Source organism: Ascaphus truei, chromosome 10, assembly GCF_040206685.1.
Source record: "Ascaphus truei isolate aAscTru1 chromosome 10, aAscTru1.hap1, whole genome shotgun sequence".
In the NCBI taxonomy this organism is placed as follows: Eukaryota; Metazoa; Chordata; class Amphibia; order Anura; family Ascaphidae; genus Ascaphus; species Ascaphus truei.
This window is the reverse complement of record NC_134492.1, coordinates 48,479,119-48,767,476: the sequence shown is the minus strand read 5'-3', so window position 1 is coordinate 48,767,476 and position 288,358 is coordinate 48,479,119. Positions and strand designations below refer to the sequence as shown.

At 42.5% G+C, this 288,358-nt stretch overlaps 2 protein-coding genes across 3 annotated transcripts; one reads left to right on the top strand and one right to left on the bottom strand.

Moving 5' to 3' along the window:
• Positions 1-21,300: 21,300 nt before the first annotated feature.
• On the bottom strand, positions 21,301-32,183 carry PTGS2 (prostaglandin-endoperoxide synthase 2). The gene is made up of 10 exons (XM_075616880.1): positions 32,005-32,183; positions 30,972-31,088; positions 30,732-30,875; positions 30,017-30,160; positions 28,921-29,102; positions 28,657-28,740; positions 28,153-28,399; positions 27,399-27,685; positions 26,607-26,754; positions 21,301-23,338 (listed from the first exon to the last, which is right to left on the bottom strand). The coding sequence occupies exons 1-10, from the start codon at positions 32,054-32,056 to the stop codon at positions 22,932-22,934; spliced, it is 1,812 nt and encodes a 603-aa protein (XP_075472995.1). The 5' UTR covers positions 32,057-32,183; the 3' UTR covers positions 21,301-22,931.
• An 83,152-nt stretch (positions 32,184-115,335) lies between these two features.
• PLA2G4A (phospholipase A2 group IVA) lies at positions 115,336-278,784 on the top strand. Of its 2 annotated transcripts, none has more exons than XM_075616878.1 (18): positions 115,336-115,425; positions 145,674-145,764; positions 148,370-148,451; positions 153,331-153,479; positions 159,520-159,633; positions 164,690-164,727; positions 174,363-174,507; positions 175,544-175,680; positions 186,321-186,543; positions 187,066-187,180; positions 218,678-218,815; positions 222,092-222,184; positions 238,486-238,557; positions 238,900-239,142; positions 248,081-248,265; positions 261,052-261,247; positions 271,678-271,835; positions 277,863-278,784. In XM_075616878.1, exons 2-18 carry the CDS (start codon positions 145,732-145,734, stop codon positions 277,992-277,994), a joined length of 2,253 nt encoding a protein of 750 aa, XP_075472993.1. In that variant the 5' UTR covers positions 115,336-115,425; positions 145,674-145,731; the 3' UTR covers positions 277,995-278,784. The 2 variants fall into 2 exon arrangements, with proteins under 2 accessions (XP_075472993.1, XP_075472994.1); XM_075616879.1 differs by lacking the exon at positions 115,336-115,425 and adding an exon at positions 137,161-137,293.
• The last annotated feature ends 9,574 nt before the right edge of the window (positions 278,785-288,358 follow it).

Below are 288,358 nucleotides of genomic sequence, written 5' to 3'. Positions count from 1 at the left end.
GTGCTGTATAATTGAACAGATCAGTAAATGTACAGTATTTGAATGTGGCCCTGTCACCGTATAACAGTGTTTGTCAGTAAAATAAATGTATCTGAATGTTACCCTGTCTCTGTACTGTAGAACAGTATTATATTTGTCTTTTGTCCAGGAATCATGGATAACGTTTTTTCCCAGGAGTCCATTATCACCCCGATAGCACCAGACATTAAAGATGGATATCCATCTGGTCACCGGTTCTTCCAGGATAACGGGGGTAAAAAAAACAAGAGCAAAACAAAACAAAAATAGAGCAGCACACAACAAAGGGAGTAGAAAATTAAGCTCTTTGTACCTCCTTTTAGTTATGTTGGACTAATAAAAACATTTTTTAATCATCCTGGACTTTATCAGCGGATTGTTAAGCCTCCAAATTGAGACTCCTGAAGTGGGTGAGGAATTAGAAGAAATAAAGAAGAAATATGTGAGTACTATGTTTTTCTGAAGAAATGTATTACGACATTACAAATTAGGTTTTGAGGAGAGTGGATCACATTTCACTCACCTTTACCTTCAGGGGATGTTTGTCCTATTTATATTGAAGATTGCAAAACTTCTCACTTTTCATAAGATATATTCTTGGAAATTCCATAATATTCTCACCCACTCTTTGATGGAGTTCTCTGTGTACCTATTTTGATATATTTATTGAAGATCCTTGTTAATATTTATCCGGTAATACTTGAGCACTCCTATACTACTTTGACTTCCAGGATAACGACCCAAAGCACACTGCCTCTGCTGCCCTTATTTAGGAATGCGGAATCAACTGGGCCAGAACTCCGTCAGTATAAGTATTGTAACTGTTTTGAGCAGTAGTACTGTATACTATTACCTGTACTGTGTGTGCTTTTTTCTTGCCAATAACTGTACTGTCTTTGTATCTATTTTTGCATATCCCTCGATTTGAACCGGATAGAACTGGTGTGACATTCTATGAAACATCACCTCAGGAAAATATCAAACCGCCGAACAAAGAAGAACTTCACAAGGAGATCCTTAGTTACTGGGACGCGAATCTAACTGTCCAAATGTGCAATCGTTATATGATTAATAAATGATTAATATAAGTCATGTGTTACCTGTTGTCGTACAATGTGCCACCGGAATGTGAGGACAGGTATGTTTGACGAAAAAAATAATAGCATTTTTCAATCATTTTTTTTTCTCTTCCAGATACAGCTTTCCGTTTCAAAGTACTTGAGCAGAAGCAAAATGGCAAAATAAATCTCACAATATCAGTGTATCTGAATATGAGGATGATTGCTTGCATGCATATGTATAAAAAGCCTTTAATAGGAGAGAGGACACTAATCTAGTAACCAGTGAGTTAGAAGGTGAGTTTGATTTCAGGGCTCATTGAAGGGATAAAGGAAATGCCTTATGTGGAATTTTTAATGAACCAGCAGACGTCATAGATGAATAACAACTGTGCTTCATTATATCCTATAAATAGGCAGGTCCCCCAAGAGCATATGTATTCCTCTTCATTTATAAGATAAAAATACTCACAATTGTGGTTAGTAGTGTCCTATGAGGCGGGCGTCCAGCCAGGAGGTAAACAAAAAGATATCCAGAAGCAGGAGAAAACCGGAGCACAGCAGTACCAAAAAATCTGGGGCTTAGGCAGTAAGTATGATTAAAAAATAACTTTTATTCTCAGACAAACATCATGGGGGTAACAAGCAAACGCTAAAGCGTTTCACACTAAAAATAGAGTTTTATCAAATTTTCTCTTCCAGATGCAGCTTTCCGTTTCAGCAGGCAAAGTACTTGAGCAGAAGTTTTGCCTGCTAATAATTTGTCAACAATTTGGAGATAATATTTCAGAAACTAGTCATTCATTCTGAGCACATCCCAGGGGATAGGATCACAGTTAATAAACCCACTTTTCTGGCTTTCAGGTTCCCTAACAAAAGTGTGATTATCATGTTGAATTGCATGTTCAGCACACTTCAGACCTACTGTTGTGTATACTGAATCTTACAGCAGGAGTCTCAGATTTATTATAAAGTATTTGTTCAAGGTTTGATACCCTGTGGAAGTAAAATGTTGTGTATGTGTTTATGTATACATCTCTACGTTTATAAGTGTATGTATGTATGTACAGTATATATATTCATCCCACCCCAGCTCCAGCACAAATGTGAACACGGAAAACTCATACTGTATTACACAGGAAAAGAGTCACTGTGCGTTTGCCATGTGTTGCATTTTATTAAAGTATACCATGGTGCTGAATACAATATATCTATCACTATGTGTCCATTATGCTTAAAATAAAAACACATAAACATATAAAAAAACAGCCGAAACCCATGTATTACAAGGAGTGAATGTGCATAGCATTTGCAATTCTTTCTTGTTAGCCATCCCTTATTTCATTGAATTTCCCTAGTATTAAAGTGTGTAAATACTGTATAGTCTCTTATTATTTATATAGTATTTCTCTATGTGCCCACTAGTATAAAAGTAAAAAAGTGAAAGGATAAAAGTAAAAGTAACAAATATAGTATAAAAGTGTCCACACAATAAGGGTTTAAGACTTCCAACAAAATCTTCTTCCGGCTGTCGATTTCCCGTTTTGATTTCTGTAAAATAATTGTGAAATAATTTAATGTACACTATTAATAAACAATAATGAACTGCTTAAAGTACCGTGCGCATGCGCATATTTAATGTGTGTGTGCATGCGTGAATGTACACTAATGTGCCCATGCGTGTCATTGGGAATCACAGTTATGATTACCTTCATTTTAAACCTTAAAAAATGGGTAGCAGTGACCCACTATTGATGCCAGGGGTGTGATGAGCATAGATGCTCGAGTCGACCATGTAGTTGGGATGCAGGTTCATCTTGTTGTCGGAGTTGGTTGGTCCATGCTGGTAATGATATTGGGACAGGTAGCCAGATGAAGGCAGATAATTAGGTTTAGGCAGGTACTAAGATTGGGGCATGTAGCTGGAATGTAGGTTCATCTGGCTTTCAGTGTCATTAGCCCATAATGTTAATGGTATTGGTATTGAAGCAGGTACTCAGGTTGGAGCTGATAACTGGGTGGTGGTAGATTGGAGGCACCAGCTCAGGAAGGTCTATTATTAAATCTCTTGGTTCTGATTTATATATTTCTCCTTCGAAAGTTGCCATGATCGAACATACCCAGCCAAGATGGGTGCAGCGACCAGCAACCTCCCTTCTTGCCGGGACTTGGAGGTGTTAGAATAAAACAATAATTCAAACTTAAGATGTTTCTTATAGAATTCCTCAACCCTTCCTGGTTTTGTGAATTTGTGTAGTATTTATACTGTACTTATCAATGATATACTCATAGATCTCAAATACAGTTGTTCTCTTATCATATATGCATACTACAAGCTGATCTTTTGCTGCAGGGAGTTGCCATCATGTTCCATGCCACACAGAAATTAAGTTAATGTCTGACTCAGATTATGTTAAGTACATACAGGTTTATAATAAAAACATTAGATACAGTATGAACAGTAAAATTTCATTAAACAATGAAACATGCATACATTTTATCACCAACTAAGGCACCTGCTTTATACATTGAATTGCACAATAGCATTCAGAGTCACATAGGGACAAAGTTCATCTTTCCTGTCGGGCCTTCAAATACTTTCTGGGCAAGCTAACCACCTATCTGAACAAGCTTCTCACCTCTACCACACACAAAACTTATCACCTGAAATCTAACTCCAAATGGTTGATCTTGGTCCCAAGTTTCAAAAAAGTATCCGGCCACTTCTCATTCTCTTACCGTGCACCTTACAACTGGAACAATCTACCTGAGATTTTCAAAACCGCCTCCAGTCAAAGTTATTTTAAAACTAAAGCTGTCTCACATTTTAATCTGGTCTGCAACTGTTTCATACGCCCTAAAGATAAAATATGTTTAACTGTTCATACAATGTCTTTATACATAATGAATAACCCTGTTTACTTAATGTAACAGTGTATTTGTCATCATAACTCTGTGCCCAAGACATACTTGAAAACGAGAGGTAACATTCAATGTATTACTTCCTGGTAACACATTTTATAAATAACTAAATAGGCAAAGATATTCAGTGTGCCACCTGCCGGACACGCACTGAACTGCAACAACACAAATAAATAATAATTCCGTCTGACCACAAACAAAGTTCAAGCGGCACAATAATGGTACACTGTGACACAGTGGTGCTTACTACATGAAGTGACAGTGAAGGACGTATGGAGTATCTGGGGACACTTAAATATGAAGTTGGCTACAACTGTACAATTGTACACCTTCGAATTCCTTGTACTCCCAAACAGACTGTGTAAAAATTCCTCAGTGGTGTTTAGAAAGTCATTAATTAGGGGGGAACTAAAGTGTCATGACTCAGGCTTAGAATGCCGGGGGACAGGAATAAATGCCTGCTTTGAACAAAGTCTCATCCTGGATAAGCCCAGAAAAGTATTGTGAACAATGTATAAAGCAGTTTCGTAGGCGTGGGAACTGCTCAAAGGTGCAGTAAATGAATCTCTAGGCACACACCAAAGAAATAAAAAACATATTCAAAGGTGTGTGCAGGTACAGATGATGAATTAGCAAACCCGACAAAAGAATAGACGGGTTATATCAAACGACAGAAACCATCTCAATGAGGAAATAACACTAGTTGTGCACAAATTGGGGATAGATCAATAGAAGAATGAGACCATATTTTATATGACTACCCATTGGCTCGGATACAGCAAACTTTGGTAAAGTGTAGTTAATATCAAACCTGGTAAAAAAATAAATAAAAATACAAGTGTTATTACCGCAATGTTAAGTATGGATACCTCAACATTGCAGTAGCACTTTAACAAGTGTGATATTTGGGCTAAATCGCGGAATTAGGGCAGCCATTAATAATGCATTAATTAACCTGCATCATGATCATATTTCTATCGTAGGCTTCTGTAATATCTATTATTACAGAAGCCTATTGTAAAAAAATAACGTTAACCCATTTGATGCCTGTGGTTACCAAGCTGTACCACAGACACCGGAGGGGTTAATACATAAAACAAATACTCTACCTAACCCCGTTGGCCTCCTGCTAGAAAAGAATTGCCATGCCATGCTAACCACTAAGGTAACCAATGGGTTAACCCATCCCACCACTGCCTTGGGAGGCCTAACCACCTTCCTGGGGCAATTACCCCTATCACACCCACCCCCCTTACCCTTGCCCCTGCTAGATTAATGCCCAAGATCCCTATAAGCCAAATACACATGCACCCTGTAATGAAAAAAACAACAACATTAATGGTATTAAAATACATAATAATCCCCCACCATTACCTTACATGCCCAAACACTCCTTTATACAACACGGGGAGATACCTGTGAACACACCTCAGACATATTGGGAAATATGGCAATTTAAATTACTTTAATATAGTTTTCATATTCTCCAGCACCACCACAAGTAACACCACCATAAGGTATGACTTAACAAACGTAACATTAAGGGGCTTATTCACTAAACTGTGATAAGTGGCTTGATGCACTTTACATGCCCTTAAAGCACACAATTGACTGTTTTGCTATATACTAAACTTTGATAACAGGGCAGTATCGCGCTTTAATGGCTTTTTAACAAGCTTTAACACTCTGACAAAAAAAGTCATACAAGAAGCCCCAAAAAGCCCCAAAAGCCAGAAATTGCAATTCACTAAGCAGTGATAAGCTTATCGTACTTTAAAATGTTGCAATATTTTGGAGCCAGTTTTATTACCTTAGTGGCTAATTGCTAAGGTACGAAAGGGTTAAATCGCAGGCACTGCTTTGTTGTTGCTACAGGTGGGGATGAAGCTTGTAGTTGCCCCAGGGTGGGTGTTTAAGCCTTGCGGGAGGGTGGCAGTACAAGTTAACCCCTTCATTACCTTAGCAGTTACAACCGCTACGGTATGACGGGGCTAACCCCTCGCACTACCCTCCTGCAAGGCCTAAACACCACCCTGTGGTAACTACTACCTTCACCCACCCCCTATACCAACAACAGGAATGGGTAAAAGTGCTAGTAACCAAAGATGGCTGAGAGCACTTTTCCCCATTCAAAAATAACATTACAGTGCTATACATTAAAATAAATACAACACCCTCTTCCACCCCCCCCCCCCCCCCCCAGTACATACATTACTGTAATGGGCAAAATTACTATTATCCAGATATGGATAAAAGTGCATTTGCCCATTAAAAATAAAACCAACCAGTATAAAGTAAATAAAGTTCTACTTAACCCTGCCAGGATAAAGGCCATATTCGTCTTCCTCCCTGTCCTCTCTGTCCTCTGTGGACAGGACCATTACATAAAAAAATACAAACTAACGGCCACTAACCCCTTAATCACCTTAGCAGTTAGTAACCGCTATAGTAATTAAGGAGTTAACCCTCCTCCCCTGCTACCCACCTGGGAGGCCTAACCACCCTACACAGGGCAACTACCCCCAGCCTCCGCTTCCACTACCCATTGATTGGCACAGTGTTAAACCATGCCCATATATTGTGGACATGCTTTGCCACAATTAAATCAAACCAGGCACCAAAAATACAAAATGAAATCAAACCAAGCCCCGAAAAGACACAATACTTTAATCAAACCAAGCATTAAAACTGCACAACAATTAAATAAACCAAGCACCAAAACGATATAATTATTAAATAAAAACAAGATCCAAAAATACACAATAATTAAATAAAAACAAGCAATTGCCAAAGAATGCATTTCATGTCACTGTATTTATCTATAGCCCAGAAGGGGCATAGATAAACACATTGGCAGTCAGTGGGCAACCTAACAAAAAAATACACAATTAAATAAAATTGAATCAATGATTTTCTTACCATTAATGTCTAGATCCCCAACCTACGCGAGCACCAACTCTTGACCCTCAATGCAATGTCCCTCAACAGCCGATGTGAAGAAGTCCATGATCAAATCTTGATTGAAGAGACGTCTCCCCGATTAGTTCTTCATTCTTTTCTTCTTTCTTAATTCTTTTTTTCTTTCTTTTCTTTCTTTTGTCTTCTTTCCTTGTAATCCAATGGGGGCGGATATGGTCCCGTTGGCTTCTTAAGCTCAAATGAGAAGGGACAGGCCTTATATAATGCCTGTGACGTCACATTTGAGTGTCACATGGTACCCCTCCCCCGATCCTATTGGACGGTGTACCACGTGACAGATTTATTTATTTTAAAGGATGTGACATCATGAAAAGGGAGGGAAGCCAGCCCATCAGGAAGGCTCTGCTTCCCTCCCTTTAAGATGATGTCACCAAAAACAAAATGGCAGCCATCACATGTTACTCCAACCAATCGGATTAGTAGATATACCATGTGAGGCATCACATGGTAAACCCCCAATCTGACTGGTTGTAGTAAACCATGTGACAGCATCTATTTTTTCCCCATTAAGATGATGTCACATCCTTTAAAAAAATTGGAAGCTGTCACACAGTATACTACAACCAATCAGATTTGGGGTGTACCATGTGATGCCTCACATGGTATATCTCCCAATCCGATTGGTTGGAGTAACATGTGATGGCAGCCATTTTGTTTTTGGTGACATCATCTTAAAGGGAGAGAAGCAGAGCCTTCCTGATTGTCTGGCTGTTTTATGTAGCTCAATAAATTGATTTTACCATCCTACCTGGTGAGTCTGACATCTATAGGAGCCGCGCTGGCATCGAGCTTCCATCTTCTTGTCTACATCTGGATCGTGGCCGCACAACGGAAGCACGTCATTCACCCCTGGAGGGGAACGTTCAGCCAGGAGCAAAGGGGACGGACTATCGTGAGTATCCACTCCATCCGTGTAGCTGTGCATCTGCAGCCGATCACCATACATTGGGAACGGGACTGCACACAACTTTAACCCCATACCTCCATTAGGCTTTTTCCCTTGCTCCACTTATCAACTATATACAGGCTATCAGCCATAAGGTGTTTATACCTGAAGTCGCCAGACGGTTTCTCTTGGTTTACTGACATTTATAGTCTGTTGACCATCTTTGACATGTTTTATTTCCTTTTATAATTCAATTTCTGAGTAAAAAAAAAAGAGAAAACACAAACTCACACATACTGTACATGCTAATAAACACAGAGAGCTTACTAATCTATTTCGAAGAGGCTTGCACACATACAGAATCTTTTCAGTACACGGTGACGGAATTATCACTTATTGAGAGGTCTATTTAAATCTATGTAGACACTGATAGAGTACCTTTATCATAAATAACCCTCCCTCATCTCACTTTTTGAACTAGAAACATGAGGAGTTATTAATTAAACTGTTATAGTGCCAATTAGGGCACTAAAGCATGGAAAATCCCATTGACTTCAATCTCTAATGAATAACCCTCATAAACTTTTCAGTCTCAATTGCCTGCCACATTAATGCTATTATAGCTGTATCACTTCTGTCACATAGATCTACATCTCCTCTTTCTGCAACGAAAAGTACATATGTTGTTGCCTGGTTAAATTGATAGTGTTAGAATGTTTCCTTACAAAGAATGAAGTGAGAAAAAAGATATTGCTGATTTGACGTTGGATCACTCCCAAATAATACTATTTTGGGGGGCAGGTAGAGGATAGGTGGAAACTGATGATGATAATACTGAAATACTCTGAGATTTTGATATGACTAATTGCCATTTCCGATGTAACTGGCAGATGTCTAAATTAAAACGCTGAACGTAGAATCAAAAGAGCTCTTAACTATTATTACTTACACAAAATATGTCACCCCCGATGTGCTTACACTTTGGGGTCTACGTATTAAGATAATATTTGATTTTCTTTGTGCTTCAAAATGTTATTGCTACAATCCAGTTGAAATCTTTATAAAAATGTGTTTCGTATGTATGAAGGTCATTATGTGACTTTATACTTATGATGCATAGTTTGTTGTTTGAAATTAATGTTGATGCATGTCATCATGTTGAATACCCGATTGATACAATTGAAATAAAAACAGAATTATGGTTATTTTTTTATACCTAGTTTTAGTAAATATAAATTATTAGTGTATTAGTGGTTAGACAGGAAGAGACAGGACCCCACTGGAGGTTGTAGTAGATAGCAGCAGGAGGGGAAATATATACACCAATAGTGGTATAGGTAAGTCCCCCTGCCTGAGTTGGCAACAGATGATATAGATGCTGAATAAGCACTGCAACTGTCTGTGTAAGTAAGCTGTACTAGGGACTATAATGATGGCTCTACATATCCCATAGTGTGACAATCCAAGCAATTGTACCACTGTGAATATCAGTGATAGTAGCTGTCATAATTGGACACAGTTTTAGTAGTAGGCAAACACCCCACACTAAGTGAGTCACCTGTGTAGGGAAACCCAGTGAGGGTTATAAATCCCAGCGCAGCATACAGCTGTTGGCACACCAGTTGACAAAAAATAAAAAAGAGAGAACAGTAGTACACAAGTAGTGTCTACTTACACCTCGGTAGGTAGGAACAACAAAAGTATCCGGTATAGATAACAAGCAGACTCCTGGGTGTATTCGAGCTTGCCAAGAGTGCTGCTTAGTTTAAGGTAAGCTCAATGCATAAGAGAAGTTCCGTGTTAGGGAGCTAGTATGGGACGGTCGCGCTCCGATCACAAGCGTTAGTCCCGCCCCTTTGATGGAGCTTCTCTTATGCATTGAGCTTACCTTAAACTATCTAAGCAGCACTCTTGGCAAGCTCGAATACACCCAGCACTAGCAAGTAGGTGTTTATTATCTAGCGCTACCACAGAGTCTGCTTTTTATCTATACCGGATATTTTTGTTGTTCCTACCTACCGAGGTGTAAGTAGACACTACTTGCGTACTACTGTTCTCTCTTTTTTAGTTTTTGTCAACTGCAATCTACTACAACCTCATACATACAGGCTGTACCTGTGTTATACTTTCACAGGCAGAGGCCACCTCGGTTTGACCATCTAGCTACACCCTGAACATATCATCAAGGCTGTTAGCACATATTATACACATCTATCCAGCATATTTTATCTTTGCTATGCTTTTTTGGCTGAATTTGAGTCTCATTCACCCTGATAACCAAGTGTTCTACCCCTATTTTAATTGAGTTATTACTCCCATTAAACTTTATTTTAATCACTCACCCCTCACTCCACTTATGACCATTTCCATTGATAGTACACTGTGATTTCTGTACATGTTTGAGTGCTCTCCAGTGGGGTCCTGTCTCTTCCTGTCTATGTTCCAATTACTCCCCAGATAGTAGCCCCACATTGTTATACGCCTAAGCAGTAGCGAGGGTTCCCTTCACCCTTTCCCCCTATTACGGTGTATTAGTGGTTATAATAGCCATACTGTGAAAATAATACATTTTATGAATCCTATTTAATTAAACATCTGTGCTGCATCACAGACATTTTTGGTTGATACATAGCAATGTAATTCTGCACTATAATTATAAAAAGACTTGTTAGGGTTAACTGTATGTTCATTTGGTATATCATATAAAATGTTATATTTTATCATCAATGAATAATTGTATGAATTATCCAACTATACCTGTTTCTTGTACATACATGCCATGCAGGGTATCTCTATATTACTCTGACAAAACGCACTTTTGTGGAACGCATGAAGGTGTTTGAAGATGTCACTTCTGGTTCCAGTGTCTGCTGGCAAGCGCCATTGTGAATCCTGCTTTTTAAACCTAAAGCTCAAGCCGCCCTCCTCATCCTAGCCCTATATATATATTTTCAAACTTACTCAATTGTAAGTGTGGATATTATTTGTATTTTACATACCTTTTCAACCACTTCTTGATTTTTTTAAATATATGTATTGTTTTCATTTGTATTGTCTGTGGTAATAAAAATGGCAGAGCATATTAAGTATCTTAATCAATCTGGTGCTTCTTGGGTTAATGAGTTTACCGTTTTTCTTAAAAATACAAGATATTGGGTTTATGAGAGGTCAAGACCCTTCCTGTGTCTGTACTGATCTACAAAGAGCACTTAACCGAGGGGGTATCACAGGTGGCCCACTAAAGTAAAATGTGTATCATTTAGAAGCCTGTAGACAATAGCCAGACCCTGGGCTATCTGCCTAAAAAAAACTGTAAGAGCCTTGAATTATCACTTGTGCATCCCAGAGAGAGGTGACAAACAGGTAATCTCTTGGAGGACTTCATTAAATATAACAAATTATGGGCTTAACAGCAATTCAGAGGAGTTACAAATTGATATCTGTCACCGTTGTGATTGAAAAAATCAAATCATACCACACACTGCATGGGTAGAGGTGCAAAAGACAGATAACTGTTTGTCCTGAGAAAATAGACGTTAGGTTGTCAGATTTTAGATATAGGTGTGTATATGGAGAGACAAACAAATTATTCAAAATGCTGGTCTCCTCTAGCACAAAGGTACAAAAGCACATCTATACTCACATGTTCTTAATGCAATTCTTCATTTATTGTGACAGCCAAGAACAGAGGAAGAACAACGTTTCCGGTCCCATAATGGACCTTCTGTCAGCCTGATGAAAGAATTGCATAATGAACTTGTGAGTAGAGATGTACTTTGTACCTCTGTCCTAGAGGAGACCTGCATTTTAAAGAATTTGTTTGTCTATGTTGTGTTGGTTGCACAAGTAGGATTCTCCTCGCCTGAAACTATTTCTCCACAGTTTGGAACAGTGTATATGGAGAGTACACACACAATTGTGAAGGTGGAATCTGTCTAAGTATTAGGCAAATTAAATTATGAGTGTTTCTATATTCAGCCAGACTTTAAACGTCATGAGACAAGAGTTTTTGTTCTAAGCCATAAAACTATCAGCTCGAGCTGATTTATGACAGGGGTGGGTCTTATGTGTGTTTCAATGCAGAAGGTCTGGGTATAAATCAGATCATTTTCAATCTGCGCTCATGCTTCCTAAAACGATCTTGAGATAGATCTGCTCCCCCCTCTTGCAGCTCCTGTTGCGTGGAGGTGTGCCCCTCCTCCACTAGTGTCCACCGCAGAGAAACTCCATCAGCGGACCAACCATGAGGAAAAATAAAGCACAGGAACGCACCAAGGGTAAAGAGGTATGTATTGACAAATACAATAGACAGTGCAAGAAGTAACTTACATGTAATGAATAAAAAGTCCAGTAGAGAGTAGAAGATCATGGCTCCGTTTGCCTTGCCAGTTATTCAGGAGTCTGGTGGGGGGTGCTGGGTTCATATAGATTGGTCCCGTGTGCTGGGATCAACCGGTGTTACAATGTAACTGCGCTACATATGGGTTTCGCGCATCACCATGGTACCCGTATGTAGCAGTCCACCACGTCTCCGCAACTCATACTCCCAATATGGCTGGCTATGTGCAGCAAGTACACAAGGCTACATATAGCAACCAAATGGCAAGGTACCTGATACAAATAATAATACTTCCTCTACGCGTTTCACACACGCATGTGCTTCATCAGGCGGTCGTCTGCGGCACCTACAGGGAGCTTTAAAAACCCTCATTCAACAGCATATATCAATTAAGTTAATTGCTGGTAATGGAATGTATGTAAACAGATAGAGAAAAGGATCACATGGAATACATGTGATCACTGCTATCCTAAGCATGTCTAATTATATCATAAGGTAGTTTTAGCATTCAAAATGGCAATCATATATCTAATTCATATATTAAAAATATATTATTCCCCTACAATGCTTCTAGAGGTCGAGAGAGCTTTTGGTCTTATGGGAAACTTTGTTAATTGGATAAAACTACTATACAGTATAGATCCATAAGAGTCTTCATTAGAAGTGCAGGACAACTATCTGAACAGCTTCCCATTCAAATGGAACTGGAAAGGGTTGCCCCCTATCTACCCTTCTTTTTGCCCTCACAATTGAACCCCTGGCCAGAATTATCCCCCTGGAAATGTAGATATCTCAGGAGTTAAAAAACAAGATTACAAATTAAGTTGGTTTGCCAATGATATTATGCTGATTCTTACTAATCCACAAATATTCCCCCCCACCCTTTATAAAGTCCTGGATCATTTTGAAAAAGTCTGCGGTTTTAAGGTAATTACAAGTAAATCGGGAGCACTTAATATCAATCTTTTCCCTGGATCAGTTAGGATGGCATCACTAAAATTCAATTTAAAATGGTTAAAGGACAATATCAGCTATCTACTGTAGGAATAAAACTCACCAATTCAGTCGACTCTTTACCAAGCCAACTTCCTGAATATGTATCAATCCCTTAAGAAAAGTCTTGAATGATGGTCTCGCTATTACATGTCATGGATAGGTAGGATGTATGCATTTAAAATGTCCCCTTTCTCAAAAATGGATCTCTTTAGAGCTCTTCCTATCCCCATCAGAGCTAAAGATTTGCAAAGTTCACAGAATAATATTTTTTTTAGTGTGAAAAGGGAAGAAACCCAGAATAAGTATTTTTGATAAGACCCTACCAACCATTTTCTGAAAATTTGGGACAGGGTTGGACTTAAGAGAGGTCTCTCAAGGTCACATACAAGCATGTTGCCTATCTGTGGAAATTCTAGTTCCCACTCCGGGCTTGATGGAGAAAAGTAGAATGGACTATCTAAACCCCAGGGCATGATTTCTAACACTAGTCAGAACATTCTCAAATCTCAAAGAGGCCAAACAGATTCTGAATACCGAGTTTCTAAGATATAGTGCCAAATCTGGGCATTTCTGCAACTGGTACTCTGAGAGACCTACACAACAAAATTGAGCTTTTGAGAGCATTTATTCCTCTGCCCGTTTTGCAAAACAGCTAATTTCGCTCCTTTATATAAATATTCTCCCCTGAACGGATGACTGCGAGCGCTTACATATTAAGCAATGGGAGGATGGAAATACAGGAACAGACACAAATGTGGGAGATTATATCTAGGATATCATTAAATACATTAGTAAAAGAGAATAGCTGTAAGCTTTTATATAGATGGTATTTGACACAGCCCCAATGCACAAGTTCAACAAACAGACCTTCAATTTGTGTTTTTAGAGATGTGGCCATAATGGTACTTTTTTCCACATCTGGTGGCAATACCCAATAATTAAAGAGCTATAGTCTGGAGGTGTTTAGACATCTCAATGACTCTTTCAGCACAGTGTTCTTAGGCCACGTTCACACAGGGTGCTTCGCAACGCTGCGTGCGTGCGTCGGCGTGTGTGCGCCTCCATCTGCTGGGCGATGTGTGATCATCCCAGCAGACAGAATGATGCGACATACAGGAAGTGTGTGTAGCAGGTCTATGCGTGTGTGTGTGTGTGTGTGTGTGTGTGTCCGTGTCCGTGTGCCGGAAGCTAGTTTTATTTTATTTATTTTTATTTATTTATTTTAGTTTTAGTTTAGTTTTAGTTTACCGAGGTTCATACACCCCCCCCCCCCAGCACTGGTCTGCCCTGAAACCCACTGCACAGAGGGGATCATATACTGAGGGGGGGGGCCCGTCCCTTGTCCCCCGTCCCATCCCCCCTGCCGAGTCTCTGGTCAATTTCAGCAGCCAATCAATGTAAAACGTCTGAGCATTGATTGGCTGCTGAAATTGACGTCACGCTGCTGCAGCCGGAGATCACAGTTTGAAAAGACTCCCGCGACTGCAGCAGCGTCACCGCCGTACTTTGCAGCCAATGGTAGTTTCAATACTGAACACTACCATTGGCGTGCACGTCATGTAGAGTGCTGTGTGAGCAGGGCCTTACCCTCCTCATGGGAAGCACTCTTTCAAATGAGGCCCCCAGGACCAATGGTAGACAGAGGAAATATTAACCACATTATCTCAGCAGCTAGGTTTACAATTGCAAAGGCATGGAAGGGTCCGTTCCCCAGACTCTCTGCAATCATTAATAAGGTGTGGCACATCATGAGTCCTGAGAAATGTACAGCTTGGCTCACAGACTCGTCTGACAAATTTATGATGATTTGGTATCCCTGGATTACAAAATAGGTGCACCCAACTTTCGACAGAGCCATTCTATCACAGCTGCTGGTGACAAAGCCATAGTATTCACAATATATCAGCGAGTGCCCACGGTTGCGAGGTTATATATTCACGGTTGGATAAGTATGGATATGTTCGTACAATTCAATATATGCTTTTTTTCTACGTCAGTTTGCATATCCCTGCCCCCATCCTACCCCGCTATCCCTTAATTTGATATTTTGTTTGGTATTATGATATATTTTCTATGTTTCCTATTAAATGTCCCATTTTCTTTCTTGTAACCCCCATAAATATTTAGCAAAATAAAAACTTATTGGAAAAAAATACCCCCACAGTGTCTACTTTGAATGTAGCGCTAAAACGTATTATTAAAATTATTAATTGTGTTTACGGATATATTAAAGTTTGTGTGTGTGTTGTAAACATTGCATCTGGGCCTAAATATAAGCTTCCAACTGCTCAGATAGAAATATACCTTGAAAAGCCACAGAATGCAGAAGAGACGTGTCTAGAGGGAATCCAGGGCTTTTGCGACTGCCACTAAAATATTCCGTGTTTGGGAACCTCCAGGCTATATTCTCTGAATAGACCAATTAACATTATACTGTAGGTTAAGGAAGATGTGATGACATGGTCACCTCAGCAATCCATGCTCACACAGACCTAAGGTTTAAATCCCACAGGGGAATATCAAGCAGCGAGAACCTCGTTATAGTTATGGGAACGAACTCCCAAATTAAAGATACCAAGCCATGAGGACCTCATTGTTCTATGGTGTAATACTCTTGTGAGGGAAATTCTGTGGAGGGGTACTGCTAAACATGCTTCCTCGGTGTGGACCTCAATTGAATGAAAGTTGCTGCTTCAGTTACTATGCCTTAATGCCTCAAAGTCTAAAGATTTGAGTCTCCAGGACATGCACAAACAAGCTGTGGCTGTTGCTGAAATACTGAAACCACCTGAATGCAGTTGTAGTAGGCAGTTTCTGCTCATTCTCTCTCACATGCCTTGAAGCAAGAGAAAGGGGAGGGAAGAGGTATGTGGAAGACGAGACCAGCAAGAGAGAAGATAGTAAAAGAAATACCTGACTTGAATACTCCCAGGATGTTTCACTCATCATTTGAAACAGAAATAGAACGCCAACCAAGCACACAACCAATCAGCGTTAGCAAGCTGACAAAGTTATAACCCCCCTATTTAAATACAATACCTGCATTCAGTAATTGAATTGCTTTAAAAAGGAAAGGTTTGCCTGGTTTGTAAATAAAAATGCAGTACCCTTTAGCACCATCACACTTTGACCAGGTTGCATTATTATATGGTACATTATAATAATATTTTCTTAGATAGCGCTGACAAAGATTGCTTTTACCACTGAGCGAAAATCATGGTCACCTCAGAGAAGAACAGCATTTAAATTAAATACTTCAGTTATTTTAACTTAGTCTTCATGTTTCTTGTATAGTGGAGACATTTAATTTTCTATATCAACAAATGATTCATATTTAATGTTATAACTCTTCATCAAACTCTTTTAACCTCTACGACTCTCTGATGCCTAAAATCTTTTCGCCTTCCTATCCTTCCTCTGGAACTTCTTTACCCTCGAAATACTCCAAGCTACTTCTATGCCCACTTTCAAGTCAAATCAAATAGAATACCTTTTGAGTGAAGCTTTTCAACAGCCTGGATTTCACACATTTCCTTTCACACACAGAGGCATATACCAACCATGGTGTCAGGCACTGCCACCCAATGAACTTTCTCCTTCCCATTCTGCCTCTGCCTTTCCAAACATGTCACTTCATCACCTGATGAAAGGTCCATATAGGACCTGAAACGTTGTCTTTCCACTGTTTTTGGCAGTCACATTAAATGGAGACTTGCATTATGAACTTGTGAGTAGAGCCCTACTTTGTATTTCTGTCTTAGAGGAGACCTGCACTTTGATTAAATTGTTTGTTACTCTGATCCAAACACTTAAATTGGGCTTGTTCTGAAGTGGAGAGGGAAAGGGGAGGAGATGGAAATAACACAGTGAAATAGCGCTGTTATTTAAACTATGCCTAACTGCGATATTATGCCTCATTTGCATGTCATTATCATTAACATCCATTATACTTATGTAACACATGTTCCCCCACCCTAAGTGAGATTCACTGCTGTTACCTGCGGTTGGTGCTACCTGTTAGGCTCACAGAAGGCCCTGAGCATCCACCAGTGGTAGTGGGGATATATAGGACAGGCTTTAGGTGGTGGGATCGTTCTTATCTCGTGGTGTTACAGCGCCTCCATTCCCACAGGGCCTATCGTAGATAGTTGCAGTCCCCTGTGGAAAACACTCTCATCCTCTCCCTGAAGAACTGCAGCCTCAGGCAGGAGTATAAAACAGTAACTTGTTCTTTATTCTTTAGGTACAGCAACAGCATACCAAACAGTGAAACAGCATACATCAGTACACTTCCTTTCTGCAGCAAGAGAGATTATCCCCCACTAGACCCTACATTACCACGCAGCTTGCTCTTCTTTTGGTCCCTGGACTCAACCCCCAGGGCTTGAGGCCCTAAAGGTCTATCCCTGACTCCCATACTCCCTGGTGGAGTATGGGGTAGATGATCCCACTCACCTGATCGAGAGCATGGAAGGTAAACCAGATCCCAGGCTCCACGCTTCTACAACTCACTAAATTTGGAACTGCAGCTCCCAGGGGAGGGGCTCCAGGTCTCAACCCCATATGGGCAGTACCCAGGCCCTAAGCCACCCCCTTGTTACTCCAGGGAGCTGCTTACTACAGCAAGGGCAGGCACTGCCTGCGCTGGTACCAGGACTTACATGTTAGGCAGAGAAACTAGTATCCAGGGGTGTCATGGCTACACTTAATATGCTTTTTATGGGAGAAACTATTGCTTAACATTTTCTTATTGTCCTTTAAAGATACATACAATGTTATGCTAGGTTACTACCATATTATGTGATTTAACAGAGCTTTATGGATCTGGGTTCTAGATTGTAAGCTCTCCAGTAGAGAGCTTTAAAACTGACCAAAATGTAATTCACAAACTTTTGCATTTTTCCCTCCAAATTAAATTCCTTGCAAATCTTTTTTCCAAACCTCAAAGGGTTAACAATATTACAATTACAGCAAAATATCAACCGACAGTGAGCGAAACATGGGGTGTGCCCTTTGCATAGTGTAACTGGGTAAAGACTAGGAAAACCCCTATATTTTATACCGTGTTGTTGGATGAGCGAGTAAACATTGCTTTTATTATGTGCTATTCAAAACATCACAAACCCGGTTCGAAACTCAATCAACAGCTTATAGCAAGAAACAACATTATATAATCAATATTTTCAACATTCTGAATTTGGAAAAATCGCAGTACGTTCTCTATCCGTCAGCAAAACACAAGAAGTTTCTACATTTGCAGTAATAAGTATACTCAATCAATTGACTATATTATACTGTTTCCAGTAACCAGGACTCATGAAGACGTAGCTGCAAATGAGTATCACCATCCACCAACCCCCTTCTCACCCCCTCATCACACCCCCACCACCCCCCGTCATCTGCCCCCATTACCCACCCCCATCACACACATTGACAAGTTCTCGCATTTGTGTAAGGGATAAGGCTCCATGTTCACTCTTGAAGCAACAACAGTGCAGCCACCAGGTGCATCTCTTCTCTCTCTCTCTGGTTCAGGCTACTTGATATTAACAGAGAACTTATTCTCACCAAAGGGAAAGCAGAGGTGTACAAAAACTCACTTAGAGTTCTTCCGAGAGTGAGAGAGAGAGAGAACCACAAAGCTGAACCTAGCAGTGAACTCCTTGCTGCCCAAACTGTGCTGTCAGTTGTCACACCTTGACATCTGTGTCAAGTTACTGCCCATGTATCCAAGGGCGGAAACAGAACGCGTGTGTGTGTTAATTGTTTGGTGCCTGTCCCTCTCTCCTAAACTCTCAAGGGTGCCCTTGGGCACAAAAAGGTTGTGGAACCCTGAGATACACGTATACACTAAGATGTGTATTGCACAAATATATAAAAGTATATACAAACGCGTTTAAAATTATATTATATAAATTATGCGATAATGTGTCATAAAGTGCATAAACATCATTAAAACACAGATACAGTAAGTGTTACTCTCACTCATTTGTGATGGATAATAAAGCATTCACACCTTTAAGGGACATGGGTTGTCCTTTAGCTTGTGTCCCCGGTCCCTGCTCCCCCAGACCCCATCTACTGCCAACTGCTGTTACCTCGGTATTTCCTGTAGGAGACACGCTGGATTTCCAATTGGCATGTGGCTTTACTGGATACACATCTTGGATAGTTAAATCCTACGTGTTTCAGGGCAATGCCACTTCATCAGGGGTAATGATATGATCACTAGAATCTGAGTCTTTTATAGTGTCAACAATTAGCCTAATTGTTCAATTAACCTGAACATATGTTATTTATAATAGAACAGCGGTTACATACAAATGATTCTTACATAAGAGATCTTCCATCACAACTATTATATAAATATATATATACTCTATACACACACACACACATATACATATATATATACACATATATATATATACATATATATATATATATATATATATATATATATATATATATATATACACACACACACACAAGGAAACAGAAAAGAAAAGAGATATGGCGCCACCCAGACCTACTTAACGTATACAAAGGCAAATGATGATGAAAATCTATGCTGTTCAGGACTAAGATATAATAAAAAATATAAGAAAATATATATAAGAAAATAATAAACAAATAAATGAATAATGTCCAGATATAAAATACAATACAAATCAAGATGCAGCTCCACACGCAATCCAAATGAGTTTGCAGCCTGAATACAGGGGAACACCACTCCCTTCAAGATATCTACAAAAAAACAGACAAAAAACAGGCGCACTCATGGCGTAGTAAAGTTTACAAAAATGTATATGGAGTTGAATGTATAAAAATGTACATTCACAAACATAACGGGAATAAAAGCTTTCATGAGTAATACTCAATCGCCAGCCATAATGCAGGGAACCAGCCGCTCCGGTATGATCGTCTGATGTGGAAGAAAATCAACAGCTTTTACGGTGTACTCCGTGTACCGGGAGAGGTAAGAAGCATCTTTCCACTCCAAGCCCCTCGTCACTGCAACGGGTCTCCGATCACAATCCCGCGAGAACTCGATGACGTCACTGGGCTCTCCGGATAGACTGCAGCAACCCCCGCAAGGATACCAATGTAATGGCTACGCTTGGTATTAATTTACCAAATATAGATAGTCCCATAAGTTGAGATGGCAAATAAGTAATACAACTGGACAGTGTCACGTCCACAGAACACTCCCTGTGATATATTTGATGAGATTATAAACTAATAGGGTATGGGTTTTTTCAATAGATGGGACGATGGGTAGACTAGGTGAGACAAGTAGGTCTCGTCAATTTCTATGTTTTATAGTTTAAAAATGTTTAATAACACATTAGGTTTAAAATAGTTTAATTGTAGAGGGATTTATAACAAACAGATGTATTATCAAAATATAAGAAAACTCACTGTTAGAAATGAATGTTATCGGCCATCCTAGGTGACTGGATATACTTCTAAGAGGGCAATGCTCCTCGTCTGAGTATGGGCATTGTTTATGGAATTGGACCAAAAACCATTTGTTAATTAGTTACTTGGAGCCAGGTCTATACGAATTGCTTAGGCTGCGGCCCCGCTGCACGTGCGTCAGCGAGGCTAGCGGCGCGCGCAACCAAGTCCCCCAGTCTGCAGTGAGCTGCAGGGGGAAAGAGAGGGGGGGGGCGGTACGGGGGAAGGTGGGGGGGCACAGCCGTGACGTCACCCGGCAGGTTCACCCTGTTTGGCTAAACCGCGGGGGTGTGGCCCAGCGCTCCGTCGCCCGTGGTCAGCTCAATTTTCAGGTATCCCTGAAAAACTTGGCGCGCGCCACGGCGGCCCCCCCTCGCAGCGGGCCCGGCCTCACTGTGGGGCGACTCTTGTACCTGCAGCGTCACAGCGGGCGCTGCAGTAGCCAGCGGGGACTTGGCCTTAGTTGGGATCTCTCTTACAGTGAGAGGGTCTTCTTTTTTTTAAAGCTACATGATATGAAATACTTTTATTTGTTTTCCAATTCTAAAACATAGGAAAATAAAACACGGTGCAGAAATATATTTCCAAAAAAATTTCTTTTATTATTATTAAAAAGTTTAGAAAAATAAATATTTTAAAACATCATCATACTTAAAAATATCCACACAATTTTCAAATAAATTAAACATATAAATAATATTTACGTCAAGTTAATTTTAAAAATGCTGGTGTTTTATTTATGCAATAACCTTAAATATTCAAATACTTTTTTCCCCCAATTTTAACACCTATAAATACAGTATTTTAATCACATTCTTTCAAAAAAACAATATAAAATAATTTGTTCCCCTGGTTAAAATATTTCTTAAGGAATTACATGATTTAGGGCGTATTCTAAACAATTCAAAGTAGCCAATCCCCAATCACTTGTGTGAAATGGCCACTTCGATTAATATAGAATAAGCCCCTCAGTTCCAGTTCCAATAAATCAATAACCCAATCTTATACAAAAGTATATGTCCTGAAAAGCTAAACCTCTTTGATGCTGGGCCAGTTCATACACAAAGTGGTTAACAGATGGGCACCTATTCCACATGGTGAGAGGGAAGGTCTGCCACTGTTGAGGATGTAATACAGTCAATTCAATACATCATATTGAGAAGGGACCAATAGCTTTGGTTATATCTTTCTCATATAGTGTTGCAATGTATTCAGTGCTCTACACACACATTTTCAAGCATAGTTAGATCCTGCTCTAGAGAGCTTACAATCCAATTTTGGTTTCTAAGGAATAGGGAAATAAAGGGATTAAACAGAGATCCCAAGGAGAACAGACACAGGAATAACCCACTGCATAGCCAGTGACTTACCATTGCTTTAGCCGAACTTTAAAAGAGTTTGTGCAGCAAAAAGTTTGGCTAAAGGTAAGGCAAAAATACATTTACATTCCAGACATAATCCTATCATAGTTAAAGATTTAAATTTCTTAGGTTCTAGGAAGACAAAAGTGGATTTACAAACAAAAGATCATAATATATACTGTACATGAACTAAAATACAAGTAATTGATATGCTTTTGTGTCATTTTAATTTGTTATCTATTTACCTCACACATATATTAAATGGCTGGAATTTTATGACACCGTAGCATTGGCAGGAATACTTAAATTAATAAATATACTATCAATTGGATTTATTTATTTCTTACGTATGAAAGTAATATATTTAGTGTTCAAATTCCGTACCAGCAAATAATCTTGGGGACCAACTGTGTCAAGTTTAAAAAGTGCTTGTGCAAGAAGATTGATGCTAATATTAGTGGGAAAATACAATAAAAACAAGGAGCATTTTAGAACTATTTTAAATGACAGAGATAATAATACTGACTTCTGTTGCAGAAGATAAGTTTGTATAAAGTAGGTAGTAATGATATAGGCTGGTGTTGACAAAATTATCAAAAACCTATGAGCAAGACAGAATTTTTAGGAGCCAGCATTTTGTATGGGTACCTTCCCCGCTCTGTCAGCGGCTCTATGTGCACAGGGGGAGGGGATGTCACCATATATCTGGGACAGACATACTGTCACACACACAGCGCTGACTAGCTTCGCCCCCAGCACTCACAAAGCCTCTGCCTCCTGCTCCTCACTTTATAAGGGCCCGGGGGAGGGGGGGGGGGGGGGGGATTTTAGGCACCTGCCAGGGATTTTTCTGCTTAGAAAATATCAATAACAGTGTTTCAAATAATTAAATTAATTAAACATTTAAAGGTTTAAAGTTCTGATGAGCGTTCTTTCAGTAGTAAAGCAGGATTTACATCTTCCAGTGCGGAGTTTGAACTGACATTTATGGTTGCAGTCTCAGTAGGCTTGCTTTTTAGGACATGAAACGAGGTGAAAGGGCAGTCTTTTGTATTGCTGCAGATCAGTTTTTGTAAGGAAGCCGAGTTCACAATCTCAAAGCCCACCCTTCCACCAAATGTGCTGGGTTTCCAGTATTCAGGAGAGCAGATCGCATTTCCCATCAGGCCTTTTAGAGAGAATGGAGCACCAAGTTCCACCATGGTCTCTCCGAAAATGGCACCAGGCCGTGGTTTCTCCACTAGAAGTCCAGGATAGAGTTCCATAGCATCAATGTCACCATAAAGGCTTTCAAGTTCAGCTGACATTTCTTTCTCTCCTGAAATCAAAATGGCAAATTGAGTTAGAAGAACATGGCTATTATACATAACATAGTAGATGAGGTTGGGAGAAATATATATATATATATATAAACCATAATACTGAGTTAAGTTATGGTGAGTAAAAAAAGTGACAAAAACCCTCCACAGGAAAGCAAATATGCAAATATAACTGTATGCTCATCTGCATGTCTTAGGCAGGTCTGCAACCCCGCCTTTCCCCATTATCACCCAGCATACAGCACTTCCAGTGCAGCAAGGGATTCTGGGAAATGACATGCAAATGAGCACACAGCGTCACTTTTTGCCTCAATAACCATTTTTAGCCTATAGCCTATAGGAAACCATGTTAAAAATGGTTATTGAGGCAAAAAGTGACGCTGTGTGCTCATTTGCATGTCATTTCCCAGAATCCCTTGCTGCAGTGGAAGTGCTGTATGCTGGGTGATAATGGGGAAAGGCCTAAGACATGCAGATGAGCATACAGTTATATTTGTGTGTGTATATATATATATATATATATATAATGTATATTTACCAGATTGGGGTCGAGCAAAAAAAGAGATAGCACACTGCATGTAGTCTTCAGACAAAAAAACTGTAATGAATCACAGGGCACTGCATCCAACGTTTCGGTCACCCAGAGGGACAACCCTGATGAAGGTCCCTCTGGGTGACCGAAACGTTGGTTGCAGTGCCCTGTGATTCAATACAGTTTTTTGTCTGAAAACTACATGCAGTGTGCTGTCTCTTTTTTTGCTCGACCCCAATCTGGTAAATATACATTTTTTTTAATATATATATATATATATATAGCGACATACGTCCATCAAGTTCAACCTATGCAAAATGTAGACCACAAATATTTATCCTATATTTGTATTTACAGTATATTGATTCAGAGGAAGGCAAAGAAAAAAAAAACCAGTGAAACATCATCCAATGCTGTTTCATAAGGGGAAAACTATATAATTTGTTTATAGTATTTGTCAAATAAACACACACTACCTGCTCCTACTATTAGCTACTACTCTGATCTTGAGCCATTCACTTTACATTCATGAGCCTCAGGTTCAAACTTGTAATTTGTCAACAATAATATGGGGTTGTGTTACGACCCTTCTGCGCAGTAACTAACAGCATATTTATCTTTTGTTTCTTTTGCCCTGAAGCACCTTCAGATGCAAGAATCTTGTCAATCAAGTTTGTTATCCTGACTGCAGATCAGTTTGCTGGAGATGTCAGACTTGTCGGCGATTGTGGTGTCAGATAAGAGGGGAAAGTAGCATAACACATTGAATTGGAGTCATCTCACTATAGTATGTGATCTCTGTGACTCCTCACTAACTCTTCTTCCCAGGATGTTAAACTCGTTATGGGTAATGGGCAAACTAGTTTGATCTAATGACACTAAAATAACTTTATTTCATGTAGCGCTTTTCTCCCAATGGGACTTAAAGCGTTTCACAATTACAGTATAGCGCGTGGTACATAGGATTTTTACAGACACCCTTCCTACACAGAAAGCAAACAATCTATGATTTTGGTGCCTGAGGCACAGGGATATAAAGTGACTTGCCCAAGGTCACAAGGATCTGACACAGGGATTAGGACCAGACTCCCTTGTGTCATTGTTTTCAGTCAGTGCCTTTACTCAGCGCCTCTCCTTCAGCCCAGACATGTTTGCACAATGTCTTTCGGAATCAGTTTTGGGGCTTGACTCACAGCCCAAATTCTATTCTCTCCCCCCCCCCTTTTTTTTTTTTACCTTGAGAACATTATGATTTACACTGAACCTGGCTGCTTTAAACTTTATTTCAAAAGTGTTTTAAGATGCAAGGTTCTCTTTAAATAAACAACAGTATGTGTGAAAATAGGAAGATTTCAAGCCTGAATAATAATATGCTATATTGTCTATATATATATATATATATATATATATATATATATATATATATATATATATATTCAGCATGTAACTAGTTAAAATAAGGAATATAGTATTACGTTAGAAATTATATTGATAAATGAGCTGCCTCGGCTAAGATAAGAAGATAAATCAGTCTGAAGACAGGCAGGTGCAGAAATGCTTTATGTGTCTCAAGAATGTATCTTGTTTAATTAATTTCCATTTTGTACAAAACTTGGTGTATTTAATGTTGCGGAGTTGAATAGTTTGGAATTAAAGGGTAGTTAGAAACAGTTAATTAGGAAAACAATACGATAGAGATTGGTTTGTAAGATTAGGAACCAGTTCATGTTATAGTGACTTAGTGACAGAACAAAGGTGTTTTGTAAATCAAAGTAAATATTCATAATGCAGAAACATTGTTCTAACGTTGATGATTGACCAAGGATATTTGGCTGACAATGAAAACAAATTGTTATTGTCAGATTGTTAAGATAAGCGCATAATGTTTATGCCTGGAGTTATGGAATTCAGAACCCTTTAACATCCACTTAGCTGAGGATTCTCCACTCTATATCCAAATTCTGTATGCCTGAAACCCTGATGTAACTGACTGAAAAGTTGCTGCTGTAAAATATGTTTTCTATTTGTCTCTAAGTAAATTGAGAAAAGAACCGGACCGTGGACTGTTTGATATATCACTGAAAGGTGGGACATTTATTTGCACCCATCTAATGAAGCGAATCTGCAACGTGTGTAGGGGTTGTAAACTATTGAAAAGCACAGATAGTGTTCGTCCTGACCATGTGAAACAATATCCTGATAATGTCAAATAATATCCTGATAATGTCAAATAATATCATGATAATGTGAAATAATATCCTTGGGCCATAAATTAAAAAAAAAAAAAAAGGAAACGTTCATTATAGAAAAAAATGGAAGTATATGCATTACCAGGAACCTCACACTTTAATTACTGAATCAATAACACCTTGAATTTTGTTAAATCAACGTTTAGCTCGCTGAATTTAAAAGGACAATGGAAATAATGTCTTTGAATTCACGGCAAACATTTATATTGTATATGAAGGGTTAATGTAGTCTGATGAGTGGGGCAGTATATTAATCCAGAAGTTTGACTGTTTAATATTTTGCTTACGTGCAAATGTGTGTATAATTTCAACATTGTTCATTTCATGGTCACCAATGAACACAGTTGTATCATAACAGTAGTGTTTGATAAGAGCTTGGACACCCAGTGACATGCAACATAAGTAACCTGAATGTTAACCCCACTGTCTGAGTGTCTCTCTGCCTAAGCAAGCTTTAGAAATATGGAAATAGAAGCCTGGCCTTACCAGTCAGTTCTTCAAAGGATTCGTAAGGCTTTAGCGTGAAGCGTTTCCTGTACTCATTGAGTGATTGGTATCTCATCTCTCTGCTCTGCTCAATAGAAGCCACAGCCACTCTGAAGACTGCAGCAGGGACATTCCTGCCTCCGGAAACCTTTTCACATAAAAGAATACAAGTAAGATTAAAAACCATCACCAAAAGCAAACCAAATGTCTTTAACATAATTTAAACAAAATGCAAATGTAGCCTCAGTGAGAGATATATATATATATACACTGAGTAGGGCTAAGGCACCATACAGCCCATGGATTATTAAACATGGCACAATGTTGTTTCTGATGAGATATACTATATGGTAATATACTGTCCTATAATTGCAATTAAATCCTCTGGAAAGTGTGGTATTCTGTTTTTATCTGTCACCATTGGCTAGTAATGTTTGCAAGATAATTGCCTCAATCTACAGCTAATAAAACTGTGAGGGCATAAATATATAAGTAAAATGACATCCCATATGGCATTAATGTCAGTGGTACACACACACACACGCACACACACACACCCGCACACACACACACACACACGCACAACACAATCATTGATTAGGGCACTTATTTATTTCCAGAACAGCTTTTGAAAAGATTGGCTGTAATGGTAACATTGTATCCACATTTGCAGCTAAGATCTTGAAAACATTAAGCGTAATGAAGGGACTGCAAGGTTGCAGCGTACGAATAATTATTAGTATTTTATTTTCCTATACAGAGTATGAATAACGACACAGTAATGATTCTTACCCTTCCTGCAATTTGCTTGGTGAAAGATTCAACCATCTGGGATATTCCATGTTCAAGAATGACAGAATTGTTGTAGAGAAACTGCTGGAAATTGTACTCCCTCTTATTTATTTGGAAAGTGTCGGGCAGAAGTGGGTGCCAGTGATACAAAGTGTTAAACTCCGCTGCAATCCGGTTCTGGTATTGGAATCTCTGGTTGAACAACAACTGGGGGTCAAACGTCAGTTTGAAGTGATATCCACTCAGGTGCTGCACGTAATCTTCAATTACAATCTTGATGGTCTCCCCTTTAAGAAGAATGAACACCAATGTAAACATACAGTATCTTCTTGTGATAGATTGCTAGTAGTACATTTAAGTCCAGATTGACAAAACATTGCCAGGCCAGGTACCTTATGGCCTATTCAAATGAAAGGACGCGTGGCTTTAAGCTTAGCAATGCCTAATAAATAGGCCAGTAGAGCCTGAAATGAGTTAATGTATGAAATTATATAACTAGGATACCGTTCAGAGCGATTGTTTTGTTTAGATTACCCAATTCCTTAGAGATTCACTTTTTCATTTGCTGGAAAAATGATGGGGTCATTGAATAGAAAGCCACGTCATCATATCCTCATGGCATCACAGCTTCCTACTGGTCAGAGGTAGTGAGGACCACCTGACGGCCTTACTGATTGCTACTTTAAACACTTCTGTCATTAATCAGAAGATATCTATTTTATTAATACAAGATAGGTGCCCCTTTTATACTCACCGATCAAAATAAGTCTTGCCGTCTGGAATAAACGCTCATCATCCCACTCAGGATGTTCCTGTGCAATGACGTCACAGACTCGATTGTGCTCCCTTAACCAGATTGTAGCGTACATCATTAACCCAGGAACCAGACCAAACACCTCGTGCCCCACAGCAAACCGAAGATGCTCAGGTACATGGGGTGGATACATCATTTCCACTTCTGTATCCTTCACTGTTGGAGGATAAACTTCCCCATTAAGAATCTGAAATAAATATATAATATGTGTTAATAGACATTATTTTCACAATAGCAAGTGTCGGGATTCACTAAACTCAGATAAAGGGGTATCAGAGGTCAGTCTGGTATTAACTGCCATTGACTTGAATGGCAGTTAAGGAGTGTCAGAGCTTGATCACGTATTATTAGAGCTTAGTGGTTTTCCCCCATAGTGCCCAAAACATCATCATTTGCCATGTTCTAAAATTACCCGGGGACTTTAAAATTAAATGCCACATTTACCTGGTATTTTAGTTTGCCATCCTTCTTCAGGCGCAATTTATGTTGCCTATCTAAGCTTTCTCCATAGACGTGATTTAAATCAACCTGTTAAAGATAGAGGAAATAAATTTAAATATCTGGTTGACAGTTTGCATAAGACTGTGTCAACCTAATATATATATATATATATATATATATATATATATATATATATATATATATACACTGTATATATATATATATAATTATTATTATTTTTTTTTTTAAATAATAATATCTTCTTACCCCATGTCCTAATCCTTTTGTGAAGGCAGCTCCTCTTTTTGTATCAGTCTTAAAGAATTGGTGAGTGAAGTGTTGTGCAAAGAAGGCAAACATCATATTGGTGCCTTGAGGGTCAGGAATAAACGTCCTCCTCAGCAAAAAACGTTCTACGATCATACTTGCATTTGGAAGCTCTTTCTTTCCTGGAACACAAATAACATGAATTTAATATACAACAGTCATGCAGTGAAATGACTTACAAATGAGCAGAACTAGAGTTGTGGTTCTCTGGGTTTGTAAATAAGCTAAAAATAAAAAAATAATAGTATTCGGGATTTGTAAGTAAATTGTAGTAGTAACGACTTGAGTCTGTACTCTAGAGTATTATAACACTTTAACCACTACATCTATATACATTTATATAACAACAATCACATGGCTGGGAGGTCTATGGTATGTTCTTTTATTACAATTTAGAATGCAATATGATTGAGTTTCATACGCCTATCACATATTTTATCTTTATGGGTTCATGCAATGTCTTTATATATAATGTATAATCTTGTTTATTTAATGTAACCATGTATTAGCCATCATAACTCTATGCCCAGGACAGATGTGAAAACGAGAGGTAACTCTCACTTCCTGGTAAAACATTTTATAAATAAAATAAATAATTAGCTCCACTATATTAAAGTAGACAACCACATTTGAAGGAGAATGCATTTATGCATGCATATAGCTAACCTCAATAAGAGAAACATTTTATCTGAGTGAAACATCCAGTCTTACATGTTTTTTTCAATTATTTTTGATTATTACTGATATGGTGAATGGGAGTAAATAAGATGCATCTATTTATGTAACGGGGATTTTGTATAGATGAGGCTTAGTGGTAAGTGTACTAACTTTGCCCCTATTCAATGTGTTGGGATTTTTCAGGCAAGATTGAAACCTCGATCAAGAGAATGGGTCTTAAAACTTCCCTAACAGGGACACAGGATATTGAATAGGGACCCTTGTGTCTCTTTGACCCACAGTCATTGCATCGGTCAATGTATATGCAAAAATGTTTTATCTTTAATAGAACTCTGACTTCATTACAATCAAGTCTTACCTTTAACTCCCATAGGAGTTGGGCAGTCTTTCCCAACAGGAGGTAGTGACCGGGTATAGTAGGAAAGGTTGGAGTATGCTTCCCAGCTTTTATACCCATAGTGGCTATTATAGGTGGGTGGGCTATCAATCAGATGTGACCTTGCTGAATAAAGAAAGATAAAAAAAAGTCCCTTTTAGTACAATTCCCATATGGTGTTGCCAATACAACAGTGGCTAGTTTCAGTTTCCTGGTCTTGAATTAATTATCAGTGTTAATCTAGTCTGCTCACAATATGTGGGGTGATATCTGTATTAAGATAATGCACCGTGCTCAATAACATGGAGCAACAGTTCTTTTTTGTGTATATTTGAGCCTGCATCAACAATTTCTTGAGCAGACTGCCACAACCATGTACTAATTACAGATGCAAACAATGATAAATTACTCTATACTATTGCTCCAAGTAACTTCTTCCCCAACTACTCAAAGAAAAAAAAACCTCTAAATCCCAAACTCAAACAAAAGGAACAAAATGGATTTGGGTTATTAATATTTTTTGGTTTATAAAGCTCTAACATATTCCGTAGCACGGTACAATGGGGGAATTACATACTAATTAAGGACAAAGCAGCGCAACAATGACACAGACTTCCAAAACATAATGTAGTATGCTCTATTGGAACAATGAATGTATATGGATCACGATGTTCAGCAGAAGTTAAACAATACTCACATGTTAACACATATCCCATTATGGTATTTTGCAAGAAGGGAATATTGTTAATAATATTCCAGATACCCTTGAAATGGGTAAGGATATAGTGCACAGTGTTAGGCGTGGGCTTCAGTGTCACTTTCAACCAGGTTAAGAATTGAGCTGTAGAAAAAGGACAAAAGAAAGAAATATTTCAGAATCCTTCAGAGCTCGATTTGTAAATATTTGACCTGGAGGAGGAAATATTGTAATACTTACGGGTGGTGCAATTTTCGCCATAGTATCCTGTTCTTGTGCAATCACACTCATAGTGGTCATAGCCAATAGTAACACACACCCCTGCATTCTGACATGGATTTGAACAGCATGGGCTTGCTGGAATAAAAATGTCAAAAGAAATAATGCATTTAGTAAATATGTCTAACTACAATATATCATTTTACCATCAACCATTCTACAGTAAATATGTGTTCTAATTAAGGTTTACTGTTGAAAATATTAAGTTCTAGTTTTCCACACATTTTACAAAGAAATATTTATATTAGCAATTTATTCAGTTGTACAGGTACTCAGAATATGTTTGACTATGGAGAAAACATTTTTTTTTTCGAAAGGTAAAAAGGGATTTGGTAAAGAGCTGATTTCTTTTAGTTTAGTAGCAAACAAGAAGCAGCTTCAGAAAATTATTAATTGAAAGTGTTATTAGCTATAGTTACTATAGTATTATTATTTTGATACAACTACTGCTATTTTGTACATGGTGTAGAGATATCATTATCTGCCCCACATGAATACTATTTGAGCAGTTGTTCTTTAACATCCCCCAACTAAACTCTTTCAAGTTTTAACCAGTCAAGCAGAACTTGTATGAATATATTCTAAATAAGAACATGTAAGACATTTCTAAGTTATCATCTGTACAGGTAGTGAACAAAACAGGTTGTGAGATTGTAACAATATGTTTACTTAATGCAAGAATAATAATCATTTTGAACGTTAAAAAAAGATTAGAAGCTGCTAGAATGTGTATTGTTAATTCTATTATTGTTTTATATGAGCACTTGTTTCTTACCTGGTGTAACAAATACTGATTAGCAGACCCATAACAATAATACCTGAGCAGTTCTTTTTAAATACACCCATCTGATCTAAATATTTAAACTGTAGCTTTAGATAGCAGCAGATATTAATATGCTCTAACATCCATGTACTGTGTAAGGCATTTCCAATTCACATCATGCAAAAGTAAAACGTTGATATAGTTTGAAAAGAGCATTAAAATAAGACGTACCTGCTTGTGAGAAAACCAGCAGAGAGAGAAAAGCAATGCTTGATATAATCATCCCAGTGGTGAAGTTCTCCTGTGCTGTATTTCCAGGGTCTCCCTTGGGCTGTGTCTGGAGGTTGGACAGCGAGTTAGTGCACGGACTGACTTGCTGCTGCTTGCTCTGTCTGACACTGGTGTGGAAATGGAAGGCTTTTATACTGTGCAGTTCTTTCGCAGCTAGTGAACTAGTGACGCCAGCTCTGGCTCCACACCCACAGTAAAAAGCACGTAATAGGTGAACCTGTCCAGCCCACGGCCCCCGTCTTTTCTTGTCAAAAATTAAGGCTGTTTGTTTGTTTGTTTATTTATTTATCTATTTATATAGGTTAGGAGCTATGCAAAGATATTTACCCCACATATTTGGTGTCTGCGATGTCAAATCTTCAGTGTAAACTGTTTAAAAATTGTTCTTTCATATGTTTTAAAGTCAGTTTAATTCATGGAAAATATGGTTTAAGGAGTTAAAGAATTTCACTGACATTTTAAGTAAAAAAACAAAAAATAATGAAACTAGGTAGAGATTAATGTGTAAGGAGGACAGCACCCTAGCATACTGTATAATATAAAAGCCATATAGATATTTAAAGATATGAAACGGAATAAGAACTTGTTTTGTGATGGGCAATTTAGTTTGTCACCCTTTGTCTCAGATAATAATGTTTAGATTGCAAGCTCTTGGGGCAGGAACACAGTATATCTCAAATGTTCCATGTAAAAGCTGTGTGTGGCGTCAATGCTTGATAAGGTAACATCAAATATATAGTAGCTTATTAATGGTATATAAGAAAATGCTATAGCATTATACAACAACTGTATATATATATATATATATATATTATTATTTTTTTATTTACAACTGTTTAATTTACTTAAGAAACATTTCGTTTTTCCAGCTCCCTTTTCTATGTGAAATAGTTTTCCCCAAAATGTTTTTTTTTTTTATAAAGTGTACAATAACCTATTGTCTGCATTATGGAATAAAATGTATTCAAGATCATTTTCCTCCATATACATAAATCCCTTGCCCATAATATGTTATCACCAGATTAACCCCTATGCTGCCAGTGAAGCCAGGCCCCTCTGGGCGTTAACGAGTTAATGATCAACTATGTTAAAAGTCAGTCTCACTGGTTATTAGGATAAGTATCTTATAGGCTTCAATAGAATAGAACTCAGCACGTTTCCAATCAAATGGATTTTGGTTCCAGGACCCCAAATCTTTCAGGTATGATTCTGCTGAGGAGGCAGGGGGTCACCAGAGCGGAACCACTCTAATTTCCACTCCAAGCACACCTTGCTGTACAAGATGCATACCTCCAGAGGTGCCCCCGGTACTGTCACCTCCAGAGGGGACAAAATGGAGGTTTAAATCATCAGCATCACCGCGCCAATAGGAATCCAGAACGTCATCAATCTTCCTACTGGTCCACGTGGTGCTGGAGATTTAAACCTGCATGAAGAACCAGTAAGAAGTGTGTCGCCGGGGATAAAATGAATGCGGTTCTGCTCCGGAGACGCCCTGCTGCATACACAAACATTGGTCCTTTTCATTGGAATGCTCCTTCAATGATATTGGTGTTTGGAGGTTGAGATTTCCGTTTTATAGGGTTGAATAAAGGAGATTGATTTAATTAATTCCTGTGCTAATTAGTTGTGTGAAGGAATTTGCTGTGCAACATTTTTCACAATTGTCTCCTTATTTCTGCGTTACTCACAAACGTTCATATTGATTGGGAAAGAACCATAATAGACTTATAGTAAATGTAATACTTTACTATAAAATTTGGCTACATTCATCAGAATTTTGTATTTACAGTAGGACTATGCGGATGTCTTCTGAAACCTTTTGCGAAAAATATTTGCAAATTTCATCTGGGTCGCAAACTTTCACGGAAAAACCACATACAGTATCCCTAATTACAAGGAATACTACAGAAAGGTGATTAGAAGAATGTATGTTTTTTTTCATCATTACAGATATATTATAAGGATATGAACAAGAGAAAAAATAAGTTGTAATATTTTAAAGAGCGGTTCCACGTAGCAGGCAAAAACAAATTTTCTGTTTACATTACATTACTTGTAATCTTCATTAGAAAGATACAAATCAACCTAAAATAAACATTCCACTTATTTGCTTGTTGTGTAACAATGAATAAGTTTTAATTCTATTGATGTATTTTTGATTCGCATCTTATCCATGGAATATCCAGAATCTTTTTCAACAAATGATGCTGCCACTACTAGCGAAACATAACCACAAGGAGGAAACAGCCTAGATTGACAATTTCCCGGAATATACTGTACAACTATTTGCAAACAGTCTTATCACTAAAGAGATATAGATTGTAAAAACACAATACATCAGTTTGGTTACTATGTAGATAATAACAAATTAAAATAAATACATACACTTGTCTGCTTTCTTTAAAAATGATGTCAATCACCAATACTTAACCCACTAAACATGCTAGTGTCCTTAGTTTAATATCAAAGTGGGACTATCTCTTTAAGCCAAAAAAAGCACCCTGAATGGTGGTACAATGTGGTTTATAATATCACTTGGTTTATTAAACCCTGACTATGCAGTCATGTCAGAGACATGTCCCTGTCCCATGGAGCTTACAATCTATGTCTTTGGTTTGAGGCACAGACAGGGAGAAAAAGTGACTTGCCCAAGGTCACAAGGAGCCAACGCTGGGAATTGAACCAAACTCAGTGCCAGTCACACTGGCTGAGTGCTGAGCCACATTATTCAAGTGATAGTTTTAGTATGAAACTTTTAGGGGCTTATTACATTAATGCGTGGAAGCAGCCGGCCAGGCCGTTTAAGGGTGGAATCCCTTATTGACTTCAATGGGGAATTTGGGCTGAAAATAGCCCTATTAGGCAATTTGCTGGATATAAAATAACCTTGATAATATTAATATGAGAGCACTGTAAGGACATTCCTACAGTTAATAACTTGTCCCACTTAGATACTGTAGGTGGATTTCAGTAGCAATACACTGGCAGTAGCAAAACGACTTTCATGCACACATGTTTTTCTATTATTTATAGCATTTGGGTTAGTTACTTAGAGAAATGATGCATGAAACTTTAAATCCTAATGGCAAATGTGAAATGAAATGTGTGATCAATATGTAAAAAGGCAAAATAGATACTGTTATACCAATAACAATAGTATAATGATTATAATAATTGTTGTATAAAATAATAAAAGTAATGGCAATAATAATAATATAAACAACATTACAAATATTGATTATTATTAATATTAATGTTGTTTATTCAATTATGACGTTATACATCATATTTTCTCCCCGTTATTAAAAGATAAATAAGGGTTACATGGGTTACTTTGCTCACTGCATTGCAATGCAAAAGTGTCTGGAGTTATTTCTACCAATGAGTCTTGACTAGAATACCTGATGTTTTCTTACTTGACAAAGTAACATTTTCTAATTCATTACAACTGAAAAACAGTCAGATTTAAAGATCATCGACATAGTATAATATAAAAGCCACAGGGGGTTATGCTCTAAGCAGTGATAAGTGGGGTTTCTGGGTGCTATGCACTAAGCAGTGATAAGTGGGTTTTCTGGGTGCTATGCACAAAGCAGTGATAAGTGGGGTTTCTGGGTGCTATGCACTAAGCAGTGATAAGTGGGTTTTCTGGGTGCTATGCACTAAGCAGTGATAAGTGGGTTTTCAGGGTGCTATGCACAAAGCAGTGATAAGTGCTTTTAAGTGAGATACATGCCTTTATAGCGGGATACTGCCTGTTGTGAGATTCACAAAGCAGTGATAACAGCGCAGTATCGTGCAATAATGGCTTTTTATCCCACTTAAAAGCACTTATCACTGCTTTGTGAATCTCGTAGTAGACAGTATCACGCTATAAAGGCATTTATCTCACTTAAAAGCACTTATCACTTGTTAGTATATAACCCCCACAGAGACCTTTCACTGAATAGGAATAGCAGCTTGTGTTGGGAAGTTGGGCAGTTTATTTTATCTCCATTTGTCTCATATTCTAAAGTTTTGATTGCAAGCTCTTTGGGGCAGAAACTCATTAAAGGTGTAAGTATGTACAAAGTATGTAAGTATAACGTGACATAACACAGTGAATACAATGAAGCCACTAAAGAAGCAATCCCAACTGCTTGCTAGGCAATATAAAGTCTGTTCTGTATCAATGCAGAGGGAAGTGTGTTTTAACCCAGGGGTGCGCAAACTTTTAAGTTCACGCCCCCCCTGTCTCCACTCCCCCTTGCCTACGCGCCCCCCTCCTTACCTGCTGCGGGCTCCACGTGTCATATGACATCACATGATGCGTTGCCATTTGACCCCGCGGTGTCATTTGATGCCGCGTTGTCATGGCGACGCGTCAGGGAGGAGCCGGCTCAGAGCAGGTAAATGAAGTTGCAGAGGCTTCGCACCTCCCTCGGCATTTAATTTACATGCCTGGGGGGAAAGCGCAGGGGCTCTGCCACCGCACCCCCCCCTACCCCAGTTTGCGTACCGCTGTTTTAACTCATTGCACCCTTTTTCTGTGCACATTTGCATCAGATGTAACAAACGGTTTCTTACATACGACGCAAATTGTTACCCAGAGAACTTTACGTCGGTTCAGCTCTAGCAGATTTTTTTTGTGCGTAGACAAAAAGGGGAAAGAAATGAATCACAAATGAAGCTGGTTGCTGTGTGGTTCACTGATCATTACCCAATGGATCACTTGTCTGTGATCCTGGAACGCTGGAAGTCCCACAGCAAAGGGTTAAAATAATTGCTGAATAAACCATTTGGCATGTTGTCATTGTTTTGACAACTTGCCATTCAATGTAAACTGTTGGAATGTGTTTATTAAGCTAACATGTCCTACCACAAAGAAAGAACAATAAGTCATGTAGATATCGATCCTTTCTATGGTATTTGTGGGAATAAATCATTAAAACACACATGAAATCTAATTCTGCAAAGGGAAAGTTTTACAAAGCAGGGCAGAACAATATTTGAATATAAATAATAATTGCCTTATAATTTCATTGTTGACATCATCAGTTGAGCTCATAGGAGCTGATGAATCAAAAAAAATGTATTAAATGAACACATGCAACAGCAGTGCTTAATAGAGCTTTTCTGTTATATTGAAACCAAGGCAACACAAAGCTACCTAGACCAACCCTTCTCAGCCCTCCCCTTCCGGAAACCTGTTTTGGAAGTTACAAGTGATGAATTGGCAAGAATACGCACTCTGCTCATTTTGGGAATGTGTAACTGGATGATTCTTCCCAAAGCATGACACAGATGGGCTTTACTGAGAAGAGCATTGCGAAATAGTGAGCTAGATCATTTAAATTATTTAATAATGTGAAAGTTTTATGAAGTAATGATGTAGCAAGACACTATCACTGACCCACGGACGGACAAGCAAAAGTCTGCGGTGCCAGGACAGTGCCTGGCGCGATGGAGCTGGGGGAGAGGGGGCATGCTTCCGAATGGGACCCCCACAGCATTAATCCTTTGGTGCTGCGACCGGTTGTGATCTAGCTCCCTTTTTAAATATAGGCACCACGTCTGCTTTACGCAAACCTTGTGGTACTGAGCCTGTGGTAATTGAGTCTTTGAATATTAAATGTAATGGTTTGGCTATTACTGAGCTTAACGCCTTAAGAACTCTCGGATGTATGCCCTTGGGGCCAGGTGCCTTATTTTCTTGAATTTTATAAAGTCGCTTATGAACTTCTTCCTCAGTTAACCAATTGTTCGTTAATATGGAGGTTGTGGCTTCCTCCTGTTGCACTATTTTTGCAATTGACTCCTCCTTGGTAAATATAGAGGCAAATAATGTATTTAATACCTCCACCTTTTCCTTATCTCCAATAATTTGTCTGCTCATCTCACACTGAAAGGGTTCTATATTCTCTTTTCTAATCTTTTTGTTAAGGTACTTGAAGTACCTTTCAGGGTTGATCGTACTTTCTATTGCAATCTTTTCCCTTCAATCCTTGAATTTGTGATTATCTGATTGCCCTATTGTAACTATTGCCTTAAAGAGGCCTATTCTATGTACACTGAAACTGTGGCGTCACAAAAAAAAATACAGTACTTCTGTCCCGAAATGTACTGTTTTTTTTTTTTAGCAATTGCTATATACAATTATGCTGAATGTTTTTTAAAGAAGAGGCGCCTAAGAAAATAGCCAAGATGAGATGTCCCAAAAAACTTGTGTGTGTTTTTCACATTTTCACTACTTTCTCTCCAATCCTAAAGAACATATATACCGTACATAATTGATAAAGATTGAATGAGTTCCTTATTAGCCATTGTGGTCGGGAGGGCGTACATCATGTATGCCTTTATGTCTGTTATAGTACGAAACAGGTTAATACTCCCAACACCTGTAGCAACCTCACTACCCATTGTATACCATAGCGGTAAATAGAGATCTGCAACATTTTCACCGAAATTTGAATTCCTTCCCAATTTGCTAGTTCCTTTCATCTGCGGACACCAGTACCCCCTTCCTCATAAGATGCACTCTCACTCACACACACTCACTCACACACACACTCACTCACACTCCTAAATATGTGTAGAACACAATCCGATGGCAGATTAAGATGTGTCTGCCCAAATTGTTTAGTACCCAATCCGCCTTTGGACTTCCTTGTGTGAATAGGATTTTGGCAAGTAACCCATGGATCGGATTTTGACAAGTTCATTAGTTATTATTGTCTATTTGTGAAGCACCAACATATTCTGCAGCGCGGTACAAAGGGGTAAGGAGTTATGTATATTACATAAACATTTATATACAAGTGGAACAAACATGCACAAACAGATATAATAAGGTAGTGAGGCCCTGCTCGTGAGACTTTACAATCTAAAGGGAATAAGGGACAATGTTGAAACAAGAAGGCACCGTGGCTGCACATTGTAGGATAAGGTTTGGCCCAGGTTAGAATATGGTCCAGTCTGACAGCTGAAGCCATTAAGGTTTTTTTTTTTGGGGGGGGGGGATGTTACAAAGGGTGGAGATTGGTCAAGCTACACAGCTGGTCCCAATGGGGGTGGAGGGGGAGGGGTGTTGGATGTTAGAGGTGAGTTTTCAGGCAAAGCTGGGGGAGAGTCTGATGTTACGTGTTAGGGAATTCCAAAGAGAGGGAGCAGCGTGGGAGAAGTCTTGCAGGCGTGAGTGAGAGGAAGTAATAGGGTGGGAGGAAAGGCGGATGTCGTGGGCAGAACATAGGGGGTATGTAGGTATGTATTTGTGGATGAGGGCTGAGATGTAAGGGGGGGCAATGTCGGTGTTACATTTGTACATCATTACTAAGGTTTTACATTTAATTCTAGAGGATATGGGAAGCCATTGTAGGGATATGCATAAGGGAGCAGTAGAAGGGGAGCGGTGAGTGAGATGGATGAGTCTAGCAGCAGCAATTTGGATGGATTAGAGTTGGGAGAGGTGGACAAGGGTAATGCCAACTAAGAGAGGGTTGCAGTAATCGAGGCGGGACATAATGAGTAAGTGGATTAGGATTTTAGCTAAAGCATGAGCGACAAAAGGGCGTATATTGACGATATTTCAGCGGATGAGATTGCAGGACTTCATGATGGACTGTGAGGAATGTAAAAGAGATCAGAGTCAAAGATGACCCCTAGAGAGCAGGCTTGGGGTGTTGATGAGATTGTATTATCAGTGAGGGAGGGTTTTGGTGTAGCGGTGGCAGTGGAAAGGGGAAAGAATATTAATTCTGTTTTGGACATGTTCAGCTTCAGGTAACAGTGAGACATCCAGGAGGAGATAACAGAGAGACAGTTGGAGACATGGGACAGGAGAGATGGGGAGACGTCAGGGAAGGAGATATAGATATGGGTCTCATCAGCATAAAGATGATACTGAATACCAAAAGATTTTAATAGTTCACCAAGAGATAAGGTGTAGAGTGAGAAGAGCAGAGGGTCAAGGGCAGAGACTTGTGGGACTCCAACAGAAAGAGGAAGTGAAGACTTGTGGACACCAGATTAGGAAACACTGAAGGAGCAGTGGGATGGGTAGGACGTGAGCTAGGAAAAGGCTGCATCATGGAGGCCAATGGAGCAAAGAATATTTAGGAGAAGGGGGTGATCAACAGTGTACAAAGCAGCAGAGAGATCCAGGAGAATTAGTATGGAGAAATGGCCCTTAAATTTAGCTGCGAGTAGGTGATTTGTTTCTTTTATTAGTACTGTCTGGGTGGAGTGTGGAGGACAAAAACCAGATTGTAAAATGTCAAGCAGGGAGTTGGAGGAGAGTAAGTGAGCCAGGCGGTTGTATACAAGTCACTCAAGTAGCTTGGAGGCAAAGGGGAGAAGAGAGATAGGGTGGTACAGTAGTTAGAGGGGGCGGATGATTCAAGTGATGGTTTCTTGAGAATGGGCATGATGAGTGCATGTTTGAAAGGAGATTGGAATGTGCCAGAGGCAAGAAAAAGCTTAAAAAGGTGTGGAAGCATGGGGCTTAGTGTGCCAGAGAGTAGCTGGAGGGGATGTGAGGGAATAGGATCAAGGGGGCAGGATGTAGGGTGAGATGATGAGAGGAGCGTGGAGACCTCATCCTCGGTCACAGGGAAAAATAAAAGTGGATTTAGGTGTGCGAGGGGAGATAGGTGTTGCGTGTGGAGCTTTACATGAAGAGATGTCATCTCTTATAGACTTAATCATGTCTGCGAAGTAGATGACCAGGTCTCGGGTCATGAGGGTAGAGGGGAGGGGAGGGGGGTGTAGGTGTAGTTGGACTGAGAAAGAAGTTAAAGGTGGCAAAATTTGTATGAGTGAAGAGAAGTAGCTTTACTTGATAAGGGAGAGGGCAGAGTTGTAGGAGGAGAGCATACATTTATAGTAGAGGATGTCTGCTTTTGAGTGGGATTTCCTCTACAAATGTTCTGCAGTGTATGAGCACTTTTGGAGGTAGCGGGTGAAAGGTGTGTGCCACGGTTGTAGCTTGGATTGTTGGGGCGACTTGGGGTTGTGGGAACAGTCTTGTCTAAGACTGATGAGAGTTTGCTGTTGTATAGAGAGGTTGCTAGGTTTTAACAGGAAAGGGTAGAGATGGGAGAGAGCAGAGGTTATAGAGATGTTGAAAATTAGAGGGGGTCTAGAACATGTAGGTTTCTGTATGTGCGAGTGGAAGTAGGTGTTGTGCCGGGTGCAGATGGTAGGGTAAGGTTAAAGGTTAGGAGGTGATGATCAGAGAGAGGAAAGGGTGTGTTAGAGGGTTTAGAGACACAGCAGAAGCGGGAGTAAACCAGGTCAAGGGAGTGGGCTATGATGTGAGTAGGAGAGGTGGTCGACTGGGCAAAACCATAGGAGGTTAGAGAGATAAGATGAGCAGCTGATGTAGTAGTGGGATTGTCACTAGATATGTTAAAATCTCCCTGGATTACAGTAGATGTGCCAGATGAGAGGAAGTGAGGGAACTAAGCTGCAAAGTTGTAAAGATATTGGGATGTAGAGATAAATCCTCTAACCATCAGTGTCGAAGCATATCAAGCAACAGATGAATACGGAGGGCTTCATATATCAGTGTTTCTCTCATGCATATTTCAGAAATTCTGGGGCAAAATAGTGCACAAAATATTTAGAAAAAATAACATTCAGAGCAATAGATTTTTTTTTCTTATAAATCTGGTGTAATATTTTTGTTCCACATACTGTATTTGCAACAGTTTTGCACCAATGAATCTTTGACACAGTCCCCTTAATTTTACCATAGTCGATGGCATATTTTGCAGTCCATTTTCTTCACTACTCAGAATATTATAGACATCTTCTTAAAGTATGAGGGTGCCACACACACAGTAGGGGTTGTGGAACTGACAATCAATTGGGCCATAAATTAAAAGTCTTTACTATATTAAAATAAATCAATTAAATACATTTTTTATGTTTTAAGAATGGATTTTATTAATAAAACAAGAAACAAACCCCAAGACTAAAAATGAGAATATGAGTAATAAAAATGATACTTTGACTGAGTATCGTGTGATTATAAGGAATACAGATGTATAGTTAGGGAATGATAAGGTCAAAGTACAGGAGAAAGCTGGACACTTAAAATATATATTTATTCACTCATAAGCCAATAAGGCGTATTACTAGAGATGGGCAAAATAGTTTTGCGGATCTGAATCCGCCTCAGTTCGGCCGGTTCCTTTATTCCGCGGATCAGTCTCAAAAGGACAATTCGCCTTTTCTGAATTGTATTTTTCCATCACTGACAATCCCTGAGACGGATTAATAATTCAAACCAAAACTGTAATCCTTGAGCCACAGTACAATAACCATATTGTATTACATGATACATTAGTGCTATTTTATTTCCATCCATCTCCTCCCAGATAACAGATTACACACAACTCTTGGTTTCGCAGTGTCGCCGTTATGTGTTGGGCCCATTTGGAAATGTTATTCACTCATTGGAAAAAAAGCTTTGCTGAATATCCATATATAAAGCTGTGCAATTATTGGCCCGATTGGACCATTCTATAACACTAAAGGGGTAATTAATTAAGGTGTGGTAGCGCCGAAGTGGCAAGTCAATGTAAGTTTTCACGCTGCAGTGGTGAATCAATACTAAAGCACCTTAAAGTGTTACTCCCAAAGGAGCTTTTTCATTGATGTGTGAGAATTGACTTTTACAATGGTAAATGGCTATATTACCTCTCTGTATTAAAGACCTGTGTGTCCAACCTGTAGAAAAAGTATTGTTTAGGTTTCAAATGTTATGTGTTTGAAATCCCATGAGATGTGGTGTGCAATCAAAACAAAATTTCCTTACATTACATTGTTGGTCCACCCTCTGGAATGCTAATGACCCAAGAGGACAGAGCACTTTTTGAAACCACAGCTACATTCAATCTGAAGAAGGATACCTGGCGCTTATTAAACAAAGTGTCCATATGGTGCAGTTCTTGAAAAGTCCAAATAAATACTCCAAACCAATAAACTGGATTGTTGTTGATTACGAATATCTCCCCTAAAAAGGGTTAAACAAAAACACACAAATTGCGCAGTACGTCTGGATTGATGTAATAAAGACAATGTGAACACAGTGCACCTACTTCTCTTGTTGCTTTCAATTGAGAGGATCTGTGCTTTAACCTCTTCTTCCCTGCTGCAGTCACGAATCCCACGTGAATTCCCTCAATCTTCATTTTCTTTAGCCTCTCCCGGATTGGATGGTAGATGGCATAAAAGAGGAGAGAATACAGCAGGATAGTGTAGATGGTACAAAACAATTTATTTAAAAAACATAAAAAAACAGCTAAATGCAAACTCACATGTGGATGTGATATAGAAAAAAAAGGATTGGACTCCTGAAAGAATTCACTTAACTGCACACCACTAATTAAAATATATCTCTAATAGAATCACTTAAAAAGATATATTACCAAGTGAATGTGTAACGAAAATTAAAAATAAATGAAATCACTAAATAACCTGCACCTGAGTCACCAGTATTTATTGATGGAAAACCACAGCTATAATTAATAATAGTGGGGTGTATGGGACTGATGGTGCATATAGTCAGGGTAAGGACCCTCTGGGTCTGTGGCAAACCAAATAGTAGATGAATGGTAACAGCAGTGAGGAGAATGATGTAATAAAACAAATACAATATAAAGTCCACCTATTGTAAATATGTGCTATTCAGAACCCCCCAAAAAATATTTCAGGGAGTGAACATCATAGGTGCAGCCACCATTGACTAACACCCATGGTGCAGCTGGTGTGACTGTGAAATATAGCCACAGCACACAGGCTATAGTAAGCACACAAACGGCTAGGTGGAGAGTAAATATCCTCATTCACTGAAAGTCACTAAACCAAATAAAGTAGTAACATATAGGTACTGCCAACAGAGCCAGATGACTACAAACACTGTATTAAAACAGCTCCAAGTAGGAGTCTGACAACATTGCGCGTCCTACGCGCGTTTCCCTCCAGCTATGGAGCTTCGTCAGGGACAACATTTTCATCTACTATTTGGTTTGCCACAGACCCAGAGGGTTTTTACCCTGACTATATGCACCATCAGTCCCATACACCCCACTATTATTAATTACTAGCTGAGAGCCCCGGCGTTGCCCGGGATGTTTGTGGTGTGGGTGTGGCATTTGGGTGGGGAGAGGTCCACGCGGCCCATGTGCGGTGGTAGTGCTGCTGTGGCTGTACTGATGGTGATTGTATCGCTGTGCTGATTTGGGAGGGTTTGGTGCTGATGTGGGGGTGCGGATGTGGGTGTGCCGATGGGGGAGGTGCAAAGGTGGCGATGTGTGGGTGCTGATGGGTGCTGAGAATGGCGGGGAGCCGAGAATGCCAGTGTGCTGGGGGGGCATGGGATACCGGTGTGCTGATGTGGTGGTGCTGGGGATAGTGTGTGTGTGTATACATGTTTGTGTGTATACATTGTATGTGTGTGTGTGTGTGTGTGTGTATATACATGTGTGTGTGCATACATGTGTGTGTATGTATACATTGTGTGTATGTATATATTGTGTGTATACAACATGTTTGTGTGTGTATACACGTGTGTATACACATGTGTGTGTATACACATGTGTGTGTGTGTATACACATGTGTGTGTATACATGTGTGTGTATACATGTGTGTGTATGTATACATTGTGTGTATGTATATATTGTGTGTATACAACATGTTTGTGTGTGTATACACGTGTGTATACACATGTGTGTGTATACACATGTGTGTGTGTGTATACACATGTGTGTGTATACATGTGTGTGTATACATGTGTGTGTATGTATACATTGTGTGTATGTATATATTGTGTGTATACAACATGTTTGTGTGTGTATAGACGTGTGTATACACGTGTGTGTATACACGTGTGTGTATACACGTGTGTGTGTGTGTATACACGTGTGTGTTTGTGTATACACATGTGTGTATACATGTGTGTGTGTATACACATGTGTGTGTATACGTGTGTGTATACGTGTGTGTATACATGTGTGTGTGTATACATGTGTGTGTGTATACATTATGTGTATGTATACCTGTGTGTGTATACGTGTGTGAGTGTATATCTCCATGTGTTTGTGTACGTGTACATGTGTGTGAGTATACGTGTACATGTGTGTGTGTGTGTACGTGTCTACGTGTACATGTGTGTGTGTGTGTGTGCACGTGTACATGTGTGTGTGTGTGTGTCTACGTATACATGTGTGTGTGTACGTGTGTGTGTGTGTACGTGTGTGTGTGTGTGTACGTGTGTGTGTGTGTCTACGTGTGTGTGTGTGTGTTGTGTCTATGTGTGTGTGTGTCTACGTGTGTGTGTTTGTGTATACGTGTGTGTGTTTGTGTATGTGTGTGTGTACGTGTGTGTGTGTGTGTATACGTGTGTGTGTGTGTATACGTGTGTGTGTATACGTGTGTGTGTGTGTGTGTGTCTACGTGTGTGTGTGTGTGTCCCTGTGTGTGTGTTTGTGTCCCTGTGTGTCCTTTGGCCCGTCACTCCGCCTCAGGCCAATGAGAGGTGTGCGGGGGCGGGCCAAGGGACCAATGAGGTGGGAAAGGGGGGGGGAGGAGGTGGGAAGGGGGGGGGTGAGGAGGGGGGAAGGTGGTGAGGAGGGGGGAAGGGAAGGGGGGGAGGGGAAGGGGGGGAGGGGGGGGAAAGGGGGGGGAGGGGGGGCAGGAGGGAGGGAGGGGAGGTGGTGCGAAGGGGGGGAGGTGGAGGGGAGGTGAAGGGGGTGGGGGGTGGAGGGGAGGTGAAGGGGGGGTGGAGGGAGGTGAAGGGGGGGTGGAGGGGAGGTGAAGGGGGGGTGGAGGGGAGGTGAAGGGGGGGTGGAGGGGAGGTGAAGGGGGGGGTGGAGGGGAGGTGAAGGGGGGGTGGAGGGGAGGTGAAGGGGGGGTGGAGGGGAGGTGAAGGGGGGGGTGGAGGGGAGGTGAAGGGGGGGTGGAGGGGAGGTGAAGGGGGGGTGGAGGAGAGGTGAAGGGGGGGGTGGAGGAGAGGTGAAGGGGGGGTGGAGGGGAGGTGAAGGGGGAGGGGGGAGGGTGGAGGGGAGGTGAAGGGGGGGGTGGAGGGGAGGTGAAGGGGGGGGGTGGAGGGAGGTGAAGGGGGTGGGGGGTGGAGGGGAGGTAAAGGGGGGGTGGAGGGGAGGTGAAGGGGGGGTGGAGGGGAGGTGGTGGAGGGGAGGTGAAGGGGGGGGGGGGGGTGGAGGGGAGGTGAAGGGGGGGGGGGTGGAGGGGAGGTGAAGGGGGGGTGGAGGGGAGGTGAAGGGGGGGTGAAGGGGAGGGTGGAGGGGAGGTGTAGGGGGGGTGGAGGGGAGGTGAAGGGGGGGTGGAGGGAGGGGTGGAGGGGAGGTGGTGGAGGGGAGGTGAAGGGGGGGGGTGGAGGGGAGGTGAAGGGGGGGTGGAGGGGAGGTGAAGGGGGGGTGAAGGGGGTGAGGGTTGGGTGAAGGGGGGTGTGGGGAGGTGAAGGCCACTCACTCACCCGTCCGGAAGCTCCCACGTGGATCTGAGGCGGGAGGCAGCTTGTTGTGGCCGCTCCCCCGCTGTGTCCTGGGCGCTCGCTCCCCCGCTGACTGTAGCGGCGCCGGGGGGGGGAGGGGGGCTGAAAGCGCGGGAAACAGGGAGACATGGGGAGAGGAGGAGATGCGCGCGGGTGTGGAGGCTGATGTTCGGGGAGGAAGAGGCGGAGGCTCCGGGACCGGTGGGTATGTGAGCCCCACCCCCCGGGTTATACATGCTGCTAATGTACACCCCCCCCCTACTGTGTGTGTGTGTCCCTGTGTGTGTGTGTGTCCCTGTGTGTGTGTGTGTGTGTGTGTGTCCCCGTGTGTCCCTGTGTGTGTCCCTGTGTGTGTGTCCCTGTGTGTGTGTCCCTGTGTGTGTGTCCCTGTGTGTGTGTGTTTGTGTCCCTGTGTTTCCTTTGGCCCGTCACTCCGCCTCAGGCAATGAGAGGTGTGCGGGGGCGGGCCAAGGGACCAATCAGATTTCCCCTAGGGACACCGGACATCCAGGCAGACAGGCAGGCAGGCAGGCAGGCATACAGTGCTTTCACTAATATAGTATAAGATAGCTGTGGTTTTCCATCAATAAATACTGGTGACTCAGGTGCAGGTTATTTAGTGATTTCATTTCTTTTTAATTTTCGTTACACATTCACTTGGTAATACAGTATATGTTTTAAGTAATTCTATTAAAGATATATTTTAATTAGTGGTGTGCAGTTAAGTGAATTCTTTCAGGAGTCCAATCATTTTGTACTCCTTTTTTTTCTGATTCACTTTCAGCTCACTGTTTGCACCCACTTCACGATTACCAATCTATATTTAGTTAATTATTTACCCAATTAGTATGATTTTGTGATCACTCCCTACCCCCCCCCCTTTTCCACTATGGAAGTGATATAAGATCAATACTAGGATGCCGTCAGCTACTTGTTAAAAAGTCCCTTTTGCCGCAACTCAGACAGGGTGATAATGACTCCTGTCCGCAGTGTCTCAATACTCAGAGCTCCCCTCACTTCCGTGGTGACTCCGGCGCTGGTTCTGCTGACGTCACCACCTGTGCGTCGTCCGCGTGACTGGGGACTTCCTCTACCGACGGTACCTCTAAACTCCTCCCCCCTAACGCGTTTCGTGACGTGGGGACGTCACTTTCTCAAGAGAGAGGTTGGATGTAAGGGAACCGATCCCTGATATGATCGGTCTATGATATGGTAACCCATTTGGTGCAAACCTGGTGCTCTGGAAAAGGTACATCGATAATGTGCTGTGCGTCTGGAGAGGAACTCCGGAGACTTTAGCCCTTTTTTTAACACACCTTAATAAAAATCCTTACAACATTAGGTTCACTTCAAGTAGTGATCCAACATCCATAAATTTCCTTGACCTTACCTTGTATATAGAAAATGGGATGATGCATACTAAAACGTATTACAAAGAGGTAGACGCCAATACGTACTTATTGGCGTCTAGCCACCACCATCCCAAGTGGATTAAAAATATGCCACAGGGTCAGGCATTAAGAATAAAAAGGAATTGTTCCCAACAACATATTTATGACCAACAAATACTTGAATTAAAAGATAAGTTTCGAGAACGTGATTATAATTCAATAAAGGTCAATAAAGCTATTGCAAGGGTTAATGATGTAGACAGAACCACACTAGTTAGCATGGGCAAGAAAAATAAGAAAGATAAAGAGGGAGAGTTTATACCCTTTATCACTAGGTATAACAGCATGGCCCCAGAAATATTGAAAACTTTTAAAAAGCATTGGGGAATTCTCCAGAGAGATCCCATTGTGAAATCTGTATTACCATCGTATCCACAAATTGTGTATAAGAAAGCTAGGAACTTAAAGGAATCCTTAGCACCTAGCTGTCCCTTAGGTGGACCCAAACAGGGTAATAACACATGGTTGGGAAATTTAAAAGGCTACTTTCTATGTGGCATGTGTATTGGATGCAAATATAGTAAAAAATGTGATAAGTTCCAGTCCACAGTCACCAACAAAATGTATGAAATTAACACATTTATTAGCTGTAGAAGCACGTACTGTGTTTATTTATTACAGTGTCCCTGCGGACTCCAATATGTGGGGAGAACAGGGAGACCCCTCAAACGTAGGCTAGCTGAGCACGTTTAAATATAAAAAGAGGGTTTGAAAATCTTAATGTTTCTAATCATTTTAAATTAGCTCACAGTCAGAATCCTGAAGGACTAGTATGCAAAGGATAGAGTGCCCTAAAATAAACTGGAGGGGAGGTGACAGACTCAGGAGTCTATCCAGAAGGGAAAGCTTCTGGATATACACACTGAGGACACTGACACCTAAAGGATTGAATATAGAATTCGATCTAGTCTCCTTCTTAAGGGATTAAATTACATTGTATCCACTGCGCAGGTAATGTCTTTATGTTTTGCATTTAACATGTCATTGAATCCCAGGGCTTAGTCTCTTTTGACTTGTTTTAATGACTAGCATTTGCAATAGGAGATTTTAATTATGTTTTATCATGCCATCATGCACTGTTGTATCACCAAGGGGTTAAAGCTGTCCCTAGGGTATAAATAGTGTGCGTCAACACCAGCTCCTTATCCTTTGAGAAAGTAACGTCCCCACGTCACGAAACGCGTTAGGGGGGAGGAGTTTAGATGTACCATCGGTAGAGGAAGTCCCCAGTCACGCGGACGACGCACAGGTGGTGACGTCAGCAGAACCAGCGCCGGAGTTCACCACGGAAGTGAGGGGAGCTCTGAGTATTGAGACACTGCGGACAGGAGTCATTATCACCCTGTCTGAGTTACGGCAAAAGGGACTTCATATCAAGAAGCGGACGGCATCCTAGTATTGATCTTATATCACATCCACATGTGAGTTTGCATTTGGCTGTTTTTTTATGTTTTTTAAATAAATTGTTTTGTACCATCTACACTATCCTGCTGTATTCTCTCCTCTTTTATGCCATCTACCATCCAATCCGGGAGAGGCTAAAGAAAAAGAAGATTGAGGGAATTCACGTGGGATTCGTGACTGCAGCAGGGAAGAAGAGGTTAAAGCACAGATCCTCTCAATTGAAAGCAACAAGAGAAATCTTGTAAGTAGGTGCACTGTGTTCACATTGTCTTTATTACATCAATCCAGACGTACTGCGCAATTTGTGTGGTTTTTTTTTAACCCTTTTTAGGGGAGATATTCGTAATCAACAACAATCCAGTTTATTGGTTTGGAGTATTTATTTGGACTTTTCAAGAACTGCACCATATGGACACTTTGTTTAATAAGCGCCAGGTATCCTTCTTTTTCTTGTACATGTTCTATGTGTAGGTTGATGAGATAACCTACACTGTGGGAAACCTTAGGCTGCTGTGTATTTTTGTGTTCTGGCACATTCACATTTGTATGCTTATTAATGTTCACATCATTCAGATATTTTGTTGTTACATTGGGGCACTAGTTTAGTTATAGGTCAAGCGCTGTCAGTTTTTGGTGTTTTTTCAGTTAGCTTATTTACATTCAATCTGAGCCTGATGGGGATCCCCAAGAGCTGCTCTCCCCTGCACATATCCACATGCTAAGGGTTAATATCTGCGTTTGCTTACTGCTGTATTTTGTCAGCCCCACCCTGTGGAGTGCTAATGACCCAAGAGGACAAAGGACTTTTTGAAACCACAGCTGCATTCAATCTGAACCCCTTCAGTCTACATCTGCGTCGCCCCAAAGGCGTACAGCCTTTAACATATCCGAAGGGCAGCCAAAGGGTGTGGGCCGTTTGCTGCCATTCACTGATGTTTGGTGATGTTAAAGCTGCTCTATTTCAATCTAAAACTCACCAGCCTTTTTCTACCCTGTACCTGTCACGCTTGTGCTCTCCTCAAAAGCGCAGGGAGAAAGGGAAGGACCCGGTAGTGAGGTGGGGAGGCCGCAGGGGATACGAAGGGAGTGAGTTGCCGCACAGCTGGGGATCGGCGCACGTAGTCACGTGACCGCGCCGTGCGCATGAGAATGCGCGACGCGTCTGGAGGTGTGGAGCCAAGCTCAGAGACACGACTGATCAAGCTGCATGTGCGTGCACGCTCTGACAGCAAAGCAAGAGTGCGCACGTTCTCAGGCACCAACGCGGGGGTTGTGGGAAGCCAACGCTTCAGCACGGGAGTCTGGAAACGGAAACCAGGAACATGGAACATGGGCCTGGAGTCCAGAGCACAAGGTAACATCCAGAGAAGGATTGCTTCTTGGAGAACGTCCACACTTCTTAAAGGCATAGTGACAGAAACATCAAGGTGCAGCGAAACTAAACATAACATAAGGGTTCTTAGTCTAATCCATTGGCCAAGGAATTATAAGCCTGCTACCACGTCAAGGTGAACCCTACTAAGCAGGTACCTACACTACCCGACGGTAAACTAATCTCAGTAGTATAAGAGTGACTGTCCCAGTCTTCCGGAATCCACAGGAGATAAGTAAAGGTCCCAAGGAGGTCCAGGCAGGAGCAGTATGCGATGAGTACTAGCAGGCACCAGAGCAGGCAGCAAATGACTAATAGCAGAAAGAAAGTCAAAGAGAGGCTTACTTCCTGTCAGGAGGAAGAGGGCAGGGTTTGCCAGAAAGCAAGATGGCGTTGCTTGCTTCAGAATCCTTAAAGACACAGGATCTTGACTCGCAGCTAGAGGGCGGCGATCAGAAGTAAACAGGTAAGGAAGGAACACGCCGCAGGGGGCATGTTCCGCACATCGTTACTTTACCCAATTTTCCAACTCTAACTATCCATGAAATGTCTGTGAATTGACTGTATAACTCTGTTCATTTAATGTAACCATGTATTTGAAAACGAGAGGTAACTCTCAATGTATTAATTCCTGGTAAATACATTTTTTATAAATAACATACAATGCATTGGCTGTATGAATACAGACCAAGAAATGTATGATGTCATAATTACTTTTAGAGGAAGATCTAGTGAAAAACACAGAAAGGAATTCAGAGCTCTATGAAGTTGCACTTCATTGTTTTATCCGTAACTAGCCAAAGGATCGAGCTAAATGACCCGTACTTATGATATACCCGGCATTGCCCGGGATGTAATTTTCCCGCTCCCCCTCTGTCTCTGCACCCCCCTCTCTCTCCGCTCCCACTGTCTCTCTCCGCTCCGCCCTCTCTCTCTCCCCATTCACCTCTCTCTCTCCCCCTTCCCCTCCTCTTTCTTTCTCCCCCGTTCACAGCAATCCGGTCCCCCCTGCACATGAACACCCCTCCCTTCACAGCTCAGGTCCCCCCCCAGTCACAACTCAGTCCCCTCTTCACACTCCGTTCCCCCCCCCCTGTTCACAGCTCCGTTACCCCACACTCTCTCTCTCACATTATCTCTCACACTCTCTCTCACACTCTCTCTCTCACACACTCTCTCTCTCACATTATCTCTCACACTCTCTCTCACACTCTCTCTCTCACACACTCTCTCTCACACACTCTCTCTCTCACATTATCTCTCACACTCTCTCTCACACACTCTCTCTCACACATGCTCTCTCTCTCCCACACGCTCTCTCTCTCACACACACACTCTCTCTCTCACACTCACACTATCTCATACACTCTCTCTCTCACACATGCCCTTTCTCTCTCACACACTCTCTCTCTCTCAAACTGTCACTCAGACACACATATTGTCACTCAGACACACACATTGTCACTCAGACACACACACTGTCACACACACAAACACAATCACTCACACACAAACACAGTCACTCACACACAAACACAGTCACTCACACACACATGCACACACTGTCACTCACACACACACACTGTCACTCTGACACACACTGTCACTCAGACACACACACTGTCAATTAGACACACACACACACACACAACACACTGTCATACACACACACACACACACTGTCATACACACACACTGTCACTCACACTCATGCAAGCAGAAGCAGCCTCTCCTCTCCCCTCCCCCGTAGCTCACATGCAAAGTTCAGAAGCAGCAGCTCTCCTTCTCTTCGCCGACACCACAGATCACCCTATCTCCCCCCCCCCCTCCTAACCCGGTAGCTCACAGGCTATCTCCCTCTGCCATCCCATACCTCAGGCAGCAGGAGGCTTGAGTCAGCGAGGACTGCACATGTGCTCCTAGGAGAGGGGAGGGAGGAGGAGAGGGGAGGGGGAAGAGCAGAGGGGGGAGAGCCAGGGGCAGCAGTGAGTGCGGGCGGACAGGCGGAACCCCTGGGACTGCTCCACGGAGCCCTGGTGGAGAATGACTGTGTATATAATGACGTCACCCTGCCTTGCACTCAGAGACCGCGAGAGCCAATGAAAGCCAAGGCCCGGCCCGCAGTCAGCCAATGAAAGAGCTTTACAGCCAATGAGAGCGAGCACAAACTCACAGACAAACATCCTGACAGACAACAATTCAGTTTTATATATATATAGATAATACCCAATTGTTTCCATGGAACAGAAATGCTAATTCTTTTTAAACCAAATTAAATAGACGTGTGAATTTTTTTCAGTTTAGCAATGTGTTTTTTTCTGAGATTAAGGTGTTATTAAATAAAAAAAATAGCCTTAATTAGAATTGAGTGTGGTGGTGTATAGGAAGCAGGGGATATGGTGTACCTTACTCTTCCTGATTCTTTTGTGCTTAGGCAAAAGGAGAAGCACCAGCAACCCATCCCAAGGCGACTCCAAGAACAAGACAACAGAATATATCATTTATTGCACAGGAATCTATACTCTGCATAAGTCATACGATTAAAAAAACGAACAATAATAAAATAATTACCATTTTCTATAACCCCAGTATTCCCCCCAGTATTCCTTAAAAATCAGAACTTAACCAAAGGGAAGTCTGTATGAGTCCTGCAAAGTCCCAAATCCCACTTTAGCACTACACCATATTTCAGAAGTAATAATAACTCTCTATTCACCTTTGCCGGTGCTGTTTTCTCCCATGCTGTGTGGTAGTGTCTATTGCCAGTGCGGTTGATGTGTGGAATATTGGTTGTGCCCCACATATCTCGTCATGAAGTCCAGCGTAGATCACTCGAGGCAGACAGCGGGTGACAGGGTGGAGTAGCTGAAACAGCTTCTTCCTCACCACTGTCAACCTCCAAGAACAGCTGCTTAACAATACCAGTGGTAGACCCAGGAGTCCAGGACCTTATCTGCCTCGCTACACTGTCTTGTTTTAGCTGTCCATTTCATCAATTAAAGTGTTCCTCTTTGGGGAATACTCTGTGAGCCTACCATCCTTTCATGTGTCAGTCGCTATTGCAGTGTCTGGCTTGTCTAACTAATGTTTTATGCGCACAGGTATGTACAGTAAATATGATGTGCTCATTTCATTCATTCTTCCTTGGCCTCTTTCCCTCCATTTGATAATTCCCACCTGTTTCTCTTTCTTTGATAGATTTCTATATTTTGTATCTCTGTACTGATCTATAAATAACTATCTTTACATCTCTCTAACGTTCTATCTATTAAAATACTAATGTGGCTCTCTGATTCCTTAAATATACCTATATAGCCGTTTATCTACTTGTTTATTATTATCTTGTCTATATACTTAGAAATGATTAAATCAATACAGTATATGTATATCCAACTACCTAACTAAATGTATCTTTCTGTATACATATACACACACACTTTTTTTCATTTGTACTATTTTTTATTTACTATTTGAAAACTGTCCTGTCAAACAATTTGTTACTGAATTTTCTTCAGTATCTCAATTCAGACATTTTTTTCCTTCCAGTCTTATCACTTGTTGAAAACCATGCCCTAGGTGGCATTTCCACATTTTCTATGCCTGTTTCATCTATTTATAATTCAGTCCCTATAGGAAGCCTGGATAATGCCTCAGCATTTGCATTAATTCTTCCAGATTTGTATTTTCCTATTAGTTAAAATTGGTTAGTCTGGAGGCCCATGTTTGTTCTAATGCCCACACATTTAGCAGCATTTAAGCACGCAGGGTGGACTGTTATCAATAAAGAAAATAAATTGAGTTGCAAATAATTTCAGAATTTCTCAGTAACTCAGTAACTGTCCAAACCAGCGCAAGGAATTACAATTTCTTTTATTTTAATAATACAGTATTGTTGTAGGATGTCTCCGGAGCTGAACCGCATTGATTTCAGGTCCGGGACCTCCTGCTTCCAGACATACAGGCCCCGATATGGGGTGCCGGTATCCCATTGGCTTGTTACGATGCACGGAACACGCCCCCTGCGGCGTGTTCCTTCCTTACCTGTTTCATTTCTGATCGCCGCCCTCTAGCTGCGAGTCAAGATCCTGTGTCTTTAAGTATTCTGAAGCTTCCTACGCCATCTTGCTTTCTGGCAATTCCTGCCCTCTTCCTCCTGACAGGAAGTAAGCCTCTCTCTGACTTTCTCTTTACTATTAGTCATTTGCTGCCTGCCCTGGTTCCTGCTATTACTACCATCGCATGCTGTTCCTGCCTGCACCTCCTTGGGACCTTTACTCATCGCCTTTGGATTCCGGAAGACTGGGAACGTCACTCATTTACTACTGAGGTTAGTTTATCGTCGGGTAGTGTAGGACCTGCTTATTAGGGTTTACCTTGACGTGGTAGCAGGCTTACAATACCTTGGCCAAAGTATTCAACTAAAGAACCCTTACTTTGAACTTAGTATTTGCTGCACTCTTCTGTTACTGGCACTATGCCTTTAAGGAGGCTGGACGTCCTCCAAGAAGCATTTCTATTGTGACCTTGTGCTCTGGACTCTTTCCTCCCCGGCTCCTTCCATGTTCCTGTTCCATGTTCCTAGTTCCGTGTTCCTAGTTCCTGGTTTCCCGTTCCAGGCTCCTGTGCTGAAGCGTTGGCTTTTCCCCGCGTTGGTGCCTGAGAACACGTGCATCCCTGCTCTGCTGCCAGAGCATGCGAACACATTCAGCTGGGCTAGTCGTGTCTCTGAGCTTGGCTCCGCACCTCCGGACGCGTCACGCATTCTCATACGCGCAGCGCGCTCACGTGACTACGTGCGCCGATCCCCAGCTGCGCGGCAACACACTCCCATTCGTCTCTCCTGCGGATTCCCCACCTCGCTATCGGTCCCTTCCTTTCCCTCGGCTTGTGTGTAGGAGCACAAGCGTAACATGGCCATATTTACATTCTCCCACATCACGGCCCACGGGATCGGGAGAATTAAACAAAGCAGAGGGATACCGGCACCCCATAATGGGGCCTGTATCTCGGGAAGCAGGGGTCCCCGCACCTGAAATCAATGCGGTTCAGCTCGGCAGACACCCCCTGCTACAATAATATGTTATTCAAATAAAATAAAAGCCCTGCAATTGCATGTTGGAGGCGCGCAGGGAGAGTGATTCATTCTATCTCTTACTGCGCGTCTCTTACAGACAGGATGAACCCGGTAGGATTTACATAGTGCGAGTCCCATTCAAACGCAGGGTCCCCCGCTGTGTTAATCTGATAGGCCACTACAGCCTGCTATGGACCATCTCGAGTTTTCGGCGAGATGGCCATGCTTTTCTCCAGTGATGCGGTAGTGAACAGGCAGTTACATCTGTATAACCCTGTATACGTCTCCTTAATAAAAAGACGTCCAACCTTTTTTTTTAAAAGATATCTATTGTATCTGTCATCACCGTCTCCATGGTTTTTTTTTTTTTTTAACAGAGGATTCATCAAGCAGGGGGTCTCAAGAGCTGAACCCCATTAATTTCAGCTCTATGGACCCCTGGCTTCTGGAGATCCTTACCTGCACAGTGGTGCCAGTAGCTGCTATGCTAGGCTAGTGGGGATCACATAATAGCCACTTTTCAAAGCTACAGTGCGCCCTGCGGCCCAATAGAAAGCCATGACGTCATCTGGCATGGCTTTCTATTAGCCCATGTCACGTGGGAGCTTAAAAAAACAGAGTTACCGGCACCTACTGCGTAGGTATCTCTGGAAACGGGGGTCTCCGGAGCGGAAAATAACAGGGTTCGATACTCTGTAAAAAAAAAAAAAATCGCCAGCTTGAATTTCTCCTTTAAGGCACATGAATTATTTAACCTTAAATAAAAAAAATATATGGCAACACATTAAATGTACAAATAAAGCATAGCTCCAAGATATTTTCATGCTTCTCTGCACAAAGTGTTACGCAACAAATCCAGGCTATTTTGTGTTACTACAAACAGTTGAGAATGTTAAGACATGCTGAGCAAAGGTTTTACGTAGCTAAGCTAATGATCTGTAGACTGTATCAATGCATCAACGCTCTTTGCACAAATAGGTGAAAGCCTCACCTAATTATTCTGACATATATGGGGAAACACAATGTTATGTCAGCAAACAAAGCTAAAATCCTGAGAACTAATAAGAACAATAATCAGTATACAGGATTATATACCGTATAGGGTTAGAATCACTAACGCACGATATAGCAGCATTAGACTTTGGCATTATATATATATATATATATATATATATATATATATATATATATATATATACAGTTAGGTCCGGAAATAATTGGACACTAATACAAGTTATGTTATTTTGGCTGTCTACCAAAATAAATTCAAGTTACAGTTAAATAATGAATATGGGCTTAAAGTGCAGTCTATCAGCTTTAATTTGAGGGTATTCACATCCAGATTGGAGAAAGGGTTTAGGAATTACATCTCTTTAATATGTAGCCCCCTCTTTTTCAAGGGACCAAAAGTAATTGGACAATTGACTCAAAAGCTGTTTCATGAACAGGTGTGGGCTATGCCTTTGTTATTTCATCATCAACTAAGCAGGTAAAAAGTCTGGAGTTGATACCAGGTGTGGCATTCGCATTTGGAAGCTGTTGCTGTGAACCCGCAACATGCGGTCAAAGGAGCTCTCAATGCAAGTGAAACAGGGCATCCTTAGGCTGCAAAAAAAAAAGAAAATCCATCAGAGAGATAGCAGAAACATTAGGAGTGGCCAAATCAACAGTTTGGTACATTCTGAGAAAAAAAGAACACACTGGTGAGCTCTGCAGCACAAAAAGGCCTGGACGTCCACGGAAGACAACAATGGTGGATGATCGTAGGATCCTTTCCATGGTTAAGAAAAACCCCTTCTCAACATCCAGCCAAGTGAAGAACAGTCTCCACGAGGTAGGCATATCATTTTCAAGTCTACCATAAAGAGAAGACTTCATGAGAGCAAATAGAGAGGGTTCACCACAAGGGGCAAACCATTCATAAGCCTCAAGAATAGAAAGGCCAGATTAGACTTTGCCAAAGAATATCTAAAAAAGCCCGCCCAGTTCTGGAACAGCATTCTTTGGACAGATGAAACTAAGATCAATCTGTGTAGTGATACAAATGTGGAATTTCAATACCTGGCGCATACAAATAATATGATTACAATACAATATAAAATAAAGGATATATATTCCAATGGAGTGAAGTCCTTATCAATGTCTATTAGTAGAATGGACTCTGTCCTCAAGTTGGGTTGAATAAAGTCTCTCTTATGCAGCAAGTTGTAGTCCTATGATATGAGACAAAAAACAGAGACACCACATTGCGCAGTATTGACTTTACAGCAATGAAGTCCTCCCTTTATATGACTCTAAGTGAAATGCCCACTTACTAGATTTAGAGTGGGTCGCATGCAGTTGAGAGAATCTGTATCTGTGTTTCTTCTGGTCCAGACGTTCACAGGTTAACACGAACCCCACGTGGTGTTCCTGCCTCTCCTGGATCCTGGAAGAAACTCCGTCTCTGGAAAGTGTTTTCTTCTTCTGTACTGGTCTCCTGTATATATCTGCAGCAAGGGGTATATAAAAGACAAAGGATTGCGCAATAGTCTAAATAGCTTTAATGACGCATCCCAACTAGGTGCAGAAATATACTCACAATATCCGTGAGTTTAAAAACAATTCAAACGCCCGACCCGGCTGTCCCACAGCAAACCCCAGTCTCTGTCAGCTCCTGCCTCTGATCGCGTGTGTCTCGCGCTATCCAGGCTTGCGCGTGCTGACGTCACTATTCAGTGAACTGACCGGAGAGTGGATGAGAGTCCTGATTGACGTCCGTTTAGGCTCCTCCCTACGCGTTTCGTGACGGGGAACGTCACTTCGTCAGGGGATTGTGGAGCCTACAACAATCCCTTGTACTTAAATAGCTCGTTCTTAACTCTTTGTGGGTCGGAACTTACTAAACAATTAACTGCACCACAGATGCATTCACTGCTGAGTTGATTAATTGCAGTGGGGTTGAAAACCTCCGTGGTAAAATGAATTGTTGACAAATAACAAATACAGTTACAACATTAATCATATACATTCTGATGAAAATTAAAAAATAAAATGTTATAAAGGAGGAACAGATGTGTAAAATTATAAAATCTTAAAATCTAAATTCTTAATAATGATTTACAAGCAGCTCCAGTGAGGAGTGTAACCAATGTTTAAGTTGTCCTTGCGACCTCTACAACATGAAATGGAGTCTGGGGGCCCTCATAGGAAAGAAGCTAGATCGAAATCTATGTTTAGACCTTTGGGGGAGAGCGTCTTTAAAGTGTAGATCCAGAAGCTCTCGCTGACATACCTTCTGTAATCTATCTCCCCCTCTGATTCCCACTTTTGGGCTGTCTATCCCTATGCATATTAGACCCTCAGTGACATGTTGTGGTGTATCTTAAAATGGTTTGAAACACTATGTGTCCAGTGAATACCGATCAAGTGTTCATCCCAGTATAATGGGATGTCTCATGACATTGCCAAGGTGTTAAATAAACACTGGGGGATTTTACAGAGAGATCCCGTCCTTAAGTCTATTCTACCAAGTAAACCACAAATTGTATACAAAAAATCCCAGAATTTGAAATCACAATTAGCTCCAAGCTGCCCAAAAAAGAACTTTTGATCAGGTCCTACTATGTGGTTGGGAGACCTTAAGGGTTACTATCCCTGTAAAAAATGTATAGGCTGTAGTTTTGGACATAAATGTAAAGGATTCACATCTAAAGTTACTGGGAAAAGTTATGTCATCCAAACTTTAATCACTTGCAAAACAAACTTTTGTGTGTATCTCTTAGAATGCCCTTGTGGGCTACAATATATGGGGAGGACGGGAAGACCTCTTAAGAGAAGGTTTGCGGAACATGTGTACAACATTAAAAAAGGTTTGGAGACAAATAGTGTTTCAAACCATTTTAAGATACACCACAACATGTCACCTGAGGGTCTAATATGCATAGGGATAGACAGCCCAAAAGTGGGAATCAGAGGGGGAGATAGATTACAGAAGGTATCTCAGCAAGAGAGCTTCTGGATCTACACTTTAAAGACGCTCTCCCCCAAAGGTCTAAACATAGATTTCGATCTAGCTTCTTTCCTATGAGGGCCCCCAGACTCCATTTCGTGTTGTAGAGGTCGCAAGGACAACTTAAACATTGGTTACACTCCTCACTGGAGCTGCTTGTAAATCATTATTAAGAATTTAGATTTTAAGATTTTATAATTTTACACATCTGTTCCTCCTTTATAACATTTTATTTTTTAATTTTCATCAGAATGTATATGATTAATGTTGTAACTGTATTTGTTATTTGTCAACAATTCATTTTACCACGGAGGTTTTCAACCCCACTGCAATTAATCAACTCAGCAGTGAATGCATCTGTGGTGCAGTTAATTGTTTAGTAAGTTCCGACCCACAAAGAGTTAAGAACGAGCTATTTAAGTACAAGGGATTGTTGTAGGCTCCACAATCCCCTGACGAAGTGACGTTCCCCGTCACGAAACGCGTAGGGAGGAGCCTAAACGGACGTCAATCAGGACTCTCATCCACTCTCCGGTCAGTTCACTGAATAGTGACGTCAGCACGCGCAAGCCTGGATAGCGCGAGACACACGCGATCAGAGGCAGGAGCTGACAGAGACTGGGGTTTGCTGTGGGACAGCCGGGTCGGGCGTTTGAATTGTTTTTAAACTCACGGATATTGTGAGTATATTTCTGCACCTAGTTGGGATGCGTCATTAAAGCTATTTAGACTATTGCGCAATCCTTTGTCTTTTATATACCCCTTGCTGGAGATATATACAGGAGACCAGTACAGAAGAAGAAAACACTTTCCAGAGACGGAGTTTCTTCCAGGATCCAGGAGAGGCAGGAACACCACGTGGGGTTCGTGTTAACCTGTGAACGTCTGGACTAGAAGAAACACAGATACAGATTCTCTCAACTGCATGCGACCCACTCTATATCTAGTAAGTGGGCATTTCACTTAGAGTCATATAAAGGGAGGACTTCATTGCTGTAAAGTCAATACTGCGCAATGTGGTGTCTCTGATTTTTGTCTCATATCATAGGACTACAACTTGCTGCATAAGAGAGACTTTATTCAACCCAACTTGAGGACAGAGTCCATTCTACTAATAGACATTGATAAGGACTTCACTCCATTGGAATATATATCCTTTATTTTATATTGTATTGTAATCATATTATTTGTATGCGCCAGGTATTGAAATTCCACATTTGTATCACTATATTGTTTTAGGGTTCATTTGAGATTGCACCCTTAGTAGAATCACCAGGCAGCTTAAGCACACGCATTTATGCACTGCACATATACACATTTGGTCTAGCGCTAGTTTAGTAATTTTTGTTAACACTAAGATCAATCTGTACCAGACTGATGGGAAGGAAAAAGTATGGAGAAGGCTTGGAACGGCTCATGATCTGAAGCATAACAAAAACAAAATAACCAAAATCAGCGCTAGACCTATATAAACAGTGCTGTGCACAATGAATGTGAGTGCATGTGAATGAAAATAAAATGCAGCCTAGTGTTCTATAAGGGGAATTATCTCTAGAACTCCCCAAATCAATAGTGAAAATACAAATATAGAAAATGACCTGGCGCAAAGTGTACAAAGATATTCGTGAAAGATTAATTATATAACATTGCAATATCAATGAATAAAGGATATAAGTGATGAGAGTGGAGTCCTTTCTTTCAGATGTTTGAATGATAAGTGAACTCAGTTCCCAAGACTTGTGAAGAAAACATGGGGGGGGGGGGTCCTTTCTGCTGCAGGCTGTTATCCTGTGATGTGTGATAAGAACCATGGACAAAACATTGCGCAGTATTGTTTCAGCAATCGAATTCCCCCATATAAAGCTTCAACCAGTGCCTACTTACTAGATGCAAAGCAGGCAGCATGCAGTGGAGAGAATCTGTGATCTTCCAAGTCCAGGCGTTTTCAGGCACAGCACGAACCCCACGTGGTGCTCCGTCTCCGGATGGGCTCAGATAGAATATCTTTCTCTAGGTGATGTCATCTGCGTCTGCTCCCATATTCCTATATATATAACTCCAACCAGGGATAAAAAAGGGGCAGAGGATTGCGCAATACCTAAAAAACCTTTTAATAACTCCAATACTCGAACAGACATATACTCACAAACACAGTGTGTTCTAAAATCAAATTAGGAGCGCCCGACCCGGCTGTCTAGCAGTAAACACAGTCCCTGGTAGTCCTTGCCCGGCGCTCCTAATTTGAATTTAGAACTCACTGTGTTATGAGTATATGTCTGTGTTTGTGAGAATGGTCAAATTCCGGGCAAATCATGCCTAAGAGAAGCACAGGTGCAGACAAAGTGGAGGGGCAAACATGACCATTGCACAGGATGACTCGGCAAATCAAATCCACATACCAGGCCACTATGCTGATGTGATAAAGGCAGTGAAAGACTGTTGCACCCCTCTTCGAAATCCAAAAACAGCAACTATAAGAAAGACATGAAAGCTAACTACGAAAGTTCAAAGCAATTAAATCACACTGGCCAGTTCAGATATGGAAGTTTCACAGCTGAAACAGCAAATATCCTCTCTGAATAAGACACAAAAATATATCACAACGAAGCTTGATTATCTAGACAACATCTCGATGGAACGAGCACGGGGCAATTCCCGGCCCACTGGGGTCATCCTACAACTATGAAGGAGAATGGGGAGTTTTATTAACTGGCATTAGGTGCCATGGCAGACTCAGAGAATGTAAGTGTTTTCTGACCTACAGGTGGGATATGTACAGTATGCAGCAAATTATGAGGGGCACAAAGAAGATCCACTGTTATTTTGGGAAGCTGCAAAAGTGATGCTGAGAAGCTCATTAATATCTTAGCTGGCAAAGAGGAAATAAGAAAGGAACAAAGATTTTCTGGAAGCACAGAAAAAGCTAACTACCTTCTCGCAAAAGGAAAAGCAAATATATTTAGAAAAAAAAGTGAGTTTCAGATAATTCTTCCGAAAAAATAAGATATGAACAGATCATAGCAAAGTTATACTTAATATATATATGGTAATAAAACTGCAAGTCGCTATCTAACTTAGTAACGGGAGAGAGGCCAAAAAAATGTTGCAGATGCATTAAATAATGAAGCAGAGAAAATCTGCAACAAAGGCAAAGAGATACCGGAAATATTTCCCTAGCGATTTATATAAAGCGGAGACTGCAAAGCAAGCAGGAAAAGGTAACTTGGAAATCTATCAATCCTAAAATAAAGAAAGAACAACTAGAAAATGTAAACAAGGACAATGGCAATAGAGAAAGTTACAAGAGTAATAAAATCCCTGGAACAAAACAAAGCCCCAGGGCCTGATCGGTATACCAGGGAATTATTCTAAATAATGATAGATAAGGTTGACCTCCTACTGTTAGTAGAGATATTTAACAAAATCTGGCTAAGTAAAAACATTCCAAAATAATTACATTCTGCATTTTTAAGAGTTTTGTCAAAACCAGAGAGAGAGAGAGTTTAGATCCAGCGTTTCACAGACCTATCTCATTAATAAACCTGGAATATAAATAACTAACCAAAATGTTAGCGGAAATGCTGAACGTAATACTTCCTCAGGTCTGATCAAACTGGTTTAAATATCAACCCAGTAACCAACATCAGAAAATTTATCACAGTTCTGCAAAATCAAAACAATAATGACGAAGCGCCCTCTGGAGTTATATTAAATGTAGATGCTTAGAAAGCTTTTGATTTTGGGAATTGGGATTATCTGTTTGAAGTTATTAACAAATTAGGAATAGAAGGTAAATAGCAGGAACTAATTAAAATTATATACAGTACACTAACCCAACAACTATAATTATTTCCCAAGGTTTTGCCTCATAGGATTTTAGTTTAGCTAAAGGTACTGTACAAGACAAGGGTGCCCACTTACACCGCTGCTTTTTGCGTTAGTCCTGGAACCATTGGCTATTGAATTGAGAGAAACAAAAAAAATATAGCGGGGGATTAAAACAGATGTAACCAGGTCCCCTCTGCGTCCCCTCTGCCCCGCGACCCTCCCTCGTTACCTCCGCTGCCGGGGGTCACTCTATAGACCCGCCGGCACGTCTAGAGGGTGGGGGCCATGCATGGAGCGCTTCGGCGCTCCGGAGGTTCCTGGCGGCTCCTGTGCAGGGCGCCGCCATCTTGTTAGAGGTTGCACATGCGCACTGAGAGCTCGGGCGGCCGGACCAGTTGCGCATGCGTGAGCACAAGCGGGCGAACCCTAGCCTTCCAGGGAGGCTCTTGAAACGGGACTACAAGTCCCATGAGCCTCAGGATCGGCCCCATGACGCCAGGAAGCCAATAGAGCTGGAGGATCTCTCTGCTTGCAGGGAATAGATATATTTTGCGTGCTGAGCCCACGTTAGCAGTCAGGACCAGGAAGAGCTAGGGGAAGGAGGTGAGTGCAGGGGTCTGTGACCCACTGCATTAGGCCAGCAGCCCCCTAAGCCCCAGTTAGGTCCTGAGCCCCTCACAGCTTGTGGTGCTACAGGGACAGGCCCTAGGTTAGGGCCGCTGCCACTTAGTACCAGTGTAAGTTAGGGACACAGCGGACGCTGTGCTCCCCGAGAAGAGGCTTGGGCTCAAGCCTATGCCCAAAGAGACAAAGACTATCTCCAGGGTGGGATCGCCCCTGGCGGACCCTCGTGCAAGGAAGGATCAGATCACAGACGGGATCACCAAGCGGCAGATCCTTTTCAAAGTTGCTTGCAGGCCCGAGTGCAGGAGCACTCGGCAGGTACCTTTATAAGTGCACCAACAAATCATATATATTCTCAAATAGCGGCAGCGCTGACCACGGAACAAAGGGGTTAACTGTGGACACGGTGTGGGGGTACTTTTTCATATTCAGTTTCATTAAGTGTAAAACAACATTCGTAATCTATCTCCTCACCTGTGGCTGTGGGAAGCAGTATGTGGGACGGACCATGAGGTATCTGAAAATATGAGTCATGGAACATGTCAGATTCATAAATCATAAAGACATTATTCACCCAGTCCCAAAACATTGCTCCCACTGCCCTAGGGGGACAGTAGATATTTGAAATTCTGTGGCATGAGTTTATTTCACTCCATAGTAGGAGAGGCAATCGCATCAAGAAGCTTGACCAGAGGGAGGCTTATTGGATTTTCATCTTGAAAACCCAGGTCCCTTTCGGTCTCAATACCGATTGGGACCTTGGACACTTTTTGTGATCTGGTGACCTTCCTTCTGGTCTGGCAAACATGCTCCATTAATTATTCTTTTATATGGTTGGGTTTAGTTTAAATGCTAATATTTTCCCCTTTGGTTTGGAGGTAATATAATTATAGTTTAGGATCCTTATTAAGATAAAACCCTTCTTTAAGGTATAGCTTATCCTATACCTATTATCTATAGCTGATATCCTATAACCATATATTAAGTAATGATAGGACTATGGTTCTATTCTTTATGGAATCATGTCTTCTCACAAAGTCTGTGTTCTTATCTAAATGTCATTTATTATGTTTCTATTAATCTTTATTCAATTATGTCCCTTCAAGGATGTGTTAGAATTTAAGTATTCTATTTTACATACACTATTGATTTGTTTTGTGATATTTCATTAGAAATAGAGTATTGAATTTTTGGTAAGAGTTTTTGTATTCTTTAAGGATTCTTTTGTTACCTTTTTGTTCCCTATATGTATTTGTGGATCTATCCTCATTCATGCACAGATATGTTGATCCATCTATGAATTATAAGTAGGATTACTTTACTCTTCATATCTGTTCATATGTGGGGATGGTTGTTTTCAGTAATTTACAGTTATTTATATTTGTTATTACATATTAAATTTTTCTGATATTACTAATTTTTATATATTTTTTCTTTTTGTAATATTTGTGTTTTTTAATGAGCTGTTTATGGATAATTTTATGGGTAATTGTTATATGGCGATTAACTATCTTCTATTTCAGGGACTGTTATATTTCAGTTTCTGTCATAATTAGTTATTATGTACCCGAGCGCCATAGAGTACTTTGTGCATAGAGGGTATTGAGTGTTTGACGTTACATCTTCCCTGTCCGTAAATTCTATGGGTGTCTGCACCTCCAAAGTCTAAATAAAGCTTATTCTATTGATACCTTGGCCAGCCTATTAGGGCGAACACTCACGAATGAGCTTAAAGCTCATTGGTTAATGACATAAGACTGCTATTCCATCTACCCTGTCTACACATCTTATGGGTGTTCATAGTGTCTAAATAAAGCTTTTTGTATTGATTTCCTTAGTCACCTATCAGGGCCAACGCTCACGAAGGGGCGCTAAGCTGATTGGACGGTGATATGTGACGTTACTCGCTGGCGCGAACAGGGACTGTATTTCAACGACGGTTCTTAAATTTACCAACTACACCTTGATAAAGGACGTGTTGCCCTAAATGTGTATGTGCGTTTCTGCTACTTTAGGGGTCTGTCATGATCCACTAAATCAATAAATATATTTTTTATGTTTCTGTGTTGGCCTCTTATTTTTTGGCAGTGCGCGGCCTTTTTCCACTTTTGTTTGCCTATCCTATTGGGCAAATTCAGCACGCCGTTTGAAACCCGCACTATGGACTTCATGGAGAAAACCCTGGAATTTACTAAGTGAGTTTTTTCCAATTTGTTTTTTATTCATGCTTTATGTAAGCTCATAATGGACATACAGTATTATGTACTTATAGATATGTGCTAGTTAGCACTAGGTACTAGTTCCTTCGTCCTTGTCATGGGATGCTGATAATATATATATATATCTCATTGGAGTTGTCCTGCGGTGTACTTATTATGATATATATATATATATATATATACAGTATATATATAAACACTGAGTATTATCAATGATATAGAGAAAATAAGTGGTTTGAATGTAATAAATAATTATTGATAAAATATAACCGTGTAACTATTAAAACAATTGATGATTATATATACAGTGTAGAAAGTGATAAAATAAAATCAAACCAGTCCGAAAAGATGAAAAAGATTAAATTGTTCAGTTCCAGACTACAGTCACTTTATGGAGTAGGCAAAGCTTCTTTAAGTTATCTAGCCAGATCACAATATACCTAGAAGAAAGAAAAGAAACGCCAGTTCCATAGCATAATACTGTATAAAAAATGGATTCTTTATTAAGAGCTAGAATGGCCAACAGGACTTGCACTCACTTCAAATTATTAAATGGAGACAATCTGTGAACTGTTTAGAACAGCTGAGGGATGAAACAACTTGTTAGATATACACAGGCACTATGTTGGCTGATGTTAACAAACGGATACTCATCTGTGGTACAACATGCTGACGCTGTGTCCAGGAGTCCATTCTGTGTCAGCAATGGTGTGGGGATTCCAAAGGGCTCACACCCCAATCTGGCAAAACTGTAACTTCCGCCTATTCCACATAATGGATTCCACACATGTAGCTCACTGGTAACCAGCACAGAGAGCCTCGCCCAGCACAGCTCAGCACACAGAGCCACACACTGTCCTAGACACCGCACACCAAGTTCACGCCCCTCAGACAGCTCCAAGCAACATGCCCACGTCAATGCATCACGACGTCCGACGTGTTTCGTCACATGAGTGATTTATTCAAGAGATGATCGGCTGGTATGGCATAGGCCTTGGTACATCAGAGGCATCTGATTTTAAGGCTATCTCTTCTTCACCACAGATGTCTCAATCAAAATGACCGACAGTCAGTGCAAACACTGATTGAACACAAGGACAGCAGACAAAAGAGAGTAGCCAGAGGAAACCAAAAGTCTCATGGCACTAAGGAATCAATCAGTGGCTCAGAGCCAAACCCACAGGAGTAAAAACATCCGAACACACTGGAGGTGGATCATCTTTTGGGCCACTTTCAGGCTAGCCCTGCATTCACTCATAGAGCGAATGAACGCCATTGGACCAACAGAAGGGGTAGCAGCAGTACTCACAGGAGGATCGAAGACTTCTCGTCTACCCCAGCGGTTGCTATAAGCAGGATGTCCTTTCCGGCAAGTGGTACAGGATCCTGGCACTTGTCCAGATCCTTCACCGGAAGGGCGTCGACATCCGGTCGTTGCGTAGAGGTTAGGTCTTTGTCGACGTCCGCCACGTGAAGATCGGCACCGGAAAATACCTCCATCAGTACCGGCGACGCGTTGACTACGCCTTGGGTCACCTCAATGATCGGTAGGCTCATCAGCCTCTCAGGTCTCACGGTCACAGTCATCGGTAAGGGACTCCGATCTCGTACGGAGTCATTTGCACCATTTGGGTCATCACCCGTCTCGGCTGGCATATATCATCAGTGGAAAAAACACCACCGAAGAGTGGCGGCTACTGGTGCAGGAAGAGGAAAGGACACATCCACGGGGACAGGCACCAGATCATTTCCGCGTCCACAGTGGCTAGGTGCTTAAGTTACTATATATAACCAACCATGACATATCACGGATGTTAAGGGAAGAAATACAGTGCGCGCTGTCCCAGCAATCTCTATTAGTATCCCAAATGTAGGTGGTTATCCTTCTGCTGCTCGATTCATCCCGTGATTGGCAGGGTAGACCAAGACATAAAAAACAAAAATAGAGCACAAAAAAGGAGAACACAGTAAATATAAAAACGATAAAATGTATATAAAAAATAAACAAGGACACTTACATATAAAATAAGATCATATGGATTCTTCCATCCCACACATCCGAGTAGGCACAACCATAAGGGTCGGATCCTGGAAGGCCTAGGTCCCGCAGTCCCAAAACAAAGTCCTTTATGGAAAATAGGTGTAAGTCCAACCAGCAAGTTGTTTGGGCAGTCGGAGTAGAGTAGAGTACTCTACAAGCTGATCCGTGGGCTAGTAAGGGGCTTAATATATCCTGTAATGTATTGTAACTACTGTTATATCATCTATTTCAGGTTGGGTTAGCTTATCTTGCCTATGGCCAGTATATTGGCCATTATATACATAGGACAGGGCTAACGCCAGCCTGCACTAGGTAATAAATTAGTTGCGGTATTTCTTTTGAGCCTGATTCCTTGTAAGGATTATTCCTTACAGGTATAACAGTGAGTCTGTTGGAGTGCTGCCTCACTCACTTCTTCATACTTTAATATAAACTAATATAAATTTGTAATATCTAAATTATTGCACAATTTTTTTTTACCAGTGCTCAACCAATAGTCCTTAATAATTCAAGATGAAGAGGGTCCAGTGTTGTAGTCTTCAAAGGGCTTGCTTCATCAGCCCTTCAAGGTTCTGCCAGGGAATCTCCAAATATGTGTACAAACGAAAAGAAGACAAACACAGTGTAAGGAATCAGGGAACACGTCCTTTGCGACATGTTCCCTCCTTACCTGTGTCTGTACAGATCTCCACACTGGCACCGGCGCATGCGCGCATCCCCGCTCTGGTTAGAGCGCACGTGTAGCTCTTCTAGAACTGCCACGGGGCTTGACTCCACCCCCCTGGACACGCTGCGTTCCTCTTGCGTGTGGCGCGCTCACGTGATGTCGTGCACCGCTCCCCACCTGCGCAGCAACTAATTCCTTGCCACTCGTTTCCTGCAGCTTATCGTGGCTCCCGCTAGGGCCGCACCTCCACTCTGCCTTCTGTCCCATTGGTTCCTGCTTCCTACTTATACCCTGCTCATGCTCAGAGTCATTGCTAAGCATCTCTTGTGACCTTGTGTTCCTGTGTTCTGTTTTGCCTTGCTACTGCCTTGCTAGTGCTTTGCTGCTGTTTCTCTGTTGCTTTATTGTGTATGTACCGACCTGGCTTCATCATAGGACCCCCTCTGGATAAAGACCCAGGTTTGACTATTGGACTCTCTCTGAATAAAGACCTCGGCTTGCCTCTCACTACCCGCACCTCTCCATCCCAGACCTCGGCTTGCCTCTGACTACCCGCACCTCTCCATCACAGACCTCGGCTTGCCTCTGACTACCCGCACCACTCCATCCCAGACCTCGGCTTTCAGACAATCTACCACTCTCCTGGCTCCAACCCTAGACTAAGGCACACAGACACCAACCATCCCACTGGCTCCGTCCCCAGGATCTCGGCAAGTACTCTCACTAACCCAATCTCTCCAATCCAGACCCGGCTACGCTGACTATCCACACTCCAGGCATGGTCCCGCTGCAGTGGGTGCTTGGTCTAGTACTTTCCCACCTCAGTACCGGGGTCCCACCTTGTTCGTGGTGAGCACAAGTGTTACACACAGATCTCTTTAAGTAGGTTTGAAAGGTAAATGTATTAGGCCACAAGTCCCTATTCTTACTTATAATTAAGGTAATTGAAGTGCAGCATCAGATGAATAAGAAGGTAAGTAAGCACCACGGTAAGGACACTGTCTCATTAATTCACAAATCCGTGACACACAACACGTGGATACCGTTCTCGAAGGGGTCACGTTATGATGTCCAGTCATCCTTCCTGGTTACTGGGGTTACAGGGGTTACCGGTCAAGAATCTGTGTCTCAGGAACACTGCCGTCGCCTGCAATAGCAGGGCTCCCTGCGACGTGATCCTCTAATTCCTTCCGGGTTGTTGCTCCCAACACTGACAACTTACGACTGTTGTCTACAGCATCATCTCTGGCTGTATGCCAGCAAGAAACAGCTTACAGTCCCTGGAAACCTCTGAATTAAAAAAAATAATAGGCTAAAGCAGTAAAATTCCGGGCATTACTGAAATCCCTGCTTTCTGATTGGTTAGAATTCTGGGCATTATTCATGCAGTAATGCCTGGAATTTTTGACAACTTGCCAACTCACATCAAAGCAGAGATGCAGGGGCTCGCACTAGGGGAAAAAAAGGCACGTTTAAAACTTAACTGCAGCACCTCCGCTCCTCTCCACAGTGAGCACACTGAACACGGCAGCACAAGCAGCCTCCCTCCCTCTCTCACAGCTGCTAGTGCTGTCAGAAGCTGCCATGTCCCAACTGGTAACTTTGTTGCTTGCATCAAAGTAATATTTCTCACCACATCTATTGCCTGTGCTACTGTAAGGTCATTTGTATTTATTTTTATTTAGTTGTAGTTACTGTAATATCACAGTCCCCCCACTTCTCTCCCCTTCTCTCCCACATCTCCCTTCCACCCACCTCTCCCCCTCCGTTCCCCCCAATTCTCCCCCTCACCCCTTTTCTCCCCTCACCTTTCTCTTTTCTCCCCTCACCTCTCCCCCTTACCTCTCTCCCCACCTCACCTCTCTCTCTCCCCCTCTCACCTCTCCCCCCCCTCACCTCTCTCTCCCCTCACCTCTCTCAGAACAGGGCTTTACTGGCCAATAATGCCCAGGCTGGGTTAAAGTCCCTCGGCTTCGCCTCGGGCCTTCAACTCCTCCAGCCAGGGCATTATTGGCCAGTAATGCCCTGTTCTTCAGGGATTATTACTTAAGTACAGTGCCACCTAGCAGACCCCACTAGTTTCACTTATTCATCAAGCTTCATCAGGGGTTAGTGGCTGTATCTCCTCTTCGTTCTTATATACCCCCCAGCACTGATTAGGCTTAATTTGCTATTCATTACTATGTTAAGGTGTCATAGTTTAAAGCAGCGGTGTGCAAACTGGGTGGCGCGCCCCCGTGGGGGCACAAGATTATTTAGGAGGGGCGCGGGCTGCGTGCGGGGAAACCTGGGGGCGGGCAGAGCTGTGCATGGGCGGCCAGAAGCTCCGTGCTGAGGCTGCTTCTCTGCTCTGTCTGTGTCAGAGGGGGCAGGGCTTTACTTCCCTGCACACAGACACACAGATCCTCCTCCTTTCTTACCCGTCCCAGTTTTCAGCAGCATGGGGGACAAGAGGAGAAGGCTTACAGTTGTACTTCCTCCCTCCCCCCCAGGTGAAATCTGTGACATGATTTTGTGTTGTGTCTGTGTGTGTGTGGTGTGTGATTGAGTGTGTGTTGTGCCTGTGTTGGTTGTGATTGAGTGTGTATTGTGATTGAGTGTATGTGTGTCTGTGTTTGGTTGTGATTGAGTATATGTGTGTCTGTGTTTGGTTGTGATTGAGTGTGTGTGTGTGTGTTGTTCCTGTGTTGGTTGTGATTCAGTGTTGGCTGTGATCGAGTGTCTGTTGTGATTGTGTTTGTGTTTTTTTGCGCACACACTCACAGCACACTACACACACTCACAGCACACACTCACAGCACACTGCACACACTCACAGCACACTGCACACACTCACAGCACACTGCACACACTCACAGCACAATGCGCACACTGCACACACTATCAGCACACTGCACACAGCACACACTGACTCCACACAGCACACACTCACTGCACACAGCACACTCACAGCCCCCTACCCCCTACCTCCGGTGACAGCTGCTGGGGCATCGTGGGGCTGCCTGCAGGGATCGGGGCTGCGGGGGGTGGTTGGTGCGGGGCTGGGGGGATCGGTGCGGGGCTGTGGTGCGGGGCTGCTGGCTGCGGGGATCGTGCCGGGCTGGGGTGCGGTGCTGCTGGCGGGGGGGATCGATGCCAGGCTTGGGTGCAGGGCTGCTGGCTGGGGGGATCGGTGTGTGGCTGCTGGCGGGGGGAATCAGTGCTGGGCTGGGGTTCAGGGGGGGGGGGGGGAAATCGGTGCTGGTAGAAGTGTCCTACTGTCTCTGTACGTTCTACCTACCTACCAAAAAGACTGTAAGCTCCTCGGGGCAGGGACTCCTCTTCCTTAATGTTACTTTTATGTCTAAAGCACTCATTCCCATGATCTTTTATTTATATTATCTGTTATTTATTTGATTACCACATGTATTACCACTGTGAAGCGCTATGTACATTAATGGCGCTATATAAATAAAGACATACAATACAATACAAGTGAGGCTGCTGGGGGAAGTACAATGGCTGCCGGCGCCTCACTCCACCTCTTCCCCCCTCCTCCCGATCGGGCGCACGGCCATTTAAAAAAAAATAGCGCGACCCCGGTTATAGCGCGGTCGGTTCGGGTGGCCCCCGAGGACCGCGCTATAATGGGGCTGAGCTGTATTTGTATTTACATTGTATACCGTTTAATAAAGGTTTTTTTTTTCATGTGATTGATTACATCAGGCAGGGGGGGGCCCCGAGAAATTTCATGGATGAAAAGGGGGGCTCGGCATAAAAAGTTTGCTCACCCCTGGTTTAAAATGCAATTTTAGAGCATATCCAATTAGCACTGCCAGCGCTGTTTGATACAAGAATAGCTCAGATTATTCACAATATTAACTTGATATAAAATCTACTAAAAATTACATTTTATTTAAAAAATAATAAAGTTTTAAAATACCAAAAACGTAATAATGAACATGTAAAGGAAAGGGACAATATGTACATGTTCATTCAAACCATTGGGAACTCTTGTATGCAAATTCTAAATCCATTGTTGTTCTTTCTGCATTAGTTTTTTTATTCTGATCTCCCCTTCTGGTACGAGGGGGTATTTTTTCTAACCCAATGAATTTAAAATGTGTTAAATCGCTATCATGATTTAATAAAAAGCATTTTAGAAGATTATGTAGTTTTTTATTTTGTTGAAGATGTTTTTTAGCATTCTTTATATTGTTAACATGTTCCTTTATTCTCACATGCAGCTCTCTCTTGGTTTTGCCAACATAATCAAGGCCACAGGCACATGATATTTTATAAACTATATACAGTATTTAGACTTAATAAGCAAAAGAAGACACTCCGCGCTAACGCTGTCTGTAGATAAGGTCCCTCTTGCTGCCGTCAGTCTAAGGGACTCCACACACCCCCTATAAACGTGATCTCCTGGAAGGGAGCTCACAGACAGAAAAAGAAAATGGCAGACAGGTGCTCTAAGGGACATGAACTAGTTTGTTATTATTAATAGATCCCAATACATGTAAAAATAAAGGGAAAACAATATACAAAAAATGGCAACAATAAAAAGGTTTAAAAACAGAGTTTTAACCAATATAGGGCAGAGAGGGGAACAGGACAATATCACACCTACACTAAATATACAAAGAAAGGATCTGGAACCGATCAATGAATTTACCAAATAGGCAGCGAGATGCACAGCCTCTGCCTGCAAACTCCACGGGAACAGTCTCACGCCTGTCTGCCTTTTTCTTTTTCAGTATTTAGACTTACAATTTATAAAAGAGTCAATTTTATTCATCTTTCCTGATGGCAATACAAATTATTTTTGTGTATCCATGAATTTATATATAACACAGTTATTACACTTATAATTCCCCAGTGGATTAGAAGCCAAACAATTTATACCACTGTTTGATTTTGGAATATCTCTAAGCAAACTTGGACTTAAAATGTTCTTGAGGGACAAAGATTTTCTGAAGCATATTTTTGGTTTACTAACGTAATTATTATTGGATCTTCTCTGATGATGTTCCAATGCTTTGTTAAAGCTTTCTGTGTTTTATAGTGCATTGGATTATATTTGGTAATAAACAATGGATTATTATCATTTTGATAGTTTTTATTTTTATGATCTTTTTTACCGTTAGAGATATTTTTCTAAAAACAAAAACTATCTATCTTATGAGTTCTTTCCAAGGCGGTCTCCACCACCTTGTGCTCATAACCCCTTTGTAAGAATTTAGCCCTAAGATCCTCCAACTGTTTGACAAAACTATGATTCTGAGAGTTGTTCCTTTTCAATCTTAAAAATTGTCCATATGGAATGGTTTGAATCCACCTGGTGTGGTGGTTACTCCTGGAACATTGGTGCATACAGGCATCTACATCCTTAAAATAAGTGCAATTGTTTAAGTGCCCTCAAAATGATAATAATCCATTGTTTATTGTTTATTACCAAATATAATCCAATGCACTATAAAATACAGAAAGATTTCTTTTAAAACTTCATTATTTTTTAAATAAAATGTAATTTTTAGTAGATTTTATATAAAGTTAAGATGTAATATTGTGAATAATCTGAGCTAATCTTGTATCAACCAGCGCTGACAGTGCTAATTGGATATGCTCTATAATTGCACTTTAAACGTATGACCTGATCAGTGCTGGGGGTATATAAGAATAAAGAAGAGATACAGCCACTAACCCCTGATGAAGCTTGATGAATAAGCAAAACTAGTAGGGTCTGCTAGGAGGCGCTGTACTTTTTTTAACTCAGAGTTTTCCAGGGACTGTAAGCTGTTTCTTGCTGGCAAAAAGCCAGAGATGATGCTGTAGACATCAGTCGCAAGTTGTCAGTTGATTCCTGAAGAAGTGGCAACAGCTACGAAACGCGTAGAATCTGACTAGCCGGTTGGAGGACACTGTTTGGGGAGAATTGGCGTGAGGAGGTGCTGGCAAACAAGCTGGAGAGATCATAGCGGTAGACAGCGTCTTCCGCCCTGACCGCCGTGTCACAGAAAGTGACGCATGCGGAAGGATCTCCTAGTGACTGTATCAGCGGCGTCTCCTCACGAGTCACCAACGGTCCTCTCCAACGACCGAAATCTCTGTACAAATGTGAGTGCATTACCTGTGTGTTTTTGTGCCACAATCTACCCCTATGTACTATACCATTGTGTGCTCTCCTTCTTTACTATATCCTCGGGAGGTACACTCAGCATTTATGGACCCATCTAGCCCAGGGGGGCGCAAACTTTTTTCCCTGCGCCCCCCTGACGGCTGTCCCCTCGCTCCCGCGCCCCCCCCAACCCCAACTTACCCGCGCTCCGGCGTAATGATGTCACGTTGCCATAGCAACGTTACGTCACATGACCTCGCAGCGTCATTTTGACGCCGCGTTGCCATGGCGCCGCAGGGAGGAAGCCGCCGGAGCCACGGTAAGTTAGGTTTACAGAGGCCCTGCAGCTCCCCCGGCACTTAATTTAAGTACCTTCGGGAAGCGCGCGGGGCCTCTGTAAACCCCGCGCCACCCGTCGGCAGTGTCGCGCCCCCCCTGGGGGTCGCGCCCCACAGTTTGCGCACCGCTGATCTAGCCCACCAGATGCACAGCTCTAATATTACCAATATCAAAGGGCTCCTGTCAGAGAGAGATGGATCTCTGACACGTCTGTTACCAATCCATTTATTAATTGAGCGCTCCCCCTACCTGGAAGACAACGCAAGAACTCTGGACCTGGACAGTCCTTTAAGGGTTTAGAGCTGCTGTTTATATATTATTCACTTTTGGTGAAGGATATTTTATTCACTATATTCATTTATATATTTTTGAAGTTCACATTTATATATCACGTTTATATCAATTTAATAATTGTAATAATTTCACTATTAGAAGCGCCCGGTATCATTTTTCTTTGTTGCAAGTTGTCAGTGTTGGGAGCAACAACCCGAAAGGAATTAGAGGATCACGTTGCGGGGAGTCCTGCTATTGCAGGTGACGGCAGTGTTCCTGAGACGCAGATCCTAACCCCTGACGAGCGAGTAACCAGGAAGGACAGCTGGACATCATAACGTGACCCCTTCGAGAACGGTATCCACGTGTTGTGTCACGGATTTGTGAATTAATGAAACAGTGTCCTTACCGTGGTGCTTACTTACCTGTTTATTCCTCTGATGCTGCACTTCAATTACCTTACTTGTAAGTAAGAATAGGGGCTTGTGGCCTAATACATTTACCTTTCAAGCCTACTTAAAGAGTTCTGTGTTTGTTTTCTTTTCGTTTGTACATCTTTATAATTGCAGTCAGCTTTATATGTACCAAAACACACAAAGTATACCGCAGTAAAATCACCCAAAAACAATCAATTGGTAAAGAAAGACAGAAATATAGCAAACTAATGCTACTGGCGGTGCTATAGAACACAAAATGTATGGAAACACAAAAGGGAAAAAAAGGCCAAAAAGCAAGCACTCACAATACCAAAATAAAACTGATTTATTGAACAACACAGAAAATATAAAAAAGACAGTTTAAAAACAACGGAACCTCACAGACCCCTCAAATAACCGTCCTGCATGAGCAATAATCAGAGAAAAAACCCTGACAGGGTGCAAATACTGTATACAAAAACAGGAACTGAATCATAAAAAGACATATGCAGAAGCAGTGAGAAACACAGATCAAAACAAAACAGGGTACAATGATATCCCCTGAAATGTCATGACCAGACGGTCAGTGCAAAAATTACCTAACAGATAATTGGTGAAACAAAACAGCTCTTTCGTGAAAAAAATATATGTATGGGCGCGGAAGTACTGAACGCTATGCCTAAAAAAAGCTGTCAAGAACACTGAGCTGAAAAGTAACAAATGAGTCCAATGGCGAGAAAGTCCAGTAAATGTAACTGTTTATAGCATTGGGTACATAGAGTCACTGAATAATACAGACACACTGCTGAAAGTAGCATATGTAGAGATATAAAACATGTCCTGATATAATCAGCATAGAAAGGATATGAGTGATACTCATCAGAGAATCTGCGTCCGCTGTGGAAGCCACGGCAGCCAGGCTGCGTGAAAAAAGGACGCAGGAAGTCCCAGTAGGTTGCGATTCTGTAATACTGTATGTCCAGTCAGCACACAGGCAGTATCCTCCTGCATCTACAGCAAATGGTCCACAGCAACTTGGTATCCGATGAACTGAAGCGAGGGGGCGAGGTCCCGGTAACACACTCCGATGGCCGTTTTTGCCGCAAGGCTTCTTCCGGGAGTGATTTCTGTATTGAACAGTGGTGGGGTTTTGAAGCCGTCCACATGTGTGACATATCGTGTCATGAGTCGTTCATCCACCAATCAGCGAAGGTTCAAGCAGTCAAGTCCACCCAGCGCAAGAACAGCAAATGCCTAAAAAAAACACCCTGATGACGGATTATATAGTGATTCTACGTCACATGTGGCTAATAATGTTAATTTCGACAGTTAATATAAAATATATGTTTAATGTTATATATTTCATTCTTCCAGCTTATGGTGTGTTTGTTTGAGCACATTAATTTATATGTGCATATGCAAACACAATATATGTTGTTTTTTTCACTATGGTGTTCAAACTAGTCACACATTAGAATAACATACATAAAAACTATAATTTATTTTCCTTATTTATTTTAATAATATATTTCATTATTAATATTTTTTCACTACACTTATGGGTTAATTAAGTTTGAGAAGGGTTTGTTGTTGCTGCCTCTCTGTTCTTATACGTTCCACTCCTCCCTGGAGTTTATAACATTCATACAGTAGTATTCAATTTATCACGAGCATTCATTGTTATGTATACTGTACATAAGAATTCGTTTTCTGATTATACATCATATATTGTCATGCTGAAAGCAACCTACCGTATACCGAAAAACTTTATATGGATTTCAAGTCAAGACCCTATAAGCTTTCCTTACATGGAACTTTCCTTAGAATTAGCTTAGTACGTCTAGTTTATTTATTAATTTTTGTGTTTTTCCAGATTGCACAGATCTTTATAAAGTTCATGCAGGTTTTTCCGTACACCAACAGGAAAAGCTTGTAAGGAGTAAGGAAGGGACATAAATTATGATATAATCAATTCAATTGAAACACCAACAATATTCTCCTTCAGCATCAGAATATACATGTTGTTATTCTTTAACTACACTACAATCTTTAAATGGGATCTAAATGGCTCATTCAGAGAGTTAATGGACTGTGATGGCAATAAAAAGGTTGTGAGCGGAAGGGATATTATGCAATGATTTCACAAAGGGCAAATCATTATTTTTCAGAAAGGAAATAATGTTCATTTTTATTTTTTTTATTCTTCCCCCCCCCCCTTTTTGTTTGGTAAAAAAATATGCATAGGTTTAATCTATTTGGTGATACTTTAAATACCGTATTGGCCCGAATATAGTGCAAGGTTTTTTGCCTTAAATAGCCCTGCCAAATCCTGCACTCGCACTATATTCGCTGCCTTGTATTTACCTATGGGGATACAATCCAAGATCGCCGCCGGGAGCTACCGATCATCCCGACACAGCGCCGGCACTGAACAGAGCGGGTGGCACTGACCTGAGGAGGTGAAAGCCGCAGCATAGGAATCTGGTCCCAGCGCTGTGGGAGGCTGACAGTGGAGGACCTGCGGAGTTGCAGCGGAGGGACCACAGGTAAGGAGAGGCGGCCATTTTGTCCAGGCAGGCTCGCCCCCCTCTCCCTCCTGCTCATCAGCTGTCTGGCCCAACAGAGGAAACATAGGACTTCACAGGCTGATCCCAATTGCACAGTGAGTACCATAAAGGAAAAAAGGAGCATTTTTACATATTTCTGGGGCAACTTTATACCTGTTTTAGTGATAGAATTACCCCAGTAAAATATATAAAAAAAGACCCCTAGCCAAGTAGCAGGACTATCTATTTTTCCTGTAGAACACCTTAACAACTGTAGGGGTCGTATTATGTGCGAGGTCACACTATATCTGGGCCAATACGGTATATTCAGGCAACTTTATATATTTTGATTTTACTGATCTGTATAAATATGTCAATATAAACGGTATATTTTTTTTTATTCTTGAGCTCTTTAATTTTGACGATTCCCCCTTAAAAGAGACAAAGAAAAAAACACCTTTAAGGATACAATTTAGTACTTTGTATATAACTTAATGTACTGTATTTTTCTTCCTAAAATGTATCAAAAAATCTCCAGGCACTCCAAAGAATATTAAACTTTTATTATCAAAATGTATTCTACATATTTAGCAGATCAAGGCTCTCATGATGAAGACCTGTATAATAATAATAATAATAATAATACAATTATTATTTGGAGTGCCTGGCAATTTCTCTGCACTTGGTGTGCTTTTTTATTTTCTTCCTTAAATGTACTATTATCATCCATATCAGATAAAAAAACAAGAAAATAGTTAAGGTATTTTGCATATAGCAGAATGTAGCTGAAGGAAATAAAACATATTTTGAGTTTCTGCTCCAGGGTTTACGCTTACATAGTGCTGACAGTGTACTCAACGTGTACATACAATTTTGTAAGCACAATGAGTTCCTACCCCATAGAGGTCACTGTCACGGAAGACCAGGACTATTCCACCAGGGATAAACTCGCCAGACAGAAACACACAAGTTTAGCAAATTAATTTATTGGAAAGAGAAATATCAACAACTATACAGATAAACAGACAACACATACCCAACTGCGGAAAACTGGGGATACCCTGCCGAACTAGTTGCAGGGACCTCCTTGCAGAGAAATCGCCTGCCCCTCTTCCTTCACAGTGCCTACAGCACTGTTTTTCAGACCTGGGACCGGCACTGGAACTCTGAATCTGCAACTGGAATTCATACCCAGAGCTGGAGCTACTAGGGGGCTCCCTCCCCACCTTTTTTTTTTTTATACCTTATGCCACAACATTGAAACATTCAATGCCAGGTTCTGTCAGTATGCCCCAGGCCCTGATTGGTGGGTTGAAATCCAACATAACTTTGGTTACATGAAAATTGTTACAGGGAAAGGTCGCAGAAAACCTTTGCAACATTTCTCCTGAAAACAAATTATCCCCTGTCCCTGAAGTGCTGGAGCCAGGCTAAGACATAGATATACATACAAATAATACAACTGCATTATTGACAGGTAGGGGTAATGAAGGGCTTGACCTTTATTAAAAGCAGTCACAGTTAACCCTGCCATCACACTTACACTTTAATTTTTGTGACCGAAACAAAAAAATATTGATGTCACAAGGAGAGCTGTAACTGGCAAATGTATTCAACCAATAAAGGTTGGACATTAGCCCAGATCAAATCCTGACCTAAGTATTCAGTTTTGAAAGGGTGCAAAACAGTCCAAAGCAATTGTAACCCAATGCTGACTTCACACAATTGAATTTTGTTGAGTCTCTGCACTCTGTGTAGTTGACGATGTGCAACATTCTATTTTGAGAAAGTAACATTATCCCTGGGCAATTCTAACCCCAATGTTCTGTAGTAAGATGTTAACATTATCCCAGGGGGAAGCTCTCACATTGTATTCTGTTCGGAGAGGGTGAATATTACTATTAAGTGATCAAAAGCGGCTTTGGATAATTGAAGTAAAGAGTTTAGCAAGTGCAAATTGAGTGCATTAACATCTGTTTTCATGAAAGTTACATGAACCTCCCTGTAAGAGATGTGTGCAGATGTATGCAAAAGGGAGACTGTTTTAAGGTGAAATTAATATAAGGCTTTATTGCCTGTTATTTCAAATAACACTGAGGAAAAAAGAGAGATCCAGCGCTCCACGGATTTCAAGATAATGAATTTATTGTGCCACACGACGTTTCGACCAACAGGTCTTTTTCAAGTGATAAGGCATACTCAAATGAGGGTATATATACCCTCCAACATTAATCAAACAAGTGAAAACAAGTGAAAACAGTTACATAATCACCCCAGCTGCTCCCAATCCGCTTCCCCTGATCAGTGCTATCTCCATGCATAGCCATAACAGTCCATGAGAGTTCATTTCCGGTTCCTGTGTCCATTTCCGGTCTGTGCGTTCCAGTGACGTCACGGTACTCTTCTGCGCATGCGCATGCGTTCCAGCGTCGTCAATTGTCTCCCCGTCGATCTACTGTGACGTCAGTCTTCTTGCCTGGATTGCTTATCCTGCCCTCGTGATGCTGTGGGGGCTGTATGTTCGCTCTATGAGCTGTAAGCCTTCCTTCCTTCTGCGTCTCAATGTGGGAGGTGCTCCTGCGTCCTGTTTCATCACTGTGAGATCTCTGGAATCTTGTAGTCCTTAATGTGTCCTGATAAATGGGCTTTCCTTCTTTCTCTCTCTTCCTGCAATGAAAGTCCTTTACTATGCATGAATGAACTATAGTATGTGATCAGGGTTAGTTGTATATAGTGTGCTCCAGTGTAAATTAAAATGTGCAAAATAAACATTTATTAAAAGTTTATGGAATGCTTATCAATCTATTTGGTCCTTACTCACTTTAAAGGCTTCTCACCAACAGCAGCCATGCCATATAAGAAACCATTTTATCTCCTATTAAGAAAACAGTTGTATGATATATAGTCATTTAGCCCTTTTGGATAAACTGTGTCCAACGTGTATGTCCAGTATGTCTCTCGTTGTAATAAAAGTGTATCAACATCAAATCCTGTGGACTTTCTTTGTATTAGTTCTATCCCCATTACACGAAGGGATGAGACTTTTTCCACTTTGACTTTTTCCATTTTTCCACTTTGGATGCTTTATGTCCCCTTTCAGTAAAGCATCCAAAGTGGAAACATCTTTGGGTAAGGAACCACTAATGGTGACTAGGCCAATAGCCAAAGAGGACTAAATGACCTTTGTCAGCAAATACACCACTGCAAGTAAATTTATTAAACAAACCATACAAAAACATTGGAAAATTCTTCAAACAGATCAAATATTAGGAAACATTTGTAAAGAAACACAGAGATTTGCCTATAAAAGAGGAGAGAACATCAAGGATATTCTTATTAAAGCAGATAAAAAAGAGCACTATGTGAGTACACATTTTTTAAGTAACCCAAAAGCAGGCTGCTACAAGCGTTTTAACTGTTCAGTATGTAACAGTTTAATGACAGGTGATGTATTTTGTCATCCGAGAAGTGGTGCAAAATTTAAAATCAATAAGCGTATAACCTGCACTACCACACAAGTCATTTATATCATTAAATGTCCTTGTGGACTTTTATATGTGGGTAAGACAAAAAGGAGTCTAAAAACCAGATTTATTGAGCATAAAAGCAGGATAAATAATAAATCGGAGAATACGGTTTTTATTGACCACTGTACAGACCACAACCACCCAGTCTCATCCCTTCGTGTAATGGGGATAGAACTAATACAAAGAAAGTCCACAGGATTTGATGTTGATACACTTTTATTACAACGAGAGACATACTGGACATACACGTTGGACACAGTTTATCCAAAAGGGCTAAATGACTATAGATCATACAACTGTTTTCTTAATAGGAGATAAAATGGTTTCTTATATGGCATGGCTGCTGTTGGTGAGAAGCCTTTAAAGTGAGTAAGGACCAAATAAATTGATAAGCATTCCATAAACTTTTAATAAATGTTTATTTTGCACATTTTAATTTACACTGGAGCACACTATATACAACTAACCCTGATCACATACTATAGTTCATTCATGCATAGTAAAGAACTTTCATTGCAGGAAGAGAAAGAAGGAAAGCCCATTTTTCAGGACACATTAAGGACTACAAGATTCCAGAGATCTCACAGTGATGAAACAGGACGCAGGAGCACCTCCCACATTGAGACGCAGAAGGAAGGAAGGCTTACAGCTCATAGAGCGAACACACAGCCCCCACAGCATCACGAGGGAAGGATAAGCAATCCAGGCAAGAAGACTGACGTCACAGTAGATCGACGGGGAGACGATGACGACGCTGGAACGCATGCGCATGCGCAGAAGAGTACCGTGACGTCACTGGAACGCACAGACTGGAAATGGACACAGGAACCGGAAATGAACTCTCATGGACTGTTATGGCTATGCATGGAGATAGCACTGATCAGGGGAAGCGGATTGGGAGCAGCTGGGGTGATTATGTAACTGTTTTCACTTGTTTTCACTTGTTTGATTAATGTTGGAGGGTATATATACCCTCATTTGAGGATGCCTTATCACTTGAAAAAGACCTGTTGGTCGAAACGTCGTGTGGCACAATAAATTCATTATCTTGAAATTCATGGAGCGCTGGATCTCTCTTTTTTCCTCAGTGTACTTTGGAATTTGCCTGGCAGGTACTTCCTTGAACCAGCAGCACCGGTAAACTGTATGTATTTATTTATATATTGTGGTGTGCAGCCTTAAACCCCTTTACATTGGTACTTCAAATAACACAGCAAACAAAAAAAATACATAAAACAACAAACACCTATCCCTATGTAAGGGCTAACTCACTCCCCAGTCCCTATCTGTAAGACTGGGGGGAAAAGCTCCTTACCAGTATACAACCCCCAAAGTCTCAGCGGTATCTTAAAGCAGGTGACCCTTCAGGTCAGTGGTGTCCAGGTGTCTCTGTGTGTTGGAGGGTCCAGCCTCTGGCAGGTTCCTGTGTCCAGGAAAATATGTCTGGTCCCCTTATGTCTTGTTTTCAATGCCCAGTCCTTCGGTGCACTCAAGACCTCTTTCTTCTTGTCAGCACCCTTGTGTACTAAGAAAAATCTATTTCTAGTCTAAACTAGTATAGTCTAGTCTAATCTAATCTCAGTGTCACATGACACTCTTTACAGAGCTCTCATTAGGAGACTAGTTAATTGAGTGGCTGCAATCAACTACAGATGCAGCGGCCATTATTCGAACAAATCACGCGCGCCATTTTCGTGTGCGCTGCTGTACTCCACGCGGCATTAACGTGGCCAACCGCCCCAGGCACACATGTTTATTGCGGTTGTTTTGTTTGAATTTCATGGATTGTGTGCAATTAAATGCAATGAAATTAATGAATTGTAATGTTTACAGTACTGTGCTACTGTGTCAATTTCAGGTGTTTATAAGCCAGAACACTAAAATGCCATTTTTCTGCACTCGTCTGCACTCGCGTCTTAACGTGGTACGGTTGGAAGTAATCCCGCGCCATGACATGGGTATTCCGAGGTATACAACGCGTGAAGTGTTCGAATAACGGCCGCTGCATCTGTATCTCTATGCTGGATTCTCAGAGCTCTGAGGCTGCTTTATTTAAATAGGGATAAGTCCCTGTTACAGGTCCTAACACACTTATGAAATCACATTTTTTGTTAGCTTTGATAAAATTGATTCCAGTTGTTTTCTACGCTTATATGTCTGCCACCTGTGATAGAAATCTTAAGACCGTTTCTTGAACTCCATATTTTTCTGATCAATATGTCTGCCATTGAATGGATGCAATAACAATTTCTCTTTTAATTGAACTGGATATTTGTATAGGCAGCCAAGAAACATACATGTTAACTTGGGGATTAAACAGATTGTAAGGATTCTGCTCGATCCGTGCCGGGTTTTGCTGCGGTTTGGGTTTTCCTAGTCACCTGCCCTGTCTGCTCACTGTGGCAATTTTGTGTACCGGCAGCCGGCTTTATAAAGCTGCAGTTCCTAGTGGGAGTCGCCGAGCAAAGTTCTTATGTTGCAGCTCTTGTTGGTCTTTGCAGTCACACGTTACCCTTTTGCCTGTTTTGATTCCCCGACCTCGCTGCTTTCTGCCTGCCCTGACCTCTGCCTGTCTCCTTGAATTTGGACTTTGCCAATAGCCCTGACCCCTGCCTGTTTACCGACTACGGATACTCTTACAGGACTCTGTCCCTGGGCTGTGGTCGGTTTATTTGCATCCCTGCCTCAACCCTGCGAGTCCGCTTCCTGTTTTGAAACGAGCACCCTCACATTTTGCTCGGCCAAACATGGACCCCGCTGAGGTAGCACGAGATATATCTCTCCAAGGGAAACTACACAGCGATCACGAGACAGGCCTTGGCCAGCAAAATCAACAGATGACACTCATTTCTAGCCAACTTCAGGACATTATCATCCACTGGATACACTCCAGGGGGGTTCTACCCCTGCATTGCCATTGCTGACAGCGTCTCCGTTGCCAGCTCCGTCATCCCCTATGCCCAGGGAACCCCGGATCCCGACGCCTCTATGTTGTGGGGTGGACCTTATGACTTGTAGAGGATGTTTGAACCAATGTTCGATTCAGTTCGAACTCCAGCCCTCCATTTTTTGCACCCATCGATCTAAGGTAGCCTACGTAATTTCCTTACTGACAGACAAGGCTTTTGCCTGGGCCTCCCCTCTCTAGGAAACGGAATCTCCACTGGTTATCGATGCCGCTGCCTTTCTCCAAGCAGTCAAATGAGTTTTTGATGCGCCCGATCGCGGGTCTTCTGCTTCTGCTTCGCTCCTTCAAATCTGGCAAGGAACCCGTACTGTGGGCCAGAATACTATTGAATTCCAAACCTTTGCTGCGGAGATGGGCTGGAAAAATGAAGCTCTGCTGACAGCATTTTGGCAAGAGATTTCTGAGGAATTAATTGCTCTCTGTATCCGAATGAACCTCCGGATGCGAGAATGACAGACCGAGTGAGACACTTTCAAACCCCTCTTTCAACACCTCTATCTGTGGATAAACCGATGAAATTAAGTGATTCAAAATTACCTGAGTAGGAAAGAACTAGGAGATTTGTCAGGAGGCTATGTCTGTACTGTGGGCTCAAAGGTCATCTTGTCTGAAATTGTCCTAAAATCAAAAAACCCCAGTGCCCAGTGAAGATAGAGGTATGAATAGGGTTGTCTGTGAGCTCAAAAGCTGTGACCCTTAATGTCAATAATACTTCCATACAGAGGTAATCACAGGTGACAAAGTGCCTACAACCACGAAACGCGTAGGAGGGCTGTGCTATTGCCGTTTTTTTTGCAGCTTCAATAAATTGATTTTTTATTTGCCACATGACCTGGTTTTTGTTGCTGTGCACCATACAATACATTTTTTCAAATCCCAGTGAAGATAGAGGAATATTCTCTGGGCATTTCTTTTATTCCTTCTCTATCACAGCTCCCCCTGACAGTTTCACTCTACTGGGGACAAGCCATCTTCACTCAGGCGTTTGTGGATTCAGGAGCCACAGGGAATTTCATTGACTCGCATTTGCGGAACTTCCCTCCATTCCTCTCTGTACTAGGGAGATTCCGTTAGCAGTAGTGGCCATTGATGGAAGACCCCTGATACCTGGGACCATCCCACTCGAGACTAATCCATTGCTGGTTTCGGTTGGGGCACTTCGGAAGGAGACACTTTCCTTCTATGTCATTTGCTCTCCCTCGACTCCAGTGGTCCTAGGACTTCCTTGGTTGTGGCACCACCACCCCAAGATCGATTGGGTGACCAATTAAGTGACAGCCTGGGGACAACATATCCATGGACCTTGTGTTCCGGTGTCTCGCACCATCTCTGATGTTTGACTACCAACAGAGACTTCCTCGTCATTCCTTCCAGTTTTTTTACCAGGACTTTGCCGATGAATTCCACAAAAACAGGCAGAAGAGTTACCGCCACACCGACCTTATGATTGTGCCATCAATTTTCTCCCTGGGGCCATCCATCATCGAGGTCACACTTACCCCCTTTCGGAACCAGAATCCAAGACAATGCGGGAATACATTTCGGAGAACCTCCAGAACCTTTCTTCTTTAATACTATAAGTCTGGAGCAGCTGATTTGCACTGGGTTTTGCAGCCAGAGCCTTTGGTATACAGTGTATTACCTCCTTCAAATCTCCTTTCTTTAATTGCTGTAATAGTTAACTTTGTCTCAAAACCTTTGAGGATCATGTACAAGTGCTAAAACGTGGTTTCAATGCTAAAACTGACAATCTTGCACAAAATTTTCTTATGTCGTCCAAACATATTACTAGACCAACATATTAATATAATGCATGTGTATGTATGTATGTATGTATGTATGTATTTATGTACGTACGAATGTATGTATGTATGTACAGTATGTATATTATATAACTACAAGGGAAAGTAAATATATTTGGAGACCTTCCCGGAACGCAACACTGAAAAGCAATTTCTGGTGACTATGGGACAAGGATGCACCTGTTCATGAAGATAGCAATTTTAATAACTTTTAACCATCAGCTCTCAACTGGTCTAAAAAGTAGCACAATCTCCTTGTAACAGAGTGGATTCCCTGACACAAAATGATGCAGGGGAAACGTGTTTTCAGAGCCTGAGACAACACTGAGGAGGTTAACGCCAAAGCAGGCTGTACAGGTGCTCGCCACAAACAAGACAGAACCGCAAGGCTGAGGTGGGGATTTAGAATACACCAACCTGCAGCCGTGAGATTGCGTCGGTGTGCAGATCCATAGTTCTTTAGCCGGGTCAGGGTAGGAGAAGTAGGATAGTGTTGATACTCGCCGTGGTCTAGGCTTGGAGATGTAGAATAGTCGATATGCGTAGCCGAGGCCGGGGTATAGAGAATGTGGGAGTCCAGGTACGAAGCCAAGGTCATGGATAAGAGAACGTGGGGGTCCAGGTACGAAGCCAAGGTCGTGGTTACTAGGAGACAAGTTAAGGTTAGCAGAATTGCAAAAGGCAAAGCAGGACATGGCAAGCGGGATGCTTGTGGGTAGCACTTTGTCGCAGGTTAAGGACTACTATGCTCAGCCGATTTGGAGCAGGGATCGGTGAGCATATAAAGGATTGTTGGCCAATCAGATGAAAGGCACAAGGCTGAATGTAATGATTGCCTCTTGATTGAAGAGCCAACCCACGCTGAGTTGCACGGCTGTAAATGCTGATTCCCATCAGTCCACTTGATCGTCATGGGGCGGAGTAAGCACAGCAGGTGAATTAGATAAAGTAGTTATCCCGCTGTCAGTGTCAACTCATGGTTGAGTCCTTCGCCTGAGAATAATTAGACTGCACCTGCGCATGATCCAGTCAGTGTGATGCGCGTCTCAAGACACGTCACGGAAGCGGGACCTAAGCCCCATCCTCAAACAGATTGACTTAATTAGCCTCCTCAGCTGACTTATTAGAGTCTTATAAAAAATCTACAGAGCTCACTGCAAGGGACTTTGATTCATGAAGCTACCACCCTGGACCACTGAAGCGAGACCACCTGGCACATAGACTCTTTCCCCCCTCCCCCTATCCCAGCCAGGAGAAAACTGGGGCCCTATAGGTAAAACTTGCCTCACATTTATTTTGTGTTTTATTGTTGGTAAGGGGCTTAGCCCTCCAACACACAGATAATGACTACGATCTGTGTTAGTCAGTGCTCCACTTGTAGCATGGTATGTTTTATTGGGTGCTCCCTTTTTGCTGAACCATAAGCACTAATTATGATATTAAAGCGTTGGCTAATAAAAACCTATGTTATTGTTCCCTAAATCATGTCTCCTGTTTCAAAACCTCTGCACACATCTCCTACACTTCTAAATGTTGCATCAGCTTACCAAGAAGAATTATTGGAAGATGATAAATGAAATCCAAAGTAAACTTGAAAAACAATTAACAGAAAAAATAAGGGATCACAGGATTAACAATTTACTCAGACACTGATATGTATAGATATAGGTAAATACCCAGAGGCAGGCTGCTGAATTGTACCCCGCCCCCTTATACCACACTGCGGTCATTGACTGGACCAGTCTTCAGCTCTGTAGACTGGACCAGAGAGGTCACCATAGGAGCCTGTGCGGCCTGCGTTTCAGCTGCGTTCCAGGCACTTGAACCGGACGCGGGAGCAAGGACACAGGAGTGTCGCAGAAGGCGCAGACTCTGAGCGGTTGCTGACTGGAACTATTTGTAATGCGAGTTTGGATTTTTATGCTATTCAATTGTTTGATTATAATCTAACACTCATTTCTGGCCTCAACACTATTGGTGGGGGCACACCCCAGGATTAAGGGTTACAAGAACTATCAAGACCTGTGGATAAGTACACCAAGACGACTGGGGTGATAAGAGAGGAGGAGAAGGAGATGGATTTTCTCTACATGTGTACCACTTACACATGGCCGTGTAAGTGTTTGCAGAGTTTTGACTCATATCCACCCTCCCACCCTCCCCCCCCGTTTCCCCCCCTGCCTTTAAACCACACAGCAAGTGCTTTTACCGTAGTCAAATAACCCCTGTGCACCGCAGTGTGGTATAAGGGGGCGGGCTACAATTCAGCAGCCTGCCTCTGGGTATTTACCTATATCTATACATATCAGTGTCTGAGTAATTCGTTAATCCTGTGCTCCCCTATTTTTTCTGTTTTCTGTACCAATTCTCAAAGGATCCAGGATTGATCCTAGGTGGGGTTGAGCAGCAGGAGCCTTCAACCCTGGTATATTCTGAACAACAAGGAAAGCAGCGAAGGTAGTATCAATTTTCTGGGGTTTGCAACCGGTCATAGATTGCGCCCGAGCAATCTCTGTTACGCTTTTGAAAAACAATTAAAAAGAAAAATAAATTAGAGGGCTTTTCACAATTAGTTATACTAATTACAGTATAATGTTAGTTCTCTACACCGTTAAATGATATGTACTATGTGAAATTAAAACTATAGGTTTAGGAAATACAGTGGAATAATTATTTTGTTAAATTCAATGTTACCTCCCAAAGCTAAGGAAATAAACAAATTCTATATTTTCTGATTAGGTTTCTCCTTTGTCTCCCTTGCGGTTTTTTTGGTAGTCAAACCATTATCAGCTACAGTTCACTTTAATAAAAATATAAAAGGAATATATCATGGATCCTATGAATAGAAATGATGAATGCAGATGTTATATTGATTTTAAAGCCATATTTACAGTATTTATGTAATTTAATTTCCTTTCCAGTAGAGCTTTCACATTTCTTTTTCTTTAAAAATAAACATTTCCAAAACAGATTCCTCCCCCCCCATAATTAAGTAATGTTTCCGATCTCTCTATCCCATATAACATGAGTTTGGTAGAGATTAGAAATGAAAGATTTTGGAATTAAAATTGTAACATATTTTAGGAAAGTTTCCAAATAAAATTCCCAACTTTTAATAAATTGTATTGAAAATTATGCGGAAATGTGTATATCTATATACAATTCTTTATTGATAAATATACCCTTATTTACTTCAATTGAATTGGGCACTGTTGGACCTGAAACTATGTTGGACTTGTAGGGGATACAGATGTAGCCAGACTTACTGTTTTCGGTGCAGCGAACGCTCATGGTCCAGGCACCGTGCCGATTGTGGTGCCGAAAACAGAAAGGATTAACACTGAGAGGGATCCATGCTTCTGAATGGGATTACTGCAGCGTTAAGTCTTTGCTGACTTCAGTGCAATAACCTCCATACCTGGTCTCTGTTTGCTTCTGTATCAGCAAACGGAAAGGAGGTATGGGGGTTCCACAAACCTGATCTCCTCTGCTCCATGCATTGTCTTCACCTGCCTGTAGTTGCCGGCACAAACTCTCCCAGCTCCAGCAGTGTTCAACCCCCTCATGACATAGAGGACCAAATATGGCTATCTACATCATGAGGGGGTATACTACAAGACCATATTTGGTCATCTTGATGTATCAAGAGGGGAGTGGACAGTGCTGGAGCAGGCAGACAGTGAGTGCCGACTGCAGGTGGGTGATAACAGCGCAGGGACCACAGGAGAACAGGTAAGTAGAACCCCCACACCTCCTTTCTGCTCACTCATACATCAGTGAATGGAGATCAGATATGGAGGTTATCGTACAAGTAAAGGATTAATGCTGCAAGGGATCCTCCCGGTCTGCATTTGACTCTGTCTCCAGTGCTGCAGACTTTTGCTTGTTTGTCCTTGGTGCTGGGATAGTGAGTCTGGCTACATCTTTATGTTGGACTTTACCCTAAGAGGATTCTGGGTAAGAAAGAAGAAGTGTTTTGTTCGAATACTTGGCCAGTGTGAAAAAGCAAGGGATGGGTTAATATTTCAAGGATAGAGGCAGGGTGAAATAGGAACACAGCAGTACACAGTATCTGTATAAATGACCTTGCCAAATACTCAGACTCATCCCACACACACAGGCCCAGAAAAATGAGAGCAACGAAAAGACAGTTGCAGAGAAGTTATAGGAGATAAGACCATGCACACGCATGCGCAGGGAATGCTAGCACATAAGAATGATTTAGTGTGACAGCTTTTAGAAAAAGTATCAATATTACGCCCTGAACAAGATTCCTTTATGTAAGAACCAAGGTGCCTGTCCATCACACTAGGACAGATCTGTACTATTATCCTAAGTGCTTGCTGAGGCTTAAATAAAACTAACATCTCAGTCACACTCCACTTCTTCCAGTTGCAAATAATCTGCTTCCAATATATATATATAACTTTGCTAGAAAAGATTTGGCTGATTGTGTTTCTTTGAAAATGAATGACACATTCCATTTTTTGAATGGGGGAGTGTTTGCGCCATCAAGTATTCCCTTTATCTTTATCTCATTCGCATATATATATTAAGGAGGAGGAGAAAGTGAAACTTGTTTTTAGTGCAAACGCTTTCTAAATACACAGTGATATCAGGCAAAAGTGAGTATACAGAGGAAATCCAACACCTCCCAAGTTTCAGCTCACCATGTTAACAAATTATTTAAAAATACTTATAGGTGTCAGAATTTTTCAAAAAAAATGCATCAATCACCCAGTTGTAAAACCATAACCATGTCACCGCCATTAGTACACTTTGCTCCTTGGAGGGATTGACACCTTAACCATGTCACTGCCATTAGTACACTTTAGTCCTAGGAGAGATTGACACCTTAAAGATGTCACTGCCGGCTTCCAGGTAGCGCTCACACAATATGTCTGCTGAGGCTCCTGTCTGGGCTTTGCAGGATCTGCACCCATCCTGCTAGATACCCGCATAGGCAATGCTTTAAAGCAGTTTAAGGACTAGGGGCCAAAATCTCAGGGGTCGATTATCGTGGCTCCAAGAATCCGGAAGTTATTACCTAAAGAATTTGTGTCATCTCTGCAGAGGAGTGGGCCCGCTTTCATTGCATAGTGAGTAGAGGAGCTGGGGAGAGAAGGTCTCAATCGCCTCTGTTAGTGCCGGCAAGTGCTTATATGTTTACATACCATCGCTGGAGGGGGGAGTGTGGGTACCTGCTAGGGATGCGGCCAGCTCTGGCAACGTAGGAGGTTGGCCCAGAGGGAACCGGACTCACGGCCCTCTTCCAGCTAGAGGCGGCATGGGTATCAAGGCATTAATAGAGGCCTGAGATGGAGACTGGACACCTGGTGCTGCTGCAGATTCACTCTACAAAGATCCTGTTCTGTTGAGTCGGGAGAATCGGAAAAGTCCATGTGACATCCTCGACGGTGAAGGAGAAAGTGCTGAGTGAGAGGTTGTGCTGGTGCTTCCTTCATGAGCAAAGGTAAGAGTGGGTCCTAGATCAGCTTCCAAGTAGGGGGGAGGCGGGGGGTCTGACTTTCCCCTGCAAAACGCTGCAAGTATTCCAACAGACCCCAGGGGAGCTGCAGAGCATCTGAAGCAGCAGGACTTGTATGACAGCTCAACAGCAATTAGGCAGATGTCTTTACATTTTCTTTTGCTGTTGCTGCTAATTAATTACTGGGAGCCTTTCCTCTCATCCATTGACATTAACTTTATTTGTTTGAAGGAGTTCCCCACTGTGGTGTACCTTCCCAATTCTCAATGAAGTTGAGAGAAACATCTCTCCACAACAGACTCATATCATACTCAAGTCTGCAGTAACTCAGGGATCTGGCAGAGTATATCATTTTCAATCTTGCAAACACAGTCTCATTTGAATTTGGCCAGTAAAATGTGAGCGATTACGTGCGGGCGCACTCTCCGCTTCATTGGGGCCCAGGACTTGTGTATAAATAATGTCTTAGAGCATCTAGTTATTTCCCTTTTCAACTGAGCTGTTCTGTCCGATAGACCAGCTACTCCTAGCCCCAACCCAGACAAATGGCGGTTTCTATTACTAATGAGGAGGTTGAATCCCTCTCATGGAGATCCTTGAAAAGAGCTTCGCTGTGGTCAGGGCATAAATACAGAAATAAACAAGCAACTCTATGACCTGATGTCCAGAATGTTCAATGCCAAAAATAGGATGGTGGTTATAAAGGATCATTCCACCTCTCAAGATTGCTGTATTTTGCAGTTAAGAAAATAAAATTCTTATCTTGTAATGAAAATGTATGATTCTGAGAATAGACAATCTGTGAATTCTGGGCATTTCAGAAAAAGTACCTCCTCAGGGATTCCTCACACTCGCCTGTGAGATGCTCCCACAAATACTAAAAATGGACGATCACCAACTCCAATTTAAAATTAAAAAGGCTCACGGAATTGTCCCGGAGAGAGGTGGGCACAAGGCCTCCGACAGACCAGACCAATCATAATTATAGTCTTACATTTCAAGATCAAATGGCAATGCTGAGAGCATTTAGGAAGTGTCATGCTTGTATGCCCGCAGACCTGGCAAGACCCCAATACTAAGGTGGGAACGGTAGTACCAAACACCCACAGCAGTGGGGACAAGCCCGGTGTGTGGTATGGTGTTGCTGGGCCTGTTGGAAGATTGTTAGTAATACTTGAAACGCCTTGGTGGTGTAGCGTAAGAATAGTGGTGTCCGTGCGCCAGAGTCCAGGGATCCAGAAAGCAGAGTAGTCAAGTTCGTAAGCCAAGTCCAGGGGTTACAGAGGTCAGCAAGGTAGAGTTCGTAAGCAGGGTACAAGGGCAACAGAGAGCAGGGTAGTCCAGGACGAGCAGGGGTCAAACCAGGGAAATCCAAAGATAAGCAGGAGCAGGAACAGGCTGGAACACAGAGAGAGCAAAGCATAGGACTGCACACACAGGGATAACAGAAGCTATGCAGAGCAATGATAGAGAGGACAGACAGGGATTATAAAGGAGGGAACACCAATAGAAGAGAGAGGAGGAGCAGAGGGTGAAGTGGGAGACAGCAGGGATAGGTCAGGAGGAGAAGAGGAGGAGACAGGGGAACCAGTCAGAGAGATCGCTTGCAGTGCATGGGAGGATGAGTTAGGAGACTGAAAAGCCCTAGAAAAGGAGCGTGTGCGCGCGCCCTCTGTAAACTGAGAGTGAGCGCGCACAGGCTGTGCCACGAGGCGCGCGGAGCACCGCGCCACGGGAACACCTGCGGAGGGGAACGGAGGAGCGGAGGGAACAGCCACCGGAGGTGAGGGAATGGGAGCAGAGACTGAGGGGGCCTGAGAGCGGGGAGCGTTGCCGCAGGGGCTCGGGGACCGCGCGGGTGCGTGAGTCTTGCGGGGCGCGCGCCGTGGTAAAGGAACGGCGTCAGAGGCTGCCGGAGCGGGACAGGAGTGGGTAAGCGAAGGGAGGTTGGCCGGGAAGGGACAGAGAGGGTGAAGTCAGGGACACAAGAAGGGGAAGGAATCCCCTGAACCGTCACAGTATCCCTCCCCTTGAAGATCGATCTCCGAGCGATCCAGCCATGGTTTTTGCGGAAATTTTTGAGGAAATTGCTGGAGTAGTTTTGGGGCATGGATATGACGTGCTGGTACCCACGAACGCTCCTCCGGACCATAGCCCTTCCAGTGGACGAGGAACTGGAGCTTCTTTTTAGACCAGCGAGAATCAACGAGGGATTGGACCTCGTACTCTTGTTGTCCTAGGGTGGACACTGGACTGGGTTTACGGGAAGGATCCGGGAAATGCGAGCTGTGTACAAAGGGTTTAAGCAGGGAGACGTGAAACACCGAAGGAATCCTCATGGTGGGGGGTAGGTCAAGACGATAAGCGATTGGTTTGATTTTCTCTATGATTTTGAATGGGCCCAGAAATCTTGGTGATAGTTTAGGCGATGGAGTTTTGAGCCTGATATTCCTGGAGGACAACCACACCCTGTCACCAGGCTTGAAAGAAGGACCAGGTTGGCGGTGGCGATCCGCCTTGGTCTTTTGTTTGGCAACAGCAGATTGTAGGGTTTTGAGAATCCTTTTCCAAGAGTTCTGAAGGGTTGTGACGTGAGAGTCGGCTGCAGGAATGCCAGAAGGGGGAGAAGAGAGGGGAAGACTACTGGGGTGGAAGCCGAAATTAATGAAAAAGGGAGACTCCTGGGTAGACTCATTTTTGAGTCAGTTGATTGCAAATTCGGCCCATGGCAAAAGATCCACCCAGTTGTCCTGTGAGTCAGATACGAAGCATCTTAGATATTGCTCTAGGGTTTGATTCATCCTTTCTGTCTGACCATTGGCCTGAGGATGGTATCCTGAGGAGAACAGAAGGGAAATTCCGAGTCTCTGGGAAAATGCCCGCCAGAACTTAGAGATGAATTGAAATCCTCGGTCAGAGACAATAGAAATGGGAACGCCATGTAATCTGAAAATTTCCTTGGAAAAAACAACGGCCAGAATAGCAGAATTAGGAAGACCCTTGAGGGGAATAAAGTGTGAATGTTTAGAGAATCTGTCTACTATGACCATTCCTTTGGAATTGGGCAGTTCGACAATGAAGTCCATCGAGATATGTTTCCAGGGTTGTTCCGGAATGGGAAGAGGCAAGAGGAGGCCAGAAGGTTTGTGGTGGAGCGTTTTACTCTGGGCACATACAGGACAGGCACTAGTAAAGTCGAAAATGTCTTTGTTCATCTTCGGCCACCAAAATGTCCGTTTAATAAGATCCGCTGTCCTTTTGAAGCCTGGTTGACCGGCAGATCTAGAGGAATGACCCCAAAGTAAAATCTTGTGGCGAAAGCGTGGAGCTGTGTATAAGCGCCCTTCTGGTACCCTGAACCTGCTGGGAATGTGAGCTTGAGCTTTGTTGATCTCGTCCAACACATCGAAATTGTTAGCGGAGATTATACATTTGGCGAAGATAGGTTCCGTGATTTCATTAGCTTCGGTTTCCGTGGCGAACTGGCGGGAGAGAGCATCTGCTTTGACATTTTTGGTACCAGAAATGTATGAAATGGTATAGTTAAAGCGGGAGAAGAAGAGAGACCACCGAGCTTGGCGGGATCCCAGGCGTCGGGCCCCCTCGATATACAGCAAATTTGTGTGGTCGGTGAGGATAGCAACAGGTTCCTTGGTACCTTCTAAAAGATGCCTCCATTCTTGGAGAGCCAATTTAATGGCCAAAAGTTCACGATTACCAACATCCTAATTCCTTTCGGCAGATGAAAATTTCCGCGAAAAAAAACCACAGGGATGGAGTTTTTCTTGGAGAGAAGACCTCTGGGAGGTGTCCGGATGGCGTAGGATGGGTGCGGACACTAAAGCTTTCTTGAGCAACTCAAAAGCAAGAATAGCCTCCGGAGACCAGGAGGGAGGTAGTATCGGCGCCCTTCTTGGTCAAAGCGGTGATGGGAAGAGCAATAGAAGAATTTTTTTTGCTGAATTTCCTGTAATACAGTAGTTGGCAAAGCCGAGAAAACGCTGCACAGCCTGGAGTGAATTAGGCAGCGGCCAGTCGAGAACAGCTTTTAGTTTTTCTGGATCCATAGAGAAACTTTGGCTGGAGATAATGTAGCCTAGGAAGGCAGTAGAGGTCTGGTGGAACAAACATTTCTCCATCTTGGCGTATAGGCGGTTAGAACGGAGCCTAGACAGCACCAGTTTGGTATGTTGAATGTGTTCCTCCAGGTTTTTAGAAAAAATGAGAATGTCAACCAGATATACTATGACAAAAGTTCCCAACACATCACGGAAGATGTATTTCATGAACTCTTGAAAGACAGCGGGAGCATTGCATAAACCAAAGGGCATAACTAGATACGCATAATGTCCTGATCGTGTATTAAATGCTGTTTTCCACTCGTCCACCTCCCTTATGCGAATGAGATTATAACCACCTCTTAAGTCGAGCTTGGAGAAGATAGAGGCCCCCTGGAGACGGTCGAACAGTTCAGAGATTAAAGGAAGGGGATACCAATTCTTTACCGTGATCTTATTGAGTCCGCGAAAGTCAATGCATGGCCTAAGTGATCCATCCTTCTTCTTCACGAAGAAGAAGCCTGCCCCGGCAGGGGAGGTAGAGTTGCGGATGAATCCTTTTTCCAAATTTTCTTGAATGTAGGACGTCATGGCCTCGGTTTCTGGAACGGAAAGAGGATATGACTTCGACTTCGGCAGGATGGTCCCAGGAATCAAATCGATAGGGCAATCGTACGGGCGATGGGGAGGTAGAACCTCAGCTTGTACCTTGTTGAACACATCCAAGTACTCATGTTACACGGTTGGCAGGATCGATAGACTGGAAGGAACGCGATCCAGACCGGCAAGTACCGCCACAGAAGAATCCGCAGGAGCAGTGTCCGCAGAGGAAGGCCACTGGATGGGCAGATTACCGGCCCAATCTATGCACGGATTGTGGAGTTGGAGCCAAGGCAATCCTAAAATAAGTTGGACAGTAGGAGATTGAAAAATATCGAAAATTATTACCTCCTTATGACCGTCGGCCAAGGTCAGTGTGAGAGGTATAGACTCCCAAATGATAAATGCTGGCTGGAGTGGTCGACCGCCGATAGCCTCGAGACCAATGGGAGTTTTCTTCTTGACCATAGGGATTTGACTCTCAGAAGCGAAGGTTTGGTCCAGGAAGTTACCACCAGATCCAGAATCAATGAAGGCTTTTATCTGCGGGAAAAGGTTAGGACCCTCCAGAGTGGCAGGAAGCAAAAACTTATTTGGGAGATTTTCGGGGAGAGAGGGGCAAGGAGAGACAGTACCCAGTAGAAGCCCCTCTACCTTTACTGGGTGTTCCTGTTTCCCGGCTTCAGGGGACAATTCTGGAGACGATGTTCCGAAGAAGCACAGTAGAAGCAGAGTCTATTCAGATGGCGTCGCATTCTCTCCGTGGCCCGAAGTTGCTGACTACCGATTTGCATCGGTTCCAGAGCCTCCAGTGCCAGGAGAGGTGTTGTAGATGACCTGTGAGAGACAACAGAGGAAGAAAGAGAGTGAGAACAGTGTCTTTCGTGCCGTCGCTCCTGGATATGCTGGTCCATGCGTACGCTCAGGGTAATCAACTCCTCCAGGGAAGAAGGCCGGGCATGAGTAGCAAGATCATCCTTCAAGTTGTCTGAGAGTCCATGCCAGTATGCGTCGGCGAGCGCCTCATCATTCCATTGGGTCTCTGCGGCAAGAGTACGGAACTCGATTGCATACTTGGCAGCAGATCTTCGGGCCTGTGAAATATGGAAGAGAGAGAACGCGGCTGTCTCGCGCCATTCAGGCGTATCAAATACTTGCTGAAATTCGCATCTGAACAGGAGATAATCTTGGGTTAGTTCGCATTTACGTTCACAGAGGGGGGAGGCCCAAGCGAGGGCGTCTCCGGTAAGCAAGGCGTAGATGTACGCCACCTTAGAACGACCAGTGGGAAACAGGGAGGGGGACATCTCGAATTGCACCTCGCATTGGTTTAGGAAACCGCGGCAGGCAAGGGGGTCCCCATCGTAGCGATTAGGTGATGGAATACGGGGTCCAGAGCTGGCATAGGTTGTGGCAACCGGGGGTGCTGAAGCCAAGGGAGTCTCCTGAAGGGAGAGTTTAGCCAATTGCTGAGAGACTGTGGACAGCTGATTGCTCACAAATTGTAAGGCCTCAAGTGAAAGACCTGTACCCACCTCAGGGGGGTCTACGTTTGTTGGGCTCTGCATAATGTCACGCCTGTATGCCCGCAGACCTGGCAAGACCCCAATACTGAGGTGGGAACGGTATTACCACACACCCACAGCAGTGGGGACAAGCCTGGAGTGTGGTATGGGGTTGCTGGGCCTGTTGGAAGATTGTTAGTAATACTTGCAACGCCTTGGTGGTGTAGCGTAAGAATAGTGGTGTCCGTGCGCCAGAGTCCAGGGATCCAGAAAGCAGAGTAGTCAAGTTCGGAAGCCAAGTCCAGGGGTTACAGAGGTCAGCAAGGTAGAGTTCGTCAGCAGGGTTCAAGGGCAACAGAGAGCAGGGTAGTCCAGGACAAGCAGGGGTCAAACCGGGGAAATCCAAAGATAAGCAGGAGCAGGAACAGGCTGGAACACAGAGAGAGCAAAGCATAGGACTGCACACACAGGGATAACAGAAGCTATGCAGAGCAATGATAGAAAGGACAGACAGGGGTTATAAAGGAGGGAACACCAATAGAAGAGAGAGGAGGAGCAGAGGGTAAAGTGGGAGACAGCAGGGATAGGTCAGGAGGAGAAGAGGAGGAGACAGGGGAACCAGTCAGAGAGATCGCTTGCAGTGCATGGGAGGAGGAGTTAGGAGACTAAAAAGCCCTAGAAAAGGAGCGTGTGCGCGCACCCTCTGTAAACTGAGAGTGAGCGCGCACAGGCTGCCGGAGCGGGACAGGAGTGGGTAAGCGAAGGGAGGTTGGCCGGGGAAGGGACAGAGAGGGTGACGTCAGGGACACAAGAAGTGGAAGGAATCCCCTGAACCGTCACAGGAAGATCAGGGAACTGGTATGGGAGGAAACTCCTGCTATTTCAAAACTTTTCAGCCAACCTTGCTAAAAAGAGAAGAGAGTTCTCTCCAAATTGTACAGCACGGGTGAAGAAGGGATACCAAGATTCTTGTGGACAGATTGAAGCTCCTGGTTCCGGGTGTGATTCATCCTGACCAAACTGGTTTTGTTATTGGTAGACATTCTGTCACCAATATTAGGAAACTTCTAACTGCAACAGTAATCAAAACTATGGACAAATCAGTGACCCCTTTTCAGAAACGAATGCTCATATCCCAGCTTGTGTCCTAAACTTTGACACGGAAAAGATTTCTGATATGATTACTGTGAAGATCGGTCTTAAGTCCCGCCTCCGCGACAGGTTCCTTGTTACGACACAGGTGACGCACCTCAAGCCCAGAAACATACGCGCAAGCGCCACACTATCAGGCAAGGGGACACAGCAGGATTCGGGCTTAGGCTCCGTCCCGTGACACGTCCCGTGACGACACGGGTGACACGCCACACGCGGAAGAAACTACGCGCAGGCATCGCGCTACCAGGATCACACAAGGGTTAATGGATGGAAGGGAAGTAAACATAATTATGCCCCTTTTATAAAGCATTAGACCACACATTGAATATGAAGTACAATTTTGGGCACCACTCCTTAAAAAAGACATTATGGAACTAGAGAGTGTAGAGAAGAGCCACCAAATTAATAAAGGGGATGGATAATCTGATTTATGAGGAGAGGCTAGCTAAATCAGATTTTTTTTACATTGGAAAAGAGGCGTCTAAGAAGGGATATGATAACTATTGTGACAAATGGCTCCCATATGTGGCGCTACCGTCTGCCGCTCTTTATGACACGGTATTTTAGGGTAAACAAAGAGAACATGTAGCACAATATTGTAACATTCAGGCTTCTGCCAGCTTTACATAGAAAAAAAACGTGTACAAGCTCCAGGAGGTCTAGGAAAATTGCCTGAGTAACAATAATAATATAGTAAAAGGAGTTGACACCGGGAATTATGGATTGAAGGGCTAAGCAGTACACAATAATAACGGATTGATGGGGGTTACAAGGAGGGAACACAGTGGGGACAAATGGTTGTGATATGCAATCACTAAGTCCCCCTAGCCCCGGCAATACCCGGTGTGGAGTACCCTCTACTCACGATGAAACACCGCCTTGATCCCCCTCCTTTCAGCTGCTGCCCAGCCTCTCCAGAACACAAAATAATAGGCACTCACCAGCAAAAAGAGGTTAAAAAATCAGCTTTATTAAACTACATAAAAAACAAAAAAACAAACAGTGCTAACTACTCTCCCACGCGTTTCACACCCACAATAGCGCTTTCTCAAGGAGAGTAGTTAGCACTGTTTGTTTTTTTGTTTTTTATGTAGTTTAATAAAGCTGATTTTTTAACCTCTTTTTGCTGGTGAGTGTCTATTATTTTGTGTTCTGGAGCGGCTGGATATTTGATCCTTACCTTTTTCTGCTTCTGCCAGCTTTATTCCATCCCCGCAGGGGACTACAACTTTAACTGAAATACATTAGAGGTACTCAGGCTTGGCCTGTAAGATTAGTCCCAAGCAGTGGGACTGCAACACTTTGAAATGCATTTTAGTTACTCAAACATCTGCCTGTTTGATTCTGTCTCAGCATGGGACTGCAAAACTTGCATTGAAATACACCAAAAATAAACCCTGCTCAATCGGAGGGTTGGGCGGCTTCTCTGCTTTCCAACTATATGAAATACATCAATGATTGGATGCAGGGAGCAGCGGTCCCCCAGCCTCCAGGCTCTAGGAGAGAGAGTGAGGCAGCAAACCTAAATGTCATAAGTACCTGTTCCCCAAATAGGAGAGCAGGTGAGAGAATTAGAACCATTGTGAACTCTGGTCTGGATTTCCCATCCACCAGCTTCAGAAACTGTGAAGCTTTGGGATAGATCACATTTACACTCTGACTGCATTTTCAGATCTAAATCGGTCAGTAAGTTGCCTAATATCATGAAACTATGTCACACTATATACAAATGTTTTCGGGACAATGAATGTGATGGCAGATACAATATATATATCTTCAAAAAAGGTTGGTTATCTTTTTAGAAAGGAAATGTATACAGGGCTATACCAAATAAGTAAATATGGGAAGGATCCAGGGAATAATCTGATATTTGGAATCAGGAAGAAATTTATTTTTCCCCTTGAGATCATTAGATGATATGTCACTGGGGTTTTTTGTTTGCCTTCCTATAGATCAATATACTGTAAGTACAGATATAGGATAAAATATCTGTTGTCAAAATTTAATATAGTTTGAACTTGATGGACGTGTGTCTTTTTTCAACCTCATCTACTATGTAACTATATCTCCAGCTGTCTTTAAGGACGTCATGGCTAGATTTATATACTCTGAATCCGTATCAGTTGCATTATTGAGGGGAATCGGTCAAAAATATATTTTCTATAAGGAACAAATCAGAGGTTTACTGGTGGTTGGAAGGACTTGGACAGGCACAAAGTTGTTGGAGTCTGTCACCACCCCCACCCCACACACTTTTGAATTAATTTATTCTGTGTCTTCCCCTAAAATGAGAAGAGGTGGAGTAGAAAGACTTTCTATCCAACTCTATTATAAATATTCCATACAAAAAGTTTTTTATAACAAGATTGAATTTCGGAGGTGAAAGTAATCGGAAATGTAATTCCCATTGACTTCATCATTAATCGAATTTGCCACAAACTTTTGTATCGAAGCAAACTTCTTCACCAAATCACAATAGGTGACATTTGCTTAGCACTTGAAAAGTGTACACATCTCTACTAGCAGCCTATTCAGTTCAATGGGCTATGTATTGTATTGTATGTCTTTATTTATATAGCGCCATTAATTTACATAGTGCATCACGGTAGTAATACACGTGGTAATCAAATAAATAACAGATAATATAAACAGATCATGGGAATAAGTGCATCAGACATAAAAGTAACATTAAGGAAAAGGAGTTCCTGCTCCGAGGAGCTTACAGTCTAATTGGTAGGTAGGGAGAACGTAGAGAGACAGTAGGAGGGAATTTTGTTCAGAATATCCACAGTGCTATTCATATGCTTCTTTAAGCAAGTGTGTCTTAAGGTGGATAGAGAGGGTGCTAGTCGGGTATTGAGGGGAAGGGCATTCCAGAGGTGCGGGGCAGTAAGTGAGAAAGGTTTAAGGCGGGAGAGGGCTTTAGATACAAAGGGGGTAGAAAGAAGACATCCTTGAGAGGAACGCAAGAGTCGGGATGGTGCATAGCGAGAAATTAGGGCTGAGATGTAAGGAGGAGCAGAAGAGTGTAAAGCTTTAAAAGTGAGGAGGAGAATTGAGTGTGTGATACAGGATTTGATCGGAAGCCAGGAGAGGGATTTCAGGAGGGGAGACGCGGAGACAGATTTATGAAAGAGTTGAGTGATTCTGGCAGCAGCGTTTAGGATAGATTGTAGGGGAGACAGGTGAGAGGCAAGAAAGCCGGACAGCAGGAGGTTACAGTAATCAAGACGGGAGAGAATGAGGGCCTGAGTCAGAGTTTTAGCAGTCGAGCAACAGAGAAATGGACGTATCTTAGTGATATTGTGGAGGAAAAAGTGACAGGTTTTAGAAACGTTCTGAATGTGAGAGGAGAATGTGAGAGATGCGTCGAGTGTGACCCCTAAGCAGCGTGCTTGGGCTACTGGGTGAATGATCATACTTCCAACAGTAATGTGGAAGGAGGGAATAGGGCAAAGTTTGGGAGGAAGTATGAGGAGCTCTGATTTTGCCATGTTGAGTTTAAGGCGGCGGAGGGCCATCCAGGATGATATAGCAGAGAGACATTCAGAAACTTTGGTTTGTACAGCTGGTGTAAGGTCGGGTGTTGAAAAGTAAATTTGTGTGTCGTCAGCATAGAGGTGATATTTAAAAGCAAGAGATGTTATTAGGTCCCCTAGAGAGAGTGTGTACAGAGAAAAGAGAAGAGGTCCCAGGACAGAGCCCTGGGGTACCCCCACAGAGAGATCAATAGAGGAGGAGGAGGTGTTAGCAGAAGAGACACTAAAAGTATGATGGGAGAGGTAAGAGGAGATCCAGGATAGAGCTTTGTTACGAATACCAAGAGTATGGAGAATGTGAAGGAGAAGAGGGTGGTCCACGGTGTCAAATGCGGCAGAGAGGTCGAGTAATATGAGCAGAGTGTAATGACCTCTGTCTTTGGCAGCATGGAGGTCATCTGTTATTTTAGTGAGGGCTGTTTCCGTGGAGTAAGCAGTGCGGAAGCCAGATTGTAGAGGGTCTAGGAGAGAATAGGTGTTGAGAAAATGGCGCCAGCGAGAGAATACAAGACGTTCAAGGAGTTTGGAGGCAAAAGGCAGGAGGGAGACAGGTCGATAGTTAGAAAGACAGGTAGGGTCAAGCTTGCTGTTTTTGAGTAATGGTATAACTGTTGCATGTTTGAAGGAGGGTGGGAAGGCACCAGAGTAGAGGGAGGAGTTAAAAATGTGTGTGATGGTAGGGATTATAGTAGTACCAAGAGGTTTTAGGAGATGGGAGGGAATGGGGTCAAGAGGGCAAGTGGTAGAGGGGGAAGAGGAGATCTACAGTGACACATCCTCTGAGACAGTGGAAAAAGAGTCAAGGAAGGCAGGAGGAGAGTTAGGAAGAGGTGTAGGATGGGAGGAGGAAACAGAGGGAATGTTCTGACGTATGGATTCTACCTTTTTTTTTAAATAGTCAGCAAAGTCCTGGGCGGAGATGGAGGAAGAAGATGCAGCTGAGGGTGGTTTGAGTAGAGCATCAAAGACAGAGAAGGGTCGGCGTGGGTTAGACTTGTGCTTGTTGATTAGAGAAGAAAAGTAGGCTTGTTTAGCTTGCGAGAGGGCAGAGTTGAAACAGGATAGCATAAATTTGTAGTGAAGGAAGTCTGTGAGAGTCTGAGATTTCGTCCAGAGGCATTCAGAGGAACGGGTGGAGGAACGCAGCATGCGCGTGTGGGAATTTAGCCAGGGTCTGGGGTTAGAAGGGCGAGGACGGTAGAGAGAAAGCGGGGCATGTAGATCAAGAGAGGAGGATAAGCTTTGAACTAAACCTGGATGGGCCGTGAAATGATACAGCCTATTTTGCCAAATGGAGTTTGCACCAGGTATCTTTTGACAGAATAAACACACAGATACCCAACAAGCTCTGAGAAACCCCTAACATTACCACATTATATATATGTATATACGTGTCAAAAGAAGTGCTAGTGGGCATGGCTAAATGTATACAACAAAAACCAGACAAGGATGCCCAAAGCTACTTCCAATGTGACAAAAATACACAGTGCAAGAGATATATTCTCTTGAAAAAAGGGTCATTTAGTTTAACCCTTTGGCCAAAGCGTCTTAAGCCTGCTGCCACTTTCAAGGCATTACTGTAGCAGGTCCTAACACTCCCTGGGTCTTTTGACAGAAGACTGTTTCAGAAATATTGATCATCATCATCTCTTTATATTCCATAGCCTAATCCAGGCCTAAGATATTTCTTTCTTTCAGACCAGTTCAGTGTTACTAATCATGGCAATGATTACCATACACAGTCTGCTGACGATAATCATAGGCTATAGTCAAGGACTCATAAAATGAATTTCAAAGGCGTTGGTTACCACCACTGAAGTCATGGTGGAGTCAGTGGTCCAGGGACTGTATGAGACACAGAGGCCCAATGGTAAGTTAACCCATGATAAGTGCTCTATCTTTGTAATGCATCATAGGAACCATCCTGAGTGAATAATCCTTCTGCTGTTACTACTTATTACTGCTACTGTATCTAAACAAACTCCTCAACCCTACCACACGCAGCACTTAGCACTTGAGATCTGTCTCCAAAATTCACAGTCCTAAATTCTAATGATGAATCAGGTTGCTCCTCCTTCTCTTACTGTGCACTTCTTGTCTGGAATAAACTATCAGAGACCAGCGATGGATTTTCTAATCCGCCGCCCCAATGCACTTAGCTTTGTCGGCTGCCTCCTTGCTGCCATCCTTTACCTTTTTGGAACCCCATCGCCAAATGACACCGCGGATGTCATCAACGTGGTGGTGCACAACGTTGCATCTCAATGGTAGCGTGACGTCGTGATGTCATCTGACCTCGCGAATGTCACATTGCCATGGCAATGAGACTGTGCGATGTCACGTTGGTATGTCCGCTGCATCATTTGAAGCTGGGGTGCCAAAGGAGATAGAGGGCGACCGCAAGGAGGCGGCTGACACATGTAAGTGCATTCCCATTAGGTCCGATAGGCCCGAGAGAGCGGAAAATGCATATGGGGCAGAAAGTTTTGCTGCCAGGCCTAATGGGAAATCCGCCACTTCCATGGTCTCTCAAAGTCAAGTAATTTAAAGACTTCAGCTGGCTCATACTTTAATCTTGTCTGTAACTGTTACATACGCCCATAATCATATGTTATCTCTAATGTCCTGAAATGTCTCTACATTGAATGTATAACCTCTGTTCATTTAATGTAACCATGTATTATCTTCATAACTATGCCCAGGACATACTTGAAAACGGGAGGCAACTCTATATGTACTATTTCATGGTAAAACATTTTATTAATAAATAAAATAAATACATTTAATAAACCTTGCTTTCAGAGTATAATGACACCATCTAGTTTCAAAGCAGTACCATAGGTAATTTATTTATAAAGCATGTAAGTACAGTGTAAGTTCCTTCTGATGCAATCTTAGAATATTTTCCTTGAAGTGCATCAAAAACAGTAAGATCTATTCACACTATTCCTCTCTCATAAAACCTGTTTTTCTCCCTACCCCTCTCTCATATTAACCTGTTTTCCTGGTTTTGGTATGTAAAGGGGAAATCCTTTTTAGATTGTTATCTTGGATTTTACATACAGTGGCGAGAAAAAGTTTGTGAACCCCAATGATAATTATGGAAATTCAATAGTTTTTCCATGGAAACCTTCTTGAATCAAAATCATTCTTTTCTTAAAGATCCAAAAGGGTTTGTATTAACCAATTTCATGTCTTTTTAAACAAACTGATGTATGAATTATGCAAACAATGAGTCAGGGTATGTGCAAAAGTAAGTGAAACCCTGGTTTTATCAGCAAAATTAAAGGGAATAATTACAATCTGGTGTTTAAATAATTAGGTAGATCTTCAGGTGAGAGTTTGGGAGGCCCCGCCCTATATAAAGATCAGAAACTTTGTGAGTTTGGTCTTCACCTTACAGCTGTGTGGAAACAAGTCATGCCACGATCAAAAGAAATCTCTGAGGACCTCAGAAAAGAAGTTATTGATGCTCATCAGTTTAGAAAGGGTTACAAAACCATTTCTAAGGATTTGGGGCTCCACCAATCCACTGCCAGACAGTCTCCAAATGTTGAAAATTAGAGACTACAGTCACTCTACCCAGGAGCAGTCATCCTACCACAATCTCTCCAAGAACAAACTAGCAAAATATCCAGGAAGTTACAAAAAAAAACCCCAGAATAGCATCCAAGGATCTGCAGGCTACTCTCACCTTGGCTAATGTGAGTGTTCATGACTCAACAATGAGAAAAAGAATTGTGTCCATGGAAGGATAGCCAAGAGGAAACCACTGCTCTTTAAAAATAACATTGCTGCCTGTCTAAAGTTTGCCAAAGAGCACACAGATGATCCACAAGACTTCTGAAAAAATGTTCCGTGGACAGATGAGTCAAAGGTAGAACTTTTTGGTCTTAATGAGAAACTTTATTTTTGGTGAAAACCAAACACTGCTTTCGAACAGAAGAACTTCAACCCAACCATCAAGCATGGTGAGGGGAGTGTGATGCTTTGGTGCTGCTTTGCTGCCTCAGGACCTGGACAACTTGCCAGCATTGATTCAACCATTCATTCTGCATTGTATCAGAAGATTCTAGAGGAGTATATCAGGCCATTCATCCATGAGCTGAAGTGAAAGTGGGTCATGGCACAAGACAATGATCCTAAACATACAAGCAGATCTACAAAAAAAATGGCTGCAGAAGAAATCCTGCGTTTTAGAATGGCCTGGTCAAAGTCCAGACCTAAACCCCATCAAAATGTTGTGACAGGACCTGAAGCGAGCAGTCTATACAAGGAAGCCCTTGGATGACACTGAGTTGAAGCAGTTCTGTAAGGAGGAAGGGGACAAAATGCATCAAACCCGATGTGAGAGACTGACCAGCAGTTACAGGAAATGCATAGTTGAAGTCATTGCTGCTCAAGGTGGCGCCACCAGGTACTGAATCTAAAGGCTCACATACTTTTTCACACATGGATATTACATGTTGTCATTTGTGAATAAATAAATGTTGAAAATGTTTCCTGTTTTTGTGTCATTTGTTTGAGCAGGTTATCTTGATCTACTATTAGGACTTAGGTTAAGGTCTAATAACTGGAATTGTAAACCAGTATTACAGACCTGATGAAGAGTAGAACTCTTGAATGCTTGTCTTAAAATATGAATTGTTAGCCCAAATAAAAAAAGGTATCACCTAATCCTGAAGTACTCATTTAATTAGAACCAAAGTGCAAATGGCAGTGGTATGATAAATTACTTTGCTGGCCCAACAGTTACAAAAGGAATTAACAGGCAAAATCCCTGTTAGGACCCAATTTAACTAATACCAGTGACACGTTTCAGAGGTTACATGTGGACAATTGATTCCTTTTTACCAAAATCTGACACCTATAAGTATTTTTTAAATAAATACTTAAAAATTATTTGTAAATCTGGCAATCTGAGATATGGGGGGAGTGATTTCCTCTCCTCCCTCTCTCTTTACAGGCTTTCTGATAAGGACAGGGTGGGCTATGGGGAAAGTAAACACTTGGCTGACAAATACTACCCCAGTCAGAAGCTACAAAAGAAGACATCTCTTTGCTTTTAGCACGGTTAGATTAGTTTTAGGAAGCCAATAAGATTGTTAAATAGTATTTTGACACGCTATATGAAATTGCACTATTTAAAAAAAAAAAAAAAGTTAAAAATCAGACCAGTATAATTATTTTAGAATAGTTTCTTACAAATGTAGGTCCAGATGCACAGAAGTTATTCACTTGACTGTTAACGGTATTTTCAAAGCTCACTAACTCAGTGTTAAGTGTCGTTTTTGTCCGGAAACAGCATTGCGTTAAGTTTAACGGCAGTTAGTGCTAATGATATCCAAAAGAGGTGTTCCCTTTAACAGTGCATATTAATAGAGGTCCGTTAGAGTTAACGCTGGGATTTTAGCAGAGAGGCAGGGATATATTTAAATTACTTAAATTAGTATATTTCCGAGGTATCTTCCGAGGGTTCCTTTTTGTGCACAAGTGTCTGTCCATGTGTTGTTTAAAAGTCTCTCTCTCCTCACCTATAAAACGCTATATTTCAGGGTCTGGGTGGGAGTCATGCCAGTCTTAGGCAAGAGATACTTAATGCGAGTCAAGTTATGTTAAGCTAAGGTGAGAAAGTGATAACCTAACATTGTGGCAAGCTTGTGCTAATGAGGTATACAACAACGGTTGTTTTTGCATCTAATTAGCATTTTAGATACTGTAGGCGTTAACATCAGGGAAGATAACGTCTGTACAATTTTTTTTTTTATAACGTCCGGCTATTAGCACTGAGTTGACAGAGCTTTCTTCATCTGGCCCCTAGAGACTCTAAGTACAAATAGTAGTTTCTGGCCAATCATTGGATAGCAGAAAAAATTAGTGCAAAGAGCACTAAATGTTCTAATATATTGATTGAAGAATCATCAGAATCATGTAAGAGAAAAGATGCAAAGAGTGCAATATTATAATGATAGTGCAATTCTGCTGTTCATAAAGTTATAGTGAATCAGATTATTGCCATTACTCACATGGCCCAACGTGAATGTGGACCTGTAAAGGTATCTTTAGGAGAATACACTTCTCCTCTCCTGTTCACTGCCAACTTCAGAACTTGTATGCTTACCAAGGGGACATCTATCCTTAAGTTGAGACCCTGAATGGAACCCCTTCTTATGGTGTAGTACCTTCCCATCGCATTCTGTTATCACACACAGAGAAAGTATGTATGAAAATCGATGTATTCACATAAAAATATAGTACAGCACTCTGTACTTACATAAATAAAATGTCATCGGCGGCCTGCATTAGAGCGTGTCTCAGCCTAGATCGCGTGAGTATATTCACATTTTGATTTACTAGTAAGGATATGACACTTTAAAGGTACAAATTCGTAATGATCAGTATCAATTTTGAGTTACAAGCTGAGTCGAGTTAGATGTGATTGACTAGGGTATATATATATGCAATGGGTATTCCCCCACCCCCAATCGCAGATAGAGTGAATGTGAGGGGGAACCTATATGTTACCAGGTGTGGTGTGAATACCTGCAGGTTCACAGGAGGCCTGAGCCTCCGCTGATGGGAACCTGGGGTGCTTCTCTGGAACGTTCTCGTCGGTCAGCGCCTCCACCTATGTAGGATTCTATAGGAATGTAGAATGGCCCTAACATAGGAACCCACCCAGAAACCACATACACCAGGGTTATGGCTAAAAGGTTTACTGGACGCGCGAAACACAACACAATAGTATCATATATCAGTGCAACAATGTCAGCATACACAACAATATATGCCACCCTCTGCCACTAGCTGGTAGCTATAACCTTGCCCCTTAACTGGGCTATAACCTTCTTAGCCCCTAACTGGACTATACCCTCACACCCCCTTTCCAACCCCGTGTCCAAAGAGTCCAAGCCCACCCAAGTGTGTGAACAGGCCTGTCACATGTGAGGAGCAAGGTAACGTTGGTGCACGTGTGGAAGGTTGTAAATACCTGCCCAGGTGTCCCTGCACCTGGGTGTCTTCGCAAAGGGTCTACCGGCGCCGCTTGGTCCAGCGCTGATCTGTACCTCCGCGTGGAATGGGGTCCCGCCGGACGTCCCACCGTAAGGACAGTCCCTGGATCAGCAACACAGCATACAGGAACATGCAGCAACACAATCACTGGTCCCTGCACTAAGGAACTGCACAGGGTCTCTCTCTCCCTGCACTAAGGAACAAACAGCAGGGCCTCTCACTAGGTCCCTGCCTATCACGCAGCTGAAGGGGCACAGGGTCCTTACCTAAGGGCCTGTCCCTGTGAACACCCACCCTCACTAGTGGGGAGTCAGGGCCTCAGCTCTAGCCCAGGGGATTTCTGGCCTAGGGCAGAAGCTCGCAGCTCTCTGCCCCCCTTCCTTCCCCCACTGTACCCTCAGCCTGACTAACTCATGTGCTTTACAGTCTGCTTCCTGACTCTGCACACAACAATGTATCCTTCTCCAGCAGGAGAAGTTGCAAGCTCTATTGGCTGTCTGGCTGCCTGTGACCAAGGTGAAAGTGCAGTCCCCAGAGGCTGCTGGGAATTGTAGTCCTGTATGGCCCTCTTTAACATTGGGGCCGCGTGTGCGCACTATAATGGCCGCTACTCTCCATGGAGCCTGTGCAAATCTGTAATGGCCGCTGCATAGCCCTAACTGCGCATGCGCGACTTCTAGGGGTCCTTCCTGCCTCCCTACACTTTCCTGCGCTAGGTGTAATGGCCGCCGCGACTATAAACGCGCATCGCGCATGTGCAAACGAGCACAAGATGGCGGCGCCCTGTGACTGATGCCGCCGGGAGCTGCGATCTCGCCTGCAACTGCCTAACATGGTGCGGGGGTACCCGCTACTCTGCACAGGTGAAGAGGGCCAGGGGGGACCCTCCTACATATATAATCTGGTCACACATCGGAAACAGCACAGTTTCCTGACTAAGCAAATTCTTCACAACATATAGTAGGGTCCCTCCCCCGGTCCACTGGTCCCCCACATACGTCCGCTACAGCGGGGGAACTTGCAGGCAGTGCAGAGGTGATCGGATCGCCGGAGGCTCCTGGTGGCTCCACTTGCAGGGCGCCGCCATGTTGATAATGCGTGTGCATGCGCAGCGTGATCGCACATGCGCAGACGGGTCCCTGGTAGCACGACCATTACTATAGAGGGCGCTGCAGGGACTACAGCCCCCATGATGCACAGGGGCAGGAGATCGGGTGCCACAGATAGGCCAATAAGGCTGTGAGGATTCCCCTGCTCCAGAAAGGATACTATTAGCACGCTTGGGGCACGCCAGTCGGAGCTGGGACATCAGAGGGGTAGGTTGTTTATGTGCAAGGTGTCAGTGGCCCCTGCACTAAGCCAGAGACCCCCATTAGGTCCCAGCTAGGCCCCGACTCCCACATAGCTTGTGGTTGCGATAGGGACTTGCCCCTTAAACAGGGACATTGCCCTGCTTAGCACCATCAGTTCAGGGACACAGCTAGGACGTGGTTGCGGACTGGCGCTTCGGTGATCTGGGACTAGACCACCCTCCAGAGAGAGAAGGAGACTGTAAAGGTGGGACACTCCTGCCGTACACCACCCAATGCAGAGGCGGACTCGTCGCTGATGGCGCGGGACCGTATGGCCTTCGTCTACAATATGCTTTACCGGGTGCCGGAGCACCCGGCAGGTACAACAAGTGCACCAACTGTACACACGCTAGTGGGGCTGTTTCACAGAGAGAGAGAGAGACAGAGAGACAGAGAGAGAGAGACAGAGAGAGAGAGACAGAGAGAGAGAGACAGAGAGAGAGAGACAGAGAGAGAGAGACAGAGAGAGAGAGAGAGAGCAAGAGAGAGAGACAGAGACAGAGAGAGACAGAGACAGACAGAGAGAGACAGAGACAGACAGAGAGAGACAGAGAGAGACAGAGACAGAGACAGAGAGACAGAGAGACAGAGAGACAGAGAGACAGAGAGACAGAGAGACAGAGAGACAGAGAGACAGAGAGACAGAGACAGAGAGACAGAGACAGAGACAGAGACAGAGACAGAGACAGAGACAGAGACACAGAGACACAGAGACACAGAGAGACAGAGACAGAGAGACAGAGAGACAGAGAGACAGAGAGACAGAGAGACAGAGAGACAGAGAGACAGAGAGAGAGAGAGAGAGAGAGAGAGAGACAGACAGGGGGAGAGAGCCAGGGGGAGAGAGACAGGGGGAGAGAGACAGGGGGAGAGAGACAGGGGGAGAGAGACAGGGGGAGAGAGACAGGGGGAGAGAGACAGGGGGAGAGAGACAGGGGAGAGAGACAGGGGAGAGAGAAAGGGAGACAAGGGGAAAGAGACAGAGAGAGAGAGACAGGGAGACAAGGGAGAGAGAGACAGGGAGACAAGGGAGGGAGAGACAGGGGGGGGGGAGACGGGGAGAGAGACAGGGGGGGAGAGACAGGGTAGAGACAGGGGGAGAGAGACAGGGAGACAGGGGGAGAGAGACAGAGAGACAGGGGGAGAGAGACAGAGAGACAGGGGGAGAGTGGGAGACAGGGGGAGAGGGGGAGAGAGACAGGGGGAGAGAGACAGGGGGAGAGAGACAGGGGGAGAGAGACAGGGGGAGAGAGACAGGGGGAGAGAGACAGGGGGAGAGAGACAGGGGGAGAGAGACGGGGAGAGGGGGAGAGAGACAGGGGGAGAGGGGGAGAGAGACGGGGGAGAGAGACAGGGAGACAGGGGGAGAGGGAGGGAGAGGGAGAGAGACAGGGGAAGAGGGAGAGAGACAGGGGAAGAGGGAGAGCGACAGGGGAAGAGGGAGAGAGACAGGGGAAAAGGGAGAGAGACGGGGAAGAGGGAGAGAGACAGGGGAAGAGGGAGAGAGACAGGGAAGAGGGAGAGAGACAGGGGAAGAGGGAGAGAGACAGGGGAAGAGGGAGAGAGACAGGGGAAGAGGGAGAGAGACAGGGGAAGAGGGAGAGAGACAGAGAGACAGGGAGGGTGAGAGGGTGGTTGACTGACACGTGGGTGGGCCCCCTGACTCACCGGGCCCGGGATGCCAACCCCCCCCATTTTTTCTCACCCTCCCCCCATTTTCTCTCTCCCTTCCCTCCCCACCCCCATTCTCTCCCCCCCCCCATTCTCTCCCTCCTATTCTCTCCCTCTCCCCTGCACATAGCCACTGATCTACAGACACTCACAGACAGACCAATACACACACTGACCACACACACACACTGACCAGACACACACACACACTCACAGACACACACACTCACAGACACACAAAGTGGAGCAAGAGATGCAGCGCGGGATGTAAGTGACTGGGGGCGGGTAGGGGGGGGGGGGAAGGCCGGCGATCCGACCAGCCAGCAGTGCATCACCACTACCCGCCCCCGCGCTCATCTCCCACACCAAGGGGACGGGGGAAGGGAGAACCAGGACAGGAGGCAACCCCCTCCCCCCCTGGCGGCCGCACCCTCGCACCTACCCCCTATCACCCCGGGCGGGCAGCCACGGGGACCCGGGGCAGAAGGGGGGACACTGCGCAGCCACCAGTAGAGGAGCGGGAAGAGTCTGTGTCACGCGCTCACTAGCAGCAGGCACAGGAAGTGCCGCGAGCGGCTGTGAGCGGGCTCGGGGGGAGGAAGGGGGGAGGAAGGGGGGGGGGAAAGCAGGGAAGAGCCAAAGCCCCGCCCCATGCATCCTCCACCAATCCCCAGCGGTCCGACATATTCAAGTAAGAAACCCAACCCCCTGGCATCTGAAAGTACTCACCAGCCATGCTGCCGCATCCTCGGGTCCTCGGGTTCTCCTCCTCACTGCCTCCGCTGCCGGGGGCGGGGCTTAATGTAGAGACGCAGGGGATTGGCCAAGATAGGAAAATGCCGGGGGGGCGGGACTTTGTACAATGCCAGGCCGCATCCTCCAATCAGCAAGACCCAGTTTCTACACAAGCCCAACCCCTGGCATTAAAAAAAAAAATACTTACCAGCCGGGCTGCTGCAGTCTCCTCCTCCGCGCCGCCGCAGACTCGCGCACCGGAGCTTACTCGCGCACCGCAGGCGACAATAAAAAAAAAACGGGAACACATTGAGGAAAAACCGGGACATTTCCGGGACAGCCCTCAAAAAACCGGGGCTGTCCCGGCAAAAGGGGGACGGGTGGTCACCCTAGGAATGGTACTGGAGGGTATGGCCGTGCGTGGCCTAGTTGGTGGAATTGTACACTGTGGTTGTTCTATTGCATACAGTAAAACTGTTACTCTTAGCAGTGTGTGTTTTATTGCATGGGGTCCTGTAACATAGTAGGATCCATTACAGGTGGAGGCGCTGTCCCCAGATGGATCAGACACACCCCAGGCTCCCAGCACCGGAGGCTCGGCCCTCCTGTGAGCCACAGGTAACGCACCCCACACAGTAGCCGCCATATCCCCCAGGAGTGGGTGATAGTGCACTACACACAGTTACTCAAATTGATTGAGACACATGATGACACAAAGAAACACAGTGACACACAAACACATTGAGTAAAGCACACAGAGACACAGTAACTGATACACACATACAGTATTGTGACTAACACAGTGACACACACAGACTTTGAGACACACACAGACACAGTCACCCACAGTGACTGAGATACACCACATTGAGAGCCACAAAGACCAACACAGAGAACCATAAAGCCCCACACTGACAGTTACACAAACTAACAAACTGATATAGAGACCAAGCACCCTGGTTCACACATGTTCCCAAAAAATGTTACAAGCAATAAAGTTTTGGAAGTTGAGTATTTTTTGTGTGTGCAAAGCACGCTGGGTGTTGTAGTTCAGCTTCTCACTTCCCCGCCTGGCACATACAGCACGAAGAGAGAACACTGCAGGTGAGTGAGCCCAATGTTCTCAACTCAGGTACCTGGCCCGTGGATCAGTCATTGGCCCCTTACCCCGTGCGGTCTCCGGCACTTTTACTCCGTTTGCCACACTTATCTGAACTACTTCTTAGTTTCAGTTCGGATTGCAGCCTGTGAGTGAGACTTCCCACTTCTGTTTTATCATTGAGGCAACACATGAGCTGGGAGAGCTGTGGTTAATGTAACTCTGTGACTTCGTGCTGCTCACAGTCCCTCCTAGCCATTCCAAATCTGTATACTGTGTCTAAGTTAACACTATCTATACACTAACTGTGTGTGTATATGTATATGTATACATATATGTATATAATGTAGTGTATATGCTATGTGTGTATATATATATATATATATATATATATATATATATATATATATATATATATATTGTGTATATGCTATATGTGTGTATACAGTATATTATGTATATGCTATGTGTGTATATATTATGTATATGCTGTGTGTATATTTTGCATACACTGCATATATATATTGTGTATATATATATATATATATATATATATATATATATATGTATGTATATGTAGTAGGCACACACTTCTACATCGTATTCTCATCAGATCATTCAGTAGTTTGAATACCGGATGTACAGTAGCAATGTTTCCAAACTAATGTCTATTGCAGTATCAAATGTTTCCTGTTACACTACATTGTTCTGTCTGCTGTACTGCAGGCAGAGATGGGGCTCTGCTTATCTGGTCGCTTCAGCTTTTCCTGTGAGATCTTTTCATTTAGTGACTTGTAATAAAAAGAATGTAACAAAAATAACAATGTGTAAGTAACTTGTGATCATAAAAAAGCAAAGGAAATTGCAATGCATAGATTTGAAATCTTGGCTATTACATTAATATGCCGGTATAATCATCCTGGCACTGAGACCCAAAAGCTCCAAAAAGCTGTCTGAGCTACTGTCTATGCATTTCTTTAACACGGGCTATGCTGAAAAGCTGTGTAATGTGGCAGGCTTAAGCTTAATGGGGGGTTGGTGGGGGGATGGGGTCAATGTTAAAATTGATTTGAAGCAAAAAATGACACTGTGCTCATTTGCATGTAATTTCCCCCGGAATCCCTCTCAAGGGTGGGGTATCTACCAACATCAAACAACATCCCATTTATGTGGCTTATTGTCCTTTTAGCCAATTAGCTGGCTAATAAATAGAGCTGTAGGCTGTGTGTGAATATTTTTATACACACACACACACACACACACGTGTCATAAACTCATTATGTGCTAGTGCGGCTATGTCATCCATCGCGGCTTCCTATTGGCCAACGTGTCACAGGGGATTTAAGAACCAGGAAGTACCGGCAGCATCTATGTATCAACATTAGGGTTCTTTATAAATTAATGTATAATGTACTTTCCGAACCTCATGCAGTGGGTTTCTTCTTGTAGTGTAATGTGGCAGCACAGTTAATACATATTTATGCAAAACAAGGGGATGTGAGGGAAAGGTGAAGGGGTAAGGTGGGGAAGTGGATTGGGCGCTCCCTCGTGAACCAATATTGTTGTTGGGAATACAACTAATAACACACAATATAACACCAATAGTGAAATAGTGAAAAAATAAATGTGTGTAAAAGCAGCTCAACTTCCTCTGATGGGACAGTTCCAGGTCCCAGAAGGGTAGATTGTTTCTTGGAGATGAGGAGGAGCGCAGGTAGGTGTAGCAAAATATGCAAAAAAGAATAACAAATATATAGTGCAGATGGTAAACACTGTGTAAGTAGATGTAATCTATAGAATAGAACTCACATAAATCGCAGAAAATATCACGTATCAGAGATCCTTCTCTCTCTGACTGGAGCCCTTTAAATGGTAGCAGGGAAATCCCTCAAGGCACGGATATGTATGGATAAGAAGAAAAGCCACAATAGTGCATACTATTCCAATAATGTATTATGCATACAAATAACACGAGTATATCACACTCACATTCGCCATGTATAAATCGGGTGGGGGAGAGAACCGCAGCTCGTTATATATTGGTGTAGGTGTAGGCAGCTTCACAGCATTCAGGATTCTCTTCCGCGTGTGTCACAGCCGTCGCGTCACTTCCGCTATCGCGTCACGGCTGAGGGCGGAAGTTCCCAATGGAAGAGATCTAAGACCGAGTTCTGCCAGTCCTTCAGAGCTTGTTCTCTCTCTTCAAACTCTACGCGTTTCGCCAGATGCATCATCTGGCGAAACGCGTAGAGTTTGAAGAGAGAGAACAAGCTCTGAAGGACTGGCAGAACTCGGTCTTAGATCTCTTCCATTGGGAACTTCCGCCCTCAGCCGTGACGCGATAGCGGAAGTGACGCGACGGCTGTGACACACGCGGAAGAGAATCCTGAATGCTGTGAAGCTGCCTACACCTACACCAATATATAACGAGCTGCGGTTCTCTCCCCCACCCGATTTATACATGGCGAATGTGAGTGTGATATACTCGTGTTATTTGTATGCATAATACATTATTGGAATAGTATGCACTATTGTGGCTTTTCTTCTTTTCTTCTTATCCATACATATCCGTGCCTTGAGGGATTTCCCTGCTACCATTTAAAGGGCTCCAGTCAGAGAGAGAAGGATCTCTGATACGTGATATTTTCTGCGATTTATGTGAGTTCTATTCTATAGATTACATCTACTTACACAGTGTTTACCATCTGCACTATATATTTGTTATTCTTTTTTGCATATTTTGCTACACCTACCTGCGCTCCTCCTCATCTCCAAGAATACATATTTATACCTTAAAGTGATGAGTATGGGTCGGGAAATCTTTGCAGGGAGTCTGCAGGTGGAGTGAGAGGACTATCATAAGTTAAGAGGACCTACATTTACTTGGTGTTAGAGGTGGGTTATTAGAGATGTCAGGGTGTTATACTCTCACCTTTTCTAAAATGTGGAGCATTCGCTGTATTTTTATATTTAAATAGGTTTGAAGCACGGGGTTTCCTGAGCGGAACCATGTTAGTTTCAGCTCTGTGGACCCCCGCTTCCCAAGATAAATTCATCTGAAGGTGCTACTGGTTGCAGCCACGGCTGGGTTCACAATACGGTGGTTTAAAGGTCCTTCAGGCCAATGAGATGCCATGATGTCATCCCTTGCTGCTTGCTATTATCCATGTGAAGTGGGACCTTTTTTAAACTGAAGAGAGATGCCGGAAACACCTTTCCCGGAGCTGAAATCAAAGCGGTTTGGCTCTTGGGACCCCTTGCTTTAAACCTAGAGACAGATTTTTTTTGGGGGGGGGGGGGAGTGGAGGGCAATACCACTGGTGCTTTCATTTAAGCAAGTGCTTTTAGTGTTCAGAAGTAGAATATATTTTAGCTCCCATGTTGATTCTTTCCTGTGTATTTATTTTCCTTTGAGAATTATTACTGTGACGTCAGACAGTTGATGTCCCCCTCGGGAAAAGTGCTGTCCCGCAGGAGCTTTTGTATTGGTGTCTGTGGTGGTTCATCCTTGCCTGAACGACCTGTTTTATTTCTCCAATATAGTTGATACTGGGCTTTAGATACAAAAGGGGTAGACAGAAGACATCCTTGAGCAGAATGCAAGAGTCGTGCAGGTGTATAATGAGAAATTAAAGCTGAGATGTAAGGAGAGGCAGAGGAGGGTATTGCCTTAAAAGAGAGGAGTAATGCTGTATTTAATAGGAAGCCAGGACAGTAATTTCAGCAGGAGAGATGCTGAGACAGGTTTAGGACAGAGTAAAGTAATTCTTGCAGAAGCATTTAGGATCGATTTGTAGGCCGGACAGCAGAAAGTTACAATAGTTGAGACGGTAGAGAATAAGGGCCTGCGTTAGAAGTTTAGCTGTAGAGCGACAGAGGAAAGGGCGTATCTTTGCAATGTTATGGAGGAAGAAATGACAGGCTTTAGCTACATTGTGAATGTGAGAGGAGTCATGTGACACCTAAGCAGCGTGCTTGTGATACTGTGTGTATGATAGTGCTGCCTACACTAATGTAGAATGGGGTTTAGGGCCAGGCTTGGGAAGAAGTATGAGGATTTCCATCTATGTTTGAGTCATCAGAGGGCCATCCAGGATGATATAGCAGAAAGACCTTTGGAGACTTTCGTCTATACAGCAGGAGTAAGGTCGGGTTGATAGGTACATTTGTGTGTGGGATATTTGAACCCTAGAGATGTGATAAGGTCACCTAGAGAGAGTATGTAAAGAGAGGAGGCCCCAGGAGAGACCCCTGGGGTAGCACAACAAAGAGATCGATGGAGTAGGAAGTGTTCACAAATGAAACACTGAAAGTATGATGGGAGAAGAGGAAATCACAGGTTAGAGCTCTGTTAAGGATAGCAAGAGTATGGAGAATGTGAAAGAGAAGAGGGTGGTCCACAGTATCAAAGCCTGTAGAGAAGTCAAGTAATATGAGGAAACTGTAATGACCTTATCTTTTGCCGCATGGCGGTCATTAGTTATTTTCGTAAGGACTGTTTCAGTGGTGTGAGCAGTGTGGAACCCAGATTGTAGAGGATCTAGGAGAGAATATGTGGTGAGAAAATGCAGTAAGCAAGAGAACTGAAGACGTTCAAGGAGTTTAGAAGCAAAAAGCATAAGTGAGACAGGGCAATAATTAGAGAGACAAGTAGGGTCAAGATTGTTGTTTTTGAGTAATGGGTTGCTGCATGCTTAAAGGAATCGGGAACTGCACCAGAGTGGCGAGAGGAGTTTAAAATGTGTGAGTGTAGGGATTAGAGTAGGAGCAAGAGGTGGGAGGGAATGAGGGCAAGTGGTAGAGGGAGAAGAGGAGATAAGCAGTGACATGTCCTCTGTGACATAGGAAAAAGAGTCTAGGAAGTCAGGAGGAGAGTTAAGAAGAGGTGTAGAATGTGAGGAGGATACAGAGGGGAGTCTTGATGAATGGAATTCACCTTTGTCTTGAAATAGTCAGCAAAGTCCTGAGGTAAAATAGAAGAAGAAAAATATAACAGGTGGTGATCTGAGTAGAGATTCAAAGACAAAGATGTGGCGTAGGTTAGAATTGAGTGTTGATTAGTGATAGGATGGGGAGTTTCTCTTATCAACACATCTCATCTCAATTGCCATTTCTGGTCCAAAGACTCTTCCTTTAACAGCCACTCACTTTGAATTCCTCTGCACAAAATGGATTATCCATGCTTAAAGTTCAGCAATGATTTTGGTGGTATACCACCCTCCAGGGAATAACAAGGCCTTTATTCAAGAATTCCTAGATTTGTTAACGTTGACATCCTTACACAATTACAACATCCTTATTGCAGGAGATTTCAATCTCTGGTTAGAGAAAATCAACTCTCCTATGGTCACAACCTTTCTGGAAGCACTTAACTATAGACAGTTTGATTCGCTACTCCTGGGTCGGTCCCTCCTTGCCGGTCACACTCTTGACCAAGTATTTCATCAGATCATGCCTTCATTGAATTTATCCTGCACTTGCCAGATAATACCTCCAAATCAAACACACCTTCACCCACAAAAGTGACAAAAAGATAGGAACCCCAGTATTTTTGCTAAATATTTTAGAAAGTCTTACTTTACGCCCTCTGTCCCCAATACTTCCTCTCTCATGTTGGCATTCAGTATCACAGCTAATGCTGCTCTTGATATTATTGGTCCCAAAAAATTGCTATCCCGCAAACAACATAAAGGCAACCCTTAGGTTTCTCAAGAGTTAAGAATCCAGACATCTACCCTACGTTCATCAGAAAAGTGATGGGCTGACGATAAATGCCACCCTAACCTTACGGATCTTAGACTTATGAGTAAAAATTATTTCAAAGCTGTTATAGAGGCCAACAAATATTATTTGGCCCCACAGGTTGAATAGTTCCCGCAAATTATTACTGGAATTTTTACAGTTTTTGATTCTTTGATTGAGCCGGCCTGTTTAAATAAAACCTCAAGCCCTATAGAAATTCCACCACATAAAGCGGCGAAAAAAAGTTTGTGAACCACTTATGATTTTCACATATTTCAAACCTAAAATGTAATTAGATTTTAAGTCCTGATACAATAGACAAACATAACCTGATCATACAAATGACACAAAACATGATACTTTTTCAAAATGTATTTATCCACAAATGATTCAACATTCAATATCCATGTGTGAAAAAGTACAGTATGTGAACCTTTAGATTTAGTACCCGGTGGCGCCCCCTTGAGCTGCAATGACTTCAACTAAGCATTTCCTGTAACTGCTGGTCAGTCTCTCACATCGGTTTTGATGACTATTGGCCCATTCCTTCTTACAGAACTGCTTCAGCGGAGTGACATTTGAGGGCTTTCTTGCATGGACAGCTCGCTTCTGGTCCTGTCACAACATTTAGATGGAGTTCAGGTCTGGACTTTCACTAGGCCATTCTAAAATGCGTAGGCCAATCTGCAGCCATACTTTTCTATGTTTAGGATCATTGCCTTGCTGCATGACCCATTTTCTTTTCAGCTCACGTACAGATGGCCTGACATTCTCCTCTAGAATCTTCTGATATAATGCAGAATTCATGGTTGTGTGAATGATGGTAAGCTGTTCGTGCCCTGAGGCAGCAAAGTAGCCCCAAAGCATCAAACTCCGACCACCGTGCTTGACAGTTGGGATGAGGTTCTTCTATTTGAGTGTTTCCTTTTCACCAAACATCATTTCTCGTTGAGGCCAAAAAGTTCTACCTTTGACTTGTCTGTTCAGAGAAGATTGTTCAAAAAGTCATGTGGATCATCAATGTGCTCTTTGACGAACTTCAGTCGGGCAGCAATATTCTTTTTAGAGAGCAGTAGTGTCCTCCTGGCTATCCTTAAATGAACACCATTCTTGTTGACTCTTTTTCTAATAGTTGAGTCATGAACACTTACTCGCCTTGGCTAATGTGAGAGTGGCCTGCAGATCCTTGGATGTTATTCTGAGGTTCTTTGTGACTTCCTTGATCATTTGCCGGTTTGTTCTTGATGAGATTGTGGTAGGACGACCGCTCCTGGGAAGAGTGACTATGGTCTTGAACTTTCTCCGTTTGGAGACTATCTGTCTGACAGTGGATTGGTGGAGCCCCAAATCCTTAGAAATGGGGTTGTAACACTTGTGTTAAATTTTCTCACCACTTTACTTTTCAACAGGCTTTCTCCACCAAAGTGTCAAATTCTGAATCAAATTTTAGCCACCCAAATCTGATATTTTGCACAGTCAAACCAACTAAAACAAGGTGGAGCATTTTCCAATCTATCGCTATGAACAAGCTCATTTATGATGATCATAGTGATCAAACCATCTAGCCACACATGGAACCCTTGTCTAGCCTGGCTAATAAAGTAAGCGGTGTTGTATATGGCCCCTTTCATTCTCAAAATTGCAAACTTCTCATTTACTTTAGGCTTTTTGCAATCCTCACTAAAGGAAGTATTTATTTCACCCCTATTAAAGAAACCCTACCTCGATTGAAAACTGGTTGAAGGATAGACAACAGAAGTTTACAATAAATGGAACATTTTCAGGTTGGGCTAAAGTCGTAAGTGGAGTACCTCAGGGGTCGGTACTGGTACCCCTGCTTTTTACCATGTTTATTAATGACCTTGGGGTTGACATCGAGAGTAAAGTCTCCATCTTTGCTGATGACGACACAATATTGTTTAAGGTTGTAGAATCAGTGCAGGATGTAATTTCTCTCCAGAAGGACTTGGAGAGACTGGAAACTTGGGCAGGTAAATGGCAGATGAGGTTTAATACAGACAAATGTATGTTTATGCATTTGGGAAGCAATAATAAGCAGGCTACTTACAAATGAAATGGAGATACATTGGGGGAATCCTTGATGGAGAAGGATTTAGGAGTGCTTGTAGACAGCAGGCTTAGCAATAGTGCCCAAAGTCATGCATTAGCTGCAAAGGCAAACAAGATCTTATCTTGCATTAAACGGGCAATGGATGGAAGGGAAGTAAACATAATTAGCATTAGAAAGACCACACCTGGAATATGGAGTATAATTTTGGGCACCACTCCTTAGAGAATACATTATGGAACTAGAGAGAGTGCAGAGAAGAGCCACCAAATTAATAAAGGGGATGGAAGATCTAACTTATGAGGCGAGGCTAGCTAAATTAGATTTATTTACTGTAGTGCTGACGAGTATTCTAAAACAAATCTGGAGCAATCACCAACAAGACCCAGGTACATGCTGGGTACATGCTGCAACATTTCAGTGACATTTCTGCAGACCGACTAATGGCCCATCGGATTAACAGCGGGGGTCCCTGGCAGTCCCATTCTAACTGAATGGGACTGCCAGGGACCCCTGCTGTGTTAATCCGATGGGCCATTAGTCTCTGCAGAAATGTCACTGAAATGTTGCAGCATGTACCCAGCATGTACCTGGGTCTTGTTGGTGATAGCCCCAGATATTCCAAGGCAAGTTTCAGAATACTCGTCGGTGCACCTGTAAACTAGAAAAGAGGCGTCTAAGAGGTGATATATCTAAACAAATAAATTTGGGGACAGTACAAGGAGCTTTCAAAATAACTATTTATGCCAAGGACAGTATAAAGGATTCAGGGTCATCCCTTAAGGTCGGTGGAAAAGAGATTTCACCAGCAACAAAGGAAAGGGTTCTTTACATTATGGGCAGTTAAAATATGGAATTCATTACCCATGGAGACTGTGATGGCAGATATAAAAGATTTGTTAAAAAGGTTGGACATCTTTTTGGAAAGGAAAGATATACAGGGATATACCAAATAAGTAAACATGAGGGATGTTGATCCAGGGAGTAACCTGATTGCCAATATTTGGAATCAGGAAGGAATTTATTTTTCCCCTTATGAGATCATTGGATGATATGTCACTGTTGTTTTTTGTTTGCCTTCCTCTGGATCAGTATACTGTAAGAATAGATATAGGATAAAGTATCTGTTGTCTAAATTTAGCATAGGTTGAACTTGATGGATGCATGTATTTTTTCAACCTCATCTACTATGTAACTATGATCCACTGAACACGGATAACTAGTGACCAGTTTATAATATCACCTTTTTAGCTAAAATCATTGAAAAACTAGCCTTAAAACAGTTAGTGAACCACCTAACCCGATTGAATCTGTTGGACTTCCAACAATCTGGATTCTGAGAACATTACAGCACTGAGATGACCATTATAGGTGTCACTGACTTCCTGCTCAACACTGTAGAAAAATGGGGCGCCGCTGTTCTGATCCTTCTTGACCCGAGTACAGCTTTCAACAGAATCAATAACATTCTTTTCCTGACCAGACGTAAATCGGATGTTGGGTTGAGAGGTAAAGTCCTGGACTGATTCCAGTCCTTTCTTACTGACCATAGTCAGAAAATCACAAGTCAATCAGAAATCTTCAAACACAATCCTGCTGATTTTGTGGCATCCCTCAGGGATCTGGTAACAAAAAAGACCTCTATTGCGCCAAGGATGACAGCCCAAGATATACCACACACAGTTCTTCCGTGTATTCTTCACCATCTGTTATGCTGATGTGTGGCTCTAGAATGTTCTTTCAGAACTCCAGCATACATGTGAAAGATAAAGACAAGAAACATGGCACTAATAGTGCATTATCTCTGACTACTAGGTCCAGAGCAATAAAGCAGTGCTGTGATAGTGATTAACTGAACACTTCAGTACTATGACATATTCCTTATGAATATTATTTATTAGGGGGATAAACCAATACAATACTGCAGTAGGAAAACACAGGGGGTGCCCAGTGCTACATCCAAATGACAAAACATACATGGTAATAATTACAAGAAATGATGCTTCAATACTAATAACATTGCTAATGCTAATAATAAAAAATGGTTTTTTAGTTAGAAATTTTGGCCAAAACATCATAAGCTTGCACACCAAACGTCAAGGTAAACCACATTTTTTATTATTAGCATTAGCAATGTTATTAGTATTGAAGCATCATTTCTTGTAATTATTACCATGTATGTTTTGTCATTTGGATGAGTGCAGGAGGTCCCTCCAGCTCCGGGGCTGCAAGGACAAGAGGAGTGTGCTAGTGACCCCCCCCAGTCGTGGGTGGCTTGGCGCCAGGGATTGCGGACGAGGTAGCAGCTGCGGCTGCCGAGTGTGCCGTCCCTGGGCTCACTGCATTTCTGGCTACATGGGGAACGGGTGTTAACACTGCGGAGCGGGTACAGCTCCTGACAGCAGTGCTTGGAAGAACCCACAACTCCTACCTTGAAAACGGGGAACAAGGTCTTTCCCGGGCAGATCATCACAGCTTCAGCAAGTTCGTGGATGGCACAGATGACCTCGATTCGTTCATGAATGACTTCGAGATGCAGTGTTGCAGTGTTCCCCGTTCCGAATTCCAAGGACGGACTGGGTGGTCAGACTGCGACCACTGTTATCTGGCATAGCCAAACGTACTGTGATGGGTATTCCACGCGTGGATGCCGGACTATGGTCATCTGAAAAGCAAGCTGCTAACCCAGTATGCCCTGACCCCAGAATCTTACAGGGGCAAGTTCCGGACGGGGGTGGTACTCCCCGGAGAGCCATACAGCACCTATGCCGGTAGGATGGCTTTGCACAGGACTCAGTGGGTGGAGGGGAATGGGGTTACAAAATTCCATACCCTGCTGGACTTATTCTTTCAAGAGCAGCTGCTGTAGCAGTTTCCCACAGATGTGAGGGGATGGGTCTATGACCATAAACCTCAGACCTATGAGGATGCAGCGAAAATGGCAGATGAGTATGTGGCCAGCCGAGTTGCAATGAAGGACCCTGTAGCACCCAAAGGAGCGGGCCGCGTGGGCCAGGGCGCTAAAACTACCCCTCAGTGGACACACCAGCCTGCGGCAGCAAACAGCACACCCAAGGCTGCAGAATTCAAGCATGAGAGGCGGTGTTATTCCTGAAATAAAGTTGGACATCTCAGGCCAGATTGTCTGGACCGGGACCGGTCCAAGGGACCCCATCAGGGGCAACGCTCACCAGCTGCGAGGCCAGTCGCCCGTGTGCGACTGGCGCACACAGAGGAGCTAAGTACAGCCGTGGAACCAGCCCACAGAGGGATGCCCAGCGGAGAGACTGCACTTGCCACCTCGGGACCAGCAGCGGAGAGCGGGGGACATCAGGTTGCTCCAGTCGGGATGCAGCCCAACGATGTCCAGCAGAAGCATCTGCGGAAGGTGACCATCGCAGACCGGCAGGCGGATGGCTTGCTAGACTCCGGTGCCACTGTGAGTTGCCCGGGTCTTTTTGGACTGGGGTGCCGGACGTGGCATGAGGGAGGTGGGGGTTTTGCCTGGGTTAGATGCCGAGGTCTTGCTGGCTAACGACCTAGGACACGTTACCTGTGTTTTTACCACTGAGCTGGCGCCTGTTGCTACGATCACCAAGAGCCAGTCAGCAAGGATCACAGCAGAACCAGCCCCTGTCCCCCTGCATTTGGGACCTACAGTTCCAGTAGTCTCTGCAGAGACCAGACAGGTAAGCCAGACTCAGTCGCTTTCTGACACTGACTTACTGTTCCCTGTACCTGTTCCCTGTCCCCCTGACTCAGATGTGACCGGGGGGTGGCCAGAGTTAGGTGCCCAGTTTAGGGATGCAGTGCGATCTGATCCCAGCTTGGAGGGCATGAGACTGCGGGCGTCGGAGTCAAAGCCAAGCAAGGTGTCTGATTACTTCTTGTGGCACCGCGGGCTCCTGTATAGAAAGCAAAGGACCACTGGGCTAGATGAGGTATGGACGGGGAAGAGACAGCTAGTGGTTCCCCGGGAGTATAGGCAGCAGTTGTTGCAGGTAGCCCACTCCATTTCACTAGCGGGGCATCAGGGGGTCGCTAGGACGCGAGCCCGGCTGTTGCAGCGTTACTACTGGCCGGGGGCATCCAGTGTGGCGGCAGAGTTCTGCCGATCCTGTGACACCTGCCAGCGAGTAGGTAAGGCGGGTGACCGTGCAAAGGCACCCCTGAACCCGTTACCGGTAATAGGAGAACCCTTTCAGCAGGTAGCTATGGACCTCGTGGGACCCCTCATGGTTCCCAGCTGGTCAGGAAAGCGCTACATTCTCAGGGTGGTGGATTTTGCCACCCGGTACCATGAGGCGGTAGTGCTTGCCAGTATTGATGCTAGGGCAGTAGCTAAAGCTCTGTTAGCCATTTTTCCTAGGGTAAGTTTCACTAGTGAGATCCTAAACGATCAGGGGTCGCAGTTCATGAATGAATTGCTCCAGTGTCTCTGGGATGCGTGTGGGATGAAGCACCAGCGCACGACCCCTTACCACCCCAAACCAACGGACTATTTGAGAGGTTCAATGGTACCCTGAAGCAGATGCTGCGAACATTTATAGAGGCAGAGGGAAAAGACTGGGAGATTCACCTGCAGCACTTGCTGTTTGCATACCGAAAGGTACCGCAAGAATCTACAGGCTTCTCTCCCTTTGAGCTGCTATATGGTCGCAGGGTACGGGGACCTCTGGACCTATTCCGTGAGGGATGGGAAGGGGAGACTACCACTACTGATGCTTCTGTGCTTCAGTATGTGATAGATCTCAGAGACTAGTTAGCGATGCTCATGGGGTTGGCACAGGGCAACCTTAGGGCTGCTCAGACCAAGCAGAAGACTTGGTATGATCAGAATGCCCGTAGCAGAGAGTTCATCCCAGGACAGCAGGTACTGGTTCTCAAGCCCATTTGGGAGAACAAATTAATGGCTGCCTGGTCGGGACCGTATCCGGTACTGCGAAAGATGGACGAGTGCAACTATGTTGTGCAGGTAGATGCTGAGACAGGGAGAAATAAGACTTTTCACATCAATATGCTGAAGGAGTACATAGCACCGAGTGTGGCGAGAGGGAGTGGCTCAGTGAGTAAAATACACTGAGTGGCACTGAGAGTTTGAAGCAGGGGAGCCTGGTTCAATTCCCGGTGTCGGCTCCTTGTGACCTTGGGCAAGTCACTTTATCTCCCTGTGCCCCAGGCACCAAAAACATACATTGTAAGCTCCACGGGGCAGGGACATGTGCCTGCAAAATGTCTCTGTAAAGCGCTACGTATAACTAGCAGCGCTATACAAAAACATGCTATTATTATTATTATTATTATTATTATTATTATTATTATTATAATTTGCAGCCCACCGATGGGGGATCTGACGAGCAATGCTCTGCCTGATCTCCTGGGAGGTACTGTAGAGCAGGTTGAGATAGGGGCTCAGCTGAGTGTCAGGCAGAGAGCAGAAGCCAGGGCTATGCTAGAGAAGTATAGGGCTCTGTTCTCAGACAAGCCAGGGAAGACACACATTGCAGATCACCCAGTGCTGACAGGGGATCTGAGACCTCTGCATAAGCACGCTTATAGAGTATCAGCAGAAGTAAAGGGCAGTATAGAGAAGGAGATAGAAGAGATGCTGGCCCTAGAGGTAATTGTACCGTCCCAGAGCCCTTGAGCTTGTCCGGTAGTCCTGGTGCCTAAGAAGGACGTAACCACCCGGTTCTGTGTGGACTACCGGCAGCTCAATGTGGGCACGGTGTCAGATGCCTACCCCATGCCCCACATGGATGAGTTGTTAGATGAACTTGCGGGGGCAAAGTATCTGACGGTTTTGGATCTCCGTAAAGGGTACTGGCAGATCCCTTTGACCCAGGAGGACAAGGACGCCCTATTGTCTCGGGGAATAACTGCTTGTATGAAGGTAGTAGCATCTATCTGGACAAAGTCCTTAGGGACTTGGTAAACTAGTGACAATCGTACGTGCAGGACACGAAAGATACCCTTCAAAAACTTAACGGTATCAACATCACTGCGGAGACCATTCTTGTGAGTTTAGATGTAGAATCATTGTACACTTCAATTATTCACAAGAATGGTCCAGGTGCCATTTCCTTCAACAGACATAACACCTTTATCTTGGACCTACTTAATTATATCCTTACCCACAACTATTTTGTTTTTGATGGAACCTATTACCACCAGACCCAGGGTACAGCTATGGGGACAGCATGTGCTCCCACATATGCGAATTTGTACCTGGGCTGGTGGGAATTTGTCCATGTCTTTAATGAGGAACTAACTATGTATACTGACCACATCCTACTGTGGATCAGATACATAGATTATATCCTCCTATTGTGGCATGGTCCCCATAATCTTCTGCTCGAATTTGTGGAGCATCTTAACATCAATACATTGAACCTGAGACTAACAACTCTACTGAGTACTACATCCATCACCTTCCTTGATCTGGATATATATGTTGATAGTGATAGGAACATCCAAACTAAAGTATTCAGGAAAAGCACAGCTACTAATAGCTTGTTGCTGGCACAAAGCCAACATCCAACTAGTCTCATTGCCGGAATCCCCACCGGTCAATACCTCCAATTAAGGAGGAACTGTTCCACAACACAGGAGTTCATTATACCATCTAAGGAATTACGTGACCGGTTCCTTTGTCGTGGGTACAGTATTAAAACGCTTAACAGAGCTTACCATAGAGCATTACATAGTAACAGAGATTCTCTCCTGTCCTCCAATACACCTGAAAACAAGGACAACACTATAAGATGTATTGGCACCTATAATAAAAGATGGTGGGCAATAAATGAATATTTGCCCGGCACTGGCACCTCCTGTTGTCTGACACTGATTTGGCTAAGGTCATCAGTGCTAGACCAACTATTACCAGTACACGGTCCAAAAATTTACGGGACACTTGTCCACAGTCAATATCAGCGAGCAAGGGTAGCGACATGGTTGAGCCCCATTAAGGGAATGTATTGTTGCCAAGGTTGTAAGGCATGTAAGCACGTTACTATAGCTAAGACTTTTGCGAATCATGACAACACGCAGCTCCTTACTGTGGATAGTTTCATCAATTGCAGGACTACCAACGTGATGTATCTTATTACTTGCAACTGTGGGAAGAGGTATGTAGGTAAGACTACTAGACAACTTCGTAGACGCATACTTGAACATGTTAATTCTGTCAAGCACTCTACCGAGACCCCAGTTGTGAGACATGTTATACAATATCACAATGGAGATATAAACAGCCTCAAGTTCATGGGCATATACCAACTCAAATGCCCTGCAAGAGGTGGTAATACAGATCAGATGTTACTGCGTATTGAAGTAGAATGGATATATAAGCTTCAAACCAGAAGCCCGAACGGGCTTAATGAAGGGTTTACATATACCCCTTTCATCTGAATCTATTATTTCGATCTCAATTCTCCACCATTCCTTATAGTTTAATCTCCGTTCTCATTCACTTGACCAGTGCAAAGTTTAATTGCTTTCGACCAGCTTACGAGTTATTCCCTCTACCAATTACGTGGGCTAGTTATCCATGGTATTGACATACACTATATGTTTATATATAAATAAAAAAATATATTTCAAAATTATTGACTATATTACTAGAGTCATAAACCCCCTTTGGGTTTATTTAAGTGTGTAATTGTTGCATACATGCAATTGACAAGATTATCTCACGATATAACATCAGTTTTGCGTGTATTCAACTTTAATTTTCTTTATTTTATTAACATACTTTCACTTTTATTTGTTGACATATTGCGTCTTTTTAATGAGTGTTGTGAAATACGAACTTCAAATTTGATACAGGCTGATGTGTGCTTTAATATCATACTGTTCATTTTCCTTAGGGGGTAAGTCAATATCCTCCTTTTTCATAAGGATGATATATATACTGCACAGTCTGTTTCTCTACACATGCGCAGTACAAGCGTTGTTCATCGAATCTATTTCCCCACGCATGCGTACAATCGCTAGTGGGCAAGCTTGGTGTAGGAATAACCACTGTCCGTAATGACACAGGTACTAACAATGATTGACACCCTTTCCCTACACATGCGCAGTGTTATTAGTGCATGTGAACTCTATCAGGTCACATCTGCGCACTAAAGGAGTTGACCGCTGGGGGCGCATGATGCAGTGGCTAGAGGGAGATATATGGCTTTAAGTATAGAGCCTATCTCCCCACGCATGCGCAGTAGTGTCATCGGATAGGTTGAAAGTGCCAATGTTGTATGACAACCAGCTACACGCGCGCTAGGACGACTCGCTTTCCCCTGAGGTAATGAGGATTTAAACTATGTGAATTTTTTGCACATATCGAGCCTGCTGTTTCTATTTTACTCCGCATGCGATTTTTTTGCGCATGCGCGATAGCAGACTGTGTATAACGTCTCCATGGAGACAGGAGGGTATAAATGAGCTCCGCTTCTCCCTCACTGCAAAAGTGTCCATGACGAAGCTCTGTAGCCGGAGGGATACGTGCGTTGGGCACGTAATGCTGTTACCAGTCTCCGTTATGGAGCTGTTGTAATACAGTGTCTTTCAGCCAGTATATTTGTGTTATATAGCCTTTATAGATTATTAGAGTACCATCCATGTGTGTTTCAACCGTGAGGGAAGTTTATTTGCTTCCCAATTAGTAACATTGGAAGTCTACATGTTGCCCCTGATGCACTGATATTGTTATCAGCCCTTGATGTACTGGGGCTGCTGTCACTTTATAAGGGCATTTAACTGTGCAAGGGGAATCAAATTCTCTTGCTTCTTGTGGACTAAAGTGTTACTTGATGCAGCATTAATATACCTAAATGCATTCACTATTTATGATGGTGTCATGCGGGCAGCTATGATTAACATAATGGGATACTTACACATCTATTAGCTATCCCATTCTCACTGTTTGCACTATATATACACCAGCAGGGCTATTCACAGATTTGGTGGGTTATTCCACCCTGGCTGCTTGCACCATTTAGTCCCCCAGTACTCCATTATTACTATTGAGTAGCAGTATGTATGTATGTGAGGTGACTTTGGTGCATTTGTTATTTGATTTAATTTCTTTTTAACACAGTTACATACACATCCGGTTATATATGTTTTAAGTAAAATAAATAAGAGTTATATCTTAAACTAGTGGTGTGCATTTAAGTGAATTTTCTTTGGGGTACAATCACTTTGTATTTCCCTTCTTTTCACTGATTCACTTTTCAGCTCACAGTTTGCACCCATTTTACAATTACTGATTGGATTTGTCGATTTATCATTTATTATTTCAATTAGTATGGTTTAGTTGATCACTCCCTAATCACTTTCTTCTGGAGCAGAGGGAGGAGCTCAAAGTGGAATCAACAGCCCGTAGGTTTATGGAACACAGTTCTCTGCAGAAATTAGGTGGAGACGGGGAGACATATGAGAGGGAAAATAAGTTAAGATGCTGTTCAGGAAAAGGAAATGGAGAAGTCAGAGTGAAAAGTTTGTAGTGAAAACCAAGTCCAGCTTGTGGCTATCCTTGTGGGTGCTGGCTGCAGTCCGTTGGTGAAGGCCAAAAGAAGAGTTAGAAAGAGGAAGCGGGAAGCCCAAGGGACAGAGGGATCATCAATATGGCAATTGAAGTCCCCAAGGAGAAGAACAGGGGAGTTGGGGAAGAAAAGGAGAGCCAGGATTCAAAGTGTGAGAGAAAGACAGAAGGGGTATGAGTACAGGTAGTGGGCAATAGATGACTTCACCTGAAGAGGGAGAGGAGAAAAAAGCTTGACAGTGTGAGCCTCAAAGGAAGGAAAACGAGAGGGCGAGCGATAGGAAGAGTTCAGTAATCAGTACCACACCTCCACACCTGCCATCAGGGTGCGGAGTATGGGAGAAAGAAAAGCCACCATAAGTGAGGGCAGCTTCCAGAGTAGAGTCAGACTGAGTGAGCCAAGTCTCGGTTATAGCAAAGAGGAGCAAATAGTGAGAGAAAAATAAATCGTGCACAGAGAGGAACTTGTTAGAAAGGGAGTGAGCATTTCAAAGGGCACAGGTGAAAGGGAGTGTGACAGAGGATGGGTATGAGGTTAGAGGGGTTTACATCACAAGTAGGTGAAGTTGCAAGTGAGAGGCAAGGACGATAACATGTAGAAAAAAAGGCAGGTACCAGGATTGGGAGAGATATCCCCAGAAGCAAGGAGGAGAAGAATGGAAAGATAGAGGATGTGTTAGTAGAATTTGTAGGTGTGTGTTTTAGTGCAAGGGGAGTAACTGGATTAGAGTCCTGACGTTTGGCAAAGTAATCCAGATACTCCTACCTGGGTATTATTACTTTGCCAAATGTCAGGACTCTAATACAGATACTCCTAACGGGTATTATTCATTTACCAAGGGTCAGGACTCTAATCCGGTTACTTTTACCTGGGTATTATTACTTTCCCAAACTTTACTTTGGTTAGATAAGACTCTAATTCAGATACTCTTACCTGGGTATTATTACTTTGCCGTTCATTACTTTGGTTAGATCAGAACTCTAGTTCAGATACTCTTGCCTGGGTATTATTACTTTGCCGTGCATTACTTTGGTTAGATCAGAACTCTAGTTCAGATTCTCTTGCCTGGGTATTATTACTTTGCCGTGTGTCAGGACTCTAATCCAGATATCCTACCTGTGTGTTATTAGAAAAATCTATTGTTTGTCCCAGACCACCTATATATTTTTTCTTTATCATTCTTGCCTATAAAGTTCAGACTCATCCCAATATTTATTACCTCTTATAAGCCATAATCAGTTTTAGTTAAATGTTTTATCGCATGTCTCTATGCACCTCCTTAATGAAGGGGCCCGGAGATGCCCCCGAAATGTTGGATACATTGGTATATGGATTAAATGCCCCTTTTTTTCATCTACCTGTAATGCTGCGTCTCCTTCCGTGGTCTTTTGATTTTGGTGAAGTTTCTATTATACTATTTATGATGCGAGCACTTGTCAATTGTGAGCTACTTGTTTTGTATATGGTGTGCTTTCTCTCCCCTTTTTGTGTGTGTGTGTGTGTGTGTGCCAGCCAAACCGCTCTGCTGGTAAGAGCCATTCCAGGCCATGTGCGATCAGCTCTGTCAGCCACATCTCTATATCTCTATCTATATCCTTATAGCAAACAAATATTAAATGTAGGATGGGAGTCCTCGGATTACATGCAAACGCCTGTACAAAGACACATACAGATCCACATTTGCATACTGTTATATAGTGCTGACATTGTAAAGTAAAACAAGGCTATTTTGGCAAAAAAAATAAATAAAAATACTAAGTGATTTTTAACTTTGTTTGTTAAAATTTGGTTACCATAAAAACAATACATGTTATGTGGTTTTTTATTGACCTAATCTCTGTTGTGATTAGATTGTATGGAATCTGTTGTATATATGTTTTTGTGTAGATGTATTGTGCTGCCATACTGTAATTAGCCAAAGAGATAGAGGAAGAGAGACTAGCATTTCAGAGTTGTAGTAAACAAATAATTAAAACATTTATTTGAAGGATAATTAATTCTTGCTGAGAGAAAATAACAATCGCGTTTAAATGAGACGATTAATACTTTTAAACATTTTTTTTTAAAGGGAATAAAAACAGAAATACAACTTTTACAGTAATTGCGTTCCAATGTATTTAGCTAAATGTTTTTACAAGAGAAAGTGTGGTATGTATCTTGCACCACTATCGAGTCTTGTGTACCTCAACAATGAGGCGTCAAGAGATCACTATTTTGGGAAACTAGACAAGCGGAGAAAACCCTCGAATGACTAAGGTTGACTGTCTGCATTCCTCCTTTGTGTAATAGGTAAAACGGAAAGGTTGTGTCATAAATATGTCTGAATATTTGAGTATTGGGCAGATCTACTCCCCCAGGGTTTCCTTTCAATGTTAGTAATGAGTATGTTTATATGTAACAGGGCTGTGTGGTCTTGTTGAATAGAGGTGTGTAAAAAACAATGTGCATCATCTTTGAATTTGTTCGTGTCTATGGGGGGCGTTTTGGAGGAGTGGGGGGGGGGAAGTAAAGTAGTTACGCAATGCAAAGATTGAGATATATGAAACATTATTTTTTTTTTTTAATTTTTTATATTTGCGTCAACAAAGTCTGCCAGGTCTGAGGTGGAGTAAACTTTTCTGGCCAACATTTTGCGTCACATTTAAGAAACTCTTTTTAACATTTGACACAAATAATGGAGCAATGGGTCGAAGCGAACTTATTTTCACACTTTATATTGGCACATCTTCCCCCAATTTGTGATCTGCTAAAGGTGCAATCCCTCATATTGGTAAAGTGTACATATTAAAAGCGTTTCATCTGGGTGATTAATACCTTCCTTCTTTTTACTAAAATCAAAAACTTTTTTTTTTTTTTTTTTAAGGATTTTTAGATCATTTTTTTAAAAGTTTGTAATCATGGAGAGCCCAGACATGGACGGGGTTTGATTTCTTATGCCTACTATCTCGTCGGATGACGCTGTATTTAACAAGAGCATGCACAGGCAACACCCCCCCTCATTCCCCACCCCTAATCTTTATTTGGTGTCAGATAAGGGCAGGATATGCTAACAATAAATTTTAAAAAAACTTGATTTACACTTAGTTTTGCGCGGCATAGAAAATAGTAAGTCTACTACATCGCTCTGTAAATTGGAGGGTTTACGGAAGCATTTACATGACCCACAGATTATGAGATGCATCAAATTTTATATCTTGTATTTGCTTCACTAAAGTTCTGCAAGATGTATGGCGTCAACCTTTCTGGCTAACAATTTGCATCAAATGTAAAAATTCTTTCTTACACTTGACGCAAATGCAAAAGATGCATCAAAGCAAACTTCTATTCACACTTTCTTTACGTTGATACATTTTGCCCTTTGTAGCTGCTGTTACTTTGTTTCTTTGCATCAATGAAATCTGCAAAGTGTGAGGTGTTATTCTGTGTCCAACACATCAGCAGGTACAAAGGCAAAATAAAAAGTACACCTCAAGTAATTGATTAATTTGCAAATTGATGACAGGGTTAATGGTTGAATGATGTCATCTTTATATACATCGCCATTGTGCTTTTGGTTTAGCTTAGACCTGTGTTGCAATGGCCATGTGATTTCGTTTGCAGTGATCATATCTCCCATATCCGGCCCCTGATGACAGAAACGGATTAAAAAGTTCTCCTCTTCAATTCCTATCTAGTCTGGAGTCTCTTAACTCGGACATCCACCACCATCCTACTGATGACTGTGCTGTTTTTAGAAATTACGCAAGAGTTATGTGGGTGACAGTTCCCATGTTACTCACGCATAAAGGAATAATTGCTAGCATACTGTATATATTTACACGTTGATTACCTGCCTATGTAGTGTTGATACACACTTGCAGAACATGTATTACATGTAGTCGCTGGATTTGATCTGTATTTAGTATGCATTGCTAATCCATAAAGCACCCTTATAGCTCGTTCAGCTGAATGGGACATACATAGCCTTACGGCTTACCAATACTTAGTAAATATGGGACTTGTATTTTTATAGGGGCAATGGAGATGTGTATCATTTATAGATGGTCCCTTAGGCCTCGAGCATGGTCAGCCTCGAGCAAGCACCCGCTTTCCCTCAGCCTCAGAGCGCCTCCGCCCGTCTGGATTCACCCTGGACGCAGCCTTATATTGAAGAGTTTATATTGAAGAGCCATGTTTTAATGGCATTTAGTAAGGGTCCCTAGCAATGAGACATGGGGAATTGTCATGATGTAAAAAGGAAGATGATGTAGGCTGTTGCTTATTATGGTTTTTTTTCCATTCAAAAGCTTTACTGCATTATAAACCCACAAAGAGCATTACATGGTGTCGGAAGTGCTTAATTAGAAGGAGGAGAGCGCTCTTTGCTTCTGTTTTTAATACCGGAAGCAGAACACGGACACAGCAAGTGAAGCATAAAGCTACAGAGACAAAAAGGCTGTTGTAAGCATTGGATGTGATGCAATCCCAATCCAGCCTGCACTTATCTACAAGCAATGTTTCAGAGAACTGGAAAATGTTGAGGTAGAAATTTGAGCTGTATTTAGTGTGGCCCTAGGAGTTGAGGAGAAAGGAAATAATCAATATTCTTGCATGTTGTGGGGGAGGAAGCATTGGATATGTTCAATAGCTTTACGTCTGAAAAAGGCACAAGTATGATGTTAAGTAAGATACTGATCAATTTTTGATACGATTCTTTACTGTGTTGATTGAGCTTTTCACCAATCTGTTTGACAATAATTTGTACTAGGTATTGTGTGAAAAAAATCTACATTTCTGGCAAATTACCTTAATTCAGCACTGGAAAACGGTGGCCCATTATCACTGAAAACTTCAGCTGGAATACAATATCTGGAAAATATGCCCTTCATACTCGCTCTCACAGATTTACTGCTAGTATTGCTGGCAATTTCTGGATACAAACAATAATTCGTGGTGACTATTAAATAGTCTTTTGAGTTCTAAGTAAGTAAATCCTTGCCATCAGAAGCATGTACAGTATCTCAGTTTCTGAGGACTTCTCATTGTGCATTGATTGAACCACTACTCTGGACAGTGTATCTGCTGTAAACATGAATTTTCCAGGCATAGAAGTTACAATTAAACCATGTGTCTGAAATTGTATCATCATTTATTTGAATCCTCAAAGTGCAGTCTTTAAGTGGCCAGCCAAATAAGACTATTAGGGGTTTGTGATCTGTATGTATTGATTAAATCGTTCACATGCAACCTCTAATCCTAAGAGTTTCTTATCAATCTGTACACACCTGATTTTTGCATCAGTTAATGATCTGAAGGCATACGCCACGTGTTAACAATCATTGTGCTTCTAGAGCCTTATTGCAACCAGCCCGGATTGTGATACATCTGCTGAAATATTAACAAGCCTTTCTGGTGCATAAAACTTAAACTGACCAGCTCCCACGATTCTCCCTGGTCTGGACCCTATAACCATCATTTTTTTTGTTTTGTTTCCAGCAGTGTTTTTAGTGATGCTGTCTTTGTTAGAAGTCTAGGAATAAGCTTGCCAAGGTAGTCCAAAATGCCAGCAACCACTTAACTTCTTTGACTGCGAACAAAGCATAATTTCAATGACCGACACTTTTCTTTTGTCTGGTTTTGTACCTTCATGGGAAACGAGCTTGTCTATGGTGTTTTTATGATTAATGCTTACAATACACCTTCTCTTCTCTGGTATATCTGTCCCAGAATAACCTGTTACTTTTACTTTTGTTGGTCTCAGTTATGGCTTTCTTTTCCGTCCCTTATATTGAGTTAGAATTTTAACCTGATATCCCGTGTCCAGTTTCAAAGGAATTAGTGCTTGATTAAGTATCATTGGAAGAACCCAGTCCCCATTTTCAGCTGCACTGGTTTCCAGCATATCTACATACAATTCCTGATGCAGATTGTGTTCAGCTGCATGCTTGACTTTTCTACATCTGCTATTGTCTGCACTTTGCAAAATGAATAAGGTTGCCACATGTTTGACATAGCTTCCCAAAGGCTACACAATGTTTGGGGCTAATATACGACTAGCATTTCTCACATAGCCATGTATGGCCTATATTCAGTAACAGCTTCAGCATGGCCCAATTCCCATTCATTTGATTTACCAACGTAGGTGCCTCAAGTGTCATCTTTTTTTGACAGAATATTCCTCAAACAAAAAATGGCCAGTATCTTACTTAGCATTATACTTGTACCCTTTTCAGATGTAAAAGAGCGCTTTGCATGCAGGGGTGAATTGTATAGATCTGGCAGGAAGAGGAGTCCACTTCAGGCCAGATCATGTTCAGAGCTTCATAGGAGCATATAATGGGGTCTCCCTCAGGAAATGGGCAGCCCATGACTTATCAACTACATCATGGGGCACCCAACGGGTTAACTTCAGGTGATCGATATCTTGTTTTTTTTTTTAGATAACTTAATATTTTAAAATAATTATAGGTAAGATGAGGCATGGGAGGGGTTTGATTTCATGTGACTACTCCCTTTGTGTGAAATCATTAACTGATGAAGAGGAGCTTGCACAGCCAAATCAACCATTTATCAGCCCTTTAACATGGACATAGTGAGCTATAATAACCAGCACCCCCCCCCCCCTTTAGAAGCACCATTGAAATTTTTTTTTTTCAAATCAGCCACGTTTGCTTTATGTCTAATTGCAATTGTTTAAGGAAAATAATTACATTAAGTTGTTTAAAAAATAAAAATAAACAAGGATGGCACTTGGCACTAGAAATAAAGTAAGCTGATTGCGGAGGCTTTATATGTACAGTATGTATTTGGTGCCTTTTAAACTGTATAATTATAACTATTTACATTTTTAACTTTGAATTTTTGTATTTACTTAAAACTTAAAGGATGATGAATGTCTTTATGGTAACCAATGATTTGGAGGGCGTTTATAATCTGTCTCTAGTTTCTTTCATAAGTCTGTCTATATAGTTTATAAAATCTTCAGGCAAGTTGTTCATTACTTAGCCTTAATTACCACTTTAGATCATTCAGTTCTTTGTTCGTAAAGTAATTTTGATGCCATCATTAGACAGTCATGAACAAATATGTTCATTTTTATGCCATCATAAACAAATATGATAAATAATTCATTTCACAGGACCCAGTGAAAAGAAAAGCATTGGTACATGATGCAAATAAGTAGACATTTCAAACAAGGGTTATTTAATCTTTGGGCCAATATATTTCATATATATATTTATTTATTTTGGTGCACCCTTTATTGCTTAAATTCTGCCTTCACTTAAGACTTGTATAGAGTCCCAATAAGCAGTCATACATCTGAGTGCCATAAGCAATTTGAGAGATGATTTTAAAAATATAAATGCATTGAGACCTATGGGGAAGACTGTCTCCTTGCAGCCATAACTCTGCCACCTCTATGGCTTGGGAAGGGAAGGGGTGGGTGGTCAGAGTTCCCTGATGGTATATCACCCACAGAACCCCTCCTCTGGTCAATAATTGTGCTTCGTTTGGGTGCTAGTGGGGCTGAATCGAAACTGGAACCTCATTCACTGCTGTAGACTCCTCCTGATGTGCCGCCTCTTCATTTTAGAGGTTCATTATTACATTCTTCTCTATCACCACCACATCATGATCATGGAGCATCGCCCCTCTCCTCCTGTGATGGTATAACTAAGGCCTCGGACATGGTGCAGGGAGCGGCGCTGACCCGTGCTGAGGCGCGCGCATGCTTACCAGTGAGCCCCTGCAGCCGCAATGAGAGCGGCTTTAGCAGGGGCTCGCGCACGCTTGCGGAAGCGTGTGTCTTACCAAATCTTTCGTTTCGGCGCTCACGGGAGCGCAGGGCCGGTCACGTGAGCGGTTCGCCCAATGAGGGCGAACCAGCTTCGTGACGTCACTGACCCGCCCCCCAGACACGCCCACGAACGGCGCGTGCTCTAAGGCCAAGGAAAGCACCGCTTTCCCTCAGCCTCAGTGCGCCTCCGCACGGCTTCAGTGTCTATGAACTAAGCCTATGGAAACCTTGAAAACCAATAGGGGAGGGTCTCTTGTTTTTAAGTACATCTACATTTCTGATCATTACTTAAGTAATAAGCCCCGAAGAACAGGGCATTACTGGCCAGTAATGCCCTGTTCTGAGGTGATTATTACTATTATAGGCTAAATGTAGACTTTGTTCATAAATAATAGACACACTTGTATAGTTAAATAGATTTTTTAATTAAAATAAAATGGTAAATAATTGAAACTACCTCTACATACGCTTACACTGCAGATATCTATATCACACACTGCCGCCCCTCTGTGTACACACACACACACACACACACACACACACACACACACACACACACACACACACACACACACACACACACACACACACACACACACCAGCTCAACTTACACAAACTGCTGCTAAACACACACACACACACACACACACACACACACACACACACACACACACACACACACACACACACACACAACCTCTACACACACTGCAGCTCTACACACACACACACACACACACACACACACACACACACACTGGAGCTCTAGACACACAACACACCACATCTACACACACAAAACACAGCAGCTCTACACACGCACAACACAGCAGCTCTACACACACACACACACACACACACACACACACACACACACACACACACACACACACACACACACACACACAACCTCTACACACACTGCAGCTCTACACACACACACACACACACACACACACACACACACACACACTGGAGCTCTAGACACACAACACACCACATCTACACACACAAAACACAGCAGCTCTACACACGCACAACACAGCAGCTCTACACACACACACACACACACACACACACACACACACACACACACACACACACACACACACACACACACACACACACACACACACACACACACACACACACACACACACACACACACACACACACACACCCCCCCCCCCCCTCCCCTTCAACTGAATCTGCTCAGAAAATCTGTCAGCTCGGGAGGGGGGAGTCAACCCGTGGCTGATACGTCCTGACCAATCCCCTGCCCTGTCTCAGCTGTTCTGAAAGCTGATTGATTGGAAATAAACACATTGAAAACTACTCATTCTGCTGCTTAAATTCCGGGCATTACTGATTGGTTAAAATTCCGGGCATTATCCAATGCCCTGAGTTGTACTGCTTTAACCTATAATATGTGATATGTGATATGAGGGGATATTCCATTTGGAATTTTGAGGGTAACTCCAAGGATTGTGTGAGCATTTCAAAACATCGTATTTATATGTATTTCGTGTTGGGTTTTGAGTCGTTGTGACAGGGGCACACAAACACAATTTTGTGGGTGCTGTTAATTGATAGAGGACAGAGTCACCGCCAAGCAAAGGTATTCCATATTTGCCTGAGTACTTTTGTCTCTGAAAACTCCTGTGAAATCAGCTCCCCAAATAAATGTTGCATATTCTTTTGTTGCATTTTATTTAAACACCTAGTTCACAAGATGCCACAGGTATATTTTTTTATTCCCACAAGAATAGGGTTACGCTTGGCTGGCATTTGCAGCACCCCTCTCTCATGCGAGCGGACCTACAGTTGGTGCTATAAAGCAGTCCCATAGGCCAAACGGAATTAAGGGTAATAGAATATGTAGTAGGTTACATGTAGCCGTTTAACACAATTTTTAAACAAATCAGACTAAATTTGTTTAATAATGTTTTAAACGTTTAATGTCCCCATAGTATCCAAATGTTTGGTGTTTTTATGATCTAATTGATCTAATATTATTTGTGAACTGTTGTAAAATACATTTTCTTGTGTGGCTAGTAATGGGAGCATAAATAGTGTAAAGAGATACTGGAGAAAGAACAATAATGATAAGATGAGAAACATACTGTACTCCTTTTTACACAAGAAGCAAATAAGTAAATGCTATGAGGGATTAGCCCGTCCTATGGCCATTAGCCTATCATTACTAAGTGTTGCAATGCCTTTAGACATCTTTCGATGCTGGTAGACGCCAAAGGTCACATGTACAGTAGATGACACTGGGACTTCCACCTGACTGTACCTACTTTAAAGGCAGTAATAATACCAATGTCCTACTTCTTATCTCCGCAAACCCATGAAGTACTGTACAACCTCCTCTGTAAGTCTGCATACTGCGCTTGCTGACTGTGGGAAAGAGCTGAAATATCATTTGTACAAATATGGAAAAGCAGAAGCAGATAAGGAACAGCCAGGCATTAACTGACTTATACAATTCTTACTTTGTGTAGCTTTGAGTAGCTAAGCCTTGATATTTTTTTTATAGGAACAAATGTAATATTTGTGTTGATAAAAGCAACAAGATACCTTGGCTTGAACCACAGGTCCTAGAAATAGAACCTGTAGTTCAAGCAATAACTAACCATCTGACAATTGTGCTTTTTGGTGTACTTCAGCATCACTATCACCTTTTTATTTACTTGAATGTAATATTTCCATTGTCCATCACTTTTTTTTTATTTACAGAATTGTAATTGGGGAGTCTTTTGGGGCTCCAGAAAGCCAGTTCCCGACATACTACCTTTTTGTTTTTTGCTGGTAAAACTCCTTTGAGTACCCTAAGTCTCTATGTTAGGGGGGCTGGCATTCCAGGGGCCCCATGACGCAGTGACTATATGCTCAGGGAAGGTTGTTTTTCCTGGTTAGATTGCGTCCTACGCTGAAGCATAGAACATGGTCTGCCCTGTGAGGAAACGGCAGAAGAGGGGCTTCTCTTACATTTCCTGAAAAATGTTTGCCATGGTCACGGGACCACCATTTAAAGCTGTCACGTGACTGCACTGTGTCTGAGGGACCGGGGCACTCGGTAATGCGACCCTCTGGCATTCAAAAGGATAAATCAAAGATGGCCACCAGGGACGTCATTTAAGAAACAAAAAAATATCATGCCCTGAAGACTTTGTGGGCCGTTTATGCTGGGATGTCTGTCACTTTTAATTTTTTATGTAAATCTATTTAGAAACGTGAAAGTAAATACTGTATGGTGCTTTTCCAACCAATTATCATGTTTTGCATTACAATATTATAATTTTGCATTATATTTGAAATGTATAAAACATTATTATATCACTTAAATGTGAAAGGCTGAGTACATTTTGTTCATTTATTTTACTTCTTTTGGTGACACTGGTGCTTATTGTCACTTTTTACAGGGAAGTAATACATTACAGTCAAGCTACTGTGCCACTGCTTCTATTAATCCAGCTTTTGTATAGATAACAAGCATTGTAACGTACATCAGCTGCGCATGCAAACTATCATTTGTAGGAAAGAATTTGCTTATGGAAATACCATATGTTTACAATTACAGTACTAAGATCCCTTGAATAGCCTATGATGTGTGATTCAAATTTGTAGGGGTTGTGTCATTGAATGTCAAATGTACTGTAATAGGAAATATGAGTGTTGTTTTGGAGAGGTTTTAGGCTTAGCCAAATTGTAACAGACAGGGCCTGAAACAGCTATTCCGAGCCCGTCTCTCACACTGCCCCCCCCCTCCGCCTCTTTTGCACTCCCCCCCCCTCCGTCTCTCTCGCACTCGTCCCACCCTCCGTCTCTCCATCTCACTCGCACTCTGCCCCCTTCCGTCTCTCTCGCACTCTGCCTCCCTTCGTCTCTCTCGCACTCTGCCTCCTTCCGTCTCTTTCGCACTCTGCCTCCCTTCGTCTCTCTCGCACTCCCCCCCCCCTCCGTCTCTCTCGCACTCGGACCCCCTCCGTCTCTCTCGCACTCGTCCCCCCCTCCGTCGCACTTATCCCCCCATCATCTCTTTTTGACTCGCCCCCCCCTCCCCTCCGTCTCTCTTGCACTCGGCCTTTCTCCGCCTCTCTCACACTCTGCCCCCCCCTCTGTGTCTCTCGCACTCGGCCTCCCTCCGCCTCTCTTGCACTCGGCCTTTCTCCGCCTCTCTCACACTCTGCCCCCCCCTCTGTGTCTCTCGCACTCGGCCTCCCTCCGTCTCTCTTGCACTCGGCCTTTCTCCGCCTCTCTCACACTCTGCCCCCCCCTCTGTGTCTCTCGCACTCGGCCTCCCTCCGCCTCTCTCGCACTCGGCCCCCCTCCGCCTCTCTCGCACTCGGCCCCCCTCCGTGGCCGTGATGTATGAAAAGTGATACTGACATTGTGGGCACTGTTGAAACCCGAAACCTGTTGCGCCGGGAATTATTATCCCTGCCACCTAGACGTCAAAGTAACTCTGCAGATTGTTGTTGTACAATGTTATTAGTTATTGTGGTTAAATATTTCAAATGAAAACAGATTCATATTTCTCAGAAATGATTCAAGCAAATTCTGAAAATGCCGTACAAGTTGCAAAATAATACATTGAATGTTTTCTATCAAGAATCTGGTCGATAAGATTTACTGTTGAATTGAATTTTTTTATCACTTCAAAAATCTAAAAATGAATTCCAATATATGGGCGACACCGATGTTGGTGGAAAATTCTGGCAGATATAAATTTCATCGGAATCGGACAAGGCATTAGGCCTGTGGAGAGAGAACACACACAGGGTGTGTGTTTTGTCTGTTTTTCTAGGTGGCCACAAAGTCTATTTGAAGTCTTCGCTCACTCATCCAATAAAATTGCACTGTGACTCTACACAGTGTTGCAACAATACATGGACAATCTTAAATAGGCTTTTTACCGAACTGATTCCACTTACTTTCAGAAGATATTGTGTTGTAATCTGGGGCATGTTGTATGTACAGTATCTGTTATGTCTCCAAATAAATCTGTTTTATTGTTAATATAACTTCTCATATATTCTTTTTTAATAACATTTCTGATGTCCCTTTTGTTTACTAATAATCTCATGTGTATATATATATTTTTTCTTTTTATGAAGGATTGAAGAGCAGAAGATTCATTCAGGATAATAAGGAGCGGGATATCACGGTTTTATAATGACCTCTATAGATCCTTACCAATATATAATAGTAAGTATACATTGCTAATTATACAGAATATAGACTTTCTAGGCTGAATTATGATATTGGTTTTAAAATGATCCTTAACCCATTTGTTCCAAGAGGGGTTTAATGGAGCACCTTCCCCCCTCCCCTCATAAAATTAATTAAAAACCGCTCAGTCGCCATTTATCATGTATTACACCTCTTGTGTTTCAATTTGTATTCTATTTAAGTGATTTTCAATATAAAAGATGCATCAACACAAATATGTGTTTTGCTGCAGTTCTCCATGTTTTGGGGTCTCTGTTATATGTATGAAGCGTTATAGTAGAGAAGTTTTGCCACTGCGTATTTGCAAGTTCCTTCAGCCTCAGGTTTCTGAGGATCAGCCTCAAAAAATAAAAATAAAAAACCTTCCTTTTTATCACTGAAAATCTGCCAACTCTGGGAGCGAGAGTGCTCAAACGTATACTGTCAAAATGTTTCTGTTGGTTTAGCGGACACTGCTAGAGTTGTGTCCCAGAATAGCGGAGGTACCTTAGACTTGTCAATATAGTTCATATGAAAATTATTTTAGGAAGTGTTGGAAATGAGTCCTTTAAATATACTTTATCTGCTGTTAAGTAGAAATGCAGAAACTATCATAACCCGATCCGCAGATATACGAAGACAGATTGGGTACTAAAAAATCCATCCGGATACATCAAAATCAGATCTGTTCCACCCGGATTTTGGGGAATCTGGTGTCTGATTTAATCTTAAACCTGATTCCGTATCTGAGAAAAGACCTATTTTATTAAAGTCTCAAGTTCTATATATATCCCTTCAGATTTCCCTCCAGATAACATTGGGAGACACACCTAGGCTCTAAAAGGAGCCCACCTTGAATATATGGTAGTTATGTAAAGTATATTTAAATGACTCGCATCCCACACTTCTTAAAACGATTTCCATATGAACTTGAACTATATTGACAAGTCTAAGGCACGTAGTGAGGAATGCGGTACTGGTGCCAGGCTTGACAGGATTAGAACTCACAACCTCTGCTTTTCTAGGCCACAGTAGTGTAAGCTAAACCAGCTGATGCGTAGCACCACGGTCACAGAATACTTCTGAGCTCTGGCTCATCAGGAATCAGATTTAAGATCGAATCTCATGGCGGGTTCCACAAAATCTGGGCGTAACGGATCTGATTTTGGATGTATCCGGTCAGATTTTTTTTTTACTTCCCAATCCGCCTTTGAATATCTGTGTACGGAATGGATTTTGGTAACACTAGTGTGGAAAATCTGTGGATTGTATTTTGACAGTTTCTCCCATCCCTGTGACACCCATCACAATGTGGAGTAAATTGTTAACCGGAATGGTATCTGACACCTCAGACCTGGTTGAATCTTTGGCATATTTGGCAACATAAGAGCAGAATTTGATACATACTGTACCATTATGTTGGGATTATAATATAAACTGGTGAACCTGGAGCAATAACCTTTATATGTTGTCCCAAAGAGGTGTGAAATGGAATGACCTCTTTGCCCCACCTTTTTTTCCTGTATTATTTGAAAGGTGCAATTCCCCTGTATGTTTATTTATTTTTACATTTAACACCATACGATATAATAGGGTGTCTGATTTTAGTTTTTTCCCTGCTCACTGATTTGTGAAGCGTGGTCCAGATCCATAGTGCTCCGTTAAGGACAGGTACCGACATTCCTATTTTACTAGAGTACCAGAGACTTATATACCTCCCAAAACAACCCTTTATACTGTATGTGGGGATATCATCAAACAGAAAGTGAAATACACCTTAGATACCTGGGAAATATGCTAATTTGTATATGCAAAGCTCTCTCCCTCTCTCTGCTCTCCACCAAAACCCATATTTCAGAGTCTAGATGGAAGTAACAACACATTTTGGTAAGCTCTCTTTGCTTTATTCTACTGCATATACACAGAAGTGGGCGTTCAGGCCGTTTTCAGCCAAAAATCCCCCATGCAGCTTCTCGGTATATACTGTGTAGAGTTACTGCCTTAAAATTTGACTTCAAAAGTGTCAATTTGCCTATTGCTGTCCAGCTAGTTGACATCTCCTGACAATATGCACGTCATTCTTCGTTTCATGCAATCGGCATTCATGGATGCAAATAAGTGTTGTGAATATACAGTACGTACATCTGCCCACGAGAATAAGAGTTTGACAACTTTAAGTACTTTTATGTACAGTAGCTGTAGGGAAGTTCCAGATAACAGGCACAATTCAAATATCTTTAAACAACTGAACAGTGTTAACCTTAAAGTGAAACGTTGGCTTATTTTTCTAAAAACTAATGCCTTTTCGTATTTCCTTGGTTCCTGTGACATTTGCTCTTACTGTGCTACAGTCTCAGCTGTTTAAACAATGAAAAAAAACACACATCCATAACATTTAGAAAAAGTAAGTAAAAAAAAAAAACTGTGTAGAATACGCATACTGTATACTGTACTTGTTCATTTTTTAAACAAATGGTGCCAAATTGCATCAACACGTTAAGCATTTCACTGCACGTTTTAGGACTGTTGAGTACACAGTGTATTTCAGCTGCATTATTTAAAACCTATTATTGTACTTTAAAAATGATATATTTTTTCCTAGGTGGAGCACCAGTACTGTCACAAGTTTACAGTAACCGTATTAAGGGCCACACATGTGACAAAGGGGACATTTGGCGACATGCGTAAGTACTGTGAAAAATGACATTTATTAGAATCGCTGCTTCACAAGCTCATTTTGAATATACAGAAATATATTCGAGGAGTATCCAATTCCAACCAGCAGATCAGGGCTTTTCAACCTTCTCATTGGGGGAATCTCAGCTAGGTCACATTTTGGGAATAATCAAGAAACATTGTATGTTATCCAAGTGCATTCTCCGGGTTGTTCATTCCTTTAAAGTGCACTGTGCACCTAAAAAATGACCGTGAACGGGAGCTCAATATGATACCATTTGAAGCAAACATTTGCAACGCCATCAATTTGTGGATTTTGTCGTCAAATTGACCGAATATTCTCAAACTTCAGTTAAAAACGGTAATGTCTAGTCAATCTAATTCTCACACTAGTGTGTGGTATTATACGAGCAAACAAATAAGCCTAGTTTCCACTGACAGCCGAGGCTCCGGCAACGAAGTTATCCAGAAAGTCCTGTAATTGTTGGTCACAACGATCAACCACTGTCACAAAGTCAAACAAAAATGTAATGACTGAATACCACTTCAACGCTCACATTATTGCGACTTGAAAAGAAATATGTTTAATAAAATATCACAAACGGCAAAAACATTTCCGTGTAATAATCTCATTCGCAACAAACTGTCGTAAAGGTGAAAAACAAAAATGAACACACACAGCTCATTATTCTCAAGAAGGCCATGAGGTTTGCACAGTTATACTGACATCATGGATACCGTGGGAAGCCAATCAAAAACCTGGTGTGCAGCAAATAATTATCACTGCCACCAAGATATCAAAATAAATCTATAGGTTGTTGTTGGGCAGTGTTATTTGTTACCGTGGTTACCAATGTATTTTCATTTTAAATATTTAATTTCCCTGAAATGGTTCAAGCAGAGTGCCTGAAAATGTACTACAAGTTGCAAAATGAATGTAAAACATTTAATGTTTTGTATCAATAATCCGGTTGATGAGATGCACTGTTTATTTATTTCTTTATCACTTCAAAAACTGTATTTGTATAAAACATGTATTTTTTTTTTCTTACAGATTAGCAAATATTAGCTAAAAACTGGTATACGGAGTAACAGAAGATCAATTAGTTAATAGATAATATGAGCTTGCTATGTTTTTTTTTTTATCTAGTATCGTTTATGGGGACAGACGTTGATTTCTGCTTAACAATCTCTTAGAATGAGAGATTACTTGGTCGTAACATGTTGGAGTGTTTCTCAACAGGATTAGTTTTGTGTTGTACTGTAGCAACGTGAGATTTCAATCTGTAATTTCCTTAACTACAACTGCAGTGCTCAGTTGGGTAATGCTGATCGGGTGATAATGGTGTGCCACAAATACAAAATATCAGCAATCAGCATGAAGATACGATCTCTGTAAAATGATTCAAGGATATTTTAGCGTATTTGAGCTATGCCTCCTTTTTATATGTGTAACAGTATTTCTGGCCCGGCCTGACCCACCCAATCTCACATTGGCCCCTGTGGTCTAACCGGACCCCATTACAGTGTGAATATGCCTGACGGTGCACCTGTTGGCTACAGGACTACTGAGTCTCCCGCATGATGGTGTGTGGGGAGAACCCGTCTAGACAGGCAGCTGAGGTAGTGTGTTGAGTCTCACCTAGTTCCAGTGCAGCGCCTCCACCTCAACAGGGTCCCTGCGTCCGCATGGGAATGATCCTGTTGAGGAACTCCTCCGTGATGCTCCTCTCTGTACACTCATTCCACAGAAGTACACGAGAGGATTTCTGAATGAACACATCTTTATTGAATGATGTGGGCTAGCTGCCCCTCGCAGTTGAGACTTAGCCTCTCATGATTCTCCACACTGCTTCCCTTCAAAGGTGATTCTTTACTTTAATAGGGATTCCCTATCCCCGCAGGGATCACTATCCTGTGCCAGGTCCCTGGACACAGTCTCCTCTGGAGTTACCGCAACTCTTCCTCTCAGCAGAACTCAGGTCTCATACCAAGACTCTCCAGCAACTCCTGCTGGGCTTGAACTAGAACTAAGAACTGTACAGCAACTATACAGCAACTAACTTTTGAGCACAGTGCTGTGCCTTATGTACTTTCTGAGGCTGACACACCTCTGACATCACTAACCATGGAGTCAGAGCATGTGACCAGTCCCAGCCATACACAGGGCACCCCACCAGGGTGTGAGGGTAAACCTCCATAATTACTGCTGGCATGCCCACACTTACCAGGCCTTACTGCCAACAGGAGAGATGACTGTAGGCATTTTACATGACCGCTACATATGTATATTTTCATTTACTGAATGTAGCGTCAACAGTACGCAGCTATTTAGAAAAGAGACAATACAGGGAATTATAATACAAATAGTTCAACAAACATGAAGTCAGACAATAGGACAGGTAATCTTGGCCACAGAGAGCTTACAATCTAACGTCTGTTATTTATGAAGCAATTACATTACATACAATCATCTTCCAACAGTGGGGAGTGCACTGTATATCTTGGTTAGGAAGAAACATGAAAAACTTTCATTTGGACATTCATATTACTTAGGATTGCTGAAAATTTGTTTGACAATTGTACCTGTACTTGATTATAGCAACAGTAGGGTCCACTACGTAATGGACATAATCAAAATGCCAATCCCATTTATCGAACCCCCAATCACATGTTGGCTGCTATTATTGGAATGGCATTTATCGCCGGAATGTGGTTTGATACTGGCATAGGCGCTTAGAAGAATCTTCTCAATAGTTGTAGTATCCGTGTTCGCCCTGGAGAGGTGTGGGTTATTTGCAGGGTGAGATACCTTGCAGATAAGAAGGGTATTTCTTCATACATGAATTATACTTTGCAGAGCTCACAAAAACACACTGGTCTCTTCAAGGGTAGTGTCACTGGTACATAATAACATATCACAGCCTACAGAGAATCTCTAAAGGATATAAAACAATTATGATGGCAAGTGGAGTTGCTCAACATTCCTGCAAAATCCGCTGTTTTATTCACAGCAACAGTTACACAGAAAACTTCACAAAACATTAAAGATCAATGTGCAGGTCACATAACCCTTAATTCAGGTCACATGATCCTTTATATTCTGCCATTTGCTTTACATTTTGCCATAATTGAGCAAAAATGTATTATTGGTGAAATTTCAAATAAAGCAACATTTCTGAAATCTTTAACAAAAAAGCAAAATGTAAGAAAAGAAAGGCATTCACACATTTCTAAACCCTAATAGTGTTTCAATGCCAAGGAAGATAAATCTAATTATGCGTGTGTAACCCCTCATTATACACAGTCTAGATGTGCTATAGTGGGGTCTGAGTGTGCTCCCTTAGTACCCCACAACGGGACACATCAGACCAATAAAAAAGGCGAGACTTGGGTATATATTAACCAATATTTTATAGACATGGGCAACCTTTATTCGGCGCCCCAATTCCTTTAGAGAAACCACCCTTAGCTCAACACAATATATACGTGTGTGTGTGTATATATACATACACAAACACAAAAAAAGTGAGGATGCTGCACAATTGTTCCATATATAATTCCAGTGTCCACTAGTAATGCCGGAACAGCATTGTAGCGCTTATTTTACGATGGTGTGTAGTCACGTTGCAGGCCTGTTATGGGTGAAATATTTGTGAGATGCATGGATACTTTAAGTGGCAGGAATGTATCTCCCAGCTGTCTGTAAGCTGCGTTCATGGTATCTCAGACCGCGTGGACGCGTCCGCACGCTGAGCGAACAGACTGCCTTAAGGCAGTGTTCGCTACATGCGGCGGGCAGGCGCGTGCACGGAGGCAGGAGGAGGCGTACGATGCACGAGAAATCAGTTAAAAATGATTACTCGCGCGACAGGGCGGTAACTTGAGTGGGCGAACCAGCTCCGTGATGTCACTAGGAACGCCCCCCCTGGCCCGAGTACTATGGCCAGGGAAAGCACCCGCTTTCCCTCAGCCTCCACGCGTCTCTGCACGGGCTGTGCACCATGTCCGCAGCCTTATCCAGTCACGCTTTAACAGCCCAGCAAGTATCTGGATCTCTCTTACTGTGGGCCCTTCTTCTCAACCCATTTCTCGTTGTGTGTAAGGAAAGTTTATTTTCATCTCTCTCTTTCTCATTGTGTAGGGGGATGTGGTTCTGCTGCTGTCTCTCACGTTCCCTCTCCTTGGCTAGCAGTCTCCTACAAGCCTCCTCTTTCACCTCTGTGAGTGTAAGGCTGTCTCTTATAAGCCCCTCTCACTGTCACCTGGGCTGTCTCTCCGTACCTTTCAAACTGTCACTCTATCTCTGTGTCTCTCTGACAGTAGGTCTCCTGATTCTATCCATTTTTCTTCTTATCCAATCCCTTATCTCCTGTCGTGTTGCCAGGCAAATTAGGGACCGTGTCTCTTATCCTTTATCACACCATGTGTTAGGTGGAACAGCTAATTCTGTATTGTCCACAGTATACTGTACTTATATTTGTAACAGGGGCTACACTTCGTTATATTTTCAGCTTAAAGTAATGTAATGCTTCTGTGAGTATTTTATGTGCATATGTATAATCATTAGATGTCTGTGGGTGTGCGGCTTGGACAGCAACCATATTTATTTCTCTAAAGAGATTAGAAACAGTGACTCAAAAAGATAAATATCTCCAGAGCTGAGGGGTCCCTGGAAATAGAGAGTGTGGTTCAGCTCTGGGAATCTCCCCGATTCTGTAAAAAAAATAAAAATAAAAAAATAAGCAAAAATGGAGTAGGGAGATTACTGCTTAAAGTCATGTGTGGAGCTTACTATTGTATCTCCTTGCTCACATCCACGGCGAAGGGACACAGTCACAGCATTTAGCTGATAACTCTGATTTCATTCACTGTTTTCTATTACAGTGGACACTCCAGACCCCTACGTGGAGCTTTATATTTCATCAGCACCAGACAGCAGAAAGAGAACAAAACACTTCAACAACGACATTAATCCAGTGTGGAATGAAGCCTTCGAATTTATTTTGGATCCTAACCAGGATAATATTTTGGAGGTACAAGTTTCATATTGTATGTATTGTTTTTGTGACAAGACTTGGTAAGTAAGATTAGGTTTAGTAAATAACACATTGGATCAATTATTGGACAGACATGCCCCAGAAAACCAGCTCATTGGTCTGCCTAGTATTGTACATGTCTACATTTATTCACACACTAAAGTAAACCTTACTGTTTTGTATCTATTTTGAAGATAAATTTGTGAATCTTTGCCAAAGGGACTCTATGGCCAGTTCCCCACTGGCCGCTGCGGCGCGTGCGCCACATACCACAGCACAGCCCTCTATGGGGCAGGCCCCAGTGGGCGTGTGTGGGGGTGCGCAAGGCGTGGTGATGCGTACGCTGGGAGGTAAGACAAGAATTTTGTCTTCCCGTACCGCGACGCGGTCACGTGCTCGGTGGGCAGCCAATGGAAGGACAGATATGCCGCGCCCCCCATCATGGCCCCGCCCCACCACGTATCCCATCGCTTACCTACCCACCGCTGATCGCACGTGCAACAGGGAGCACTGGGTCGTAGCCTAAGAATAGCAATCAGCAATGCAGTTAATCTTTTTTTTCAGGGAGTAATAAGAAAGTTAAATTACTTTACCTACTAGCCGTGTTACAAAGATTTCCATACAATCTAGTAATAATGAAAAATAAATGAGGATCTCCCCAAAAAATGAGACAAAACCTCAAAACTACCGATGCTCCTTCAATGGCAGTAATGAAATAATAAAATAAAGAGTTTACACAACAGTCTCTGATTCCTTTGGTTTTAAGTGAGCGTGTGGGGGAGAAAAGTTTTATGCATAAATCAATCCATAAGGTGTGTTTGTAATGGACGCAACCAGGGTGGGGGGGCTGTATAAGAAAAAAATAATCCAAGTGATTGATATTGTACTGCAATATGTCTGTAAAGTACTTACAGCGTCTTTGTTGCTTCCCTTGCCGCACCCTGTGTCCCACACCTTCCGTCAGCTGGCCGGTACTCACGATGAGCAGTCCGTGTCCGCCTGTCTGTGTTGTAACGATAAAAGGACCCCCACACAAATTGCTCACAGTGCGTGCTCCAGCTGGAGATTCAAGTAGAAAAAATATTGGAAGAGGTGGTCACTGGCTTCCGATAACAGGAATCACCAAGCGTAGTATAATAAAAATGAATATTTATTCATGAAAAAAGGAAAGAACACACAAGTAGTATATACTCTAACGCGTTTCGTCTCCGTTGAGACTTTATCAAAGAGTCTCTTTGATAAAATATCAACGGAGACGAAACGCGTTAGAGTATACACTACTTGTTAATAATGTTATAGAATAATGTTTCCGAAAACATTTTCTCAAGATGTATCCATTCTCTAAAAAAGACCATAAGGATGTGGGAGGTATCACCGAAGGTGGACACACAAATTACAAGAATCACAAGGACAAAAACATCAGTTGGATGATGCCATTTCCTTTGAAGATGTAATGGAGAGGAGACTTGATAAAGTCCTACTAAAGTAATTTAATACAGCCGGAGCTGTAACATCATGGACATGGGAGCAGATAAAAATCCGGCAGCAACCCCCTGCCACCTCCTGATTACACACAAGGGGGTAGCAAGCTGTGCCCAGGGACCGCCATGGAAACTTGCGTAGTTAACTGCACCACTGAAGCAGGGATCCGGTAACGAGGAGGAGTTCAGTAGTGAAGCTGGGTCCAGGGTGAAGAAACAGTAACGCTGATGCAGCTTGTAAAAGGCAATGAGGATGTCAGAGGTCATACACAGGGAGATCAGTAGAAAATTAAGGGTTCAAAGTAGCAGAGAGGTCAAGTCTCGCAGAGATTCAGACAAGCATCAACAAAACAACAGAGATAATCTGTTGCAGGAACACTGAGGATGGCTGGAGTAACGTTTTTATGGTGTCCAACAGGAATGATTCTGCCATGTAACCAAGAGGCAAAACCCCTGAACAGTTGGGGAAACCCGGCGAGGACCGGAATGGACATGCAGTCACAACATGACAGGAGTGTCATGCAAACCAGCGGTAGCCAAAGCATCTGTTCAAGAGTCATGCGCGTTTTGGTCGCAAACATTGAAGATGTATTAGAAAAAGAGTAAAAAGAGCAGGACTTCTAAAAGCATTGGCAGAAGTAAAATTAGCCACAGACTATATTGCAGTGGCATCATTCAATGCAGTATATATGGCATCAATATCTGTGGCTCTTTTGGTAGCTGCAAGAAGTGTGGCGAGTGCATTGTGACTGAGACCATGAATGGCTGACTACATCCAAACCCAACCTGTGATGTTACCTTTTAAAAGGAAAATGTTTGTTTTGGGAAAAAGCTATGTGACCAAAGCCGGACAGGACTATGAGGAGAGGTGAGGTCCTACTGTTCAGAGGAAGAAGACCATTTACCAGACAGGTGTAATGGAGAGGAGGTCAGAATATCCTTTTTTGAGGCTCCAGAAGCAAAGGGGCATCATTCAGACGAAGACCTTCCTGAATTAAGGCTAGTCAAGCTATTTGCAGTAGGAGGAAGATATTCAGAACTGTTAAGACTCCATCCATAAAGGATAAGCCAAACTAAAGACAAGTACTCTACTGCGGTTAACGGCCCAAATTCAAGGATATAGCAAGGAAGAACAGATTTATAACCTTAAAACAACCAAACATAGTTTTAGGAGTCAGACAACAGAATGGTGGTGTCATTACCGCAGGAGAAGACACAGCAGATAACATGCAGAGTAAGAGAATTTCTTAAGGCAACCAAGTTCTGAGCAAGAGATTGAATAATGCTACTAGGGAAGATTCCCTCAAGCCTGGATGTAATAAAATTGGGAAAATTCCACGAGACCGTTTCAAGGACATTTTCTTGACTAATGGAATGGGGATTGAGAAGATTTAAATAGAGACATAATCCTGCATCAAAGTACCAAAAAGGAAATATTATTTTGGAATACAAGGAAATCTTCAGCATGGGCTATCACTATGCAACACCAACCAGATGAGAAATTACAACCAATGTCAGGATGGGGAGCTCATCTAGAAAATGGAATGCCACAAGGAAAGTAGCCAGCATCCTGCAAGGGACATCCTAACAATTTGTTTTTGAATCACAACACATACAATGGCAAAATGTCCTGATAAGATCAGACAGTTATACGGCAGCAAAGGAAAAGGAGGAACAAAAAGTAGGTGTCTGATGAAGGTAACGAGCCATCATAAATTGGGCAGAGGTATATTTGAACAAATGAACAGCGGTATATGCTGATTACCTAAGCCGTCAATATTTGCACCGCGTAGAATGATCACTGAACACAGATCTTTCAACAAATAAAAGATTGCTGGGGACCAGCAGATGTAGATCTGATGGTGTCCATTTCCAACAGAAATGAGCATTTTTCAATCAAGAATTTACCATCCCAAGCATTCCATACAGATGCTCTAAGTTTCAAATGGGCATTTCATCTGGTGTACATTTTCTCCCCAATACCTATAATTCTGAAGGTATCGATGAAGAAAGAAGTAGAAAGTGCAGAGGTTATTGGCATTTTCCCAATTGGCCAAGGAGAGTCTGGTTTTCAAATGCAGTGTAAATATCAGTGGAGACTCCATGGAATTTACCACTGGTGCAGGGCCAGGGCCAGTTAAACATCCAAATCCACAGAAACTAACATTAGCAGCCTGACAATTGAGTGGCAGGCAACTGTTAGAAAGAAAGGGTCTTTCAAAGGACACAATGAAGATACTCTGGTAGCAAGAAAAGTTTCAACTTCAATAGTCTATTACTGTATCTGGTTAAATGTTCTGCAATGGGGCAAGATAATTAGCACAACTGCTATAATCCCTCATCCAAAGCATTAGTAGAATTCTTACAAACCATGTACGAGAAAGGACTCAGTCTCAGCTCCCACAAAGTGAATGTATCAGGTCTGACTGCACTTCTGGAAAGAAATTTGGCTACGGATAAGCTAATTTTGAGATTTATACAAGAGGCTGAGACCATACCACATCAGATCTAGAATAAAATTCCAATTTGGGACCTTGTTTTACAAGTTTTGATGAAACACCCAATTGAACAGTTACAAAGATTATCATTAAACGTCCTTATGGATATAATTTCCACAAGAAGAGTTAGTGAATTACAAGCATAATCTTAACTGTTTCTAACAAAACACAAATATAATATTGTTTTAAGACCTGTATACCATTTCCTTTCAACCAATACATTTTTATTCCATCCTTTGCACCTAACCCAAAAAACTACTTTGTAGCGCGCTACTTTCAAGAAACTCTGTTCTAGAGCACGTACATTACTTGGATGTGCTGAGATGGGTAAAACACCTGAAAGTGATGCAAAATTTTCACAAAATCAGACAGGGTTTTTGTCTTCCCACAAGGTCACAAAAAAGGCCAGGGGACATCTAAGGCTACTATTACCCATTGGATCACCTCCGGAATCTGAAGAGCATATACACACAAGTTAACAGATTCCAGAAAAATGTAAAGCGCACTCGGATTGAGCGGCCGCCACATCAGGAGCATTTAAGGCTCAAGCATCACCTGTGGAATTATGCAGAGCAACTGTGTGGTGATCTTTCAATACCTTTTTGAAACATTATACGGTCAATGTCCAGTCCCCGGTTGGCGCTAGCTTAGTATGACAAGTGTAGTAAGCTGTGAATAGATAATAATAAATGGTGTTACCCTCCCCCCCCCCCTAATGTGTATTCCATTAGTTTCACTGCCACGAACAGTGAAGGGAAAAGGAAAAAATGTACATTTTAATCTGCTTACTGTAATTTTATTTTCCTGGAGTCCATTCATGGTAGTGGGCATAGTGCCTTCCCTTTTTCTGATCTGTTTGTTTTTATGATGTCATGGCTATATATGTCAATTTGGGTAAATCCAAAGACTATCTGCCGGTGAGGGATGGTGCCTTTAATGTATCACCTGTAGAATTTGTTTCTGTCCCCCTCAAGCTTAAAGGGATGAACAAACTCTGGGAAAAGAAAGTTACGGTAAACTGAACATAAATGTTGTTGTTTTTCAGGCCTTCAATTTGTTAATTGAAGAACCATAGTATATAATCCCTTGCCATATCTGCTGCACTCTGTAATATGAGTACAACATTTTTGGGTTCACAGGAATATAATCAATGGACTTAAACCAGCTCTTGGACTTTGATAGCTTGCTATAGGGGCAAACCCTAAGGCCGAATCACTGGATTTGTTCAAGAGAAGGCAGGGGGGTGGGCTTCCTATTACTGACTGGACCCCTCCTGAAAAAGGATTTCAGATTCCACAGCTATACACAAACTCTTCACTGGCCCTTTAAACCCATCTAGACCTCTGTAAATAATAACCCACAGGTACTGTATGTTGCTGGCAACCAAGACCAGTTGAACTGTTGCTGTGTTTTATGTTTTATTATGGATCCCCTTCTGTTGCTTTTATAAATTTGATGCCAGCAGTTGGAGAAAGCACAGTTACATGGCTCGGTTACAATAATCTTTAAATCTTCAATGGTTTCTATGTGGATGTGACTGGAATATTTAAATCCTCTTGTATTTCTCACATATAAGCCTATACCCAGACACACATTATCTGGAGTGCTCACTTCTAACCCACATTATTATTTATGACCTAGAAGGTTTGGGTAGTTAGAGAGCTTATAGAGTCAATGGCCATGATACTGAAGAATTCTAGGAGTATTTTCAGTGTGCAGTCTTTCATTAGAAGAAGCATAGAAGGGTTATACTATGGTGTTCTAACATGCTCAAGGGAAAATGGGTGAAAACTGTATATAAGCTGCTACTAAAAGTAAACAGATCATCAATCTAACAACAACTGCCCATCCTGCAAGCATCCTGTTTCTTGTTTCTTACATCTAGAAATCCTGTTCTTAAGGAGAATTATGTTCAGTTCATTCTATTTTGTTGATCTGTTTGGATTTCAGACACACTATTACAGTAAATAATAATAATAATCTTGACACTAAAGAATGTAAAGGAGGCATTTATTTTCAAGAACATTTCAGTAGATTACTATTTAACCTTTCTTGTAGATAACCCTAATGGATGCTAATTATGTGATGGATGAATCTCTGGGCACTACAACATTCCAGATATCCTCTATGAAAGCTGGAGAAAAGAAAGAGATTCCATTTACTTTCAATAAGGTAAACAGCATGATAGCCACATAATTACTAAATGATGCACAAGAAATTGAAATAAAGCAGAGATGTACTATTACGATAAGATTAAGACATTTTTATGCATAGATTATTTTAATATATTTAATATAAATCCCATTAATATATTTGATGAGATCACCATGCCTAAATGTATGTTTTTTATTTACTGACATTTAATGCATTTGTTTAATTTTTTTGTTTTTAATATTTCTAACATCATTATAATTTAATACATAATCATATTGTATCACTTAAAAATGAATAAAGAATGCAATATACAGTGGAACGTGAATTAAAGCCTATAGTTACCAATGGTTGAAATTGTACCTCAATGTATCTCAACAGAGCAAAGATTTTTTATAGGTCTCAGTATCTACAGTATGTTTGCACACTAGCTGTGGACAAAATCCAAGTTTGCACAGTATAACTGTGAACAAAATCAAAATGCTACAGATTTACCCAGACTCGCTGTACCCACTACTGGCGACTCTCACGGAATCCTATGATCTCGTTTTTTGTTGTTTTTTTTTTTACTGAAAAACGTGACGAATATGGCAACATTTTGCCAATTTCCAAACAACTGTAGCATTTGTAAATTTTCTTGCAAAGGTGGAAATTTATAAAACATTTGTAAAAAGGTTTTATGAAAAACAATTGCCTAACTTTGCTCATCTCTATTAACTATGTATGCTACAAAAAAATAATTGCAGTCGAATAGGAGTAAATGAGTAAAATGAATGCCTAAAGTTTTTTCACGCGTTGGCACGGGTGATGTTTCTGTATTAAACACAAAAATCCACTTTTTGGACTTTCTTTGCATACTAAAAGCTTGTGTTAAGCACCAAGAATGCTGCCAAAGCAAAAACAAAAAAAACCACCTATGAGACTCAACCACATGATTAAACGCAGCAATGGAATTCGTCTCAATTGGACGAGGAGGAAGATACGGGTTCAATAACTTAAAAATTACTTACTAAATCTGTTCAACTTTAAACAAGAATTTCAATCTGAAAACCAGTGACTCGTGTCTGACTTAAAACATGGGCTGTCATCCCTGGGTGACTGTACAGATGCCCTAGAAACTAAAACTGATGACCTGGTGAACACACAGGCTTTTTTTAGATGAAGTTATCAGACACCTAAAGTCCCAGATGCAAACTATTTCTTTACCTCTACTTACCAGTGAAGAATCAATTGCAATAGTAGTGATGCAGGAGGAAGCCACAAAATCTATATTAACGAACAATTGGTTAACTGAGGAAGTTCATAGGCAGCTTGATAAAATTAAAGTAAATAAGGCACCTGGCCCCAATGGCATACATCCAAGTGTTCTCAAGGAGTTAAGTTCAGTAATAGCCAAACCATTACATTTTAATATTCAAGGACCATTTCCACAGGCTCAGTACCACAAGACTGGCGTAAAGCAGATGTGGTGCCTATATTTAAAAAGGGAGCTAGATCACAACTGGGGAATTACAGACCTATAAGTGGGGAAACTACTTGAATGTTTAGTACGGGATAATATTCAGGAATAACGAATGGAAAACAAAATTATTAGTAATAGTCAGCATGGATTTATGAAGGATAGATCTTGCCAAACTAACCTACTTTTTTTACTTGAGGAGGTAAGTAGGAATTTAGACCAGGGTAATGCAGTTGATGTGATCTACTTAGATTTTGCAAAGGCTTTTGATACGGTTTCACACAAGAGGTTAGTGTGCAAAATAAAGCAAATTGGACTCTAAAAATATTTGCACCTGGATTGAAAACTGGTTGAAAGATAGACAACAGAGTAGTAATACATTAAACTTTTTCAGTTTGGGTTAAAGTTGTGAGTGGAGTACCTCAAGAATTGGTGCTGGTTATTAATGACATTGATTTTGGCATAGAGAGCAAAGTCTCCAGATTTGCTGATGACACTAAATTGTGTAAAACAGTAGAATCTGAGATGGATATCATTTCTCTCCAGAAGAACTTGGACAAACTGGGAACTTGGATAGGTAAATGGCAGATGAGGTTTAAAACAGATAAATGTAAGGTTATGTATTTGGAAAACAAGAATCAAAAGGCAACTTACAAATTAAATGAGGATAAATTAGGAGAATCCTTGATGGAGAAAGATTTAGGAGTGCTTGTAGACAGCAGGCTCAGCAATATTGCCCAAAGTCATGCAGTAGCTGCAAAGGCAAACAAGATCTTATCGTGCATTAAACGGGCAATGGATGGAAGGGAAGTAAACATAATTATGCCCTTTATAAAGTATTCGTAAGACCACACCTTGAATATGGGGTACAAATTTGGGCACCACTCCTTAGAAAATACATTATGGAGTTAGAGAACATGCAGAGAACAGCCACCAACATAATAATGGGGATAGATAATCTGACATATGAGGCGAGGCTAGCTAAATTAGATTTATTTACATTAGAAAAGAGGCGTCTAAGAGGGGATATGATAACTATATACAAATATATTTGGGGACAATACAAGAAGCTTTCAAAAGAACTATTCATCCGAAGGGCAGTACAAAGGACACGGGGTCATTCCTTATGGTTGGAGGAATGGAGATTTCACAGCAATAAAAGAAAGGGTTACACTACCGACACACTTTATTGAAGTGTGGTCGGTACCGCAAGCCGGGAAATCTCCCGGCTTGCTAGTGGCCGCCCCTCGGCGTGCCGCGCGTCATAGACGCGCGGTCACGCGTCATCGGGAGCGTGCGCCCCCTGCACGCGTGTCCAGGGGCTCCCCGAGGGAGCCCTGGTGTCCCGCAATCGCGGGACAGCGGCAGGGGGTTCCGGGGGACCCGGCGGACCCGGCAGCGGTAGGGAGAGCGCCCCGATCGGAGGGCGCTCTTCCGCTGCTTCGGCGCGCGCCCGTCACACTCGGGCGCGCGCCAGGCTACTGCTGCGGCACAGAACGGGCAAATGCTCGAATAAACTGTGCCGCAGCAGTATTTACAGTAAGGAAAAAGGAATACCAGCGCGTAGGTTAAATATGTGCCCTAATGTGCAAAAACACTGTGTTTAAACCTATAGTGTTTTTGCACATTAGGGCACATATTTAACCCATGCGCTGGTATTCCTTTTTCCTTTATATGTTACTTTTTGGGAGGATTTGAATCACCCCCCCCCCCACAATCCAGCAGCGGGATATTTAGTCACTGTTTGTATTTAGAGGTTGGCGCTGTGTTTTCTTTATTCACTTATTTACAGTAAGGGCAGTTAAAATGTGGAATGCATTACCCACGGAGACTTTAATGGCAGATACAATAGATATCTTCAAAAAAAGGTTGGACATATTTTTAGAAAGGAAAGGTATGCAGGGATATGCCAAATAAGTAAACATGGAAAGGGTGTTGGTTCAGGGAGAAATCTGATTGCCATTATTTGGAGTCAGGAAGGAATTTATTTTTCCCCTTATGAGATATCATTAGATGATATTTCACTGGTGTTTTTTGTTTGCCTTCCTGTGGATCAATATACTGTAAGTGCAAATATAGGATAAGTATCTGTTGTCTAAATTTAGCGTAGCATGAACTTGATGGACGCATGTCGGTTTTTTTTCAACCTCGTCTACTGTGTAACCCACACTGTGACACTATGTTTGAGGAAGCCACCCTTCATCTCAGCCTGAGGCCGAGACTCGGCTCTAGGTTACTTACATTTATCACTTTTTTTCAGATAGAGGAGACCTCCTCTGACTTGTCACTTTTACCAGTTTTACATAATTGGCTATCTTATATCATGGTCTTATGTAGTGATCTGTGTGACCATGGCCTTGTCGGGAAACCTGCCAGGGTCTATATGGGAGAGGCCACCATGGTGTAGAACACGCAGCCATCACCAGATTTGTTGAGCCCTACATCTTTGCTTGCGGTGACCTGCTTGACCTGCATAGCTGCTGTGCCTTGCCACTGATTAATTTGTGCCGTGGTCCTATTTTGACTCCGCTTTCGATACGCTTCTAGCACCAGGTTTCTTTTTCGGGGCAATCCTGATCTAATTGAAGGAGGCCTGCATTTTTCTGGTTGGGACTATATCATGATTTTGACTATATCATGATTTTAACAGTCTTAAAGCAGCCAAGAACCCCTCCCTTCTTTTTTTTTGTTTATAGCATTAAAACTGTTCTTTCTGTTCTCTGCCTGGAAAAGTTACATTTAGCTAAGCGTACAATTTGTGCAAAGGAAAGAAAGCGCTAGCACTTAACAGTAATAATATATAGTGTTATACCATACAAATATACATCCAGATTTGTGTGCGGTTGTACAGTCCCAGTGATGATCAAGACCAATATATTTCGGTTTTAAATAGTCCCAGAAGGATAATGGTAAGTCCTGCTGCCGGAGTCCTAAAGGGAGGGATTCACACTTCCTTCCAAGAAAACGGGAAAACAAAAAAGATGGACGTCCTCTGGCCGAATGATCAGAAAATACAATATAGAAAAAAGAGAAAAAACAGTGCAATATTGCACATATATCCACTCTATTCAGATCTATGAAATGCACTTACACATTCATAAAAATAGATGGTGTCTTGTTTAAGATGACCACAGGGAGAATATTCTTCCAAAATCATCTTTGCGTTATATATATTTTAACAGCATCTTAATCGAAGATAGAAAAAATCCCATGGCATAACAAAGTGTTTCTTAAAGCAATTCAAAAACTAAAATATGTATTCTCACTCACAAATGCCTCTTGTAATATGTGCATTTAAATACAAGGCTTTTCAGCACATCAGCGGTCTCCGTTTCTCTGTTTCATTCAAATGAAATGTATTTTTTTTAATATATTGCATATTTTTAAAAATGTTATGCGAAGTAAATACATTTTTTTTGATTTGTACATCTCAGATAAGTATTGTATCAGCCATTAAACAAATAGGTAGCTTTAGTGCTGACTCAACAAAATAAAAAAATCTACACATTTGTGGAAAAAAAATAGGATTTGTGTTTTCTTGATGTATATTTTTGTATTAAGTCAATATTGGGCACAAAAATGACCTATAATTTTCACATGGAAATCCTTTTTGTTTAGGTTACACACATGTTTCTGGAGTTCTCCCTTGAAGTCTGGTATGTACTATTTCCTTTTGGTATTTTAATTTTTTGTTTTCAAATAAGTGTGTGCGTGTATATGTATGTGTGTGTGTGTGTATATATATATATTAATGTGTGTGTGTATGTATATGTAGGGTGACCAGATTTTGAAAATGAAAAACCGGGACACATTTTTTTTTTTTACATAACAGTTTATTTATTGTAGTACACTTATACTTTACTACCATTAGTCCTTGTTACGTGCGTGTGTGCGCGTGCGTCGGATGACCTCACTAATCGAAAAAAAACAACAAAAAAAACCCAGATGTGAATGATTCTGAACCCATTAACCAGTGTCAGGACGCCCCCTCTTCACAATTTCTAAAGCAGCAATCCCGCCTGGGATCTTACCTGATCCGCAGTCCCTCAAGGTATTATACTGGAGGGGAGGTGTTTCCTACCTGTCTTCCGATGTCTCCCGCGTGAAACTTGAGTCAGATCTGGAAGAAAGAAGGGTAGGTTACTTCAATGTAGTATACGGCAGTTAAGATAAGACATAGAGGGTGAGGGAGACGGAGAGAGAGGGAGACAGGGGGAGAGAGAGAGAGAGAGAGACGGGGGGGGGAGACAGGGAGGGAGAGACAGGGAGAGAGGGAAAGGGAGAGACAGGGAGGGAAAGGGAGAGGGAGGGAGGGAAAGGGAGAGAGGGAAAGGGAGGGAGGGAAAGGGAGAGGGAGGGAAAGGGGGAGGGAGGGAAAGGGAGGGAGGGAAAGAGAGGGAGGGAGGGAGGGAAAAGGAGGGAGGGAAAGGGAGAGACAGGGAGGGAGAGAGGGAGACAGGGGGAGAGAGGGCGAGAGAGGGAGACAGGGGGAGAGAGAGAGAGGGAGACAGGGGGAGAGAGAGGCAGGGGGAGACAGGGGGAGAGAGAGACAGGGGGAGACAGGGAGGGAGAGATAGGGAGGGAGGGGAGAAACAGGGAGGAAGGGAGAGGGAGAGACCGGGAGGGAGGGAGAGGGAGAGACAGGGAGGGAGGGAGGGAGAGGGAGGGAGAGGGAGTGACAGAGAGGGAGGGAGGGAGAGACAGGGAGGGGGGGAGGGAGAGGGAGAGACAGGGAGGGGGGGAGGGAGAGGGAGAGACAGGGAGGGAGGGGGAGAGGGAGAGACAGGGAGGGAGGGAGAGGGAGAGACAGGGAGGGAGGGAGGGGGAGAGACAGGGAGGGAGGGAGGGAGAGGGAGAGACAGGGAGGGAGAGGGAGAGACAGGGAGGGAGGGATGGAGAGGGAGAGACAGGGAGGGAGGGAGGGAGGGAGGGAGAGTGAGAGACAGGGAGGGAGGGAGGGAGAGGGAGAGATAGGGAGGGAGACGGAGGGAGGGAGAGAGACAGGGAGGGAGGGAGAGACAGGGAGGGAGGGAGAGGGAGAGACAAGGAGGGAGAGGGAGAGACAGGGAGGGAGAGGGAGAGACAGAGAGGGAGGGAGAGACAGGGAGGGAGGGAGAGGGAGAGACAGGTAGGGAGGGAGAGGGAGAGAGAGGGAGAGACAGGGAGGGAGGGAGAGACAGGAAGGGAGAGACAGGGAGGGCGAGACAGGGAGGGGAGAGACAGGGAGGGGAGAGACAGGGAGGGGAGAGACAGGGAGGGAGAGACAGGGAGGGGAGAGACAGGGAGGGAGAGACAGGGAGGGGAGAGACAGGGAGGGGAGAGACAGAGAGGGGAGAGACAGAGAGGGGAGAGACAGAGAGGGGAGAGACAGAGAGGGGAGAGACAGAGAGGGGAGAGACAGGGAGGGAGAGACAGGGAGGGGGAGAGAAAGGGAGGGGGAGAGACAGGGAGGGTGAGGGAGACACACACCCACTGATACACACACACACACACACACCCACCCAACCCACTGATACTCACACCCACCACTGACACCCACTGATACACACCCACCCACTGATACACACCCACCCACTGATACACACCCACCCAACCCACTGATACACACACACCCCCACCCACTGATACCCACACCCACTGATACCCACATCCACCGATACACACACACACACCCACTGATACACACACACCCACTGATACACACACACTGATACACACACACATGCACTGATACAGACACACACACCCACTGATACAGACACCCACACACACAGATACACACACACCCACTGATACACACACACCCACTGATACACACACACACACTGATACACACACACACACACTGATACACACACACATACTGATACACACACACACACCCATTGATACACACACACACACACACACACCCATTGATACACACACACACACACACACACACACCCATTGATACACACACACACACACACACACCCATTGATACACACACACACACACCCACTGATACACACACACACACCCACCCACTGATACACACACACCCAACCACTGATACACACACACACCCACTGATACACACACACACCCAGTGATACACACACACACACCCACTGATACACACACACTGATACACACCCACACCCACTGATACACACACACACACACTGATACACACACACACACCCATTGATACACACACACACACACACACCCATTGATACACACACACACACCCACTGATACACACACACACACCCACTGATACACACACCCCCACTGATACACACCCACACACCCACTGATACACCCCCACACCCCCCCTGATACACACACACATCCACTGATACACCCCCCCCGCACACCCACTGATACACACACACACACCCATTGATACACACACACACACACCCATTGATACACACACACACACACCCATTGATACACACACACACACACACACACACCCATTGATACACACACACACACCCACTGATACACACACCCCCACTGATACACACACACACACACACTGATACACACCCACACACCCACTGATACACACCCACAACCCCCCTGATACACACACACATCCACTGATACACCCCCCCCCCCGCACACCCACTGATACACACACACACACACACTGATACACACACACACACACTGACACACACACACACACACACACCCACTGATACACACACACACACGCCCACTGATACACACCCACACACCCACTGATACACACACAAACACCCCCTGATACACACACACATCCACTGGTACACCCCCCCCGCGCGCACACACACACACACACACACACACACACACACACACACACACACACACACACACACACACACACACACACACACACACACACACACATTGATACACACACACACACACACACACACACACACACACACACACTGATACACACACCCACTGATACACACACCCACTGATACACACACACACCCACTGATACACACACACACACTGATACACACCCACACACCCACTGATACACACTCACATCCACTGATACACACCTACCCACTGATACACACACACCCACCCACTGATACACACACACCCACTGATACACACACACACACACACACACACACACACACACACACACACACATTGATACACACACACACACACACACACACACACACTGATACACACACCCACTGATACACACACCCACTGATACACACACACACCCACTGATACACACACACACACTGATACACACCCACACACCCACTGATACACACTCACATCCACTGATACACACCTACCCACTGATACACACACACCCACCCACTGATACACACACACCCACTGATACACACACACACACACACACTGATACACCCACACACACACTGATACACACACACACTGATACACACACACCCACTGATACACACACACACATACACACACACACATACACCCCGCCAGCCCCTGCACCGCCCGCACAACGCGCAGCCACCACTGCCCGCCCCCGAGCCTATCTCCCACACCAAGTGGACGGGGGGGAAGTGAGCGCCGGGGGGCAAAGGTGGGAGCGCGCCAGGGGGCAAAGGCAGGCGCGCGCTCCGGGGGGCAAAGGCAGGAGCGCGCTCGGGGGGCAAAGGCAGGCGCGCGCGCCGGGGGGCAAAGGCAGGCGCGCGCGCCGGGGGGCAAGGGCAGGCGCACCCCCGCTACCACCTCCTATTGCTGGCTGGGACCCGGGACAGAAGGGGACACTCACCGCACACAGGGAAGCTGGGAGCGGGAAGGCAGTCAGTCACGTGTGCGCTTCACAAAGCGGAAGCCCCGCCCCCGGCTTCCTCTGACATGCTGCGACCAATCCCCTGCGGGCCGGCCGGCATTTTAAGTCCCGCCCCCAGCAGCATCATTCATCCAATCCCCTGCGGGCCGGCCGGCATTCTAAGTCCCGCCCCCGGCATTCTCCTGCATTCAGTCCCCCCGGCAGCATTCACACATAGAAAATACTTACCCGCCGCACCGCTGCTGCCCCGCAATACCGGGACCAGGGACAAAAACCGGGGCAGACTTAAACCGGTACAGGCCTTAAAAAACCGGGACTGTACCGTAAAACCGGTACGAATGGTCACCCTATGTATATGTATACATGTGTGTGTATATATATGTATATACGGATCTATCATATTAAAACTGGCACTTAAGAAATTAAGGGTCACAGGTGGTATTCTGCCATAAGACTTTTTTTGCTTGAGTGGGAAGCAAGGTGTGTTATGGCAAAGCACTTCTTAGTAAATATGGACCTAGGTGTGTAATACTATATGTTGGAGTTGTTCAAAAGTTATGTAAAAACTTATGTTAGAATGCTGAGTATATTTATAGTGTGATGTCCAATCGATGTACAGCTAGGCTGAATTATTTGTGGCTAGGATAAATCACATTGTTCATGGATGGGTTCACAACAATTCTATGGCCTCTACATAATACACTTGTAAAAATGTATTTTCTTGTGAAGGAAGATATACAGTAAGGCCCATCCATTACAATGGTCATTACATCTTCTCTAGCAAGGAGAAGACTGATTCACAAGTACTGTATATTGAATAGGCAGTTTTGGCATAAAAATTATGATGGTAAGTAAATTGTTAACCCATTATGGTTAGTTAACAAGGCTTATTAAGGGCAGTAGCATCGCATTATTCCTTATTTTGACCGAAAAATGTTTTTACATTTCTGGTAGCAAATCAATTTCTTTGGGATGACTGTGGTAATCTTTCTGAACCACTAGTGATTAAAATAAAAATATCGGTGGATAAAGACTGGAAAACACTGGACAAATGTGTACTTTCAATACTGCCAAAGCTATACCTAAAAATAAAAGCGCAAACAAATATAAAATGGAGACCGTGAACAAATTCAAATGCTGCCTAAAGCACCTTCGGTATCTAAAACAAACCGCAATTATACTAAACTAAAGAACCAAGTGTTCATGGCGCAATAGAAAATCAATAAATGGTTAAATAAATAGTGTAATAATATGTGCAAAGTACCCAGTAATTAAACGAACACTGATTTCACACATGCTGCAGCTCCATAGAGCTTCCCCGATCTGTGTCTCTCACTTGGACTCTTGAGGCACCGTACCCACTCCGTAAGATCTGATTGGCTGACGTGCGACGGATGCGAGGCAACCCAAGACGCGAGTGAGAGACGCAGATCGGGGAAGGAGCCGAGTCTGGAGTAGGGATGCAGTGCACTTGAAGTCGCTCATTGCTTTTGACCAGCGGGGAAAGTGTGAGTTTTCCCTTCCCCCCCCCCCTTGTTGTTTGTTGTACATAGTAAAACGTTAATGCACTATACTATATGCATTTGTGTTTCCTTCTACTGTAGTGCCGACGAGTATTCTAAAACAAATCTGGGGCAATCACCAACAAGACCCAGGTACATGCTGGGTACATGCTGCAACATTTCAGTGACATTTCTGCAGAGACTAATGGCCCATCGGATTAACAGCGGGGGTCCCTGGAAGTCCCATTCAAACTGAATGGGACTGCCAGGGACCCCTGCTGTGTTAATCCGATGGGCCATTAGTCTCTGCAGAAATGTCACTGAAATGTTGCAGCATGTACCAAGCATGTACCTGGATCTTGGTGGTGATAGCCCCAGATTTTCCAAGGCAAGTTTAAGGCAAGTTTTAGAATACTCGTCGGTGCACCTGTACATATGAGGTTATTAAGAAGCATCTACCTCAGAGGATCCTGTTCCATGGAGCTGCAGCATACAGTTGTGTGAAAAAGAAAGTACACCCTCTTTGAATTCTATGGTTTTACATATCAGGACATAATAACAATCATCTGTTCCTTAGCAGGTCTTAAAATTAGGTAAATACAACCTCAGATGAACAACAACACATGACATATTACACTGTGTCATGATTTATTTAACGAAAATAACGCCAAAATGGAGAAGCCATGTGTGAAAAACTAAGTATACCTTATGATTCAATAGCTTGTAGAACTACCTTTAGCAGCAATAACTTGAAGTAATCGTTTTCTGTATGACTTTATCAGTCTCACATCGTTGTGGAGGAATTTTGGCCCACTCTTCTTTACAACGGGGCATCAGTTCATTGAGGTTTGCGGGCATTTGTTTATGCACAGCTCTTTTACGGTTCTGCCACAGCATTTCAATCGGGTTGAGGTCTGGACTTTGACTGGGCCATTGCAACACCTTGATTCTTTTCTTTTTCAGCCATTCTGTTGTAGATTTGCTAGTGTGCTTGTGATCATTTTCCTGTTGCATTACCCAATTTCGGCCAAGCTGTCGGACCGATGCAAAACAAGCCCAAATCATCACCTCTCCACCACTGTGCTTGACAGTTGGTATGAGGTGTTTGTGCTGGTATGTTGTGTTTGGTTTTTGCCAAAGGTGGCGCTGTGCATTATGGCCAAACATCTCCACTTTGGTCTCGTCTGTCCAAAGGACATTGTTCCAGAAGTCTTGTGGTTTATTCAGATGCAACTTTGCAAACCTAAGCCGTGCTGCCATGTTATTTTTAGAGAGAAGAGGCTTTCTCCTAGCAACCCTTCCAAACAAACCATACTTTTTCAGTCTTTTTCTAATTGTACTGTCATGAATTTTAACATTTAATATGCTAACTGAGGCCTGTAGAATCTGAGATGTAACTCTTGGGTTTTTTGCAATTTCTCTGAGCATTGCACGGTCTGACCTTGGGATGAATTTGCTGGGACGTCCACTCCTGGGAAGATTGGCAACTGTCTTGAATGTTTTCCACTTTTGAATAATCTTTCTCACTGTAGAATGATGGACTTTAAATTGTTTGGAAATGGCCTTATAACCCTTCCCATATTGATGGGCAGAAACAATTGCTTCTCTGAGATCATTGCTGTTGTCTTTCCACCTTGGCATTGTGTTAACACACACCTGAATTCTCCAGACCAGCAAACTGCTAAAACTTCGGCTTTTATAGAGGTGGCCACACTTGCTGATGATCAATTAATCAAGGGCATTTGATTAGCAGCACCTGTCTGTTACTTAGCATCTTAATTCCTATGGAAGCAGTAAGGGTGTACTGAATTTTTCCCACATGGCTTATCCATTTTGGCTTTATATTTGTTAAATAAATCATGACACAGTGTAATATGTCATGTGGTGTTGTTCATCTGAGGTTGTATTTACCTAATTTTAAGACCTGCTAAGGCACAGATGATTGTTATTATGTCCTGATTTGTAAAACCATAGAATTCAAAGAGTGTACTTTATTTTTCACACAACTGTATGTGATATCTATGTTTATTTATTCAGTGGGATCTATTTAACCATTTATTGATTTTCTTTTGTGCCATGGACACTTGGTTGTTTAGTTTAATACTATACCTAACCTGGTCCGATTAAATTAAAATAAAAAAAAATTATGATTACACATTGTTCTCCAAACTGTCAATGATCCATAAAGGCTGTTATGGTCAATCCATGCACCACTTTGTAAATATGGCTTAAAGAGGTTTTTTTTAAAGTTTCCTTTGAGCTTAACTTAGTCATGTTCCTTCCTAGTCTCTTCTCCAGGTTGGTTCCACAAGGTTTGAATGAAGAATATCTTTCAAAAGGTCAGGGGAGCTTGCCTCGTAGCCATAAAATAGAAGAAAACATTACATAGTGCAATAATGTTTACAGTGAATGGGTGCAAACTCAGTCAAAATTGACTACTCACATTCAAGTAATCAAAATCACGCAGTCATCCAACTTAAGGGGTGGATTGCAGCAGCCACCAGCCACCACCTCCAAGGAAGAAAAAATGAGAGACCATATAGTGTAGAGGGTAAAAAATTCTAATAGGGAATACACAAATGAAGGCTTACACTTAGTACAGTCAAAGAAGGCAGTAATGGATAGCGGATAACGGTTATCCCTTGGGTCGCGATCCTCTGGGTTGCTCGTTCTCCTGCGCTCCCCCGGAAACACTGGTATCCATGCCGGGGCTCCCATTGCGTCACTTCCGGTGCGCCGAGAACCACCGGATCTGATGGTAGAAGTGGGTCCTTGGTGTTTCTTCTCTTGGTTCTTGGTAGGCTGGAACACTGAAAGCGTTTCGTCGTTATCTCTTACGACTTCGTCCTGGATTTTTTACCCTCTACACTATATGGTCTCTCATTTTTTCTTCCTTGGAGGTGGTGGCTGGTGGCTGCTGCAATCACATAGGGCGCATCCACCCCTTAAGTTGGATGACTGCGTGATTTTGATTACTTGAATGTGAGTAGTCAATTTTGACTGAGTTTGCACCCATTCACTGTTAAACATTATTGCACTATGTAATGTTTTCTTCTATTTTATGTCTACGAGACAAGCTCCCCTGACCGTTTGAAAGATCATCTGAGAAAAGACAAGTGGAACAGTCTTTTGTAAAGGGTTGTAGTCTGTTTTCTAGTCCTTTTCACTTATATGCACTTTATTGAGGCACGTGTGTTATTATTAATATTGTTTTATTATTCACGTTCATTATTTTCACATTAGTGGTTATATATATCATATTTTATTTTGGGTTTATTAGAGCGCTATTGTCACTGTTTTTCTTGAATGAAGAATATGTAAGTGTAGGATGAGCTTTCATTTCCTATAACTGTACTGTACAGTATATGGCAAATACCACTGTAGTTCATGCTTAAGTCCTACCCCACAAATGTATGGGTCTTTATTCAAGTTTACCTAAACCGGGGAGTGGGATCCCTAATCTCTTGTAACTAAGAAACCCCTTTCATATATAGATGTTCCTTTCTAATTTCCTTGTCCACAAGGGAAATCAAATGACGCGAAACGATTTGAGTGAGAGAAATATTTATATGCATAAAAGCGTCCCCCTCGCTTTTTTGTTGTAATATCTAATGCACACCTTTTTAGTATTGTAACTTACCTAATGCATTTTCATAAACCAGTCATTCCTGGAGGTAAATAAAAAGTGGCTCTACTTCACTGTCTCCCCAGTCTAGTTGATGATGATAAATTACTGTAACTTTGGAACTGCTGTTTTTATGGAAAACATTTTTTAAATATGAAAAATAAATAGTATTCTTAATTATCATTTTGTATGTATATTCATCTAAGACAGTAAATGATAACAGCTCCATGTCTACCATGGGTCAACCTATTTCATTGAACCGATAGGCACATGACATGCAATGGTTAAGTTGCAGACAAGGATTCTGGGTAATGACATTAAGTAAGCACAGTGACAATTTGTAACCTTATTATTCCCTTTTCTTCACAGTTCATCCAATGACTTGCGATTCAGCATGGCTCTGTGTGATCAGGAAAAGATTTACAGACAAAAGCGCAAACATTCAGTGATCAAAGGAATGAAGAAACTATTGGGGCCTGAAAAAAGCAAAGATTTGCATTCAAATTCCAAAGATGTAGGTTGTATTTCTACATATTTTATCATTACAGTAGGAAGGCACAGAAGAATCCAAGTAGGAACGGCCGATGCACTGCCAGTTTGGATTCTTCTCTGCCACTTACTTATGTCTGGAGCACGCATGGCGGGATTCATGGCAGCGGACCATGAGTTGCTTAAATGTGATTTTTTTCAACATTATTGTGCTTAGGCTGTAAGCCAGTTGATTTGTATACATACCCCATCCTTACTTAGTGTGGACTGACGGCGTCGGTAGTTCCGCTCATGCAGTACACCCACGACTGTGTCTCTCCTCTGTGAGTGGAGTTTTTACATATACTCACACACTTCCATGGTCACGCATCTGGATGCTTGGACATGTTGCTTTTTCTATTCATTAATTCATATGACTTCCGCTGCCATATCCATACTAATATCCATTAAGTTTGAACTGGACAATTAATTCTTTATCATTTGTTTGTATGGTTTTTTGAGCACTGGATTTTTTGGATTGGCATCAATCCTATTCATTAATCTATAGTGGGAAGGCACAGTTATACTTTGCGGATTTAAAAAATATATCTATTTCTACTTTATTATCCATGCTATATTTCTTTCTAGTTAGTAGGATACATTGCTTTATTTTTTAAACGATTTGATTATTTGGAGTTTAACTGTGAAACTTACAGCTCTGGGGAAAATGTATTTTCTTATTTTAATGAACAATATGGCCACCAGAATGAACTTAACAAAAAAAGTACTTTTTTAAAGCATAATGTGGTCAGATATTTCTGTTATAGAAATTACTTTTCCTCTTTCATCACATTCTCAATATGACCTTATTTTTATTACTACGTATATAACTGAGTGAATCCTCTGAAATTCCGGTTCATGTTGGAACTGTAGACATTTTTTGTAGATCCTTAATTCACTTATTATTGGATTGTCCTACAAATTCTGAATTTTGTAATATATTTGTGTCCTTTTAAATATGTGAATTTCGTAGACTGTGGCCTTTTTTTCGCAAGGCATAAACATGATTCTCCTGTCTCTAGGTGCCTGTTATCGCTGTCCTAGGATCCGGTGGCGGATTCCGTGCCATGGTTTGCTTTTCTGGAGTGATGAAGGCTTTGTTTGAATCGGGACTGCTAGATTGTGTGTCATATATTGCTGGTTTGTCTGGATCTACATGGTAATTTATATTTTATAATATTTCACAGTGTGCAATGCTACAGACAGATATCTATGTATTTATGTGTGTGTGTGTGTGTGTGTGTATATATATGGTATCTATACCGTGTTAGCCGAGCTTCAATAATCAAAAATAAATAGACAGTACCGTTCTGTGGCTAACAAAATGCTTTTATCTGTGCGAGCTTTCAAGATACACTGATCTCTTCTGGCGGTGTTACAATGAATAAAGCAAGCAAAGAGTATACTTAAAAACAGAATATCGTGCGGTGACATGCCCGGCAGTGAGTGCTAGTGTCCGCGGGCCAAACGTCCCATTCCGAGTCCCCATTTATGCTGTATTATTCATTTTATCACCTCCTTGCTCTCTTGGCTCTCATTCTTTCTCTCTTCCCCCCCCCCATTCTCACTCTCACCACCCCATTTCCTCTCTCCCACTCCCCTATTCCCTCTCTCCCACTCCCCTATTCCCTCTCTCCCACTCCCCTATTCCCTCTCTCCCACTCCCCTATTCTCTCTCTCTCTCTCTCTCTCTCTCTCTCTCTCTCTCTCTCTCTCTCTCTCTCTCACTCTCTCTCCCACCCCCAATTCTCTCCCTCCCTCCCACCCCCTATTCTCTCTCTCCCTTCCACCCCCAATTCTCTCTCTCCCACCCCAATTCTCTCTCTCCCTCCCCCATTCTTCTCCCACCCCCAATTCTCTCTCTCTCTCTCCCCTCTCTCTCCCTCTCTCTCTCTCTCTCTCTCTCTCCCTCTCTCTCTCTCCCTCCTCTCTCTCCCCCTCCTCTCTCTCTCTCCCCCTCCATTCTTTCTCTCTCTCTCTCTCACCCCCCATTCTCTCTCTCCCACCCCCCATTCTCTCGCTCTCTCCCACCCCCATTCTCTCTCGCTCTCTCCCACCCCCCATTCTCTCGCTCTCTCCCACCCCCATTCTCTCTCGCTCTCTCCCACCCCCCATTCTCTCCCTCTCTCCCACCCCCCATTCTCTCTCTCCCACCCCCATTCTCTCTCTCCAACCCACATTCTCTCTCTCCCACCCCCATTCTCTCTCTCCCACCCCCATTCTCTCTCTCCCACCCCCATTCTCTCTCTCCCACCCCCATTCTCTCTCTCCCACCCCCATTCTCTCTCTCCCACCCCCATTCTCTCTCTCCCACCCCCATTCTCTCTCTCCCACCCCCATTCTCTCTCTCCCACCCCCATTCTCTCTCTCCCACCCCCAAATTCTCTCTCTCACCCCCCATTCTCTCTCCCACCCCCCATTCTCTCTCCCACCCCCCATTCTCTCTCCCACCCCCCATTCTTCTCCCACCCCCAAATTCTCTCTCTCCCACTCCCCAATTCCCTCTCTCCCACCCCCCAATTCCCTCTCTTGCACCCCCCAATTTCCTCTCTTGCACCCCCCAATTCTCCCTCTCCCACCCCCCAATTCTCCCTCTCCCACCTCCCAATTCTCCCTCTCCCACCCCCCAATTCTCTCTCCCCCCCCCAATTCTCTCTCTCCCCCCCAATTCTCTCCCATCCACAATTCTCTCCCATCCCCCAATTCTCTCCCACCCCCAATTCTCTCCCACCCCCCAATTCTCTCCCACCCCCCAATTCTCTCCCACCCCCCAATTCTCTCCCACCCCCCAATTCTCTCCCACCCCCCAATTCTCTCCCACCCCCCAATTCTCCCTCTCCCACCCCCCAATTCTCCTTCTCCCACCCCCCAATTCTCCCTCTCCCACCCCCAATTCTCCCTCTCCCACCCCCCAATTCTCTCCCATCCCCAATTCTCTCCCATCTCCAATTCTCTCCCATCCCCCAATTCTCTCCCATCCCCCAATTCTCTCTCATCCCCCAATTCTCTCCCACCCCCCAATTCTCTCTCTCCCACTCCCCCATTCCCTCTCTCCCACTCCCCTATTCTCTTCCTCTCTTCCTCTCCCCCACATTCTCTCTCCCACCCCGCATTCTCTCTCCCCCCACCCCACAATCTCTATCCCCCCCACCCCGCATTCTCTATCCCCCCCCGCATTCTCTTTCCCCCCGCATTCTCTCTCCCCCCCCGCATTCTCTCTCCCCCCCCCCGCATTCTCTCCCCCCCGCATTATCTCTCTCCCTCCCCCGCATTCTCTCTCTCCCTCCCCCGCATTCTCTCTCTCCCTCCCCCGCATTCTCTCTCTCCCTCCTCCGCATTCTCTCTCTCCCCCCTGCATTCTCTCTCTCCCACCCCACATTGTCTCCCCCGCCGCCCCATTCTCTCCCCCCCCCCCCACCACCCCCCACTAAGGTTTTAAACTAATTGTCGGGGAAATTTGCAGAAAATGTGGGACTATCCCAAAAAATCGGGAAGTCTGGTCACCCTAACCAGAATAACCCTCACACACCACATACATGTACCAGAATAACTCCCACACACCACATACATGTACCAGAATAACCCCCACACACCACATACATGTACCAGAATAACCCTCCACACACAATACATACACCAATATAAACCCACACATGATGGGGGCCACATCCCATACATACACCAAACTGACCCCATGCCCCCACCAGATTTACATACACACACACAATACATGCATCTGGTTAACTCCCCCACCCTCACCATACACATACATCATATGCATCTTGCCTTACCCAAATCAGAGAGTAACAGAGACCTGGTGAAGAGGGGCCGCTGAGGGCCAGACTGAGTAGCTGCCACCAACTGCAGCAGCCTTTCAATTACACATGACCTCACTTCCTGGGAGAATCTGCCGTGTCCCAGACGGAACCTGCTCCCTCTTACCATCCCACATTTCTTTACTGGACTGTCCCGGGACGGCATTGTCTCCAGGTTAGTCCACCCTGGATATGTGGAAAATGGATAATTAAAAAAGGATTGCAATAGAAAGTAAGATCAACCCTAAAAAGTTCTTTAAGTACCTTAATAACAAAAACATATATAAATGAAAATATAGGACCCTTTCAGTGTGAGATGGGTAGGCAGATTATTGGAGATAAGGAAAAAGCAGAGCTATTAAACAAGTTCTTTGCCTCTGTGTTTACCAGGGAAGAATCAATTGCAATAGTAGCGCCGCAGGAGGAAGCCACAACCTCCATATTAATGAACAATTGGTTAACTGAGGAAGAAGTTCATAGGCAGCTTGATAAAATAAAAGTAAATAAGGCACCTGGCCCCGATGGCATACATCCAAGAGTTCTCAAGGCGTTACGTTCAGTAATAGCCAAACCATCACATTTAATATTCAAGGACTCCATTTCCACAGGCTCAGTACCACAAGATTGGCGTAAAGCAGATGTGGGGCCTATATTTAAAAAGGAAGCTAGATTTAAATGTTAATCAGCTACATTTAACTTGTTAATCACATCACTGTCCATCATTCTCATTGTTCAGGAATGTATTGTGCCTAAACCTATATTGCATTATTCTGAACTGAAGAGCTTACAGTTTTCTTTTATTGTCAAAGGCCCTTAGAAAGAGAACAATTTGATCAAAGTCCCACGCCACTGGTATTATGGTCTCCATGATCTTAACCATTCTTGAATTTTCCTAATTACAAATCATAATGATTGAGAAACACAAACAGAAACATTGCATTTCAAAAGCACAGCTGGTGGCATGGAAATAGTCTAATTGATTTATATAAATAATGGAAATATATCCCATGCTTTGTGGTAAGATTGACATTGATGACTAACAGTTCAAAGAAATGTTCTATTAAATCTACAAGACACTACAAATCTGAATAGAACAATGCATGTTAAGAATGTGGGTGTGTTACATTGGCATGTTACCACTAAAAATGAGCACCAACCTAATATCTGTCCAAACAATAACTTCACTAGAATATTTAATGTGATTGAACTCACAGTTATGTAGTTATGAGATGATAAAATCAGATTATTGTATTTGAGAATGGTCTAAATAGGGCCACTCCTGATCAGAATTCTAATTTGTTTTTAACATTGGCATGTAAAGAAACAAATAGAGGAAGAAAATGTATTGTTAAATATTTATAGCAAAGGACAGAATGTCGGTGCTTGAGGGCAAAAGCCTCTTCATCAGGAGTTTGTTTCGCAATTATTGGTGAAAGTGCTGTTGCCCGGAAAAATTGACCATATTTACTAAGCAGCGCTATTCTGCACGACAACTTCTGGCATCCAAAAACACCTTTAGAAAAGGCTGTTTTGGGGCCAGCTTTATGGGATTATACCATTTAGTTATTTGTTGCACTACAAGTTTGTTTTCTTACTTGAATCACTATTTCAAGGCTGTGGGCAAACTGTTCTTGTTTCATAACTACCTGTTCCTGAGAGAGCGGGCATGAGAGTGCTTGTTCACACAGGTACGAGCGTCACAAACATTAATGTCTTATTAGTATGCCTACTCAGGACTGGGTTTTTAAATAGAACATGAATAACCTAATACATTGGTTGGAGGCATTGTGCTAAAAGTGGAATGTAAAGTCACTTCAATATTTGTTTCATCATTTTTTCCCCATCTCGTTGCCATATTTATTGTGAAACTATCTGCTTTGTAGAAATACCTCTTACATGCAGTGGGAAACTTGGTAAATATTTAATAAGGAGGAATTTGAATTTCTTCACTTTCAGAAGGGACGCAGCAGCGAAGAGGTTATTATTAGCAGTGTTCGACAAATAGGCATAACCACACGCCCGTGGCGAGTGGAGTTGGGCCGCTGGCGAGCCGTGCTGCGGCTCTATGAATTCCCCAGCTCGCGCCAATTTATTGTTTTTTTTTTTTAAATAAATAAATAATTCCCCTCACTCATTGGGTTGACGTGGGGAAGAGAGCCGGCTGGCAGCTCTGGGTTAGCCCCTTCCCCCGATCTCCTCGCCCCCTACCCCTGATCCCCCCCCCCCTGCCCCAGATCCCCGCTTGCTGCCCGGGGCAAGAGGTAGGCTGGGGGGGTCCCCATTTGCTGCCCAGGCCGGGAGGTAGGCTGAGGGGGGTCCCTGCTTGCTGCCCGGGGCGGGAGGTAGGCTGAGGGGGTCCCCGCTTGCTGCCCGGGGCAGCAGGTAGGCTGCTGCGGCAGCGGCGGTGTCTGCCTCCTGAGGGGGTGCGGTGTCCGCCTGTGGGGGGGGGGGGGGTGATTGCTGCGGCGGCGTCCGCTTCTGGGAGGGGGTGTGGTGCTGCAGCGGCGTCCGCTTCCGCTTCGGGGGGGGGGGTGCTGTGGCGTCCGCCCTGGTGGGGGTGATGCGGTGCTGCGGCATCCGCTTCCACTTCGGTAGGGGGGGATGCTGCGGCGGTGTCCGCCTCTGTGGGGGGGGGGAGTGATGCAGTGCTGCGTCCACTTCGGGAGGAAGGGGGGGGGTGCTACGTCGGTGTCCGCTTCTGAAGGGGGGACGCCCCCCCCTGCCTTGCATAGGCCCTCCTGCCATGCGGAGGGCCCGCTGCCGTGCGGAGGCCCCGGCTGCCATGTGCGATCCCCCTTCCTTGTAGAGGCCCTCCAGCTGTGTGGAGGGCCCACTGCCGTGCGTAGGCCCCACTGCTGACGTGCGACCCCCCCCTGCCTTGCGGGTGAGTGTGTGTGTGTGAGTGACAGTGGGTGTGTGTGTGTATGAGTAACTGTGTGTGTGTGTCTGTGAGTGAGTCTGTGTGTCCGTGAGTGAGTCTGTGTGTCGCCCTCTCCCTGTCGCCCTCTCCCTGTCACCCTCTCCCTGTCGCCCTCTCCCTGTGTCAACCTCTCCCTGTGTCAACCTCTCCCTGTGTCAACCTCTCCCTGTGTCAACCTCTCCCTGTGTCAACCTCTCCCTGTGTCAACCTCTCCCTGTGTCAACCTCTCCCTGTGTCAACCTCTCCCTCTCCCTGTGTCAACCTCACCCTCTCCCTGTGTCAACCTCACCCTCTCCCTGTGTCAACCTCACCCTCTCCCTGTGTCAACCTCACCCTCTCCCTGTGTCAACCTCACCCTCTCCCTGTGTCAACCTCACCCTCTCCCTGTGTCAACCTCACCCTCTCCCTGTGTCAACCTCACCCTCTCCCTGTGTCAACCTCACCCTCTCCCTGTGTCAACCTCACCCTCTCCCTGTGTCACTCTCACCCTCTCCCTGTGTCAACCTCACCCTCTCCCTGTGTCAACCTCACCCTCTCCCTGTGTCAACCTCACCCTCTCCCTGTGTCACCCTCACCCTCTCCCTGTGTCACCCTCACCCTCTCCCTGTGTCACCCTCACCCTCTCCCTGTGTCACCCTCACCCTCTCCCTGTGTCACCCTCACCCTCTCCCTGTGTCACCCTCACCCTCTCCCTGTGTCACCCTCACCCTCTCCCTGTGTCACCCTCACCCTCTCCCTGTGTCACCCTCACCCTCTCACCCTCACCCTCTCCCTGTGTCACCCTCACCCTCTCCCTGTGTCACCCTCTCCCTGTGTCACCCTCTCCCTGTGTCACCCTCTTCTCTCCCTGTGTGTCTCTCTCTCTCTCTCTCTCTGTGTCTCTCCCTCTCTCTCTGTGTGTGTCTCTCTCTCTCTCTCTCTCTCTCTCTCTCTCTCTCTCTCTCTCTCTCGTGTGTGTGTCTCTCTCTCTCTCTCTCTGTGTCTCTCTCTGTGTGTGTGTCTCTCTCTCTTTGTGTGTGTGTCTCTCTCTCTCTCTCTGTGTGTCTCTCTCTGTGTCTCTCTCTCTCTCTCTCTGTGTCTGTGTGTGTGTGGGTGTGTGTGTGTGTGTGTGTGTGTGTTTGTGTCTCTCTCTCTGTCTCTCTGTCTGTCTCTCACCCATACTCTCTCTCTCTCACACTCTGGATCTCTTATTTACCCTATATATCTTAACTGCCCTATACCTACACCGAAATAACCTATACTGCTTTCTTCCAGATCTAACTCTCGAGCTTCACACGGAAGACAACGGAATCCCCCCTAAACCAGAAGACAGGTAGGGAACACCTCCCCTCCAATGTATAACATTGCGGGAATGAGGGTACCTGGACATTGAGGGACTGCGGATCAGGTAAGATCCCAGGCGGGATTGCTGCTTTAGGTATTGTGACGCGGGGGCGTCCAGGCACTAGTTATGGGATTCAGGAACATTTACACACACACACACACATACACACATACACACATAGGACTAATTGTAGTATAATGTAATACAATAAATAAACTAATGTCAAAAACAAATGTTCGTACTAGGAATTTATTCATTTTTTTTTTAAAAAGCGGGGCTAGGTGGCGAGTAGATTTTTTGTTCGGCGCGTAGATTTTTTGTTCGGCGAGTACATTTTTGGGTGATTTGTCGACCACTGATTATTAGGGCCCTCTGCCAGCTATGTAGACCTGCAATGCTGTCTGACACAACATCTTTAACCCACACTGATACTTGTACAGACTTCCTGCCTCACAATACACACACATTATCACTTGTACACATAGACAAAGGCACTGGTACATACACTGGCGACACACTTTATTCGAGCTCGGCTAGTCCCACGAATTCGGGTATACCCGGGTGTATTGAGGTTTGTGACTGTTTTCTGCCCGAGTGCATTGAAGTATTTTCCAAGCAGGGATTGAAGCATTTTATTCCCGCTGGCTGCAATACTGCACAGTATATATATATATACTGCATTACAATTCATGAATTTATGCCATCTGGTAGACACGCAAAGCATTGCAGCCTATTAAATCCTAATCATTATCATTTAACAGATCAGCCGCCCGTCAGCCAGGCATGAACCCAGGCTGGGAAGGCAAACACAACGGGGCTTGTCAGAGGTGAGGAGCGGCGCATTCCAGGTATCTGCCAGGTACATACTGGGTATTTGCTCGAATAAAGTGTGTCGGTGCAGTAGTCTAAATATACACTCATTTATGTATAGAATAATATACAAATAAATAGTATGTGTACAGTTCCACATGTACAGACATACATACTGTACAGACCCATAAATGCCTATATACTGCGTACATTTCAAACTTGCGCTGGCAGAAAAATCCCCTAATGGGTTACCCATATGATTTCCAAAATAATGACAGTACTTTGTAACTTGGACCTGATCCTTGTAACTTCACTAACTCAATTCAAAAAGCTGTTAAACATGTGTTATGCAGTAATATGAGAAAATGCATAATAATAATTCAACAATGCCGATGACACCCACATCTACCTCTCCTCCCCTGACCTCTCCCCCTCTCTCCTGTCTTGTGTCACCAACTGTCTCTCTGTAATCTCCTACTGGATGTCTCATCGCTACCTGAAGCTTAACATGTCCAAAGCAAAATTAATATTCGTTCCCCCTTCCACTACCACTGCTCCACCAACACTCTCCCCAATCCCGCTCTCTAGGGGTCATGTTTGACTCTGATCTCTCCTTGATTCCTCACATTCAGCCCCACACGAAGTCCTTTCACCTCTGAAGTATCTTCAAGATACGCCCTTTTCTCACTCATGATGCAACTAAAATCCTTATTCACTCACTCGTCGTGTCTCGTCTCGATTACTGCAACCTTCTGTTAGTTGGCATTCCCCTTGTCCGCCTCTCTGTACTCCAATCCATCCAATATGCTGCTGCTAGACTCATCCACCTCACTCACCGCTCCACCTTTACAGATCCACTATGCATATCCCTGCACGGGCTTCCCATAGCTTCTATAATTACATTAAAAACCCTAGTAATGACTTACAAAGGTCACAACAATGACGCCCCCCCTTACAGCTCAACCCTCATCCCCAAATACATACATAAACACCCCCTCTATTCTCCCCTGATATCCGCATTTCCTCCCACCTTATTACCTCTTCTCACTCTCGTCTGCAAGACTTCTCCTGTGCTTCTTCCTCTCTTTGGAATTCCCTGCCACGTACCATCAGACTTTCAATTGTTTAAAACTCCCTGAAAACTCACCTTTCCAAGGAAGCCTACTCGCCTTACCTTTAACATCCAACTCCCCTCCCTCTCCAACCCCATTGGAAACAGCTCTGTGGCTGGACCAATGTCCCCCCTATGTAACATCCCCCTCCCAAAACCTTAATGACTTCAGCTATCATATTCTTACCTGAGCCACACCTAATCCTACAATGAGGATCCACCTTGCATTATTGTTTGAACATTGTCCTTCCTTCCCATTAGATTGTAAGCTCTCAGGAGCAGGGCCCGCATTAGCTCTCTATCTGTCTGTGCATGTTTGTCCTCAGCTGTATGTAACTGTTATACATAACTATGTACCACATTGTACCGCACTGCAGAATATGTTGGCGCGTCGCAAATAAATGATAATAATAATGTGCTTACCTGACTGTTATGCCGGTCTCTTTGTATGCAGTCCCATCCTCGCTTTAACTTGTTGTGCATAACTTGTGGATAAAGACAGACTATCACCAACACCCTGTGGTATATCACTTCGTATGTTTATCCCTAGGGCAATCATTCTCAACTTTTGTTGTTACATGGTTACACCACTATTTTATTTCCATGCTACAGATCACATCGTATTTCTTTGTACTGTACCATTGTTTTCTATGTACCGTACGTACTTTGCTAAATGATTATTTTACAGATTTATTTTTTTACTGTAAATTCAAATTAACTGCTCACATTTTTTCATTTCTTTTTTTCAAAGTTTTAAGTTGCATTTTTGTGTATCCTTATAAATTCTGTAACGCTCTACATATTTTTATGATGCACCTGAATTTTGGTGGTGACAGCAGGATGGCACGACAACTTTGTTTAGAATGTCTGTAGTCACACTACACCTCTTATATTAATTGTAATAACTCGGCATAATACAGTAGAGATGATGTTATAAAATACAAAATGTGTATTTCCAACATTAATCTTCTATCAAACCTCAATTGTATGTTCAGCAAAAGAACATTGATTTTTAATTCCATTTTAGTAGCATTAACCCTGCAGTGTTTCCAAATTCCATGTTTTATTTATTTTTTGCTGTTATTTGAATCGGAGAGTTCCCCGGAGCTAAACTGCTACAGCTCTGGGCAACCGTCACGGTGACCAGGCAGTTTACACCTTTTTACCAGGATCATTTATTGAGCAAAACAAGATAATTAAATAAATTGCGGTTTATTCACTTAAAATAGGCATACAGACAGTGGAACACAAAATACATAGACACACTTACTGGGGATCTGGGCTACAAAACTAGCCTTTCCTAGTTGAATTGAATGAAAAAGCAAAGTCTAACCGGGACTTAGCCCAAAATGTCCTGAAACTCAAATCGGCATGAAGTTCCTGACACCACCGCTCTTTTTCCTCCGGGGGGCTTGAGATCACTTCACTGGGAGTTGGCTCCAAACATCCTGGAACTAAATATTTTAACCGACCATTGTAGGTGTCAGGAGTCACTGGCCGGCAGCTGCAACATTCCCTCCTGTTGATATCACTGCATTCTATTGGCCACCAGAGTAAGACTGGTCCCAGAGATCAAAGTTTTCTCCAAGAGTAGCATTTTTTCCAGGAAATTACTTGTTCATATTTTAGGAACCATGTAATCAATGGAGCTGAGAATACTGCCGATGACCTCCACATAAAATCTTTAAAAAAAAAATATGAGCTTCACAGTTACTGCTTTTCATATCTATTAATTTACTGATGAGCTGTATGCCAAATATGTAAAGTGAGGAGCAATATCAGCTAGTAATGTTGTGTTGTGTTGCATCTTTCCTCACAGGTATATGTCTGCCCTTTATTCCCATCCTGATTTCCCAATGAAAGGGCCAAAGGAGATCAATCAAGAGCTAATGCATAATGTCAGCTACAACCCCCTTCTCCTGCTTACGCCTCAGAAAGTAAAACGTTATGTTGAGGCTTTGTGGAAAAAGAAAAGCTCTGGGCAACCAGTCACGTTTACTGATGTCTTTGCCATGCTCATTGGGGAAACACTTATCCAAAACGTAAGCATTTGTTCATGCGAAAGTTTGTAATGGAGCTACTCACCGTATGTTTTTCTCCATTGAATGCATTTAGTTCATCCAGGAATATTGCAACCAATAGCTTCACAGACTATACCGTAGTTTCATTTAATGAATGAATGAAGGAAGGCAGGATCTAATTATTGATTGAAGGCATTAGTGAATAATAGAATAGAATGATTGTAATGAGATGAAGAATGAATGAAGTAAGCAAGCTCTGAGCTCTTCAGACATTAAGAAGTCAACAGAATATTACATTCAAACCAGAGCATGAGAAAAAGTCAGCATGATAGCGCGATAGAAAAGGAAGACTGTTTCCCAATCAGATATTTACTCCATTAACTAAAGTGAAAAATTTCTGCTATTAAATAGGAGTTTTTAGGGGGGGGGGCTTGAACCGCAAAACCTTGGTTATGCTCCAAATACTGAATATGGGGTTACAAAGATTATTGCTTAGTGGGGGACCACTGCTAGTAACCTTGTTTCTTTGTCATATTTTTACAGAGAATGAACAGTAAACTGAGTCACATGAAGGAAAAAATAAGTGAAGGACAGTGTGCCATGCCATTATTCACATGTCTCCATGTCAAACCAGATGTTTCTGAGCTGATGTTTGCCGGTATGATTTTTTTATTTTTTGCCGAGCTCTTACAAAATGTATTTGCTTGTGCACTGAGATGTTTGATTTTGGTGTGAACATTAACTAATGGTACTGTAGTAATGGGACATTTGTTACTAAGAGGTGCTATTCCATAGGACACCTTTTGGTGCTGGAAGACAACTTCTATCTCGCTCATTCAATCAAATAGGTCAGCAGGTGTCTTCAGGCAGTGGAAAGTGTATGGCCCAATATGTTGAGATTTAGGCAAGTGGAGGCTCAACAAAATCAGGCAAATATTTTTAAGTCTCATTTTAAACTTGAATTCTTCCATGGTAACAATTATTTGGATTATTTTATAATCATTACTTGATTTCTTTCTGGATAAATCTGTTTGTTGAACTTTGTATCAACAGGCATTCTTGTTCTTTCCTATCCCCCCTTTCTAAAATGTTAAATGTATTTATAATACAGATGTAGTCACATTTATTGTGAGTTTATTATTATTATTATTATTGTGAGTGGTATTGCTTTTACTGTTTCACTAGGCTGGTCACCCAAAATGTAACAATATTGTTTATTTGTGTTAAAGTTGCCAGGAATATCACCCAATCTTAATCCTTTACATTCGAAAGTAGCGACTGTAGTTTGCATAGCCACCAAACCGTATGGAGCCCATATTCTGAATCACACTATACGAAATATGTGCAGCATAAATAATGCTACATACATTAAAAAGGACTCCTTATGACGTTGTGGCTACGCAAATTCTGTACCAGATTTCTATTCCGCAACTGAAGTTACGTAAAAAGTTATGTACAGATGCAGCGGCCGTTATTCGAACACTTCAAGCGTTGTATACCTCGGAAAACACATGTCATGGCGCGGGATTTCTTCCAACCGTACCGCCTTAAGACGCGAGTGCAGAAAATGGCATTTTAGTGTTCTGGGTTTTAAACTCCTGAAATTGACACAGTAGCACAGTACACATTATAATTCATTGCATTTAATTGCACACAATCCATGAAATTCAAACAAAGCAACCACGATAAACACATTTGCCTGGGACGATTAGCCGCGTTAATGCCATGTGGAGTACAGCAGCGCACACTAAAACGGCTCAGTGATTTGTTCGAATAATGGCTGCTGCATCTGTAACTGCGCAACTTTTGTGGAAAGTTTAAAACAAAGGCTTTTTACATCTGCAGTAAACGGTGGTGCAATCCAGGTCCCAGTGAACAAATTAACTCAATTTTTGCAGGACACATATACATTTTCTTTCTTTCAGCTTGATTTATAGTAGGTCGATATTTACTTTGCAGTTTCCTGGCATAAGACACCCTTCAGAGTTGGAGAACACCTCAAAAGCCTATTCAAGTCAACGGGCATTGAGGTGTCTTCCTTTGTTGTAAGGTGACTTATAGCAGAAGGCTGCTTGGTAAATATGGGCCTCAACTTTTCTAAAATGTCAGTGACCCTAATACTGTAAGTTATTATTATTATTATACAGTAGCGACATCTTTAATTCGAGTGAATGCCGGCGGCATGCCGGGATCTACCCCAGCTGCCGCCAGTCAAAAACGCGCGCCGCCGCGTTTCCCCCACGCACCCCCCCTCCACATCGCGCGCAATTACCCCCCCAAAGACACCCCGAACCCGGCTTCTACTTTGCCCCTCTGCTTCCCCGCACCCCCGCTTACCTAGATTTGAACTCCAGGGGTGTCGGGGAAGCCTGGGGAAGCCGGGGAAGACGGGGAAGCCGGGCGCGCTTGTGACTGTGACGTCACAGTGCGCCGCCACGCGCCGCGGCTACCCGCTTCCCAGCCTCATACAGCCAGCGGCATTTGCTCGAATAAGAGCTGCCGCTGCTGTATATTATCGTTTGTAAGACACAACATGTTCTGCAGTGTGATACAATGGAGGTACAGAGTGATATAAATGACATAAATAGCATGACACAGATAAGGTCAAATAAGGACAGACCAGTGCAAACAGATATAAAGGTAATGCGGGCCCAGCTCATGAGAGCTTACAATCTAGATGGAATAAGGGGCACTGCTAAAAAAAAGGAAAGTGACTGCTTGTTGTGGGACCGATTATCTCTCAGGATGGAGTTTGGTCCAGCCAGACCGTTTGCTTCATTAAGGTTTGGGGATGTGGACATTAGGGGGTGTTATCTTAAAGGGGAGGACGAAAATTTTGTAAGGAAGCCAGGAGAGGGATTTTAGCAGGTGAGATGCTGAGACAGATTAAGGAGAAACGAAAGTAATCCTAGCAGCAGCCCTTAGGATAAATTGAAGGAGACAGGAAGGCTGGGCAGAAGGTTACAATAGTCGAGATGGGAGACCATGAGGGCCAACATTATGAGTTTCAGCAGTAGAGCAACAGATGAAATGCTGATGAGAGTGTACTGTTATATAGAGAGGTTGCCAGGTCTGGGCAGGAAAGGGTGGAGAGAGGTGATGATCAGGTAGAGGAAAAGGGAGTGTTAGAGGAGTTATTGGGTGAGCAGAAGTGAGCAAAAACCAGGTCAAGGGAATGTCCACTGCAGTGAGTAGGAGAGGTTGTCCACTAGAAGACACCAAAGGAGGAGATTAAGGAGAGAAATTGGAAGGCTGAAGTGGCATTGGGATTGACAATAAGTATGTTGAAGTTTCAAATAAATAGTTTCACTCACACTGCCCCTATGGGTTCTGGATGTGAGTCTTTATACCGATTTCTGATGCTGTTCAATAACCTCCAGTGATCACCAGGGCAAGGCAGAAGAAAAGACACTAGATAGTTGTGCAGCGAGAACATGTAAATGGAAAATTTCCTTATATAGAATAGATAATTAAAAACTCACATCTAAAATATCATTAATACAAGTGAAATCATTGTCCCAAAAGTATGGAGTCCATGCTGACAAATATCCAGGACCGGTGAGGATGATCCACAGGCACCACACCACCTGATCCACGTGCTCTTATGCCAACCTCAATGTGTTTCGCATCATAAACCACTCCTCCCAAAAACATGAACCTTTTGTACATATACATACATCCTAATGTGGATACACTCATAATGATGGGTACACGCTGATACATCAATAAAATAGTTATTATAGGAATTACTTATATTATAATTTACTTGTGTTAATATATCAGCGTTTGCCATCATTATGAGTGTATCCATATTAGGCTGTATGTACCGTATCTTTATATGTATTAAGGGTTAATGTTTTTGGGAGGCATAGCTTTATGTATAGATACTGTATGGCCCCATGACTGATTTTAGCCAACCCTTTGATGAAGCGTAATGACTTGAAACGCATTGAGATTTGCATTAGAGCACGTAGTGATGTCGTATACACTGTTGTTAAAACATACTCCTATACCGGTATGGAGGGGGGTGGGGGTGGCGGGTGTTACCTGTGGAAGGTACCTGTTGATCCCCATTGCCGGTCCTTGATATTTGCCAGCACAGACTCCATACTTTTGGGACGATGATTGCACTCATGCCAGGTAATATTTTAGATGTGAGTTTTTAATTGTTTTTCTAAATAAATGAGAGATTCTATGTATGAGAGGTGTTCTCATTGCACTCCTTGTGTCAATTCTGCTATATGTTGAAGTCTGTGGAAAAATAGTGGTTCTCTTCATTCCAGGCGGATTACTGGCACACGTCTCATGTTTGTAAAATAAATCCAGTGCTCACGGAGATATGGTAAAGTCCTGCAAAACCCCAAATAAGTTCACATGGAAAGAGAAAAATATCCAGGCACACAATCTTCTCATTCAGTGGTTTATTCAGCAAAGAAAACGACCAAGGTTTTGTCTACCACACAGACTTTGTCAAGGTGAAGCCTTCACCTTGACAAAGACTGCGTGCAGTCGAAACGTTTGTCATTTTCTTTGCTGAATAAACCACTGAATGAGAAGATCGTGTGCCTGGATATTTTTCTCTTTCCATGTGAAAAATAGTGGTTCCCCAGGCACACCTACTCCCATGAAAATACAAAATAAAGTAATGCCCAAGGAGGCATGAAGTATATAATAAACGATCTACCCTCACCTTGATAAAGGTTGCATGCTGCAAGAGAGATGTCTGATTGTTGGCTAATAAATGATCTTTTGCAAAGACTTCTATGCTCTCCTCTATATCCTTGATTTTGTATGGTTGTATGTGTCAGAAGTGAGGAAGGCAGGTGGCAAAGTTTATCAAGAAGTTCAGAGGTTGGTCCAGTTTGGGGGGGGGTGGCCGATAGGTGACAGTAACACGGGGGAGAAAAGAGATGCACAGTGTGAACTTCATAGGATGAGAAAGAGAGGGAAGGCAAGGGCCGGGGGTTATAATGGGAAATGTGCAGGGTGGGGAAAAGTAGTAGGCCTAGTCATCTGCCCTGTCAATTACCAGGCCTGGGGGTGTGACTAAGGTAAAGACCACCATAACAGAGAGCAACAGGGGAGGTAGTGTCTGATGGGATGAGAAAGGTTTCTGTAATGGCTGGGAGGGGGAGAGAGTTGGAAATGAATGTCAAAGATTGCTATAAGTTTGTTGCAGACAGATTGTGCATTTCATAGGGCACAGGAAAAGGAGAGGGGAGATGGGGATGAGGTTGGAGTGATTGGCAGCGCTTGATAAGGAGGAGACTTTAGGATAGGGTGCGGGGCATGTAAGGATTAGTATGTTGATAGGGCCAAGATTAGGGGATATGTCACCACAGAGAAGGAGGAGAGGAAGAGAGAATGGAAGAGGGAGTTGCTGAATTTGTTTGAGTGATGGGGATGTAACGTGAGAAGCAGATGGCTACAAAATGTGAGAGATGTCAATAGAGAGAGGGAAATTAGGAAGCTGGGTTCGGGGGAGAAAGTGTTGGAACTATGGTTAGTGGCAAAGGTGCAATTGAGAGAGTGGAGGTAAATAAGGGAGAACTAAGTAACATAAGTCCAAAGCTGAAAGGGGCTGAAGACATTACTTAACTTGAAGCTGTAGTGTTTCCAATTCAAAGTGTTGGCAGTGCGCAAGCAGCAGCAAATGACAGCCCTTTAGCTACAGCCATCGGAGCGACACAGATGTAGGCTGAAGAGGTTCTGATTGAATTCAGCTGTGCTATGCAAGTCCTTTAGTCCAGAGCAATAAAAATTGCAGAGGGAGCAAGGTGACGGACACCGCCAGGAAACCCAAATGTTAACCCGTAGCACACTACTTCTGTGAAGATGGGAGCAGCTCTTGGACATTTTATAGTATACCATTTGCATAATATCAATCTATATTTACATTCTCACACTTGCCCACTACTCCCCACACCCACAGAGGCACTTACCAACCACATAGCCATTGACTGTACCTAATGTTTCTCTTATCTCTGTAAATCTCCCATTAAGGGCCAGATCAACAGCTTCGATAAATCAGGGCTAATAACGTCACCTGAAACAGTGATGTATGCTACTTTTCCAGAGAGAGAGAGAGAGAGAGACTACTGTAAGTTCTTTAAAAATATACTTTAGTCAGCAACATGGGGCTCATGGGAGTTTTATTTTGGTATTATCTGGTCTCTATGCATAGCCATCAATCATATGGAGGGAAAGAGAGATTATTATTTTTTTATATATTTTTTTCCTTTATTGGTGTCTATTAAAGCACTTACATGTAGATATTGATATAACATTCACAGCATAGCATGACAAATCGTTGTAAAATACAGGCACATGGCAGTGAGGGATTCTGAGACACACAATAAACCTTTTATTCTATTTTCAGTAGTAAAAAGAGAGTGGATGACGAGGGACGGGTGGATAGTTGGGAACGACATGGGGAAAAAGAGGGGGAGGAAGGGGTGGAGGGAGGGGGGAAGGGATTGTAGCGGGAAGGGCGGATCGTCCCTCGTCCCCGAGGGTGTCAGTGTTGGACCAGGGCTTGCATCAGTGTCAGGGCGCCCGAACCTGGCCAAGGCTCCCAGGTTCTATAGAATTGAGGCATTCTTTGCTTCAACATGGCTGTCAGTCTCTCCATATTCATGACCCCGTCTATTCTTTTAATTACTGTTCTCTGGCGGCCGTAAGGATCGCCGAGGAAAGTCTGGCTATAGGGGTGGGAAGGTCTTCAATTGGTTTCCCCAGCACGTACGTCAGGAGGTCCAGGGGGACCTCCAAATCCAAAGTTTCAAATGGGAGACTCTGGATCCTGATCCAGAACCTCTGGATCTCCGGGCATGCCCACCAAATATGGGGCATGTCCCCCCTTTGACCACATCCTCTCCAGCACACGTCTGAGGTGCCTGGGTAGACCTGGCTCAATCTACTCGGGGTCAGGTACCATTGGAATAAAATTTTATAAATATTTTCCTTCATGATTGAGCAAATTGATGTTCTGGTAGCAGCTTCCCAGATATCCTCCCAGTCTTCCATATCGATTGGGGTATTTAGCTCAGCGCTCCATTTTTGCATATAGGAGTGTGAGGGGGGGGGGGATAGAGATGCGTCTAATGTTCTATACACTTTGGAAATTAGGCCTCTCTGATATTCCCCTTTGAGACAGAGGGTCTCGAATCTAGTGCACGCTGGGAATTTAAGGCTAGGGGATTGGGCTCTCAGGAAGTGCCTAATCTGAAGGTATTTGAAGATGGGGAGGTCTGGGGAAGAGAACTTATTTTTAAGTTCTTGGAAGGGCAGGACCTCATTACTTTCCAGCAGATCCGCAATCACTCTGATATTTAGGCCCTGAAATTGGCCAAATTGGGTACGGGAGCACCCGGGTGGGAAGTCCGGGTTCCCGAAAATGGGGGTGAGTTGTGAGGGGGATGAAGCTAGGCCATGTTTCCCTTTAGCTTTAATCCAAATTGCCCCGAGCTCAAGTCTCAGGGGTCTTCTGCCTTTGTGAGCCTGAGACCATAGTAGGGCCGAGAAGGGGGTGGGGGCCGCGTGGTGTGTTTCTATCTCCAACCAGCAATTGGCGGTCGGGGGGTTATTCCAAACCACTGCCTGCCTCAGCTGGGCCGCCTGGTAGTATCTGACTATATCCGGAGCCCCCAGGCCCCCTCTCGTCCTTTAAGCCAACAGCACCTATCTCGGCACCCTTGGTCTGCGCTGCCGCCATATAAAGTGGAGAATACGGGCCTGCATGTTTCACAATTCTACTAGCGGGACAGGGACTGGAAGGATTTGGAAATAGTAAAGTAATCGGGGGAGGATATTCATTTTGGTGGACACAATTCTTCCAAACCAAGAGATCTGATGGGCGTGCCAGGCCTCCAAGTCTCTCTTGATCTGGCGGAAAAGGGGGGGGTAGTTGGCTTGATATAGCGAGCTGTACGAGCTTGCTATTTTTTTCCCTAGATATTTAATGTGGGAGTTATTATACTTATATTTGAAATTAGTTTGTAGGAGTTTCCATGTAGAGTCTGGGAGGGAAATGTTGAGCGCCTCGGACTTGTCCGTATTTATTTTGTAGTCGGACACTCGACTAAATTGGTCCAACAGTTTCTCGAGGTTGGGGAGGGAGGTGTGCGGTTCGGCCAAGGTCAGTATTACGTCATCCGCAAAGAGGGATATTTTGTATTCCCTGTCTGCGATTGGAATGCCCTTTATGCTGGGTTCAGCTCTGATCCTTGCAGCTAGTGGCTCTATTGATAGGGCAAATAGTAGGGGGGATAGGGGGCAACCTTGCCTGGTACCATTTTTAATCATTATTGGGTTGGAGTGCCCTCTCGGGAGTTTTAAGAGAGCGGTAGGGTTGGTATAGAGGGCTCGTACCCCTTCGAGGAACGGACCTGAAAAGCTAAATCGGAGCATAGTTTGGTCGAGAAAGGACCATTTGATTCGGTCGAAAGCCTTTTCGGCATCAAGGCTTAGAATCATGGCCTGAGACTTATTGAGGTGAACGTGGTCTATAATATTAATAATTTTGCGGGTGTTGTCAGAGGCCTGTCTTCCTTACACAAAGCCCACCTGGTCTATATGAATCAATCTGGGGAGAATAGGGTTCAGTCTGTTTGCTAGGATCTTACTGAAAAGCTTGAGGTCAGTATTGAGTAGGGAGATCGGTCTATAACTACTGCATTGTAGCGGGTCTCTACTCTCCTTGTGAATGATGACAAAGTTGACTGCCGATATTGTACCTGGAATTAAGAGAGATTATTTTAATAAAGAATCTAGTGATTTCTATATCTCCCCAAACACTATTCAATATGTGAATACATATCTGAACGAACCTGAACACACCTAAGATACCTGGGAAATACGCTAATCTGTACATGCGAAGTATATTCAAATTATTACAATTATCATTTTTCCCAGGTGTCAAATGTTTTTAGGGTCTGAATTGGAGTAATATTACCTTTAGGGTATCGCTTATCTTAAGTCACGTTAGTTGGTTATAAATACAAATATACGCACACATACAATAGGAGCAGTGATAGCATCCATTTATGAGATCTACTTTATGCGTTACCTGCAGTAACTATTAGTTCCCAGTTGCTCTTAAATAGCTGTTCTAGGCTTCAACCAATGGTCTTACTGGGAGAAGGGGTCACAATAGGTGCAGTGGTTTTTTTTGGGACAAAGACCCATACAAAAAGGTACTTTACCTGCTGAGTAGTTACAGCTGGAGTGTATGGATTACTGGACAATAATGATGGATTTTAAAGGGGCAGTTTATTATTTCTTCCTGTTATTGATATTTTAGTTTGGTTACATTAAAGTTCCAAGCTCTGCTGTAGAGTGTTCACATGGAAGCTGTTTATTCTCACCTGCTCCAATCCACCAGGCAGCATAGGGCTGTTTTATATGCATAGTTCCACGACTCTTGGATCTCTGGATATACCATTATATACAGTACAACTTTATTCCCATATTTAATAAACAGCATTAAAGTGTCATAGCATTGCACTGTTTCATACAGTAAATGTAGACCATAATTCGTCTCATAGCTAGACATATGATATGATTTCTATCATGATCTAAAGTACATCTGTTAAACGGAAGAAGTCTCCCAGAGTAAGATGGTTTGTGTTGTTTTATTTTGATCATAAATCCATACCATAATATAAAAAATAATCATTTGCACATCATTTTATTGTAGGATTATGTTAAATTGTGCTATAAGTATGGCTGTTGTTTCCCCACCTTGTTTCCAACATGGCTCAAGCTTTGCCTCAGCAAGAAGTCATAATGCTGCTAGAGTATTCCATTAAAACAACATTACCCTATAATTATATGTGTTTTCGGAATATGTCCAAGACAACTAGGTTGTTGGATCCCATTGACTTCATTCACTGAAAGACGTAAATGTGAAGCCAGTCATAAATCGCCTAGATCAGAATAATATAGTATAAACGTTTTACTTCAGTGATTTACGAAGGGTTCTTGTTGTAACGTCAGTAAATTAGCAGTAGACTAAAAAGGAAGTATAGAAGTACGGTAGGAAATATTTGACTCATAAAAGTACAGTGAAATCTGAAAATTAAAGCATCATTAAAATTTGTACCTGACAAATCCAGTATACAGTATGTCTCTTCTCCAAGCCTGTCCTACTGGTTAAACCACAAACTGGTTGATAATTTTCAGAGTACTTTAAACTAAGACTGTCTAAACTTTAGTGTCTTTCTCAATATTTGTGTGCAGTCTCTGTGTTTTATAGACTCCTTCACTGGAGCATCTACCAGCAAATTGCCAATGCCATTTATGTTTGACTTCCTGTAAATTGGGTTCCAGTTCCTCTCACAGAGCATTTGCTAGGGTAGCCATGTCTGGTTTTGGCTACTAATCTGCCCTGCCTAGCGTGTAAATCCTGGTATCAGTGCAGACAGTGTTAGGCCCAATCCGGGTTTTCCCTAGCAGTGAGCAGCTTCCTTGAGTGATGGGGGCGGGACAAGGCCTGTGTTCTGCCCAATCCTGGGCTCAGACCTTGGCTCCTCCTGGATACATCAGGCGCTGCATTTGTAAATTTAGGCAGTGTTCTCTCTCCCCTGACAGAGAGACTGGTCCCACAGAAGAGGTGTGCAGGGCTCTGTTACTTTCCATCCCCTCCCTTATGGGAGTGGGAGTGAGAACTATACCCCTCATCCCATCAGGGGGTGAGGGAAGAGCAAGGACCGACCTTTGGAGCCCATGCCTGGTGGTTGAGTCCAGGGACAATCACAAGACTGGGAGCTAAGTGTATGCAGAGTAAGCAGTGTATGCTGATTGATGCTGTTTGATAATAAAGAAAGTTCCAGTTATAAAATATACTCCTGCCTCTGAGTGCAATCTATCAGGGGGAGTATCCGGGTGTTCTCCTGCAGGGATTGCCTCCGTCACTCCTGGAGCCTGCAGGGGATGGAGGTGCTGAAACCCCAAGAGAAGGACTAAACATCATGCCAAAAGCCTGTCCTGTCTTCCCCATACCACCAGCTGAAAGCACAGCATCCTGTGAACAGCAGGTAAACAGCACTACACACCATGTAATAGACAGATCCCCCAGAGGGTGCGGGAAACACCGTTGCACTATACATAAATGATAGCATACAATTGAATCACCAACTCTTCATCCAAACCCGTGAGTGAGTCCTTTTCAGTAGCGTACCCATTGACTTGTATACCCCCCCAAAAACGCATCTATTCAACATGGAGACATACCTGTGAACACACCTGAGATACCTGGGAAAAATGTAAACTCAAATAGTGTATATATTTTGCATATTTACAGATTTAGCAGACCTTACTGAATAGCTTTCAATCCATACACCAATAATATAAAAGTGGACTTTGTGCCATTACTTTAAACACCTCACAAATGAGGCCACCGCACACCGAAGATGTCCTAGTGGATACAGACTATGCAAAAGATTCAGGCACATCAGATTAATATGCTCATATTATCAACACACTTATTGAATTTCACAACCAATCCCCACCCCAAAAAAATGATGGGACAACAATTCCATTAAAAAAAATGACGTCTGATATATATTCCAGTGATATTATCTATGAGACGTTAATATTGTATCAGATTAAATTATTCTTGCAGCATCAATTAACATTGAAGTACTAGCCTCTAGAAGTACAGTATATGGTATTTGAGCATTATATGAACATAGCCATTAGCATGTTTTCTTTTTATAAAATGTATCAATTCTAATGGCAGTATTATGGAAAACCAAACCCAACCACAGGGACCATCTTTTGGGAATATTCATTTAAACTACCATTTGCTATGTGCATTCACATATTTTGCAATCCTTAAAGCCCTGTGAAAATGGGGGTGGGCATTAATGATATAGTCAATAAATTGCTAAATGAATTGGTACATTATGCCACCAGCTCTGTTTATCTTTTATACTGCTTGTGTCATAAATGAGAATATCTAAAATCTCAGTTTCTCTACTACTAAAATGTTAATGCGTGTTCACATTCTCTCCTGTTTGAACTACTGCAACCTACTTTTTAGTGACGTCTTTACTTGCATTTCATTACATTCCAATCTACTGTATACAAAATGCTGCTGCTAGGATAACCTCGCTCTCCTCTTGAGCAGTCTACTGTATGCTTCTCTTCTCCTGGAAAAACTCTGTTGGCTCCTTCTTAAACTCTACATTCAATACAAAATATTCTCTTTCAAGGCTCTCCACTCCTTCGTCCGTCCTTTTTTCTCCATTTTAATATCATATAATAATAATACTTTTTTCTTGTATAGCGCTGCCAGTGTACGTACCGCTGTACAGATACATTTTTGCAGGCACATATCCCTGTCCCGTAGATCTTACAATCTTTTTTTAGCGCAGGCACAGGAAGATAAAGTGACTTGCCCACGGTCACAAGGAGCAGACACCAGGATTTGAATCAGGCTCCCCTGTTTCAAACAGTAGGCCGTGCTGAGCCGCGCTGAGCCGCGCTGAGCAGATGCACTTACCCCCTGCATCTGTCATCAGCGCGGCTTTAGCAGCCGCTTCCGCATGCGTGCGGAGGCTCAGATATTTTGAGGAGACAGGCAAATGTAAAATTTGCCGCTCGGGAGCGGAGGAGCGGACACGTGACCGCTCACATCCAATGGGAGGGAGGGACTAGCACCGCCTCCCACCACGCCTCTGTTCCGCCTCGGCCCCGCCCCAAAAGCGCACTCACTGCCTCGCCTGCCAGGACACAAAAAAGCTCCAGTTTGAGCAGGCGAGGCAGAGCAGGAGCACGGATCAGCGCGGCCCGAGGCCTTAGTGTAATTATTCTTTGAGTCAGTGTCCCTTGCGTGACTACAGCTCTCTAATGCCTACAACCCTTCTCACATACTCCACTCTACCTCTGGAGATCTCTCCATCTCAATGCCTGCAAAGCACCTTCTCTAACTTCAAAGCCTACCTGAAAACTCACCTGTGCAATGAAGTGTTCAAATAGTCCTAGCTGACCACTACTCGTTAAACTCCAGTATGCTGTTATACACACACTAACCAATGCACTCAAATTTACGGCTACGGTTTATGATCGTCTCCCCTCCTGCTGATTAGATTGTTAACTCTTTAGGGAAGGGACTCCTTTCTCCTTATCTTACATTTATCCGGTCTGTATTATTATATTCCCAATAATTGTAATGTTGTATAAATTGTATAGCACTCCTCATCTAGTTGGCACTCTAACATTTAAAATATATCAGTTTAACCCCTCCACTCCGCCCCCCTCCCCTTGGGATTACTATGGCCTTAAGACATTAACTGCCTGGGCTCACACAGTGTAAAGCCCCTTTCTCTGGTCACATGGTCCTGGTGGGACTCAGCAGAAGTTAAGCCCCAGCCCACTTCCTGCCTGGAGACAGTGCCCTCAGACTGGGCTATACATAGAAAGGGAAAGTTCTGGAACTCAGGTTTGCAGGCAGGGGTGACAGTTGGAGAAGCCTCAGAGAGGTAATGTAAATAGGTTCCCAGTAAGGGGATCGATATGTACATAAATATATCCCTGTTCGTTGTTTTGAAGTCAGGAAAGTGCCCCACTGAGGTAATGTCCTTGGACATGATGCATAGTGAGAGTATATATTCCCATAGGCTAAGCCTGTGCCCCTTAGGAGTTACCACAACCATGGGATTTGGATAGATCAACATTTATAAAAAGCCCACTATACAGTACCAGGATCAGGCTCCCGAGGGAATGAGGTGTAGGCAATAGTTAAGAGACAGCCCCTGCCATCTCCACATCAGCGTGCTACAGGTGAGGTATGCAGGACAGAGTGCAGGGATGACAATCTCCCAGATACAGTGAGTAAGAGTAACCCAAGTTGTGACCCTGGAGGTATATAGGAATGCATGGACCCAAAGCGAAAGTCACTCAAGAATGTAACAGTGAGACACAAACCCCAGTTAAAGGAAAAACTCGTCCCTTGGGAATACATGTATGTATCTAGGGAAGATATTGTACATGTACAGACTGAAAGTAAAGATGCCTGTTTTCATAACTATAAAGTTCCTGGCACCCGTCATTTAAATCTGCATACACACCCAGCCTGCTCGGACCAACACCCTGACAAGGTATTACACTGTACAAGCCAAATCTTGAGACTATCTGATGTAAACTACTTTGTAGCCGGGCAGGGAGCGTTACACCTACATATATACAAACCATACATACAAATTCAAATTAAAGTGAAAAACAGCTAGGAAAATAATGAAACATAAGGTTAGTGATAGACTTTAAGGGACAGCTTAAGTTGAACTCACTATCAAAATAGGTGATATTGGGGGAAACTGCATCTTTAAGGAAGAGCAGAGGGAAGTTTTACCTGTTCTTAACTAGATCCTCTAGATTTCTGTCTCCTCCACTGGTTGATTAACTTATAGTACAGTAGGTCTATCAGTATACTCACCTGAAAAGCCACAGCTGGTATACAAGTTAAGTATGGCCTTTTTCAGGTTAGCTAGTGACACTAGATCTTTAAAAACAAAAATGTATACCGAGTTAGCTGTGGCAAGAAGCTGGATATGAAGTGACCCTGTAATGCTAGGGGAAAAACTCAAAAGAAGAGGAAATAAATTCAAAATAAATATCTGAGTAGGATTTGATTTTCAGTTTGCAAATCTTTAATATGATTTATCATTAGAGCTCTACCACAGCCTTAAAGCATTGGTGTTCAGGTTGGGCTCAACTTTTATTGATTAGGGAGATAATGGGAAAGCCGCTACATTTGAACTTATATTGGTCCAAGGTAATAATGAGTTAGGGTTGGTTAGGGACTTTGTGTCTAGGAGCCATAATAGCAAAGAACAAGGGAGTAAACCCAAAACACTGATGCTGCCAAAGTCACGTATATAAAGGTTAATTGGGTATGATCCACAATCCACTAGAGAAAGGAACGGCAACTCACTATTGGAACATATGTTATTAAGTCATATAAAGGATAATGTAGTAGAACTCATCCTGGGTGGGGGGCCAGTTATGCAGGATGAGGCAAGGTACAAGAAATGAAGTGTCCGCAAACACCTCACTCTTGGACCAATGAAGCCGCCAGCTGCTGCCCTTACCCTGCCCGGTGTCTGTAGTATCCTTAATCAGCTCACTATAAGCCGTTCTACAAGGTGAGATGACAGGTACCCAGCTGAAGCGTTTTCCCTGGCGTACTTCCAACAACGAAGGGATGGCGGTGGCGTCTTAGTTCCTAGTGTCACGCCGAGACGGTATCCATGTGGAGGACAGCTGATTCCAAAGAAATCAGCAAACGCCGTCTCCTGCTGGGAGGAGGAGCAGACGATGTGTCCCAGCATTCAATGCGCTCCGGCGTAACTGCACATACGAGGGGGATGGCGCCAGCACTTCAAAGCCCTGGGATGCAATAGTGAGAAGCCGGCGTGCCCAGCCGAAATAGGTTAGATCAAAAATAGAGTGATGGCGGTCACAGCAATTGGAGTCCAGCCAAAAGTGAATAAAAATAAAATCAGCTTTAATAATTACATGCTGTACATCACAGAAAGGGAACTCTGACGCGTTTCGTCCCTGACCGGGACTTTATCACTCTTTGATAAAGTCACTGTCAGGGACGAAACGCGTCAGAGTTCCCTTTCTGTGATGTACAGCATGTAATTATTAAAGCTGATTATATTTTTATTCACTTTTGGCTGGACTCCAATTGCTGTGACCGCCATCACTCTATTTTTGATAGGAGCAATAATAAACACAACAACTGCAAATGAGGCTTCAAAACTTACATTTCTTCAAAGTATTGCAAGTTGTTTTTGTTATGTTGACTAGATTAGACATTACAGACCCAAGCCTCAAGAAATAAGAGTTCCCACACGAGGGAATAAGTGCAGTAGATGGCGTTGCTTGGCCACACTGATTGGTAGGAGTCACTGTGGGTGCGGGACAGTAGCCATGGATCTAAGCTATTGGAATGCTTTGCTAAAGAGGTGAATTTTAAGGTTTGATTTAAAGGAGGGAAGAAAAGGTGCTTGGCATATTCCGAATGTGTATGCAAGGCCGCACTTATAGTGACAGCGACGCGACGTCGCCTGAAATCAAATACATTGCCGCCGCCGGATGCACTGTAAGCGAGGAGTGACGTCGCCATCGCGAAAACCTGAAGCCAGCAAAATTTGATTTTTTCAAGGGCTGTCACGTGACGCGACGGCCCTTGAACAAATCAAATTGCCGGAATCCCACGACCCGGCTGCCCGGTGACGAGTGATGTCACCCGCCGTGTCGCCATCGCCAACGACGGCACTATAGGCAAGGCCTAAGGAGGAGCAGATGAGTGGAGTGTGTTGAAAGTAAGGAAAATAACTGTACAGGCTGAGGATTTGAGTGAGCAGTTAGCGGTTACAGAGCTGCAAGGACTATTTAACCTTATTGATTATTGTTAGCTGCATTTTGTACACATCTTTGACTTTACTATATCGTAAGAAAGTTTAATTGATTTTTTTTAAGGGAAGTGCTACGTTGCTCCCAACTGGTGGAAACGAGCTTGAAGAAGGGGTTAGTCCCTTAAACGTGGCCCCCCTTACTGATTTTTCTGTAATATCATACCCATTTTTGCTTTTTCTTTGTAATGTTTTCATCTTTTTTTACTATATATTTTATGTGTGTTTTACATGTTTTGGTCTTTAGCCCTTTAATTGTACCTTTGATTAAGGCTTTTTGTAGCTACTGTATGACGCAAGAACGCTTTTTCAGTCCTGTTTTGGTATACTGTACATACTTTTTATGAAAGCTGTGGATAAGTATTGCTCTTTTTTTTCCATATCTTCATGATTTGAATTTCTAAACTGTTTATTACAGCTCCAGTCTGCATAATATTTATTAATATTTTGTTTGTGCAACATATGGAGTAAACATTTTTATTTTATTATACTCTAGGTCTCCTAAAGAGTTATTGTTCACATTGAGTGCTTGAAATCACCATATATGTATTCAGTAATTTATTAGGGACAAGGGGGTCCCTTTTGTTTCCATGACACCTATCATTCCTTCCAAAATATATTTTTTCAATGTTTGTATCGGTCGTGCTGTTTTTCTCATATAAAATTTTCAGGATAGAGCTTTGTTATGAATACCAAGAGGGGTGTAGAATATGGAGAAGATCGTGATCAACCATATTGAAGGCAGCAGAGATATAGAGTTGGATAAGTAGAGAAAAAAGACCTTGGAATTTTGCTTCATGTAGATCATTGGCTACTTTAGTAAGCACGGTCTCAGTTGAGTGCCAAACACCTTTTCTGTACAAAAGCCAGATTGTAAAGGGTCCTGGAGGGCATGAGAATTAAGAATCGATCATACTGGAGAACATGAGACGTTCTAACAGTTCGGAGGCAAAAGGCAGGAGGGATACAGGGTCGTACTTAGTAAGGCACACAGGGTCTAGGGTGTTTTTGAGAATGGGTGTTAACACCGAATGCTTAAAAGATGAGGAGAAAGTGCCAGAGGACAGGGAGGAGTTGAAGATATGGGTGAGACAGAAGCAAGAGTTTTGATGAGGGAATGGGATCAAGAGGGCATGTGATAGAGAGCAGAGAAAATCATCTTAGAAAGATCCAGCTCCGAAACACAAGAAATGGAGTCAGTGGAAGAAGGTATAAGCAGAGAAGAGTGGAAAGGGATAGAAGGAATCTAATTGTTCATAGTATCCACCTGATCTTTAAAGTGGTCAGCAAAGGCTTAAAGAGAAGTGAAGGAAAGAGGGTGGAGAAGGTTGGAGGAATGAGTCAAATAAAGAGAAGAGAAGGCATTGGATTAGATGTGTGGGTGTCCTTTAGTGAGGAGTCGGTTTTGGCCTTAGAGCAGAGGAGAAATGTACAGTATAGTGTAGAAAATCGGCATGTGTGTGAGATTTTCTCCATAGGCATTGAGAAGATCCTACTTTGAGTTTCTTTTTGTTTAAAACAAACCCATCCATTTGTTTGTGAAAGGTTATTAAAATGTCAGATGGGATCTGGATGGGAAAGATTTAGATGAAGTACAAGAGGCAAGGTAAAAGATTCATTTTAATATCACTTATCCTTCTAACACAAGAGTTGCTCTAACTCTGTCAAGATTCCAGAGTTTGCGTGTAATACTATTATTCAGATGGGGATAGTTTTCCTTGGACTAGTTCTTTAGTCAAAAAGTTTAGGGATATCAAATCTACTGTTTCTTTGAATAGGGATATGTTCAAAGCGTTTGCCTTCTCAGTATAGCCTTTTAAACCCAGAGTTATTACTAAAATAAGCTAAAATAACTAAGGAAAGTCAAAGGACGGAATAGGGACAGTGAAAAATTCAAGTGTATATATTTGAGGTCCACTTGCTAGGATTTTTAAAATGACATTGGCCAGGGCTTTGATATATAATGCAAGTAAGAGGCTGCGAGATGGCCACCCTGTCTAGTTCCCTGTTGAAGGAAGCAGAAAAAAACCTGATCAGCCATAGTGCATTGAAGGAGCAGACCATTATGGTGTTGATAACAGAGTATTGCAAAGGTATACGTAGCACACCATAAGAAAGTTGTAACCAATGATACTTATACTGATGCTCTCAACATCAGGGGAAGACCCCTACTCTCCATTGTAGTAATCCAGATAAGAAGTAATATTGAGGCTCTACTATCTCTGCAAAAACACTGTGCGTATAAAAAAAAATGTATTCAGCTTATCCATGACGTAAAAAAGAGAGCTCTGTCCCCCTAACACGTTTTTAACCCGTTGGGGCACTTCATCAAAGCGCCCAATGGGTGTGACACACGTTGGAGGGACTGTGCGCTCCTTTTCACATCATGGCATTGGCTGAATAAATTCTCTTTATGTGCAGTCTGTTTTTCTTTTCTGATTGCTGTGCACTGCTTCATTATTTGTGTCTTTGAATTTTTAATAATTAAGGTTGGTGATGCCATCTGAGTCTGTACTCTTTTGAAGACGTAAGAGAATTAAGAAACAATATCACTTTTGAATAAAAAATCTATTTCCAGAGAACATTTTTATATAGCTTATAGCTAAATACGAACGTCTTTTTTACTTCTAAATAAACATGTTTACCTTCCTTTCCTTTATTTTCTTATGGTATATCTAGCTTTCACCTACTGTACTGTATACATAGTGCTTGGTAATAAATGGTGACTTCAATTTATATAGCAAGTGTATTTAGATAAACTTTTCCTTGAATCTACAGTACATTTCTTGTGCTGGTTTCACACTCCATCATTCTGTAAATGTGCTGTATAGATTTGTATTCAAAATGGGGAAAAGACAACTGCTTCTTTTTTTACATTGTAATAGAGAGAAATATTTGGCAAATGCTCAGCATCAGTTGCATAAGAAAATGTATACACTTTCACAAGTTATTTCTGCTGTTGATATGCAACTGAGCAGATTAAATATTTCAAGTAACAGTGAATACATACGGCTGAAGGCCGTATGGTTCATTCTATTCTTAGTTTACTTCTGGCCAGATAAATTGTTTTATGATTCAACCAGTAAAGAGAATCGGGATACTGTACTGCGTCTCTGTTTTGGAAACTATGTTGACGGACTATGTATAAAAGTCATCTATACTGTAGGTAGACTCTGCCATATTTTCGAGAGTCAAAGTGGCATTTCAGGTATTTAATTGTAGAACATGTTGGGGGTTACCCCTTTTGCTAGGTGCAATAGTAGTGATCACAGTGACCAGGATGCATCTATATACAGTACATCCATCCCCTTGTCTTTTGATCCAACAGTACTGTTGACGTTACCAGCTCATTAACAAACCATGTCCCTGTCTTTGCTATGGCTTTATTAAAATTGCAGATTTTTATATAAGGCCATATTTACTTAATGGTGTTAATCTATAAATTGTATTGTGGCATAGCATCACTTAGTAAAGATAGTGCCTTATCTTCATCTGCGATTCTAATTATTCCACAACAAAGATAGAGCCCAGAATTGTACTTGAATGTCTTCTACATATCTGCCCAAGCCTGCTTTATTCATCCTATTGTCACATGTCGTACCTTGGTTCAGCTGCAGACAAGGACTCTGGGTAATGACATGCAAATGACCCACAAGCCACCACAAACATGGTGTATTTATAAGGGTAACAGTGTAAGAGGTACAGTGGTCATGGGATATTTAGTGAATTGGGAGTGACAGTTTATGAAAAACAAGAGCTCTTATAAAATAGTTCTACTTTTACCAAAATTCTGTATTGAATGTGTGTGAGCTATGATTACAGGATACTGTTTTTTTTTTATTAGAGGCATGTCTGGCTGTTTTTAATAATTCTTAATATACGTCTACTAAACTGCGACAAAGAGAGTAAATGATGCAGTGGGTAGGTGGAAATTGTTAACTCCTTTAAATGATTCGTTAAGAGCTGTCAATTGTGAAAGCATTTCATCTTTACAATATCCCTATAATCCAGAGGCTGACGTCCTCAAAATGAGTCAAACGCATATATGTACGCGTATATAGAGTTATTTGTAAAGCACATGCATTTAATCAGATGTTGTGTCTGAGTTTACCCAGAGAGGCTGTACCTATGTGTGTATTAGTGCCATAATGTGTGTCTGTGTATCTATCAGGGTATATGACTTAGTTTGTGCAGTGTTGTCTGTATGTGGATTAACATGTGTATCGTTCTCTTAACCCCTCCGGGATAATGATGATGTGATGACTTGGGAAAGCAAAGCAATTAAGGAGTTGCAGCCTGAACGGAAGTGGAGGGGGCTGCACGGTAGTGGTGAATGTGATCTCTCCCTAAAGAAATGAGCATTAATTGCATGACATTCCATAGTTATCATGCTGGCCCTTATGGCGTTCATGGAATGTCATACAGTAAGAACACGATAAAGCTGCGGCCACTGTACCTGCACTGCATGCGCGTCAGCGAGGCTGGCGGCGCGTGCAGCCGATTCCCCTTGTCTGCAGGGAGCTGCAGACCAAAAGACAAGGAGGGGGAGGGAAGGGGGCGCGGCCGTGATGTCACCTGGCAGGTTCGCCCTCATTGGCTGAACCACCAGGGGGCGTGGCTTAGCGCTCCATCGCGACTCCTGCTCACAATTCTCTTGCGAGCAGGAGTCACTGTCGGCGGAGCACAGCGCCCCACCCCCCCTCGCAGCGGGCCCGGTCCCATTGTGCAGCGGCTATTGTCCCTGCAGCGTCCCCAACAGACGGCGCTGCAGTAGCCAGCGGGGACCTGGTCTAAGGGAGAATGTGTATGCATCAGTTTATATGTGTATCATTGTGTGCTAATGATGTGCAGTGTGTGTCATTGGTGAGTGTGTACCATTGTCTTACAGTGTATATCTTTGTGTGTGTGTGTGTGTGTGTGTGTGTGTGTCTGTGATAATGTACACTTGCCTACAGCTGCTTGCATTGGAAATTAGTAGCTATAATTATTCCAAACTTGAGAGTGAATGCCTCTTATCTGCCTGCTATTGTAGCAATCTGTTGGGTTCCAATTAATGGCCCTAATTGTAACAAAATAGAGAGCGAAAAAGGTATAGTCTCAAATGACAAACAGTATCTAAAGATAGCCTGAACAATTATTTGTGTCATTACCCAGTTTAATACAAGAACTGAATGATTGATTGAATATAGTGATACTGTATCTAATTAGGATTGCCTTGGTAAGTCTGTGCTTAGTAAATGTCTAAATCCAAAGTGAAACAAAATAGTTGAGTGATGAAAAGTACTTTCTGCTACTGTGAAATAAATTTGTCCTATACAGTATATAGTGAGACATATACACATGCTCGTCTTATACACCCCCATTGATGTAACAATATGCCTTAATAAAGGGGGTGTAACAGTATGCCTTAGGTTGCGTTTATAGTGACAACGACAGCGACGCGACGTCGCTTCAAAACAAATGCATTGAATCTGTAGTATGTGCTTATAGTAGGAGCGACGGCGACAGAGCGACGAAGAGACATGAATCTCTGTAGTCAGTAGAATTTGATTTTTACAGAATTATCTCCTCATGTGACAGGCTGTAACCAATCAGATAGCTTCTGATGCAGGGAGAGGGTGAATGTGTCTGTGTGTGAGTGCAGGGAGAGGGGGGGTGGGTGGGATTGTGTGTGTGATTGTGTGTGTGGGGGGGGATTGTGTGTGATTGTGTGAGTGTGCGATTGTGTGTGTGTGGGGGGGGGGATTGTGTGTGTGGGATTGTGTGTGATTGTGTGGGGGGGGGATTGTGTTGGGGTGTGTGTGGTGTGTGTTGTGTGGTGATTGTGTGGGGGGGGATTGTGTGGGGGTGTGTGTGGTGTGGGGGGGGGGGGGGTTGTGTGTGTGGGGGGGGGGATTGTGTGTGTGGGGGGGATTGTGTGTGTTGGGGGGGATTGTTTGTGTTGGGGGGGATTGATTGTGTGTGTGTGTGGGATTGATTGTGTGTGTGTGTGGGATTGTGTGTGGGGGGGATTGTGTGTGTGTGATTGTGTGTGTGAGATCAGGGCCGCCAACAGAAATCATGGGGCCCAGAACAAATGAAAGGAGCAGACCCCCCCCCCCCCAACCCATAGCGCACCTGCCACGGAAATATTTTTTTAGCGCGTAACTTTTACTTAACCCCCAATGCATACAAAAACACACCCCAACCCCCAATACATCTAAAAATACCCCACTCCCCCCCAATACATCTACAAATATACCCCACTCCCCCCAATACATCTACAAATATACCCCACTCCCCCCAATACATCTACAAAAATACCCCACTCCCCCCAATATATCTACAAATATACCCCACTCCCCCCAATACATCTACAAATATACCCCACTCCCCCCAATACATCTACAAAAATACCCCACTCCCCCCAATACATCTACAAATATACCCCACTCCCCCCAATACATCTACAAAAATACCCCACTCCCCCCAATATATCTACAAATATACCCCACTCCCCCCCAATACATCTACAAATATACCCCACTCCCCCCCAATACATCTACAAATATACCCCACTCCCCCCTAATACATATATAAAATACACCCCCAATACATATACAAATCAGGCTTGTCTTGGGGATTATCACAGGTCGGGCCGGTGGCTACAGGGGGGAGGGTGGTGTGGTGGTGGGGGGGGCCGGGGTCTGGCGGTGGGGGGGGGGGGTGGTGGCGGGGGCCTGGCAGCTGGCGGGACTGTGAGGGGCTAACGGAACTGCAGGGGGCCAGTGGGTGGCGGGACTGCAGGGGGCCGGTGGGTGGTGGTAGCACGGCAACTGGAGGGACTCCGGGGGGCTGGGGTGGCAGGGGCCCGGCTGCAGGTTACAGAAGTTGCTGCCGGCTCTGCCCCGCTGCAGGCACCTCTCAGTCCCACAATGGCTGCTCGTGCGTGCGCCGGGTCACCCTCTCACGCCGGCGAGGCGGAAGCTTAGCCCAGCTGACTTCCGCCGCTGCCGAGAGACCCGGCACCGGGTGCAGCGTTTTATTATTGGGGTTGTATTTTTATATATATATTGGGGGAGGTGGGGTGTATTTTTATATGTATTGGGGGGTTGGGGTGTATTTTTATATGTATTGGGGGGGTGGGGTGTATTTTTATATGTATTGGGGGGTTGGGGTGTATTTTTATATGTATTGGGGGGGTGGGGTGTATTTTTATATGTATTGGGGGGTGGGGTGTATTTTTATATGTATTGGGGGGGTGGGGTGTATTTTTATATGTATTGGGGGGGTGGGGTGTATTTTTATATGTATTGGGGGGTTGGGGTGTATTTTTATATGTATTGGGGGAGTAAGCAAAAGTTTTACGCTAAAATTTGTTTTTCCGTGGCAGGTGCGCTATGGTTTGGGGGGGGGGGCTGCTCCTTTCATTTGTCCTGGGCCCCATGATTTCTGTTGGCGGCTCTGTGTGTCTGTGTGTGTCTGTGTGTGTCTGTGTGTGTCTGTGTGTGTGTGTGTGTGTCTGTCTGTGTGTGTGTGTCTGTGTGTGTGTGTGTGTGTCTGTGTCTGTCAAGTAAAACACACTATATGAACAACTTTAAAATTTTAAATTCTCCCGTAATTTAAAGTAAAAGTACTGTAAATTCAGCATACAAACAGAAATTACAACTCCCCTCCATTTCAGCCTTCCCCCTTGCTCTTGTCCCCGCCCCTCTGCCTTCTGTCACTCCCCTTGTAGCTAGAGACGTCTCCCAAACTCAAATTACAACTTTCGCTTGGGCTACGGAGACCGGGGACGTCATCAGTAGCCGTAGCTGTAGCCGGCACTATAAGCGCAGCCTCACACCTGCTATAGAAATCATAGGATGCCCAGTATATTAAAACTAATTTAAAATGGCATTAACAGTTGAATAAACATTTTTTTAAATGGTAGTAAGTATTCTCTAATGCTACAAAACTGATTTATTTAAAAAACACACGTATAATATTGAATGGATTGCTCCTTTAAACTTATTGTACATGCTAATATTTTTCTTTTTATTTCACTTTTCAGTCAAAGCTCAGATAGTTTTAAAGTTCAGCGTTCTCTGGGAGCTGCTCTTCTGCCGAACATCTCCATGCACTCTGATCACTAACTGATGACATCACAAGGGTTGACGTCATCTAACCCAAGCGTGTTTTACACTTGTGGTGCTTAATCTGGATCATTTCTGTCAACCCCGCCTTTCACCATTATCGCACAGCACACAGCACTTTCACTGCAGCAAGGGAGTCTGGGAAATGACATGCAAATGAGCACACCTTTTGCATCAAAACCATTCAACATGGTTCCCCTATAGGCTTAAGCTTGCTGCATGGTCACAGCTTTGAGCACAGCCAGGGTTAAGATGTAAACCCACCCACAGACAGACTTTCGACCAATATATATATATATATATATATATCAACAAACAGACATTATATAAAACAGGATAAATGTTGTTAAAATAGACATATGGTGGACGCAAGCTATTGATCCTGTGTCGTATAAAGTGATTACCCTGGATCCTTTGATCCGACACAGGATCAATAGCTTGCGTCCACCATATGTCTATTTTAACCATATTTATTTTAACATTTATGAGCAATAAAGACTACGTTTTTAACTCAAACACATCATCTGGACAGGGATTGTGAGTGCTATGGTTGGGTCCTTTCCCTACTTTTCAGTATTATCTATACCTTACTCAACAGCACCCTCCCTTACCACACCACCACTTTGAATCACAGCTGTAGTGGGGGTATTCTCTTCTGTGTTCTACACTGTACTATCTACTACTAACAGGCTAGATAGCGAGGTTCTGAGTGAATAGGAGGTTGATATACTGTACTTATCTCTATACACCCTCTATTTACCTCCACTGTGTTCTAGAATCACAGGAAGTGTGAAGTTAAAGTATCAAGGGGTTAACATACTGTGCTCCAATTACTATAGCAGTCAGTATATAATCTACTAGACACTGCTATTAATCAATACGAGTGAGGACAACAAGCTGCAATCAGTAGCTGACTGTTGCATTATTTGGCGTAAAGCAGAAGTATTAAGGGGTTAACATAGTGTGCTTCAACTATAAAAGCAGTCAGTATGTAACCTACTAAAACTATTGCTTTGAACCACTATGAGGGAGGATAATTAGCAGCTATTAGTAGCTGACTGTTGAGATATTCAGCAATGGTGTATCCCTGTTCACCTACAATTACTGTGGTTTAACCACAAATGAGTACAAATTTAATTTATGGTATCAAGCTTGCTTTTAATATTCGCACTTTTCGGACGAGACATCACTGTTAGGGTGGAAGCCATCCAACATTTATAGAATTGGGTTGTATACACTACTTTTTATACAACATGAACCCTTTATTTTCCTTTGGAGTACGTCTCCCAATAAATAATTTTTAATAGTATACAAACATAGCATTCATCTTTGGGTTGAGTGTTCTCACTCGTGGGGTCCTTTTCTTCTGTTTTGTATATCCCTAGGGGTACTGTAGCTGTATTTAGTGCCTGTAATTCTGGAGGGTTTGATACTTTTCAAAGCCCCCTTCTAAGCACAGACCACGTTCAGTTGGGCACTGAGAACAATACTATCTTGAATCTCTCCTCATCCACTTTTTATATCAAACCCTGCAGCATTTCTGTGCTTTTACTTTTCTGCAGTAGGGGGTATTTTTATTCTAAAGTGTCAGCCTGGCTACTTGTTCTCATTGCTAGGTAGTTCTGTTATTTCCATTTTTGACTGGTATTCCCAGGATTAACATTTTACATCTGGTACAGTACTCCTGTTCTACCTATAATGTAAGAATTGTTCACTGACATCTGTACCAACCAATGCCAAAGCTTTACTAGTGGGCTTGAAAGGCTGCAACATCTTGTCTGTTTTTTAGTCCACACCATCCATATGCCTGTTACAATCCAACACACAGCATGGCACTGTCATGTGTTGTGGTACTACACACCGGTACAGCAATTGTGGACTCATCATAAATTGTCTGTATATTTTAGTACCAGCAATTTATTGCAGCACAGTGCAGAAGTTTCCCAACGCTTTAGTGTTTTTGGCAACCAGTTCTTTTGGAAACCTATTTCTATTTTTCCAGACTGTGTGAAGGCAGTACAATGGTTCAAATAAAGCTATGCTCGTGTAAACATTATTCACATATAGGTGGTAGCCAGAACCTAATAGCAGATTAATTAGATCCCACACTATTTTGTCTGTGGATGTTGGACAGGAGGCGAGGGAAGAGGGTCGGGGAGGCGCAACCAGGATGAACTAATTGTCCACGTGGGGTAGCATAAACAGGGTGGGTAGCAGAGTAGGAACTAATGATGTTTTTTGTTGTTATTTTACTATGCCCATTGCCAGCATGAGACCCCACAATTTGTTTAGTACAGCTATGCTTTTGGGAATTCAACACTATACTCTTGCACAGCCTTTCAGATCATCAGCTGTAATGAACTGCTGGGCATACGTATTGATATGGGTGATCATGTTTACCAACTGCTTATCAGTGATTAACAACTAAACATAATAAAGGGGATAAAAATTGGTTGTGTCCACATGTACACCAGCAATGCAAGAAACATGAGGGATTTATGGACTTATGTGAATATTAGGATATGCCAACAAATAAACGTTAAGGTTCAGTGACAACCTCCTCATCATCTTCATCATTAGATTCTGGATCCTGTTCTAAAAGTATGAGATCAACTGTGACGTACACTGTCCAGCCTGGCACCTTGTGGGATCAGCTGTTACCCTAGGTTGACAATGTCTCTTGATCTCTCCCCCCTCCTGCAGTTAGAGGTTCTGATGGCAAATATGCAGATCCAAGTCGTCATGATATCATACTCTGACCCTTAGAAGCCCATTATTCCAATGACCTCCTCTGCAGAGAACTTCCTATTTGTTTATTAAATAAACTAGGACAAGGCCAACAAATACATCAACATGTATAAATAAGTAAGAGAGAACAAAAAAACTAATTAAAAAATCTAATTATCTAAACTAATGAAAATATATAGAGCAGACATATAGTAGATATAACATTAATTAAAAATGCCAAACCACATAAAAAGATAAAACAGAAATGTATTAGATCAGAGTAGTGTCACAATAGAATAGCTAGAAAGCTTATTATAATGACTACTGTACACCAGTGATTCCCAACAAGGTGCTTGGGAACATCTAGGTTTTTTTGAGGCTTCTCTAAGGAGTTCACCAACAAAAACATGCAATGGTAGATCCCAGGTATTATAGTGGATTCCTGAACCCGTGTGGGCACTTCGCACTTAGTAAGGCTTCAAACTGCACCTTAGGGTTGGTGATACAGCTTTGAAGTTTCTCGTCACACTGCTTTGCATTCACAGCGACTAGGCATTATGGGGTGTGTCTTTGGAAACTCTCACAGTAACTGAAAGCTATACCTCCCCATGCACACACTGACGGGAAGTTTGTTGCCTTAAGTTCCCCCCATGAGCTCAGGACACTAAATTGCTTGGGATCGGTCAAAAAGTTTTGTTGCCAATAAGATTTTCTGGGCAGTGCGCAGCAAGGGTTAATTCCTACCTCCAATATGGGATAGGATAGAAAATTATACCTGTGAAGTCCCATAAATATCCCCACCTCTGGAAGTCTTTTTTTTATGTTCTACCAAGCTGAGGTTAGGTGTTGTTTTATGCAGTCAACCCAGAGGGAGTTCTGACCTCTCTCGTCTTCTGAAGCCCCTGCGATCCGCACCTTTATAGGCTTGCGTGTCAGGGGAAGCTCCAGTTGTAGGCTATGCTGCAAATGCTAATTTGGTGGCAGCCAATTACAGGATGGGCATTTGGCAGCCTCATGGGAATATGTTGCTGCAGCATGCCTCTCCCACTCGGCCTGTACGCACCTTTACCTGGTGGCTGCATTGGAATGTGTCGCTGCAGCATGCCCCTGTCTCTACCTCCTGCGTACTTTTAAATTCCTGCCCACATGCCCGTGATGTGACGTGACTAATATGGAATTAATAGGAGCACACAGCGTAACTCCACTCACCGCTACCCTGAGTGAGAATGCTGGGGAAGCTACTCTAAGATTGCTGTTGGTAAGATACTGAGGTAAGCCTCAAGGGCATTTGATATATTTATTATTATTATTTTTCCAATTTTTCTATTCAAAACAGATGGCTGGAGTTCATGATTTGTGTTTTCAGTAATACACGTTCTCTGGTCAATTAATGGGCTTCTAGATCTTCTACAGAGCCTGCCACAAAGAAAAAGGACCAGAGCAACCTTTTTCATTGTCCAAGAAGTTGGGGTTCCTCGGTCAGAAGCACTGGTAGATTTGCCTGACATTAAGAGGGGAATCCAATCGGAAACGGAATCCACAATTTCCAAGATGCTTGGACAATCTCAGATTCCTGGGTATGCAGTATAATCCACAAAGGATATTTTCTGGAGTACCAAAAGTTATCTGGATGTCAAGAAAATGCTTCTTCCGTAGTCCCAATGAATAAAGAGGCAGCTTTAATGAAAAGTATAAAGGATTTATTAAATAACAAGGCATTAAAGCCGGTTCCCTTACAAAAAAAGGTTTCAGGGATTCTATTTTGTAATGTTTTTGGTAAAAAAAATAAAATAACTACCTTCAGCGTGGTTTTAGATCTGAAGATGATCAACAGTAAGTTCAGGATGGGATCACTGAGCACGATTATTGTGGCTATTAATCAAGGAGATTGGATGGTGTCGGTAGACCTGAAGAATGCTTATTTTCACATCCTGGTATCCAGCAGTCATTAAAAATATCGAAGATTCGCCATTGGTCAGTGTCATTAGCAGTTCACAGCACTTCCATTCGATCTTGAAATATCACCAAGAACCTTCACAAAAGTTTTATATATCGATATATAGATACATCTCAGATAGATGCACTCTTATCTGTTCCGACTTGAATTACACAATATATCATATAGGCATTACTGTAAGCAAGTCTTGTGTTGCATGGACAAAGCACCATGTCCCATGCCATGCACAGTACAAATTTTGAGACAGAGTTGGTTAATGCATAGTGGTTTTTAATAAAGTGTGAAACTGCAACAGTAGAGATGTACTAGGTCATTAGACAAAGAGACGTGTACATTGTATCTTGTATTTAAACATCTGCTATATTATTGCTGAACTGTAGCTTTCAGTGTTTTATAAGCAAAGATATTCAGTGCGCCACCTGCCAACCGTGTACTGAACTGCAACAATACAAATAATAATTCTGGCTGACGAGGTGCGTGCGGCTCAGCACGGCGAGGTGCAGACAACAAAGTGCTCATGCCGCACCTCGGCACCCTGGCCGAAAATAAATGACGCTGTATTTGTATGGGTGCAGAATTAAGCATTTTCCACTATCGCAACAATATCTTCTACACCTTGCAAGAGTACTGGAATTTGGAGAACAACATAGACGGCTAGTGAACAAAAGCAAAAGTCTCCTCGTTCCATCACAAAAAAAAGTTTGTAGGTGTTCAGTTCCACCGGTCGTGAGGAGTCATCACCTTTCTCCATTACAAAAGAAAAATCCTGATATCCAGGGTAAAGGATTACAGATACAAGGATGGGTTGCAGGCTCTACAGTGTCTGAAACAAATAGGCAGTCTGTCTTCTTCTATTCATGTCTTTAAATTGTCAAGATGGCACATGAGATTAATAACATTTATTTGAAACAATCAATGGGACAAACGAAGAAGGGATCCTCTTCAGTTGATTTTGGTTTCCAAAACATGTAAGAGATCCACTTAAATAGTGGGAACAAGTGGAGAGTTTAAAACTCGGTTGTTCACTGCAAGATTGGGTGAATTAGGCTTTGGTGTTGAATTCGGCTCTCAATCGGCCCGTGGAAAATGGGCTGTATTACATTAGGAGACCCCTACGTACCTTAGAGATGAGATGTAATGCAACCAATGATCTTCTCATCAAAAATAAGGGGAAGAAGTTTAGAAGTGCGAGCAGATGATCTGACAACTATAAAATACACACTGTACATGCATACATAGGAAAACAGGGTGGAACAAGATGTCTTGTTTTATTAAATGCTATCTTTCCTGTATTCAGATGGGCAGAGGAACAATTGGAAGAACTAACATGAAATCTGATTCCAGTTTTACATTTCCTAAGTCGTAAGCAGTGGCTCCGGAGGAATGGTCTCTGTAGAACAGCGTCTTTTAACAAATCGTACAAAAATGGGGATTACCCCAAATAGATTACACAGCTTCAGCTACAAACAAAAAGTTGATACTGTTCAAGAACATGTCACCCAGATACTTCTCACACTGATGCGCTATTTTCCAAATGGAAATTCCATCTAGCCTACTGTATTTATTTACTGTGCGTATTTCCTCTAGTACCTCTAATATGCTCAGAAAAAATAAGGCAGGACAAAGCAGAAGTTGTGACTATTCAATTTTTGCTTTGCTGGACATGGATGCCTCTGCACATCAGCATGTTACAGGATCACCCTTGAAAATTACCAGTATTTGCAGATCTCCTACAGTATGATAGGGTCCAATTCAACACCCCAAATGTGACCAGGAAAGGGGAAAATTATTTTTACTATCTTACCGTAACCCAGCCATAATATTGAGACATATTAACATATATATTTATATTTTTCAGCTTAAGAAGTACAAGACTATCTGTGGAGAAGAGGTGGCTATTTATGACACCTCCTACAGGTAGAATCTTTTCTGTCCTATCCCGCTAGAAAATGGGACGCAGACACTGATCGATTCGTTCTCCTCTCATCAATCTGCAAAGTTCCTGCTTCCCAGGGTTCATTAAATGGCTGCGTTTCAGTTTCAATCAATCCTTCAGTCAGTGTAACTCAGCAGCTGCAATATATTCTTATATTACTAAGGTAACATTATCTATTGTTACCGTTTTCAGCTCAAACTGCTGGGAACATTGGCAACAAATGATCACAATCAAGAAAGTCTTGCAAATATCTTGCACTGCTCGGGAGGTGGGCTGAAATCTGCTATAGAAATCAAAAGATGCTCAGTATATTAAAACTCATTAACAATGGCATTAAGAGTTGAATAAAAATTAAATATGTAGTAAGTTGTTAAAACTATAGAACTGATTAAAAAAAATATTTAGGATATTGCATGGATTGCTCCTTTAACCCTTTGGTGTTCACTACCATGGAGATTTACCCAGGAAAAGAAAATTACCATAAAATAGTAAAAACAATGTTCTCCTTTTATTATGAGGTTCGCAGAACAAATATTTTGTAGCAGGGGGTTGATAACGTAAAAAATGTTGTAAACCACTAATCTACACGAAAAACGTCTAACCATATAGGATAGTAAAAAAGAATGTATCAATACTGCAACAAAGTATTTTGCACAAGAAATACAGCCTCACTCCTCTACAAATAACTTGCAAGAGAAAATAGTATGTGACCCCTTTAAGTGTATCAGACAGGCAATACAGTTAAACGCTATTGTACAGTACCAAGAGGATTACATCATTATTATGACTTGATCTACATAATGAGGTCCTTAAGATCTATTTAGTTACATGGGACTATAATATTCCGTAGGATGGAGAAGACTGCTTCACAGAATATTGAATAGGGGGCATATGTACTATACTTCAGCACTATTGGTGTAACCCAAGGCTTTCCGCTAGCAAACCTAAGAAAATCCCATCCTTTTCATTTTTAACATTTTGATTCTTTCTTTTTCAGATTGGGTGGAATTTAGCCCTTATGAAATAGGCATGGCCAAATATGGCACGTTCATGCCCCCTGATTTATTTGGAAGCAAGTTTTTTATGGGTACTGTAGTAAAAAAGTATGAAGAAAACCCACTGCACTTTTTAATGGGTAAGTACTGCAAATGATACAATTTAGACGTATGTCCCCTTTAAAAATAGTCCTAGAATGAACTCTTCCTATAATGAACGAAGGAGTAGCTTAGTGGTAAGAACACTGCCTTTAAAGAGGGTGAATTCATGTCCAAATCCGAGGCTACATCCTGAGTTACAGTGGCCCTACGCTTTTCCTTCCAGGATTTAAACTGATTGCTGAGGGAGAGCGCGGGGCCTCTTTTACAGAGCAGCCCTCCTCCACGATATCGCGGTGTCATGTCATAGTGCATCATCATAGCGATGCAACTTTTCATGGTGACATGTTACCATAACAATGCATCATCACATGATGCAGTGATGTCACGATGCTGCAAAGTTGCCCAGGGGCCTTTTACGGTGTAGTTACGCCACTGCCCAATAGAGTTATAGAGGGTAGACCAATAGCAAAAAGCTTCCACCATACGAGATACGGAATAGAAGAATTGGCAAAAGCGCTCCAATGCCAGGAAAAACGAAATATAATATAGCCAAGACCACTTCCTTCCAAAGGTATATTGTAATGATGGTGATAATATATAATAACCAATCTTGATGGGTACTATCTTCCTGAAGGCAGGTGGTGGGTAGTGCAAGCCCACCCACAATCAGTCTCATTGGCAGGTTCCCCTGAATAATTGCAAGTACTCACATATCCTTGGTGTGGCTGACAGGCTGTGCTGCTTCCAATGATGATGTACCAGAAGTGAAAAAGGATGAACGGAGAGCACAAGACAAATGAAGCAGGAAGGACCCAAAATCAACAAAATGAATAAAGGGCACTTTAATGTGTCATGAGACCCATCCAACGCGTTTCGGACGTCACGGCATTGGATCCTTGATAAAGAACGCTGTGATGTTCGAAACGCGTTGGATGGGTCTCATGACACATTAAAGTGCCATCTTATTAATTTTGTTGATTTTGGGTCCTTCCTGCTCCATTTGGCTTGTGCACTCCGGTCATCCTTTTTCACTTCTGGTACACCATACGAGATACAGCAGGCACACAGAATCCAAAAGTGTATCTGCAATTCTTCCACATGTCCCCAAACCTGCTTTATTCAGCCCATTCTCTTTGCAAAAGTTTTAGTTTTTACTATCTTTTATATCAACATTATGGATACAATTGATATAGAGCTGGTAACTGAATACTACAAATGCTTATGTAGAGCAGGTAATGGCTCTCAGCTGCTCCTAAATCTCTATGAAAAGAGAGACAAAAGATCTGTTATTGATGAAAAGCGTGGAACAACCTAAGTCCTTTCATAGAACTGTACTAGCTACAGCTTAACCCCATTATAGCGCGGTCCTCGGGGGCCACCCGCGACTACCGCGTTATAAACGGGGTCGCGGGAAAAAAATGGCCGCCGAAATGTATTTATTTAAAAAAAAAAAAAATTTCTTTTTTTTCTGATGGTACCGTGTCCGCCGGAGGGGGAAAGCTGAGAACTCTCCCAGCATTCCCAGACCCGGTGGGGCTGCGGCAACAGCACACAGCACTTACCCGGCATCTGGCAGCTCTTCTCCCTGCCTCTGCTTCCTGCTTCTGCTTCCGTCTTGCGAGAGCAAGCTCCCTTAAAGAGACAGTGTGTCTCTGTGTGTGTGTGTGTGTATTTGACTGTGTGTCAGTGTGAGTGTGTGCAGTGTGCTGTGTGTGTGTGTCAGTGTGAGTGTGTGCAGTGTGCTGTGAGTGTGTGCAGTGTGATGTGAGTGTGTGCAGTGTGATGTGAGTGTGTGCAGTGTGATGTGAGTGTGTGCAGTGTGCTGTGAGCGTGTGCAGTGTGCTGTGAGCGTGTGCAGTGTGCTGTGAGCGTGTGCAGTGTGCTGTGAGCGTGTGCAGTGTGCTGTGAATGTATGCAGTGTGCTATGAGTGTATGCAGTGTGCTGTGAGTGTGTGCAGTGTGCTGTGAATGTATGCAGTGTGCAGTGAGTGTGTGAAGTGTGTGTGCAAAAAAAAATGGCCGCCGAAATTTATTTATTTATTTTTAATTTTTTTTTTTTCTGATGGTACCGTGTCCGCCGGAGGGGGAAAGCTGAGAACTCTCCCAGCATTCCCAGACCCGGTGGGGCTGCGGCAACAGCACACAGCACTTACCCGGCATCTGGCAGCTCAGCTCTTCTCCCTGTCTCTGCTTCCTGCTTCTGCTTCCGTCTTGCGAGAGCAAACTCCCTTAAAGAGACAGTGTGTCTCTGTGTGTGTGTGTGTGTATTTGACTGTGTGTGTGTGTGTGTGTCAGTGCGAGTGTGTGCAGTGTGCTGTGTGTGTGCGTCAGTGTGAGTGTGTGCAGTGTGCTGTGAGTGTGTGCAGTGTGCTGTGAGTGTGTGCAGTGTGCTGTGAGTGTGTGCAGTGTGCTGTGAATGTATGCAGTGTGCAGTGAGTGTGTGAAGTGTGTGTGCAAAAAAAAAAAATTACATTTCGGGGTCCACGCTCAAACCGCGTTATAAGCGGATCCGCATTATAGCGGATCGCGCTATAACGGGGTTGAGCTGTACTTATCTTTGAGGCATTCTCACAATATGTACTTCTACCACCCCACCTATCATCGAATGGGGATCCTTTCTTATTTTTTTTTTGTCTGTATAGATTTTTTTTTGTAGATCTTGAAACCTTTTAGGGGAACACCATTTGAGTTCTTTTAAATATGAAAATATAGTGCCAACACTTTTGAAACCTCATAGGTTTCTTCAAGTGTAGGTTTCTTCAAGTAGACTTGAAAAAAAAAAAAACTCTGTACGCTATCATCTGTGATAGGTGTTTTCAACTCCAGTACTGAAGAACCCCCAGCAGGGTAGGTTTTTAGGATATCCCTGCTTCAGCACAGGTGGCTCAATCAGTGGCTCATATCCTTAAAACCGGATCTGTTGGGATTCTTGAGGACTGATGTTGGGAATAACTGATCTTTGAATAACTCTAATGTTGGTCCCCTAAAAGGTATCAATATAACCTACAACTAATGTTCTACAGGACCAATAAAACGACTAGAAACATTGAACTACCTGTACAGTACAGATGTAGCGTATAACATCGTTCCACCAGCTTATACAACATGAGGCACCCCAGAATATCATAATTTCCATATAATTCAATACGTATTGGTTTAGGTGCCATCATAATTCACCAAGGGAATAACAAAACCTAATTTTCTATACATTATTGGCAATACAAACATTAACATTGTCTTGATATTGGTGGGTGAATTGTGACTTTTTGCCTTTTTCTCCTTCTAACAACATTTTTTGTTTTGATATTTTTAAGGTGTCTGGGGCAGTGCCTTCTCCATATTGTTCAACAGAGTACTTGGTGTTTCCAAAAGCAAGAACAAAGGTGCCACAATGGAGGAAGAATTAGGTAATTTTATACCCATAGAACTACAATATGTGTCCAGTGCTTCAAAGAAAGGATAGGAGAATAGCAGCAATCTACAGTAGTTGCTTAGTTGATACTGGCATTTGCCATTATTTCTCACTTCTAAGACCGTCTTTCTTGATGATATATATATATATATATATATATATATATATATCTTTGCAATATAACACAATTTTTAGTTCTAGTTTTAAATAAAAACAGAATGATTGATTGATTGTGTCAATTTACCCAAGAGCTCTAGAGAACACAGGTTAAAAACCACTGCTTTGAAAATTGACTTGTTAAATTAAACTAATGCAATGTATAGTATGATTACCGTTAGTCTGAGTATTTCTCTTCCCCAATGTTGATAAGCAATAAACCCTTGGGGGCCATATTTATTGAGCATTAGCAAGCCTTAACATACAGTTATAGTAAGATTCCCTTACATAGTTACATAGTTACACAGTTACATAGTAGATGAGGTTGAAAAAAGACATGCGTCCATCAAGTTCAACCTATGCTAAATTTAGACGACAGATACGTACTGTATCCTATATTTGTACTTACAGTATACTTATCCACAGGAAGGCAAACACAAAACCCCCATGAAAATATCATTTAGTGATATCTCATAAGGGGAAACACAAATTACTTCCTGACTCCAAATATTGGCAATCAGATTACTCCCTGGTTCAACACCCTTCCCATGTTTACTTATTTGGTAAATCACAGTATTCCTTTCTTTTCTAAAAAGGTGTTCAACCTTTTTTTTGAAGATATCTATTGTATCTGCCATCACAGTCTCCATGGGTAATGAATTGTTTTAATTACCCTTACTATAAAGAACACTTTCCTTTGTTGATGGTGCAATCTCTTTTCCTCCAACCTTAAGGTTTGACCCAGTGTCGTTTGTACTGCCCTTGGGATGAATAGTTATTTTGAAAGCTCCTTGTACTGTCCACGAATATATTTGTATATAGTTATCATATCCTCTCCTAGACGTCTCTTTTCTAATGTAAACAAATCTAATTTAGCTAGCCTCTCCTCATATCAGATTATTCATTCCCTTAAATGAATTTTGTGTCTCTTTGCACTTTTTCTAGTTCCTTAATGTATTTTCTAAAGAGTGATGCCCAAAACTGTACTCCATAGTCAAGGTGTGGTCTTACTAATGCTTTAAAGAGGGGCATAATTACGGTTACTTCCCTTCCATCCATTCCTCGTTTAATGCAAGATAAGATTACGCCTCATTATAGTTCAGGTGTCTTATAATGCCACAAGGTATCTAATAGCTTATAATCACGATCATAGATTCATTTGAGCATACACCATTTACCTCCATGATGTAAATGCTACACAACTATTGTATTTTAGTTCATGAAACTCTTAGTTTTCAGCAATTCTATGAAATTGTACAACTGCAGGGGAAAGGTTATGAAGAGAAAGTATAAACCACAATATTAAAAAGGATGGGTATAGCTATGGAATTTCCCCCTGTGTGGTGGGTGAGATCCACCTTCTGATCCAATCTTCAATTAGAGCGATAAGTTGATTCCTTATTATGTCCAGTAAGGGTTTTTTCTTTTCTTCCTATTTCTTTTTTTATATGTTTTTGCCTAATAGGTTAAGTTTATATTTGTTCATATTGCATAACATTTCAAAAGTTCATATTAGCCCCAGGATAACGGTATGTTAAGAATTTGTCTGACCACAAGAAAGCATGTTGCTGAAGACGCAATGTTATAATTTCCTATGCAAAGGATGCGTTGTATTTTTTTTTAAAGCAGGAAGCAATTTATGCTCTCTGTTTATTAATTGGAGGCGGAGATTTTGTTATTTTTTTTTAATCCCCTGAATTAAGTGGTCTATCTAAATCTTTGACATTTACATTGAAGCTTTCTAATGGTGGCCTTCTTTATATCATTTTATATAGAATGTTATATCCCCAAATATCACATAGATCGGCTCTGGGCTCCTTCACAACACCCCCCCCCCCCCCCCCAAGCCTTAAAAAATAAATATAGAGCTCTGTCTTTATTCAGTTTGTTGAGTAGACTGTGTTTCTTCTTTACAGATGAGACTCGCAAGGTCTTAAAGCTGCAGTTCAGTCTTTTTTTATTTTTTTTATTAATTTTTTTACTTCAATAGTTTCATGTGGGCAATCTCTAATTACCTAAAGAACTGCATAGCTGCCGGTCAATTCGTTCTCCGTCTATTGATCGGCAAAGTTTGGCGACATCTTTACATATGGGGAATGTAAATCGTTGCTATAGGAACAAGCATGCTTGTTAAAATAGAATACAAGAAAATTGGTCTTTCAAAGTTGTTTTTTTTAAAACAGAAAATGCTAAAAGTATTTTTTCTTACTACAGAACTGATTTATTAAAAAAAAAAACACACATGCAGGATATTGCCTGAACTGCAGCTTTAAAAGCAATACGATTTATAACATATAATCATATTGTTCTATTGAAAAGGAAACAGCAGGTTACAAACAGTGTTCAGGCATCTTACAAAATAGTGGTAGTGTGTCTGATTTGAAAACATGCTAGACCTCTTAAACACTGAGCCAACGTGCTCTGCCCTACTGTACCATGAGGGAGCACAGCCTGAGCCAGACCCTGGACTCTTGCAATTCCACGACACTCACCTTTATCCATTCAATTCACAGAAATAGTTTTAGGTATCTTAACAAAGCTATGACATGACCATGCTCTCATCATAGTTCAACTTATACTGGCACTAAGATATCAACACATTCTAAATACACCCATTATATATACAGTAGCAAATGAAGACATCTATATTAAGTATCTAGGTTATACAATACATTATAATGATTTGGCTTTGGTATTGAAGTTTAATAGAAATATAGGGTAAGTATCTGTCGATTAAATGCAAGTACTTGTCTCTTTTGTGTTTTTTTTTTTTTCAACTTGTATTTTATTAATGGATCACATGTTCTACAGACATTGCATACATTTCCATGTACAATACAGTGTCCACTGTTCATGGGTCAAATATTTTTAACAAACGATAACAGGACAGACTGGGGAGACAGACCGGCAAACAACCTATACAAACCTGAGGGAAAGAGGGGGGTAAGGGTAGAACAGGGGGGGGGGGTGGAAACCTTCCGCTGTGGTTCCGCTGGGAGTCCCGTGTCTTCCGGCTCATCGCTTCTTGGGGGGTCGGATGTATCCCCGGCTACTCCGGCGACTCCCACCATGAGGCCCTGTTTGGTACTATCCCCTTATTCCTAAAAGGACCTGTCTGCATGATCCTGTGCCTGAACACCAAGGGAGAACGCACTCCTCACTATCATTGCCATGTCGTGGACCCATCTACCCCCGGTATGTCTGTCTGAGCCAACCAAGGCATCCAGACTTTTAGATAATTTTCGCCAGTATCATTGACCAAACTCGTCAATTTCTCCATCTGGCATTCTGTTCAAATTCTGTTCCGAATAGTAGCAATCCGTGGAATCTCATTTTGTTTCCATCTTGCTGCGATCTCCCCCCGCACCGCCGTCGCGAAGTGCACTATCAATTTATTTGTTGCTTTGGAAATGCCCTGGTGCGGCCTATTTAGGAGGAATAGCCACTGGTCAGGCGGGATTTGTATGCGTAGGATCCTGGTCAGCCAATCTTTGATTGAATCCCAGGCTGCGGTCAGTTTGGGGCAAGACCACAGCATGTTTAACAAGTCTGCCTGTTGTCCACATTGTCTAGGACACAATGGGGAGTAACTGGGCAGAAATTTAGCCAGTTTTGTGGGAGTATGGTACCATCTCATCATAACTTTATATACGTTCTCCTTTAGGGTCGTACACATAGAGCTTTTGGATACTGTTTGCACAGTTTTTGTCCACTCTTCCAGGTCTAATACCTCTCCTAAGTCCGTCTCCCATTTGGTCATATAGCTAAGTTTCTCTGTCACAGTTGAGCCAGAATCCGTTACTTCTTTGTACAACTGCGATGTGAGTCCCTTTGTGGTTGTCCCTGAACGACAAAGCTTTTCGAAATTCGTTAATTGACTTATAGGTTGTTGGGCTTGATAAAATGCTCTGACCTGGAGGTATCTAAAGAATTCGGCATTGGGAATATTGTTGTTAGATTTAAGAATGTCAAAAGTTTGTATGCTTCTTCTACCCTCCAGGTCCACCAATCTATGAATGTGATTGGTTTTCCAGATTGTGAAGTCCACACTGGTCAGCCCCGGAGCAAATAATGGATTGCCCCATAATGGGGACATTCCCGATGATTTGTGGGTCAGGTTACATTTGAGCCTGGTGTTCTCCCACACCGAGAGTGAGTTGGCCATTGAGGAAAGCGGCTGTTTGGTGCTTAATTGCGCCTTTTTGGGGAGCCAAATTAAGTGTTCCAGCTCAACCGGGGAGCAGAGTTCTTTCTCCAGATCTACCCATCTCTTTGAGTCTGAGGTGGTGTGCCATTGCACAATTTGGCATAATTGTGCCGCTTTGTAATAGGATAACAAGCAAGGTACCGCTAGCCCTCCCGCCCCCGTTTGTTTGCGCATTATCTGCTTACTCACTCGCGCTCTTTTCCCTCCCTAGATAAATTTATCTATCTCGGATTGAAGCGAGAGGATATCCCTCAATCCTAACGGCACTTTGAGGGTCTGATAAAGGTATAAAAGGCGAGGCAACAGGTTCATTTTAATGCAGTGAATCTTCCCTATCCATGAAATGTTGTATTTGGCCCAACGCCTAACGTCCTCTCTCAAGGTTTGTATGAGTTTTGGATAATTTGCCTGGTACAGCTGTTTAGTAGTCTTGGTGACATTGACTCCTAGGTATTTAATTTGTTTCTGCTGCCAATTGAAGTTGAAATTGAGGGCGATCAGCTTCTCCATGTGTTTAGGTAAATTTATATTCATGGCTTCAGATTTAGCTTGGTTTATTTTGAATCCGGAGATCCTGTTGAAACCTCCCCAATAGGTCGAATAAGTTTGGCAGAGAGGTGAGGGGCCTAGATATTGTCAGGAATACATCATCCGCATACAGTGCCACTTTATGCGACTGGTTTCCAATGCCAATACCCGATATATCTTTACTGTCTCTTATCTGAGCAGCTAAGGGTTTCATGAATAATGCAAAAAGTAGGGGAGAGAGCGGGCAGCCCTGCCGCGTTCCGCTTCTAATCATGAAGGGGTCGGAGGGGTCACCCTGGCTGACGGTGCAGAGTATAATGAGAGGATGGCTTTTGTCAATTTTGTGCCCAGCCCAAATGCTCCAAGCGTGGCTTCTAAGTATGGCCAGTCTATCCTGTCGAACGCTTTTTCGGCATCCAGACTAAGCACCATAACCGGTATTGATCTTGTATTGGCTATTTCTAGCAGATCAATGATTCGTCGGGTATTATCTGCAGCGTGTCGACCCGTGATAAACCGGACTTGATCTGGGTGCACTAGTCTGGGCAGGATGAGACTCAATCGATTGGCCAATAATTTAGCGTAGCTTTTGATGTCTGAATTTATCAGGTATATTGGCCTGTAGCTTCTACAGTCCAGTGGGTCCTTACCCTGTTTATGTATCACTGAGATTGACGCATGGAGCATGTGCTGGGGGAAGGGGGTGCCCTCTAGTACTTGGTTGTTCATACGGAGGAGATAAGGGGTCAATTGTTTCGTATATTTTTAGTAATATAGGTTTGAGAATCCGTCAGGACCCGGGGCTTTAGAGGGTTTCAAGTTTGTGATGACCTCGGAGACCTCCTCCGCTGTAAAGACTCTGCCCATCACCTCTCTATCAACCTCACCACCAGGCAAATTCAAACCCTTCAGGAAATCTGTCAGGGTTTTCTCTGTACCTGTGGAGCGGGTCACCTTCCTTCCATCATATAATTCCTCATAGAAGTGCTTGAATTCTCCTACTATATTTTTAGGGTTGGCGGTGATTATGCCGGATTTTGTTCGAATAGCTTGGATATTGTAGGTCTTATCTTTGGGATTGAGCATCTTGGCCAATAAGGTATCTGGCTTGTTTGCTTTTTCAAAAAATTTCCTCCTTGACCAAGTCATTGATTTCTCGGCATGGGTGGTCAGCAACAGATTCAGCTTAATCTGAGTGTCTCTAAATTTTTGGAGGATTACTGGGTCTGGAGACCTCTTATGTTGATCCCATAGGTTTTTCAAATCGTTCTGACCTTCTGTGATTTTTACATTTCTCTTTCTCTTGGCCGCCAAACTGATGAGAGCCCTTCTTAGTGTTGCTTTATGTGCCTCCCAGAGGGTGATATGGGAGCGGACACTTCCTTCATTTTCTCTAAAGAAGTGCGTGATTTCTCCTCTAATTGTCTCTTGTAATTCGGGTATTTTAAGTAAGGACTCGTTTAGTTTCCAATTTGCTCCTGGCCTGTCCAGCCCTAATTGTGTGCACCTGAGCTCTATTGGTGCATGATCTGACCACAAAATATCGTGGATCCCAGTATGTGAGATCTGTGGGACCAGTCTGCTATCGACAAAGAAGTAATCGATTCTGCTGAAGGATTTATGGGGGTGTGAGTAAAAAGTGTAGTTTTTGTCAAAGGGGTGAAATTCCCTCCAAACGTCCAACAGCCCCAAGTCCCTTAGCCCCTGTTCTAGGGCCTTGAACCTTGTCGGTGTGCCCAGCCTGGGGGGACCTGATCTGTCGAGGTCTGTGTTTAATACTGTGTTGAAGTCGCCTCCCATGATCAAGGCGCCTTTAGCATGTTTTTGGATAGCTGAGAATGTCGTTGTATAGAAAGCGGAGTCGTGTCCATTCGGAGCATAGACTGTCGCGATCGTAATAGGCTGCTGATTTATATTCCCTGCAAGCAAGAGGAACCTGTCTTCTTTATCTTTTTTTACTGTGTCTACCACCATCCCCATTCTGTTATGTATTAGTATTGCATCTCCACGTTTCTTCTCCTTTGCGGAGGATAGAAACACCTGTCTGAATTGCTTATCAAAATATTTCGGGAAGCTGGTGGTGCTGAAATGTGTCTCCTGAATTAAGACTACGTCTGCCCCTTTTCTTTTATAATCATTGAGGGCCACCTTCCATTTACGGGGGCAGTTTAACCCCTTGGCATTATGGGATATAACTGTCAGTGTCATGTTGGGGGTCTAGTCTTACCTATCCTCTGACGAGCTCCCATGGTAGATGTCGGGGCGCCACCAGGGGGTCTCCTCCCCCCTGCGATGTCCCGCAGCTCAACAAGCTCCAGCGTTGCACCACCTAAGCAGAAGGTAGGGTGGGGGAGGGATGACACAAAAGGTACACATGACACATGAGGGAAGGTACATTGAGTTGGCAGGGACTCAATGGTCCAGGACCATTGCCCCACTCTTGCCTTCGGGACCTGGGAATCCCGGGGAGCATCTACCAGGTCTCTACCTTCCGACCTGGTGGCTCCCTTCCCAGTCCTCCTAAGGACTTTTTCGGTACCCGGGGTGTAGACCCCTGCCCGAAATTGTAGGCACATAGCGAAGACCGGACCGCCTTCCCAGCCCGTGGCTGTTTCCGGTCCTCTGTCTTAATCTTGCTAATCTCATCCTTAAACCTCTCTCTCTCTCTCTCTCTCTCTCTCTCTCTCTCTCTCTCTCTCTCTCTCTCTCTCTCTCTCTCTCTCTCTCTCTCTCTCTCTCTCTCTCTCTCTCTCTCTCTCTCTCTCTCTCTCTCTATATATATATATATATATATATATATATATATATATATATATATATATATATACTCTATATATATATATATATATATATATATATATAGTGGTTGACAAATCACCAAAAAATCTACTCGCCACACCAAAAAAATCTACTCGCCACCTTGTACCAAACGTGTGCTGCTTGGGCCAATATTTACTCGCCATGGGGTTGAATCCACTCGCCCGGGGTGAGCAAATGTATAGGTTTGTCGAACACTGTATATATATATATATATATATAGATAGATAGATAGATATAGATATATAGATTTGGCTCCAGCATATTTCCCTGTGTACATTAATTCCCCTATCACCCTACTTAAACATATAACTCAACTGTTTTCTATTAACCTCTAGTGTGAACCCCCTCTAATAACAAGTTGACTCTGATCCTCCTATAAGCTCTATTACTTAGGTTAGACCTCCCTTTTAATTTTGATAACCCCTTGCCTTATTCTTTTTCTTGGGTTCCTCTGCCCACTGTTAGTTCTGTATTTTTTTTTTTTAAGCTCTGGATAGCTATCTGTGTAGGCTATTTTGGGGGGAGCAACAGAATTCCCGGCGTTACTTGCGGGGCCAATCACCCGAGGGGGGGGTGGGGGGGGGAAGTACTCTTGTGTTTGCATGGGCATACGATATATGTGCAGCTATGCACCCTTGCATGTTTTTCAGACGTGCCTCTAGCCACTCTATTAATTCCTCTACCCTAGCGTATGTAAGGCTGTGCCTCCCTTGCACCCCCTCCCCTTTTTAGCTGGAATATATATTTGCTAATGGTCTGATGTTTCCACTCCTCCCCCGTCTACTTTGATTTTAAGATTTTTTCATTTACTTTTATTCTGGCCTATTGGACCCCCTTCTCCGCCCAGAAACCAACTCCTCTCCCGGCCTCTTTATTATGGCTCCGACTTCTTTATTGAGCCCCTCCCTCCATCCCAGGGCCACAATAGACCGCAACTTCTTTATGCTCGTCTTCCTCTCCCCTCTGGGTCACCGCTGGCTCTTTGGTCCGCCATCAGATCTCCTGCCGGATTTCCGTGGGAGGTGTCGGTGTCCCGCCTTTTCCGGCCGTCTCCGGCGCCATCTTGGATGTTGCCTGTCCACCTCGATGAGGATCTCTCGCGAGATCTGCCAGTTCCTCCTCTGACGTCATCCGGCTCCTCCCCGATGTCATTGAGGGTTGAGAGACGATCCAAAATAGCCGCCATTCTCGGAAGAGCGCTACAGGACTTGGGGCGTGGTGAGTCAACTGACCTTAACGGGTCTCAAACTGGGCTCATAACGGAAGAGCTTCAACTGGAACAGGTAAGTGTAGAAAATCTGCTCCCAGTTAAAGTCAACCCCACACTGATGAGACCCATTAAGGTCGAAACAGCTGTCTGTGGGTGGTTTTCTGGGTATTCTGGGTTTTCTGGGTATGCACCTTAAACCTGGCTGTGCTCAAAGCTGTGACCATGCAGCAAGCTTAAGCCTATAGGGAACCATGTTAAAAATGATTTTTGAGGCAAAAAGTGACATTGTGTGCTCATTTGCATGTCATTTCCCAGAATCCCTTGCTGCAGTGGAAGTGCTGTATGCTGGGTGATAATGGGGAAAGGCGGGGTTGCAGACCTGCCTAAGACATGCAGATGAGCATACAGTTGTATTTGCATATTTGCTTTCCTGTGGAGGGTTTTTGTCACTTTTTTTACTCACCATAACTTAACTCAGTAATATATATATATAGCCTTTTGGCTAAGATCAAGTGTAGTAGTCACACTTGGTCTGGTCATGGCCGGGAAGGCGGATATGTAGCCCGGGCTATCTTATCACGGCACCCCAGGAGTGGTTGACCTGGCGGAGTCATTTGCTGCACGCTGCACAGCACTTGACATTGCACGGATAATTTGCACACCCCTACATTTTCTGCACTGGCACCCCTTATTGCCTTCCGCTGAGGGGTTCGCCATTATTTTTTCACCCGCCAGGCTTCCGGGTCTGGCGTGCACTTGTGCACATTTTTGTTGTTGTTTCGTTTGAGCACCTCCTGCACTGCATCACACAGCGCACTGGAGCACTCGCACCATGGATTTTTGATGTTTCGTTTGTCGGGTTATAGTCACCCTTCTTTCTTCGGAGAGCAAGAAGACTAAGTGCTGGTCGGTGGTCGCCCCTCCTTCGGGAAAAGACTACGGTGGGTTAGTAGGCGAAAGCTGAAAACCCTAAAGACTTGGACCCTCCTGCGGCGCCTGCTGCACTAGGAGGGAACGAGAAGGACGTCGGACTCTTCGGAGGAAGACGTCATGGAACCGGACTAGCCTACTCTCCGGAGAAGACTGTCACATGTTTTGCGCACCTGTTCTCACTTGACCACGAGCACGGTTTTTGAGGTGAAATTACTTTTTCACCACCCGGGATACAAAAAAAAAAAAAAATATCCCTGATAGTAGTTTACTGTAGTCCACTTTAGTGGTAGAAATTTTTACAATGTAATAATTTTTACAGTAGTAGCATATCAGTGCTTGTGACATTATTTTCTTGCTTGAAATAGTCATAAGCATGTTTCTTGAAAATATGAACCCCTTGAGAAAGTACAAGATGTTATTCTTGGTTTCTGGTAACATAACCCCACAATGGCAAATATTGTGTCACTATGATACAGTACTTGTATCTTATTTGCATTTACCATTTGTCACCACGCTGAAATGAATAGGTACAATGTATATTGTCCCAGAAGTGCCCTTCATGCTATATATAGCACAATTCAGTATCTGAATTTTTGTGGTTTAGGGAAAAGCCACTGACGCCATTTCTTTGTAATTCCCATGTATGTAAAATAATATTTCACATGTCAAATTTACCTTACGTGTACTTTTTCATTGATATGGCATTAGACATTCAAGATAGATTATCGCTGAACAAATGTAACATAATCCATCATTTTGTATAATACATTTTCACAAAAGAAAAAGAGGGCTATTTTCCACCTTGCTTGCAGATATTTTTAGAAAGGTAGCATAGCATACCTCCAGTAAAGAGATTATATTTCCATTATTTTTTCTTTATTTTGATGTAATAGAAATTTCATGCAGCTTTTTCTTTTCTTCCATGAGTCATACAGTGCTAACGTATAATCACTATCTCTGCCTCTGAAAGGCTTCTCTGGCTTTCTTTGCAGTCATTTTGTTGTGTTGTAATAGTGTGTGTCACAGTTTGCTTGGAGATTTTCTTTTCTTCACTTGAGATTTTTGTGGAACAAACTAATCAAATGTAATTAAACGAGATGATGTTTGTTTATTAGGGCTTTGCCTTCCTCTCTCTGTTGACTGTTTGCGGATCAGTAGATTAAAATGTTTAGTGAACAAAAATGCCTGGTGCGCAGGATCATTAATAACTCCTAGTGTTTCCTGTGCACGGTTCAATAAACTATTTAAAGCCATTTTGAATGCGTTCCGTTTTCTTGGTAGCTCAACTATACCATTTACGTTAAAGATTCAATTCCCATTTCTAAGATGTCATGTCTTTCAAAAAGGCGCATCTCCATCCTCTATTTCTGAACTCCCTCAGACTTTTCCAAGTGAGAAAAAGTGCCTCTGAATATCCCTGCACCCCTTAGAACATCATGGCAGATAGAATCAAATGAAACTTGATATATTTATTTTTAAGCAAAATTGTGTCTGGCTTGTAATTGGGCACTGTTTCCAAGTTGATTTTCAACGGGATTGCTCGGTTAAAGATAAACTGGTCATGACCTTGGACATTTCTGTACAGTAATGGAATGGTTAATGGGTGTTTGGCTACCACCATATAATCCCTCGCATAGAGCTAACATTTAGTGAACAAAAATGCCTGGTGCGCAGGATCATTAATAACTCCTAGTGTTTCCTGTGCACGGTTCAATAAACTATTTAAAGCCATTTTGAATGCGTTCCGTTTTCTTGGTAGCTCAACTATACCATTTACGTTAAAGATTCAATTCCCATTTCAAAGATGTCATGTCTTTCAAAAAGGCGCATCTCCATCCTCTATTTCTGAACTCCCTCAGACTTTTCCAAGTGAGAAAAAGTGCCTCTGAATATCCCTGCACCCCTTAGAACATCATGGCAGATAGAATCAAATGAAACTTGATATATTTATTTTTAAGCAAAATTGTGTCTGGCTTGTAATTGGGCACTGTTTCCAAGTTGATTTTCAACGGGATTGCTCGGTTAAAGATAAACTGGTCATGACCTTGGACATTTCTGTACAGTAATGGAATGGTTAATGGGTGTTTGGCTACCACCATATAATCCCTCGCATAGAGCTAACATTATAAATGAAAATATTCGTTGTAAATAGTTGTGTTATTGACACACAGATTGGAAATGCCCAACCGTTACAGGAAGCAGTAGAGCAGATCAGGGATAAAATCCAATTTGTGCTGCTATGTTCTGTTAGAACTTTTAGTAGGCAATGTTAAGAGATTGAAGATCTCAACAACAAAAAAATACAAAACAAATTTGCTGATTAGGAATCAAATTTGAACTCTTATTTGGGTTGTGTGCTGAGGATCTTTCTACTAATGGCAAGTGTACAATAATGGTGAATAATCACAGAAGTAGAGCAGCTACATACTGTAGTGCCGACCAGTATTCTAAAACAAATCTGGGGCTATCACCAACAAGACCCAGGTACATGCTGGGTACATGCTGCAACATTTCAGTGACATTTCTGCAGACAGACTAATGGCCCATCGGATTAACAGCGGAGTCCCTGGCAGTCCCATTCAAACTGAATGGGACTGCCAGGGACCCCTGCTGTGTTAATCCGATGGGCCTTTAGTCTCTGCAGAAATGTCACTGAAATGTTTGCAGCATGTACCCTGGATCTTGTTGGTGATAGCCCCAGATTTTCCAAGGCAAGTTTTCGAATACTTGTTGGCGCACCTATACAACAACGGTTTTCTTGAGATTTCCTTTTCTGCAGCATGGCTTTACAAACTTATACTCACATCTGTGGGTTCCTTCATCAGCAATGTTGTGTGCTTATGACTATTATAAAGTTCACTACATTTTAGCTTTGAGGAGCTACTATTTTGATAGGAAGATTGATGACAACCCCTACTGTTTTCTGATAGATTGTTGCTCACACGTTTCCATAATCCACACTCGGGGGACAAATTGAAGCATGGTCCAGCCACATTGTTGGTTAGGTACGGGAGGTTATAAGGGAAAATAATGTGACCATGCCTGCCTGAAGTAGGATGGTGGTGGTGGGAAAAGTCCTGACCTGAACAAGTTTTGGATGGACTACTGGAGACTGCACTTGCAAGGCAGAAGGACTTGTGGTGTATTCTCTGTGAAGAACTCTGCAGGGTTTAATTCCTGTTAGAATTCTGTAAGTAAATGTGACTACTGAACCCCAGGTGAGGTATGCCAACATGGTGATCAGACTGTTTCCCAATTCACAAGTGGGGTATTGGTGGAAATGAAGAAACACACTCTAGCCAGGAAATTAGGAGTAAGGAGCATGCAACATTTCATGAAAGTACCCGATCCGTTTGTTAAAGGGAGGATCCCTCGGAATGCAAAAGGTCTGGTTGAAGAATTGAAACTACATGAGAGAAATTTGGAAGCAACTCAAGTGCAGGCAATAGCTGATGTTTTAATGCAATGTGAGGAAGTGTTCAGCACTAGTAACCATGATCTAGGCTTCTCAGGACTAATGCCACACAAGATTGATTGAGGAGAATTGAAGCAGTAAGGCAAGTCCCAATTCATGTTCAGCAGGAGTTTGATGAGCAACTCCAGGAATTATGGGAAAGAGGAGTTGGGACTTATTTTTCTAGCCCATGGGCAACCCCAATCTTCCTGGCATGAAAGTAGGGTGGGGACGTTCATCTGTGTGTGTGGACAATCAACTTCCTAACAGTATGATTGTCAAGAATGTATATGCCCTTTCTGGGATTGATAACACCTTGGATCTAATGGCCACTTGTTTTCAACAAGTCATATGGCTAGCGAGTATTCGCAGTTAGAATTGTGCCTAGCTGACGGAACTAAGACTACATTCGCCACCTAACATTGACTGTTTGAGTTTTATGGGCTATCATTTGAGTTGTGTAATGCCCTCAGCACATTCTAGTGGCTGATGGACATCGTGCAACCAGATCTGCAGGGAACATCCTGTTTGGTTTATCTGGATGATATTATAGTAATTGGTCAAAGATTTGAAGAATACCTGAAGAAACTGCAAGCATTGCTGGAAAAGATAACAGAGGCTGACTTGAAAGTTAGGCCTCCAAATGCCAACTTTTTAATGAAAAGGAGAAGTATTTAGCCCACATCATTTCCTGAGAAGGTGGAAGCTGTGAAAGGTGTCAGATGTTTCCTAGGACTGGCTTCTTATCACTGCCGATTTAGCTCAGAGTTTTCAAGCCTAGCATGTTCCCTGCATAACTTGACAGAGAATGGCACAACTTTACGTGGAAGACTAATGCCAAAATGTATTTATGGAACTAATGAGATGGCTTCTCTCGGTTCTGGTGCTGACATATTCTGATCCTCAGCTGCCATTTACATTAGATACAGACGCCAGTAGTGTGGGACTTGGAAGGTTCTACCTAGACAGGACAGCAAGGAGAGGGTGATCACATATGCAAGTCGGGTCCTGACTAAGATACATTATGCCACTAAAAGGGAAGAGCTACGTAAAGTTTAATCAATATTTTAAACACATTTTGCTTTGCTTCTAAGGACTGATCACAATTCATTGAGGTGGCTCCATAACTTCCATCAGCAACTGGCCATGTTTGATTACCAAATTGAATACAGGGCAGGGAAGCTGCATCAGAGTGCAGATGCTTTCTCCTGACACCATAGCAGAGGAAGTTACTGCCATCATGCTAGGCCAAGTTAATGTCCTTCCTGCAAACAAAACTCCCATCAAGATGTTGAAGCAACCTATGATATACAGGCATACCCCGCATTAACGTACGCAATGGGACCGGAGCATGTATGTAAAGCGAAAATGTACTTAAAGTGAAGCACTGCCTTTCCCCCACTTATTGATGTATGTACTGTACTGCAATCATCATATATGTGCATAACTGGTGTAAATAACGCATTTGTAACAGGCTCTATAGCCTCCCCGCTTGCGCGCAGCTTCGGTACAAGTAGGGAGCCGGTATTGCTGTTCAGGACGTGATGACAGGCGCATGCGTGAGCTGCCGTTTGCATATTGGGCGATATGTACTTACTCGCGAGTGTACTTAAAGTGAGTGTACTTAAAGCGGGGTATGCCTGTATGCAGACATCTAGCCATACATCCTGCAACTTCTTCAACTGGGGCATCTCTTGGCCAATATCTGGAAACTCTATGCAGCCTTCATCATTCCACTTCTTCAGACCTATATACTCTGAAGAAATGGAATGATGAAGGTTGGATAGAGTTTCCAGATATTGGCCAAGACATATCCCAGTTGAAGAAGTTTCAGGATGTATGGCTTGACGTCTGCATATATCATAGGTTGCTCGTTCGCAAGCTGGCACAGGCTGTGGGAAGCCCTGATCTTACCCAAAAGGTCTGGCTCGGCATTATTGGCAATCCTGGTACAGTGCAGTAAGAAATTATTATAACACATGGGAAGTATTTGGGGCCCCGAGGGCTTCCTTGATGTCTATTCAAGCGTGTTGCCCCATGCAAAGAGTAACCCTGGATATACTAGGTCACCTACCAACCACCATCAATGGGAATTAATGTCCTTGTACGGTAGTGGTTAAATATTCTTCCAAATGGACTGATGACTTATTCCGTACTAGATTAGGGGGCCCATACAGTAGCAAAGCCATGGTAGAGGGAATTGTATGTCAACAGTTCTACCCAGATCTCTACATTATGATCAAGGGATAAACTTTGAGTTTTGAGTATTCCAGGGTATGCGCAATCTTCTGGGGATTCATAAAACAGCTCACTAAATTGAATGTATGATTAGTTTGCTAGCGTACAATTTCCTGGCATAAGATTACTGGACAATAGATTATTACCATGTGTTCCTTGAAATATGTTTAACTGTGCCAACAAAAATATTTTTCTTAGCCTACCCTTGTTTATTTCATGATGGCTACTGTATAATGTTAAGATGTTTCAGACACTTCAAGCTTGAGTATATATGAGGCTATTTTGTGATTGCTCCAAGACATTTCTATGCTTATTATTTGGGTGATGCTCAGAAATCTAAATAAATAGATGCAAAAAAAAAAATGTTCTGCTTTCATATTTACTCCGTGGAAAATATGACGCATCTCAAACAGGAAATACTACTATCTTGCTTCCACATTTATCTATGCCTAATGTTATTGTAGATCAATATGATCTTCACTAGGAGAGAATGAATTAATACAATTGTAAAATTGTTGTAGTGTTTTACAGCATACATTACAATTGAAACATTTGTTCAGTTTTCTATAAAGTGCGTCTTGTATTTAAACCCAACATTCTGATGTCAATATCATCAAAAATTTGGCATAGTACAATGTTACCTCGTGTCTTTGTCATGTACTGTATGTAATTATTCATTGACGTCTCTTTTATAAGTTTGGGCTACACAAAACTTAAGTGATTGTCTGTCTGCTTTTTTTTCCCAATTAGAAAACCTTAAACCAAAGCACATACTGAGCAATGACAGTTCTGACAGTGATGATGAGTTACATGAACCAAAAGGTAAAACACATTTTCTACTATAAAAAACAGGCAGTTCTGGTTTTGCACTTGGTTTGCTTCTGCCTATAGGAAATAATAATTGAGAAGATATTTGTCGGTAGTTCCCTGTCTCTTATTCTCTCCCTTTCTCTTTTCTCCTCTTCTTCCTTATCTTTTTTCCTTTTCACTTGTCTTCTCCTTTCTTGTCTTCTCCTTTCCCTTTCTTTTCATATTCTCTTCTACTTTTCTTCCCGCTCCCTTTGCTTTTCTCTACTTTGAGTGACATTGCTTCTTATTTCTAGCACATAACTATTATATTCCGCTCATTTACACACACCCATTTATTCTTCCTCTTTACTATAGGTAGTGAAAATACTAAAGCTGAAGAGGAATACCAAAGAAACAATCAAGCCAGTTGGGTCCAGCGTATGTTGATGGCCGTAGTGAGTGACACTGCCCTTTTTAACACCCGTGAAGGAAGAGCTGGCAAAGTGCATAACTTCATGTTGGGCTTAAACCTCAACACGTCATATCCCTTGTCTCCTCTGGCAGAATTTGGTACCCAGGAATCTGTGGACGACGATGAGATGGATGCTGCAGTCGCAGGTAAGAAAGTCCTGAGGGCCCATCATATGTTTTAGGTAAAGTTCTGAATTAGAAGGCACCATTCAACAATCCGCATTAATATTGTATACAGGTGCGCCGACGAGTATTCTGAAACTTGCCTTAAACGTGCCTTGGAAAATCTGGGGCTATCACCAACAAGATCCAGGTACATGCTGGGTACATGCTGCAACATTTCAGTGACATTTTTGCAGAGATTAACAGCAGGGGTCCCTGGCAGTCCCATTCAAACTGAATGGGACTGTCAGAGACCCCTGCTGTGTTAATCCGATGGGCCATTAGTCTGTCTGCAGAAATGTCACTGAAATGTTGCAGCATGTACCCAGCATGTACCTGGGTCTTGTTGGTGATTGCCCCAGATTTGTTTTAGAATACTCGTCGGCACTACAGTATATTGCCTACAATTGTTCAGTAGTAGTACCTTTTATTCTTCTTCTCTTTTGAGTTGTGTGAAAAGGGTGTTATTTAGTAAAGACGTCTTGGCTGCAAGTAAGTGCAGAACTAGTGCCAGAGAATTGGCCCAGGTTTATCAAAAATAAAAGCTCCTTTTTCTGTTCTCTAGTAGATTTGGTGTGGTTTTCTGCACTCGTTTTATGCCAAGGAAACTTTAGAAAGCAACCCCCTAGAGGCCAGATTCACTAAACAAAATATGTTTACTCCATCAAAAAGACTGGCATCATTTTTATCTCCATGTATGCAAAATTGGATGCAATTAGGGCTAAAATCATATACTTCTCTCAGTTTCCCTAAGCACAACTATGTTTAAAGCTAGGAAATAATGCTATGTTATTTAGTACATGCTTACGTTTGGGGTAATTTACAAAGTTGCTTAGTTTCCGTCGGTGTGTTGTTCCATGTCAAAGAAGTATAAATATCACTAATATCTGCACATAGGCAGAGAAGGGGGATATTAATAAAGCCAACAACTTTTTAAATAGTTATACATTAACCGTGTCTACCTTTTATGATGTAACGGGTACATCATGGGCAAGTGCTCTTTTTCTAGGGGGTAATTGGGCTGCCCATCTGACAGAGCAGCTAGCCCGATCAAAGCAGAAATAGAGCTCCATCCACTTCCATTTCCTGCATCCAGCGACCAGCCGTGTCACTCGAACACGCTCTAGGTGCACGGGACTCCTGGGAAATGAAAGGTTAATGTGACAATATTTTCCATGTAGACTTGTTAGCTACTATTAGCACACATACAATATGTACGTTTCAAACATTTTATAATACACTAAATGACATGAGTTGTTTCTGCTTACAGTTAGCTTGGTTAATCTGGAGTTGGCTCTGGGAAAATAATGCCTGATTTGGTCAGCGTGTTCTCACTGATTCATCAGGGTTTAGTTAATCTGGGCCTAAGTATTTCAGTTTCTCCTGGAATTAGAGGGAAGTAATGGCAGTGGCATGCTTAATCATTTAAATATTGGCGATCGGCTCCCCTTACAAACCCAGATAGGTGCTGTATTTTGAAATATTTTGGACTGTAATTAAAGTCTAATTGTAACAACATGAGAGCATGTTTATGATTCTAACCTTTCCAGATAAGACTGTAAGATGACCTGGAAAAAAAATATAAAGTATTCATTTTCTTATTTTTTCTCATTTCATTTTTATTGACATTTTTTGTAGGGAAGCGAAGCTGAAAAAATATAAAGGTAGTTGGGGGACAAGGGTTGGAGAATGGTCACCATCAATCATGAGAGCAAAGTCATATACAAATACAGTATCCAGTTATGAGTTATCACTATAAATGTAACCGTTTCACGAAAGGTTCCTTGTTTTAGTTTGCAGTTTGTGGCAATGATACTTTCGTCGTTTATGAATGTTCATATGCCGATGGAATCTATGAGTGAAGTTGGCTGTGGGTATGATATGCACCATGGTTCCCAAGTTTTTATAAAGTCACAGAGGAACCCAGTTGTCCTTTCCATGTACATTATTTTCCACCTTCTGTTAAGGATTGAGGACATTTCAGGAGCTGATTGCTTCCAGTTGGTTGCAATCATACATGTGGTGGCAGAAAATAGATGGGTAGAAAGTTTCCCTTGGTACTTAGAAATTCCTGGGATTGGTCTATCCAGCGGTGCTGCCCAGGAGTTTGGGGTTAGACTCAATCATAAAAATCTGTTTATGATGGTATAGATTTGGGTCCATAGATTATTAATTTCCTCTCATTCCCACCATGTGCAACATGCTCCACACCTGTCCACACTTTTTGAAACACAGTGGGGAGGTGGTTGCGTAAATTATGTTTACCTTTGCCAGGGTAAGATACCAGTGAACGAGAAGTTTATACAGGATATTTTCTTTTCTTAGTATGCTCAAAGAGACCTTTCAGACAGATTCCCATATTTCTTCCCAATGTCCTCACACTCCAAAGACTCCCTCAGCTCCTCCTCTCGCTGCCTCATATAGAGCAGTTTGTTGTGTAGCTATGTTAAAGGAAGGTTTTGTATAGGGTTGAGTTCATACCTTTCGCATATGGGTTCAGAATTTACAAACATAAGTATCTGTTGGAGGAGCCGGGTTTGCCCAGGAAGTAGGATGCGGCGACGAAGTGTCTCAGTTGAAGGTATCGAAACATTTCTCTTCTACATGCTTTGTGTTTGTCTATGATTTCTGCAAATGTACATAGTCTGTCAAAAAACATAGCATTCCTATTTTTCTAACTTCCTTTTTTTCCCACATGAGAAGTCTGCCACTGTCATTGCTGGTTTTAAAGCTGGATTTTGGAATAAGGGGGTTATATTTGTTTCCTTTGTGGTCAACTTATATTTCTATTTTAGTGCGTTCCAGAGTCTGAAAGAGTATGATAATATAGGATGTACTTTGGTAATTGGTGGTCTGTGTTCGTGGACTCACGAGTAAGGATTTCGTGGTCTGGGGCTGTATCTCTTCGGCTTCTATTTCTACCCATCTGGGTTTTTTTTATCAGATAAATGCCATAGGGTGATTTGGTTAATTCTGGAAGCCATATAATAAGTAGCAAGTTTGGCAGTGCTAGTCCTCCAGCGGGTATTGGTCTATGTACAGTGGTTCTTTTAATTCTAGGTTTTTAATTTTCCCAGATAGTCCAATATTTTCCTCTGGAGATTTTCCAGTTCTTTGAAATTGATTAGGAGAAAGCTAAACAAATATTGCAGTCTGGGAAGCAAGTTAATTTTGACCGGGCGTAACCTGCCTATCCAAGAGATTACGTACTTGGCCCACTTGATTAGATTCTCCCGCAAGGTTCTTAATAATGAGAAAAGGTGTAATCTCTGGTAGTGAGATTTGGCATTCTCCAAAAAGCGAAGTCCTTGTTCTCTCAGTCTGCTCTGTAATGTTTGTGTATCGTTGGTTCTAGTTGGGGAAAGGTCAGGCCAAGACCAGGAGGTCCTTGTATTCTTCTGGGAGAGAAGTTAAAAGTCTAATAATACAGCTGAACCCCGTTATAACATGGTCCACGAGGTTCACAGAATGAGACTGCGTTATAAAATTTCACTGCGCGAGGACTTACCGGCACCTGCAGCTCTCTCCAGCTGTCGGCTCTCTCTCCCTGCTTCATAGGGCTGTGTCCATTACTGCACCGACACACTTTATTCGAGCAAATACCCAGTATGTACCTGGCAGATACCTGGAATGCGCCGCTCCTCACCTATGACAAGCCCCGTTGCGTTTGCCTTCCCAGCCTGGGTTCATGCCTGGCTGACGGGCGGCTGATCTGTTAAATGATAATGATTAGGATTTAATAGGCTGCAATGCTTCGCGTGTCTACCAGATGGCATAAATTCATGAATTGTAATGCAGTATATATATATATATATACTGTGCAGTATTGCAGCCAGCGGGAATAAAATGCTTCAATCCCTGCCTGGAAAATACCTCAATGCACTCGGGCAGAAAACAGTCACAAACCTCAATACACCCGGGTATACCCGAATTCGTGGGACTAGCCGAGCTCGAATAAAGTGTGTCGCCAGTGTATGTAGACTCTGTAAATATACTTAACCTCTACAGCACATTGCAATTGACTGCACTGTGTACTATGTATATGTAAAGTTTGTTTTTAGAGGTAGAGAATTGTTACTAGCATATGAAAGGTCCTGGGTTTGATTCTTGTATATGGTATAATTTATAAATTTATTAAAAAAATTAAATAATAATGTATAAATTATTATTTTATTGTATAATTTATAAATTATTATTTTATTTATTTTATAAATTATACCATACCATACAGGAATCAAACCCAGGACCTTTCATATACTGGTACCCATTCTCTACCTATACACCACAGTGCTGTAGAGGTTAAGTATATTTATAGAGTCTGTTTTGTAATACCAAGCCTGTGGTGTAGAGGTAGAGAATTGGTACCAGTATATGGTCACTGTCTGCTATACTCTCCCACCTCCTGTTTGCTTGCGGATACAACTTCTGCCCGACTGGAGGAGGGAGCTGCAGACCAAGTTAAGGTGTGTTTGGGGGAGTGTGGATGTGTGTAAGAGTGAGAGAGAGAGGGATGTCTCTTACCTTCTCCGGAGCAGCTCTAGTCTTGCAGCGTTACGTTGTCATGGTGACGCAACATCATAATAGTGTATCGCTGCAGGAGGAGGGCCACCTCGAGGAAAGGACTGTGACGGTAGGGTTGCTGGCATCACCAAATAAAGGTAAAAGCCCAGCTGGTTACCCCTTAAACCATGCAAGCTGGCTGCCCCAGTAATATTTAATACAGCTACATGTCTTTAAAATCTGTGGGAGAACGAGGGATGTGCAAATGTAACCCATGTCTGTAAGCATGTATTCTGTATTCCCTTTGTTAGCAGTTCTCCCAGTTTAGTGTGCTAGCATTGTTCTGCAAGGTAAAGTGCTGTGTATATAATCACTTCAAAAGAGATTAAAATGTCAGCCCTGTAAATGTAAATGGTGTTTTGCAAACTGTAAAGTACCTCTGTTTTATCCTTTCTATGGAGGTAGACTCAGCAACCCACTTAGTTGAAGCTGCCCATAGAAATGATAGGATTGGAACCAGGGTTGGGACAGCTAGGTGTCAGGACTCCTGGGGAGAGGTGAAAGGCTGCCGATCAGATCTAGGAGTAAGAGAATTGTACTGCTACAGTACCTAGTAAGAGAATTGTACTGCTACCTACCAAGCTCCTACCAAGCGGGAGGTAGATTACTTGCTAACAGAGCAGCAGATGAGAGAAAAAAGGAGCACAGCTATCCTCATCCAGAATGCATGAAATGACAATAGGGCAACTCCAAGTACAATAAAAACGAGTTGTTTATTTAATTGATCAGCTTACAATGGGGTTGGACAACGCACCAACGCGTTTCGTCCATAAAGGACTTTCTCAAGGTGTGGGGAAACATACAATGACCTGGTATTTAACAGAGAAAATTTTGCGCCAAAAAACGGCCCGTGATGACGTCATCACTAAGCGTCCCGAAATCGGGTCACGTCATGACTGTGTGTCCCATCTATGAGTCACACCAGTAATGTGTGACTCACAACGGGCGGTATGATTGGATGTCAATACATTGAATGAAAAAACTTTAATCAAACAACTAAACGAACAAGACATAGAAAAATAAAAACTAAAAACGAACCAAATAGGTATATACTGTCAAAAGAAAAAACAGATCATATGGAACTAGAAATTGTGATACAAATACATATGCCACATAAACTTGCATAAACACCCATGACAAAAGGATAATAAAAGATGATACTATATCTTTTTATATGAAAGAGTGGATATTAATACTGATATGCAATGTATAGATATAATACTATCTAATTCCACAAAGATGAAGGAAACCCCTCTATCCTACACATATAAGGTAGCCATGAAATGTCCATACATTAAAGAAAAAATAAATAAAGAAAAAAATCAGACTAAACTTAAATCATAATTTACTACGCAATAATTAAACAAATACAAGGCTATCCCTACTGAAACTGCACAAAAGAATTACTAACCTTAAAAATAAATAAACAAAAAATGATAATAAAAGAACCAAAAAGAAATTAAGAAATGAACCAAAACTATTACATAATCTAAATCATAAATAATTATCAAAAACAAAATATTAATTATTCATAATAAAATCCCAATAGTATGATCTTATTTTATGCACAGAAAACCTATGAGGTTTGATAAAAACGGATATCTTTAATAATAAAAACAAGAAAGACTTTAATATATATGTATCTATGCATCAATTAGTATATCAAGTGAATAGATACATATCAATCCGTTATCAAAAAAGAAAATCATAAAAAATGGGTAAGGTCCCAATCAACATTCATCCCGTGAGGCACCCTGGTCCTCAAAGTGAAGATCCAGAATGCTTCACGTTGATCCAATCGAAGGGTCCTATTCCCACCCCTAGGGAGTGGTGCAATAATCTCAATACCCTGGAAAGAGAAATTATTAGGACCCCCTTTTGAACAATTGGAAAAATGTTTCGAGACGGGATGATTGAGATCTCCATTTGATATTAGTCTAAAATGCTCCATCATTCTAATCTTTAAACATCTGGTGGTTCGACCAACGTATTGACATCCACAACCACATGTAACCAGGTAAATAACAAATGATAAATTACAGTTAGTAAATGTCAATACTCTGTGTGTGGTCCTTGTTATAGTACAGTAGAGTAGAGTAGATCTACTCTCCCCAAAGGATCATTCAAATGTAATAAATGTAAAATTTGTAACAAAATTATTCAATCTAATACATTCACTTCCACTGTAACAAGGACCACACACAGAGTATTGACATTTATTAACTGTTGAGCCTATGCAAATGAGATAAACAGCCAATGTTTTTGCATATAATTTCCTTTGTTTATTTGTTTATAAAATGTTTTACCAGGAAGTAATACATTGTTACCTCTCGTTTTCAATATGTCCAGGGCACAGAGTTATAATGACAAATACATGGTTACAAATACATAGTTACAATGAGTGAAAAGGGTTATACAGTACATTATATACAAGACATTGTATGCATAGTTTTATATATATATATATATATATATATATATATATATATATATATATATATATATTATAGGCGTATCTAACAGTTACAGACCAGATTAAAATGTGACCGATTTAGTTTTGAAGGAACTTAGACTGGTGGCGGCTGTGAGAGTCTCTGGTAGACTGTTCCAGTTGTGGGGTGTACAGTTAGAGAAGGAGGAGCGGCCGAATACTTTGTTGAGCCTTGGGACCATGAACAGTCCTTTGGAGACAGATCTCAGATTATAAGTGCTGCATGTGGTAGGGGTGGGGAGCTTGTTCAGATAGGTGGGTAGCTTGCCCAGAAAGTATTTGAAGGCAAGATAGGAGAGATGAACTTTGCGCCTAGATTCAAGTGATGACCAATCCAGTACTTTGAGCATTTCACAGTGATGTATGTTGTAATTGCGTTGGAAGACAAAGTGGCATTTTGAGTTATAGAGGGTATCAAGTTTGCCAAGGTGAGTTTTAGGTGCAGAGCCATATACTATGTTCCCATAGTCTATCATTGGCATCAGCATCTGCTGTGCGATGCGTTTCTGACCAGAAGACTTGAGTTGTTCCTATATAGTACACCTAGTTTGGTATATGTATTGGATGTTAGGGTATCAATGTGAAACCCAAATGTTAAATGGGAATTGGTTCGGATCTATAGCTCCTTCATTGGAAGCTTTAGAAATTTAGCATTGGTCCCAAATACCATAGTTACAGTCTTGTCAGTTTGAAACCGTTTTTTCAGGAAATCCAATTTTCAAGTCTCAAAAAGTGAAATTGAAGTATGTGTCAGAGAGGTTATGTCAGAGAGGTTAGGGTTGTGTGCATACCGTATAAGATTGTGTCTTGCGCATACATGTTTATTGAGGCCCCGTTACAAGCTGTAGGAAGATTATTAATGAACACTGAGAAGAGTAGGGGCCCCAGAACAGAGCCTTGCGGGACACCACAGGTGATATCCAATGGCTTGGATTTAGTGCCAGTGATAGACACATGTTGGGATCTATCTGATAGGTACTGTAGTGCCGACGGTTATTCTAAATCAAACCAGTGGCAATCACCAACAAGACCCAGGTACATGCTGAAACATTTCAGTGACATTTCTGCAGAGACTAATGGCCCATCGGATTAACAGCGGGGTCCCTGGCAGTCCCATTCAAACTGTATGGGACTGCCATGGACTCCTGCTGTGTTAATCCGATGGGCCATTAGTCTCTGCAGAAATGTCACTGAAATGTGTCAGCATGTACCTAGCATGTACCTGGCTAGTTTAAGGCAAGTTTTAGAATACTCGATGTCTCGTCTGGATTTAAACCAGTTTAAAGCATGCTTCCCTATTCCAGACCACTGGAGTTTGTTAAGCAAGATAACATGATCAACAGTATCAAAAGCCTTTGAAAAATCTAGGAATTTTGCACCAGTGAGTTGTTGTCCCAGTTCCATTCCACACTGGACCTCATTGCAAACTTTGAGCAGGGTAGTTACCGTGAAGTGTTTGGGGCGAAAGCCAGATTGGAATTGGCTAGGGAAATTTTGTGGATATGCGTTTAACTCAAGAAAAATAAAATATTTCTATTTTAGGAAACCTAACATTATTTGTCCTTATTTAATGGACAGTGTACAGTATCTGGCTATTTGAAGTCTATGAAACAATGACTTCCAGGTCCCTTTCCTCTGTGGTAATTGGTAGTATTGTGCACATAGTTTACATGGTGATTAATATGCACATTAACCAATACAAGAGATCTATAATTGAATCTAAAATGTAACCAGAACAAATGGAGCCAAACGTAGACATTTCTGCTGTGGTTGACTGGTACTGTGTGGGTGAGATCAGACTACAGCATCATTATCTGTGTGTATACTGTGTATATCTCTGTGCTGTGCTTTATTAATGTTCTATTATTTCAGACCCCGATGAGTTTGATCAAATATATGAGCCGCTGGACGTCAAGAGCAAAAAAATACATATAGTGGACAGCGGATTGACATTTAATCTCCCATACCCTCTTATCTTAAGACCGCAACGAGGAGTTGATCTGATTCTTTCATTTGATTTTTCCGCAAGGCCTAGTGACTCTAGCCCTCCCTTCAAGGTAACGTAACTTTAATTTTGTGGTTATGTTGAAATAAAAATGTATGTATTGTCAACTGTTTTGCAGTTTATAAATGTATGGTATGTGATGATCTACCTGTGACTTCAGAAAGCTGCTAGTTTTCTGATTCAGTTATGTAGAACCGACATCTAACTTTTAAATATTTGACAAAGGAAAGCTCTCTCACCGATAGATGGATGGATATATAGATGGATGGATGGATGGATAGGAGAGAGAGCTTTCCTTTGTCAAATATTTAAAAGTATGGAATTCCACCGTTTTTTCTTGGGGTGGTCACTTCAATCTTTCATTGCCCCACTTAATTGCCTTACTCTCTTTAAGTTCAATAGACCCAACGAATATATATATATATATATATATATATATATATATATATATATATATATATATATATATATAAAACAAAGACAACACAAAAATTAAGTAGCGCTAAATAGGATGTGAAATAACCCTAATAAATGATTCATTATAATAACATATTTAAAATATTAAAATAAATTAAAATTATCACAATTTAACCTAATAATATCTACAAACCATAACGTGATAGTGTAAAAAAAGGAAAATCCAAATTGAATGTTCCACTCAAACAAAAAATCCAGAGAGAAATATAGTCCCAATAGAAGATCCAGGGAGCATCTTTGCAGCTTTAAGGGGAGTGTCAGGAGACGCAGTGTGACGAAACGCGTAGAGCTGTGACGTCATCGCGTTTGTGTTGGTGTATTTGGAGTCCCTGGCTTCCCTACGCTCCGGCTGGCGGTAATTTCAAGTGTTAGCAATCATTGTATGAGGGAGCAAAGGACGTGCAGGCATTGGATGCCTTTATATCTTGCTGCCAATTCATGGTGAACCTGGGCTGTTTACATCCACTCTGCAAACCTGGGACTCACCCTACCACCGCAGATGGCCACAATAGAGATTTCTCTCCCACGAATGGTTCTGTTTGAAATCCTGTAAGTGCACATTCTTATGGGTTGCTGATTTTTTAAATAAATGTAACTTATTTTTTACTCAGTTATGTGCAATATAGCTTGCGCTTCTGTTTGTTTTTTGTTCATATATATATATATATATATGTAAAAAAGAAAAAGGATATGGTGCCACCCAAACCCACTAAACATGTAAAAGGCAAACAATGATGAAAACTATGTTGTATAGGACTGATACACAAAAAATATATATATATTATAAAAAAACAACAATATAATAAAAAAAGTGTAAAAAATATGTGTGTAATAAAATAATAAACAAATTGAAAAAATAATGTCCAGATTAAATACAAATCCAATTGTAGCTCCACATGCAATCCAATATAGTCTTTGCAGCCTGAATGTAAGGGAACACCACTTCCATGAAGATATCTAAAAAATCAGACAAAAAACATGCACACTCATAGCGTAATAAAGTTGAACAAAATTTATATGGAGTAGATGGTTTAAAAAAAAAACACACTCACAAACATAACGGGAATAAAAGCAGTTATGAGTAATACTCAATCGCCAGCCAGATAGCAGGAACCAGGTTACTCCGGTGAGATCGTCCGGTATGAAGGGAATACAGCAGCTTCCACAGTGTACTCCGTGTACCGGAGGAGGTAAGGAACGCCGCCCTAATCCAAATCCCTCGTCACTGCAGTGAGTCTCCGATCCAAATCCCGCGAGAACTCAATGACGTCACAGGATTCACCAGATGGGTATTAGCAGCCCCCGCAAGGATAGCAAATGACTGTCTGAGAAAGGTATAAATTACCCAATATATAGAGTCCCGTATATGAAATAGGGAGTCTGTACCTACGCGTTTCATCTCGAAAGACTTCGTCAGGGATAATTACGCTATGAGTGCTCCTGTTTTTTGTCTGTTTTTATATATATATATATATATATATATATATTTGTGTATATATATGTGTGTGTGTGTATATATGTGTATATATATATATGTATATTATTTAATTTTGAAAGTCCTTTACAAGGATTCTTCTCTAGGAGTAACAATATGGGGTCAACCTCATTTTGGTGCCCCCAAAAAGCGGTGACATCATTGTGAGATGACTGCATCTTTCAATTGGGTGACCCCGCAGCCAAAAGTAAAAATATATATATCTTAGCAATCTGGTGGGTCTATTTACCTTAAAGAGAGTAGGGCAAAGATTGAAGTGACCACCGCAAGGTAAAGCAGTGGAAATCCAAACAGGCACAAAACAATATTAATGTAGGGGAAATGTTATCAAATAACCTGATAGGTTGAGACCAAACAATGATACCAAAATATCCTCTGTAATTATAGAGTTATTGACTGAATAATGCAACAGCTCTTGGGAAACCATGTAACAAAGGAAGCTACAAATGACACCTACTGGTTGCTCATATGCATGCCACTAACCAGAGCCCTTGTCTGCAGTGTAACCGCTGTATGGCATAACGTGAATTAAACAGATGTGAGGTCCTGTGTAAGACATGCAGATTCACTCATAAGTATTCTGTCTTGGCTAAAGTTTTACATCATACCACTTCAAGCATTATGCAGTTGATTAAATAACCCTTCTGTTGCTGAAAAACATGGTTGCAAAGCACCATTTTTACAGCGCCTTAGAATGAAAGTAATTGAATTCTGCATCTCATTCTAAAACAAAAAATAATGCCCATTGTGCTGAGCAATAGGATTTACGTTTACTTAAGTTTAGTTTGAATCTATATTATTTATTGTTCGTGATCTCGCCTTTTGACAAAAGGTGTTGCTGCCATTGTGTAACTGTGATGGTTCTTTTTTTTTTTACATTTATTTTATTTGTCAAACCACAATGATGTTCCTTAATATTTTCCTTCCCGATAATGCACGCTTGTTTAGGAATGTTCCCCAGCTGTTCCAGCTTATAGCTGTTTACTGCATATTGGTTACATGGAATGGGGTTTTTTTTTTGTTGAAATATATCCGGCATTATCTTTAGATCTTCACTTTGTGTGTTAGCAGATACAATAACGTCCGCTACATCTGTATTAACAATATAAAAGAGATTGAAGCAAGAGGGAGCAAAGTCAATAAAATAAGTAGTAGATGATACATTGGTACATTAAACAAAAACAAAAAAATAGACCGCAAAACTTACATTCTAACTGTTCTGCAACATTTGTAACCTTGTTTAAATATTCTGTACTAGTCAAGCCCTAATAAATTTAAATCTGTAAAGTGTAATTTTTAAATCTCAACATTTTTTGCTGGTGGGGCACAAGGAAGCTCAGTTGAAAAGAACTGTAAGAGATAAGAATATTGTTAGGTCAGTTGCAGTACCTTTTAATGGTCCAACAAGATTGCTTATGTAATAATCACCAATGCACAGGGCAGTACCTGGCCATTAATGGCCAGGTAATGTCCTGTCCTTTTGAGAATTGTTAATATTATAGGCTAAAGTTTTGCATCATTAATAATAATTGTGACACATTTGCCCGGACATTATATAAAAATACATTATAAAAATGCAATTTCCCCTCCTGCCCCACCTATTTCCCAGGCTACCAAGTCCCACTCTGAACCCTCCTCTTTCTCCCCCCCCCCCCCCCACTTTGTTCTCCTGTTCTCAACCAGAGGTTTCTTCCCCGGGCCCCCCTCTGCTCAACCAGACATCCTCTCCCCCCGCACAGATGCACCCCATTTACCCCCTCCCGGTAACCAAGTTGGCTCTGTCGATGCACCGTTTGCTAGGCCCTCTGCTACGTGGTAGAAGTTGTTGAGTGGGAGTGAATACATCCCTCCTTTTTAGCCTATAATAATTGAAAATGACCCAACATAGTTATTCTTCTTGGCTATAGAACTTTCAAAATATGTGTGTTCTTCATACAGATGTAGTGGCCATTATTGTACCCGATAACACATACGAAGATCATGGATAATGCAATTTCCCCATCACTTTCGGCATGCATTGTTTTTGACTAGAGCCTCTCTGAAATATCACATTAGGAATTTGCCGCCTTAAGGCATTAGCGGGTATAGTAATGGCTGCTACAGTGGCGGCCGGCGTGATCCTAATGCGGCTGCCGCCGCAGTTTAAAAATAGCAGCGGGCGCGCGCGGCTGTCTTCAGCCATTTTCGGCCGGTGTTCCCGCGCCTCGGCGCTTTCAATAGTAAGCGCCATTAGTGCTTATCTATTGAAGCAGCCGCCACGCGGGAAACTCAGTTTTAAACGGAGAACGGACCCGCGGCTAGCCCGCTATGCAACCGGCAAGCTTTAGAATAAGCTTGGCCGGGACAGTACATCTTTATGCCCGGAAGAAGCCGACGAATATGGTGAACCGTACGTCGGGTCTGCACCGGCTGTACTGAAAATTTAAGGGGGTCTCTCCTACAGACCTGAGCCGTGTTACCTACTTCCTTGCAGTTAATACTGCACCTATTTTCAGCTGAACTAAAGGCTCACGAAGACAAGAGCTGCGACGAGCAATAACTTAATCATTATCACTACGGGACAACAGGGAGCCTACAGTGCCCAACTGAATAACACAGCAACCAGATAAACGCCATACCGGGAAAATTGGAAGGAACCGTGGTGATATTTCTTTTTTTCTTTGCACAAGCCCAACTGATAGAGTACGGGGGTCCCATCGCAGGTGAGAAGGCGAGAAACAAAATTACTGACACCGCGGGACAACAGGGAGCCTACAGCGGATGCATTTCTGCCGTTGATCTAATCAACTCACAAGCCAGCTAACCATTACACCGAGAAGACCACAAGGAACTGTGAAGATATTTTCCTGGTTTTCCTCTTGTAAACCCCACTGACTGAAAGTACGGGGGTCCCGCCACATGCTAAAAATGAAATTACTGAAACCGTGGGACAACAGGAATCCTACAGCTAATGCCCTGTGCCGCTTCTGGATCCTAATAACCTGCTAACTGCTATATACTAAAGCCCACAATGACTGACAATACAGAGGCCCATATACCCACAGACACCCTGTACAGGGGCATTTAACCTGAGAGGAGTGCTATATGACGAACTTATACACAAAACTTGATTGTGTATTCAAGCAGGGCTACTTCTCTGAATTAGAGGACTTGATACTTATAACCAGCTTCTTGGAATACAGTCCAGTATTTTGTCAACTGCAACTGTATAACCAGGATCAAAGGCATATATCCTGAGACAGTACAGTAAGTCACTATGGTGACATGTACATGAGAAAATAAATACTGTGTACCCTCACTTACTGCTCTATCCATTCTCAGGATAGTGGCAGAGCACATTATGGGTGCTACTGGCCAATGGGAGAATACCCCCTTCCCTGAATTCTAACATACACAAGTTTTTGTGTTTCTTATTTTAAATATACCAATTTAAAGATTTTTACTTATCACCTTTTCTACATCTGAGGAGGCGTGCACCGCTCTTGGGATCTCTGCACCTCTCGTACCCTCTGGTACAACTACCCATTACATATGTATGTACTCTAAAATGCAAGGTCATGGAAATAGAGTGCTCATAAATAATTATAGAAGAACTGTCTAATTGGATTTGGGCTATTAAAATGTACCACAACCTTCAATTAATCTGTACAGTATGTCTCTAGGACAAATGAGGCTACTAGCGCTTTGTTCAACTTTAACACCATTACAACCAAGTATATAGACTTGGTTGCAATGGTGTTAAAGTTGGACAAAGTGCTAGTGCCAATCGCCATTGTGTGTATAATTTTCATGTGAAGATTTGTATGTTTCCTTCCTCATCTGCATCAACAATAACACCCTCTGTAACACAGTTGTGATCATCATCACTATGACTATTGACCAATCGTAGTTCTGCTTGTGGTGATGATGATGTTGACCTTCCAGGGCCAACACCACCACCACCACACTACATCATGGACGACCACGATTACATTAACAAGTTCATCCACAAACACCAGTTACATTTTCTGTTGCCCATACTTTCAATACAGCAAAAGCTTTTGTGTGGCGTTATTTTCAACTCTCAAAGGATTGTGTTACAGCTACATGATGCTTATGTAGAACAGTTATGAAAAGGGGTAAGCCGGGTTCCCATCTTGGCACCTATTCTTTAAAAGCACATATGACCCACCACTACCACACATACTGTCATAAATAGCCAGTATAACACAAAGGGGGGGGGGGGTGCCGAACTCAAACAACACAGTGTAATCTTACAGTTGGAGATGCAGCCATTAGGTCACTGGCGTCAGTAGATTTAACATACACCCCCCCTCCCCCAAACAAAATCACTATTGCCTCATGGTAGTAATGCATATGATGATGGCCTAACCACCCCCATCTGGAGCAACTACCGCCTTCACCTACTCACCCTACTCCAATATCCCCAACAAACCTACCCTCCCTTCTCATGGTAATCACATGGTACATCAAAGAACCTGATTGGTTGATGTACCGTGTGATTCCTTCCCTTTTTAGGTGCTGTGACATCACCTTAGCACCTTAAAGGGAAGGAATCAGATGGTACAGGTACATCAACCAATCAGGTTGCTTGATGTTCCATGTGATTATATAACTCTTGGTTGAGAGGTCCATCTCAACCAAATGTGATGGATAATCACATGGTACATCCACCAATAGGATTGGCCTGGTAAGAAGATATTAAGAAAAGAAAAAAAAACACAACTGACCGGAGACTGCCCTTCAATCAACAGAGGATACATTGCTTCAGGTCAAGTTGAGGGTCAACCTTCATACAGGATGTCATCACATTGGAAGAAGGCCATCGGGCCTGTATCTATTTGAACATTTTTTAATTTTTTGCTTATTTTTGTGTCATCGGGTAAGGATTATTTTGTATGGTTTGTGTGTTTGTATTTTTCTTGGCCATTGGGCTAGGATTCTTTCTCTTTTTTTATTTTTTTTTTGTGGCTGGGCATCGGCCCTTTATTGGATTAAGCTGCAGATGCCCATGAGGATGAGGAAGACGGCCTTCATCTCGGCAGGGGTAAGTAATATATTTATTTAATTAGGGTGTTCATTGATTTGCAATGTGGCTATCTAGGTCCCCGTTGAGGACTTAGACTGCAGCCCTGCTGCCTGCTCTGCAGAGTCCCCTGGTCTGCAGAGAGCTGCAGTGGGAAAGACGGGGGGGGCGTGACGGGGCGCGGCCGTGATGTCACCCGGCAGGTTCGCCCTCATTTTCATTTTTCTTAAGAGCAGGAGTTTCTCTCGGCGCAGCGCGGTGGGCCCCCCTCGCTGCGGGGCTCTTGTCCCTGCAGCGTCCGCCACAGCGGGCTCTGCAGTAGTCAGCTGGGACCTGGCCCTAGGTAGCTGCAGTGCCAATCAATCTGTAAAAGTCCTATTAGGCACATTTGGCTAATAGGACTATTGCCCGTTACTGTGGGTGGGGTAGGGTGGTGGTCTTTTTGGGGGTAGGGAGGTGGGTGATGGGGATAGTTGCCCCAGGTGGGTGTTTAGGCCTCCTGGGGGGTGACAAGAGGGGTTAATCACTTTATTACCAAAGCGCTATATGGCCATATAGCCTCCCCCGCATGATTTGGATACCAATATTAGGGACATCTACGTCATGCAGGCGGAAGGAAATAAAGTACAGCCCGGCATCTCTTACATTCACGTTGCGGGCACATGGCTCCAGATGGAGACATGGCTGCAGATGGCTGTGCAGCTCATCTGAAAGGTGAGTACTAGTATTCTCTCCCTGCAGATGGCCCAAAAAGATAAACGCTGCAGGGTCCCATTCAGAAGCATAGAACCCCAGAGAGTTAATCCTTGTTTGCAGCTTACTGTCCTCATACCGCGAGAACTGTAGCCACAGTGCAGCCACACCGGAACTGTGAATATTGCGGCACCGAGGACAGGAAGAATTTTTATATCTGTAATGCCACAAGTCGGGATTCAATGTTTTTGTGTGGCAGTGGACCCTGTCCTTCTCTGAAGCCTGGCTAGCCTACTACGTCTGTCTCACTCCCTGGCCCGGTTGTCTCTGGGGTGGTGGGGGAGAAGGAGGAGGTTACACAGGTGGGGAGAGGGGTGGAGAAGTGACAGGGTGATTTCTAAAAGCAGGGGTAGAATGTCTAGCTTACCTGAGTCTGGGTAGTGGGGAACCTCTATTCTGAAACACCCACCAGTTCAGACTACACCTCAGACACTGCTTCAATATATTAGCCGTTTATCAGGCTCCCTCTCCGAATCGAAACCTGATTACCCGTTACACGTGGTCATCATCATGGTTAGACACAAAAAGGACAATAAAATGTTACGGCGGACATTCAAATGGATCGTAGCCGACATACCGACGGGACGTGCTATCGGGCCGAGGTTATCTATAGCCACGAAAGTGTTATACTATGTTCCACTACTCTGACATATTAATAAATAACAATTGAAATAACTTAAATTAAATATAAATTGCAAAGCAATCCCCTATTGCACCGGTGCGCAAAGTGGGGGGCGCAGGATTTTTTGAGGGGGGGGGGTGCAGGCAGTTGCAGATGTTCCACTCTGTTCCCCTAGGCATTGAAATTAAATGCCGGGGGATCGCGGGAGGCCTCTGCAACCTCTACTTACCATGATTCTGAAGGCTGCAGTGATGCGTCGCCATGGCAACGCAGCATCAAATGACGCCGCGGTGTCCTGCAGAGTGACGTCACACGCACGTCTCCATGACAACGAAGTAATGTGATGTGGCATCATGTGCCCTGCGGCATCATATGATGCCGCCGTGTAAGGTAAGGGGGGTGCGAGAGCATGTGGGATCTGGCAGGGGTGCAGCGCCAAAAGTTTGCGCTCCCCTGCCCAATAGCCTTTAAAACATCCGGTAGCACTAAAAGTCAGACTGCAAAGACATCACTTCAATGATGAGCATCTGTGTTTATCATTTATCTCAAGCGTCCTTACAGCTGCGGCCGCCTTTATCCTAGTGCGGCCGTAGCGGCGCAACTCTGATAACCGCGGGCAGATGCAGTATGTTTTTTTTTCCCCGGAATATATATTGCGGTATTTTAGCGCTCGTAATAATAGAATTTTATTAGCACTGTCTGCAATACTGCAATACCGTCTAAAAACTCAGGGGGACGTTCGCGAGCTGTTGTCTTCAAAGTCTAATACTTTAGCAGTTCAACCTACAGTACGTCAGTACACAGTCTGCGTGTGCGCGCGCAGTAATTGTAAATTTGCATGTTTATACATGCATGTGCAGTGCTGTATGTCTCATTTGAAAATTGTTGAAACGCATAGGCGTGTACTGTTTTTGTACTTACTCCACCAATAAAAGAAAATGTTGATTTTGTTTTAAATTGTTCCATTGTCTCCTTTTATACTGTAACAAAATACAGTGTTTCTAGAACATACTGTACTGTATACTGTAGGCATGCTCAGCACTGTACAGTACATCACAAGAGTATTAAAACAATACATGCTGTACGGGTATAGAATACACATATGTACTGGAATACATGTAGAATAAATGCATACTTTTTATTTTTCGGGTTTATTATACAGTATATGTAAAAAAGTATTGTATACGGTCTGAAAACAACAGCATACTGTTTCAGGTTTTCTACTGTATGAAGCTCTTAGTTACAGTATTCTATCCTAATCAATAACCACGGCCACTAAATTGTAGACTCCGGTACGTGTTTTTTTTAATCCGATTCAGCAATTTGCAGGCATTGTAACACAAAGCGATATTATCCATCGAAATCCCTCCATTTGTTCTTTTCTGAGGAAAAACAAAAGTAAAAGTTTTACTGTAATGGTCAGTCAGTCCCCTAAAGAAGTTCCCACAGTCAGTCCCACCAATAATTTTCTCGGGGGGCATCTCCTGTTCCCTTGCGCATGCACCTACTGGCGATGTGATGACACGCATATGCATTTCAAGAAGGTTCCAATAGCATTCCACCACTTGTTCAGTATCTACTGTAGAAGCTGCTCAGCCAATGATATTGCTTAGAGGAGATATTGCTTACAGGAGAATCGCTTGACTGTGCATTGAATTGATATTTCCAAAACAGAATAAAATACGGCAACATTACTCACCATAGACTTTGCCAATCAGCTGGCGCCGAGCCACTGCCAGTCCCGTATTCTTGATTATACACGTAGTTGACAGGTGACAGCGGACTACTACACCTGTAGTCAGCTATGAGGCTGAAAATCGCTTAGGTACATGCAAGCTTGCTGGAATCTGTACGCGAAATCCGTCTCAGGCTGCAGATATCCGGAAGGGGACAGACAGCAAGGTTTATCGGTCACCAGGTTTTCACTGACGGTCGGACCGTTATTGGAAGCCGGTGCTGGCGCATAGCTTGCCTGCGACTGACGTTTCTTAGTTGGTTTTAACATGACCTTTCGCCTTTTGAAGTCTCCATTATCATAGATATGGGAAAAATCTGGTGATACACATCAATACCCTCCAATAACACCGGGATCAATACGAAAAAAACACGGATCGATACATAACTTTTTCCTTATTGCATGCTTCCACACATGAGCATCTGGTGAAAATTTGTAAAAGTCATAGTTTTCTATAAAATACCGATAAATTTGACCAACTGTGGCCATCTTATCTGTTGCATTAATCGCGGCCCATATTAAATAAGCGCACGTTCTGTGCGGGTTTTTGGATTTTGGAACACGGACTGCAGTTGTGCACTCATGTCGGGACTCTCAGGACAATAAAACAAGACCAGACACTGTGCATGTATTTTTAATATGAAAAGCCTAAATTGATACATTATTGTAACTTCTTCAGTCCCAAGGCCAATTTACAATGGACCACTGTGGTATTCTTTTAAACACCTGCAAGTCGACACATTACTAAACGCATGCGCATTACAATTCATGAATATCTGCCACCTGGCGGATACGCGAAGAATTGCAACCAATTAAATCCGAACCATTATCAATAAACACATCAACCGCGGGTTTGAATGCAACATGAATGCGGTATGAATGCGGCATGAATGCGGTATGAATGCGGCATGAACTTGGTGAAGTGCGTGGCATTCGGAAAAAATCCCCGAAAAAATTCGGAGATGTTGGAGAATAAACGGGGCCGCGGCTGTATGTGAAAATGGGGGCAGTCACAGAAAGTACTGTCAAAAGCTTATAAGGCAGACATTCTAATGGATCATAGTCGAGGCGATCACGGGGACGTGCGATCGGCCCGAGGTTATCTATATTCCATTAACAATGCTTAAACCTTAATAGAACAATCGACTACTTGAATAGCCAATAATGTGACTTTTCAATTGTTGAGTTGTTAACAGAATCTTTACACAAACAGGACTTGGCGTTATCAAGATTATCAAAACACCAATGTAATCCTTCATCATGATTTGATGATTCTGATGTCAGACTCCAACATAACATGATTTTGGATTTGGAGTCTATTACCTAATTGTTGGAGATGGAGTGTGAGTTTCTATCACTTTTATCAGCAGCAACAGTATTTACTCTAGGTCATTCACCTACATTGATTTTGTCTGTATACTGACAGAGTGATGATGAATGATCCTTTCGTTCGTATGCCCAATGCCCAATTGCCATCCAAAGTAATCCTTAGTCCATTCTTCCTATACCTTCAGACTCCAGCATACTATTATTTCAATAAGGTCCAAAAATATACGGCTTGACCCCCGCACAAGAAAGATAGGAGAGCGTGTGACCATTAGTTTACAGCAGGCAGCCACGTGATACAATTCTTTTTTGTGATTAATGCTAAAATCTTTCAATCATGGTTTTTTTTCATGATTTACAATTTAACAATGGTTGGATTTGTGTTTTTTTTTTTTTTTTTTTATTCTTTGGTTTTTAACAATTATTCATCAATCACTTAGCCACTGGCGATTTAAAAAAAATTACGGGATGGGTTTACGTCAAACCCGATGGATTATTTAAAATCCGAGAAACCGAGCCTCATGGAGGGATTTCAAATAATTCACGAGGATTAAAATTGGTCTAAGCTAACATGCGTATCGGATTTGGGATGAAAGACCCAGGAAAATCCGGGAAAGGGTTTTGGACTGGTTCACCCATCTCTACTAATGATATTACTTTGTGGCGAGAAGCAGGATAACCTACTGTACAGTCGACAACACATTGACTTCTCACAATATTAAATGAGGGCATGTATTTTGTAATATATTTTCTTTTGCATTAAAAGTATTTTGAGGAAGAAAATCATATTTTTAAATAAAAACATTGTTTTCTTCTGATAATCGGGCATAACAGGTCACTAGATCTTCAATAAGTGCAACTGTTATGTACTGTATATATAACAGTAGTCATACAAAAATGTTAAAAAGAAGTGTCTTGTCTGTTATTTAAAATACACTGTAATACCCTTATGAATTGTATAACAAAGATTGCAGTCAGCATATAATTAATATCTCCAGTAGTTTTAAAATAATGACAATGAACACTGTACAGTAGAATTAACAATGTGTATGTTTATTGACCATATTGTTGTTGAATTTTTACTTTCTTAATGCCTGTTAGAATAAAGCAAGGTTGCGTTTTGTGTCTGTATTCTAAAAAAATGTGAATTGTATGGTTATATAACTAAGGAGATCGATATTATTCAGTGAAAGTATAAATTCTAAAGCATTTGTTTTACAAACTGAGGACCCCATGTGAAATTACTACTTTCCTGTGCAATTACTGTACAAATGCAATATACCCTTTCTATGAACCCATTATTTGTGACGGTAAGCAAACGTATCTGATGGCTATCTCTGTTAGGAAAGACGGTTTCATCCTTCCAAGAATTGTAAACATTCTGAACTTTATCTTCCCTTCAAGGAACTCCTACTCGCTGAGAAGTGGGCACGAATGAATAAGCTCCCTTTTCCAAAGATAGACACGCACGTCTTTGATCGAGAAGGGTTAAAGGAATGCTATGTGTTTAAACCGAAGAACCCATCGGTAGAAAAGGACTGTCCGACTATCATTCACTTTGTCTTGGCTAACATCGCGTTTAGGATGTTCAAAGCCCCAGGTAAATGGTTCAGTGTAATCACAATATCCGCATATATACTGCAATACCTATTGTTTATTTATTAAACCATGTACAGGCATACCCCAGTTTAAGGACACTCACTTTAAGTACACTCGCCCAATAGGCAAACGGCGGCTCACGCATGCGCCTGTCAGCACGTCCTGAGCAGCAATACCGGCTCCCTACCTGTACCGACGCTGTGCACAAGCAGGGAGACAATAGAGCCTGTTACAAATGCGTTATTTACATCAGTTATGCATATATATGACGATTACAGTACAGTACATGCATCGATAAGTGGAAAAAAGGGAGTGCTTCACTTTAAGTACATTTTCGCTTTACATACATGCTCTGGACCCATTGCGTACGTGAATGCGGGGTATGCCTGTATATGTTACTGTAGAGATGATTTGTTACAGATACAGATGTAGCAAGTGACGTTGTTCCCCGGGTAACAATGCATATCGCTCAACGCAGAATATCAGTGTTGTGGCAGATTATCACAACATAGAGTATCCCTACAGAGAAAACAATAAAGCCCACTACATTTGTACAAACCATTTACCCCCTATTCAATACACTGTGAAGCCGTGTTCTCGAATCTCTTTTTTTCATAAGACTGTTTGCGAGTCCTTGGCCCCTGTTCAATATGCGTTGAAGCTTTTTCACTGTACTGGATGGCTAGAGCTGATCTCTCCTCTGGCACTGGGAACACCGCGTCACAGCATATTGACGAGGGTTCTTCGACTCGACAGGTACATTCTTAATTACATCTGCCTTTCTTTGAAGTTATGATCAGATAAGAGCCCTGTAATCATAAAAATATTAATCTTTCACTCTTACTTTGAGGATGATTAAATCATTCTAAGAATTGTAATTACATTTGGTACATTCTTAAGAATAAGGTCGCCCAGTTTGTGAAATTGCTTCTTTAACTACAATCTTTTAGCTGATTCTAGCTGTTTAGGGTTAAGTAATACTGATTTAATTGAAATATATATATATATATATATATATATATAATATAATATATATTACCGTTCGCACGGGAATCAGCAGACAGCACTCAGGTTTGTGAAAAATAAACATACATTGTAGAAAAAATGACACAAATCACCAACGTTTCGGACCCACAAAGGAAGGGCCCGTTTGTGGGTCCGAAACGTTGGTGATTTGTGTTATTTTTCCTTCAATATATGTTTATTTTTCACAAACCTGAGTGCTGTCTGCTGATTCCCGTGCGAACGGTATCGTATGTTTATCTGCTTATTATGGGACATGCACCTACCTAATTGAGCTATATTGGAGTGCCAGCTGTTCCTCTTTATATACAGAGGCGACCAGGCTAAACCTAATGCGGCTGCCCCCGCATTTTAAAAATAGCGCATGCAGCATTCGGCCGAGAACCGGACGGTTTTCCCGCGCCTCGGGCGCTTTCAATAGTAAGCGCCATTAGCGCTTATCTATTGAAGCGGCCGCCGCGCTGGAAAATCCGTTTTTAAACGGAGAGAAGACCTGCGGCGCTCCCGGCGAACTTTAGACTAAAAGCTGCCGCAGCAGTATACTATCTTATGATGTTGAACATTGCATCCTTTACATCCAAATTAGGTCATATAAATGAGTCAGAAACGACAAGTCATTTGTAACGTAATTATAACGCACAAAATTGTTGCGTAATAGGTCTCTGTTATGGTTTGTAGCAGCAGTTATGTGTATCAGCGACTGTCTCTTACTTCCAGAATTCAAATCTCTTTTTCCTTTTATTGCCATAATAAATTCTTGTAAGAGCTGTCCTAAAAGAGAACATGGAAGACCCCAGTGCCGCCTCTTAAACACGAGTCAAACAATATCTGTAGGATTGCAAATCCACATGGACTATTTCTGAGGGTTTTTTTTTAATCCAAACATTGTTACATTGTGACATCCCTTCAAATCTTACAAATTATACAACACATTGTTTATTGTTGCACTGGTGGTCCCTTAAATAGCACAAAAATACACATTTAAAGCAGAATCTCCCCCCAGAAGTCGATATGAATGAAACTCCTATCATGTTAGTATCGTGTCCCCTCCGTATATCCTGCTCTTTGAAAAGGAAAAAAAACACGTAGTGTCAAGTCATGATTTTGTCAATCTCTTGCTTCTGAGGTTAACCTTAGACTGCACTGGGCTCCGGGGAGAGATCCATTTTACAAATGCAAACTGTGCTGTAAAGTAAGGGGAAAAAAATGAAAAATAGGCATGAGGCGAGGGGCTGCATGACCGACAGGAAAAGGATCACCCCTTGCCCCCCACCCCCTCTTTCTCCTTCTGATTATGCTCAGCAGGTATGGGGCAGCAAAGGGTTAATTAGCTGGAAGTGGGCACTGCTGTCGGCCCTGAGGGGGCGCTCCTGTGAGGGAAAGGCTATTTAGGCTAAGCGCAGGGGTGTGAGCGGGCAGTTCACGCTGAGCACACGTAGTTGTTTAGTTCTTTTTCTCCTTTAGGTCCTCTGCAGCTAGGCCCATGTCGAATGAACAGGAGCTTGTCCCGCAGCTGCATTTGGAGACACGGTCTCAGGAGGAAGGTTAGCGGCAACTTTTAGGGGCTGTTGAGTGGAGCGACAGAGGCTGCGGTGCTAGGCCCCCAGCGAGGTTCTGTCTATAACTGGCATTGAGAGAGCGAATAGAGCCTGCAGGGGGTAGATCTCCGGGAGTGTCTGTGAGAGGAGCACATGGCAGGGAGCCAGAGTGGTATGTGTAGAGGCACGCTAGACACAGAGAGGCTCAGCCTAGACCGGGAGCCTGCGATGCTTGCTGGATGCCATGGGAAGCGGAGCGGGTCATCGGCTGGCCCAACAGGGGGTAAGAGAATAGACATTTAGATTGTCAACTTCTTCCCCTGACACAGCCCCCTCAGCAGCAGCATCCCAGGAGCGGGATGCTGAGCGTGAGTCTCTGATTAGCCCTCTAAGCTGGTATGAGGGGGGGGGCTCCATTGGGAGTGAGGGTCCCTCTGGCTGTGTCTTTCTGCAAATAACTATTGCCACAGTAGGGGAGTTGGGCAAGTGCCAGGGGCTGGGCACGACCCCCTGGTGAGTGGATCTCTGCCTGGTGGGGTGGGGGGGAGCAATAGCAGTCTGGGGGCTAAGAGGTGTACTGTCTACACTGGAGAGCTGCCCAGGAGGTCCTATGGGGGTCCAAGGGTGAATCTCGTCATGCCAGTGTGGCTCACAGAGCTGGTTGACTATGTTGAACCTGACAAGTTGAGGTAAAGGCTGAGTTTAATCTCAGCCAGTTGGAGGATAAAATTGGGCACCTCGGATAATTTTGGCCTGGAGATGTTGTGTACCCCTTTGTTGTGGCGGCATGGGTTGGGTCTCCGGCTGTGCCGGTGGGGTCCGTTTGTTCCTGGGCGGCGAGAAGTGGTGGTGCGATCGGTGCCCGCCACTGGAGGTGAGCAGGAGTGGTGTTGACGGGTCCTACGGTGGGCTCAGATGAGGCAGGAAACGTTTTTGACATCTGTTTTTTGGATGCGTACACATGCGTCACGAGCCCGTAGGGGTGCACTTACATTACCAGTGGATATGAAGGAGAAGATTTGGAGGGGAAAGTATGTTGAGATATTGTTCCTTCAGCTGGTATTAAGGGAGCCGTTAGCGAGGTCAAGTAAGAAAGGGGACGCTAGAAAGGAGGATATAGGAAAAAAAGGTTATTCCCGAGACATTTTCTAATTGGCTTGAAGTATTTTCCATCCTAGCAAGCGTAATTGGTGAAAATTTGCCCAATCTTTGTTCTAAACTGTTCAAATACCAAGATATGGTGGGGTTCGTGCATTAGGATTCTAGCCGGATGTCTTGGTGCCTTTATGATGAGTAATTCAGGCAAAAGATGGCTGTGCACAACAATTCTCATTTGACACTAATGATTTGGAATTATTGATGGAACTAATAATAACACAGAAATCGGACCCATTACAAGGGCCGTCCAGCAGTGGGTTGTCCACTGGGCTGGCAGCCAGTAGTAAAAAAAAAGTTATTGCTGGGACTTAAACGAAGGCCTGTGAATTTTAGTGTGTACAGATTTTGGCATGAGTGCTCATTTGGTGGCGTCCACTCAGCCTTCAGATGATTTTGGAAGGGCAAGCGCGGGAAACCAGTACAGCAGGCTTCAATGGAGAGGGATTACGCTGTTGAACATAGAAAGGATTGAGGTTTTGCTATACCACTGCCTCATTAAGATGCAGGCCGTCCTTTTTCCAGGGGCTGGAGTCTGGAGACTCCGGGGCTAGTTTGAGGTGGTTAAATAGTCCATTTTGTGGTGGCTGTTCTTGGGATTCACTGGTTAACCTTGCCAGATGCAACTCCAGGGGTACAGTGTTGCCTAGTGGTGGCATTTATTGGTGAGTGTGCAGGGCTCATTGAGCAGTAGGTACTTGGGGCTCATTCTCTCAGTTGATTCGGTGGAGGAGCCAGAGCAGTGCAATGCGTGGCTTGTAGGGTTTTGGACTATGGCTTGATGCTGTTTGCCTTAATGGTTTGCACTCTGGCAGTGTTTGGGGAGTTCTTTTAATGTTGTATGTAATAAAAGCTGTGGCTGTTTATACCTCCAGGCCTTTCTTGTGTGTGTTTTTTTTAAGGGTATGTTTCAGGTGGTGAGGGGGAGTGACATCCCCGGACTCTAAGGTCATTCAAAAACAAGAATCGATCAGTGTGGATTTGTGCTCTAAATAGATTATCATAATTCCTGTACAAAAAAAAGCTCTGTTCTAAGTAAAAAGCACTTAGGAGTTATTCATTAAAGGTAGATTGTGCAGTAATGGCCAGTCTCCACTATTGCACTTTAACCCTTGAATGCGCCATGACGTATCCACCATGTCATAGGGTCTGACACTCCAGGCGTCCCATGACGTAGTTGCTACATCATAGCTAATATTTGTAAGGGAGAGCGTTCAGGGTGGCATAGGACCTGGCGAGCAGAGACATGGAGGAGAACTGCCTCCTCTTCCATTCCAGTCATCAGTAACGCCGTGATCATTCCAAGAAATGGTCACATGATTGTGAAAATGCCGGAGGTCTGTGACACGCAAAAGGGTTATGTGGCAGATGAACGTACTCGCTTTTTTTAAATTTATCTAATGAAAAGAATATACACATATATTAAAAAATTTTTACGTGAACCTCTGTGTATTTGATGATGGTCCCGAGAATCGAGGCTTCCTCTGTTATGTAACTGATTGACTTTGAGGTCCTGGGGGGGTAATATTTGTCGAGGTTTCCGTGTTCCCAACTTTGCAGCAAAAACTGTAGGTTGCACGTACCCCTTTGATAAATAACGCCCAGAAAGTAAAGTGTGATGGTACTAGGAGGCAGAGGTGGTGCTAGACGTTATTCTTTCTGTGTGTGGATAGATAGAAGACATTATTGCTCTTGTTATTGCAACACTTTATTTGATTAATCTCTAGCTTCACAGGTTAATATGTAGACAGCTTTGGGAAGAGCTCCATTTTAACCTTCTGAACACTTAATATTTCAAACCCTTACAGGAGGTGGCTCTTGTACCGCAGAGAAATGCAGAACTTGCAACACCGTAGCACAAGCAAAAAACATGAAGTGCATTACTTGGAATCATTTAATTTTGTTATTTTATTCATATTTATCACTTTCTTGGTTCGTAAAACGCACTTGGCTATTAGATTACATTAACACAGTCCAATTACAGTTTTTTATAGGGGCGTGTACAGTATCTTGCATTTAAATGGGCATCTGTGTTAAACAAATAGAAAGTATACATAGGTTATCCTATTCCCACATTTAGAGGGAATTCCTGTATTTTTATTCCCCTGCCTCAGGGCAAACTGTGTTCTATTTGATATAAATGTATATGGGTGCAATTATTGGTGTTTGTGCCTTTGCAGTGTATGTACCAACCACATACACTGGGATCAGGTCGGGAGGGAAAGGGTTAATTGCATTTACAGGTTTATGGCCCTTTGTCCCCTTTCCCGCCTTTGCAGTCTCCATTTTGCAGCATCTCCATAGGTCGCCATTGGAGCCCCATGTAACCCTATGGAGATTTCGGCAATTTGGGCCCGATATCGCAGAAGACCTGCAGGTGGCGCCCGAGAGGAGGAGCGGCGGATCCCCATTGAAAGTGAATGGAGTAATGCATTTCAATGGGGATTCCTTGATGCCGACCTCCGGAGACGAGCTGGCAGCCAGCCAGACCGCAAAACCGCAAGAGCGGAAACAATGTCTGAAAAGAGCTTTGATCAGGTCTCGGTCAAGTTCACGTCCAATTGGTGTGGGAACTTTTGTTCTAGGGCACCCAGAAATAAAATTCTATTTGCCCCTAGGCATTGACTTCAATGGCGGAGTTGCTCCATTAAAAGCCTATAGCGGCGGAGTCAATTGATTTCAATGGAAGAGTGAAATGCCGTGATTTCTTTTAGCATAGCGGAGAATCCTGCATTAAAGTTAATAGGAGATTTTAACTTGGTTTTGGTATCTCCGGTTCTGGGGGTCGTGGAGGGCCACTATGGCAAGGGTCCTCCGGCATGAGGACCTGGCAAATTTCAGCCCGCTCAGACTCGCAGAACGGATTATTTTAATTTAAATATGATTGTGAAAATGTACTATGTTTTGGGTCTAGGGTAAAGCCCGGGACAGCTAGAGGCTCATATGGTATGTTAATGCTCAGGGGGCGACAAGAGGTCTACTATAAGCCCCCTGATCAACGGCTCCCCACCCTGCTTGTGTATGCTAGAGCGGAGAAGAGCAGGACATGAGTAGTTCTGGAGGTGTTATAAATCACACCTTCAGACAAAGGTTTTCCTGTCCAGGACAGACTAGGGGACGCCAGTCTGTTGGGAGGGGGGCTAGGGAAATGAGCCCCTGATTAGAATAATGCCCACCCCTGTGGGCAGGTATTACCTTGCTTCCCACGTGAGGTGGCAAGGGGTAATTGGGTGGAGGTAATTGGTAACCAATACCTGGCCCCCAATGTTAAAGCTGTAGTTCAGTCAATATCCTGCATGTGTGTTTTTTTTTAATAAATCAGTTCTGTAGTAAGAAAAAATACTTTTAGCATTTTCTGTTTTTAAAAAACAACTTTGAAAGACCAATTTTCTTGTATTCTATTTTAACAACCATTTGCTAAGGCACTGCCCCTTCATGTCCTGTCACAAGCCCTGGCACACCCCTTTGTCAGCCCTGCCCTCCCTCTAGCACATGTCAGTGCAGGAGTGCTCATGAATATTCATGAGCTTCCACTGAGTGACAGAAGCAGAAGAAAAACATATGCCATCTCTAAAGATCATGCCAAATTTTGCCGATCAATACATGGAGAACGAATTGACTGGCTGCTATACAGTTCTTTAGGTAATTAGAGATTGCCCACATAAAACTATTGAAGTAAAAAAATTAATTAAAAAAAGAAAGAAAAAAAAAAAAGACTGAACTGCAGCTTTAAGAGATAGGGCTGAAACCCCATATAAACGAGCGTAAGCCCTATGCCCAGTGTCTTCGTATCTTTGTTACTACATCTACTTGTTACCTGATGCCTGAATGAATTGCCAATCCTGTACTTGATTGCTTCATTGTCCAACCCGTAAGTAAGTGTTCATATTCTGTGTGTTGTTTGTATATCTTGTGTGTTCTCCTTTTTCAAGGAATAAACTTTCTTTATTATATCCAAGTCACATTCAATTCGACCCAGTTTATTTGTGTGTATTATAAGCCTGCACAAGCTCCCGTGACACACATGTCTCACTCACGGCCGGGAGGAGACACTGCAAGTTCCTACCCCATGAAGGGCTAGTCTGGAACTCTCTGAAGGTCTCACCCCTAAGGGGCTGAACTTCACTCTATAATTTAGTTACTTCCTTCCTCAGGCTCACAGAGGGAGGGCCCAGTATCTGCACCACCATTGGCTATTCACAGATCTCTGTGTCACCACCACTCCGGTCACTCAGGAAGTCAGCATGAGGAGGGGGGAAAACCCCATAGGATAGCCTGTCACTGTCTGTATCTTACTAGAACTTATGTGACAGTGAAGGTAGAAAGATAGCTGGACCAGCCATGGCTATACACTCATAACTATTCCTGGTGGTGTTTTTCTTTAGGGTGACCACATTTCCTAATATCATACAAAATTGATGCCGATAGATAATTAACTGGTGTTTGTAACTATAGTATACTACACATAAATAGAGGGATAGTCATTCATTGTTATATCTTGTATTTCTGGTAAAAAGCAGTGTATACTGATTATATTGTCATTCACTATATAAGCCTCTCCATGTACGAATAGCCGTTAAGACCAGCGTTCATTCCCCTCCTCTTCTGTATGTTGATGTATGACTCAAGCTAATGTTCTGTAGCACATAACCTGGTTGTACAGTGTTTGCCAATATTAATAATTGCATATATAATGGAAATTCAATGTGTTTCATCAATTTCACACAAAGTGTTTTCTTTTGCAATGCAAGAACAAAATCCCAAAAGCAGCATAAGGACATGTATCAAAATGATCGACGTGTCTGTAATGCACCCATTCATAGGAGACTTGCACCTCAATCTGCTTATTAGGCTGAGTCCATGGTGACTCCAGCCGTGCGGAGGCGCGCTGAGGCTGAGGGAAAGCGGGTGCTTTCCCTGGCCTTAGTTCGCGCGCTGTCGGGGGGGCGGGCCAGTGACGTCACGGAGCTGGCGAACCGTTCACGTGACTGGCCGTGAGCGCCGAAACTAAAAAAAATTAAGATTATGCCTGCGGAAGCGTGCGCGAGCCCCCGCTAAAGCCGCTCTCATTGCGGCTGCAGGCGCTCACTGACAAGTGTCAGCAGGTGCTGACCATGGACTCAGCCTTATTCAGACCCCTGAAACATATATGCACGCCTGCTTATGATAATGTATACTGTGATTAAATATCCATGTGGCACTTGCCGGGATTCACTTACAGTATGTCAGTGGACAGGACTACTTTATGTCAGTGGACAGGACTACTTTATGTCAGTGGACAGGACTACTTTATGTCAGTGGACAGGACTACTTTATGTCAGTGGACAGGACTGTTTGTACTAACAGGAGATCGTGTTTGAAAGGAATTTTGATTTTAATAAGATTTTTTCCTTTTTAAATTTATGGTTTCCTTTTAATAGTGATTTATCACCACGTGTTGTACGGATCTATGCTGCTAGTTTAGTTATAGTACATTGTATCTGCCTGTCATCTAGAGAGATTTGAAAGTTATGTGAAATTAGATTGATATCTAACAGGCCTCCCTGCTTCAAAACTTTTTCCTTTACAATCTATCCAAAACTGTGCTGCTAGAATGATTTCACTTTCCCCCAAAACAGTCTCTGCTCATGTCCTCCTTAAATCCCTCTCCTGGCTTCCCATCAAGTTTCAGATCACCCACAAAGTTTTCCTCCTTACTTTCAAGGCTCTTCACTCATCTGCTCCTCCCTACATATCGGCTCTAATTTCTCGCTGTGCCCCTGCTCGTCTCCTGTGCTCTACCCCATAACTGTCTACTCTAGTCTCCACACCTCCCACCTATACTGCTCTCCCTCCTTAAACCTTTTTCCCCTCACTGCCCCTTACCCGTGGAACTCCCTCATACTCGGTATATGCTAAGCACACACTCTCCCCACGTTTAAGTCAAACCTGAAAACTCACCTCTTCAATTAAGGATTTCAATTGCCTAGAACCAGCGATTCCCAACTCCATTCCTCATGTACCCCTAGCATTTGAAGTTTTAAGGATATCCTCACAATAGCACAGGTGGCTCAATCATTTTAACTGAACCACCTGTGCTCAAGCAGGGGTATACTTAAACAAGAACAAACAATAATAATAATAACCTGGGCTGATAGGGGTACTTGAGGACTGGAGTTGGGAATCATTGGCCTAGACTAATGGCTACTTTTCCACGCCCACAGTCGCTCCTACCAACCATTGTGGCCAAGAACTGCCATCTACTGCACTTATTCCCTCACCTGCTGTAATTCTCCCAAAATACAGTACCACTTAGATTATGAACTCTCCGGGCTTGGATTTCCTTTTCCTATTGTCTGTTTGTGTTTGTTGCTCTTATTGTATTATAATTCCATGTACTGTATTGTCTATCTTGTAAAGTGCTGAGTACAGCTATGGACACCATATAAATAAATCAAAACACGAACATATTTAGACCCAAACGTGACGACTCACACTTAAGGCAAACTATGAAGTCTATTACTTGGTATGATTTAGCTTGATTATTGTATTGTTATTTAATCCTCTTTTATTGAACACACAAAGTTATTACCATCGTTGAAAATAATTAGATTCAAAGTTGGCTTATTGGGGTCTGTACGTTGTTATTTTTGGGGACATAAGTCTTTTTAACTAAACATGGTAAAACCTGTTTTACTGCTTGTGTGAAATCATGATCCCCGTGTTTTTTTTTAAGGTATTCCAAGAGAAACGAAAGAAGAGAAGGAATTTGCTGATTTTGACATTTTTGATGACCCAGAAACACCTTTCTCAACGTTTAACTTCCAGTACCCAAACGAGGCTTTTAAAAGATTGCATGACCTCATGGAGTTCAATACCCTTAATAATATTGAGGTATGTATACACTTTTAAAATAGAATTGCATTTTTCTCTGAAACATTAACACAGCATTGCAGAATAGTGGTTTGATTGATCAACACCCATAAAGCTATTTGCCCATATAAGATTTGAGTAAAGTGGGACATTTTTCTCATTATGACTAATGCAGCAGTCCACACTGATTGACATTTTATTTTTCATTTTTTGAGGCACTTTAAGAGATTTCTTCAATATGTAAATATGGAAGTCTCCATGGCAGTGTGAGGTTATCATGGCATTCCCTGGAACTCCCAGAAATTCTCATATTCACCACTACATTTACAAAAATGTTGTGCACCATCACACATCAAGTACTCTGTTCACAGACTTTCTTAAATGTACACACTCGCAAACACCTGAAGCACCTTGGGGCCTGTGTATCAAGCGGCGCATAACAAATGTGGCTGATACAATATGACAGACATTTATAAATCAAGAAGTAGATCTACAGATATAGCTAACTTTACTGTCTCCAGTGCGGCCGCCACCCGAGGTCACGCGACCACGGTGGTCACAGCACCAGAAGATTAATACTGGGGGGTTCCCATTCGAAAGCACGGATCCCCCCCTCCCCCCCCCAGCACGATCACAGCAGACACTGTCTCCTGCACCGTTGCTTCTTTGATCGCTGGAGACATTGTCTTGCTACATTTGTTTCAAACCAAATTTGTGTCGTGCTCGTGAAGCATCAAGTTTTATAATTTGGAAATGTTGATGGATGCAAACTGCGTTGGAGTGACATTTATGTGCAACAAATTCTGAAGGTATTATAAATAAGTGAACTCGGTTCCTACAGGTCAGTTTAAATTGCCCACTCTCCTTAAGCCCACCTCTGTGGGCTGGCCTAAAGCACTGTCCCCTCCCACAGCCCTGATTGACCCATCATCACAGACGAGCTCTCACTCTTTTTTGTGTGTGTAATCCTGAAGCTGTGCATTATTAGCTGCTCCTGTTGGCTCTGGCCGAAATACACTTTTTTATATATACAGCTCAACTCCGTTATAGCGCGGTCCTCGGGGGCCACCCGATCCGACCACGCTATAACTGGGGTCACGCAAATGTAAAAAAAAATGGCTGCGGCTCGCCCGATCGAGAGGAGGAGGTGGAGTGAGGCGCCGGCAGCCCTACATGTCCCCTAGCAGCCACTGTAGTTCTCCCAGCATTCCCCGCACTCCCCTCAGCAGCTCCGCTCCAGCCAACCACAGATCCCCGCAACTATCCTCCAGCCTCACACCGATCCCTCTTCCCCCCCCCACCTATTCCCCCCTGGCCTCGTGCCGATCCCCGCACCGACCCCTCAGCCTCGCGCCGATCCCCCAGCTTTACACCGTTCCTCCTCCCCCCCAGCAGCCCCACGATGCCCCCAAAGGTGGGCTGTGACACCAAAGGTAGGGGGGCTGTGTGTGTGGTGTAGTGTGCTGTGAGGTTGTGCAGTGTGCTGTGAGTGTGCTGGTGCTGTGTGTGATGTGAGTGTATGCAGTGTGCTGGTGCTGTTTGTGCTGTGAGTGTATGCAGTTTGCTGTGAGTGTATGCAGTGTGCTGTGTGGGTGCAGTGTGCTGTGAGTGTATGCAGTGTGCTGTGAGTGTGTGCAGTGTGCTGTGAGTGTGCTGGTGCTGTGAGTGTATGCAGTGTGCTGGTGCTGTGAGTGTATGCAGTGTGCTGTGAGTGTATGCAGTGTGCTGTGAGTGTATGCAGTGTGCAATGAGTGTGTGCAGTGAGTGTATGCAGTGTGCTCCGAGTATGTGCAGTTTTCAAAAATTATTATTATTTTTTTTAAATTCGGGGTCCATGCTCAAACTGCTTTTAAGCGGATCGCGCTATAACGGGGTTGAGCTGAAATTTAAGATGACTAATTTCCATGTTAATTTGACTTTTCCTCTCGGTTTTTTCACTTGAATGCCTTTACCACTAGGTAACTCCCGGTTTACAGTACTTTCTCTTTGTTTCGTCTTTGACACTCCTGATCGTTAACTGTATATTTTCCGGTTTTCTCCGTTCAATCTCTCTTCTCCCTTCCTTGCAAACACCAAACATTATTCATAGTCCAAGCTTCCCCCTGGTAACATCTCTATTGCATTATTAGGGATATATATATCACTCTACTACTTATACCCGTCTTTTGGTTGATGCACTAAAGTGGATTAGGGCCCTTTGGTGCATCCCAGTATTTGTGCTTACAGGACAACACAAGAATTGGTGTTTTAGAAATGAAAGACACACTTTTGGTGAATCGTTAAATAAGGTTGCATGTAAATATAAGATTTCAATTTAAAAAAAGAAATTGAACACCAAAATACTGTAACATCATCTTATATATCACTGACCGTGTACGCAGTGCTGTAGATAGAATTGTGCAGGTACATTTAGTCCGTGCCAAAAGAGTTTACGTTGAGACTTCGGGAGATAAAGTGACTTGCCCAAGGTTAGAAGGTGAGCTGACATTGGGATTTAAACCAGATTTACCCACTTGAAAGGCTACCACAAATAACTTTTTTCGACATCATGACTGCTTGTCTGAAAATGTAAATCTGAAAACATTTTATGGTGGTTCATATATAGTTTCTTAAATATTTGTAAGGTTACTTTTTGTTATGATTGAGTTCTACGCATAGAAAATTCCATATAATATAATGCGAGACCCTTATTAATACATTATTTCTTAACCACTTCTTACAGTATATAACTTGCTCACATCCTTTTTTCGGTAATCTTCCGTCTTATTTATAATATCAGTTGTCTCTCTCTGCCTAGAGGAATTTTAGATTACACAATGTTTATAACATTTCACCAGTTAGTTGTTTACATGAGGGATTAATATAAAACTGCAATCGTGTCAATTGTGACGTTATCGCTTGAAAGCCCCTACTGAACTCAATTGGAATTTCCTTGTGATAGTACCCTGATCAGCACTATCATACTGTAGTTAAATGAATAACCCCCATTGGTTCCAAGTAGGTTTACCTGCAATTTGATTACATATATAAAATGGCCATTTTCATTAAACAGTGCTGTGTCATAGGACAACTTCCAGCACAGCTTCGTTATTATGGCCCATTCACAAGAATGGGGGCTGTAAGGGGTCTTCTGGCACAGAAGGTGTCTAATGGGGTAACACTGCTTAGTAAATATGGCCCTTTAAGGCCCATTCAATTAAATGGCTGTTTGTGTCTTAAGGCAGGGGAGCGCAAAAAAAATTTCCTGCGCCCCCCTGCTGGCTGTTCCCTTCTCTGTGTGCCTCGGCTCCGGCGTCATGATGTCACGTTGCCATGGCAATGTGACGTCACATGACCTCGCGTTGCCATTTGACGCCAAAGAAGCCGCCGGAGCCATGGTAAGTGAGGTTTACAGAGGCCTTCGCCGCTTCCCCGGCACTTATTTTAAGTGCCTTCGGGAAGTGCACGGGGCCTCTGTAAACCCTGCGCCCCCCCGCCCTCCCCCCCGCTGTCAGACCTCTGAGAGGTCTCTCTCACTCTCTGTGAGTTTTTTATTATTGGATGACTTAATAAAGCATATGGTTTTACTTGCCTTTTGATCCAGCCACCGTCATTTTTTCTTGGTTCAACGAGCAGTGCATTGCTAGCACTCTCCCTCTTGGGACATTTCTCTACCAAATGCACCATAGCTGCCTCCTGGAAGGGTCCTATTCCGAATATAGACAAATAATTAATAGTGTCTGGCTTACATTACGTAATTAAAACAATTACAGCATACTTAACTGACTCTATGCACATGTTTAGAACTATCTGGGGACCTTGGCTAGACAGAATGACAGAACCAGGCTTTGTAGGGCAGGAACTGGAGCTCTAGATCCAGAGTCTAGTTGCAGAAAATAATTTTGGGACAGTGCCCATCGCCTGAGCCTTGTACCAGGCAACATGTTTATGGTGATGGTTTTAGATATTGACCTATGGGAGAAGATTAAAACGGTAGTGCATATAACAACAACAAAAAAATGCCATAAGAAGTATTAACAGTACACTGTATGCCACATAACTATGATTTGTAACCATGCAACTGATGTGTCTTGTCCTTAACCACCCCAATCTCCCAGCCCTCCCTTCACCTCCCCTTTTATTTCTCTGCATCCCCCAATACCCCCGCCCCTGTAATGTCATATACTATGTTACAAAAGAAATAAGACTACAATGTTTAAAAAAAATAATGCTACTGTTGTCATGGGAGTAAATCTTGGTAACGTCATGGAACATGGGAGTAAATCATGGTAACGTCATGGAACATGGGAGTAAATCGTGGTTACGTCATGGAACATGGGAGTAAATCGTGGTAACGTCATGGAACATGGGAGTAAATCTTGGTAACGTCATGGAACATGGGAGTAAATCTTGGTAACGTCATGGAACATGGGAGTAAATCTTGGTAACGTCATGAAACATGGGAGTAAATCTTGGTAACGTCATGAAACATGGGAGTAAATCTTGGTAACGTCATGGAACATGGGAGTAAATCTTGGTAACGTCATGGAACATGGGAGTAAATCTTGGTAACGTCATGGAACATGGGAGTAAATCATGGTAACGTCATGGAACATGGGAGTAAATCGTGGTTACGTCATGGAACATGGGAGTAAATCGTGGTAACGTCATGGAACATGGGAGTAAATCTTGGTAACGTCATGGAACATGGGAGTAAATCTTGGTAACGTCATGGAACATGGGAGTAAATCTTGGTAACTTCATGGAACATGGGAGTAAATCTTGGTAACGTCATGGAACATGGGAGTAAATCTTGGTAACGTCATGGAACATGGGAGTAAATCGTGGTTACGTCATGGAACATGGGAGTAAATCTTGGTAACATCATGGTATTTGGCTGTAGTGAATACATTATGTTAAAGAACCGTTAAATTAGGTTAACGTAACGTTCTAGAGGTTGACAAAGCTTACTGAATCTGAGCCTTAATGCTTATTGGGAAAACACAATAATAATTTTTTTTCGAAATGAAATCAGCAATTGAATAAGTCAGACAATCTGCGCCCCCCCCCCCCCCCTGCAAATTGAGGGGCGTGACATTGTCTGCGGGGGCGTGGGGTTTACAGAGGCCCCGCACGCTTCCCGAAGGCACTTAAATGAAATGCCGGGGAAGCGGCGAAGGCCTCTGTAAACTGCACTTACTTTGGCTCAGACGCCTTCTGAAGCGCGTCGCCATGGCAACATAATGTCATGATGCCCGAGCCGCGGTAAGAGGGAGGGGGCAGAGAGGGGGACAGCCGGCAGGGGGTGCAGGGAATAAAAGATTGCGCTACCATGAAATAAGGTGGTGTTAAACCAACTTATATTATGCAACATTACAGACTGAAAAAAAAACAGATTGATATCTACTGTGAGACCGTGCAAAATAAAATGTAAATATTAAAACAAGATATTGAACACTGAAATAAATACAGTTGCATAAAAATGTTTTAGGATATAGCGATGACAGAATTTTGCAGATACAGCGAGTCTCCGCCCCAAAGGGTTTCCTTTGAGACACTTTTCTCTGCATTGGTACTATGATCCACATATACTAAGTGTTGCTCCAAAAGACACCTTCCATGCTGAAAGAAACCTTACCGTTCAAGTGAACGGGCCATATTTACTAAGCAATGTTACTCCATAAAACACCGTCCGTGCTGGAAGACACCTTACAGCTCATTCACTTGAATGGACCATGAAGTGTTATGTTTACTAAGACGTGGTGTCTCCTGCAGTAGCATAGCTTAGTAAATATGGCTCTATTGGGCAGATTCATCAAGCACCGGTATGGATAAGTGCACCCAACCCGACGTTAACTCCCATTCAAGTCAATGGGATGTAACACCTGATTGGGTGTGTTACCCCGTAACGGTGTCTATGAATCTGCCCCTATAGATCTTGCACATCTTTTGAGCATTGAATATATTTATGTATGTCTTATTCTTTAAATGCTACCTGATTTTAAAACATTTGCAAAATAACTTGGTACACGGTTCATTAACATGTAAGCACTTTATCTCTCCTCTTAGGTGATCAAGCAAGCCATTGAGGAAAGCATTGAGTACAGAAGACAACACCCATCTCGCTGTTCAGTGTCCTTGAATGACATTGAGGCACGGAAATTCTTTAACAAGGGCGCCCAAAGCAAACTCCCACAGTGAATTCAATAACACAGTTGAAGATGTATGATGTAAACAGCTGTAAGGAAGGTTTTCTGGGCTTTATGCTCAATCAGAAAAGCGTATTAACATTTAAAAGGAAATAGAAATATGCATAACTAGGCGATTATAAACTGAAAAGTGTACATTTATTAGTATACTTAAATGTGACGTTCCATCATTCCTTATTATAATTAGGGATTCCAGTTTTAGGTTTTAACCGGAAAAGCACTGATCATTATGCAATTTAAGGGAAAGCCGATTAAAAAAAAGGAAATGACGCATCATTTCCTATTGAGTTCCACCTGATGTAGCGGCTCAGCCAGAGGTAAGAGACATAGGCAACACGGGGGCCGAATGGAAATTGCACAGGTAAACACCAAATTCAAATGTGTGTCAATTTGTTTTTATTGTTAACACCGATAAACACGGATTATTTTAAAGAAAAAAAATGAAAGCACCAAAAGAAAAACCTGATTTTACAAAACATAAACCAGAATCCCTAACTATAAGGAAGCAACTAATGTTTATGTATTGAAGGTTTTATTGTGTGTGTGTGTGTGTGTATGTGTGTGTGTGTGTGTGTGTGTGTGTGTGTGTGTGTGTGTGTGTGTGTGTGTGTGTGTGTGTGTGTACATACATTTTTTTTTTTTTTTTTTTTAGTAAATCCAACTTTTGTGCAATGAGGAGTGCTTGGCCATCCTTTTGATTCTCTACCCTATTTTCTGGGCAGTTAGCACCCATGTATACTTTTTGGCATTATTTGGTAAGTGCCCTTGTCACTAATATTATATATATATATATATATATATATATATATATATATATACAGTATATATATATATATATATATATATATATATATATATGTATATATATATATATATATGTATATATATATATATGTGTATATATATATGTGTATGTATGTATGTGTATATACATATGCACATACACATATATACACACATACATGCACACATATTTTTCTGAATATAGTAATAAAGTTGTTCATGTGATATTACCAGTTCCATTAAACCTGTTCAGTGCTTACCGTTAATAATTTCCTTCAGTTTCCCGTGTTGGCTTAGTATTGTACATCTTGCCTTTTCCCATTATCAGATAAACACACTGGTTATTGGGGTGTTCTAATGTGCCATAAATCACAACTCGCACATACTGTGCAAAAAACGCTAAACACATTCAATCAAAAGTTATAGCAAACTCGCAAAGCAAATGAAGTCACCCAGTGAAAAACAATAGAAGAATGTAGTTATTTTTTAACATTGGACGCATGATTGGTTTATACAAAATTAAAAGTGTACATTAATGATTTGCCTGTATATACAAGTTTACAAACCGTTTTATGTTTAAAGAGATGTGGTGAATGTTCTAATAACATTCCAAAGTATTTAGTTAATATATGAAGCCATTCAAAGTTTTAAAATGTTTTTAAAATACTTGCCAGGTGAAATAAAGTTGCCCACCTAGATTTAACATATTAAACATGCCACTGTCGTTAGTTCACTTTGGTCTTAGATGGTACTCCTCCTTTGAAGTAAATGCCAGTAGCCATACCAATGGATTCATTTATTGTGATACTGTACCTGCAATAAGCGTTCTCCATGGATGACATTATAGTACACGTGGCTGTTTTTCAATGCTAGTGTGCATTACTGCCTGAACATTCTCTAATTATGTCTGTTTATGCACCAAGCATGATGCTTTCTGACAGCAGTCAGAGCCTGGGCAAAGAAGAGTCCCTTGAATGTCATTTCAAAGTGAGATCAGCAACTTACTGTTCCATTTTGTGGCTTCTCTTTTCACACCCTTGCAGATTATGCTCTTTCTATTGTGCAAAGTTTTTGTGCATTGAAAGTAACACCCATTGCAGAATGAAGATTCATTTCACACACTTTATCACATACTGTACATGCATTGGCATCTATGTTCTCCTGTTTGAGATGCAAACATATTACAAATAATAACATGCACAAATAATAAATATGCATAGATGTCATTATACAAGATACACATATGTAAAAAGAAAACCGGTTTTGAAACAAAATATTTGTGTGTAATATTCATTGGAAGAGACACACTTGTTGTTCACCAACTTCTGGTACATTTCTATTTGCATACTGTAGGTTAATTGAGATATATGTACAGTATGTGTATTTTTTATTTTTTTTTAATGTGTGTGTATATAGTATATCCCATTGTTTTCTAATATACAGTTTAAAATCTCTATTGTTTGATGACACTTGTATTGTAGAGAGAGAAAACACACATGCAAACATCTCCCAACATCATTCTCCAAGTTAGTGTTGTAAACATCACAAACACTGCTATAGCTGGTGGTAAGGATTTTACTTTTTGTAACCACCATTACCTAATTGTGTGTTCTGAGTGCCTACTAGCACTAGCTTGGTACCAGTATACCCCCCTGTGCAGTATGCGATTTATGACTTGAGGTGTTAAATGCACACACTCTTACATCACTAACGTTCAGGGACCATTTAACACCTCAATTCATAAATCGCATACTGCACGGGGGGGGGGGATAGGTTTCAGTCACAGATACATTCCAGGATGCACTGTTTTTAATTTAAACCTTTTCTGCTTTATCCATTGTAACATATATATATATATATATATATATATATATATATGTATATATATATATACACACACATACACCTCAACCCCGTTACAGCGCAATCCGCTACAACGCGAATCCGCTACAACACGGTCTGAGCGTGGCTCCCGAGATTTGAAAATCTCCATTTTGCCGCGCGAGGACTTACCGGCATCTAAATCACTCTCCTCTTTGCTGTCAGCTCTCTCCTCACTTCGTAGGGCTGTGTCCTCTTCTCTGCAGCTATCAGCTCTCGTGCGCGGCATCGCAGAGGAGGGTCACATGACACAACACACATTTTTTAAACATTTAATTCAATGCTTTATTGCTAACGGACAAAACAGAAAAGTGAATCCCTTCGCTTCTCTCTTAGGGATAGCAATCAATGGGGAATATAAATATATATGTATGGTGTAAATACCTATAAGATAAAAGGAGACTTTTGGTATACATCCTTTGATCAAATAATACCAAGCCTGCTAACCATGTCAAGGTAAGTCTCTTTAGCAGGTCCCTACGCAAAATGCATACTAGTGTTATGTGAAATAAGCCCAGAAGGGGTTAAAATATCAAAGCATATGCTTATATAATCTAGTGCAATTAAAAACTGGTATATACCAGTACAGATACTCACATGTAAGTGAAGTGGAATAAGGGGACCTTGCTAGGAGATTATATACCTAGAAGAGGAGGGGCTGGCCTGCCACAAACTGCTCAATAAGCAGTTGCAGGCGATTGGCTAAATATATACAATTACACCATAGTAGTGTTGCCCTCTAGGAGCGTGCTGCTAAGGATTAAAATCGGCCCAACAAATAATGTAAAACAAATATACACTCCTGAGGAAGCCACACACCCTTTTTGGCGAAACGCGTAGAGTGGTAGTCGCCCAGAGAGGAGAGAGAAGAGAGGAGAAATTTACTGACAGATACTCACAGAACCGCGACCGGAAGTGACGTATCGGGACGGAGCGGAAGTGACGCATCGGTGTGCGAGTGAAGCTGAAACATCCACCCGAGAGGCTGTATACCAGTGGAGAACTCCACAGTGCCTGCGGGCAGCCGTTATGGGAAGGTGATCGACCCACAAAAGAGGGAACCCACGAGGGGAGAGATACCTGGATCAACGCGCCCACCGCTGGAGGTACAAAGTCCCTGAGAGTGGTGGTCCACACCAAGTCACACCGGAGGAGGCGGGTGAGCCTGAAGTTTAAACCAAAAATCCTTCTCTCTTTGATCACAATGATTGTGGTACATGCCTGAAATACTTGTTTTTATTCTGAGAGCTGGAGACCCTATCACCTGGTGGGAATAGCTGTACAGCAGAGACCATTGAGTGTCAAACCGCTTGATTTTGACTTACATCTTGTAAGTAGACATCACATACTGTATGAGCCAAGAAAGAACGCAGAATATATATCACTTGAATTTTATTGTCTGCACTTAGATTGTTTTTCTTGTTTTATGTTCTTTTCCCTTCATGCTCCCCCTGGATTACAACTGGAGAAAAACAAATATATAATCACTGCGCTTCTCCGTATAAGGAGCATGCAGCTAGTGGAGGAAATGGCCATACAAATGTGCAAAACAGAAAGTGAATCCCTGCGCTTCTCCCTTAGCCTATACCTACTATTGAGACTTACCTTGACGTGGTTAGCAGGCTTGGCATTATTTGATCAAAGGATGTATACCAAAAGTCTCCTTTTTTCTTATAGGTATTTACACCATACATATATTTATATTCCCCATTGATTGCTATCCCTAAGGGAGAAGCGCAGGGATTCTCTTTCTGTTTTGCACATTTGTATGGCCAATTCCTTCACTAGCTGCATGCTCCTTATACGGAGAAGCGCAGTGATTATATATTTATTGCTAACGGACCCATACTGCTGCGGCCAAGCTTATTCTAAAGCTCAACCGCATTATTCTGCGTTTTTTCAGTACTCCCGCCGAAATTGGCCGCGTGCGGCGCCGGAAAAAAAAACGGCCGCGTCTGCACGGGGTTTTAAATTACCCGCGGTGCAGGCCGCCTGAGAGTAAGTTTAGCCGCCACTGTACACCTACAACCATAACCATGTGGGAATTGAACATTAATGCATTTTACATAATACACATGCAGGGATCGAACTCACTTCCATATACTGGTACCAATGCTTTACCTCTACACCACAGGCTTGGAGTGCACAGTGCACAATGTACTATGTAAATGGTAAGTTTCTTTCTAAGGTATATGACATCACACAGTCCCTGTGGTGTAGAGGTACAGAATTGAGCGAGCATATGAAATGTCCTGGGTTTGATTCCTGTATGATATGGTATAATTTATCAATTATAAAAAAAATGAAAATAATAATTTATAAATTATTATTTTATTTTTATTATATTGTATAACTTATAAATTATTTAATTTTTTATAATTTATAATTATACCATATCATACAGGACTGAAACCTAAGACCTTCCATATGATAGCTCAATTATAATGTGGTCTCATTCTGTGGCCCCCAAGGACCGCGTTATAACGGGGTACAGCTGTGTGTGTGTGTGTGTGTGTGTGTGTGTGTGTGTGTGTGTGTGTATATATATATATATATACACACACACACACACACACACACTCGCTTAGTAACGGGGTTGAGCTGTATATATATATATATATATATGTATATGTACACATATATATATATATGTGTATATATATGTGTATATATATATATATACACACACGTGTGTGTGTGTGTGTGTGTATATATATATATATATATATGTGTGTGTGTGTGTGTGTGTGTGTGTGTGTGTGTATATATATATATATATATACACACACACACACACACACACACACACATACATATATACACACACACACACGTGTGTGTATATATATATATATATATACACATATATATACACATATATATATATATGTGTACATATACATATATATATATACAGCTCAACCCCGTTACTAAGCGAATACGCTTATAACGCGATGTAAGCGTGGCTCCCAATTTTCATATTTATGAATACTTTACAACATGATTATTGGTATCTTAAATGCTTTATTGTACAATGCATGCAATTGTACATTATTTCTAACGCTATCCGTTTACTGTATATCGCGATCTGACTCTTTGGACCCCAAGCACAGCGTTATAAGAGGGTTGAGCTGTTAATTCTTCTAGAGAAAATGTTTTTTTTTTAATAAAAAGAAACGCCATAGGTTTTGCACTTGTATTTTGATATAGGGCCATATTTACTAAGCAGCCTTCTGCTATTAAAGAAACCTGCTAGCGCTGGAAGACACTTTATAGTCCATTCAAGTCAATGGGCTACATGGTGTTTTTTGGCAGACGACCGCTTAGTAAATATATGCCATAGTAATTATTTCACATTGAATAATGAAAAACACTATTTATACAATTAATGTATTGTTCTAGTTTAAAAAATATATAGTAGTATGTATGTGTGTTTGTGTGTGTGTATGTATAATATAAATATATGTATGTGTAATATAAATATACATATATACACATACACAACAGTTGTCACATACATTTGCCTGGAATATTTACTAAGTAATACAGTTAACAGCATTGATCAGTTTTCTTTACTTTTTTTTCCCCACACACATACAGTACCACACATACATATATAGTATACAGTATATATACATACTTGATTTCTACAAGTTTATATATTACTCACCTTTAATGCACCCAGACAGGTTTGCCAACTGATTACGCAAGTGATACTCCTATGTGTGTGTGTACAGTATATATATACATACATACATACACACATACATACACACACACACACACACACACTTTACTAAACGATACACTTAAATGCCTGATTTATTTTTATGAATTTATCTCATTGAATTTGTATGTTGGACCTTTTTACTTCTGTAATGAATATCTAGTGTTCTAGTCAATCTGTTTCTTAATTGTAATCTTTTATCGGAAATTTATTTAATAGTATGTATTTTGATTCTTTAATGTATGACCAAAATCATTAAATAATTTTGATATCGTATGTTTTTTGCTTCTTGTGGGGTAAGTACCCAAGCTGCTAATCGTGGATTCTAGCGGGGCTGTACTGTTGGGAGGATATTTCAGGGTTCAATAAATGTGGAATGGGGTTTTTCTTATAATAAAGCAGAACAGCCCTTTATTGAATACATTTTCAGTAGTAACTTTACCTAACAGACTCTCACGATCCTGCCGACAGGGGCGCACATTTGAGATGGGCTCCCCAGGGAAGACAGAAGACTGGTCTTTGGTTGACTAGGCTACCTGTATGCAGATGCAGAGACCTCTCTGTTTGTCATACTTTTCTTGACTGTCCTGACCACAGTTGCAACATAAAATCCAATTGCTCAGCAGCCTGACTCAGTGGGGAGCTGCGGGCACAAACTTCTATCTCCTACTGTAACTTGCAGTCGTGGTTATTCCTAAACTGTGATAATTGACCATACTACCTATAGCCTATGTAATTAGCCACCCTCTAGCTATGATTCATCAGAAGTTTCTATAGGATGGGGCTTCTAAATAGGGGGAACATGTTATGTGCTTAATTTAAAAAAAAAATATATATATATATATATATATATATATATATATATATATATATATATATATATATTGACATGCAATATTGTACAAAGAAGCAGCAATAAGCCCGGTGATAGGGTGAATTCAGTATGCCTGGGAGACCTATGTATAGGTCTGCAGTCAGTAGTGACCTGGTTAATCGGAGCTTTGAAAAGGCTGGGTTAATTAACCAGGTCCCAGCTGCCTCATTAAGGGGCTTGAAAAACACAGATTCTTGACTTGTTCAGGGCTCTTCCTGACTGAACCAGAGAAACAAATGTGAAGCTCTGAAGGGAGAAAGCCTGCAATAAGGTCCATTTATATTGAAACTCATGCTCTTCTGTATCATGGACTTGAGAAACCCTTGCTGGGAAAAGGGCGAAGCCCTTATCAAGGACTTATGTTTTTGTTAACTCTTTATATGGTGAAGATAAGCTCTGTTTTATGTCACCTTTTGGGGCAAAATAAAAAACCTATACTCAGAACGCCCATGTGCCGTTGTGTTGTCCCTGCAACAAGCACACAACGTTTCAAACCGTCTATTTGGTTAACTCAGGAAACAGGAGACCTATTGGATTTTTAAACTTCCTACACTTTTTTTCCAGAGGGACTCAATGAGGAGCTGGATCTAGTAGCCTTCCAGTGATGCCTCTCCTGTTCCCCTCTCTACCCAAGCTTCCTAATAACCATCCCCTCTCTCTTTTATAGCTCCGTGTCCATCCATCCCCCGAATTCTCACTACCTCTCCTCCATTCCTGGAGATAGTGTGCCACTCCATAGATTAATAATAATAATAACTTTTAAGATCATTTCCAAAATGAGATGAAAATGTAATTGTTTGGCTATTACTGAACTTACTCCTTAAGAACTCTTGGATGTATGCCATCGAGGCCTGGTGCCTTATTTACTTTAATTTTATCAAGCTGCTTATGAACTTCTTCCACAGATAACACAAAATACCGATTTAAATTAGTGTAATCTAATATGATGCCTCACAACCAGAGGTCACAGTGCCCAGACCTTTGGTATTTGCTGCCACCAGAGCCCTTGAGGGTAGGCTCAGCCCTATACTAGACCCATAAGATTACATGAGACACAATTTACACTGGCCATGGAGAATAATACATTTTAGGTTTATTATTTTGGGACACAACATCAGGGATTCCAACAACCAGGACAGATATAAAACACAGGAGAATGGCATGGGAGAAAATACTCACAGGGGCTTATTCACTAAACTTCGATAAGTTCAGTACATTGCAGGGCATAGTTGCATTGTCTTACAATATAAAAAATGTGTGTCAAAACGGTTTTCACTAAGAAAAATCACCACTTTTTTTAAAGTTCGGTAAAAAAAATTCAAGATGGCACTACTTGTTTTTTTTTTTTCAAAGACTTATCGCACTGAAACTGTTTGTTTAACCTGCAGCCTGTTAGAGCTGCATCTCCCTGTACAGCTCTTATAGGCGATTGTGCAGTTTTAATCTACAGGTGCGCCGACGAGTATTCTAAAACTTGCCTTGGAAAATCTGGGGCAGTCACCAACAATACTCCAGTAATGCTGCAACATTTTCTGTGACATTTCTGCAGAAAAACTAATGGCCGTGCGGATTAACACAGCAGGGGTCACAGGCAGTTCCATTCAGTTTGGGCCATTAGTCTGTCTGCAGAAATTTCACTGAAATGTTGCCAGCATTGTATCGAGAGGGGTTAACCAGGCCAATAATAAAGGCGTTATACCCGGCTGGTTAACCCTAAACCCTTTTGGGAGTGAAGGGGTTAAACTGTATTATCCCCATAATCCCCGGTTTTCACCTACAATACCGTTATTAACCCCAATCCCTGTTGGGACTGAAGGGGTTTAAATGTATGGTCGTCCTATTACTATGTCTTCCCCTCCACCATCTTTATTGTCCCCGATTTGCAGCTTTGAAACTAGCTGCAGTTAAAGAGAATGAACTATGTGCTAACTGTATTTGCGACACAAGGGGATAACTCGCGCTTGGAAAGAGCTAGCACTCTAATTTTTGGAGTGCAGCTAAGTAAAAAGAAACCATAAACATACATATAAGGTTTATAAGTGTTGCATAAGCAGAACATACTTTTAGAAATAAACTGTTTTTGAGTTATGTTTTAAACTGTACAAGCAGGAAGCTTTCCCTGCCTGCCCGGCAAGGAATGTATTAACATGTAAATATGCTAAGGGTGGATGAACTGAGGGATTTCTCAACTCCGTGCTTCAAAGGCACCCTGCTGAGTTAGTGCCTCTGTGTCTGAGAAATCCAAAGTTGAAAAGCCTCAGAGAGGCTAGGTGTTAAAGTGGCCAGGATATCCCTGAGTATCAGATCCTGGTATGCAGGATGGGCCATTCACACTTGGTAGCCAAAGCCCAGATTTACTGTTGCCAGGTAAGAAGTTGTATCCAGTATGCTAAACAGCTTAGGTGTCAAGTTGACACATGCTCTGTGCAAATTAGGCAGCCACTTCTGCCCATGCTATGAACAACTGGCCAGTCTGGGATAGGGGGGAAAGTGTTCCCACGGAAGGGATTGGGTGTGTATGTTAGGTATAGGACCCTTAACCCTATTAAGATGCATGCAGCCCAGTCACAGAGAGATTCATCTAAGATTTTACCAAGAGACGTCCAAGTAACCGCAGCAATGGTTCCAGAGTGTGAGGGGTTAATTACACCGTAACAAAGGATCATCCCCATCTTCCAGAATTTGTTTGTGCTAAGGGTTCCCGAACGAACCCTGAAGGACTGAACAAACTTTTTCTTTTTGGCAAAGATATAGGGGTGGCAACTTGTGCCCTTAGCCAGGAACTGTTACACGGATCAATTTGCGCACCCACTGGCATGCGTGCAGGGGTGCCCAGAGACTTTGTTTCATTCCAAGGACATTTGATTTTGTTCCCTGTAAGTGTTTTAAGTGTAATTGTGCAAGATTTGTGTGTTTGTCTGAAATGAAATAAATTACAATTTATTTTACTCATCTTGTGTGCTCAGTCCAGGATCCCAGTATTAATGTGTAGATAAGACCTGGTCTCCTGTGACAAGCATTACCTGGATATTACCCAGAATTTCCAAGGCAAGTTTTAGAATACTCGTCGGCGCACCTGTACATTTTAACA

What these genes read in the sequence shown, in the direction of transcription:
- PTGS2 (XM_075616880.1), bottom strand. Translation starts at nt 32,056, where the DNA reads ATGATTATATCAAGCATTGCTTTTCTCTCTCTGCTGGTTTTCTCACAA. An exon ending in CAAAAGGATTAGGACATGGG is followed by an intron (nt 28,741 to 28,920) that starts GTAAGAAGATAT and finishes TATCTTTAACAG; the next exon opens with GTTGATTTAAATCACGTCTA. An exon ending in CCAAGCAAATTGCAGGAAGG is followed by an intron (nt 26,755 to 27,398) that starts GTAAGAATCATT and finishes TTATGTGAAAAG; the next exon opens with GTTTCCGGAGGCAGGAATGT.
- PLA2G4A (XM_075616878.1), top strand. Translation starts at nt 145,732, where the DNA reads ATGACCTCTATAGATCCTTACCAATATATAATA. An exon ending in TGCATTCAAATTCCAAAGAT is followed by an intron (nt 174,508 to 175,543) that starts GTAGGTTGTATT and finishes TCCTGTCTCTAG; the next exon opens with GTGCCTGTTATCGCTGTCCT. An exon ending in CACAATGGAGGAAGAATTAG is followed by an intron (nt 222,185 to 238,485) that starts GTAATTTTATAC and finishes TTTCCCAATTAG; the next exon opens with AAAACCTTAAACCAAAGCAC.